The sequence below is a fragment of the Myzus persicae genome, unplaced genomic scaffold (assembly GCF_001856785.1).
Source record: "Myzus persicae strain clone G006 unplaced genomic scaffold, MPER_G0061.0, whole genome shotgun sequence".
NCBI lineage: Eukaryota > Metazoa > Arthropoda > Insecta > Hemiptera > Aphididae > Myzus > Myzus persicae.
The window spans coordinates 352,699-608,026 of NW_019100936.1; the positions used below are offsets into that span (position 1 = coordinate 352,699).

General features: G+C 29.6%; 8 protein-coding genes across 13 annotated transcripts; 5 read left to right on the plus strand and 3 right to left on the minus strand.

The window, feature by feature from the left end:
- The first annotated feature begins 8,822 nt into the window (after positions 1 to 8,822).
- LOC111026925 (ATP-dependent Clp protease ATP-binding subunit clpX-like, mitochondrial) lies at positions 8,823 to 17,268 on the plus strand. The gene is made up of 12 exons (XM_022305118.1): positions 8,823 to 9,613; positions 9,752 to 9,842; positions 9,913 to 10,086; positions 10,155 to 10,282; positions 10,848 to 11,013; positions 11,451 to 11,594; positions 11,728 to 11,892; positions 13,909 to 14,009; positions 15,108 to 15,260; positions 15,340 to 15,516; positions 16,331 to 16,552; positions 16,832 to 17,268. Exons 2-12 carry the CDS (start codon positions 9,761 to 9,763, stop codon positions 16,994 to 16,996), a joined length of 1,677 nt encoding a protein of 558 aa, XP_022160810.1. The 5' UTR covers positions 8,823 to 9,613; positions 9,752 to 9,760; the 3' UTR covers positions 16,997 to 17,268.
- Positions 17,269 to 21,206: 3,938 nt separating this feature from the next.
- LOC111026933 (protein phosphatase methylesterase 1) lies at positions 21,207 to 24,880 on the plus strand. The gene is made up of 9 exons (XM_022305128.1): positions 21,207 to 21,563; positions 21,626 to 21,806; positions 22,389 to 22,498; positions 22,568 to 22,816; positions 23,270 to 23,335; positions 23,403 to 23,544; positions 23,645 to 23,822; positions 23,949 to 24,081; positions 24,521 to 24,880. The coding sequence occupies exons 1-9, from the start codon at positions 21,496 to 21,498 to the stop codon at positions 24,537 to 24,539; spliced, it is 1,146 nt and encodes a 381-aa protein (XP_022160820.1). The 5' UTR covers positions 21,207 to 21,495; the 3' UTR covers positions 24,540 to 24,880.
- Positions 24,881 to 24,989: 109 nt separating this feature from the next.
- On the minus strand, positions 24,990 to 50,074 carry LOC111026912 (calcium uptake protein 3, mitochondrial). Of its 4 annotated transcripts, none has more exons than XM_022305096.1 (11): positions 49,916 to 50,074; positions 32,659 to 32,803; positions 32,101 to 32,259; positions 31,953 to 32,035; positions 31,113 to 31,178; positions 27,811 to 27,900; positions 27,369 to 27,568; positions 26,162 to 26,290; positions 25,922 to 26,091; positions 25,386 to 25,543; positions 24,990 to 25,120 (listed from the first exon to the last, which is right to left on the minus strand). In XM_022305096.1, exons 1-11 carry the CDS (start codon positions 49,928 to 49,930, stop codon positions 25,049 to 25,051), a joined length of 1,287 nt encoding a protein of 428 aa, XP_022160788.1. In that variant the 5' UTR covers positions 49,931 to 50,074; the 3' UTR covers positions 24,990 to 25,048. The 4 variants fall into 4 exon arrangements, with proteins under 4 accessions (XP_022160788.1, XP_022160785.1, XP_022160786.1 ...); XM_022305093.1 differs by lacking the exon at positions 49,916 to 50,074 and adding an exon at positions 38,922 to 39,307; XM_022305094.1 differs by lacking the exons at positions 27,811 to 27,900; positions 49,916 to 50,074 and adding an exon at positions 38,922 to 39,307.
- A 2,309-nt stretch (positions 50,075 to 52,383) lies between these two features.
- LOC111026914 lies at positions 52,384 to 127,313 on the plus strand. The gene is made up of 3 exons (XM_022305097.1): positions 52,384 to 53,454; positions 103,091 to 103,194; positions 124,907 to 127,313. The coding sequence occupies exons 1-3, from the start codon at positions 53,094 to 53,096 to the stop codon at positions 125,732 to 125,734; spliced, it is 1,293 nt and encodes a 430-aa protein (XP_022160789.1). The 5' UTR covers positions 52,384 to 53,093; the 3' UTR covers positions 125,735 to 127,313.
- An 11,837-nt stretch (positions 127,314 to 139,150) lies between these two features.
- On the minus strand, positions 139,151 to 211,248 carry LOC111026907 (rho guanine nucleotide exchange factor 17). The gene is made up of 20 exons (XM_022305086.1): positions 210,764 to 211,248; positions 195,078 to 195,993; positions 187,327 to 189,130; positions 175,144 to 175,221; positions 148,886 to 148,963; positions 148,720 to 148,824; positions 148,527 to 148,643; positions 148,321 to 148,413; positions 146,777 to 147,090; positions 145,128 to 145,219; positions 144,410 to 144,632; positions 144,009 to 144,100; positions 143,513 to 143,768; positions 143,295 to 143,399; positions 142,360 to 142,572; positions 142,067 to 142,134; positions 141,837 to 141,985; positions 140,313 to 140,487; positions 139,954 to 140,124; positions 139,151 to 139,701 (listed from the first exon to the last, which is right to left on the minus strand). Exons 2-20 carry the CDS (start codon positions 195,203 to 195,205, stop codon positions 139,469 to 139,471), a joined length of 4,494 nt encoding a protein of 1,497 aa, XP_022160778.1. The 5' UTR covers positions 195,206 to 195,993; positions 210,764 to 211,248; the 3' UTR covers positions 139,151 to 139,468.
- Positions 204,545 to 207,338, plus strand: LOC111026939 (ciliogenesis-associated TTC17-interacting protein-like). Its single transcript, XM_022305132.1, is given in 7 exon segments — positions 204,545 to 204,901; positions 205,073 to 205,313; positions 205,394 to 205,535; positions 206,623 to 206,745; positions 206,821 to 207,120; positions 207,184 to 207,321; positions 207,324 to 207,338. Coding segments are annotated over 7 exon segments (1,062 nt in total). The 5' UTR covers positions 204,545 to 204,798.
- A 9,094-nt stretch (positions 211,249 to 220,342) lies between the features above and the next one.
- Positions 220,343 to 225,638, minus strand: LOC111026932. The gene is made up of 6 exons (XM_022305127.1): positions 225,427 to 225,638; positions 224,007 to 224,127; positions 223,847 to 223,943; positions 221,513 to 221,700; positions 220,604 to 220,654; positions 220,343 to 220,514 (listed from the first exon to the last, which is right to left on the minus strand). The coding sequence occupies exons 2-6, from the start codon at positions 224,091 to 224,093 to the stop codon at positions 220,431 to 220,433; spliced, it is 507 nt and encodes a 168-aa protein (XP_022160819.1). The 5' UTR covers positions 224,094 to 224,127; positions 225,427 to 225,638; the 3' UTR covers positions 220,343 to 220,430.
- A 9,317-nt stretch (positions 225,639 to 234,955) lies between these two features.
- LOC111026918 (piwi-like protein Siwi) lies at positions 234,956 to 253,240 on the plus strand. 3 transcript variants are annotated; one of them, XM_022305109.1, is made up of 18 exons: positions 234,959 to 235,266; positions 240,434 to 240,797; positions 240,861 to 240,900; positions 242,096 to 242,206; positions 242,828 to 243,039; positions 243,109 to 243,294; positions 244,287 to 244,463; positions 245,328 to 245,483; positions 245,608 to 245,753; positions 246,822 to 246,930; positions 246,999 to 247,288; positions 247,375 to 247,529; positions 248,321 to 248,445; positions 248,528 to 248,696; positions 249,304 to 249,425; positions 249,511 to 249,668; positions 252,857 to 253,022; positions 253,101 to 253,240. In XM_022305109.1, exons 2-18 carry the CDS (start codon positions 240,441 to 240,443, stop codon positions 253,215 to 253,217), a joined length of 2,796 nt encoding a protein of 931 aa, XP_022160801.1. In that variant the 5' UTR covers positions 234,959 to 235,266; positions 240,434 to 240,440; the 3' UTR covers positions 253,218 to 253,240. The 3 variants fall into 3 exon arrangements, with proteins under 3 accessions (XP_022160802.1, XP_022160801.1, XP_022160800.1); XM_022305108.1 differs by lacking the exon at positions 234,959 to 235,266 and adding an exon at positions 238,810 to 238,939 and having other exon boundaries at positions 253,101 to 253,217; XM_022305110.1 differs by lacking the exon at positions 253,101 to 253,240 and having other exon boundaries at positions 234,956 to 235,266; positions 249,511 to 249,664; positions 252,857 to 252,983.
- The last annotated feature ends 2,088 nt before the right edge of the window (positions 253,241 to 255,328 follow it).

A 255,328-nucleotide genomic window follows, 5' to 3' on the forward strand; every position in this document is an offset into this window, starting at 1 on the left:
ATAATAATAATGATATTAATGAGATGCTAATAATACTACAGCATGTACAATATAGGAACATATTATTTTATTTATTTAAATTATAGTCTATGAATTATTTAATATTTTTGGATAGTTGATTAAATTATGGTTTTTTGTGTCACTCTAATTACGTAATAGATCGGGCCATCATAATATAACTGTTTTGGTTTAATTAATATTATTCATTTGTCCTTATTTGACTACCTTTTTTTAAACGTATTATGTAATTAAAATGTTTTTATCATGAACATTTTAGGGTTTACATTGGTGTATCTTTTTTAATTTTATCTTTCGGACTGTCACTTTTTAGAGCATAAAAAATACTTTGATTTACAACCTTTAAGGTTGCTTATGACAGAAAATTAGATCTAGATGCTGTATTCGCAAGTCAAAACAAAAAAATTACCTACCAGAAATTTTGAAAAACATCGAGTAAAATCAAAAATCGAGTTAAGGAAAAACAGGAATTTGTACATAACAACCAATTTTTGACAACATTGATTTTGTTTTTCTACTGTAACTTAGAAATAAATTATATAGAAACTTAAAATTCTTACAGAATATTCATATTAGCATTTATCAGACATGAAGTAATTTATAAAATATTCTAGTACTTTTTAGTTTTTAGTTTTTGTGCTTCTTATTTGTAGATAGGTATTTTTAAAAATGTCGATTTACGTAAGACATAATTGTTGGTTTTGGGTAATACAGCTTGAAAATATTATACAAGTTTCCATATAAGTTTTTATTATAAAAATAATAAAAAATGAAGTTCAGCGTAATTCCACAAATATATATTTTATGAGCACCTGTAGTTTAAATATTGATTTGTTTTAATTCAAAAAGTATAAGCTAGTGGAAACTTAATACGATTACATACATAAATTATAATTTTAAACATTTATACCAAGTTTGAGCTTTTTATCAAAACATGAAATCAAAATTCTTCTTCTGGTTGCCTTATAGCCTATAGGTATCTGGTATATATTATGTAATATTAGGTGAACCCAATATGTCTTGTTCGTATTCAGTTTACGAATTAAAATGACAAAAATGTAATTATTGTATTACCTATATCGATTTATCGATGTACCTACTTCTAGAAAAATAGAGAAATTTGTTCGCTCATTTTATACACTCATACACAATAAAATATTAATACGATGTGCTATTGAGTCAGATATCACGCCTTGTCCGGTATATACCTACATATATTGTGCTTGTGTGCACTGGCTCCCGCTATACAGACGCCGACTTAACGGTTTTCAATGCTAACGTGAATGACGCCGACGACGACGACAAATTTTATGACGAGCGAGATGAATAAAATAAACACTTCGGGAATCCTGTACCAGTGTCCAGCTACTAAATGTGTATGGTGCACTGTGTAACGAATGCCTGCAGTGACTGGGTGACATGAGCATAAAATGTGTACAGGTATAGTATAGTTGAGGACTGCGTGGTATATAGTGGATGTTGGGTAATCGTCTCGTCGTATTATTTATTTATACTGCTCCGCTCACCTTGGGGCGAGCCGGTATTGTACACGGCAATTTATAATATTATGTGTACAGGTGCCTAACCTATAGTATTGTATTTGTATTTTTATATTAATACAAATATAATAATATTACTCATTAAATATGAAAGCAATGATATCAAAATATGTTAGGAAATCGGAAAACGATTCTAAGTTCGCGGTCAACTTTATATTAAATACATATCATATTATGTCCCACTATTCGTTGTATAGTCATATATTTGTGGTAATTAATAAGTAATATAACTACCTCGATATGGCTATAATAAATCACAATATTAATCGTATCATATAATTATATTAGTATTGGTATTTTATTATGATCGTCATTGAGTTACCCATAATAGTTATTCAAAATTGTTTTTTTGAAATTTGTAAATGCACCTACTTAAAGACCATATTTTCAAATCTTTGGGATTTTTGGACTACTTAAAGAGTATTGTGATACAAACATTTTTTTTTCAAATGAGAACACCCATTTTTTTACTGTAAATTATTTAGTGGATAACTTTTTTGATCATTTTGATGTACCAAATTCAAAATTCGAATGAGTAATTTCTTAGTTATTAAAATTGTTGTAGTTTTGTACCAAGGATAAAAGAGGTATGGTAATAGGTTTATAAAATATAGGGGCTATGGTGATTTGAAAATGTTAGACATTAATATTAATTTATCTACATAATTAATAGTTTGTAAAAATTACCCAAGTATAATAAATATTAAATACTAGTTTCAATATTACGTTTATTTTATATTTTTGTAAAATTATTATTGAAGGACTATTATAGTTTTATTCTTAGATAGTACAAACATTTCAATAATTAATAATCTACTCATTCGAAGTTTGATCTAGGTACATCAACATTTACAGCAAAACTATCCTCTAATTAATTTTCAAAAGGGGAGGGAGGTCTCATTTGCAAATCAGAAGTTGGCATGCCCTACGAAATTTTCCAACCTAGTACAAAAAAATCCAAGAATTTGAAAGATTGTTTTTGAACCTAACGTTAAAAATTCCAAAAACCAGAATTTAAATAAATAACAAACTTAGTGAATCACTCTGTTATATGAATCTATATGGTATTAATTGTATTCAATTGGTATCTTAAAAAAGGATGTTAAACTTAAAACTTATAATTTTGACTTAACATTCCTGATCTGATTTTTCGGACTTTTAAACTTTTTAAATTTTTTGTATAGATATTGATTATACATTTTACCGACGAAAATGCTTGAAAATACAAAATTCCTGGTTGATAACCTGAAATTGTAACAATTTGCCAATTTACATGAGCAAATATATGGACACAATTTTTTTTATAGTATACTATATTATACGTAATTTCCAATTAAAATCTTGACAAAATTGAATTTTATCGGACAAAAAATAACAATTTTACCAATTTCAGTTAATTAGTTGTATCTAATACAAAAAATAAGTTTCGTAGAGACTTGAAATTTTTCGACACTACGAATGTAAGTTTATTATATTATTTAATATTTATACCTACTATATACATTACGATTTTCAAAAACGTGGACAAGTGGGTATACCGTAGCGATTTGGTGTTATACAGACATACAGTAATTGTCGAACATGTCATTACAAGGGACGCCTGTCCCCCCTCACTTGTGGGACAACTGACAACCACTGGTATCCGCTCAGAATCGTTTTTCTTTTAAAAGATTTTTCATTGAATTTAAATTTAAGAAGACGCAACAGCCACCAAATATTGAGCTTACAGTTCCAATTATAGAAAGCATTAATAATAAGTGAAATTCAATCTTGTAAACCATTTTGCTCTTTTATTAAAAATTATCACACAAAATTGGAGCTGATGAATACAAATTTGATATGTCGAAGTATGACATTTGTAAGACGGATACGACATATGTGGGCATGTGGCATACCCATATCCTCTCTTAATTCTTAAGTCTTAACACATCCATAGACTATATACAGTGACCCGAAGGTACTCAATGTCTCAATTATAATAAGTGCATTCGACACCTACTATACTGCAGGCATGCAGAAAGTGACTTTCCTTGGTTTTTTTCTCTTAAACTTAAGCACCCCAATCAAATATCGGATTTTTCGGACTTTTCTGTTTTATATACCTGTATTATAGTTATAGGCGTTATAACTAATCAATATTTTTTACAAATCCATTAGACATCACGAAATTATTTAAATTTGTTTGCGCATAATTTAATATTGCATATTGATTTTTTACACGTTTGTAAGTACTGAGTATATCATAACATCTTTTATGGGCGCCTACAAAATATGCAAATAATTTACAGTATAATTCTGTGTGTAATGGCCACTTACATAGATATACGCACTATACATAAATTTTCGTACCACATCATGTCCACACTTCACATGTGCATAATAAAGATATCGATGATAATCATATGACAAATAATATTATACACATAATGTATATTATATATAGATATATATAAAACCATAACATATACATATATATTATGTATGTTAATACGTATATTTAGTATATCTATAGTCTATACCTACGTATATATATAAGTGTGAAAATGAAAATCTTTGTCACATAGGTTCTCCAAAATTACTAATTCAATTATTTTTATTTTTTTTTATTTTTTATTTTAAAGAAAGAGTACATCGAGGAGCCGGCTTAAACACTTTTTTTCAACCCCTAAAGTAACTAAAAGGTAGATCACAGATGCATTTTTTCAGCTCACGAAAAACCAATATTCTTTTTGTTTATTTAAATGGTTGCCATTGGTTACATATAACATTACCTACTATAACTATAATTAGCTGAAATATGGCAATTCACATTTTTTTACAAATATATATTTTTTTAAACAATCTTTGACACGGACTACGTCAGGCAGAACAGCTAGTACACACATATCTATAGAAACTCATAGACTACAGTACAACCTTATATTCTATAGGTAGATTTATGGTAGGTACATCCAAAATTCATTAAACTCCTATGCCACAAAATATATTGGTTATAAGTTATGATAACTTATAACTTATTAATGTAACAAAAACTAATATAAGTAGGTACATCATATAGTAACGAATAAATACAGTTACAGCAATGCAGTTGCAGTATATAATAGGAAAAATGTATGATGATATACGTATATTATAACTACAAAATATATTTATAATAAATAATAATGAATTGCTCTCGTGAGTCATATGTGTGGGTACATAGATATGATCTTAGTATATTTATATAAATTTACAATACATATTTATATATTTAAATATTATTTAAACTCGTTTTTAGAATAGGTACACGAATAATTTTGCAATATATATAGCTTTTGCGCAATTTCACCTAATTAACTGTTATCATAATGTCCTAATACCTTACCTAAGCGCCATATGCATGTGTTTAAAGCGGTGGGGACTTGCGTGGATGGATAATATATCCCTTCCAAGTGACGTACACTAAAATGTCCTATGGGGGAGTGGAGAGTGGGGTTATATGGGATTATAATAATAAATATATACATACTGTCATACTATTATAAGCCTATACATGTTTTATGAAAAAAATTGTACTTCTTTATATCGTTATTAAAAAGCCAAGCGGTGGGGAAACCCAACCAACCATGTTAATGTCTCCATTCCCTTCACTTTTTTCATCACATTATACAATTTTTTTTACAACTATCCTTCAAACCTCCCTTAAACGTTAAAACTAATATTACTATACTATTCTTCTAACATGTTTAAATTTATTATATAATAAGATATTTCAATTAAATGTATAAAAATTGAAAATCAAATGTATAGGCACTTATACGGGTAAACCTCCACTACTACAAGATTATAATTATCTCCTATAGTAGGTTTGGCACTATGGCCACAGACAACATACCTAAAGGCTAAAATACGTTTCTAGCCTCCATAATATTTTTTGGTCACGTCTGCATCGAAATTTCAGTTTTTGATGACTTTTATTGAAGCGTTGAAAAGTAACCTTTTTCTGTCCAGCGGCTGTAAAGTGGGAATCTCCATAGTGCCGGGCTGTAAAATGAAAATACAAAAAGAGCCGGGCTGTAAACTGATAATCCCCAAAAGTGCCAGCGGGGCTGGACGTACCCCTGCACAATGAAATCTATACCACGGTCCTTAGAAAACATAAGCTTCTGGTTACATTTATATTATATTATTATATTCATATTATAACCTCCTTGCATGACGTGTAGGTTAGGTTATCATTTATGTTTCATGAAATACAAGATTTTCAAGGAAGGAATTGGAGTGCATCGATAGGTACGCATCAGGTCAATTTTGAGCGTTCAAGAAGTTACACGTGCATTATACAAGCGATACGTATACCGACCTGGATATCGGACTCAGGCTTCGATTTGAGTAGGCACGTAACTTTATTTCCTATTGATACGTATCGAATTTTTCTTCCTGAAAATCTTGATTGTTTTTGTATAAGAGTCTTTTTGTTGCATATAGATCTCTGTATTACCTTTGACGTGATCGACGAACTCAGAGGCGTGACAAAAATAGTAAATGTGACTCGCCCGCCACCGAAAGAGTTCACTTCCCACCCTCGCCACACAGTGGTACTCGCCACAACGTGTTATATTATGTATACTATTTCAGTCTTTGGTAAAAGAACATATTTTCAACCCCTTGTATGTTTTAGTGTACGGTTAAAATGTTGAATTGTGACTAGACAAGATATTGACAATAGTATCGTATAAATAAAACTATAAAATGCACCGATTGGGTATAGATTACCGGGAATAACTGTTCATACTTACATATTATAGATACCTACACTATAAACTTATATAATATTATATAATATATGATACTGTAACTGTCGAGCTGTAATAGTTTTTTACTAAAAGCTAATAAAAAAAAAAAAAAAAAAAAATATATGATATAATAATTAATGCTTGATAAATAATACTGTAATAGTACAGTTATTAAACACTGCGATCAGACGTTATTGTGAAGTAGGTAGTACAGGTAGGTATATGTCCTATTGATAATTAAGTGATTGTGTTTAAAGGTGAACTAGCTGCGTGCAGTGTGTATATAGGTAATTGATTTTTCTTGTAGTATAATATTATACTATATACCTTCACGAGACCATAAAAAATTAATATATATGGTGTAGTTTGTGTCTTCATTTAAAGGAAACTTGACAGCAAATGTAAAAAATGATGGAAAATGAAAATTTTAGACATATGTAACTATATGTTATTATCTATGGAACTTTCAACTATTGATATCTATAATAAATTAATAACTATGTATAGGTACATACTTTTTTATACTTTTGAAAAATATTTTATAAATCATATATGGTAATTCCATGATTTAAATAATTCAGTGTTTGTGTAAGGTGTAACGTATATCATTTAAAGCATGGGGGGTAGGCCTCATTAACCCCCTCCTTTAGGCATTACTAATTTTAAAATCACAATAGTTTGAAGTAGAGGCACAGGATACTCCTTAAATCTCATACTTCATACAAATAAATTAATAGTTAATAATAATACAAATGAATATTTTAAAATATGATCCTAAAGTATATTTAAAAATGTCAAAAATCAAAATTTGAATAAGCCTACTGTCGAAGGAAAAATGAAGTGTGGGGCCGAGTTTGCTTTTAGAATTACCCTATATAATCCTGGAATATTCCAGCTTCCGAGTATCGTTCGGTAGTTTATAAGATTATATAGTCGAAGCTACGAAAACTAATCGGGGCCTCCGAATAATATTAGTTGTTATTATTTATTACCTACTTTATAAGTGTTAACTTTTTTTAAAGTACCTACATGCAGCTACGCGTAATATTATACTTAACATATTATACCATTATACATTGACTTTAGATAATAATTCTAAACTTGTATTTATAATTTAATAATTACATAGCATATATTTTATTTTATTTAAAATCATTTAACATTTTTTCCCAATCCAACATATTTAGCTAAATTTGAAGAACACATTTTGGTGGGAGGGTTAAGGTGATATGAATAAAATCCACACATTTAATTACTTGGGAGTTGGAACAAGCAACAATAAGACCGCGTAATAGCGAAGATGCAATTAGTATTGAGAATGGCGTAAAGATTAAAGGGGCAGTTAAAAGATCTAAGATAATTAATTAAGACTAGATGTTCGGATATCAGAGCAGGGCAATCAATTCCACCCGCGTTATTTACTTGGTTTTCCATTAATTCTATGTGACGAGACGCTGATAAGTGATTATCAGGGCTAGGATTTGTATGAAATAAAAAATTGTAAAATATGCATTTTAATTTTTATAAGATAAACACAAAAATGTACTTATTAAAATACATCAGTGGTTGGTTATTTGTCTTAATACGAGTATGATACAATTGAGAAATAAAATAAAATAATTTAGAAATAAAATTTATAATTCACATTCACTACGTGTGTTACATGCTATGACCACATATTTTTTTAAATTTTCGAAAATGAATGATCTTTCTCCGTCAAACTATTCAATCTTTAATCGCATACCTATTGTACCATAAGATTATATATTTATAAAAATAAAATTTGTGTTTGACAAAAAACCAAGTTTTATACTTTAAGCAGCAGAACTAGAATTAAATACTAAATATTAATATTAAATTATAAATATTAATTACGAAATATACAATAAAACATGCATTTTTCGATATTCTTATAATCGAAGTATGCAATAATATTCATTTTATTCAATATATGCATTAATATGCATTTTTCCAAAATATGCAAAAACATGCAAAATAAAACCACCACTATTTATCTCATCATGATGTGGTGATTCGTGGACATTACTGACAAAATCAATAATCAGAAGTCGCAAAAAAAACATGCCGTTGCGTACAAATCCTGGCCCTGGTGATTATTGAAAATTGACTACCCATTGCACGAGCAGCGTCCAAATCATTATCACATCTTCAATAATATGTATTTTTAATTTAAATGATATTATACACAGTGCAGAAGTACGACGTACCTAACGGTAGGCGTGCCGAACTTTAAATTTAAATACGCAATGCGCTGAACTATACGATTGCCCATTAGGTGTTCACTATTTTTAAACCATAACAACGTTACACAATAATAGATATTATTATTTGTAAGTGAATAGTGGGGCAAATTAATAACAAAGTTGTGGCCTTGACGCCTTGGCATGTGTGTTACTGTGAAGTGTGTTCACTGTTGTAAAGTAAATAGTTATTAGTTGTAGACTTGTAAGTGTCGGGGTCGTCGGGGAACACGTAGAAGTTCGACGAATTGAATTGGATGCAACCAGTTTTTACTTCTTATGATGTGTTTCTCCCCTCAAAGATGTAATATCTTATTATTTTGATTTTTAAACTTCTAAAGCTTAAGCATCAAATGCGCGCCGGTGGAACAGACTAATAAGTACCTACTCAAATGAAAGATGTAGGCACTTGACAAGACCGTACCTACAGGCTACAATATCTATACACGATTTAAATTTTAAATAATATCACGATTTAATCGATTAGCGGCCGTTCGGATTTCTGACCATAACGCATAGGGTAATCAGTAATAAATAATAAATAATTGTTTGGTAGTAATGTTCAAAAAAAAAAAATAGGTATATGGGTACCAGCTGCTTACAACCTCCTACCACAGAATATATTATATAACTGATTACCTATATCTGGTTCTGAGTTCTGAGTTTCTGACGGTCACTAACATCAGCTGATCGATTAATGACCTCGTTATCATTCGATGGATTATCATTTATAAGTATTTAGTTGTTAAACAAAATAAACAAAACTCGGTAACAACTTACTAACAAATAACAATATTGAATAGTGAATACCTATTCCACGGACATTGTAGTCACCAGTCGGCAGTCGCTACTCACTAGTCACTAGTCAGTAGTCGTCAGTCCGCCGTACTTGTAATTTTATTGTTTGGCTTCGAACTTCGAAGGATTTCTTGTGGGACGTGCATATTTGTAACGTTTTATTCCCGGAACGACGACGTTCTTATAGAAGAAGTTCTTTCAAGTACGTACTCAATTTAAAAACTATGGTTTTTTTCGTCGATCCTAAACATTGGTTTAATTTTAATTTGCCAAAAGCAGACTAGTTTTCAAAAAAGTCGTGTTAAATTAACCCTTTTGTTTGTTATGTTTTAACGCACAGGCTCTTGAAATGGCGACCAGATTGTGTTCGAAATGTATACAATCACAGTTGAAACTGTATACTAATTATTTAAATTTATCAAGAAACTTGAGTAAGTAAAGATGATTACTAGAGTCCATATATTAAAATTTGGTGTATAACCTTGTCCTTGTGTTTTGAAGGTGTCTTGACCCATGGCCATCAGAAAAGAGACACTGTTCACCAACGTAATTTCCAGACATCGCCTAGTAATTGGAATGTAGAAAACTCCGGGACAGGACGCAAGGGTGATAACACAGGCCATACGGGAATTGTTTGTCCGAAGTGCACAACTGCTAATTTAGAGTTCTTTTTAAGTAATATATTGCAAAAATGTAAGCATTATCGTGTAAAAACTATATTTTGTATTTTTGTCCTGTTATAGCTTCAAATCGATTTTTGAGATGTCAGCGATGTTATCATATATTCAAAGTGATTTCTGCTGAAGAAAATAATTTAAAAGATGTAACTGAAGAGCAAAACAAATATAAACCACCACCAATTCCAAAAGAAGTAAGTAATTATTTTTAGAATCATTATTCATTACTATTATAGTTTAATTACTATAGTACCTACTATTTTGTTATTTATTAATATTATATTATAGTGTTTGACATCATTGTAATCATTTTAAATTTAAATTTAAAAAAATTATTCTTGGTTGAGGTTGAGTATAAAGTTTTGATTTTATGTATTCAATCATGCCCAAAATAAATTTATTTCAAAATTTAACTCTTAATTTGGCAAATTTTTCTATTATACTTAAGCTTTTTTTATTGTGATTTCAATAAAGATAAATTTATGATGAGTTATTAGTTTTGTACGTAAGTTTCAAAGTTCAGATATGTAATAATAAACAATAATAATGATTAAAGTATTTTGAAATGTGGATATTTATAATTAGGTAAATACTGTTGTAATAATTTTGTTTGTTTGGTTGGTTAAATATGGTTAATATTTAAAGCATATATTATTATTTTGTTGTTTTAAATATACAATCTGTAAAACTTTATTTACAATTAGAATATGTGCTAATATTTATTTAATATATATTTTTTAAATATTTTGTTCTATATAGATTTTTGTGAACCTTAATAAGTATGTGATTGGTCAAGAGTTAGCTAAAAAAGTGTTAGCTGTGGCAGTTTACAATCATTGTAAACGTATTATTCATAATATTACCACACCACAAAAGAATGATATAATTGATCAACGGTTACTAGATAACTTACAAAATTCAAGAGGTAACTAAATATGAATGATATGTTTATGATTATATCCAAATACAATTGTATTAAAAGTATAAAGATTAATCAATTAATATGTATCATTAGTACAAGGTCATTTAAGTTTTATACAATAAAACCTCCTTATAATGAATTGCTCTAGACCAATTGATTTTTCCTGAAAAAAGAATTTTCATTATAGGGGGACTAAAATATGCAGGATATATCCAATTAGGTTATATGGGACTGATGTTATTTTTTGTGTTAAAAGATTTCTGTCTTACAGACATTTTGTTCATTATTCATTATAAAGAGGTACTGTGTTACTAAAACTATTATTATCATCTTATATAAGTCTTATTATATAGGTGTGATATGTAGATATGATATACCTACTTTATTTAAAAATTGAATTAATTATTTAAAATAAATTAATGATATAATTTATAATTTAGATCATTTATCTAACAACCATATATTTGGAATGCCACAAATGGATAGTACAAAAAACAATCAAGAAGAAATTAATATTACTTCAACATTTGAAGATACAATGTTAGAAAAGAGTAACATTATATTGTTGGGGCCTACAGGATGTGGTTTGTAATTATTCTCTTTAATACTATTTTAGAAATACAATATTAAAATATATACCTATTATTTCATATTTATATTTATTATAGTATAATTTTATATTTAACTATATTTTAATTTTTTGTGTATTTTAAATAGGAAAAACATTATTAGCTCAAACAATAGCTAAGCAATTAGATGTACCATTTGCAATTTGTGATTGTACCAATTTGACACAAGCCGGTTACGTGGGAGAAGATATTGAAAGTGTTATTGGGAAACTCCTACAAGCTGCTAATTATGATGTTGAAAAAGCTCAAACTGGTAATATATACATTTTAATTATATATTTGTCCAATATGTGCAATAATATTCTTAGATCTCTAAAAAAATGTATTTAATGTTTAAGATATGAAAAATGAGTATGTCTATAATACTGTCAGAACTAATGTGGCTTAAATTTAGTTGTGAACTTTTAATTTTACAATTTTTAAAATAAGGTATAATTACAGTATTCTCTGCCTTATAAAGTATTAATTGCACATATATCTATTATTTTTCTGATCTTACATCAAGAAGAGTTAGTTTTTGAAAGTATTAAAATTAAATCTTAATTATTAGTTTATTATTTTTAAGTTATAGTACCAAGTACACTAGTGGTTTGTTATGTTTTTTCATTCATCATATTTTACCAGTTATCTGATTTATTGCTCAAAATTGTATTGTATACAATTTCATGACATAACTGAATGTTATGTGACAGTGTTATGTCTGAAACATGTATCAGATTCATGGTTAGATATTTAAAAACAATGTAATAATATTGGGTCAAATCTAAGCTAACAATGCATCATGTGTCACAATGCTGATGGATTATTATTCTTCTATTGTTTTAAAATTTTTAAATAAAAACCCATAGGTTTATTATATTAAGATAATAATTGAAATTTTTCAAGGTTGTGGAGCCATTTTATAATCTATTATAATATCATTTGTTGGTACTATAATTTAGTTGTTTATGTTTTCTACATGATTTAAACAGCTTTAAAACCTAAGTAAAAAAAATAAAATTTGGTATATAATTTTTTTTTCTGGAAATACAGTTATTTTTTTCTGCACGGCTGACAAGATTATTTTTGTTTCTATCAATTAGTCAGTTATAAAAATAAATTTGCTCATTATTGGTCTTACATTTACTAGATATACTTGATTACTTGAATGTTGTCAGGTTTTATCCTTATCATTTTATAAAATGATAATGGCAAATGTTAAAATGGGAAATTGAGGTAAAGGATTCAGGACTAAATACATTAATGTACCAAATAATCAATGTAACTGTATGTGTAATTTTAAGTATATTGATATTAAAATTGAAAATAGGTTATTTATTTTTGTATTCAAACATTTATATTGAAACAATATTATTGCTATTATGTGATTATTATTTTTTTTTAAGACTAATCATTGTTAAAAAAAATTATGGTGACTTTTTATTGCTTTTTATAGTTTTTTTTAGAAACTATTCATCTATTTAAAAGATACCACCAAGGGCGCACCCAAGGGGGTGGCTAACGGGCTTTAGCCCCCCCCCCCCCAAATGACTAGCCCCAAAACATATTTTATTAGGTTTATCGACAATTGACATTTAACTTTAAATTATTATAAAAAAAAATATCAACTATCGAAATCTAAACATTAGGTATAACATAATATTATATTTATACCTGTCATTCCAGGCCCCCGGAGAGACCTCTGTTGTTTATTATTATCGTCCCGACGTCGTTAGTTGAAACTGTGTACTGTATAGGATACCAGAAACGTCTAGATTATACATTTTTATCGATACAATTTAGTTTATCTCGAACCTCAAGTATCTATACGACAAATTCCACTTTCATTTTATTACTTATTCTGTAGATTAACTAGTATTGTCGTTTAACTGTTCAAGTCGACATTGTTAGTTTTTCGCAAGCTTATTTATTTATTTATTCGTTTTTAATTGTTAATTAACAAGCTTTAAGATTTCTGTACATATTTCAAAATAAATACTACCTATTAATATAACAGTTTTTTGAATTTAGCCCCCCCAAAAAAAAATTCTGGGTGCGCCCCTGGATACCGCTATTTTATAATAAATCTAAATTCAATTTCTCACTTGCTATTATGAATCCATAAATAATTGCAATATAAGTCAATTATATTAATTTAGTTGTAACTTGTAAGTCAATACATATTATCTAATATATACAAATATGATAGAGTAGGTAGTACTAACTCATAAATGCTATTAATATTAATATTATACAATTTGGAAATAAATATGATAAAAAAAAATTGCAGGTATTATTTTCTTGGATGAAATTGATAAAATTGGTGCTGTGCCCGGAATTCATCAATTGAGGGATGTTGGAGGTGAAGGAGTCCAACAAGGAATGTTGAAAGTAATTTTTAAAAAAATTTAATAAGGTTATTTTAATAACATATGCATCATACATTATTTATTTTATACATTGATTAATCAATATTTAATAATAGATGTTTTAAAAATAAATTATTTATGTTTATTTTAAGTTCTTAGATAATAATCTGTTTTGATTTAAACTCGTGTTCTCTAGCATATATGAAAAAAAATCAACCGTAGAATCTTTTTTTTCGATTGCGGTTTTATTAACATTACCCCTCCATCTTCAAAAAAGGGTTTGAATTCTCAATAAACTGGACATATATATTTTACATATATCTATTCAGCATTGGTTAATTTTATCAGTTCATCATGTAGTACTCTACCTCAAAAGTCATGAAGTTGTAGGAATAAAAAAATTTTTTAAATCATTAATTTTTTAATACAAACAACCATAAATTTAAAAAAATTAATTTTGCATATAATTTATAGAAATTAATTAAGAAACTGAATTTATAATAATTTTTTATCTTAACATTTATTTATAAATATACCTTTTGTCTTTTTTTTAAAGGTAAAAAATAATAGTTTTTGGTCACATTTACCAAAAAAGGATGTACTTTACCCGTGGGCTATGAACTGCTATTATTAGATATAAATTATTCTCAGAACAATACATTTTAGATAAATTTATAGAATCATACTCTACAATCTCATAACAAATGTTATCGTATTTATTAGTTAGTCATTATACACGATTCATTTTTCCATTCATTTCTCAGTGGGTATACGACAATGACGTTGATTAAACAATATTAGTGAATAAAATAATTGTTAATCTAATGAGATGATAGATAGGCTGGAGAGGTATCGTTATTGATGATAATGAGCTAATAAATACCTTTCTCATCACAATTGGACATTGTACAAAGAAAATAAATCAGAAGAGATTACAAGTACTAATATAGAACTATTATAATCTATTTTATAACACTTAATGCATAGCTATTTTCAATCATAAAATAATTTTATTAGAGTTTCTGCCCTTTTTTCTATTAGTATTGTAATTAGCTACATATTCTTATTTTTAAAAACAGCCCTACAGTATATTTTATATTATGTATTGTATTGCTTATAGATGTTGGAAGGTACTGTTGTTAATGTACCAGAAAAAAATACCAGAAAACTTCGAAATGAAACTGTTCAAGTAGATACTACAAATATCCTGTTTGTTGCTTCTGGTGCATTTACTGGTCTTGATAGACTCATAAGTCGCAGGACAAATCAAAATGTAAGGACAACTTTACTTTTACTAACAACTTATTCATTTTATACTGTCTTTAATTGGAGTTAATTCATTAATTTTTCAGAGTCTGGGATTTGGAGCAGAAATTGATAGTGAAATGGGAAGTAGAAGAGCTGCTGCTGAAGCCGATCGTGTTGCTTCCACAACTTCATACACTGATATTGAAAAGGAAAATGCTGAACGAGATGGATTATTAAAAAAAGTTGAACCAAGAGATTTAATTCAATTTGGAATGATACCTGTAATTAATAATCAATTAATTATTAAAATTAATGTAGCATATTGAATAGACTTATTGATGTGGGTAGATTATCCATCTTATTTAAATATGCTTTAAAGTAATTTGGATTTCAATATATCATTAAAATATTATTTTTTTCTTAAAATAGAAATAATAATACTAATAAAATAAAACCATTAAAAATTACTCAATTACCTACATTACATTTTCAATTTAATTGTTGAAAAATTATGTATCATAGTTATTTCAAGTAAATTGTTCACAAATTACTAGAAATGACAACATTTTCATATTTTAAAATTATTTAAAAACTCAGGTACTAAGGTAAAGTACTCAGGTACTCAGCTACTCAGCTACTCAGTACTCAGGTAAAACTAGGTACTCAAATAAAATAGTATTTCTTTTTTTGATTTAATATATTTTATTAAATATTATTATTTTTATGATGTCATTTCTAGTCTCTAAATCTAAACTATTCCACTAATGATACTCTTTTAATAATTTTAATTTAGATTAGCAAAATATTGCTAATTATGTATTTGTATATTCTTATATGGTCAAAACTGAAAAACGAATTGGTTATTGGGTATTTTTTGGTCAGGTGGTAAAATTAAACAGCAATTACTAAAATATTATAATAATTCATTGTTATTTTAAGTGTTTTAACATTGCTATTCTTCAGTTATTTTACAGAAACTAAGGTTTTTTTTCATGAACTATGTGTAATTAAAATATTAGCTTTAATACAATTTATGTTATATTCCAAGTTTTTTTAGTATAATATATTTTATACATGTTATTTTTTGTTTACTAGGAGTTTGTAGGAAGATTTCCAGTTTTGGTCCCATTCCACTCCTTGAATAGAAACCTGCTTGTACGAATTCTTACCGAGCCAAAAAATAGTACAGTCAAGCAATTCAAATTACTGTTTGGATTAGATAAAGTTGAATTAACATTCACGGATGAAGCACTTAGAGCGATTGCCTCACAAGCCCTAGAAAAAAAAACAGGTGCTCGAGGATTACGAGCAATTGTGGTAATGTTTACTCTAAATTCTTATTTTATATAATAATGCGAGTACTGAAATAATTAGTAACTCAAACTTTAACATTTACTTTCAAAATACAATGAATAATTTAATTTATTAATTATTTCAATTAAATATAATAAATAGTCAAATTATTGTCTCAGCGTATTTGTGTCGTTGACTAAAACTGTGCTTATATACTATAATTTTACTAGACTACTACACTTAATAAACTGTTTGTAATGGTTAACAATTATTTATATGATATATTTCTAACAATTTCCACAGGAATCCATTTTGTTAGACCCAATGTTTGAAATACCTGGATCTGATGTAGTGAGTGTTCATGTCACTGAAGATGCGGTCAATGGAAAAATGAATCCACATTGTATCAGAGGCCGTCCAATTGATGAAGGAGAAGCCAAAATGGATACAAGAGCTAAAGTTGAATGAATTAACGCTGTTTTTAAAAATGTATATGTAATATTGTCAAAAACTACTAAAGTTTGTTAAATACTTATAAAAACCTTTATTCAAGAAACATCTATTTCTTTTTAAATTAATTTTGTTTCTTTGTCATTAAATTATTTTAATATTTAGGTTTAAAATGTTTTGTAAATTGCATTATAAGAGTAATAGGTACATAGTTTATGTATTATTTGTGATACTATATGAATATGATATATATAAATAAGTATTCATAAATAAATCAATACTTTACAATTATATTTATTATTATTTTTCTTTAGAATACCTAGTTATATTATTAAAAACCAACTTATTTGTGGATATGTCATAACCAACGATTTATATTAGTTATGTTGTACGTATAATAATAATTATTATTATACAATATTAATATTTATTGAATTTTAAAAAATAAATTTTTATTAAGTCAGGTTATGAAGCACCATTTGTTTAGTACTTAAGACCTAGTCTTTTTGATAAATATTATGTACCTAATAGAGAGAAAACTAAAAAAAATACTGAGAACCAAGAATATTTATGCATCACTAGTTTTAGACAAGTGTAGCTTTATTATACTAAAAAACAATTTTGTATTCTGTACTCACTTATGAAGAGTAACTCCAATATTAATTAATGGTGTTATGAATTATTGGGTTCTTGAACATTAAACACAGCTCACAATTATGAATACTGGATCACTGGATATCCAACGGCCATAAATAATACAGTAGGCGCTAAGTGCATGAGTAACTTGTCAGCTAGTCATTGAGTGGGTCATTGACATTAAGTCAGTAATGTATGAGTTAAATTTGAATTCAATGACAAATCATTGCAGTATTGCACACGGAAAATTATTCTGACTGTCAGCCAATATATTATTAAATTATATGTTTATGCTGCTATTAAGGTAATTTATTGTGGTAGGTTGAATTAATTTTTGCCAAAAACATTGCATTTGAAAATGTAATTGTGTACCTACCTGTCCTTCCTAATATTAATCACCTACTTCAATATGAAATTAATAATGCCTACCTAAATAATAAATAATAATACCTACATAAAAGTTTCAATTCCCTACAAATAATAATTTAAAATACATATATAGATTACTTAGTACAACTATACAAAGATTCTCACAAATTGATCTTATAGCATCTCAAAAATACCAAAAATATACTTGTACAATATATTTTGTTGAAAATGTTTAAAAATAAGACTACAGTCTTTAATCCATATAGATTTTTAAACATAAAAATTAGTCACAACAATTTGTTTATTAACAATCAAAGATGAAGGTGCTCTAAACTAGTAATTTTTATTAAATATTGAATGAATTTTTAAAATATCATCAGTTGTCCGTTGCCACTGCAGTTGTGATAATCTTTATTTACAATGGTTTATTAACATTACCTCCAGGGCTATATTACGCCTATACTAATTAATGAATGTTCCCGTTTTACCTTAATAATTTATACAACGATTTATTATTATTATTATTATTATTATTATTATTATTATAGAATATTGTAGGTAAATTCAATTTAAAAAATTAACTTCACACTACATTATCATTCTACATAACTCAGTAAAGAGGCCCGGATTACACCGACGAGCTAACGAGAAAATCTCGATAGAGAGAGTAAAAATTGGGACAGTGGACAAAAAAATGGCCTTTTGTAATTTTCAGTCAAAAATAATCTAGTCTTTCTAGTTAGGTAGTGGAATAACATAGAATGATATAATATAAATCAAAATTGATGGTTAATAACAATGAATGCATCAGTTGTGTCACTGTCACAGATCAAATTGTTAAATTATTTAATCTGTGATTGAATATTACAGTACCTATAGACTATAGGGCATTTTATTCCGGAAAAATATAAACTAAAATTTCCAAGCAAAAAAGAATAGGTATATAAAATATTAAACAAGTGGACAGGTTATAGGTTAGGTCGGCTCTACTGCACATTAGGTGGTTCTGGGCAATGTGTAATGGGTCTGTTAAATTTGAATTCAACATCTAATATAAAATCATTATCTACGAAAAAAGATTCTAATTCGAGAAGGTCTGTCAGCCTATAATACCAATATTAGTTATTAAACTAGGTATCCCGTCCGACGTTGTCCAAGCCAAAGATTTGTATTTTTAATGAATATAGGTATTTGTAAAAACATGTTTTTACCATAATGAGTACCCATATATAAGTTACAAATATACATTCTCCCATATTTATTTAAAGGTATAATTTCTTTATTCGAAACCATACACTCGAAGATTTGATGCACGCTTTTACCTTATGAAAAACATAACAAAAAAAAAATACTAATTTCTACTAATTATTTCTCCTGTAACCATTAGCAACCATTTGTAAACAAACATTTATAGATCTTAAAATCCTCTTTTAAACACGTATTCTCCGGGTTGGAACTTGGAGCTACGGGGTCCAATTGTGAATCTAAATCATCCAGGGAATCATTCAAACATACACAAAATATTTCATAAAAATCGGTCCAGCCATTTAGGAGGAGCCCTGAGTACAGAGTACAGACAATTCTAAAATAAACATTTGGTGCAATTTTCAAGTTGTTTTTGAATTACAAACAAAAAAGATAACCGTTCGATGAGAATTCGTAAATTAAGGGATGAATATTCAATGTCAAACTCAAGAGTCATATGCAAGATTATATTTTAAACTTCAAACGGTCATAGCAAAATAATTTGACCTTGTGGTAAACTTTTTTCTTGTAATTGGTAGACAAACTTATGAATAATCAGCTTTTACATTTTCAAATCTTGGATATTAATATACGAAAAAAATGTTTACTGGATGTCAAATTCAACATAATTTGCAAATTGTGTTGTTCAAATCAAAAATCGATGCACACCTTCGTTAAATACCTATTTAAAACAATCAATATATCCTTTCGACTTTTTTTGATTGTGTAGTGTAAATAAAATAAGAAATAAAGTACAACATTTGTTGTCGATTGGGCTGATAGAAATTTAAGATTTCTGTGGGTCGAAAAGTCTGAATCCGGCGCTGTCTACAAAACAGTAGTCAGTAGATATATGAAAATTGCAGGTATGAAGGCTTTGATGGACAACATATTATAATTACTTAGGTGTGTATAATACTTTATAGTATTATAGACAGTCTTTAAAAGTCGGTTATTTCATATTGATTAGGTATGTAATATCTACAACTTACTAGAAATTGTAGTTTTGTTTTTTGGAACTTAACTCTTAAGAGATACAATCAAAAAAAAAACAAGAATTATATATATACATTTCACTTGTGCAATCATTTATTATAGTTATGAATTTATGATAGTGAAACATAAGGAGTACATTCAATATAAATAGGAGTACATTCAATATAAATTTCAACGTTCAGGGTAGAGCTATAATGGGTCTTTAAGCATAGGAAAATTACGATTTTTTTTTAAAATTATTGTCGATAAAAATTTTTTTCCTACTTGAAATATTTTAATTTAAGTTTTCTCATAAATTATTAATGTAAATTAAAAAAACGTAAATTCACAATAATTTTTCATGAGCTTCTAACAAAATTCGTTAAAATCACGAAAATTTGCAAATTATTATGAATTAGAAATGTACAAAAACATGTTGACAACATTCAAAAATGTACAAATTATTTTGTAGTTAAAAATTTATAAAATAATCAATTTTTATAAATCATTATTGAAAATGTAAGACAAGGTTTTTTATAAGTACCTAGTTCGTACAGTAACCAAAAAATATAAAATCAGTTTTTGTTATAGATATTTTAATTTGAAATTAGTTTGAAATTAGATAAGTATTTAGGTAAACAAAGAAGAACAATTTTAGTTATTTTGTTGCGATTTAAAAATATAACAATAAAAATAAACACGGCATTGCAAAATAAATAATAGGTACATTCATCGTTCCGCTAAAAATCTGAAAAATAATAGATAAAATGCTTTTGTGTAGGATTCATTTATTTCCATAATAGTGTTGCGTACAGTTAAATTTGACCCATATTATAGAATAATTATAGCCAATATTCATAATAGAATGTACACAACCCGAGGGGTCCGCCGCCGTATCGGTACAGACTTATTAATATCTTTCTCTATGGTACAGAACGACAGATCAAAATAGAATATTGTGATAACGATTTATCAGTGGTCACGATTATCATATTGTGTGCATCCTTTATTATTTTAGTTGATAGTAAGCAGTGATAGGATTTGAGTGTTTGACTTAAATGTCGAAACAGGACTGCATACACTGTACAGAAGTCGTCAGGAGTCCATTCCGCATTCATACGAACGGTTTTTCGTAGAACTTGTATGTTCTGTTGCTTAGATTATCTGGACCAATAAACTCGACTAAAGAAAAAAAAAAAAACAAATCAATCGGTTGTTGCCCAAGACATGTGAAAAAAAACAAACACTAACACAGTCAATATAGACTCATAGTCAGGTACTTGCAGCTCACCATGTCTCATATTAGTAAATTCGGATTGCCCGGAGGAAACTTTAAAAAACCGCCTCAGCGAAAAACTAGGTAAGTGTTAAACAAAATTTAGCTGTATTTTTATTACCTACTGAGTGTGCTTGGTTGTTTAGATTGAACCGTTCATATGAAGAGTTAACTCCCATATCTTGGAGTGATTATTTTGAACACAAACGTTTTGTTGACATTGATGGTAACAAGTTTGCGACCTACTCACTGGGCAATGTTGAATCCGTGCTGATTGTCTTGCTCCACGGTGGAGGGTTTAATGCTCTCACGTGGTCTCTTTTCGCTGTGAGTATCTCCATAGTCTAATGATATAATATCAGTTTGTTAGTTTTCAATGAATACTAGTTGTATGCAATTACTAATTATGTTTCCGTTGTTTTGATGTACAGTGTTGTAATATATTATGTATATCTATGTAAGCATTAAGCATTGCAAACCTATTAATGTAGTCTTCAAAGTTCAAATACTTGATTTTATTTACAATTTTAATTTAACTATAATGTGAGTACACTAAAACATAACCTTTGGCGATTGTTATGAAGAATTAACCCACCTACTTCACATATTTTAGTCATAAGTCTGTTTCTTTAATTTTTAATGTAATACATATTAGTAATTGAAAACATGTATTATGCAATTCAATGTAAAGCTATGCACTATTAAATTATTTTCCTTCTCAAACAAGACAACAATTTTGATCCATGACTCAAACTTATTCAGAGATTAACATGTTTTTTAATTAATTTCATAATTTATTATCATTTCAAAAGCATTATGAATATTAATGCTTTAATACAATATTATGATTTAAATTATGCTCAAGTATTTCAAATGCTATATTGAAAATTAAATCATCTTTTTTTTTAGAAACATTTAGTAAAACAATGTGAATGCCAAGTTTTAGCAGTTGATCTTCGAGGACATGGAAATTCATTTACAACAGATGATAATGATTTATCTATGACAACTTTTACTAGGTACACTATTTTGATACACCTAAATTTGTCTACAGAATATTTTAACTGCATTTTTAAAATTTATTGCAGTGATGTCATAAGTTTATTACGTAAATCATATCCAGACAAAATGCCATCAATAGTCTTAATGGGCCATAGTCTTGGAGGAGCTATTGCTGTAAACATTGCTTCTACAGCAGAATCAGATTTGCCTATTATTGGTTTGGTTGTCATTGATGTAGTTGAAGGTTCAGCAATGGAATCATTAACTAGTATGCAAAGTTTTTTGAGAAGTCGTCCAAAATCATTTAAAAGTTTAACGGATGCTATTTCGTGGGGGTATGTATATAAAATATTCTGTTTAGACTTAGATTTAAGACCATAGTATGAGTATTTAAGTAGTTAAATAATATGAAGGCACTAGTACGCTAAAAACATAAAAATATGTAAACATTTACCTCAACCCCCAATTTTAATAAAAATTGCTCAAAAACTTTTTGAAAATATATTACGGCAATATTAAAAATAACAATGATATTTAATTTCATGTAATATTGATTGTAATAAAAGTTAATTAATTTACTAATAGATAACGTGTTCCAGTGTCTAAGGAAAAAAATATGTTAACAATATTAAATTTAAATACTTGTAATTTTAGAAGTTAATATAATGCTAATTATATAATAATATTTAAATACTAGATTATCTGTTCACAATTTCATAAGTTATTGATAGAAAGTTACATGTTTTTAGTATTAATTAAATGTATTTTGTAATTGTTTGCAAACTTAGGATGGGGAATGGTCATATAAAAAACGAGGAATCTGCCAGGGTTTCTATTCCAGGACAGATAAAAAAGTAATTGTATAATAATTAATTATACATTTATCTGTTATTTAAACATTTGTAATTGTTTTGGTTTTAGTGTTGCCACTGGTAAACTTGGTACGGACGAATTTGATGAACCTACAATTGAGACTCCAGTATTAACAGAAGCTATCTTAGAACCTCAATATTCAATAGATTCTATTAAAGAAGATGAAGAGTTTGGTGCACCTTCATTTTCTGTCAGTAAAATCATTGATTTTATAATATACAAATATGCCACACAGTTACTGATGAATAATAATATTATATGAGTATGTTAATTTATATTTTGTTTTTTAGAATGAAAAATCATTGGGTAATTATACATGGAGAATTGATTTGTGTAAGACAGAAAAGCATTGGCCTGGATGGTTTCAAGGACTTTCAAAAAAATTCTTATCCATACATGCCCAAAAATTATTATTACTGGCCAACATTGATCGTATGGACAAAGATTTGACTGTTGGTCAAATGCAAGGTAAAATAATATATAATGAATAAGTAAAATTAATGCACTTAGTAAAAGTGAATTCAATGCCTTAATTTGTATTAATCTGAATTGTTCATAAATTAGAAAATATTTTATTTTATTTTTGATCATTAGGTAAATTTGAAATGCAAGTATTACCCAGAGTTGGACATGCTGTACAAGAAGATGACCCAGAAAAAGTCGCTAGTATTTTGTCAAATTTTTTGGTACGAAACAAATTTGCAAATCCAACAGGAGATTTTGTTCGGTAAGTCTAAATATTTGTTTAAATTTGAAATATTTTGGAAATATGGTGATGGTAGGTACGTGCATTTTTTAAAAATATTTAATTAAAATAATCTTAATAAATAATTAGGTACATTTTGGAATTGTCACAAGTCTGTAGATAAAAGTTAATGAAAAGGTTAGGTTATATGCCATACATTTGCATCACAATTTATTAATGCAAATAGGCGGCTATTAATTACAATTAATAAAAATGACATAAATAAAAATATGTGTATGGGCAAATATTTTTTTTTTAAAACACTTTCCATTTGAACAATTGTGCGTTAATAGAATAGTCTAGGATGGATGTGGATGGAAATGACAAATTCAATCCAACACAAAATTGTTATTAATTATAATGTTAAGTGTTAATTTGATATCAATGTTGTATTGAATAAACTTTCAAATGTGTGTTACAGTATTCTTCCTGGCTGTTAAGATATATTAATCAAGTATTCAGCTTATCAATGGTCTTCATAAATCAGTAAGATTATTGGGTATGTCAATATAAGAGTTAGACATATTAATATATTTTTAATACAAATGTTTATAACTATAACAAAAACATTTAATTATACAAACAATTATGAAACATGACAAACATAATATTATAAGTGGATGTACAAACTGTATCCTATTAATAATTAATATTGTACTTATAAAAAAACAAGCATGTGTAATATATTTTCCTATGCAGTTTACAATAATCTGTATTTTTATACGTATAAAATTTGATTTCGTTAAGTGTTCTTAATAAAATTTAATTGTGTTATATTTGATTTGAAATGTATTTTTTTCATTAGTTATATCTATGAAAATAATTCAATTAAATTTAAGTATTAATTATTAATATTTATGTACTGAAAAATCAAACAAGTTACTTAAGTAATTAAAAAGAGATACAAACATTTAATAAATTTAAACTTAATTTAAACTAGAGTTAATTATTAATTAGGAGTTTTAATTTCATGTTTCAAACAAATTTTGAATGCATCCCATCCTTCATTTTTCGTGTATGACTAAAACAAAGTGCCAACATAAATTATTAAAATATATATTTTAATTTGTTAAATATTACATAATAGGTTTATGATTATTCATTGTTTATTGTAATTAACGTTCTTTAACTCATATTGGGATCTTTAATTCAGAAATAGTAATATTTACAGAAAATTATGTTATTGTCTTATATAATTAAAAAAGTACTTAAATAGAATTAATTTAATGTTGATATTTTGAAAATAATCATCAATGGTATGATAAAATACTTTAGCAGATTAGTACCTTGAATCCTCTATTTAGTCGGTCCTTCATAATGGCAATAAACTCTCTATAACTCAATTGACCATCACCGTCCTCGTCAAATATAGCAAACACGGTATGTACAAGATGCTTGCTCAAACTGGTCCCAGTACATATCTTAACAGCTCTATGAAATTCATCTGTAAAATAAATAAAAATATTATTATAAATGCTAAAATAAAAATATACCAATTAAAGATGAAATGTAGGTTTCTACATCTAAAAGTTGATCAACGTTAAACAATTGGAATTTAACTGAGTTACTTAAGTAAAAAAATAATTGATACTATTTTTGTTTAAACTATAATAACTGTAAAATATATTTACTATAAGCAAATTAAAATAGTACTGCACAACTAAAATCACACTAGTTCATAGTTTGTGAAATGTATATTTTATATTTATTAATAAATTAAGTGATTTCCAGCCTCTCTGCATTTTCTATTTTTCATTACTTGTTAATGTTGTTCAGATACTAATATATTATTTCATAATTAGTTATTGTTATCACTTATTACCTTTAGATATTGGGTGATCGGCCAGTGTATACATTCTCATAGCAATAGTAAAGTCCTCCAAATTATTTAAGAATTGACAAAACACTTTAAACTCATCAAACGAAATGCCTGGTGGTATGCCTTTGTCCATTTTGATTCTCTCCAACAATCGGTCCAGATATGTATCACACCTATCGTAAACATACATTTCCAAATTATATAAGACGTTAATAGTGCATAAAATAAATTTAAATAGCTTACAGATCTGTATCCAAGTGAGTGTATCTCAATAATATTTTGGCAAAATCCATTTCACTTATGGTATCTCCTCCTTTGGCAAACTGTTGGAACTCCATTTCAAGTACTTCTGTTTGCAGATTTTCCATAAAACTAACAATAAGTTTGTACCATATCTTTATGACTCTTATAGCAGATAAATTCTACATATTATTATAATTGCTTTCATTATTTAAGAGGATGCTACCCCATGTGTTTGTTGTCTCCATCTTACAAACACATGATGTAGCAAATTTTAGTTAACTAGTTTGAATAGTGTGCTGTTAATTTTGATATTGGAGTGAATTGACCTATTAACAAACTTTTAGGTAGGAACCATAGATATAATGTACATCCATATTATCTATATTATATAAAACATTATTTTAAGCGTCTATGATTTTTTTCAATATTTTAATTTTAAGCAAGCGACGGATATGTGAAATATCACAAAGTAAAAATTCTCATATCTCGCTTGGAAATAAAATATTGAATAAGAGCCGACACCTTCCTTTTGTAGGAAAATGTTTTACCAAATATTAACATCCATAAATTAGAAAATATCCTTACAAATATATAGACACTCAGTAGGTATCTGCTCATAACCATTTTCGTTTGATTTATCATTGAATTTAAATGTAACACATCCATTACAGTGACCTAATCAATGACGAGAAGATAATACGCAGAGCTACTTTTCCGGTGTTATAGAATTGTTTTCACGAAAACTATACCTAGTGTAAAATATAATATAAGTACCTACTACCTAGTGCGTTTATAATTTAAAATTATTTTTACTCAAAATTATTTAAATTTTAGAGGGGTGCGTTATTTTTAAAATAGTTACAAAAGGAGGGATGAAATATGCAAACTAAAAACAGTAATACAATGATTCCCCGCCCTCAAAAACTTCCATCACTGATTTATTTGGTGTACTTTGTATTTCAAAATATCTGGATAGTGAACTAACTTATTCTCATACAGAACCTGGCAGAATAGCATCCGATTGAAATACGAACATACTGTGGGAGGATTGCATAGCAAATATAATATATTGTATACAATATAACCTCCTATCCTATCTAATAGAAAATACCCACGGTTTGGGTTTTTATACGCACACTACGGCGAATGGCGACCGCGATGGTGCAAATAAAATGTAAAGTATAATACATATTGGAATAATTATTACTTTCTGAAGTCTTCGTACAGTAGCACGTTGTCTCCCTTTTTGCCGAAAAAATGAACGATCAACGTAGTGTCGACCAAATGCTTTTTTTGTAGACCCTGAGCGTCGTCAACAAAATCGTCGGCGTCTATTTTGTTCGTGTTGGACTTGTCATCTTCCACGCCGTGTTTGTCCTTCCAAGACTGGCTGAAGATTTTTTCCATCTAATAAACATCAAACGTCATTTGCACACAATTTATTGCGTTAGTATTGTTAAGTACTAAAGTAGTAGTGTAGAATCGAAATTGTGTATACGTTTATTGAACAAAAAATATTTTGTGGATAAATGAAAAAAAAATTCTTAAGCGCAACACGCAAACATAAAAATGTGTACACACTATAGACATATGTGTGTGTGTGTGTAGAAAGCAAAGCAAATAAAAAATACTTAAAAAGATAAACCGACCAAATCATCAGCAGCGCGGTTAATGATGTTTGAATCTTCGTCTGGCACCCGTTGAACGACAGCCACTTGTTTCGTAGATAATTGGGACAACTGTAATATCACATTTATATAACAAAGCACCCACTCATTTTTTTAAGCCACGTAACATTTTCTACCCTTCACCAGTTTGTCACAATTTCCATAATTTTTTACTTTTACTTTGCAGGATAATAGGGTAGACAAATATACGGCGACGCTGTGTCGGTGTATCATAATTCATAAGAATGTATTATGTATTAATGTACACACAAATATATATATATATGTATTTTTAGGGGGGTGTTGTGTGTGTGCGACAGATGAATTTATAGTCCTCGAAAAAAAAACGATAAAATCTTATCGTTTTTAAAATAAAACTCGAGTGCCGAGGTATCCCCTCCACATCAAGTTTTCAAAAACTACTATTATTTTTGTTAAATATATTGCATGTAAAGCAAAATAGTTGACTGATATTGTCTGAAAGGAAGTGGATGAAGTAAAGTATTTTACTGCGAAGTGTCCATAGCCATCATAGAACCATTAAGTAAGTAGATATGGTTTTTAAATTATAATTGTTGAAAAAATAGTCATTTTGGTGAATGAAAATAGCATTTTAAATATAATGTATTTATTCTTTTGGTTACCCGTTGACGTTCAATTTGCGGCTTGGTGATCTAATGTAGTGTGCAGTCTACCTTGAATTTGTCTACCTATTTATGAATTGAAATCGTAAAATATTTTTTTAATAAACTTATAGTTTTATATAGTAAAAATTAATATTGAAATTACAAATACTAATTATTCTGGTTGCCTCATAGTTCATTTTAAATTACTTTTAATCACAAAGGATGCTGTATAAACTTAATTATTTTTGTACTTTTACCTAGTCCTTAAAAGATCGACCAAATTCTCTCTATGATTAACCATTCTTTGCACTTCATGGAAATATCCTATTTGAGAGAGACCATTATAACCAGTCTATCCAATAAACTGGAGCATTGGTCCATGTTGCACTTCTTGTTCAATTATTGGATGTAAAGTTGTCATGCACCCTTTAATAATAAAACATCGAGCTTCGATTTTCCCAAATCTTCCTTTACGCATATTCTATGTGTACCGAAGACTAAATCCCGTGGGTTCTGAAAGTATTCTTCTAGAATGCAAAATTTTCTCATTTTCAATATTTTCAGCTTAAATAGTGTACCTGGTACAACACAACTACAAAATATTATGCCAATCGATATTTCATTGATAGACCACAATTTTGGTAGACTGCATATTCATGGCTGCTATTTTATCTGATACATATTATAATATATTATATACATAAATTTAATATTTTAACTATAGGCACCTATCTGAATACGATAATATATATTTAAATACCATATAAAATAAAACATGTTATACATAATCATAAACGCAATGAGTGCTTATGAGTCTGTAAAACAGCATATTAGTATTGTAAGTATATTTAGATACTATTTAGATATAACATGTCCAACAATCTACTTTGTTTTTGGCGGTTCTTAAAAAAAAAAATTTGTTTTTAAATTGCATGTATGTATTATTGTTATTCTTTTATATTAAAATCGCATACTAAGTATAGGTACATTTTTAATTTTGTAAATAAAAGCGTATACAAATTATGTCAGACGAACCACGAACAGATAGACAGAAAGACGAATATTAATTGTTCACAGGTTACTGAGGACAAGCGATGTGTGATCTTTGTTATTGTAATGTATGGGAGAATATTTTGTTTAGTCAATTTAATGTAAATAGAAACGACAGAGTTACATAGTTAGTACGAGAAATCAAAATTAATGACCTAGACATACACAAAGTGCAGACAACAAGAAAAGCATGATTTAATTTACTTTTAGTCCAATTTTGTTTTATGAATATCGATTATAGAACATTATTACATTTTTATAGCCTATGCATTTTAAGTTAAGATTAGTGGAGTATCAACATGTCGATTTTTCCAGTTAGGTACTATATAATTTTCTAAACTTTAAAAATTTAATGATTATAATATTTAAGTCCAGCTAAACTATTATTATTATGTTATCGATTTATTATACTTATTTTACCTGTTATCGATATCTACGTTTTACCTAAGCTTTTCAACCAATTTTTGCCAACAATGTATTACCTAGTTAATTTGAATTATTGCATACACTTACAAAAAAGTTTCTTTCATTGTAATATTACAGCTTAGGTTTCTGTCCGTATTTTAACAAGATAAATAAATAAAATGTTACTTAAGCATTTTATATTTTTATGTAATTTGAATGAAAAATATCAGTTTCAGAAAATGTAATTAAAAATATAAATTTCCATTATTTAATAGCCAAGCATAATAGCAAAATAGGTGTTTAAAGTTGGATTTTATTTTCATTATTTTTTCTTTAGTGTTTTTTCCCCGTTATTCATAAAATATAGCTCAATGTCTTTAACATTTTGCTATAATTTGTTGTTATTCAGTTAATAATAATTGATTACAAAATACGAATGTTGTGATAAGAAGTAAATTAAAGTAGTTACTTTATTATTTTAATAAGTCACAGCATAATTTATAACTTATAAGTATTCTTTATCTCAAGGTAATAAGTCATTGAAGCAAATTAATGAAATGCTAAAGTTCCAATTTTTTGGTACCTATAGGACAAACTGTATCTGCCTACGACTAACTGATTAAGCAATCTGTTTTTCCATATTGAAACAACGACTTTATGAAACACGAACAAACCATATTTTATTATTAATATCTGGTATGTGGTTATGTTAATCATAAACTCTTTAAATTAGTAAATTATTTACCTACTTTGAAATAGTATTAATTGTTTTGAATTCCACATTATTTTTGCTAAATTTTATTCATAATTCTCCATGTTTACCTTTTTAGTAGAATAATTATTAATGAACACCAATAAAGTAATTGATAATAGTAAAGTTCAACCTTCAACATGCATACCTAAAATATTTCGGCAGTAATAATAGTTATAATTATACTTTATAGTGTTATTGTTTAGTAATTAATAATTATATGTGATATCATTTATTGATTATATATATTAGATGCTCCACACCGAATAGATTAATTTTGAATTTCTTAAAGGTTTCTTTACAATTCTTTAATTAATTTTTACGTTTGGAGGTATATTCAGCCGTGATTATCAATGAGTAGGTGTAAGTACTATTACTTAGATGCCACCCTATTATCCATTTTTTTTAAAAGTATAATAAATAAATATCCATATTATAGACAACTCACTCACAATTTCTTTAGCATGTTTATTAAGATCTATTCTGAGGGCTGGTTTTCCAGCTAGGAGCCGTGTTATCTGATAAAACATAAAATAAATAATAAAATAAAAGTAATGTGAACAACGACATTAAAAAACCCAATACATTTAAACGATAAATATTTAGTGAGAACAATAACACCGAAAACTAAACTTTTTTATTTAATTGTACGATTGAATAACGCTACATCGTTTAATTCAGGTAGAGTTACCGCGATAAATAAATAAACTCGAATCACTTAACTTATGTATTGTTGTTTGTAGACAATTTGTCGAATAAAATCGAACGAACTGTAAGATTTAAATTTAAATGCAAAAAAAAAACTAAAATGAAATAGGTATACAATTGAGGCATTGAACTCATTTAAATTAGCTACAAGGGTGAAAAAAATATTATTTTAGTTTGAAAAAGGCAATACGTATATCATTTACTGTATAGTTTGATTGTAAGATAAAATACATACCTACCTATACATCAATGCATGCAATATGAACGTCAAACCACAATAAGGGAAGTAGTTGTACGTTCAGAAATTATAAAAGTGAAAATATATAAACGAAAATGGTGAAAACATGCAGGATGGTATAACTCAATGTTTTAAAAATACAGTAAGACTCCGATCACTGATAATTATTATAACATAATCATATAATTGAATTACGTTATGGAAATAATTTATTTGTAATTAAAACCCAAATAAGTTTAATCTCTGTATTACTGTATTATTAAAAATAAAATACTTATAGGTACTACATTACGTACAATAATTAATAATTTTGTGGTTACTGTATTTGCTATAATATTATTCTTACCACCAGAAATTCATTTTTGTCTACCCTATGGTTACCGTCCGTATCAAACATATTAAATGCTATACGAAATCCACTCTGTGGTTCTGAAAACGATTTTAAACTCACAATTAAAATATATGATGAAGAATCATAATTTCGTTTTACTTACTGGTTAACACGGATAATAAGAACAAATATTCTGTATAAGATATGATTCCTTTGTCTCTGAGTGTTCGAAAAAGTTGCGAAGATCCTTTTTTTAGCCCAGGCACTTTATCTCGAATTTCATCCAAATCCTTATCTAGCATTAAGTGTCTCTGAAGTCGAGCTAGAAAAAAAAACACAAATTTAGAAATTAAATGAGTACCTACCTGGCTACCTATATTATATATGCATGATTTAGTAAATATATCTACAGTAAACATGTACAAGCAAACTGTATAAAAGATGAACGACAAGCAAAACATTCACTCTTCAGCTTTATAATATATTAGTATTGATTAAGATCAATGCCGGTCACATGATTTTGTCATGTGGGGTGGGAGATATTTTTAACATGCACTATTTAATTATTAAACATATAATTTAATGTTTATCAGATGTTAAACATTGAAAAAAAGGTCATGGGAGGGAGATCATAACCCCCCCAAAGTTTGACCAGAGCTGATTGTATTTAAACGTTAGTGAAATAATCTTAGAATTTTGTTAGCAGTACGTTTTTTTATACCTCTAGGTTGCTCGTCAACGAATGATTCTAAGAAGTCTTGCGGAGTCATATATAGTTGTCCATGATACTCAACTGAAGCAAACTTAATGAAACGTTTCTCGCGTGATGTTAAGTGTAGACCGCTTAGATATTCGTCATTTTCTCTCTGTATAATGCAAAATAAATTGTAATTGTGTAATAAGGAATAACAAATTGTAAAATTGTTGTTAAATGTTAATTATACTGTATACATTTTACCAATTTGAGAATCAACAACAATCTACTTATACATATTTGATAAATAACTAAAAAGTAACTAGATATGTGTCGGATATAGTTGTACATATAACACTTGAAATAGTTATAAATTATTAAGTCATAATTATTAATTACTTACAAAATACAAATACAGTTACAACTTACAAAATTGTTTTCAATTTACATGTATTATTATTTATTATACTTATATTTGTATACTACACATTTTCAACATATAGCCAGAAAAAAAATTAAAATTAAAATGTTTATTACATTATCTTCAAACTACATTTCTATGGGTTTCAATGGTTTCATAATATTTTCTGCTAAGCACATCGTACATTGATTGATTTCAATAAAAACATATATTAAGTGTGAATATAGTTTATAATAATAATTTGATACACGAAAAGACCCAAATTTTTTGGTACAGAAGCATTCAAACAATTGCCAAAAGTTATTCTTTGAACGTGTTCTAAAGTTCTAATAGTTTATATGTATTTTATAAATTCACTTATATACATGGAATAAAAATATTAACCTTAAATTGTTTAATTAAGAATAACAATTTAATTCCAAAGACCTGGATAGCATTAAGATAATAACATTTTTCTGACAAAATAATTTTTTTAAACTGTTAAGATAATTTGAAAGTTTTACGGAAAACATAGTGTTTATTCCGTTAGAAATTTTTGTAAATTATAGTAATTGTACTATTGGATATAAATATTCCAAAATGTTTAAAATTTCTGAAAAAATAATAAACAATTTAGGTACTCAGTAGCTTTTAGCTAAATAAATAATTTTTTTCTCAACACGTGATCAACTATAAAAAAAACAATTATTATTAATTTAAGGACGTGAAGGTTGACCAGAAGTAAGGGTGGTTAGATCGAATCTTTCGTTCGATTATCTTTGACACTCCGTATTAATATACCTACTATTTCATATTATTTATTTATTCAGCAAGAAAATAACAAGACAAACTAAATAGGTTCGTGTAGGGGCAACATTATGTCCGAATGTAGTTCACCCCAATACTGTAACGACAGTCCCTTGTGCAGCTGTTTAAAATAACAAACAATTATCCCGGAAAGTATTTTTAAAATTAGCTGTAAAATAAATATAAGAACAAAATTGATCGATTTCTTCCTTCTTTGCCGCTGGATTTTATTTCACACACGTGGGTCATTCCAGGCGTTTGTCATCAAATGCGTCAAAACCAATGGACTATCAAACTTTCTTGGAAAAAACACAGCTGTGTTCGGACACCTTTCAACACTACTGCTATATAAAGCCGAAAAAAATATGAGAGCAATAAAGAAGAGTCGACAAGACTTCTTGATAAGAATAATAATATTAAGGGTATATAAATTATCAAGAGACAATTTAAATTAAACACTTTTACCCTTTTAAACTAAAAAATATAGCTTGGCGATTGATTGAACAATCAATCATTATGTCAAAATGTATACGTGATGTTTAGTTTCACACGACTATGATCTTGGAAATAAATCTAATGGGCTGTTAAAATAAAAGATATCGCGAAGACATCAGACTATTAAGGAGAACAACAAAGGGTTGTTTTTATTGTTCAAAGATCCAAGCCATATTTAAACATTCAAAACAATGAATATTTACGATCTCACGAATTTTTAGATAGTATCCAACTATTCAAGGAAAACATTATGTAGCCATGTAGGTTGTAGGTAAGCATAAGTAGTAGTGTTGTAAACTGAGTAATACTACATAAATATTTGAAATTACCTTGTTGTAATATGGAACTACATAGATATATGATTACAGTTACATTGAGATGATAAGAAATTTGTTAGATCGTCACATCGGTATAGGTTTTGGTTCTTAGATACCCAAATATCTTAAATGACTTTAAAGGTAAACTCGAAAATCACCCGGTACATATGTGAAATATTACAAAATGTTTTACTAATCTAGTTTTTTTTATAAATATAACAAACTATATTTCTAATACAATATTTTTTTCATTAGGTTCAATTAATAATCAACAGTATAAATTATTGAATTCTGTCACTTATAATAAATATTGTCTATAAATGAATAATAATGACAATATAGCTAAATCTTTGAACTAATACGGTTATTCCTGAACATTTTACCTAAGTTTAATATTTTAAACATGAAATCCATTACTTCCATATTATCTTTGAAAATAGAAAATTACTTCTGTTTAAGTTTAAATTATTCACTATGTATATAAATATAATTCAGATACCTAGGACATTAATTTTTCAGGGCCCACAGTCACTCTAGCCTAAATAGATATTAGTCATTTGGATATATAATATATATTACATCGGTACGTACATAATATATGTATATCGATAATAATTGATTTGTGGATGAATAATAAACAAACAAAATATTGAAAAGACAAACTCTCAAGTATTTTACAGTTTTAGGTAGCATAATGTAAAACGTATAATGTACATTGACAATATTATGATGGAATTAAATTTATTACGAATTAAAACTAAGATAAGCGATCTTCAATAAATGTTTAACTTGACATCCAACTTTTTTTTTTATTAACGTGCTAGCAGGCGCAATATTTGTGTGTTTTACTATATTTATGTAAGTAGACCTAAACATTGAACAATAAGGTGACAAGGGGGTAGACCAGCCGAGTTCAGATAGCATCAGTGTTATAAATGGCCGGTTGTTGAGACACCACAGGGTATTTTTGTCGGCTGTTTCATCATTGTTTTTCATTGGTTAATCAAAAGCTGTTGTTACCCGTGGCATACTGATTTTGTTATATTATCGTTATCGTCATCTTTAATTATGTGTAAATACTTAATACTTACTTTAACTGGAGGAGTTAAATCTCTTGGGAAACAAAATTTTTTTAAATATTCCAACTATAATTGCTGTACAGTGTACGTCCCTCGACATACTTTGCTGTACACATAATATATCTTAAATCTTATAAACAATAAACATAGAATCTACTTATCAATTATCTACCTGGTAGATAATTTAGATAAACATATAAGTATAATATTCTACTACCCATATACTACTTGTCAATTTTATTCACATAATTTATAGCAGAAGGTATTCAAATTTTAACAACAAATATCATTTTAGTTTTAAGCTTAAATAAACAATACTGACGTCTGTAGCAATATTACAAATTTTGTCATTAATTATTAAATAGGTAGTATAATAGTAAAATTAAAAATAATAAATATAAAAATATAATAATATATATAATATAATAATTATAATTAATAATATACGTAGAAAACCAGAAAATTATTTTAGGACACTTAAGTTTTTTTCTAGTTTTTGTAGAACTGAATACCTATCACCTATTTATTTATGACACCATTGCAAGCATTGGCATGAAAACAATTTTTTCGGAGGGTATTCTATCAGTGCTTCCTGGCTGCGACACCTAGGTATTCTACGGTACCTAGTTTTATATTATATTATTGTAAAAAAATTAAGTTCAGTTAAGGATGGATAAAATATAAATAGTTAAATTAAAAGAGAGGGTAAGTGGGTAACGCTTCTCATCGCTTATCATTGTATACTTTTTTTTTTCGTGTTTGAACCGACGGCGCCGCGGGGACTGCTTTCTCATTACTTCCGCGGAAATCATTGTATACTTAAAATGATTTAGAGCGAATACGGTCTATCAGTCTATAATATTACTAAGTACGTATATTTTATGATATTATTGTGATTAAAGTAATTTATTTTAGTATAAGGCATTAGTAATACAACAGTAGGTTAAATTCATTTTTGTCGAAAAAATCGAATTCGAAAATATCATTCGGTGTATTAAATATAAAAATATACCTACTCTAAAAGTTTCAAGTATTCACAAATACAATTTTTTAACTACAAAAAAATGACTAAAATCATTAGTAAAACATTAGAATAATGATTCTTGGTTTTATTATGTAATTTTGTTTAAATTTGAACTTCCAAATAGCTATAAAAAAAACTGTGTTTGTATACTGAGACTTTTTTGTTAAATAGAATGAACTACTTACATGGAACCTTGTTCTAAATTTTCAATTCTTCGCTATAAAAATTAAACATTTTATAAATTTTTAACGACAAAATAGTTCGTAAATTTTGTCAAAATTTGAATTTCAAATGCTTAAAATTTTACTTTTATATTGTAACAATGGGTGAGGAGCCTCTTATATTAAATGTTCAAGCTTTTTTGATAAAACAAATACAATTTTATTGACATTTATAGAGAAAAAATCTAAAAAATTGAAAATGTCTATAAATTGCTTAAAACTAAAATAATTAATAATAATATTTATTAGTCAAAATAATTTGCATATTTAAGTGATTTTTTCGAAATTTGTCAAAATTCTAACTTCAGACCCTCATAAAAAAAAAAATTATGGATTTAAGCTCAACTTTTTTTTTCAATTTCTACTTAAAACAACTTATGGTGAATATAATACATTTTCAATTTCGACTAATTATTGTGTATACACGATAATGTTCACAAATAAAGTCATGTTGAAGCAAATGATGGTTGTTTTATTTAGCATATTTCAGATTTCTGCATTATTTTTAATAACAATAAACATGTTAAACGCACGTTTTACGGTATGGCAGTGGTTGTTGCCCAAGGTTTATAGATAATATGTATAAACCTTGGTTGTTGCCTGTTGGTAAAAGAAGAAAATAGAATATAATCTATCCAAAAAAAATACAGTATTATTTAATCTACTATAAAGTAGGGATAGTAATTTACCTAATTTATTTCTTATCTTAATAATTGTCATATACTTGTATAACTGCTTACTGCAATAGTAATTAGTATCAATTAGATTTCATATTTAAGATTACCTATTCTATAAATACCCTACCTACAATACAATTAGTATGTGTTTTGACATACCTAGTCTTTGTGTATAATTGTGAATACCTACACTGCATGTTGTTTTTGGATTCATTTAATTTTGACTCTTGCAAAAGTACAAAGTATCAGTGCAAAACTTTGACAATAAGTCGAAGAATTTTTTGGTACAGTTTTTAATGGAAAAACACTACGTTTTATTATTTGTTACCAAGCTGTAAAATCAGTGTTTCATATTTTTTTCACATTCTTTGTAGCATATTTTTGCATATTATTTTACCAATTTTTTTTTTGCATGTAAATCCTTAACTAAGATATTATTTTTGTAAAACCAAATAAATTTATTTTTGGCTTTAAGTTTTGCAGGTTACACTGTTACAGTAAAATAAAAATTACATTACAGATAAATGGGTTTGAGTTAGATGAAAAGCGTAAGTGTTTAATAAAGTAAATGTTAGGCAAACTAATAGTATTAAGAGTGAGAGTTAAAAAGGAGGTTGATATTGTGGGAAGTAAGAAAGCGGTATGTGAGATAGGAAAAGAGTTTTGATAATGAATCTTTAAAATAAAAATTAGTGATCGAAGGGAGAAACAGGGACATAGATTAAAAAATATTATTATATAAAATTATTGGTCTATGGTTTAACCTTATTTTGCAGGTTTAAATGTTGGGTAGCCATTGGTAGTAGAATATTAATTAATTTATGATAAATGGCCATCGTTAAAGTTGTTTATAAGTATTCGGTTAATAAAAATTTGAAGAATGGGTAATTGCATATGTATCATATATAAGAAATATTATGAAGGGAAGTTCTGGTCTTATGAATAATTTATAATATACATTTATAGAGCTACAATGTACATTTAAGGTATACATTTCATCTATCAATTATAAGTATTTAAGGTGGTTTTACATTAAAAAAATATATCTTCAAGGTAGGAATATAACATAGGTAAATCATATAAATAGAAATTTAATTAGGTATTTTCTCTCAATTAAAAATATTCTGGTACAATAGCCCTCTTATAGATATTATGGTTGTGTGTCAAATAAAACATTGTGTAGCTGCACCCGCTATCAACAAGAGTTTATAATCTGTGTATGAAATTGTCAACTTAATGAAATACATTAGTTTTAATTGATTTTACTTACATCTTTCTTTGAGTAGGCATACACTTTGAAGTCAGATGTAAAACTATATGCAATGATACTTATAATGCCTGCTCCTGCAATCCCAGCAACCTTTGAATATTGCCGTAAAAGTTGAGAACTTGAAGAAAATCTACGGCCAACAGGAATAGTATTGATTTTATGTAGTCTTGTTAACTGTGTGCTACATCTCAAAAATTTAGAAGAATTCATTGCTCTAGTAAGTTCATAAACTATACTATATATAATACAATAATTATAATCAAACAATTTGGAAATAACTGAGAAGTTAACTTATCTTATTTAGTAAATTTCAGAAAAGCAAATAAATAATAATTAAAAAGTTAAAACTGCTTCTATTATAATAACAATATTATATCTGTGCTGATAAATTGATAAGTTTTCTGATATTAAAATGATGATAATAAAACATATGGCAGTGTTTTGATACATTCCAATTACTAGATGGCGATAGTGAGATATTAAATACTAAATGGAATTTACTAAAAAAAAAAACCCACCTAGGTACAGAAATACCTATAAATTAATAATTATATTATTGATACTGGGCACTCGGTATCGAGCCACAGAATAGATTAAAATCTATAAAATCTATTCTGTGATCGGGCACTGACACATATTTTGTCATAGGTAGTTTCATAAAAGGAGTGATTTTTAAAAACATTTTGATATCGTTTTCCTATTTGCGTGTGATAATTTATTTTCGATATTTGTTAATTGCTCCTTAACAACTAACAACTGTTAAATAGACAGCAGTCTTATGAAACACAATTTTCTTTTGTGTTTAGAGATATTATTTAGATTACAATCCCCCTGGAAAAACACGTATAGATACTAGATTTTCTGATGTATGAATGTAAACAATAAGAAAATAATATAAAATTAATTCTCCTCGAATTAAACACAGATATATATATATATACGTATGTTAAATGTTTATATATCTGTGGAATTAAATGAATACATTTCTCCCATCATTCAATATTTAAAATTGATTAAGATATACACGTATAATAGGCATGTTTAGCGAGTGCATCATATCCGTTGCGTTTTAATATTTACATCTAAACGAGTATTTTCATAACAATCACTAAAAACCTATCTAATATTGAAACTTGAAAGTATTCTATTTGTGTCATCTCAACACAAATAATTTATTAAGTAATCAAATAAAATATTTGCTGTACCTATCTTTTTTTGATTTGGTACAATATTATTTTAAATATTATAGAAAAATGGTTACCTATGGCTATTCTATTATAACCTGTAGGTCAGTCGTCAGTGCCGTGTTAACTTTCATTGGTGCCCCAGGGTAATAAGTTTTAAATTTATTAAACATATATGTTTAAATATTTTCCATCCTAGGGCATTTGCACCATTTGCCACCCCCCTGGAACAGGTACTATTAAGTTAGCATTCAGCAGGTCATAATACCACCACTTTATTAGTCATTTTCTAGGGCCACATGAGTCAAAATCTGTAGGACATAAGCTTCAATATAAAACTATACTCAACATGTTATGTCAAAAGCGTCAAAGATATAAAAAAAATGAGTATAATTTGTACCAATATTAATATTTTATATGATAATATTGTGATGGATTTTTTAATGAATAGCTTACCCAAAATGCGGATGCTAATTTAGTACCTACATATGTACCAATAATATTATGTCATAGTATTTTAACTTAAAACACAAAAACTCAGACGCTATAATCAGATTTTGCCTCTTTTGTACGACACGATTAATTTTTTGCTTCGTTTTGTCACTAATGCCTTTTGATTACCAGGTATGTTTGTAGATGAAAGTCATTTAATAAGAGGAGAAAAAATACATTATAAATTAAAATGTATTAATTTAATAATACACAAATAAAATGAAAAAATACCAGGTAATAATAGATTAATAATTAACTTAATATTTGATAAACAGTACGTATACAGTTATACATTTCTATTGTTAGGTACATTGTTACAATTATTAGTTCTGTCGTTATTTCTACTACAGAAACGGTTTGAATTATTCTAAAAAACTTGTTTTTTAATTTCATATTTCAATATGAATATCCTATGTTCATATAATATAGTCCATAATAAATAGATTATAAATTTTATGTTCATGATATATATAGACTCAGTATAGAGGTACCGAAATAATGTTAAAAATACTAAATTAATCATATAGCTATCAACTATCAATCATGTTTAATAAAATAAATAATTCTAAAATCACTATGTATATGTATTAACTAATAACGTGCAATAAGTGTATTAATTATTTTTTTTTATTACCATCAAATGATCCCAACAAGTAACATTAGTAAAAACTATAAACCCGTTAAATTGATTGATAAAAATTTAATGTGAGATTGTATAATATAATATATAAATATGTACTGCATAGTGTAGGTACATAGGTACTTCGTACATTTTTATCTTTGTAATTTTAAATGCATAATATTTTTAACCTTTTACATTTTAAATCAGAAATTACACCTCTAGGCTCTAATTAATAATTATTGTTAGGATCTATAATAATTAATAACTAATAAGCATAGATAAAAGTTATAAATTGGTTTATTTAAATATGATTAAATAATATCGATTAAGTATGTGTTGTATCTTCAATTATATTTAGTTAAATGTTATTGACGTTGAATTTGGCAATATCAATAAAATATTTATACCTCTTCTGAGTTATTTATTTTACAATAATAAGTGTTTGTGTGTGTGTGTGTCCGAAGAAACTTTTTCTAGCAAAAATAGTTTGTTCTTCAACTTCAATGCCGGTTTCTCATAGCAAATTGTACCTAGTTCTTTTGAGAAGTAAAAACTTGAAAAATCACAGTACTTTGTAAGATAATTAGGAAAAATGAAAATAAAATACTGTAGTCCGTGAATATTTTAACAGTTTTATTACAATAATTGTTTAATAACTTTGCAGGTTCTAAAAATGTAGATTGTCTTTGATTTATTTTAGTTATTTTCTATAAATGTTCTGACTTATGAGCGTCTCTCATCTGTATTTTAATTGTTGAAAAAATTGGATATTTAAGTGTAAAATAACAATTTCTGGTCAAATGGTGTTCTTATACGATGACTATTCGATTCTTCGCTTAGAATCATTTTTCAAATATACAATTATTTATCAATGAATTCAAATTTAACACATACCTGCATTGCAGTAGCTTACTCAATGTTGAGGTATAATCGTAGCCTATATCTACTTAAGACTTGAGAGCGGAGTTGCCTACAGCTCTCCTCTTTTTTAACCTATTTTAATTCTAAAACAATATGCATTATAATGATCTTATTAATTTGTATATCATATATTGTATAATATAAATTCTATTAAAATGTAAAATTCGAGGTAAAATGTGATATATTATACATTTAGGGATAACCTGTAATATCTTAATGAGTCATCCTACTGGACAATCAAACAAATTAATATTTGGATGTAATGCAAGGTAAAATACCTAACGGCTAAGATAGAATAGAATGTTTACATTTCAGAAATGTGTTATAATAACAATTATTTTGCCAACAGCGCAATGAGCTCAATGGCAAATAAACAGTAATAAAATATGGTACTGTGGAAATTCTTTCAAAAAAATCCATGTCATAAATATTTTAATTACCTACTACGAAATCAATTCTTTTTTTAAAACTGGTAAAGTTACTCTGCTGTATAATATAAGTAAAATTGAGAGTAATTTGACATTGAGTAGGTCAATGAAATAGATTTGTTAAATTTGAATTAAATGATAAACTATTGCAACTTGCATACAAATAACAGTTCTGAGCTGAGATTGCCCAGGTTTTATTTTCTGAGGATATATATTATTATTTATTTATAGATAAATTATACTACATATTATTACGATAGGATAAAATATTTTTTTACTACTAGTTAACTAAAATAATTCTTATTTTAAGTTTTTAGTATTCATTTTTATTAAAATTTTACTTGAAATATATGTACGAATTGTATGCATACTTATATGTATTTTTGAGATATTTTGGTTTTAGTAAGAAATAAGAATACTACTTATGAAGAATCTTGTACCTTATATATTTTGGAGTCTTAGTTATTCAAATTTGAAACTTTAAACGGTTAAAAAAATTGTGCCCAATTGTTTCCAATCAATTTATATTGCTATGAGAACTATTTATTAGGGTACTCGTACTCAATTTTAAATCTTTTTGACCGACCTAAAATTTTAATCAAAATTGAAAATTTGAAAATATAAATGCCTTAAAATAGTTTGAAATAAGTCGAAAATAGAAAATTTCATGATTCAGCGGTTGATAACGATAGTATATGTAATAGTGGAATGTTTCTAGTACTTACGAGTATCTAAAGTTAAATTTAAATAAATAATTACAAATTAGCAAAAAATGTCTAGGATAAACTTTCATTACATATTTAAGTGGGTATCCAATGTCGTAAACATTTAAACTGCAATCGCTCATAAAAAATATTTGTGGTTCTAAACTAAATTTTTTTTAAATGTCAGAAAAATAAATTATTAGTTATCTTCAGAACTAACAAACAAAAGTTGTATCATTCATAAATTAAAAATAAACTAGAAAATTGCAATCAACTAAATAGCACAGAATAATAAATATGTTGACAATTATAGTATATCTAGTAAATGCTAATAACATGAATATTCAGTAAAAATGTATTTTGACTCAATTAAAGCACAAGTTACATAAAACAAATCTATTTTGTTGGAAACTGGTTTTGAGTAGACATTTTTTCTATATTTTATTCCCCGATTATTTTGAAGATTACTGAGAATTTTTACTTTTGATCCTTAAAGTACCAATTAGATCCAAATTCGTACTAAAGCTCACCCTCAAGGTTGAAACTTGAATCAGTGTTAACACATATAATGCTTCAAAAAGTGATGAAAGAAACAAAAAAATTACAAAAAACCACTTATAAAACATTTGTCACTCCTCTCATAAGCTCAAAGAGACATCTCCGTAAAAAATAAGCCATATCATTGTCTACGAATGGTCATTTGTCATTCGTTTTTTCAGTATTCTAAACTACAGTAGGAATTAGTGAATATCTGTAGATTCGCTATGTAATTAATATTTGAGTTAAACAATTTACTTGATTAAAACAATAAAACCTACCTAAACTAATAAAAATAAACTTATAAATTGCCTACTAAATCTCTCAATCATTCAATCAAACAAATATTTAACATTTATAGTAAATAGGTAGTTGATATAATATATTATGAGATTATTTTTGAAGATTGCAGTCTTGCATCAGCAATGCACCTGCTCATTTTTCTTTAAGTATTTAACACAATAAATAAAATTGAATATCGATATATTAAATAGTTTAAGTATATATATAATTCAATCTTATTTAAGTGATCTATTATGTTTTGAAAGAGTATTTAGTTTAGTTCAATTAAATTATAATACTGATTGTTCATCCTTTTATGTTAATGTCCAACGTTACATCATCATTCACGCCAAGAGAATCTGACGTTTAAAAATTACTTTCTACTCTATTTTTACTGTTTCATTCTACTAGCATTGAATAATGAATTGGCATGTGTGCATATAATCGTTTAAGTATTTAGGGGCTACTGAGAATAATATATGACTATAAAATATTTTTAATGAACAATTAATTGTTTTAAGATATTTAGATCATATTATTGATGTATAATTTTATTTTAATTTCAAAACTTTGGTACTTATATATTTTTAATGTAAATTAATTAATTTGAATAAAATAAGTCAATAAAACAATGCAATTGGATATAAGCGCTCTTTAATACGGTAGCTAGAACTCAAGAAGGTATTTAGTATTTACTATTTATTATAATATTTCAAGATAATATGTAATATTGTAATATGACGAAACTTTAAATGTAAGTGTATTAAAGAATATTTATTTTTACTAATTTTATAATCAATTGCTTTATTATTATCAATTATATATAAAATTTTTTACAGGATGTATCTGTCATAAAAAATTAATGTATCGTGAAAATAAAATTTAAATAAATATACTAAAGTAAGCAAACTTTTCAAATAGTTAGTTTAGTTAGTTCTATAAAAAATATTAGTCATCATATATTTTAATGTGACCTTAGAGATACATATTATGTATAAATAAAATATTTTACATACCTATCTGGCTAATGGTAACTAAACATATTATAATGTACAATCTATTCTTTTAAATTACATATATCTACTACAGATATAAGTTGTACCTAAATAGTGTATCTATTAAAAAATGAACATGCCGAAATATTTTATACTCTTAATAGTTAATTTAAATATTAGGTATGTATTAATTGGCTTGTAATTGGGTGCCTATGTGCTATAATAATTCTATCATTCTTATACAGTATGATTATCTACTAAATACTAATGTCATATTTGGTTCTATATTTTATAGAAAACTCGTAAATAACATTATTTTATAATAATAAGACAAAAAAATAGTATACCTATTTAATATGTTTTTATTCTAAAATAAAAGATAAAATATGATATTGACTTTTTAATTTTTTGACAATCAACATCTTCATTATATTTAGTGAAGTGTGAAGCAATTAGATTTTTTCATCAATTTTGATGATTTTCGATCCCAGATGTAGGTATAAAAATTAATATTAATACTATTAAGTACTTTCTTTTCACGTGGGTTATCAACTCATGTAGGTACTATTACGTATATGGTATATTATAAACTTATGTACCAATAATAATAGGAGCGTATTATATTCATGTCATGTTGCAATTGATGAATTTAATGAACCGGTCATGGGCCACTAAATCTTGTTTAAGGGACCATTTGCTCACTGTCGATTCATTAATTGTTTAGTGATTGTTTGTGCGACCCGGCATTATCAGTTTGTAATTAAAATAATGTGTAGAGACACATTTGCTTACACGATTTGCACATTTTATGCAAATTATTTGCATATTTTGGTGTAAAAATGCATGTGATATACCTAATATGTATTACGAACAATATTTTTAATTTTCAATTTTTTAAAAGGAGCTATTTATTAGAAACCCAACGCATTGGAAATTGTGGTTTCCACGTGTGTAGGCACGTGATTTATCAAGGATAACAAATTGCAAATTGCAAATTGCAAATAACACGATTGCCGGAGAGGCGGGCAACTGCCCAGGCTATTGCTTTATTTGCGTACGTGATTGGCGACATGTGTGCGAAATTTTTTTTCTCCGACGTCACGTCCGCTGGTACGGAGTGTAAGGCAGTGGCCAAACGTAAAGCCGGCACCGGTCACAGACTGTGTTCCGACGACGTCATCACAGATTTCGCAGACCAGCGCATATCATTTTACCATCACAGCCACGGGTCGTCATAATAATAATTAATTACGACTAGGCACTAGCAATCATTGCCTCTGAATTATATGCATCGTGTCTGCACTCCCAACGCTTATTATGTGTTGCCATAACCTATATATAATAGTTATTATTACACTTTTGACGGTTTACCGTTAGGTAGGTATAGACTATAGGCACCCAAATATATTGTATAAATGTAAGGACCCACCTATAACTGAAGTCTGCGGCGGTATTTCATATTATGTTTTTTATTTTATTTTGGATCACTTTTGCAGACTCACCTTCATATTTGGTCAATATAAATATTGTTATAATATTTCTTTATTGTTTTTTTTTTTTTTTTACCTCAAATAACAAATTACAAGTGTTGGTCAAGGTTTTATATATTATGTAAATAGGTTTGTGAATAGTAAACACGATATCAGGATAAAAAAATATAGTTAGTAAATATAAAGTTAATATTATTATATTAGTTTTATTTTCATATTGCCATATTGTTGAAAATAGCGTCATGTAACATGGCATATATTAAAGGCATCAACTACGCCAGTGAATAAATTATATAAATATAGGTAGGTATTAATTTTATATTTACGAATAATGAGTTATTTTCAAATATTTAAGTGTCATTTTTTTCATTACTTTTACAATTAATTTTATTTAATTTTTTTATTGGTAATAAATGTCAATAAATTAAATATTATATTACAGTTATAAACTGTTATATGTGTTCATAATATTTGTTTCATACTTCACTATGTATTTTTGGATCAGAATTTTATAACTATTCGAAATTATATCATGAAATAGTAGAGTTGACAAAATATATAGAACAATTTTTGAATAAAATGATACTATGGATTAATTATAATATCAAAGAGTAAAGACCTGTTGTACATAACTGTGTATATCTATGAACAAATGAAAGATAAGATTGTTCCAATAAAAGTCAAATATCAAAAAATTACCACTTCAAATTATCAACTATATTCGATTTCCATTCAATAGATAGGGCTAATAAATATTTTTAGGTAAACCTCACGGCTAACAACAGTAAAACAATAAATTGATAATTGAAACATACTATATTGTGTAGTTGATATATAGGTACCTACCTAGTTTGATTGTTAAAATCAGTGCATTACCTACTTATAATGATTTAAACATATTGTGTTAAACGCATATGATATTGATGTACTCACAAATAAAATCATTTTGTGTATTAGCAGAATAATATTTTTCTATTATAAATTTGAAATATATTATGATGGGTAGGTACTTATAAGTTATAACTTTATATTTTTCAAATATCGTAGTACGAAGTAGTATTCATTACATGGTGCTTATCAGTATTACAATTCTGGTCATGGGTTACATATAAAAGCCCATTATAGAATTTAAAATAAACACTAAACTTTTAGTACCTAAAATGTTTAAACATCAATAAACTATAGTTGAAAAATTGAAGTATTAAATTTTAACGATCTGTTAAATTTAACAAATTTATTGTTATGAAATTCATCGTCAATCATCATATTTTTTTTGTTGTTGCAAATAAATAAACATGTTTTTTCAGTGGATATTAGGTACCTATACCACCTATATTTACCAGTTCACCCATAACATGTATATTGTACATACTACTATTGAATGCATCTACATTCTATACATGATTTCGTTAAGTATTAAATGATTTCACTAATAAGGGACTTAATTAAAAAATATGTTTCAAGTGCCGGCTTAAGTGTTAAGATATTCACTTTCATTTAATCTATAACGAATTATTGAAACACTGCAGAGCTATAATAAAACTTCCTCTTGATTTTTTAATATTTGTTTTATCATCCAAAATGTTCACAGAAAATTTATTTTATCAAACTTCAAATTATGAGAACTTTACGTGTATTCTTCCGTCTGTTTTTTGCATTATTTAAATTTTTTAGTAAGTTATAAGCACTTTTAAATAGTAGTATGTTACATACTCATAACTATCTAAAAATTAAACTATTGTAAGATACCAACGGGCAATGAGACACACATGCATAGTTCTTACCTTTAAATTTGATAACAATGTAGGTAAATTCATTCAAATATTAAAGCTAGCATTACAAAATCGGAACTGTTGAATGCAAATATACAAATATTGTTATGTTGTATGGTGTATGCGTTTGAAAGACAGAGACAAAATACCTATGTGGTTGTGAAAGACTTCTGAAAAACTTTTAGCTTTTAAATAATAAATTATTTGTTATACAATCGTTTTATCTGAAATTAATAAATACAATACGTTTATCCTTTTCTTTATACTATTGTATTTATTTAATTTATATAAATAATTGTTTTGACTTTTGGCTAAATAAAATGGTGAATCACAATACGCCTATATTCGGTACTATACTCACAATGAAGCTCTGCAATTGTAATTCATTGATTCTTATAGCATTCAAATTGAACATTATGTAAGCAATACGATACCAATTACCGATAGTTCTCAAAAGTTTTATCTCGTTATTAATTTTATCACGAAATATATTCGGAATAAACAATTAATATACCCATTTACGTCGTACCTAATACCTACTACTTATCTATCAAAGTAATTTATGGTTTTTAGATAAAAATACCTACTTATTACCTACCAATTACTATAGATTTACGTGGTTGATAATCGTAAATTTGCCTGATAAAAACTAAAAAAGTATACCTATACCAACATATATACTAGGTAAATAAAAGAATAACCCCATTTTCAGTAATTTATTTTTTTCTTATAATTTTTAAGGAAAATAGTTCATGTTAAGAGTGTTTTGACGTTTCATAATTAAACCTCTCCCTCCAAAATTGTTAGTACAGTTCTCTGTAGGTATATCGTTCAAATCGCCATTTGTAGAGTTACCCATATAATACTATAATATTATAATAGTAGTGTGTCAAGTGGTGTGCACAGATATTTAAATATTTTCAATGGGTGATGTCATAAAAAAATATATGCATATGTGACATGTGTACATCAAAATGTTATTTTTATTTTATTAATTTTCATATATCTGTAGTGACGATACTAAAAAATCATACAGTAAAAAGTATCAATGGGGGGTTGAATATTAAACCTCTTTTCCGTGTGTATGTCAGCGACAAGCATACAGAAAAGTTATAAATAAAAATTAAGGGATATAAGCATTTTATTTTAAAATTTACGAAATATGAAAAAAATGCAAGTAAAAATATGTAAAAACAATATTAAAAATATTAAAATATGGAATTTTTTGTAAAATAAACGAATCAGTTTAAATTTTCATTTTTGAACTCCTCTTTATATAAGAAACATTTCTAGCCTGGTCTACTATGAATTAAAAGCACATAGAAAAAAATGGTACTCCTATAATCGCCTCAATTCGATGTCGATCCCTTATAATTATTGTCAGTGGTGTTTTCGTAAATAAACTGTACAGTAGATAAGATGCAATGAATATTGTAATTTTATAATCGTACAACTAATCATCAGATTCAACCCATCAAAAAGACGATCGTTTCGTTCGGGAACAATTATTTTACACTGAATACATTCACAAACTCGCAAACTTAACAAAAATAAAATTTTTTGTTACCCAATTGTTGTACATTTTTATTTGTTCACCTATGCATTAACAACTAATTCATAGGCCATTAACAGATTCAACATTTTATAACATTTAACTGGACAATTCTCTTGGTAATTCTTATTCGGTACTCCGTGATTGCGGCAACTTGAACATACTTTTATCAAAACAACTGCAATAATCACGGGCGTCACTCGTCGGTCACGGACGATGATTAACTATAGACTAAAGTACTTTACAATAGCTACATTTATATACGTGGTAATAACCAATATCAATTATTTGATGATCGATAAAAATGTCATATGACAAATGTAAAAATATATATGTATAATAATATTAAATATAAAATAAATAATAATATAAGTAATATAATTATAAATAATACAGATACGGATTACCTAATTAAAAAAATAGATAGGTACTATACTATACTATACTATACTATACTATACTATACTATACTATACTATACTATACTATATTATAATTACTATTTTTACAGTAAATAAGCTAATTCACCAAATAGTAAATGGGTATAAAGCGTATAAGCCAATATAAACACCACTGATTATTGCGTTCAGTATTACTCGACATATTATAAATGCAATAATGAAAAATAACTAGTTAATGTATCCATGTATAATATATGCTTAAGTTTTCTATAATTTGCTGATAATAAAAAGTCTCTGTCCTCGGACAGTCAAAAAACAAATAATATTTTGATATAAATTCGAAAGAGGGGGACACCTTAAGACTGTATTGAACTTTTTTCTGTGTGGGCTTAATTTTTTTTCTACGTGACGTGTAATGAAATAAAAACAAAATGTACGCCCCTAGTAATTGAGATAATTGTACGCCCGGGGTTAAATCCTAACCCACCCTAGATCCAACACACGCTAAAGTTTCAAAATAAGTAGAGGTATAGGAACCTACCATGGAAGTAGGTACCGACTATCGTTTGAAGTTTAAACCTTATATCTACCTATGTAGGTATAAGTGATATCGCTTGTAAAGTAACAAATCTCAAGCTTTTAATAAACTGAATTAGTCTCTTAATAGTACTAGGCTCGGAAAGTGGATATTTGAGTTTAATACAGGTGTGACTAAACTAGCTTAAGATGAATTCAACTATTCAATGGTATTGCAGGTACGAGTGCGCGACAGTTAATAACAAACACGTTCGAGTCTTATGTTTGTATCGTGTCCAAAAATAATAATAATTAGGGACGGATAGTTGTGAGAGAAAATAAGAAACTATATAGTCATTACACGAAACCGCTTACTTACTCCACACATTAATGGTATAAAAATGATAAAGTATGGAATAAGTATAGACCATATTATATTTAATAAAACGTTACTAAACTACTAAACTATACTACACTATACAGGCAGCTACACAGGTACCTATATTAAAAAGCATGGTAGGCCATACCACTTAGCAACCGAATACCGCGATTTTTATAGTGTTGTCATAACCGTGGGTCCGTTGCTATTTTCGATCCGACGATTGCTATAATAGCTAAAATAGCAACGAAAAGCACCTTGACGAGGTCCAAGCGAAACGGACAGTGCTATATTATATTATAACAAAATAACAACACACTGTTGAGGCACATCGCGTAAACGTCGGCCGCGCGCGCGTGCCGTACCGCTGGCGCCGGAATAAAAAAATAACATTATTGTCTATTACAGGCAGATGTAACCTATGACTTGTGTCTAGAGGACTGATTTCGACGGCATTTGCTTTTACCTGCTCAAAACAAATCTGTCTCGACTATATATAAATGTCATTCATAGAAGAATACGATGGACAAATAGACAACATTTTATTTTGATTTTTGGGGTTAATTTTGGACTTTATGCGGTTTTTGTTATTTTTAATGTCTTTTACTTAACCTAAATTAATTTTCGTAAGCGCAGGAGCTAATTATTTTAAAAAAACGTACATTTTTTTTCAATTTATTATTAAAAATTAAAATCGAGTATAAATGAAAGTGCTAAATAAATAGTGCTTCATATAAAAGGCCATTTTATCGAGCAGATACATATTATAATAAACCTATATTATCCTTATAGTATATGTATATTAGATACAATATATTCCAAGAAAAAAAATTTGGTAATCATTTAAAGTATACCTATTATTAGTTATTACTTCATTTTTAATGCTTTTTTTGCAGGTTTTTACTTTTTGGAGATTCAAAGTCCTTACCTACTCATGACGATCGTTTGAATTTCAAATCGTAATACAATAAAGTATAATTATTATGCTTAACGAAAATCGCTATTCGCATCATTCGTATCAACCACAATAAGAACAGGAACAAATCATACTAATCGAGCATCGCGGTTAAGGCGGCGCGAACCACCAGACCGGCTATAGTGGCTCCATCTGTGGGCCGCACGCGCGCGCCGGGTCACATGGTCTGACCGACAAATTGAATACCGTCTGGCGGTCCCCGTGATTCCGTGATTCCTCGCGTTCGCCACTCTCTCGGCCAGTCACCAACCGCACGTCGCGCAGTTTATTAGAGGGGAAAGAGCAGAAGACGTAAAGAGGAAAAAATTAAATAAATAGTGATCCGATCGACAAGACGACGCGAGCGAGACGGACGCGGCACACGACGTGACCGACCTGCCGCCGGTTTCTCGAGTAAAAACGATAATCACATAAATAATATTAATATACGAAAAACGAGACTCAGAAGTGACCTTTTTTTTTGAGCAAATTTATCCGTTCGATTTTTTTTTTTTTCATTACCTACGTTTTCGCGCGTTCGACCTCTAGCACATTGCTAAATTCGCGAGCTCGTGATCCGGCCGTGTACCCGTTATATTCGTATGCCTAATATTCACACGTAGTTTTCTGCCGATTTAAATTTTTTTTCCGTTGGTTAAAAAAAAAAAAAAATAATAAAAAGTCGTTTTTTGAGCTTTTGGAATACACAAACCGAGGCGTAGCCGCCGTTCAACCAGTCCGCTGCTATTTTGGCGGGACGGGTCACCCCGTAGGGTAAACGCACGCCGTGACAATATTATCCTCCCGAGGTCGACGACACCCGCAAACCGCACGCCCGCCGGCGTTATGCGGACGCCGTGCGAAGCGGGCACCGGCGTCCGGCGCGACGGACCCTGACCCGGCGGTACCCTGCCCGGTACCACCCAGCGATGGCCTAAAGTCATGGTGAAACGGTCGCACTGCAGCAGCAGCAACAGCGGCGGCGGCCACCGGCGGAGTGTTGTGGTGACGGTCAGTGTGTTGGCGTTGTACGCCGTGTTGTGCGGTGGCGCGGTGTCGGGCACGTCTGCACTCGGGGACCGGGCCGCGTATTACGGCGTCGCGGCGGCCGCGGAACGGGTGGACGACGCGGCGCTGGTGGCCGCGGTCGCGGGCTCGTCGGCCAGGAGCGGCCGGTCGTCGGCCAACCTGTCGCACATAACAGGCACCGCCAGGAAAATCAAGATGTTCATCAAAAACAGATACCTGCAGGTGTTCCCGGACGGCACGGTGAACAGCACGGCCGAGGATACGAACGACTATGGTGAGTCCGATATAATCATTATATATTATAAACGCCAAAGACGGAAATACTAAAAATATTGTAGTGATAATAATAATAATAATAATAATAATAATAATAATAATAATATTATGTCTACCGGCCTATATACTTACGCCTACCTACCTATACAATATTATAATTATTATATAATACGCACGTCTGTTTTATCGTTTTATCGTTGTATCGTTGGGTCGGTCAAGATGAGTAGTGGCAACGTTTTTTAAAAATAATTTTTTATAAGTTTTTTTCCCTTTATTTATTCCATCGACGAGATAATGCGCGCGATTTAAACGCGACCGCACTGCCGGGTCATCGTCGGAAATCCTCAATCTCCAATGCCCACACGATCCCATTAACCGAAATACGTCTTGTAAGCATTATAATATACAAGCATTATGTATAATGTGTATCGAACGAACGATCGGTTGTTATTAAGTACTCTCCGTATTATAATATTATACTCGCCATATTTCGAAACGCCGCAGCGCCGAGGTGCAAATTTAATGTTGTGTTGTGATAGGTATAATATTATCAGTCACACGACGTTCCGAGATTATTATTTATTAATCGGATATAATCACGGTTAATGGGCCTATAATAATAATAATAACACGGCCTATACGGCTATACTATATACGTGTATTATGTAGTTATATATTATACCTACACACACGATGGAAACGAATATTCCTGTTTTCGGTACCGACGCCTCAGGTACCGATCGATATCTTTCAATTTGACAAGTTTCAAGCGGATCCTATGTATGTATGTGTGTGTGTGTGTGTGTGTGTGTGTGTGTGTGTGTGTGTGTGTGTGTGTGTGTGTGTGTGTGTGTGTGAGTGAGTGTGTAAATGTGATTTTAAACACCGCGATTACATATTTTTATGTCTAAAGCGATTAGGTTTTGTTTTAACTTATCTGAATTACAGTATAGGTACAACAATATTGTATATTATAATATATATTTCCGCTGTGGAATTAATCAATGTTTCTGCAGATAAAACTAAAGCACTTAAAATCATTGGACGATTCCGAGACAGAAAGAAATTTTGTCGATTTTAACATTATTAGCATAGTATGGAAATAGGAAACTATAAACTCAATAATGCATTAATGCATCAATGCATCATAATAAATTCATACCTACTATGGGATATTTGTACAAAGTTAAACGCTTAATCGCGTGATCATATTGTAATAAAATAAAAAAATCAACTAATATTTTAATTAAATGCATACAATTGATTAACAGTAGTACAATTTGAAAAATTTGAAACGTAGGTGCTAAAATGTAGCTTTTCTTCAAAATTACTTGAGAAATATTCTATTTTGCTCTTTAACTTGACTAACAAGACTGAGTCTACACTTGATGTTTTAGATCAAGTATTTCATATTTTAAAGTATGTCGACAAATTAAGTCCATGCGAAATCTTAAGTTTATTTTATGTGTTATCGACCACGTGGTACCTATAGGCTATTCAGTATTGATATAAAATGAATTTTTAAGTAAATTATTTTTAAAAGTGCTGGATATTTCATCTGAAACTGAATAAAATTAATGTATTAGGTAAGTACTTAAAAGAAATCTTGGTTTGGCTAAATTAGACATTATAGTGACATTAAAATATTAAACCAAGTAATCATTAACAATGATATATATTATTATTATGATCTCTGTTTTCTTTGTGAGTAGAATTTAACTAAGTTCAATTAGGTAATTACCGATCAATTTTAACAATAGCGTTTTAAAACATTATATAGTATATACATCATTATTTAATATGACATCAGTTTAACTAAAATTCATCGTAATACATAAACGTTACGTGTTTGCACATATTGTTACAAAACAAAAAAAGAAGTGTTAGTATTGGTATAAATGTCTAAATTAAAAATTCAATTTATAAAATATATACTAAGTATCTTTTGATCAAAATTCAAAATGTAAATTATATACTCAGCTGTAGGTATGTAATGTATATTAAGTTGGAGATCTGATGTTTTGTCCACAATAAAAATAAAATAAAAAAGCAATAACATTTTAATGTAAGATGCATTTAGTTCCGATTACTTATATTATATTTATAAAGTAATTTCATTGCAAACTACCTCTTAAAAATAGTTTATTATAATTTAAAAAATAAGAAAATTGGTATTGTAAAAACATATCTATCGATGTTTTCTAATTTTGTGATTTAAAAAATATTACATAAAGTTTGTATGTTTACACTGTTTTATAAATTTTTATCATTTTAACTATTTGATATTACTTAAATCTTAATACATTGATGCCTTATTTAAATTTAATTTATTATTAATTATTATATAATATTTAGCAAATATTTTTTATATACATTTAAAATGTCGCCTTGATGGATATACGGTAATTAGTTTTACAAATCATTTTTTATTAAATTGGAACAATTAGTTTATCGAGAATGGATCATAACATTTTTTTTATCCATGTTTAATAATTACAATACACGAGATTTAATTTTGTGAAGAACAAACAAAATTGTCAACATATTATGTAATATTTATGTTTTTAGTTCAATTATTTTTTATTATTTTTTTTTATTTTAAAAACTTTCAAGTTTCTATTCAACTGTCGTATATTATTTTTAAAATGTTGCGTTACCTACGTATAATGCACTTCCTCGATCTAAAACTCGTGTGATATTATTTTAACTTAGCAATTTTTTAGCAATTAAACACCACTTAAATACATACCTAATTCATATTATAAATATTAGGTTAGGTTTCCCTATTAACTCAACTGTTATCTCAAACAAATTATAGGTACCATGTAGTTTCACTTGATCCATAGTAACCCTTTTCTTAATTATCTACCAATACTAAATTATTGCTCAATTCTATTAAACATTTTGTACCTTTCAGCTTATTTATGAAAATAACTAGGTATTATGAAATAGATTTTGATAAATGAACAAAGTGGAGTTTTTCGGATCTCACGAATAACTCGCCAACGACACTAAGAAACCAAAATCGTTGTTCAAGAGTTATAGTTTATCGTTACTTTCAATTTTAAGCTCACAACTTTACTCCACTTTACTGCACATACGCCCGTTAAACGTAAACCGAGACGTAAACTATCCAATTCTCTGGCATTTGGTTCTAATCTTTTTCAACTTAAATTGTATTGCTGACTGTCCTGCTCCTGATGTATGAGTCTACAGACAGGCGCCATTCCTACTTATCCTTTACTGAAATAGTTTTTACATGGTGTTTTTATTTTTAATCTTTTATTTTATTTTAAATTTGAATTATTTTGTTAATGTTATCTCAATTATTTTTGGCTGATAAAATCTATATTGTTTCTAAATATACTTGTTTACATCATAAATAATTTTATACCATCCTACAATGATACATACTTCAGAAAATAATAGTAATTATTTGGATATAAATTATATAATTGTTTTTATCTTCTTTAAATTGTGTATTTCGATAAGAAATAGAATTAACGAGTGATCTACTATTTGTTTGAAGTATGATGTCAGAAAAATAATTATGTAAACATCAATTACAATTTTCTTCTACAAAGAACTAAATTTAATATAGCACTTAGGTATTTCGATGTTTGTATTTTATATATCAACGTAATTAAAATTTTTTGGTATTTGTAACATAAATTTACAGTCCAATTTAAAAGAAAAAATACAATTTGGATATCAAGGTCACCCAATGAAGACGAGAATAATTTTTCCCATCAAACATATATAGGTACACATACGACATATATCTATATATATACATGCAACGTAGATTGTTGAATTTTGTGAAAACTTAAAGAGAACCGGCTTCTGTTCATTGTCCTCTGGAATTCTTTAGATTCGGATGATGATGAAAAGATAATTTGTTAATAAACGAATGTTGAATGAACTACCAATGGCAATAAATCAATAGGACCAGCTAGTTTACCAATACCGAAAAAAAACTTCATTCGTTAAACCAAAACATAATAATATTTTAATTTTATACAAGTATCATTTTGGTTACAAATAATTCTTTTTTATTCCGTAATATAATATACTAAAAATAATTAATTGTTCCAAAATGTCCAAATCATAAATTACTATTTATTTTATAGTTCATCATACCTAATAACCTAATAACAAAATTGGTACGTAATTATTTTAAGCAAAAATGATTAACAATATTATTTTAAACAAATCTTTTTTCTTAATACTCTGTAACCTCTTGGAGCTAATGAAATATTTTTCAGAATTATTCAATTGCATTTATATGATGTGCAGTTTTGAATAATGCTCCATAGTAGGTTAACATTGATAAAAGTAGTCGTTTTCAAAAGTATCTGTGTCGACAATTGTGAACAAACGTTAGCTTCTATTGTAATTTGTAGTTAATATTATAATAGATTTTACGGTGTGGCGTTTAAAAAAGTAGTTTCTTAAAATACAGCCGGCAGACTATACCCAATAACCATACTACCCGATTGTTACACCATCGCTAGAAACCGATAAACACCAATACACCATTCTTCGTTTATTTCTGAAGTAAGGTAGGTAAATCATTATTTTTCTTTGTATAATACTCATATATTATTTTGATAGTAAAATATATCGGTATTTGTCTTTTGTAAATCATTATAATTTAACATAATACACTTATAATTATAGTATTACAATTATAACGAAGTTCATGGCTAATAAGCTTATAATATTAAATTAAATACAAATAATTAATAATAATATAACAATAAATCAATTACTAAAGTGTAATATGCATACTTATAGAGTTTGACAACAATTTAAATTAAACTGTACACTTCTCACAGTATTCAGCAAGCCAAAATTATCACTGCCTTAAACACCATGTATATTTTGTTATCGATTCTGTTATTGATTGTCTAATCGATATTTTCTTGGTCATAAAATAATTCTTGCATTTAAATAATAATTGTGATTTTAATTAAACACTACAGTGCATTTACACAATATTTACATATTTATTCTACTTTGTAATAGCAGTGTAAGAAATGTATAAGTATAATATGTAATTAAATACAATTTTCTTTTAGGTACCTACTAACTGATGTTTAGAATTTAATGTATTTTTTAATATTATTTCGGATTAAAAATATAGATGCTTGCTTACGGTTTATGCTTATTCGAAAAATCAAAATTTAATACGATATGTTTAGACATTGTATATAGATGGCTACATGGGTAATAAATACTAATAAAAAATAAAGTGCACCGAGGAAGTTAATAAAGTCTTTATAACGATATGTATTCATCCGTTGGTGTATTATTATTATTTTTTTGTATTAAATAGATTATGACTCGTGGATATGACACCTAAAAAAGGTATAAGTTATTAGGTATGTAGTTTAAACGTTAAATGTAAATACAATGCAATTTGACACTAATAATAATTATTATTATAATTTAACTAAGTACCTATATAATATTACATTCGTGTGGGTTACAAGAACCTTCAAGTATAGAGTCGAGGTCAAATTGTTTTAATGTTATACAGATACAAACAAAAATTAAGATCTATCGGTCAAATTAATTTGCTAATGCTACTTTAAACTGAACGACAACGCAAATAAAATATGCGTATAACAATATAGTTATATTATGTCGGTGATTGACGGTAGTCATTATTACAATAATTCACATTTGTTGATTATATCACACTATCTTAGATAATTAAATTTGACATATTTTTTAGTTGTTGTTTTGAATTCTGATCAGGTTTTAGCATTACGATTTAATTTCTCGTTAAAACTCCGCGAAGGCGTGAACTACATGATTAATAAAACAAATATCAAACATACGAATTTTTAAATGCGTACAATTTAAACGAAATTACAGAAGCTGTTCATTCTACTGTAATGTCTTATGTAGACCATACAATCTTAACGCTATAACCAGTTTACAAGAGTAGCAGACATAGAAAAATGCTTTCTCACATCAACAGTTGCACAATTCAATAAACTGTCTAGTTCTAATAATTAACAAATAAAACTTCCCTGTTGATAATAAATAAAAAAAACTATGCGTAAATTAGAAATATTCAGATTAATAAGACGTAATAACGTACTTACTGTAGTAACTTCAATATTTAAAACACATAAAAATGAGTGAAACAATCATCAGGGTTGATTCATAAAAATAGGTTTCGATAAATATTATTAATAAAGTCTGTTCTAAAATAATACGAGTAGTATTTATTAATTAAAACTGCACGGTTGCAAAATTGAAGTAGATCATATTGTACAAATTAAATATTCATATAGGTACGAAATAATGGATAAGAAAATATTTATTTAAAAAGATAATATAATGAATTTAAATTATGCATGGTACCTATAGAACCTACCTACTTATCGCATTTTAACTGAAAACGATGTACAACTTAGTTTAAAATAAATTATATTTTTAAAGATACTTATATTTTATTTTTCTTAAAAATTACTTACAAGTTATATTCCATAGTCGTTTTTTTTAAATTTTTAACTCGTCATCGAACTGTATTCTAGTAGCTAATATTAACTATTTAGTGGTAAATGTTTTTGTTCAATAATAAATGAAAAGATAAACAACTTCAAAGTGTATCTCCTGTTAAAAGTTGTGTGTAATTATTAATTAATTTATATATTTTTACAATATTAAGACTTGCACATTTTGGCCATAACCATCCTGTGTATGTATGTATAATATTTTTTACAAGCAGAAAGCAATATCAGTAATTAGTATCATTGTATCAATAAACTTAAGTCAGTTTTATTTTAAAAAATAAAACATTTTGTTGGCATGTTGTCATTTTAAAATAGTATAGTTGCATTCTTGATAATTTTTACCCCCTACGTGTTTTTAAACGGGTTTAAAAATCTGTACAATATGGAAGACTGATTAGTTAGGTATTATATTTTTAGTGCTAATCCTCTTTAGTTTGATTCTCATAGATATTACAGCTCTGTGACCTCAATGAACTGTCTCGTTATTATTCGTTTCTCATTCATATTTCATTTTTAACTATTTACATCCAAGTCCATTACACTAATAACGTGTTACATGTGTATTATGACCTCTTGTAAGTTGTAACCATTATAAATTTAGTAACTTGTAATATATTAATATATATTATATAACCATTTTTAATCCATTCAAGGATGTATCTTGGCTGTGATCGAAAAACCAATAATATGGAAATAATAAAACTTATGTTAATCCACATTTGAAGCGATAATATGTAATTCGAAATAGCACATTCATATTTTTTATTTAAGAAGATTTGAATCGTAGTTGTTCTGTCTTCGTCAAACATACGCTAAATAAAAATTTAGATTGACGTTTTCTTTCTAACGTGCTACGGTTGATCTAATACAGGGATGAGAATTATGAAAACGTTTTGAATTTGTCATCAAGATTAATAAATGAAATCGACTTTTCCGTGTTTTTTATTTTAACCATCTAAATCCTGAAAAAATTATTTAAAAACGGTACGGGAATTTAAGAAATGTCATATTTTAATAATTTTTAGAGGAATTATAAACAAATATACATTTTTATTTCTTTTTGCAAGAAACTCTATCTCAAGCAGACTTTACGAAAAATTAAAATTAGTTTTTAGAACCGTGTTGCTTCACTTTATCAATCGTCATTAATACATCGTTATCAATAATTAATCAAGTCGTTTGAATGAATAAGAGTCTGAATTTTTATTTTACCCTTGTATTAGACAATTAACTGAAAATCACAGCTTTCAATAGACTTAAAAATAAATTTAGAATAATAAAATATTTTTCATGGACTTTTTTTATCTATAGTTTATTTTAATAACTTTTAACGTAATTTTTTTACATGATATTATATTATCTTAATGCCATTATTAATATTGTATTATCTACTAAAATGTACACTATATTATTATTGCACAATGAGTATTTTTCATTTTGTTGTGCATAGGATACCTATTTGCGCTATATTATGTTATAGAAATAAAATATTGTAGAATTTCTTTTAATTCATCTTTTAAACATTATTTTTAGTTCGTGTTCTAAATTAAAAACTTCTCTGAACTTACCAAAATTCAATCCTGTAATGAATTATTATCCTACTCTAACAATTCTACACTAGTATTGCAGTGGTATTATAATATTGTTTTACAGTGGTTCTCGTAATATTATGATTTATGATAGGGTGTATATTGTATAATATAATATATAAGTATAATAAATGAGTTAAAATATAATATACCAGTAGGTACATACGTAAATCTACCTAATTAAATGTAATTTCTCAAATTCGATAGGTTATATACTCTAATCAATTTCCATAAAATAATGATTTCAAAATATCATAGGTAAATATGAAGTCTATTATTGACTATTGTGCTGTACAAAGTAAATGTTAAAAGTTCATTTACTAAGAGATTTATTATGACGATTATGACACTGTTGATTAAAACTTAGAAAAAATTTAATTGATTGATAATAGTAATATATTAGTAACACCTTTATCATATTTTTCTCATATATTGTATTTGCAAAAATTAAGTAATGATGTTTATTAATATATTAACATTATAATTATTGTTATATTTTTCACGACTCTATAGAGCAATCCAGTATAATAAACCGATTGCCTCATAAAAGAATGATATTAAAAATTTTACGTTTTCGTTTTCTATTTTATTTGACTTTTCGACGAATATATAGATATATTATTTGTCATTTACAATACAATAATAATTTGTGCACAAAGAGTTTAAGGTTTCGAACTATTTTAATTGAAAAACCTTACAGTAATATTATGATTTAATAACAGCCTGTATTTAATAGATCTATTGTTTTTAGATATATTGATTTTTAATAACAATTATTTTTATATGGCAACGTATATTGACGTTACATTAATCTTATATAGACTATGGCCTATAAAAGTACGGGTGCTTTCACATTGACGTGACATTGGAGACGACTATCCAACAAACGTTACACGTACGTTCTCACAGCGAGATGAAAACACTGATACAAATATTATACTAAACTTAATACATATATATAAAGATGCGTAGATGCAAACGATAATCATTTGATGCATTTCAATTGGTAAAATATGGACATCATTAGTTGGTTTTTGAGTCTTAGATTCAGCTAAATAGCCATAAGGTATATGAGCCACTTTCATCGATATTATTTTACTACGTTCATTTTGTCGAAGTTATCTCTGTGGAAAGGTTCTTTATTCCATGCACCATGTCTATTATTTCATAATGGTCATCACACTCAAGAATCGTATATATAATATTATGTTTGTGTTACATTATAATGTATTATTATATTGTAGCAGAACGTGAAATAAAAAATTTAAGTTAAAAAAAATTATTCTTATGTAATTTATGATGACTGCGTTATTACCGGTATCATATACTATCGTTAATGTTATTACTTATTACAGTCAAATAACACGGCGGATAAACTATAATGACTAATATATCATCATGCCATTTTGCGCCAATTAATAAAAAAAATCATCAATAAAGTTGATAAAAGAACTATTTTTTTAATAATAATTATGCATATAATTTTACATATTTGTGTACAGCGATAGTATTTAGTTTTCAATGTATATAGTTATAATATATTTTTCATATCTAGGTATATAAAATGTTCTCGGAAATAGAATATCGGAAAATCGTTTTAGACGTAATTTAGTGTGCATTAAGCACTATGTCCCGGGGGGGCATTTCAAGGTGTGGGACCGCTTGTTAAACACTTTGATTTTAGGTTCGTATATTCTTTTTATTACCTATGTTAAACAGTCTGAAAGAAGTGTTGTTATATAATATTATTGTCGAGTTATTACTTATTATCTCTGGGCCACTAGACCGCCGCGAAAACGTATTTTTTTTAAATATTGTTTATTTGAATTAAAAGTGTAAATTGAATAATTCTGAATTCCATTAACTCCAGATCATCTATTCTTGAATGAGTTATTGAAACGTTTGTTTAGATTTTCACAAACCAGTTTATTTTGGAGGTCTCTAATATCGAGCATGCCGGTAATATTACTTATTTGAACATCTGGAATACGTTTTGATATAGGTACGTTCGAACGTTAATCTTAAGACCAGATACCACTTGGACTTGGTTCAATTATAAATAACTAATATAAATTAACTAAAAATCTAAATCTATGCTTGCGACGTATAAGTGTATATTTAAAGTGTAAATAATCTTATGATAACTTATTATTAACAATTGCAAATTTTAAAATAAATAATTTAAACAACATTTGCTATTAATACACTTTTTGAACATTTATCCACTTGTAATTTCTTCATGGGATTTATAGTGAGTTAAAAGAAAATTGTTTTTGTTACCTACTAAAATGGTTTGCTGAAAATAGAAAATCTGAATTAGTTGTTTAAAATGTCTAACATTCGTTTCTAAAGGCCGAGAGAGTCGTTACAAATAAAAATTATGCCAAAATATTTGATGTTAAAATATTAATACATATGTTTTTATTTATATATAACACTAAAATATATTAATGTACCTCTTTAACTGTCAAACATCTATATATTGTTAAAAGATTTTATAGTAAGAAAAATTATTATTTCGAAGATAGGTCATAATGTTTTGGATTAATTTTTATTACTTACGATATTTTTACCTTATGTATTACATTTATATATGGAGTAATTTCATATCACTAAATTTAGAATACATAATTTTGTTTTGTGATATATATGACTGACATGTACACTGTGCTCATACTATTTTTATTTTTGGCATATGACGATATTGATACAAACAATAAGTACTATGTCCTTAAACTTGTTAACAAAATATGCAATAAAATTAAATATTAAGGATGTTTGAATCTAGTGGATTTTTTTCATATATATTATGTTTTATAATTGTTTACTTTTTATTAATTTGCTATAATATATCAGTGGTAAACTTGTATCAACTAACTATATTGATAATCGATCTACCCACTAATTTTATTACAATTATACTAAAATAATTTTAAGTATCGTATAATATATAAATGATTTTAAATCGAATGGCATGAAAGTGATAAATATAGTATGTATTGGCATACTTTCAAAGACAGAAATGAGAAAAGGTATGTAATTAGTATCTAAAATTATCTCGATACTTTGGTCAAAGAGTTTCTTACTGTAGTTGGTATACCTACCTACCTACCTACCTACATAACATGAATATAACAAAACATTTTGTTTTTGTAATGTTTATCAATACAATTAATTTTTAATAACAGATACTTTACTAAATTTTTTAAATGTTGATTTGTCTTTTTATGAAAGTTGTACCTTCTAATTTTCAGAATATTATTATGAAACTTGAGTAACACTTTTTTGATGTTCCTTTTTATGTATTTAGATTAATGCATCTATGAATATATAATTATAATAAATATATTGTTATATTCTGTTTAGTAAACAACAGTATAGGTATAACTTCAGTGTTCAGTGACTCATTTTAATGTCTAGTATAAAAAAAAATCAGTTGTTCTAAGGTTTCCATTATTGTTTTTTGTTTTTATATTTATTTGATAATTTTAAATTTTAAACATTAATCTGTGTACTATTACAAGTTACAACAGTAATCGTATTAAAAATGGTAGAAGAGGACCCTATATGTGTAGACTAATATTGTGTGTAAAATGTTTAAATAATACGAATTAGTAATTCTTTTATAATGTTTGATTGCAATAATTGCATACTGGAATCTGGTGTAATTTGAAAATAGTGCAATTATTATAATTACATACCTAGTGTATAATTTTATAGATTAAAATGCATAATATTGCATACATTTCATACCCATTCATAATATGGCTTATGCATAATTTAAGTACTGTTAAAATCTTTGAATTAAAATTTTTCACTGATACAGTTCGGCATCTCATTTTACAGCAGAGGACATTTTGTAATTAATATTAGTTTCCTTCGAGTGCGCGGTTTGATAAATAATAACCGTAAGACCTATTAAAAATATTCTTAATGTCACACACGAGCTCAGTGTGTTAATGGACTTTTTAAACGACAATTAATATTACGTTGTATCGGTTGTTTGGTAATTTCAAAGATCGTGTTTCGTAGAATAGAATTCCTAAACTGTTGTTTGAGTGCATAATTCGAATTATTTAGACTCAAGGGACAGCGCCACCGGGATATTTATCGTGGGCACGGTTCATTTTTACCGGTCCGACGTACACAATAGAGACCAAAAAGCGTTTGTAAATAACTTCAGTGGCGTATTAACTCACAAAAGTAGCCCGGAACCACACACATACTTGTAGGTATGCGAGATTTTACTAAAAAATATAGTTACGTATGATCGGAATTTCATTTACCTCCCTACTGATCTCTCACGGATCTCGGTAAAGTGTTATGTATTTTTTACGTATAAAACTCGACCAACAAGCCGAAGCCCACACTGCTGTATGCCGTGAGAACGTCATGCGCCTACTCATTGGAGTAATAATAGTATTATATATTTTTAAGAAGGATTTTTTTTTTTTTAATAGTATTTATAGTTTTAATTGTTCTACAACGAGTCAACGTCAACCAGTGTAGATTAATGGTAGAAATCATCTTTAGGCTACCTATTATCTTATGGCTTATATATAGTAGTTGATACACTGAGTTGCATTATTTTTTGTTTTCGATGTTTGTTTTTTATTTGTATTGTGTACATAATATATAATGTACCTTTATGGATACGATACCTACTAACAAAATAATGAACTATAATAATTACAATTATTTAAAACTAGGAGCATTGTAACCTAATTCAAATGGAAAAAAATGAATAATTTAAGAATACAATTATATTTTAAAAAGGATACTTTCTTACTGTATGTGACAAAAAAATTGAATAATAATCACCATCTATTTTTTTACTATGACAAACACCACTAGTAATGATCAAAATATTTTATAAAATGTTCGTATTTTAAGGACGAAATGCATGATGTGTTTGCCACCTTGTAGGCCTCGAGTTTCTGAATGAAAAGTAGCCTAAAGAAAACTCCTTGCAATGCTTAAAATCACGTTAAAATTGGTTCAGCTGTTTCGAAGATTAGACATATCAATTTTATTTATTACTATAGAATGTAGATAGTTGTAATTTCAACACTACCTACTACCGATGTATGATTAATAATCATTGATTATTATCATTCAAACTGGTGTAGCTGCAGTGTATGGTTATCCTCTACTACTTCAATTATTCGTTGTAATCATAAATTATCCTTTATTATTACACCTACGGTTTTCGTCTTTTTTAATGATTTTTTTATCTAGTTCGATCTTTTGAAGATTGTAGAAGTAAAATATATGAATGAAAAATTCTCATACTTCTGTTCATATATTATTCCATATGAATCATACGATGTATTTAAAAATGTCGTTAATATACCTAAGATAATAATGGAACCGAAATATTGAATATTTAAATCAATATGTATAATCAAAGTTTTCGTAAAATCACATTTTTTTCAAATCCAGAGTTGTTTAATAATTACTATTTACATGCTTCACGATACTGTGATTGAATGTGTTCTAAATTATTGTCTAACATGCCTTCAAATCCGCTGAACGTTATAATGTCAATATGACGAGTCTGCGCAATCGTAAGTAATCGATGCGGATTATACGAGTACAGTGCATGCCTTTACTTAACGTGGGACTAGGCGAGAAAAATTCCTAATGGCCGATGGAGCGGGCACGCGTCTCCCAGATTTGGTAATAACCGGTCAAGTTTGGTAAACGAGTCGAAATAAACGGTTGGATCTCAAGGGAATCGATCAAACTACAAACCGTAGTTTCTAGTCAGTTTACCGATTGTATCAAATAATATATATATATAAAAAAATAATAATAAGACAAACACAATAATATATCATCGACCGGTATCCTCGATAGACACAATAGAATCAAATTTGTACTCGTTCAAAGCCAAGAATTTGTATTGTTACACTTCAGTGGCTGTATGATTAAACTGGTTGGTAATCTCGGCCCTCGATCCGCAACTAAAAATCAATCCGTACTGGAAATACGTATATGATAATATTGTTTTGCTTCCTTAAATTAATCTATCTTGCACAGACTAACCAAACGGTGTACCAGTATATTTTATAATATCGAAACGACGGAGTTTATAATATTATTTTATTCTGTCAGCGGTACTTTGAATTTGTATGCATGTGCTTCGTAATATAAATAGATAGGTAAGAGATAGGCACTAAGATTTCACTGTAGTTCCAGAATCAATGTTTTTTTTTCGGTGTCTGATATTATTATTTATTATGATAATTCATACAAAAAAGAAAGAGAAAACAATGCACTATAGAATACTCGAGAGCAGCGTCCATACGAACATCATCTCGACGTTAAAACTGGAATAATCGATTCATCAAATCTGTCTGTTTGTACCTGCAGTGCAAATAGTGCTAGGTACTATTATTTTATACGCATACTGTTTGATGTCCGACCGAAGTGTTCAGGGCCCCCCCTCGACGATCGCGATTAAATTAATCGATTCGTGACCGCACATTATAATATAATTATATAGGCGAGGGTTCTAGGCGAGTTATTATACATGTGTTCGTGTAAACGTGTGGAGTGTACCCACAAACGATTAAAATAAAATAAAAAATCTACACGCGACAAAACGCCGCTGTATCGTATAAGCGATCGACACGCGAATAATATTATGAACGTACGGCTACCGTATAGTATTGAAACACGTCCCGGCGATCCGTAAATAGTAGGACGCGGTGTCGAGTATTGTATACCTGTATTACATAATTATTGTTCGACCTCGGTATAAAATGTTTATTGTTATTGGGTAGGTATAGCGGTATATAAGGCTTGGCAGATTTCCGTGGAGAAAAATAATACATTAGACGATGAACAGTGATTAAATACGCATATTGGTAACGAATTAACAATATTATTCTCAGATAAACATTATAATTTGAAAATCAATAACTTAAACTGGAATAAATTATACTACAATTAAGGGGGTGTATAGAATATGCATCGTTGTCCACGAAAAGTTATAAGCCCTCATACTGCACATTCCGCAGTATCACACTATAAAGTGGGGAGTTAAATTGTAAAGGATAACAATATGGAATATAAAAGATAGACGTGTATCTGGTTTGACGGGTAGGTACATTTGAAATAATTTTTGTGAACAAGTGCTGGATAGTCAATTGCACTAGATAAAAGTTTAGAAAGGTATTTCGTCGTATATTTTCTGGCAGCAAGACGCCAAGACTGCATATGTTTAGAGATTGATAAACAGGGTCAAAGTCATGAGTAGGCAAAGAACCTTATAGGATATAGGCATCAAAGTGCAAGAATCTGCGTTGAACTCTCTCAATCGATACTAGAGCAGAAGAGATGACTTAAGTGTTTACTAAAGTAAACACGGTCCGGAAATGGTTTCCATATAGAATTAGAGACCTACATGTCATAGTTTATATAGGCAGAGTGGAGAATGGAGATGCGATACAGTACATTTTGTTCACAGAATTCGTTTTTCAAAAACTATAGAATGAACGAATTTATTAATCTTAAATATATATATCATGTTATTATATTCCAGTTTGGTTTGGTGTAACATCAAAATAACGCATTATTTCATGAAATCATGACTGTATCACGAGTGTAAAATTGTTAAAGAAGTCTATGTAACAAGTATAGTTTTATCCTAAATACGTTTATAATAAGTAATCAGTATACAAAAAACACACCTGTCTATTACTATAGGTAATTTATAATAGGCGCACCTGGCGCAGTCGGTAGGTCTGTCATCGAGGTAGACATCGACAACAATAGTTTAATTTATTGAGTCGACGTGATGTCGAGGGTATGTGTAGCTTACACCAACATTTACCTATAGTACAAAATATCACGAGTGATATAATCAAAACTTAACTACGAAGAACCTGCCTAAAGGTATATTGTAATTTGTCTCATTCTAAGGTAGATCAACATTTAGATTTGTGATTTATATTTTGTATCAATAGTTACATTTATACATAGAGTTTGGGCGCTTATAGTATGACTCTGATAAACTGAAAGAAGTCTTATATATTATACTGCAATGAAAATTGTTTAGGTAGTAGTATAGTACCCAGATTCCTAGATTAAATCATTGAAATTTAAAGTTTCACAAGACACGGAATTAGTGATTATGAAGATACAATAATTATCACTATATATTACAGTATTTCATATTTTCATAAGCAAAGCTTAACATTTCAATAGGCATTGAATGCAAATTGTTTTTCAATGATCAAATTAATTAAGTGCCATTATAATAGGTATACATTTAAAATTCAAATCGTCTGTAGAATGCGTTATTAAAAAGTAATTGAATTTCTATATGTGTTTAGAATTGAAATAAAGTAAAATAATAGCACACGTTTCTATATACCCAAGCATACCTATATATCAATGGAATAGGTATCAAACAGCGACAAACCATAATATATATTACAAAACACAATACAATCACGAACTCGTTTCATATATTTGACTGTAAAAATTATCAAACAAAATTTTGGCAAAATCTCAATTAAAAATATTTATTTTTACAAAACGTAACAACAACGCATAATTTAAACGACGCCATAATAATATACTCACTATATTCTACATAATTGTAAAATAATTATAAAAAAATAATTTTTTCATCGTTTCTGTGCGTTTTAGGTACCTGCTTCAACTATTCTAGAAGGCCATTTTTTAAGAGAATTACAACAGATTTTCAGCTGTTATACCCCCTCGTAGCGACATGAAAAGTCATAGATCTATGTACTTTGGCGTGACTGGGCGTGAGTTCCAAATGCCGATTTTGCGATGCGGGCCAAAAACGCATATCGGGCTATAGAAGAAACATAATGATAATAATATACTCGAGACGAATTATTATAATATTATATAGGTATTATACCTACACGTGTTTCAAGTTACAATCTCGAGTAATATTATATATAGCCACACCTGATTTCGTGCGTGTAACATTCTTGTGTGCCGCGTGCGTATCACCCGAACATAAATGTCCGTCAGCTATTTATCAATAATAATAATAACACGATGATTTATGCGAAACCAAGTCCGTTGGAACGTTCGTGCGCGTACCTATCATAATATCAGAGACCTTACGCGGTGACGGACGGTGATGAAGTTAAACAGGTTCGAGGTGTTAACGCGCTTCGATATCCAAAAATCCGCGGGCCACGTATCACTATTATTATTGATATATACCAAGTGTGCAAGTCGTGTGCAAGTCGAACGTGTAATGAAGAAAAAAAAAAAACAAAAAAAAAAATATGTACTGGGCGAGACTCTGAGTTTTTCCGTTTTCCGCATAGCGAGTACCTATTCAATCATATTATACTGAATAGGCACAATAATTAATTATACATTATTTATTAACCGATATTTTTCCAAACGGAATATTATCCTCGATGCAGTATGGCGTATCGTAATATTATTATGTGGTGGGTTTTCGATTTTCATGCCGGTAGCTCCGATACAACCAGTTCTGCGCGAACGACAACAATCTAATTAAGACCGACCGTGTTTTTTTCTACTTAAAATCGTAAACCGAATTACAATGGGTCCGAACCGACTTTTTTCATCTCTCAGTGTCTGAATTTACCGACAGGGCAATACTGGGGACCGACGCATAATTATTGTGCGTCGATTTGCGTCAAAACGTTACAATATAAAGTTAATAGAATAACACTAATAATACTTAATTATATTATATTTTACGTCTACACGGCTTCATAGGCAACGAATATACAAATAATGATAATCCATACCTAATTTAAATGGAACATTCGTAAAGAATATAAAATAATATTGTTTGTTGTGTACATATAATTGCCGCTCGACTGTTTTCGAATATTATAGTCCCACAATATACAATGGTAACATTTAACTGATTTATATATTTTGAAATGTTTTTTTTAAGCCATTTGACTTATTAATTTGTTATAATCTCATAAGCTATACCATACAAAATAAACATTATTGTTATGCAATTCCGTGTCTTAACTTTTGATTATAGCTTGCTATTAGATCAATTAATTTAAATTTAAACTCTTTAAATCATAAAATATTGTCACTTCTTAGTTCTTACAATTTATATTGCAAATAAATCATTTAAAACATTAATCATTATTCAATCGTGTTTGTACATTAACAAAATATTACTGCAATACTGCGTGCTATAAAGTATTGCATTTTCAACATATAGAGTATAGATAATTTGAAATCATAAATATATCGTATATTCTGCGTGGAACAAAATTATTTGTCAACACACGGACAATAAAACAGAATTATTAGTTATTGGAGTATCATAAATTCATATTTAATAACTAATAACTAATACGTATTATAATTATACTAAATGACTGCACACTTTAGATTTGAGCCACGCTACAAGACTGCACACCACAAAAATCATTGCATTTTTTTTTTTTTTTTGTTGGTCAACATAAAAACATAAAATATTGCTGTGCAATTATTAGTCATGTTGCAATTATATGACATTAATTATAAACAGCAAACATTACAAGTACATAGTTTAATATGCGGAAACACTTATGAATGCACATATGCACTATATTATGGTACGTATAAACGAATATATACTTTCAATCTTTATTGGATTTATTTTTAGCGTAAACATTAATAAAATCATTAGAAAATTGTAACGGTATTTATGATCGCTTGTTAAGATTATTATATTTTACAACAATCATATAATACTGCAACAATTTTATTGGAAAATAACAAAAAAAAAAAAAATAGTATTTGCCAATCAAATTAACCAACAGTAGTATCTTGTCAATTTAAACATAAGTACAAAGTGCTTTACACAATTGGTTATTAGAAGTGAGACATTTTTTACAAATTGTTTGAATAATAAATTATTTCTTTTGAATTATATACGCGGAATACGACCGCCAGTTGCCACGTACTATACAATATATGTATTTTGGTATTCAAAATATTATTGCTATTTAATCGTAGTCGTTTCGTCACAGGTTCCCTTGGAAAATAGCACTTTTAATGGCCGTACGTAAAAGCGTATGTACTAATAACCTTTTGAAAATGCAATAAGCGTAAACTAATAAAACTTTATTTTTTTCACTGCCAATCACCCACCAAGATTACCACCAATATTGAGGTTCATTGTTACAATGATAACGCACATTTTATTCACAAATTATTAGTAAGATATCGGAACACGGCATGAAGACGTACTAAACTAAAGTCTGCTAACCCAATTCACAATTTAAGGCTGACTTTCATTCCGGGTGATATGTATGGATTCAGAAAACTTTATTCACTATTGGTCTGTTAAATTGTTTGGAGTGTAGCAAAGAATTTGTATAATCATATTTTAGGTTTAGGGATTTTTTTTTTAAAAAACGTGATGTAAAATTTTTTTTGTGTTTGAAACGATGCCTAACCAACCACACGACTTCAAATGTTGATACTTAGTTTTGTGAAATTATTGTTTGTTCCTACCTTAAGGTAGGTTTCTGAAGGTAATTAGTTTAAAATGAAATTGACTTATAGTATGTAAAAAAGATCGTCGTCTTAAGATTGATGCGATTGACTAAATTTCTATTTTAACTATATATAATGTATGTACGTGGATATTTTTATAAAGACAGCTATGTATTACATTTATTTTTTGAAAGATATTACGTGTCCAATATTATAGAAGAGATTTTTTGTAGGAGTTTACAACCTCCTGTCTTAGTAACCAGCCTAACATTATTCTCGTTCTCTCCCCCCTCACCACAATATGATATCTCTCTCTAAATGATGGTAAAGTAAAAAAAAAAATGATTTAAGAAAACCGAGCTATTATTATGTATTACTGCGGTGTCAGACGTGATGTCTTACACATTATATGGTATTATACGCACATATTACTGCAAGTAAACGACAATAATAATACATATAGTATATTGTATACACTACTATAGATATTGCGATTAATTCGGCGGCAGACGTAGACGGCGACAAACGATTTTTGCGTATCACAGCTATTTATGAACCTTTTCAGTAAAATTCGACGCATATAGATCGAGATTGCAATCTTCTGAGCGGCGGCACGTATATTGTAGTTTCGATATCAATTTTTTTGTCAGCTCGTGTTCACCTACATATAATATGCGTATTATACCACACGACGCGTACCGATTTTGATTTAAACTTGCCACCCGTTACCACCCTATATATCAAGGGTTAAAAGAAACCAAGACTTCGCGGATTCGCCGTCAACCACATCTCGAGTCCGTCTGTCGGAGACTGCTGCTCAAGGGGGCGGCGGTGCTTTTGTGTCTGCTGCGAAAGGTCATAATATCGTATACCCACCTATATACTGCAGATATCGCATTTCGCGGGTTCTCTGACGACGAGGCCGGTTGACGTGTGAAACCTTTTCGAACGAATGTTCTCAACATGGCATTATATTATATCGGCTGTTTGTAAAATATATATTATATTATATGCCTAGTATAAAAGTAATATTTTTTGTGCAATGCATTTGCTGCAGCAGGTAGGTACTGTGTTCTCGAAATACGATACTCAGTGCGCGTATGTCGATGATCGAGTGGTACCCCTCCCCCGATCCGAAACCGCGATCGGTTTGGCGGACGTTAAAAAACATCAATGAACGGCTGTACAAAGCGTTCCCGTTCCTACGCGCGGTCCAAAGGAGCCAATAAAGATGCCATTAAAATAATAAATTTTGATTTCGGCAGTGTCGTCGTAATGGTTTTTTGTCAATTAACCGGAGCGAAATGATAATATATGGCCGCTATACGTATCATGTCATTTATTAGTGCGCTTCGCTAACGGCGCCGCAATGCGCGTAAACACGAATAATATCATCGAAAATAATAATAAATCGCAGCAACTATTTATCAAGGATGTCATAAAAATACTGTTTGGTATATCTGCTACGATACACCTATAATAATATGAATCAATAATAATAGGATAATATTATCATAATTTAAGTATAACATTAAACACATAATATCATGATAAATAACTGTATAATATTAATGGTGCGAGTATATTATCACTTACTAGTTTCTGAACAATTTGCTGACTAAAATAATATGTTGTATGAAATGAATGGTAAGAAGATTTAAAATTATTTTACATATTTTAACTGTTGAACACCGCTATATTGTGGCCAGTCGTTTTCGTTTACGATATAATCAATATTATGATCGTTCTACAGTTATTTCGTAACACAAAATCGAGAACACATTTGCATAACAACATATGTCTGAAATTTAATACCATTCCTCTAATTAATATTATGTATAATATATTTGTAAGCACATCGTTAACCGTAATATATATTAAAATAATACATTACCGTATATTATGCTAAAGATAAATGTGATATATTTTCATGGTATAAATATGATATTATTTGTCTGTTAATTATACTGTACACGAACAGGTGTTTCTGTTGTTGTCGTGTCCGAGAGATAATTTCCGCGTAGATGTACCTCATTTTTAGGTTAATACCTATTAAAAGTGATAATGTTATCGGTTTGCCAAAAATGTCGACGAGTTCAATGTTCTTTTTAGAAACGTGCTCTATGCGTTTATACGTCTATACACTGTCTAATCCATAGACCTTATACTAATAGACAGGAGATTGGTGTCGGTGGAGCGTGGCAATATAGAGGGCGCTCGTTCTTTACTCGTTTACTCGTATACGGTACCGTACACGACTGTATAGCACATGCTCATTGATATACCAGCATCTGCGTATTATCAGTTATCACTACGACACTACAACGATGGACTAAATAAACAAATTAATTCGTTTTAGTTTAGTTTACTTTACTTTACTTTTACTATTATAGTGTAGCTATAACATATATTATATATTTATATGTTATGAGTACATAATATTATAGTATAATATTGTATATTATTACAGTGTACAATAATTGTAAATATACACGCCTGCTGTCAAGACGGGCTACATCACTGCGACATGTTTCCATGCTTCTCATAATGCTAGAATTATAGGCAATTCATGTCTATTAGTATAAGGTCTATGGTCTAATCCAAATAGATTGTTTGATATTGTAAAAAAATAGTGACGTATTCTCATATTATGCGTATTAACATGCCACATGGCGTAGGTACTTAACATCAAACATAGAATTAATATGAACATACATGGCTGAGATAATATTATATAATTATTTTTTATAGTTTTTTCTAGAAATTGTTTTTTTTTTTAATGTAATTATTTTGAATGCTGTACATAACAAAATTTGTGTTTAGACAAACGTATGCAAAGAATTTAGGAGTCCTCCGTTAGAAAAATTATATGTGTGAGTTGATAAATTAATTAATACTTAAATTTAAGTCTATATAAAGCAATATATTTTAATCTCGTATATGAACCAAGTTATTTTTATATTTTACTTTTAAGACACTTATTTATAAATTAAATAAGTTAGTAAATACAACCGCAAGTAACTATCACATTTAATTTTAAGCTACAATGTAGTTTGACGTTAAATACATCTTTGTATTTTTTTTTGTGATACCTTCTTATAATAATTTTTTTTTGTGAAGATAATAACATTTCATTGGAAATCATATAAAAAAAAAAAAAACAGAAATCGTATATTTAATTGTTTACAAATAGCTGATAGAAGTTTCAAATAAAATGTGTAAAAAAAAAAATTGATTAGAATTTAAATATTGGAAAACATTTAATATTTACTAATAAAAGGAATTTTAATTCATTTAAATTTAGTAATTTACTGCAATTATTTTATATTATTGAATATTTTTTTCCGATAGTTTTAAAATTAAATTATCTATCAGTTTTATCATAAAAAGAACATTCTCTATATTCTGTAATAATTGTAGTTTAATCTTTTGAGTAATTAAAAAGATATAAGAAAAAAATATAACTATAGTATTTATAAGTAAAATTGTACCTTTAAAGTTCATGGCTAATAATTAAAACTATTTAAACTTAGCGGAGAAAATATTACGTTTACTGTGTACGATCGTGTGTCTGAACTGTTTTAACATTTATATAATTTACTTTATTTGCCAGCCAATTATTCGTGTTTAATCAATGGTTCATTTTTTGTTTGATTAAAAATTATTTGAGTTCACGTGTTATTATTTGCTTATTAGTTAGGTATTATGTAATATTCAAACATAGTTATTCAAATATATATAGCTTTAAAAAGATCCTAATTGCAGCACTCAAAGTCGTATTATCCGAGAAAAATCGCAATATCACCATGTTTAACATTTTATCATTTGAAAAACAAAGTGGCTTCTATCATAATATTCTAAATGCATTGCCTTTTAAGTTCAGATCCATAAACTAGTTTTTTAGCTCTTTGAAAGCAAGAGTAAATCAACTAATGTAAAGAGGGGACGTTTTTTATTTGTTTATTTTTAAATTGTTTTAAAATGTTTATTATTCGAATGGCGTCTAAATGGTCCGTGTGTACACTCTGATCGTGTCTCAGCGGAAAAAAACTCTCCAGACTTCATTGTGTATTTATTGCCTACCTAAAACGCCGAGATAAAATGCCGAGTGCTTGTTAAATTTGGATATCAATTAGCCACCGTAGAAAAAGTAGATTGATGATATACGAGTAAAACGTAAGCATTTGTTTCAATTAAAAAACGAACGTTGTCGGTTATGTGATTCTGCAGCAGATGAGATATAAGTATTCAAACATCAACCGACGAAAATAATGTATACTCGTTTATTTAAATAGTTTGTTTATTTAAATCAATTGTTGTAGTCTTTATGTTTATTAGTAAATGGTTTATTTTATTTTTTATTTAATACGTTATTTTAATTGGCTTTATTAAAGTAAAGAGTACAGGTACCTACTAACCTATCTTCTAGGCATTGCTTTTTGACAGGTTTGGGAAATGTCAGTTGCGACATGAAATGTTTTTTTTTACGTTCTGACGACTACAAGGTGGCCTGCGACGTATACCGGTATTTCGTACGATTCATATTATATATATATATAAAAAAAAATGTAGTCCTCCTCAATAATTGACAACGGACGGACGTTACCTGAGGGTAATTCTCTATTAATTACCGAAATAAAAAGTATAAACATTGCGGTGCATATATATTTATTATTTACATTTCAGGGAAAAATGTTAAATGACGTGAACTTTCACCAAACCCCATGAGCGAGAGATTTGACTTTAAAATCAAATACAGTTACCTATTAGTTATTTCTGTGAAATATTCATAATTATAATTTAGGTAGGCATTCATATTTATTTTTTTATTTAATTCTCATTTGTCCGTGCTAGTATATTGTATACATTACAATTATTTGTATATACATTGTACCTATATACCTAGCTTTGTTTATCCATCGTAATGTATTTAAATTTTGTCTAAATGAGCAAAAGCATTGGAAATATTACACATTATGAAGTAAAAAATATCGTCGTTATTATAGTGTGAATTTGCTATAACTTATAATATTATAAAACTAAAGTGTTTTTACTTACTGGCTCGAAACGTAGCGAACGCACACAATATCAACAAAATTTATGTTTTTAAAATTTAACTCTGCATATTAATAACATTTTGATTTACCCACTATTTTAGAAGTATTCACAGTTTATAAAGTGATTTGTAATTATAATGCCTAAAACTACACACCATTTACGAAATTTATAATGGAGGTAATTTGCATAATGACCAGCCACTTTATAAACACGATCTCCCATCCTATCTTTGAAAATGGGCCGGTCCTTGATTTATGCATTCATTTTGATTCACAGCCCACACAATTTACAAATATGTCTAATGCCTATAACCATTAGCAAAATATACAAATTCGCAAAAATAATATATTTCTAATAGCTTATGCGTTCCTATTTGTATCAGTGTTTTTTTATTTAGGGTTTTGGAAGTGCATTTCATTTATTAGTTGTACAATACTCATAAAATATAAATTGTACAGTGTAGATATAGTCGTATAGTAGGTATATTTTTGAGATCTATAAGTATGACCTCAGCTAAAGAGGGGGGGGGGGCTAATCCTCATTCCTCACCCGTATTATATAATATAATACAGCATTGCGCACTACATCTTTTTTTATACAATGATATTAATAAGTCACGGAATAGGTAATTGTATAGGTATAATCTAAGAGAATTCTAGTTTTATTTATGTTTTTTTTTTACACTACACTTCTATATTTACGGAAATAGTGTTTTTTGGATATCTGTCCGTATTTTTGAAAGTAAATTCCTAAATATATAATTATCACCTGTATATTTTCTTATTTCAAATAATAATACATATCACATAATTTACTAGTTAATTTGTTTGTATAAAAATATACCGTATTGCTTTCTCGGACAATAAAATGATTTTACGATTGCAGTAAAAACTGATTTGAGATTTCACACAGCACATTACGCATAATACAATATATTATGGGTTGGACTGTGTGAATGCAACAATATGGTAAAGTTTCAACGATTGCCGTTATAAAAGCATACGGCGAGCGTGTGTATATCTATTGCATGCAAACGTATGTTTAAGATTACAAAGCTATTTTTTGTGTATGAAGTGTAGTAATAAACATTTACGAGTTATAAAATGTGGCGTCGCTGTACGTTCGGAGCACAGAGGTGCCGAAGGATTCGGAAATAAAAAATATTACAAAATGCCGAAAAGTGACACTCACCGCTCCGTATCGCACAGAAACACGTCAGCATGAAGATATATGCTACAATACACCTATATAGTATAATATTCAACCATCAGCTATTAATGCGATCTAATTGCTTTTCCCATGTCCTAGGTGCATTGTGTCGCATGTCATTTTCCTTTATTTCGAAATTTGAACCAAATTTTGGCGTCTCTAAATACATGAAATCGGCGTAAAACAACAGTCATTTTCAGTCGGTGGCCCTAATAACTGCACAGCTTCCCGTTTCAGGCTTGGCGTCATAGTGTTCACTCTCCCTTACCACAGCCCATAATATTTCCCAAATATATATAATATATAAATAAGCTCAAACATATCACATTTTATTTTATTAATTGTACACTGCAATGCGAAACATATATTATATTGTAAAGAATCATATTTTATACGCAAATGCCGTGGCTCGAGAGTGAGAGATTGTAGTTCCGTCTGCAGACCGTTCCCACGCCATTTTTAGTCTTCACAACTTTATTTTTTGTTGAATTTTCTGGTCAATTTTGTTCGGCTTCCGTGTTATCGAACCGCACGCACGCGTGGCTCTTAGTTCATAAAATATAATAGTATGCGCACACTGCACCGAAAATACATCGTTTATATTTATGGCTTTCATTTGTTATAAACGCGGTTACGCTTATGTTATAAGTTACATACAAATACACACACACACACATATATATGTGTATAATGTTTATGGTATATGTATATATATAATCAAGTGGCCCACCATCGTCTCGGCGTGTGACGATGACAATAACTTAAAACGGATTCTTTTTATTCTGTTCCGCACTCTTCTCGCGTCGTCCGCCGACTACCCAACACGACAGAACCTCCCCCCCCCAACCCTTCCCCCAGGACACGATATGTGCGTGTATAAACTCATCCGTACACATAATATACAAGACTTACACGTGTAATACTCGCCGTAGGATTACATTCGTCTCGGATTTATTGTTATTATTATTTTATTACAAACACTCCAGTGTCACTGGTGCCCGGTTAAGTATATTATGTACTAGATATGTATGTATGAAATGATATGGTATGATACGAGAAAAAGCGCATAATATAGGTATAAGCTCGCGGACACCGGGGTCGTGTGGACTCGCGAGGGTCAAAGGGTTCCGATACATGACGATTATAATTAAGGAACAAACTGGAGTCCTTTAGCAAACGTATTTAAAAAAAAAAAAAAAAAATAAATACTGTTTGGTGTGTAAAGTAATTTGTTCGTAAAGATTAATGTCTTTTCGGAGATATGTATATCTCGTTATGACTTCATTTAAATGCGTCCATAAATCAGGTGTGCGCGCAAGACTATCCTGCGTATATAAGGGAAACACAAACGACGTCTTACCTACTTGAATAAATCACATCTGAATAGAAATACAAAATCGTTTTTGGAATATTTTTTTGACGGGTTTACACTTGTAGAGTTCAATGTAGATACATACATACAAAAGCAGGTATACCTATCTATATAGAGGTTAACACACCCAAGTGGGGCTTTAGTTCTTTAAACACATAACAATAGTTCCTGTACATCGCTCTCCTGTAAGATGGGACATTATAAACCGATCATATAATATATTATAGCAGGGCTGTGAGTACAATAATAACGATATCAAAATATTACGATGCACAATGTAATATATTGTCATATTAATATCATATATTACTTCCTAAATGAATATTAACGTTTGGTTTGTCTTGTACATCAATATAGTTTGTTTCGAAAAGTTCCAGCCTGCGATAATGTTTTCTTATTATACAAATTATACATCACCACCAACATCGTACGGAAATGTGTAAAATGCCTAGCCATTTGCATAATCATATAAACTAGAATTCAACGAGTATTATATGCATATACATGTTGTATGTATTCGTGTGTAGGTATATGTGTGTAAATGCGTTCATAATTTATTATATTTTCATAGTTGTATACTACTGGTATACAACCATATAATATATTATAATATTGTAAGACATAAATATTTACTTGCTAGTAGTTTTACACACTTCCTGAATTATGTCATCAATAAAATATTATAATAATTTGTGTTTTGGCTTTCAATAGCAATATACACCTAATCTACTAAGTGTTCTGGAATCTGGTTTATATTTTTATGCTATAATTTTTTATTTGTTCTTCGATTTACCATCGCCGACAAATTATGTTAATAAAAATATTTTGTGTGTATTCAAAAATGCGTTTATCTACCGTATAGGTACATATTATTTTTGTGTATATATATATATGATACGCATAATGCGTATAATATAGCCATTGTGTTATGCTATAAATTATAATATACCTACATTGACGATTAATGAAAAATATAATACACACTTCACGTATATAGGTGACTGTACTACAATAGTATTGCTTTACCGATGGGTTATGCGTGGTGGAAAAACAAATATAATTATTATCAACTGTGCCATATAAAACTTAAACTGTCGGCGACGCGGCGGTTGTTGAACAATAATGATAGCCATGTGGCTTTATTCACGTGTTTATTTTCTCAGACAATTGGGTTCTGTACGATAAAAAACTGTAAATAGGTACTATAATATCCCGTATGGCCGTGTATATCGGACGAAAACGCACAGATTTTGAGTGTCATGCGCAGAGAATAATAATAATAATAATATCAGAATAGCTTTTGAATATAATATTATATTATATACGTCCACCTATACGCATTATACAGATCGGACAGTATTTGAATAGACATTTTTCAGCAGCAGCTGTAGCTGTAAAACGAGCAGTGTTCGAAAATCTAAAAGGGCTCCTAATAGTTTGGCGGCGCGACGTTTGTACATCAGTATGAGGTCGAATCGTAAATTTCCCGGATGGAGGTACCTATACTTGCGTTTTATTCGAAAGCCAGACGCACATGTGTGCCGCGTCATTATGCAGCTCAATGAAAAATTCGTATACGACCGTAAAATCCGTAAATATGCAACGAAAATGCCCGCGCAGACTTCAAGGTCCCCCTCTGCAGAAGGTATTTAATATTGTATACCGTCATTATACAATAATATGATGGTGTTCGGGTACCAAATACCAATAATATATATCATTCGGATGTGACAAATTATCGGGATAATAACACTGCGGGAATCGCGCGTGTCCGGTTTTTATTATATCGTGGAAAAAAAAAATAATAACAATAATAATAATAATAATAATAATAATAATAATGATAATAACGTATATAGGTACAGGAAAACACACATACTAAGAGATCGCGATCAGTGTATTGTGGCCGAGTCGTTTAAATGTTGACAATACCGCGGGCATGCGTAATGACTTATGTACATGTGCTCATATTCTATTGTTATTTGGACTTTTTCCGATTACAAAAACATTCCGAAAACCTTGCACGGGACTCGGCGGAGCGCGCGATTCGTTTATGTAGAGCGGTGCGGGTGTACTGACAGCATTTTATGGCCACTGCCAGCCGATAATTTATGGTCAACCCCCGAGGTCTAAATGCCCCCGACAATATCAGCATTTATCCCCGGCGTATAAAATATGCTCATTGAGGGATACACATATTATAATAATATTATATTATCATATTGCGATGCGTTTTGTTTGGACCCGTTGTGCAGCTATTCGAGTATGGTATTCTATCGTTGGTATATTCGTGTGCATGTGTGTTTTTATAAAATATAATGTATAGTATATTGTCTGTGTATATGTCGAAGGGAGGAAGCACGTCTGAACGCTTACATGTGTACGTACTGCGCATATACGATACCTATTGCCAATTATATTTGTTACATTATAATTATTACGTATGCATAAAAAAAATATGTCAAACATTCTGTCAGAAGCCCTCCACCCGGACAACATAAATCACATGATAACTTTTATTACTAAGTCCAACCTTATCAATAATATTTAATATGTAACCTATATATCATGTAAATAATTTAGAGTTAAACTTTTTGTTGCCAATGGCCATAATAGTTGCCGAGGCTTAATTCAAATAATAAAAAAAAAAAACAATATGTTAATGTGCCCTATGCTGACAAAGCTAAATCGCGATTTACAAGTACGGGGATTGATATTTCAACTATTTCTTACAGTTCACTGTACATAGTTGTACACCTTAGTATAGTTTATTATTTAACGACAAAAAATAGCTACATTTGTCTGGTCGGCTATTATCGTTTTTAAATATACCTACAGCTGATACCTATGCCTATAAATAATAAATACACGTGTTCGATCAAAATTCAAAATAGAATAGCCATCGATCTCGAGCGTCGGTGTGTAAATTAAAACATTAAAACATAAATTATTACTCGTCCTAGTATTACTCGTAGGTACAATGTCATCGTTCGTTTTATATAATATGGCCTCTCGTGTAAAAAGCGTTAATCTAGGCCGTAATTAATGACATCTAATGTTTAGAAATTCTATTACTATTCTGATCAATAGAAATACCTACTTTAATATCACCAAGTATGTAATACGTGATATCGATACTTAAAAGTTTTAACTAAAAATAATAATATATGGTATTTGAAATGTATTTTGAATATTTTGATAATACAATGGATGAAATATTGTCATTTATCATTTTATTACACATATAACTGCTGTATCCATGGCTACTATAGAAGTATAAACTATAAAATATAATTTTGTTATTCTAATATGTGTCAGTTGTTAACTTAAAAAAAAAAAAAATTAAAATAATTAAATTGCTCTATCTAATAAATAAGTATAAATACTAGCCATTAGATACATAGTACATACCAACATTGTTAATTGTAGGTAAATATAAAATGGTAAATATTTTATTCGGAAAGACCATAATTACTAATAAATAAAATAATAAATGTAAGTGTATAATCATATTATATTATACATATATACAGTATATATATATATATATATATATAAAATTAGACTTTTTTTAAGAATTGTATTCAATATTTTGAGTCATTCATCCAGTTAAATCATTCTTTTATTTTTGGAAAACTGAATGAACTCAATATTATTTAAATAACATATTCTCACATTATTATGTTATTGCCATTTGTGTATTAATAAGCTACAGTGTGATAAAGATATGTTCAGGCAGTTTTATATTTAAAAAAAAAACACCTTAATCCAGCCTCAAACAGCTGTAAAAAGAATGCGCGTGTGAAATATGTTTTTTTTACATTTCATTCGTCGTTTGTGGTCGAAAACATCTGAGAAAAATAAATAGTTATTATACAGCTTCTTTATTTGCATTTATTATATGTTCAAGTTAATCTGAAGCCCTATAGACGATTTAATTAGTCAATGGTCCGTTAAAGTCTTAACTTAAATTCATTTTTCCTGCAGTTATACCGTATTAACTCCTAAATAAGTAATAACTATTGTTCTTTATAAGTTGTTTAATGTTATACGATTGAATACGTTATATTAATAGGCACTATAATGAGTGTAAAACGACTATTTACGAGTTGAATAACTGAGTATATATTATTGTTATGGTTGTGCGATTAAAAGAATAATAATATATTATTTTATTAGAAATATCTGATTAGCTATAGCCGCCTACATAGGTACGTATCTCTGTGCGTTATTTAAGTATGTATAGCTTTAAACGAATATAGGCGGTAATTGTGTCACAACACGAAGATTTTCTAGTTAATTAAATTTTAGTAAACGATACTATTTGTACCCACAGACGGTGAATATCGTTATATACTGTAACCGTCAGTTTACAGCAATAAAATAATATCAATTTGTTGTACTAATGTGTATGCAAATCTTAAATCAGATAAGATCGCGATTGTCTGATGAACAAGCCGACGACGCAGTTCACCTATATTATATCCGTTGCGCATACCTATGACTCCCATATCTGTAAACAGAGCGAATCGGGCCGATCAGCATAGGTGTTACATACAATCGCCGTACAGTATTTACGTGTTTATCAATTAAAAAGTAATTTATTCTCTGTCCGCCGCCGTAATCGATCGTCGAGCCCGTTCGCGCCGTACCGGTGTACCAGACAACTATTAGCATAAAAGATTTACGATCGAAATGTGTATATAATATACACACGAAACGGATTACGAACACGGCGCAGGGGCCGCCGATAAGGTCGAAGCGTTAGAAATCAAAAAAACAAAAATACAAAAAAAAGAATATATCCACTGCGTCTAGCCGAATACAACGTAAATCATTCGTTCTGGAAACGCCACGCGGTTCATTAATATTCCCAGACGTCCGGTTTGTCGCGGGCCACGTCGGACAGAACAGCTCCAGCACGAAGCGAACCAAATTTTAAAACCACGCATGTCCTCTGTATAATAATAAGTAAATTGCGATTCTTGTATTACAGAACACTATCGTTGTCCCTGCAGATAATTTGTGTTCGGGGAAAAAAAATGTTTTAATGTGTAGGGACGTTTTGTATTTATATTCATATATGAAATTATAGTATGGTGTAATGTAAGCTATAACAATTTTATTTTTCATCGCATACGTTTTTCGATTTTTTTTATCATTTCAGTTTTCATATTCTGAAGTTGAATATTTTTAACATTTAAGGTTTTAATGAGCAAACTAACCTCCCCCTAATCATCTCTTAAATAAAAAACTTATATATTTTAAATAAATCTCCATAAATTTATATTATATTCAAATATCAGTTTTAACTTTTAAAATGTATAACTTACAAATAAAAAAAAATTGCAACACTGTGATTAATGATTACCTGGATGATTGCATAATTCTTTTTATGATAGAGGAAAGACTGAGAGAATAATAATTAATTACAGACCATAAAATTGAAAATTTGTGATCATGGCGTTGGTTATTACTTATTAGTAATAACTTAATTACTAATAACTTATTACGCTTATTAATTTTTTCAATGGGTATTAGACATTAAAAATCATTTATCAAATGACATGCAATTCATAGGCTTATGAGCCCTCCCACAAATAATAATAATAATACATATTTATATGTCTAAATTAAATTTATATTGAATTATAATTTGCATGAAATGATTATTTTAGGTTATGACTGAAGGGATCTATTGATTTTAAACTTTTACAATGATATTTATTTCTTATTTTTTTATTCTGCAGTGTACAAGTTTTCGGTTGATACACTTATACTGATTCAAAATTCATCTTTTCGACTTCAAACATTTGGGAAAAACTATCGAAAATTATACAATTTTTTTTTAAAGGTTAGTTAGTTAAGCTCAACTATTAAAATTGGACTAAAAACTGTAAACTGGTCGAATAATGAAGTTTATTTTATTTATTTTGTCACTACTCCAATTATAAAAATTAAACGCATAATTATTGTTTGAGCCAATAGGTTAAAACAATTTAAGTCACCATTTAAGCTTAAATCTGAAATAGTCTGGTTAGTTTCGTTAACACAACAAAAGTACTAAAAAAGGAAAAATATTGTAACAGAAGGTTTAGGTGCTTAAACAATACGGGGATAGAAGTTGTCAAAATTTAAATTTAGAAACCAAAAAATTACTCACGTACCTATATGATGGATGGAAAAAAAATCGAAAGGTGGCAAAATAGAAGTAACCCTGCATGGGTGGCGACTCACCTCATAGTAGGTAGTTATGTAATAGAATATATTGATGCAACTCGCGTAACACGGGTTTTGTACACATTTTATAATAAACACGCGGCGCGAAGATGAGGTGCAAGACCCGTGGGTAGGTAGCTACACACAGAAGACCATAATAATAATAATAATATCATTGTGCATTTGTACTCGATTAAACGGAGAGGAAAAAAGTGAAATAAATGATCTACAAGATTAATGGCGGTAAAACGAGAAACCGAGACGGCGATACCGTCGCTTGATAATATTACAGCGTCCATTGAGCGGATCACGCGCCGCCAACAATACACACACACACACACACACACACACACACACACGTCTGCCGCGTCGGCGTGTATTGCCTACATATATATTATAATACCTATATGCTTTACTTATATTATTAAATTTTATTCTCCTTTAAAGAATGCATAAGACGCATAATAATAATAATAATAATAATAATATGATGGGTATAATATTGTGCACGCGGTGCTCGCCGTCAAGTCTCCCGCGGGATTCGAGTGTCCGCTCGCGTTCAGTCTCGCGCGACCGCCCGTATAATGCAGTAATAATAATATATATTATATGATCGGAATATCGCCGGACAATGTCCGCGGTGGCCGGTCGGACCCTCCCGGACAACGCCAACAGATTTGTCTCTTCTGACAAGCCGAGGAATGAAAAGAAAACGAAACAAAAAAAAAAAAAAAAAATGAAAAGAAATAACGCGACTTCTGTTGTAGTCCGCGGTTGAAATTCCCAGAGGAGGAGAATAAAAAAAAAGCGTATATATTATATGATATGCGTCGTTTTCGCTCACACACAGCGTACCCATTATTATTTCACAATCGTCATCAAACGCCGCGGTATGTATATATGGACAACTACTGCACCGGTGTGGTGGTGTGTTGGTGTTGCAGGATATAATGATGTATTATAATATAATAATATATAATATTTAGGTGCCAATGATGCGCAAGAGAACCACAATGACCTGTATACATATATAGTTGCAGCCTGCAACGGTATTCGTATGTTATAGCTTAGGTTAGATGTATAACATTATATGGCTGTCACATTTCCCTAAGTATTATATATATACGCTGCAGTATGATTGTATAAATATAATGTAGGTACCTGAAACTCTGCAGTCACTTCTTGTGAGGTCGTTTTCCCCGGCTTCGGAATTTCTTCATTTTCTTCTTAATATTACTATCGTTATCATTATTATTAAAAGTATTTATTATTTGCCTCGTTAGTTGTTGTTCAGCTGATAGAATGTATACCTCTATATTCCACTCTGGCGTGTCGCCCCGCGGCTCCGCTTGGACTCATCGCTGTCAAGACTTCCTCGTCGTTTCGACTAAACCACGGCTAATTGTTCCCGCCAACCACTTGTCACAAACTCACAACTATCTATTATAGATACGCTACATATATGATATTCACGGTCATAGAAACTGTTTGTACGTCCAATCGGTCTGGACCTCCGCAACTCTTGGATGAATAATAATATGACGTGTCGAGTTGTGTACCAAGTAAACCGAGTTTTCGGTTCGTAGTTGTAAGAGCCACCAAGCGCATAATATAATGTTATAGATTGAGTATACAGCCATATTATTGGTGAGTGTATGAGGTATATATTATACAAGTCCTGAAAATCCGCGAGGTCGATAGTGACTGTGGAACTCCATCGATTTGGTGTTATATATGCGCTGTATGGCTGTATGTATACCTATATGTTACTATTGTTACTTAAATTGTAAACGTTATGAGCTTTTCGAAAAAAATATTGACACAAACAAATCTATAATTTTATCAGTCACTTCAGGGTACATCCCGTTCGAATGCTTCATACTTGTTAAAAATGCATTAAATGTATTTTCCAATAAGTATTGAAAAACAAATACACTCAATAAATATTTTAAATATTTTCGAATGCTCAAATTGCGTAGGCACAATGTGCCTGGCATATATTTAAATTTTAAACACTAATTATGTTATAGAAGTTTGACTGCATGGAGATACCGGATTCGATTCTCATAATGTAATATTCATACATTTAGCGTAGGTAACTCTATATGGTTACATGTCGAAGCCACTTCATGTTAATGTGAAATCAATATCTTCATGTAAAGTTGTCCATTAACTGAAGAGGAAACGGCATTTTACACTCTAAAAAACACGAAATTATTTCACGAGATCGTCATTTTTCCGTCACTCCAATTTGACATCATGTAATTTTTTTCACAAATTGGAATTATATGAAATAAAATATTTTACGTTGATAGTTATTATAACTTTTTTAAAGTATACACGAGAACACAGCTTTTATTTTATTCATGACATTTCAAACAAATAATTATCGATTATTCAAATATAATTCAATAATATCTCCACATTAACCCTGGTACCTGAAATGTTTAGGTTTGATTGATATATTCAAGTTTATACATTATTGCTGTATAGATTTGAGTGAAACTGTTCAAGTTGTATCAAGATGTTAAACGATGGGCTCGTTACAAAGGAACAGTATGAAATGTAACACCACTTATCACAACTAATTGTTTTGATTAAAATGTCTTAAATAAATCAAAATTAAACAAAGTATACTGTTAAGTGCAGGGGTTTCGTTTTCAAGGGGACCGTAATTTTTGAAAAAAAAATCGAAGAAACCTTTTTTATTGACATCTAAAGCAAGTTTGAACTTATTTTGGTTCCTGCGAAGACAACCAATGAAAACAATTTATGTAAAAATATTTTAGTATTTCACAAAGTGTGAAAAAGAATATGTTTCAATTTCACGAGATTGACAACTGTTCACGAAGATATCGATTTCACTAAGTGCAGATTTATATATAATATAAGTAGGCCTGTACTGCACGACGAAAGTGCTATGACGACAAACTCATATACCTACGCCTACCATCTTCTATCCAATTAATATTACAATAATATATTGACGATGTCTTCTCGACTCTCATATCGTATATTTTGAAACATACTCGATAGGAGATTTTATGTGCACGTGCTGCAGTAACGGTGTGCATTACCATATATTATTATTATTATTATACACGAGATACTGCACACGTGGATTTAAATGCTGTATAATATGTAATATCGAGTAGGTAAGCATGTACGACACACAAATTAACACACACGCACACACATGTATACACGATATGCCTACGATCATAACCAGTCGCACAATATCATTATTACGACGAAGATATCGCAGTATTATTCGGCGTGTATTCGTTAGCTTATAGCGGACATCCGATACGATGTTCGCCACCCGAAAAAACGTTTGGAAACCATAATCCGCAGAATTCGTAGACCCATACCTACACCCAAACCTGTGTGTACAACATGATAAATACGAATATTATTATAATAGATCGACGGAAATCGGATATATTATTTCGCGGGCCTACATAAGTATGTAGCATGCATATACGTACAATACGATATTATTATTATTATTATTATTATTATTACCATCACGACTGGACCATAACTATCCGCACGTAATGGACCGCACGCAAGCGATGAGATTGGACACACGCGGGACCGCAAATGTCGGGAAAACCGGTTCGGGGCCACTCGATTGAGTCGTCGCTGTCGCCTATAATAGTGTACAGTGTTCCTACATCGATGAAGCGTTCGAATGGTTTATATTATTATACATAATATACATAATACAATACCTATAATACATATATCTGGTGGGTACCGCCTGAGTGCCCGGTTCGCGATTACGTTTCAATAATACATGTTTAACGAATCGGAAGCGAATCGATAAATCGCCATAATATAATACAACATAATATATCATAGTAATAAAATACTTTCGCACGTGGTAGGTACGTATTATTATACATTATGGTCTGCGGCACCATAGCGAAGACGTGTCTTATAAATGTATGTGACGTTCCTGAGAATATTGTTCATACTCGCCGCGTTGTGCGTTATTTTCGAGTCATACGAAATTGGCATTTGCGTAGTACCTACACCAAGACTTCGGCGGATTTCCATTTTTTGATGAATGAAATACTTTTGAGCACAACAACCAAGTCGGAGCCAAATTTTATGTTTAACGAATTTTCTCGGAATATGTATTTCTTATGTTGTCCGTTACAACTTAGTAACACGCGAGACATTTCACTGTGACTATTGGAACGGACAAAAGATGTAGAGGTAACCTGGCAGAAAAAAATTAACAAATACATTTTTTTGTTTTGTTTCGAACCATTTTTATTTTAGGTGATTTATTATTCTATCACAAATAATTAGGTGTTTGCAGTTTAAAAAAGTGATTCTATTTTATATTAACTTAACACATATCTAATGATTCATTTTAAGTTTGGCTGGGAAAAAACAATATATTTAAGCCGTTCTCTTATTTGACTATGTTCATTTCGATTATGGCGGAAATAATAACATCTACCTATTTTATACAACTAAAATAACTGAAATTGTATAAGTAATACAGTCTAAAAAAAAAATTCCAAATTCTTTCGACGGGCCCAATAGGAGCATAATATAATGTGGGGTCAAAATGATAAAGTTACGCCAGGGTACAATCGTATACTATCGTACCTATGTATCATTAAAATTTTAAATACATAAATGTAAAAACAAATTCAGCCACATTTTTGAACCATTAAATCGAGAATTGTCATCTTGCACGTGTATCTCGTCAATAAACGGCGACTGAAAATGCAGTGTGATCGTCATAATTATTTAAAGATCATGTACAATAAATGTTATTTACCATCAGTACCTAGTAAAACAGTAATTTTATTCGAAGAATCACAATTTGAATTAACGATTTCATCTGAAACAATATTTATTCAATTAAGACGATCGTAAAGCTAAAAATGTAGTATTTAAAGTCGTCAATTCTTCTGGCATTTTGTGTTATATGCTATTAAATTTTTATTAAACAATCATGATGAGTGGAAGCTATTCTAAAAATCTTTTACGACCATCAAAATTGAAATAGACTTCCAAAATACACGCAATTAAGTATATATACCATATTGTATATTATATTTACGTATGTTTTCTGAAAGGGCTTCTTGATAGTTTTATATGCATTTTTATTGTCCATGAAATAATATGTTCAATTGAATATGTCTGATTTTCGTTGTAGTTTTTAATACATCGTTAAATATAATTTATACTTGATATTTTTATGCAATGAATTTCAATTCGAAAGTACATTTCACATAATATACACAATGATTCATCCTCATCCCCATTTTTCCATTAATAATAAATTTATTCAAATTTTGATTTTTGTAAATTTTGTAAATATTCTAAGACTATATTTTCAAATACTTGAATTTTTTTCACTACTTAAGGAATGTCCTATGGTAATAAAACTTTTGTTTTGCAAACGAGTAAGTACCCCCATTTTTTACTGTAAATTATTTAGTTTTAAATAGTATTAAAAATTTGATGTAAGTACATAATTCAAAATTCGAACGAGTATAGTGTCTCCAGTTATTGAGATGTTTTTACTAAGATATATTAGTTACTCTAGAACTGGTTCACAAAAAAAAAATAGATATGATATTGGCTCTAGTATTTATTATACATTTATAATTTTTACAAAATATTAATGTTGATAGATTTATATTAATCTCTACAATTTTCAAAGCACTTTAGCCCCCATATCTTTCAAACTCATCATCATGAACCTGTGTTCTTATTACAAAAAAGACCTACCAATTACTAACAGAAAAATAAATTATGAGATATCCTTAGAAATAAAGGTCGGTACAGTGACACTCAGAATCTTTTTACGTGTGTAATGATTTATCATTTAATTCTAATTTCAAATTCACTATTCAGTATACTCTTTAAACTACACCTATGGGTACTCAATGACGAGAACCTACTATACAGCAAAGCAACTTCTCCGGTTTTTATCTTTTAAATTATTACATAGAGATTAATACGGATGGAGTCCAGTATTAAGTTAATGATGAAATGTCCATAATTATATATTGTCGCTAGGTAGTTAACCTGGATAATTTAATGGCGAAGATACTATAATTATTATTGAATGCAAATACTAAAAAATCATGCTTATGCGAAATGTCAATGTTGTACATTATATAAATCTTATTAATTTATTATAATAAGTATTAAGTGCTAATCTATTCACATTAAATATTATATCTACTATATATACTCTTCTCGGACTACGTTTTGTATGTGCATATAGGTACACCTATATAGTAAATTATTCTACAACACATATTTTTCAATGCGTCGAACTATTGACACTCGAAATATGCTCACGTGATCCAGGAGTGTACAATTCCATGGTATATCTCCCGTACATGATTTCAAGTGTCCGTGTCATAAACAAAACTAATTTGTTTTCGTCTTATCAAAATGTCTTTTTCAGATTTTATGATAGATTAAATAGGTAGTACACGTACGATAAATGTCAAGGTCTACGACTCGGCGTTCAATTATTAAGCATTTTTATTGTTTTAATATTTAAAAACTAATCATTTCTGATTCAAATTAAATAATGTTTTTAAACGTAATAATTTTTTTATTGTGACCATTATTATTTTATTTTCAATGAATTCATAGAGTGAATCGTATAGAGTGCTTAAAATTGTTCAAGTAGTACTTTCAAGATTGGATATTCATTCAAGTTGATATCTCAGTAGTTTGTTACTTATGCCAGTAGCTTTCTTAGACGCTAGAAAAAAACTTGTCGAATCATTGAAAAATCTCAGCAAGCGTGCCTTAAATCAAACCTTGAGTATTATTATAGTAAGTAGTAACGTCTTCCTGTTGAACTTTTAAATCGTTTTCTTCTAATGTGCCATAATCATTACATTAAAGCCTAAAGGGTTGTATAGGTATGACGTATCAGTGAATTGACAATGTTGATGATAAATTGATAACAATTTTATCTTAAATTATAACCTAACTCGTTTCATATTTACAAACATATCTTTACCGATCATATTCTTACAAAGTTACTTTAAACTTTTATAGAAACTTTCTAACTTACGAGTACCTATATACTACCTTGATCATTGAAAAGAACACGTTATACGTGAGGACTTTTACAAGAATATAGGTAGGTATTTCCTATATAATGACCTAATCAAATTTAAAATCAATTAAATCAATTAAAAATCTATCAAGCTATATCGTAATTCGTAATATGTGATGGCGAAAATTATATTTAACTTATAATAATATAATATCTAATGTATATAACCACGTGTTTGTCGGCCCATTATAGTGGGACGATGTTTGTCGGAAATATAATATTGAAATTAAGTCAAGGTTATAGTGTAGACACTCGTCGGTTTAAAGACAAATAGTTTATTATTTTATTACATTAATATATTGTGTTGTCATTACTTAACAGTTTTTTTTCTACCGATTTGTATTTTCATATTCATGCGAGTATTTATTTCACATGTTTATTATATTTTATTATATTATATAACATAGCATAGTGATATTTTAGGATATGCGCACAAAAAAATATTTTTTTAATACATAGGTAGACCGAACACTGAATTAAATATATCGGAATTTCGAGAAATATAATTTAAAAATTATTTTGTGTAAGAATAATATCCTTCTAATTTCATCAAAATATATTAATTAAATTTAATATTATTTTTGTCAAACTAATACTAAAAACGTCGTGACATAACAAAATATATAATATTACTATAATCTTATGTCCTATAGCTGGCACGGATCCGTAAAGCAAACACATTTTCGAAAATACACCATTTTCTATCGAAGAAATGAACCTCATGAATCTGCGTTGCAATTTTCTTACCAGATATAGGAATCACGTACGCGCCGCGCGAAACCTGTTGCTGCTCGCTTGTTGCTATACTAAGTCGTTTGAAGTTAACATGCGCTAATTATGATATATAATATACAATATTCTGTCCAACTACTGCAACGCACGTAATAAACAATATCAATAATAATATTATGCTTGTTCATAATCCAGCTGGAATCGACGGAAAACATACTTACCTATTCGTTTTTGCTGTGCTGGTTTGCTTACTGTATATGTGAATGGGTCATTGACAATTAATGGAATCCGTGCGATTTTATACTTCGGAGGTTATTAGTTTCGGGAGAGCTAAAAAAAAATTGTTTTCTAAATCTACTTAAAAATATTTTTATCGGTTTACTGACCCTAAGATAACGCCATATTACTCATTAGATATCGTAAACCGTATATTTAATATTTTTATAATGTATACTATATAGTACTACTTCGGGTGTAGTACCAAATACCTATACATTACTGCACTATAATATCACCACGGAACTATATTTAAGACATCAACTATACTTCTAGCACAGTTAAGATTAAACATAGGTGAGTTGTACGTGTAATATCTGTTAAAAAATGAAAAGTGTAATGTCCATTCATCATACATGGTTCAACGAACTTATCAAAATTTCAATTCGGGATCGATATTAAATATGAATGGTTCGGTTTGATTTGGGCTCGAATAAAAAAAAATTCAAACTCGGTTTGGTTTGAGTTCGGTTCATCTTAAAAAATTGGGGTTCGTAACACCACTAGATATATTTATAATATCATATAATATATTAACTAATAATATACAAACTTAATCCGACACATCATCGTGTACCCAGCTAAATTAAACGTAAATAAATGTTGAACACCGGTGATGATAGTGACCAGCACTCTCTACTCACGCGGCAATCGTATATAACGATAAGAAATGACATCATGTGCTGCCTCTGCATCACGGCGAAGGCGACGTCGGTCTAATTTTCTTGGTGTTTTTTTTTTTTTATTTAAACGAATTTCTTTTTTCATACCATTCGTCATTGTCCTATTGCAGTGTGTGCGACTCGCGTTAAACGCTAATACGTTATTATTTATTATCACGTAAGATGCAATGCATAGGTAGGTAGAACTAGTATGATATATGGGTAGTATATGGGTAGGCACTATAATAGGACGTAGTAATACTACCTATGCGGAGACGATTCCGCTGCCAGCGCCACTGACTGAGTCCGCGGCGCGGTGGTCGTGGGCCTAATTGAAACGATCTGAACGTCACGCGTCATAAACTTCGTTTATTGCTTAAATATTGTTATTATTATTATAATATCTCTTGCCCGTCGTAGGTATAATGGGCACACGCGCCGCGGTTGGTCGTCGCTCGGCTAACAAACGATTGACCGTATAAACGTCATTAATTAATTGATATCCCACTGGCGTGAGTCTCCGCGTGCCGCAGTTGTTGTCGCGACTCGGCTCCGGTGCGGTTCACCCCCGTAGGTGGGTATATACTTGGTATACGGTCATAAAAATGTATAGGTAAATATTGTACACATATTATTATATAGTATGGGCAACCGGCTAATCTGTGTCCCAGTATACAGGGTGTGTCTTGATCGCGTGTACGGTATCTGGTACACATTCCCGCCCGACCACCTACTTGACGTATTATAATATTTTACCCGCGTACTATTGGCATTTCGGGGACTGAGTTTCCAAAACTTCACTCTGACACCTCTGCAATAGTATACGTTTAAAATTAATTGCACCACAAAATCGTATATGTGTTTAAACATTTAGGTAATTAGGTAAATAGATGTGTGTCTGACGATTGGAGTCAATGCTCGATGGGGAAATTAATGATTTTAAAACATTTGTCTAAAGCAGAGTTTTGTAATATTGTGAATATTTCGGGTAGTGGTAAACCGAAAAATATTTAAAATGTGACTCTCTCAGTAATAATTTTCAAAACATTTTAGTTGGAAAACAAATCATCGGCTGGGGAACAAACATGGCGTGACACCCTGTACCAGCAAGCCCGAGTACAATACAAACGGGTTACAGCGGGGTACGTTTGCGTGTCCACGCGCCGACCGGCGGAAAACAACTTGATAAACGTGCATATAATAACAATAATAATAATGACGATAATAATAATAATACAATATGGACATAATTTTATTACCGTTGTGATATATTGTAGGTACGTTTGTACTCGTGTATAATATAAATTAATTATCGACGATTTATTAACGCGACTGTTTAGACGTTTTTTTCTCCCTTCCCTATACGTGTGGGGTGGCCCGACCGGCTACAGTGTTTATACTTTCTCGTCATACTGACGTAATATTATAATAATATCCGAGCCTCGCGGACCGTGGTAAACGAATCCACGTAAATAACATATTAATATTATAATTTAATATTATTGTATTGTTACTATACATCATACGCGTAAGAGTGATATATAGGGTTCGCCGCACCGATTAAAAGACGAACCGAAGGCGTTTCGTTATTTACTAATTTTTTACATAACGTTGTTGTCACGATCAAATCTCATTAGCCACAGGTGATCGAAGATTTCTGATCGGAGAAAAGTTAGGATTACTACGCCTCGTTTGTTCTTCCCGCCCATCGGATCTCGAGTGGCAGGCATATATCGTATACAGTATATAGACAAAGTGGGTTGTAATCGTGTTACACTTGTTACAGTTTCTTTTTTAATTCAAACTGATATGTAATATAGTGTAGGTATATAAATATTATGATGTATATTATACCATGCATAGTTCAGATACGTTTTAATGTTTTATACTTCGAACATTTTAATGCAAAACCTTTTATTGTTCCGCACCAATCCCAAACAGTTTATGTGAATATATTTAATGTTTTCAAAGAACATTTTGTTTTTTTTGGCACTGTAGACTATATAATGATAAACTGGGTGAGGAGGAGGGCCAGAAAGTGACTCACGAGCGGAATTATTATAGGAAGTCAACAAATTTTATTAGAAATTTGTAGCCACATGGCACATTACACTTCAACAATTACCTAAATTATAAACACGAACAAAATTGTATTTTATGATTTAATAACCCATAATCTAAAAATTAAATTCAAAATAATTTCTAAAATGTTGTAGGTACCTAAATTATAATATAATAGATACTAGTTGGTTCCTATAAATTTGAAGTTGGAGGTAAACGATATTAAGGTTCCATAGGTTGAAATTGCATTGGACCGATGCATTAGGAAATTAGGGCCAGGGTATATAATATGGTATAAACCATAGTCTACGAACCAGTAAAATATGCCTAAGATTAATATAATATATCATAATAGTGTTGTGTAATATTTATTATGCATAAATATCATGAATTATTTGTTTATTATAAGTAAACGAACTTAGCCGCTGGACACAAATACAAAAGTACACACAATATTTTTATATGTAGGACAATCTATAAATAATATACTTACGCGATATACTGATATATACATATATGAATACACCGATACACAGTGCGATTGAATTCAATATAATTGAAAAGGCGAAGGAAGGTTCAACATTGGCTATGAACAATATTTTCATAACTAAATAGTCCTGAGGACAGTTTGTATGAAATAAATGTTTAGTGCACCTAACATAATACTTTGAGTTTTCAGGAATTTATAATAATTGTTATCATGTAGATATAAATAAAGTATTAGTGTACCTAATACTTTTCTTTATACCAAAGGGCCTGTACACTTTCATGTATAAATATACAATCTATATATATACAATAAAAATAATATTTTTAACAAAAATGTATTTGATCTTTATAAAGATGTTGTCAGTTTTAAATCTTAAAATAATCTAAGTCATTTTAAAGTTAAATAAATAAATAATATAAGCACACACACATTGATTGAATCAGTACTTTTTATTTGCATAACATCATTATAATTAAACCTATATCCGTTGTATAAGGAAAATAATCATACATACCTACATAACTAGTATGTTAGTAATTGTAATTACAAAGTTTAAATTAAAAAAAAAAACTTTTATGTATTCTCTGTGTAACTTGAAATATTGTGAGTTGAATTTATTTTTTAGAATTCATTGTAAATAACTAATAAGTAATAACCTATATTTCGAAGGCTACTGAGAATTGAATATTTGGTTTATCTTATATACCGCTTTGTTACGGTTTATCATAAAATAATTTGATCATAACGAGTAGTTGAATGATTTATTTTATAGCCTTAGATATAATACATTATATAGCATTCAAAATGGTTGTAAAACATACTCATAGCATTGTATTTTAAAATAAAGTAATACACGTTTGAATACTGAATGGCCCTATAAATTAATTCAAAAAATGTTTAACTTAAAACCATTGTTTACGTAGCATAGATTTCGTTTGGATTTAATTTATTTTAATTTCATATACAGACTCAATGCAAATTGAAAATAATTCTTGAGAAGAAATTATTTTCTCTTTAAAAAGCACGCATTCTAAAATATTACATTATGAAAACACTCTCAACTCGATTAATAATATTATTGAAATATCATAAAAATAAACATAAAAATAAGTGGGACAATGTTCTGACCTTTAAATTTGATAATAGGACAATTCACTTCATAGTATTAAAGCTTAAGTTAGTTCTCCTGAATTCAAATTTGGTATGCCATATATCGGTACGTTGTGAAAATGAAGACAACACATTAAGGAGTGTGGTATCCTCTTAAGACTTAAGTAATAGTAGGTGAGGTACCAAAGAGAACCATATAGTTGTATGTCATTTGACTTGAAACGTAACGTTTTAGTAATTAAATATAAAAACGTTTTCGTCTACACAAAATCTTTTAATGTATCTACTATAATACAGTATCGCAACTTGTTTTCTTCGAAGTAAAACATTCTTTTTCTAGTTAAATGGAATGCATTTTATTGATGCTCTTAATTTTCAAGTTTATTGTTTATATCACTTATTTGTAAAATATTTAACTAACTCATAGGACATTAAGATAAGCTGCTCTCTATACACCTTTTTCTACTCTTGCGATTCGTCAGTAAAACTTTACACAACATAGCACTTTTATTATACTATACAAAATAGTTGTCGGTGAGATTTTCTACGTTTTCTACAGCGCAACCTTAAAGACCTCGTGGTACCTAATATACTTATATTTAAATGTATGTCGTCAACGAGGACGAGTAATGCTGTGTGTGTGTGTGTGTGTGTGTGTGTGTGTACACGCCATCAGTGTATGTGTAAAAATGTGTGTGGTGCTTTTAAAATTATAATTTTAATGATATAATAATATAATCACCATAGTTTGTTCAGCCTGAAAAATGAGGCATACTTTAGAATCATTAGTCATAATTATCATTTTTGATCGGATTTCAACGGATTATACCCTCTCGTAGAACGCGACAATACGATATACCTGTTATTCGTTTGAATTTTCGAATGCTTCCATTTATACACAGGCACACCGCGACATATCATACCATATATACGTTATTATACAGGCATGTGTATACCGTGAGTACCTACGTAACTCTATTGTGTGCGGAATCCGCATCGTCGGGAAAGCGTCGTTGAAAGTCGTTATGACCGGAAATTTTTCAAATAAGGGGAGAACATAACATTATTATTATTATTATAAATGGACGCGGTCTTAACGCATCAACTCATCGGGCGGTATTGTGTGAAAATGAAAAACGCACCGCATTATACACGCAGACGACATAGGCATACACGTTTACGCCGGGTTGTTTGTCAACGGTATAATATTATGTACCCATCATATTCATATATATATATATATATATATTATACTACGTGCTTTGATACAATAATAATATATAAATCCGTTGGTTTACGGAGCAGCGATTCCGCCCGCCGCGCTGCAAACATGATCTCGGGATAAAGGTCATAAAACGATATAGGTACAATGCGAGTACAATGCGTCCGGCAATTTCACTTTTTAGACGCCTCTATACATAGTGTTTTCTATTATTTTCTTGAAAGCCCGTGTAATTTGGTCGTAATCGTAAAATACTCGCGCAGGGCGATAACTAAAAAAAAAAACCGAATAAACACTCGTTTTTGTTCACGGTGACGGGACATACACATAAAGTTTGTTTTTGGATATAAAAATTTAAGCTGCAATGTGCATCTATAGAATAAATATGTGTGTGAGTGTGCATGTGTGTGTTTTAATCACGGCCTGTGGTTACAGTGCGGCGGTGCCGGTCTCTATATCCATATAATATATAATAGCTGGTGTCAATTTGAGTAAAATTCCTGAATCCCACTCGAGATCGGAACAATACTTTAGGGTTCAGATAAGGATAAGTGTTTTATTATTTTCCCTTTAAATTCAAATTTGTGTTAATGAGCTTGGGAGTCACATATTATAAATATGTTCCCGTACACACACATATACGTATATAATGTATTATATACATACCTACTGACGAACCGGTTGCCGCACAGGAACCTTATGGTACTATTTTTCTGACCGGCAACTATATAATAATATTATATACATTTAATATTCTAATCGATTTCGAACAGGCGCCTCCTTTTTACCGACAGTTATTATTCTTTTGACTCGGACGCTTTAAATGCAACCGCCAACCGCCCCCTTCTATAATAAACGTTTTCGGTTACATCAATGATGATGATAATAATAATATTATTTTTATATGGATCGTCGTTAGAAACTTATATAAGTAATAACAATAATAATAACTATTCGACCCGTTAGCCTTAACACGCTCTCCTCTCTATAATGGACTCATTTACGTAGTGAAATATGTTTATGAGGTTCACTACGCCAGTCAGAAAACGATTTTGCTATCCAATATGAATATCCGGTTTTAACAACTGCAATATTGTATAAAACTATCGAAGGGACTCAGAATATAATATGAACGTTTACGATAATCTCGATTATTATGTATTTATTTTAATATTTTTTTTTTTACACAACAGAAAAAATACAACGGCAAAACATGTGAGCGACGTTTTCGTGTTTTCTTCATAGTTAGGTTATGGGTACATTTATTGTTAAATTTTATTACGTTAAAATAATATATTAACTATGATCTTGAGTCAGTTCGCCTTAAGCTGCCTTGAGTTGTTATACACATATTACCTATAAATAGTGCCTATAATATGTATAATGTTGTTTTTAACTCTCCGTCACTTTATATAAAAAAATATTTTTCATGAATCATTAAAAAGCTTAAAATATGTCCACTATAAAGACATAATATTATATATTTTTATATTATAACTAAAATGTTTATACATATAAAGGTACATTTTAGCATTATAATCTACGATATTATACGTAACGGAATGGCATAAACGTCACGGATTGGATATAATATAACTTATTACTGCAGTTATATGTGTATTTTATTATATTCTATATCCTATACGACAAAAAATAGTATGCATTTTCAGAATAATACACGCTCAATTTATCAGCGCAATATAGCAATTATTATTTAGAAAATACTAATTATTCGAGTTTATAACCTGTCCTATTTATAATATATTATGGAAAAATATTCCAACTAAATAAGTTAAGCCAATCACGGAGGTTATTATGGGGAATTGGAAATATAAAATCGATCGAATTATATTTTATTTACTGCGGATTATAATAATACGGCGTTGTCGTGATGTTTATCACTACGAAGATGCGTACACAATATAAGAAACTTGTGTTCTACTTCATCATAATGTTGTTATTGTATAACAATAGCTAACATTATTAGGTATACCTATTTAGATGAATATTCATCGTAATTCGGTTCTATTAAAACCACCGTGATAGATATTATGATATGACCGATCAAGGCCTTTAATTAGACATGAGTAATTCTTGATTAAGTATAGGTACGTGATGTTAATTGGAATTTCGATAACATTTAAATGGATCGTCGGAAAAATAATGTATGTATGTCTATTTTTTTGGCGCCACATTATCACTGCACTAGATATACATGGTTGTCAGTTGTCGTTATAATTATATATATCATACTACACTATAATCGTCATTCTGTTAAATCGCTACAATAATTTGTATAATGTAATACGATCTTTATGCCAAAACTTTTTACTAAACAATGGAACGTGTCACACGTTTATAAATAAGCAGTATGGGCGCCAGGCGCCTAGGTGGTGTACTATATTATAATATATTATACGTTTTATTTACCGCATATTATATGCTTGTATCGTACTCACGTGCATATGTATTTATGAATTTATGAACATTTAATTTTTTTTTTCAGTTATCCTGCAAAGAACTTCGGTGAACATGGGACAGCTAAACATCCAAGGCGTAGCGACGTGTATGTACTTGTGCATGGACGCATGCGGCTTACTGTATGGCTCGGTAAGGCAATCATGCATATTATAATAATGTATACTTACAAATTACAATCTACATATTATTATATGATACCATTTTCCACATAACATCTATGATAATATCAAAACGCGTCCTCGACTTAAATAGTGACGCAATCGCGTCATATTGTACCTACCTACCTAGATATATATTATATCATATTCGTCAATATATATTATAAATTATAATACACAATATAGAAACTTAAATCTTTAAAAACAAAAAAGAATGATCGTGGCTCGTCATAATGCGCTCGTTTATCGAACTATCGATTTTTCGCTGTAATTAAATAATGATGATAAAGCGATATAACATTTCATAGGTAACAGCTGGTATACAATATCACAACGCGGTAGAACAAGATTGCTCGTGTGCGTGTTTTCTATACATCTTATCAAGCAGCTTTACAACCTACTTGTGACAATTATGTTCTCTATTATAGTCGCACCATTGCCTGTAGCAGTGATTTTTTTCTCATACGAAACACCATGTTATTATATAGTTAAGTACACATTGTAAATACAATGTATTCATCGTAGCAATTCTCAGGGGCGTAATTTCAGTTTTTTTTTTCGGGTGTGCAAGGTTACAAGCAGGCCATTTTGAAATTTCACCAGGCCATGTGAATATAGATATACCTGATATGTACATTATCCTGCTTTTGATTTTTTCCTTAGATCATGGGCCCCTTCAAAAATATAAATGGTAAAGAGCAATTTAAAAACTAATAGATAATAATTAATAATTGTATCTATGTGAAAACCAGTAATAGTAATAATATGCATAAAAAACTCGAAGAAAAATGTAGATAAAAAAATTAAACCCCATAGTATTATGATTACTTAAAATTTAAAAAAATCTATTGGGTAATTTTAATAGTTTAACGTATATCGTAGCAATCCTTGGATTTTAAATTTATTATTTTATTATAGTGTTCTCGCTTATCAATTAACTATATATTACCGCCAACTGTACGGTATAAAAATAAACAGTTGTAAACCATGAGACCTACTAAGATTCAATATAGTAATAACTAATAAATTTAACCTGTGGTTTAGTGTGATAACTGATAAACAACTGTTGTAGACATAGGCCTGATAATAGATTCTTGTATATATCTTCAAATAGATCTGTTATAGCAGGTCTATGGTTATAGATTATCTTCCATAGTTTTAGAATAATTTATAGAGTATACCTACTACAACTGAAGTGTTCATTGTTTACTCAATTAATTGATAGAATATTGGTTGATATTTTATTTCCACTGTTAATATAAAAATTCAATTTAAATTTAATTATATAAACAATGGTACATTATATTTACTCCCATTATTTCATAACAGACCAATTGTGACTATTTTATAAGTAAGGGGTGCAAACATACACCCTGACACCCCCTCTCCAAGTTACTGATCGTGCTCTTGGTCTTACATACAAATGTGTTTTATTTGTATACTATTCCGCATATTGCAGGATTTAGTCTGGACATATTATATTTTACGCTTGTAGTGTCGACTGCCAGTTAAATGAATAATAATATGCAATTTGTTGAGTCTCGAAGATGTTTAAAACTTTACATGACTGTAATATTAACGTAATTTAGAACCGATCGATTTTCTTTTCGATTGTAATCTCGCTTCTATTTGGTCTTGCGTAAACAAAATATAGGTACCAAATACAAGTGTTGTGTATTCGTAAAAAAAAAACACCTAGTAAGTTATATACTAGACACAATACCTATGACATATTATACTCTATAATATTGATACGTGTATACTTTAGTGTGGGTCTTTACACGCACAGAAAAATATACGTTTATAAAATATCCAATAAAATACTGCGATACGTAACTAGGACGACGTCCGTTCTTAATGTGCTATATATGTTTAGCAGAAATATGCACGTGTACATGACACTGTGACAGCGATTTAACCTACACCATACACAAAACCCATGTATTTTGTATCTGGTTTATCTAAGTGAACAGTTGTAGAACTTCGTTTCGAATGAAAATCATTATAAATCAAACACATGAAACATAACGTGTCCAAAAATATATAATTTGCATTCTGGTTAGGTATATTGGGATGCACGTCTTGTAAAAAATAAAATTACATTTGACAGCACGCAACTGGTGTATGTTATAAAATGTAGTATTTTGACAGATTAAACGTTCTTTGGTTTTTTTTTATGCAGGTATACTTAATAATTTCATAAAGTTTGAAAAAATTAGTTATACATTTTTTTTAAATTCATTTAATTTTAACACCTACATAATATTTTGAGATTCGATCGGTGTATATATTATAATTTATAGTACATAATATGTTGTCCAATAAGATGCTGACCAAAAATATCAGAGTGTCTGGATGTGCTATGAGCCATTAAAGTTATTTAAAATTATAAACATTTTAATTTGTGAACGCGTATCAATAATATAATATATATGATCATCGTTCAGCGTGTCGAACATAATATACTATGTGTGTATGAACTGCTTATGAATAGTGTAAATTAACGTCAGTCGTTGCACTTCAATTATAAATTGATTGGAATTTTTTCGCTTAATAAAAAAATTGCAACTTCGCTTGACGGCAAATCAATTGTTCAGTATTCAGACTACTAGTTGCTTGTATTTTTTGGTTTAATTTAATTTAAATATTTCAATGAGTTACTAGACTGGTTTATCGATCATAATATACACAGTGTGGAGAACAAATTATAACATTTACCTCTTGGAATTTACTATGAGTGTATATGTATATATATATATATATAGACTGAGCACTGGCGTTAATAAAATTACGGTGAAAATACTCGAGCATTTATTTTAATAGGATATGTACGATTTATAATTTGTTAGAATAATTCGAAATTAATATAGGTATATTACGGCACAAAATAATCGTTTTGGAAATATGAAAATGTATAATTTAAGCATAGAATTAACTGTATACACGATAGTAGTATAGTCTGTACCACTCTGCAATAGCAGAATATTTGATAAATATTTATCATGCGTGTTACCTGCATTATTTTCAAACACGGCTCGGTAAATTATTGTTATTATTTGTCCATGATTATCGGTTATTAGTTATTACAAGTTATTATTTGATCATCTAATAATTGCGTCGAAATCACGGCGGTTTACATATAACAATCGTAAGAGTAGTTGGTATAAAGCGTGCATTCGTCCGCAATCGATATAGGTACTAGGCTACCAGCTATTATCGACATTATTTACTAATCATAATTAACGTTTTGGGAACGGGAAGTGTTTTCTGTCGGTTTCCAATCCAAGAGATTAATCGATTATTCGATTAATCATTGAAATGTATTTTGATCTTTTTTTTACTTTCTAATGATGTATAATATAAACCTCAGCCTATTGCTAACCTACGATTGCGTAGGTATACACAAACAGCGGAATTATCTGTATACGTACTGCGTCAATATTAAGTTGTACATTGTCATATTTTGTTCCCTGCGTTTTTTAGACAAAATAGTGAAGCTGATATTATGAGCTATACGTATTATATTCCAGATTATAACATATTATGTATAACTGACGTAGGTATACGAACATTTTCAAAAAACAAACAACCACTATCTTAGCCGACGCGATCGTTCAAACAAAAACAAATGAAAAAATCCTACACGACATTACGCGTGTGCTTGTCTCACCTGTCCGTCTATACAAATAATCATAGAAAAAATTTTAAAAAAAAAAATCGTATTTTTAATTGTTTTTAACTCGTCGGTTCACTCATAGTTCATCGCGTGGTTTAATTGGGGACGGTAGTCGTTAATCCAAGTCGGGTTATAACACAATCAATGGGTTAACATCACGTGTATGCATACATGCTGCACCAGAGCAGTGGTGGCCGATGCTGCGACCGATCATTGTTATAATTAGTGATACGCGTACGGACGTTGAACTCGTCGAAACAATAATACGAATCACACACGAATCCGATGTCGCGGTCGTCTCGGATTCGCCAAACGGAATTTGTGGAAACGCTTCCTGTGCATATTGTGCAACGTAGTTTCTACGCGCGTGGCATTACGGATCTTATGGTGTTTTGGTATGGTGTTGATTATATTATTTCAATATAGACGAATTACGCACTTGCGACACACATAATATTATAGTTTGTAATAACTAGTAGTATATAATATTAATATGTGTATGTACAGTGACATATATTATTATGAGTAGTATATATTTACAGGTGTTTATAGTAATTTTATAATTTTCGTCAACGTATACTCTACACCGTCAAATGGCGCCGATGAATCGCAGAAATCACATTGCGAATATTATTTTCTTTATCGTACAATATAATATGCATGCAGGGTGTCTGGCAGTTCTGACTTCATCGGTGCGTCCCGTAGGTACATATTATTATACTAGGCTACAGCTCACTATTATAATTTTCCCCTCACATATTTGTATGCTTCAACATATTTTAGTCTCTTCCGTAGTATGTATAAAATTTATTATAACCCATATATATTTGAAAATTCTATAAATCAGAATTTGAATAAATTCATTATTAAAAGGAAAAATCGGGGTGAGCATGCTTGGCGGTGGATTACTCTGAAGAATACAGTAGGTTGATGACTTTAAAAATTCAATAGCTTTATAAAAATCATATTGAAAAAAAATCCACAAACAATCAAAAAAAAAAAAATCATTGTTGTGAACAAGCACGGCGAGATACACTCTGTAAAAATGAATGTAATGAATGTAAGATTTTTTATTTATTCGTCCGTATTTCACTCATTATATCATCAATGTCTGATCATCGCAGCTCGATCGTAATGATATCATATGCGTTATTTGCTCGGTGGACACAATTCGCCGCTTTCAAACGCATATCAATGAATTCGGTTTATCTAATAATTATCAAGCGTAATCTTCCCATTATATTATTTAGGTATATACGTATATCATTATGTGTATTATATTTTCTACGACGCCGTGCGGTCGCCCGTATATGTGTAGGTATATACCATAACATATAATAATAATATATTCATTACAGGTCCACGTGCTTTAAATCGTGCCGACTGTAGGCATATTATATTATAATATAATATATGTATGTGCGATATATACAGTAATTGTGACGCACAGCCGCGACCGTGTTATTTATTATTATAATCACAGTTTTTTTTTTACTTTTTTTTTTTTTTAAATTAAAAACGCGTAATCAAAGATGGTAATCAAAATTAATTTGACCAACACGTACTTCTCTAAGGTTTATCAAATACATGATAATAATATGCAGTAATGTACCGATCTAGTTTTTCTCAGTAGTTCACATTTTGTGTTTTTACCTATAGGTGCCCACAGGAATCTCTACGTACGTAATAATATAATTTGTCTTCGTTCGTTTGGTAAGAGAAAAAAAAATGTTTTAATAAGATTTATTTTCAAATAATTTACTTCGAGTTTCAATAACAGTATAAAAAACACACACACACACACACACACACACACAAGAACACGTGATTAAGAAAAAAACTCGTTCTACCTAAATTACGGGGACGTCCGTTTACACTTTTCGCTAGTTAGTAGGTACACAGTCCTCGGCCACATTTACAATATTATTATAGCGCTATAACAGCAATCGTAGCTATATATGGTGAAGGGCACACACGCTCGTGCATAAATACCTACGTATAAGATATCACATAGTAGGTATATAAATATAGTGCCCATAATATAGTGATAACATAATATCACTATGTCTGAACAAGCCGTGATGGAAATTCGACACTGCGCTACGTCCGTCGGGAAAAATGAAATCAATTTGCTAAAAACAAATAAATGGGTGAAACGACGAGCAATACACAGCTGGCTTGCCGAGCACATAATAATATTATTCGCTCCATCGTCGTTTAATCTTGATCGCATGTCGGTAATAAAATACACGAATATATTGTTGTCCGGTCGGCCGATTTGGACGTATATATTGGGAGGACGTTCATTTCTCACGTCTTCATTATACACATCCAGAATATTACCCAAACCACCCGGTGATTTACATCCTATCGTTGTAGTCGTCGTCGTATATTTTAGCGTCTCCGCTGGACTAATAATTGCTTAATAATAATATTAAACAATATAATATCACATAATATTAAGACGTGATATTATGCCCTATGTTTTTCCTATTACAGTTGTATAATATTATGTTGTAACAGTTTAAATGGACTTTTTTTTCCATTGAAAAGTTTTACTCGTAATTTTAAGATTTAAAAGTAGGTAATTATGGATTTTGGTATTCTGTACGGGTACCTATATGATTGTACTATCCTTTTAATTCTTTCATATTTTCAAAATCATATACATGCGATGTAAGCAATCATATTTTCTGTCTTAGAACACAAAACCTACACATTTCCCCTGTGTTCAGAAATGTTGTTCGTTTTTATTATATATTCGAGCATTGAGGTCAACTACTTGATTTTTACAACAGGCAACATGAATTATTGGTTGTGTAAATACTTGAATTTTTTTCTTGTCAAAACTCAAAAGTTAAGTATACTGCTCTACGAATAAGTCGATTCATTTTGTGTATCCAGCATCTAAAATAGTATATCTTATGTTATTATATTTCCTACAAGTATTAAAAATAACTAAGTTTGATTGAAATGTATGAGTTTTCTTACAGAAATAAATATTGCCATTTATATTGATTATTGATTCGTACATGTTATGTAGAAATAGAAAATGCATGTGAATAAAAAAAGAGAAACTTTAAAATAATACCCCATGCGTGCTGTATGCCCCAATATAAGAAGTAGTTTGGAGAGTAGATTATGAACTCCTTATATAGATTTAAATATTAGAACACTGAAATAAAATAACTGTAAATATAAGTATATGCAAAGAGCATTAAAGCGGCACCCCATTGAAAACCAGATAAACAATAAGAATGGCCCATGGGTACTTATTACTTACTGTATTAGTAAATAATAATTCTATTATTCGTCATCGTCAGCGTGGTAATAAAGACATCATAGTGTTATGGGTGGTAACTTTAGCTTAAACTCGGTCGTGTCATCATTTAAAATGAAATAGAACAGTATAGTACCTATATACCTATAAAATAAATTAAATTACTACAATGAACTATTATTGTTTGTGTGTGCTTATTTCCGTCCAGTGTTAGATCTTATAATTATTATATCGGTACTAAAAATGCTGAAACATTCGGTTTTTAGAGACGCTTTTCGTGATGGCCACGTTTCTCTATACACTAATACATCGTACGTATATTCTTATTCCTAAATTTATATTGTCTTCGTATTGTTCCCAGATAGTCAATCGGAACTCGGGGTGGGCGGGCGGAACCGATCAAAGGCATATAGGCATACCATCCGACCCTATAGGTCTAAATTAAAACGTTTAAAAATCCTGTTGTCCCCGTCCGTCTTACTCCTCTCTTCCCCACCCCTAACCGAAATCGTGTTCGTATGTATGTGTGTGTGTAGCGCCTAATTGAGAGGCTCGGAGTATTATAGTACTAGTATTTATTGCCACCTACAAATATACGGTTCGGTAAAAGCGTACGTCTAACCATAATTTTTACCACCTTGACAGTTATAGGGTGTGCCGACCAAATTAACCGGTATCATATGCATTCGATGTCCGACGGAGTGTTGTTTACGGTTTTTCTTCTCCCCCGGAAAAAAAAAATAAAACGTACAACAAAAAACAAAATGTGTATAAATATTGTCCGGAGGGTTTTTATTTTATATTTATTATGTATATAGTTTTATTTTTTTATTTTATTTTTTTGTTTGTTTATTTAACAAACAGAGTCTTTCACACCAATTTATTACCGCAACAAAAAGAACACGCCGCGGTGGTCGGTGTCTTGTGTTTATATTATACTTTATCGTTTTCATCCCCCGCGAGATAATATTTCAGGGAGTTAAAAGTAATTTCTTATGTCAACCACTTGTGTCTGCACCTACTGCTGCTGCGGTGTGAGATCGGCGTTTGGCGGTCACTAGATGCAATATACCATATTATTATTACCGTGTGATGCGAGAAGACCGTCGAGATGTATACACGCACAAAACAATTTCTGTGGTAAACAATACTATACACGTTCCTAAAATCATTATCCGCCACAGTGCTCGCGTACTATAGGAAATAAGATGACTTTAAACTTTAAAGCGTATATAACAACGATGAAACAGTGACAATATACTTTTTTTTACCTTTCGATCAAGTCTTTTGGTGTACTTATACATTATATGTCGTAATGGTCAGTAAAAAATCCAAATTATTATCTGCCACTGGTTTGATCTGGAAAAACAGTCGCAGATACTTACCTATGATACAGAGGGATTCTTTGATCTCGACCCTCGGGTGGCTTGACGAAGGGAGTAAGCGAGGAACTTTCATACGTTTGTAGATATTGGTGGCCAGTATTGATTCGAACAGTTTTTGACTTAAAAGATCCCTCGTTAATGCTTGATAGTTATAATATAGACATGATATTGACAAAATATAATTTCTTATGATATTGCAAGTTTTCAATATTGCGTAGTAGGTAATTTAGTCACAATGGACTTTGTTGTTATGATTGAGATTTCAGTAGAACACAATAATATTATGATTTACAATTTTCCTTTCTCAAGCCTACATAAATTAATGATACGTTGCAATCACCAACAAATGACATTTTATTCATTAAGACTTTCGCCCAGAATAATGCCATTTTAAATACACTTGTGGTATACTCCATAGAAATGGCAAATGAATGAAAATAATCGTGTGTCGAAAAATGTTTAAATTTACTCATATTGTATATAATATAAAAAGTTGTGTCTTTTAAATATTTTTCGTCTACAAAAAATACACCCGTACAATGTACATATTATTTTGAATTCATTTTTTAGAATAAACATTCATAGAAGAAGGTTTATAACATGTTCGAAAAACGTACTGTATACATATTATATAATATATATGGGTAGGTAGTAGGTACTTCATTACGTCATTTCAATAATACCATACACAGTAATAACTAAAAAAAAAAAAACATCTTTTGTAGTATTTTACACAATGAATAATGATTTATAAGAAAAAACGGTATATTCTATAAATTATATGATATTTTAACTTAGGTACAACTCACTTACTATAAAGTACCTATTTACATTTTATTTAACTATCATAAAAAATATACTGTTTTTGTTACACTTATTAAGATTTATAAAAATATGTACGTTGTACGTACCTACCTAAATGTATTATGTTTAATACGAATTAGCATAAAATGAGTATAAAACAGTATGATGACATAGCATATTTATCACTATAGATCTATGTATAGATATTATTATTATATTTTATATACTTTCTTAAAGTAAAAATTATTATCTACTACTCATGAATTTTTATTTTTATCGGCACTATACTGTTCAACCCCCTGGAACCGCTTTCGCGTTATTTCGTGAGAACGATTATTTTATTATTTTAAGAATCACTAATCGTGATGATCAACCATGAATTCCTCCCTCAACTTTGATCAACTGTGTATGAAATATATAGTATTATAATGATTATAATATGTACATTTTTGTTTTCTATTTTATTTATTTTTTCAATTGTTGTGTTCATTTATAGCATTTTTAGTGCTTATTTCCAAACAAAATATTGATTATAATAATTTTAGCAGTGTAGCATTCATGGACTAAAAGTGTATTTTATTTGAGCCTTCAAATAACTTAACTAACTATGCATGTACATGTAACACACACCCCCTGTAATTATGAGTTGTGACTAATCCAAACTTATTCTTATTTACTAAGTTCTTTTACTTTACTATTGTCGCAATTTATTGTATACCTTGTAATCCATAGCAGGCGTAATGCCTAAAACTGTCTTCATGTTTTTTTAAACCATAATGTAGTGTTATATTGTACTCATAATAATTTGGGAGTTAAGAGCCTCCATAAAAACTTTTCATAGGATCATAGCCCACAAAAATATTTTGTCTTTGAAATTACCTAGTTTTATTTTGAAACTTTCCAAGTTTGCAAATTCGAATAGATTAATAATATTTGTTTTGAGACGATTGGTAAAAATGTTGTTAAAACATAACCTAATGCACACTCAAATTTGTATAAACTACTGGCATTACCATTAATACTGACTCAGTATGCTCAAAATAAGTGTTTTTAATCTTTTTGATATTGTGGCCCTTCCATAATATTTAGCCTTATTCTGCGAGGAGACAAAACTATCTAGCTGTACTGGTGTAATACATTAGGTACACCATTACGATATTAGCTTCTAGTATAATTCTATAATTTAGTCTTTTTATCTTATAAAATATGTTTGTGACATTTCAAAAAAATGTCTTAACCCAAAATTTGAGATTTTTCGGGACAACATTTGTTGTTAGTGGGTAATAACATGTTATAGGTACTATACATTTATTGGTATACATTAAATAATATATATGCACGCAAATAGATTCAAATAATCTCAATTTCCAATGAGGCTCAAATTAACCACAGTAGAGGACAATTAATTTCAGCTATATGTATGTGTATATATGCTATATAGGTACATAAAAACGAACGCGTAATGAATATTATATAATTATTTTTACCACCACAATTGAATGACAAAATGATTCATCATATAAACCGATTTTTGCCATCTCGTAACTGTTTGTTGATTTTGAAAAATCTTACATCACAAATCACGAAAACTGTAGATGAATGCTGATTTCCCCGGGCATTTACCAGAAAGTAAGTATGCGATACGTATACCACTATCGCATGCCCTCTACCAGAGCACAGTTAAAATGCGTTTGTAGGTAAATGCATTTCATAAACGCCGTCATGTCAAATCAAAACAAGGTTCTAGAATTTGCTTTTCGTTAAACTCGGCGGACTGCCGAGCATTTTCGTTATCTGTCGGCGGACTCTCGAAAGCGCAGCGGGCCGTACAATACAAGGACGAAAAGACGCGAGAACCGGCAAAATCTTGTTAAATGACGTAACGACCAGCCCGTGTGCAATAAATGCGAGGACGTGTAATATTATTATACTTCATTTTTGCGCGCGTGCGTCTATCAATCGTTATTTTCCACGATATATAATATTATACGTGTATTATACAGTAGAAGATAACACACATTGAGTCGTGTGCGAAGAGAGAGACAGAGAGACAGGGCTGCCCGAATGATAATAGAAATACATTATACAATAATTATTATCGTGTCTCCATAAATCAAAAAACTAGTAACGCGTTTTTGCGGCGGCGGCGGTTGGGCGAACAAGAAGTTCGTTTTACATTTTTAAACGCTGTGGTTTAGCCGCGAGCCGTCGTATAAATTTATTTCTGATCTCATATTTTATTTTAACGTTTCGGCGGCACCGTAATATATCAATTTTGTTTCGCCAAAAAAAAAAAAAAAAATGGATATACCATAAACGTATACGTATACTACACATAATAAAATTGAATCTATGCCGTAATTCATTTGTGTGTCATTCATGAGACGCACACGGACACGTCTCGGGAAAATTATGTATTTAATATTATAATACGTATTTTTTTTTCTACAGCACGCGCAATTTTACTTATGTCCATAACGACGTATGGTCGACTGTCGTGTTTGAACGAGTATTCGTAATAAAAATCACACGCACAAAACGTCCGAAAACACTTGTCTTGTAAAACGTATTCCTAAACACATAAAACCGCGTTAAAACGTACGGTAAACAATGGCGCTTAATATTTCACACCTTTTCACGTACGTTCGACACGTTTAGGATAATATACGAAAACCAGTTATACCGCGCCACTATATAGGAGGTACCTGTTTGAACCATTCAAGAAGAAATCTTCGAAATAATATATGTATTACATACAATTTAAGCACTTCTGAAGTGAAAGCATGCGTGAAAATAAACCACGCTAAATATGTTATGAATTATAATTCTATATAATATAATATTAAAATATACCTAGAACAGCCATATAGGCGTAGGTACACGACGACTCAACCCACAAAAGCTTCGGATCGGATTTGAGTTCACCGACATTGACCCTAAACTCTGTACAGGCGGTAATTGCTTAAGAATTAAAATAAATAAAAACATTAAACGTGTTATTATTACTCATTAGTCATTAAATTATTATTACGTTTCAATTGTTGACCCTTACCTCCGGGATAAATTGTCGGAGGTGGAATACATAATATCACGTATATTGGTCATATACAGTGGTAATAACTTTGACATAAGAACAGCGTATATAGGTAACCTACATACAGGTTAATATGTGTTATATTATTATGTTCGTAATTTCAAATATATTACAATCGTTATGACCCGGGAACTATCGCTCTATAATGATATATTGTACATAACCCCACATTGTTGCAACACTGCAATATTATATTACGATTTATTTTGAACGGATGTCGTGCAATATTGCGTGAGCAGATCATCTGTAATGTCTTCGCCAAAGTGGTTGAATTGAATAAAAAGTGGTAAAGTAGTACAACAATACATTAACAAATCGTGATTACGAAGACTATTGAACGACTATATGACTTATAACATGTTATTTGTAAAAACAATAAGGTGTGTGAACTGAAGTACTTGAAAAAAATACTTATAGTAAATAAGCAAATTATTCTGAGTATAATGTCTAAAAAAAATTCTGCGGTACTCCATGTTCGCTGTCACAAATACTTATGTTTTCGTAATATTCTGTCACTGAGTGAAATATCAATAAAAATAACAATGCTACCTACAAAATTATAGTAGTAATTTCTATAAAAACAAATAAACGAATGGGTCTTTCTACCGTTTGATGCAACCGTTTTACGTTTATTCCTGAGTAAGTATGAAAGTTCGGAATCGAGATGCACTGGTTATTATTAGAGACTTTCACTATAAGTGCTAGAAAATCATATCAACAACCCATAAACAGTACCTATCTATACCATTTCGACTTATCATATTGTGTTGGGGTACGATGTGCCTTGGACATAATATTATAATATTAAATTATTCGCTGTATTGTATTTTTGAAAGTACATGTTATTAAGATGTCAGTTACTTAGTTACATAGTTTTTGTCGATTAAAAAAAAAATCGAGGTCGTCCTACAAATGTGTCTAATACCTAATAAAAATGTACCGTCTACTGCATGGCGACAACAGTTATATAATAAGTTCGTCGCCTATAATAGTTAACATATTTAATAGTTATCATCTACACTGCATACCGTCTGCGGCCAGTAAGTTTATTATACGACCGAAAATTGTGATATTGTGTCCCGTCTAATATAATATGATATCATAGCATTAATAATATGATATACATTTTGGTCCTTTGGACGGACGGTGCTGTGCAGTTCCTATTCGTGATGTGTACACATTCTATACACCTAGTGCATCATCATTGTATAGACGAGTGACAATTATATTTATGTACCACCATTATTCGGCCATCGTGGGTGCGAGTCCGCTGTTGGTCGTATAAAATATTGTGTTAGCCGCACAAGTCATATGCGTGCGAGAGAAATTACTATTATTATTATTCTTCCCCCATCCCACCTAATACGTAAACTCAGACGAGCACCACAGCTCGTAAAAATTTATTGGGCGCCGTTTTCGTATATATATATTAACGCGAGCGGTGCGACACCCAGTGTTATACGTGTGTATATTAGGTATGTATAATAATAATGTGTATGCGTTTTCTTTGTACGACTGACTATATATATATATTTGTTGGAGAGTGATGTTTTTAAAAAAAATTATAATACACTCGACGGTTCAATTAACTCTCATCCTATATACAGTTATACGTTACGTTGTCGGAAACGACAATCGCTATATAAGGGCAATAATTAGGTATCGTTGTATAATTGCAATTTATTGTGCAGCTGCATTAATATTATATGTTAGCAAATCACTGCCACCCGAGTTGTGCATGTCTTTTAGACGCGCCAACGACATTGATTAAATTACGAACGCATTGCGCTGTTCTTGATGGCGATAAGTCGATCCGCGGCCGTTATATTTTTACACCTGAACCGATATCACTTTTATCAGACATTCGATTAACCGCACCGACATATTTGACCTATAATACGTTAAGCCGTCAATCGATCCTGAAGTGCACAGCGCCTGTTCCACGAACCGATTTAAAAACATATATCATTAGGAAACTAAAGAAAAAAAAAAATTCAAAATTTCAAAGGCGGCGATGTTAACTGTTCGCGAATAAAATGTTGAGTATATTAGTATATCGGTCTTACTGCGGTGGTTAAAATGTGTCCAACACCTGATGATACAACAACCTGTAACGTCGGCCGAGCTCTAAATGTTATGAACTTTATCTTCGATGTGTGTAGACGCTCGTGGTGTAGGTACAATTAATGGAACATAATATTTTATTATTACACCTATTATAGTCGGTACGATTTTATGGTGCGTGCACGAAATTATATCAACGAAATGATTTGTTTTGTAAAATGTTATAATTTAATTATTCGTCTATAGCCGGAGTGACGGCGGCGTGAAGGACAACGAATACAACAATCGCCGTTGCAGTGGATTTCGCCCTCTCGAAACATGTAATAGTTATCGTGCAAGTCAAGAGTAGGTTTAGGCGTGTGTTTACCATAACATACTATAAAAATATAATAATGCCCACCGTGGTTGAGTATAATATAATTATTATTTGTATATAGTGTGTGTATAGTTTAAACGTTTTCACAACTAAATCGACATCGGTTCACACACACACAAACACACGTTTGGTATACTTATTATAATAGTTTATCGGTAAAACTCATACTCATAAGTATGTAGTATAACGTAATATTAAAAAAAATACCTTCTGTGCCGATCACTAAATCTTTTTGTAAAATCGTATTATATATGTACGGGTAAAATATACTGTAATGAAAACGGGTTACTGTTCGCCGATTGGACGATATATAATACATTAATATCTATACCATATGCACTACCTACGACCTACCACATCGTATACGGTTGATAAAGTGGTCACTGGTAATCGATGATATTTTTCGGACAACGCTCGACGATCCGGGATTAATAATGACATTATACACTGTAACCGCTTGCAGTGTCTCGTCTTGAAACTATTCTCGATATATTATAATATTATCGGTACGTTTCGATCTCGGGAGAAGCGCCTCGCGACGAAATCGTTATTTCAATGCTATATAATACTACGTAATTTATATATCACTGTAACACAATAATATCCAATTTATCGAGCCAGAGATTCTCGTCGTCACCTCGCCAATCTACTCCGCTTACGTAATATTAATAATAACAACAATAACATTACACCGTGTCCACCACACCTGGCCAGTGTCTACCCCTCTGCCAGGTCACCGTTACCTCCCGCTCCTTCCTCCTTGTCCTCGACCACCTTGCTGCCGCCGCAGGAGACACCGAAAGCCGTCGTGTCGCGTACTTATATCTCGCCGGCAAATCTTTGTGCGAATCGCAAAACCCATACTACTACCGAGTTCTTTGGTTGCGATGCCACCTGTGTGAGTTCTTGCGTGAGTTTTTTCGTATTATTTTATTTTTTTTTTTACCGGTTTGACGTTTATGATATACGACCGGGAGGACGAGACCGCACGAGTAGTTGCGTCGGCGGCGGTGGCGGAACCCATTCGTCCGGCGATGACGTTGTTTCGCGTTCGTTTTTATAGTGTCGCACTAACCCCCCATTATATTATTACCTATTAGGATAGGAATTTTTTTCCTTTCTTTCTCACTGCTGCAGCAGTCAGCTCTTGACGCCCCATTTATTTTGTCACAGTCGTCGCATATAGGTACATACATATGATCTAATAAAATATTAGTCCTTTAAGTCGGTTTATTTATGATTATTTTATATGTGAATATTTTTTTGTTTTTTTCATTTTTTCATTTTTTTTTTTTTGCAAAACGTGTGACGCGCAAGTACAAAATATACTCTATAATGTACTGTGTGACGGGTCGCGATATAAAAATGAAATATTACATACCTATCGATCGAGATTTTTCTTGAGGTCTTAACGTCAAAACATTTTTTTTCAAATAAATGTTAATGCATATGGCATTTTATTACTACTATTTTTCTGTGGGCGTACGTATTTAACACCGACACAACTCGTTTCGGTTTCAATCGTGCCTCGCTTGACTGCACCATTTAGCGCAGCTGCAGGTCGGCCGGACCGAAGTTCTGTGCGCTTTTTTCATTCCCATTGTTTGAAGACATTATATTCCACGCAATTATCATATTTTACGATATCAGCATGGCTCCAAGCTCAGACATTCGGACTGCAGTACATAACGTACCCAATGTAATGTGAATATTATTAATGTTCCAATGTCAACAACTGGTACAGTCTACATTAAACATATTATATATTATATCAAACTAAACGACGAGCTGTATATATTATTGCTATAAGTCATAAGGTATTGTATATTGTTTTGGCCGTTTAATCTATCTTCGTTACCTACCAAATAGCGACACGGGCAACTGCGTATAAATGAATAATATGTGTCTACATTGTGTTTTAAATAAAATTATGGAGATATTTATTTATCGCCGTCCACTTACTTCATATTTTATATACATAGTAAATATAGTTTTAAGAGGATTCGGAGAAAGGACCCTTTTTTATTGGTCTCGATGTGTGTACCTATCGCATTAAATTATTTCAAGTGTGTATAATTATTATAATGCCAACACAAACCTTTTTGTGTACCCAAAGAGTTAGCCAGATTTATTTGACGTAGGACGATTGCCATAATAAGTATCTACACCCAAAGTAAAATATTCAGGATTTTATATTTTTAAATAATTATTATAAACTTCAAATGCTTATAAAACATATTCGTTAAACATTAATTTATACATCGAAGTTTTTGAAAAGTACTCTGAGCTACTCTAAACTATATAAGTTAATATTTATTAAAAAAAGGAAAATATTTCAGATATTTTCGTAAGTATTTTATGCTATAGGTACCTTCATTTCCCAAAAAAAAATACTAAGTATTAATGCATAGTATTACCGGTGTTTTTGTAAATATAGTAATAATTCGTTTGATTAATAGATCTTGACCAAAAATTCACACCGAAATACGATATAGTCTATACATGTATGATGTTTACTGGATACATCTTAAGTATATATTTACGTTGATCGAGAGACGTTTATAGAACATTTATTTAAAATTAGTAATGGCTCAATACTACTAAAAATAATACAAATGAGACATTTATATTATATTTATTCTTATTACTAGATAGTATCTGTATTTTAAGTTATGATCACAATGCATTTTATTAATATACTTTTAACTTTCTTATATTTTATATTTTATATCAATACATCTTCGTTTCAGATTTAAGTAGTCTTGAAATATTAAAATTGTATCAATTAACAGTTGGATACTTTGACCATCACCTATTATTGCTTAAATACCAAAAATATTACATCAACTCACCCTACCAACTGCATTTTAATATTCTCAATTATTATGAATACTATGTTAATTGATTTGAATTGAAATATTTGAAAACCATTTGATCAAAAATATTATGTTTATTACACTAATTATTATTGTAATACACTATGGGCATTTTAGTACTCCATATTTTGAAAAGTGGAATGATACAAATAGTTCAATTATAATACTACTCAAAAATTTGTGAACGAAATCAGAAAAGGGTTGTTTTCTATTTGTATTCTAAAATTAAACACCAGAGAAGAAAGCCAGACACATAGGGACCTTGCCAATATTTCAAAAGTTTTTTTTTTTTGACACACCGCCATTGATACTAAACGTTTTTTATCGAAGGTGATACCAAAACGACGTGTTGAAATCCATTGACATCTAGTAAAAGAAATATATAAACTGAAAATTAATAATTAAAACCGAACAGACATTTATACATGAAATAATATATATACTAATAAATATGAAAATTAAAATTAAAAGTAATTTGAAGTCTTATGAGAATATAATAGGTAATATAATTTTCAAATATTGATCAATGAACGAAAGTATATGTTTTCCTATGTATCTATGATTTTATATTTTTGATGACTAATTGAAATTTTCCCAGTAAGAAATAATAATCATATATAGATGCGTATGCAATTTGTATTATTATTATAATTATTAATAGTCGTTATATTTTATTTGTTTATTAAAATTACCTACTGTGTATAAATTGTACTAAAGAGTAGTAAATAGTCACCTATATATTAAATATTTAATTGCGCAAAAACCAATAATTATTATAGTCTATGGAACATAATATGTCATTATAGCAACTAGTAATATACATTTTTATTAGCCCCAAAACGACTTAATTGGCAAGTATTCAATACCGTGTTTTCAGTGCACTTTGAATTCTAAGCCACGTGATTAAACAACCGTTAAAATAGTATTTGTGATCTATTATAAGTATGTACACAATAAAATGTAACACACACAACCGTTGGAAAATTGTACTTTGAAAGTGGCGAAATTTTCATTAATTTTGCCCACACGGATCAATGTTAAAAATAGTTTTAACTTCAAGTGTAAACCGTTTATTGTACGGTCAGCTATGTATAAAGAACTTAAAAAAAAATTATATGTCGAATAAAACTGCGTTTGAGATACTTGGAATATTGTTCATTGGGATCCCGACGTTGAAAGAAATACACACCAGTATAAATAATGTGTATTCAAACGCCTCAACTTCAAAAGTTAAGTGATGGAGCTATTTTCAGATTAACAATTAATTTTCTATTTCTGAATCCATTGATGACAATAAAACGTACAATATTAATCAATACATTGAAAATCTATTAAAGTTATTTTAGAATTAAAGTGCTGTAAAGAGGCTATTAGTAAGAACGATGTTATTTTGTTTACACATTACTACTACACACGTATTGTTTATTATTATTACTATTATTTTTTTTTTTAGCTTTAATGATGTGAATTTCCCATTCTCGTCTATTTAACCATTCATGTACGTCCATGCGATGACTCTATTAAAATAAGTAGAACCGTTTAAAGTACTTGAAGTTATTTTAATGTGTATCATTTTTGAGCCCTCTTAAAAAAAGAATTAAATGTGCATTTCGTCTGCTTCGTATGGTAATATTATACTCGATAATTCAGAACTATTTCATTTTCACGTAAAACAATATAATAAATACGACAATACAACCGAACCTAGTCTTAATTTTTATGCACATTAAAAAATTGCATCTTATAAAATATGGATCATAGGTGGTGGATTTATGTTACTTATATGTAGGAACGTAGAAGAGTATGATATTATAACGGACCTTTGTACACAAAAATACAAACGATGTACGATTTTTTTTATCTAATGATTTATTTTGTCGTGGGCATGTTGTACGTCATACAGAATTTTGTAAACAGGGTACCGGATTCTGTATCCATATTATACCTGTATAGTTTTATTCAAAGAATTAAAGAATACTCGTATAGTGACATGCAATAATGTGGACGAAATTAATACTGAATGCAATGCATTTCTGAGAGACGTGCGTTGTATGTGAACCTTCGGGTAAGTGGGTGGTGGGGTATGTAGTGGTACAAAATTTGCCAAACCCGTTTCGAATTTGAGACTGTGTCGAGTATATTCCTACATACCGCTTAAATGGTTCGTGCGGAAAAATTCTACTAGGTCGCTTAATTTCACGCACCAACTGTGTACGTCAATTTTTTTAAATTTCTTTTGCCGATAAGAAACCTTTTAAAAATAAGCGCAGATAACGTTTTACCGTTTAGTGTGGAATAATAATTGTATTACCTACTAAAAAAATGACAAATAGTTAAACATTGCGTTTATCATCGTGTATGTCCATTACTAAAAATACAGGCAATATTTTATTTGAAGAAAAAAAATGTTTTCATGAATAATTAGTAGGTACGTGTAGTTTTTATCTGCGTTGGTCATAATATAAGTCGACGTTTATGTTTGGAGTTTTAAAATGTGATTAATTTATCTGTACAAGTATTTAAATTGTTTTTAAACAACAATTTAAATTATTAAGTAGGTAGGTACGTATGTATTGTATTTATATTACACACGTCCGTCTTTACTTCTCATACTCTTCAATAAAAAATTATTTGAAGTATAGGTACAAGTAATAATATATGTTTTTATGATGTTCAGAATTAAGATCAATTCTACAAAGAACAGTTACTTTCGCCGCTAGGTTTGTTTACAAACCAATTACAAAAAATGTAGAAACTTTACTGGAAATGGTTTGTAAATTGTAAATAATTCGAATAAAATCTAATTGTTCATAAAAACTATTTAATTAAATTTAATATCTCAAAATATGGTTTCCCAAAAAAAGAATGAATAGCTAAACGATATTATACAACCAATTGGTTTCTCTATTCGTTCAGAATCTAAAATATAATGGTCTGACCATCGCCAACAGAAAGGAAGGTTGGCCTCTTTGCCGCCCTATCTATTCGACAAGAGTCATAAAAAAAATGGAAATTCCTTTCCCAAAAATGCATAAGGAGTTTTCTGGCCAATAATACGTAATATCATGTACTGTCCCGATTTAGGAATTTATATCGACCGAAAACTGATATGTCGTTTCGTTTATCGTCCAATCCATAGCCCGGAGAATGTACATTGTTATATCGGGCTGTTAAGTGTAAACTATGTACGAAGTTCTCTATACCATAATGGTGCAAAGAATTCTTCGGAGGTTTCTTGGGGGAGGATTATTGGGTAAGTCGTGTCAAAAAATATGGAATCCATCCGTAGCGATTGATGGCACTGGCAAAAAAGCGGCACATGGTAATTCGTTCCTGATGGTTTTCGTCGTGTGGAGGGTGTATATAGCAGCGTTTCCCAACCATAGGGTTGCGATCCAATTTTGGGTCATGAATATTTTTGAATGGATTACCTAAAATATAATTATAAACAATTTTATCAATATAAGTAAAAAAAAAAGTAATAAATGAAGATTAATATTTTATTTTAGTCATGATAATAGAAAAAATATGGTGGCGGGGGCAGGCGGGTATTGAACATTATCAAAGGCTCTCCAACACTCAAAAGTTGAGAACCGCTGAATACCACATACATAATAGGACATAAATGGCTCCCGTAGTTTATACTCTTCGATGTATAAGTAGAACGGGAATCCGTTTCGTTGCCCTCTCATATCTCGACGTAACTGTCAAACCATCGAGAATATCATACACTTCTGCAGTAGCCTTAACCAACTGCCCAAATCCATGGCCCGAATCGCGGCCTATACAGCCGTTCGGGGCATAAGCTGGTACAAATCGATGTATCTATATTGTCATAAATTGGTACTTAATATAATAATTTAATTTCACCATTAGTTGAAGTCGTTTTAGGCTGGTTCTTACAATGTCCGGTTAAGTGTCGGTTGATCGGCGATTAACATTTTACTACCGGCAGAACTCCCCACCTGTTAAGTGTCCGTCAACTTTAATGGGACATTGTAAGAACGGCCCTTAGTCGACTAAAGGGTCCACGGATGTCCACTACCATCTCATCATTATTACTGAGCCTTTGACCCGTGTATATCATATTGTAACTGTCATGCTGATGTTTTCTCTTGTCTGTTGCAGAAGGACTTCGAGGACGAATGCGTGTTCAACGAGATGATCGAACAGAACCATTACAACACGTACTCGTCTGTCAAGTACACCAACGACCGGCGCACCCTTTACCTGGCGCTCAACAAGCGGGGCACCCCTCGCAAGGTGCAGATAAAGGCGGACGCGCCTCTCGGCAAGCTGTCCACTTACACGCGGGTGCTGACGCAACCAGTGCCGGCGGAACGGGTAGAACGGCTGTTGGCCAACCGGCGGCCTTTGCAGTCGGCCGAGTGGCCGGCGTCCATACCACACGCGCACCGGCACCAGCACGCGTGTCCACCGCACATGGGGCCACCGCACGCCACCGCCAAGCACCGCAAGTCCCAAGGCCGCAAGTGCCAAGTCAAAGGCGGCGGCGGCGGCGGCGGCGGCCGGAAGAAGAACAAGGACGACGGGAACAGGGACAGTGGCAGCAGAGAGGACGAAGACTGCGGCGGAAACAAGAAGAACAACAATCGGTGTGGCGACGGCGGCGACGAAATCAGTCACCGGAAAGTGGACGCCGCCGGCCGGAAAAAGAAATCGAAAAAACCCACGGCCGGCGGCGGCAAGGGTGGCAAAGGCGATAAGCCGCAGCGGCAACACGGCGCAAAGGCCGGGAAAAAATCGGAGACGGACGCTCCGCCATCACCACCGCTGGAACCCGTGGTCGCGGTCCAGGCGGTTACCACGGTCGTTGCCCCGTCGTCGATCGCCGACGCGGACGGCGGTGGCGACGACGACGAAGACGACGACGCGGTGGCGGCTTTGGCGGCCACGGCTCCGACAGACGAGTTCCTACATTTTAACGACAATTAACCGTAATAATATTAATAATGATAATAATAATAATACAATACATAATTATATCATACGCACTTATATTGTTATTATTACTATTATTGTCATATATATTTTATACAAACACTGTACTGCTTTTCTTATTATATAATATTATCATTTTATATATTATTTTATTATTATTATTATGTTGTGTTCGCCGCGATCGGTTCGTGCACGGGCCCCGCCGACGCGCTACCGCAAATCGAATCCACATCGTCCGCGTTCGACCTGATCCTAACGACAATAATATAACGTAATATTATTACAATCATATTATGCCTACCTACTATACTTACTTATGTCTATAAATTATTACTCATACTATTTTTTTTAGTGTTATGTAATATATCCTCTTAGCTGTACGTCCATGCATGCGACCATCATTATATTTTTTTATCATACCTACACAAATGAATATAATAATAATGATAGTTGAATAATACTTATTGATTATTGTATTATATTTTATACTCACCGAAAAACTACAATATTATCGTAAACTCTGCCCCCGCCAAGTCTAGGATCTTAACACCACGCTCCGCTTCCTCCGAGTGCGCTTATTGCCCTCCCCCGCCCACTCAGGGTTTTAAGTAACCATTTTTAATTTATTTATTTATATTTCGCAGCATCACTCATCGGTATTCAGTGAACGTTCAGTATTCTTCCGTATAAAATGTACAATAATATTATAATATAAGTATATAATAATATAATGTATTATTTCCGTTGACTTCCCGCAATGTGCCATTTTTAAGTTGTATAAAAATGAGAAAAATATGTTTATTAATTTTGTACTTCCTTGATATTAATATATCATAATATACGCCGTGTTCTATTCTGAATTATATTACACAACATATAAATATATCACATAATAAATTATACCTTACAGTAAAAATATGTATAGATGATAAACTTGTTCGTCTCTATCAAATGTAGCTCTATTCTAGTTAGGGAATACATACATGTAGTAGAACGTGCATGTTAATAAATTGTGTTTAGACAATATAAAAATTTGTTTACATTCCAAATTTCGAATAGTATAAAATGTACGTGACAAACTACTGACAAGCCAGCATCGTTTTAAATCGTCGCGACCTTATGATATTATTATTAATAATAATAATAATAAAAATATATTCATACCAAACCGATTAACGACGAATATTTTACTATTATGCACCAAAGTCGTCCCTCGCCGAATCTAAAATACCAACTCGTGAAATCTCGTGTGCTTAAAAAACGCAACAATTTTTGTAAAAAAAAATACATTTTTTATACCAAATAAGTTTATATATTTTAGTTTTCCTATGTTGTACAAATTTATATTAAATGTCATTTTTTTTCAACTTGTAATTTTTAAATGTGCCTGACTAGTTTTATTTAATGCGTATATTAGCATTGCCTATATGATATCTGTATAATATTACTATTTATTTATTATCCGTACACGGTGATTTGAAAATTTCCGATGACGGTTTTTAATGAATACATTGCGAAAAATATGAATTAATGTCCCCAAGAAATATTATAATATAGTGATTTTTGTACTCCACATTGTGAAAATTTCAGAGAAAAGCACCTAGTCAATATTCGTTAAATAAGTGTTTAGAACATTAGGGAGAAGTATATATTATGCAAATAAAAACCAAAACAATCAATATTCGAGGTCCACAGGTGTGGCTTGGCGATTGGCCTCAGTCACTTGAGTGTTTTGAGGTCAAGCGTCGACCGGCGTCCGGCGTCGTTAGTTACCAGATGGGTGACCACACGGATTTTTAGTGACAAATCCTAGTTCCACGTACATGTGTTTATCAACCAACCGTACCCCCTCCTCCACAAAATGCTAAATGCCATAGTTTCCAAAGCTTAAGATCGATAAAACAAAATATAAATATTCTAAGTTTTGTACTTTTTAGAGATTTTCTTTTGTTTTTACTTATATTTTATACTTGTAAAAGTTGTAGGTATATACCTCTCTCTGGTGATCGAGGAGCTAGTGTGTTTATTACTTAAGTATTAATTCTGAAAGCGGTTCTCGTTGTGTCCATCGTATTATGTATTTTTACTAGATAATATATCTATTATACTTACCTGTACACTTATATTTTATATATTTTAGTCCATCATTGTTTATTTATACTACTACCATTTCTATGTTCCCAAAAATGATTGTTTGTGTTAGTTTGATATTGTAACCATTGTATAACAAATGTTGTGACCAAAAACGAAAAAAATCCAACCGTTCAAATATAATATTATACGTACCTAACATCATTATTATTTTATTTTATTGTAAATAAATGTCAGTATTTTTAAATGTTGCAAAAATATATTTATTCAACGTAACTAATTATACAATTAAGTATATTATAGATGCGTGTAGTTTGGTTAATACTGTCTTATTATCATACAAAACTATATAGTATAATGTCTTGCACTGTCGCCTGTTATAGGTACTTCTTGTAAAAAATTGTTTTCTACCAATGGAATTGTCTTATATAAACCTTAGTTATTATGTGGAATAAAAATGTCGTCTTTGTGACGACGTATATAATGAAAAACGAAACAATTTACACCGTCCAACTCTTAATGGCTATCTAATATTGTATCGGCGGCAACGCAGACACTCGGCCAAAGCGCCAAAAAGTATACTGCGTTTTGTAGCAAAATAATACCAATATATAAAGAGAACAGAGAAACACCGTCACATATAGATACGATGTCTATATATATTATGTTTTATTATATTTTTGTGTTTGACTTAAACGTCTATACTTACATTTACCGAGGTGACAGCTCGAGCAGACGGTCGTTGGCAGTCCCCTCCCCGCGATCTCGTCTTGAGTCGTTACGTCTCTGTGACCATTAAATTTAGAACTGCCTTAAAATTAGATGATTAGTGCAATTTTCTGTCATTTAATAATGCTTATGGCTTTTTTTTCATTTCCACACTTCATTCTGACTCTGGGCGGGCAGTGTAATAAAAATATCTACTGGCGCGTTTAAAAGTTTTAATTAAGTCGTGTGTAGGTAGGTATATATACACTGCTTCACGTCTCTTGGTTTTATTTTTAATTAATAATATGTCTACTCGCGATATCAACTACTGTAATATTGTTATTTTAAATGTTTTCAATGTTGATTGATGTTAGTAGTATATAAAATAGCCTATATTCAGAAACCTCATCCACCCCCCTAACCCTTATACTAACCCTTACCATCGTGAGATAGTTGGTCCATAAAGAAAATAATAAAATCAATAAATGTGAAATTGGTTCAAAACATGAAAATAAAATAAAAACATTACATTATAGGTACATATAGTACCAATTATAGATCTCAGTCTCTTTACGTAAATGAAAAAAAACAATTCACTTCGTCAACCGCCTGGCCATCTGAAAATGGTTACTGGTAAGTAATAGTTACATAATAGTATGAGCTTGATTTTTTTTAAGCTACTCATTTCAAACAGTTTATTTATGCTTCTGAGAGAAGAAATGAAAATATTTTGCCTTAATAAGAAACTTGAAAATGTAATATAATGTTAATTTATTAAATTAAATTAAAATTGCTATCAAATTTAATTTTTAAAAAAAATTCAGTGTTAATTCATAATAATTTTTATATGTGGACTGGAAGTTCAAATTTCGATCAAATTAATCAAAATGACAAAATCACGAACATTTGCAAATAATTTTGAGTTAGAAATTCCTTTAACATTTTATTTTTATATCTAACATTTAAAAATTACAATTACGTTTAAATAAAATAGAATCTTGGTCCAATGACTGGAAAATTAATGACGATAAATCTGCACAGGTGAATTTTTCACTAAACAAAAGGGAATGTACCTCACTAAAGTTTAATAACAAACAAATTCCACTTCACCAGTCAACTAAATAGTAAATACCTAGGTATAACTGTAGATAAAAGATTAACCTGGTCAAACACACCAAGCAAAAACGAAAACAACTTAACTCCCGCCTCCATCTTAATAGACTTCTACTAAAATCAAACATAAGTCTCGAAAACAAACTAATCCTACACTAAGTAATCATCAGGCCAGAAGGCCATACGGCATCCGAATTTGGGGCCAAGCCAAACCTGCAAACATTCGCCCTATTCAAGCCTTCCAGTAAATTACCCTAAGACTTATCACCGGTGCTTCATGGTACATAACAAATGCAGCCCTCCATAATGACCTAAAAATTCAATCAGTAAACGAGCTTGCAAAAAGCCACAACAGAAGTTTCCATTCAAAATTAACAAACAAACCATATAAGCCCCGTCATTCAAATGATGTCCTCTCTTACATTACCACAAACTCACAGTCGATCAAAAAGAAAATAATCTAGAGATCTCCTAAAATAGGGGAAATAAAATTTCTGAGGTTCTGTTAATGAACGGTCTCCTCTTCACGTTATTCATGTTTGTATATCTTCTATATTGTTATCCTTATTACTAATTGTTTTTTATTGTAAAACAGATTGAATATATTTTAATAAAAAAGAGAATTAATAAAATAAAACATTTGAAAATGTAATACTACATTTTACAAACGTTTTTTTACCATTAATACAAAAAAGTTTACTGGAAAGTCACATTAATATTTTATGAATTTGGATATTCCCCGATTTCTCAATTTCAACATAAAATTGCCAGCATTTTAAAATTGTTGTTCACATGTTTGAAATCTAAATAGAATGGAACAAAATATACTTAAATGGTTAACATTGTTGGACGTGATCGTAACTCATTCGTGCAGTGGAACAACATTTAAGTGTTTATAATTGTTTAAATATGTGAAACATGTTCAACTGCTAAAGCTTAGAAAGAACTAAACGAATTAGTTTCTGATTAGTGGGTAGTAAAAGTTGTATTAGACTCTGTGAAGAGTATACTTGAAGTAGTTTTGAAACTTAGTACCATTGGGTTTTAAAAAGTTAAGTGTTTTGTGGTGAGTTTTGTTATTAATCACCCTGGCAGCTAATTGAGTTGTAGCATCTCTAAACTAGAAAATATCTCATCGTTTAAAAGTTATAGTTTACAACAACCTCAACTACTTAATAATATGTATAGTGTCATTTCAATTATACTCTACAGATGTATATTCTATTTAATTAATCTAAATGCAATTTTAAATTATACAAAAAATACAGAAAGAAAAGCAACTCTGAAGTTGTTCCAATTTTTATTTCGCAATAATTTTTCTATTCTTATTTAAATGTACTGGATGAGAACAGCACAATGTACATATATACAGTTTGAATATTTTAATAAAATTAGTACATTACATAGAATATAAAAACATGAAATAGGAAAATACATTTTACATTTTTGAAAAAACAATCATTTTATTAACTGTAGGTACAAATAAATAAGTGATCCTAATTGACCAATATCCTCATTCTAACAATAATGTAATTATAATAGTAGTTTTTATTGCTAAAAGGTACATATAGAGTGGGTAAAGGTTTTTGGAACTGAATGATGGGACCTTATAACCCTAAGGATAGCAGGGCATTGGTCTCCATTTGACCATTAATTAGTTTGGATAGAAAATATAAACTATCCCGTTGTACTTTGTACTATGTCCTTGGTGCCGTTTATAAAGGATAAACGTGGCAAAATGAATGGGAAATAAATGCCCACCTTATGATACGCACCAGTGCCCTGCAGAGGCCAGATGTGATACTATTTGGGCTGATTACGCCATTAATGTTTACAAAATATGGTTTCCTAGTAGACAAACAGGAACGAATTGATGACATTAAGGGCTCGCCGAAACCATGATCTACACACATGAACAAATCAGAGCACACGTGCGGTCAAAATACTTGGCAAAGTCTAAATATATCGAATCAACCAGGAAAATGTTTGCTAAAACTACAGCAGCAAGACGTCGAGAAACTGAACGAGAGTAGGTCAATGGGTATCCGATATTGCCGAATCATAGTCAAACCAGCAAAATGCGTATAACATGCGACGGTACACGTATGGTGAATATTATATATATTTTAAGGTGCACCGCTGCAGTAGAATCAGTTTTTATTTCAGCTCTCGTCTTCCGGTGAGACAATCGCACCTGACGTTGCGCCGCGTCTGTTTAAAAATAGACGTCTGCCGGCCGCCCGGCTGTTGGCGACAAGAGTGCAGTTTTCGAAGCAACCCCCACCTCCTCCCCCTCCCACTCAAAGCCGTTTCGCCATCCGTACTTGAACGGCCGGTGGACAATGCACTCGGCCGAACGCGTTTTGTCGTCGTAAATAGTCTTCGACGCGTCCGCTGCAGTTTTGGCACGTGCCGACCGTGCACGCGTCGCAGAAAATATAGCCATATAGGTAGGCACGACAACGAGGGACTGCCGCAACACGATTTTTCGAAATACTCACGGCTACCGGAAGCGAAAACGAACCAACGTGGTCGTTAGCATAATTTTTAGTTTTGACAATTTGACGAAATTTATCTCCGTGACGAGCACCACCCCGTACTATAATATGTAGTCACATTACGGTTATACCGCTCTGTACAATATACATAATAATATTATAATGGTTATAACTGTTGAAACTATCACTACCTCTACAGAGTTACTCAAATGTCTTTGTGCTCTATATAATATATACTCATTATACCCCACCGCACATGTTATATAATATTATTATGTTATGTAATAGGTATTTGGCTCGTTATCGTAAAGCTGCGACTTTTTCATTATTTTTTTTATTTTTATTTTTCTTATCACTCTGGTGCCAGTAGATTTATACAAATTCCATGCTAATAACTCCGCGACATTATCACAGTAATATAACGTGCTTGGGTAATATATATAATTATTATTATTACCCTATGGCTCCATAAGGTTGAGACCTAATTTCATAAAAACACGTATTGATACGATTTGACTGATTTTTTTTTTTAAATATAATTTAGGTTACTACCTACCAACTATTGTAGCGATGCATTTAAAACATAACGAATTTGCATTATTAAAATTTAGAATACATTCAGTGTAATCTTTATTAGGTACGTCGTATGATACATTGATACTGCAGCACATTCAACTATATAATTATACGAGTATAGGTGGATAACTTTAAAATAATTTTTGATTTCGGAATGACCGATAATCGTTGAAGTCAATGAGTGAAATTATATTCATTGTACAACGAAAAACGTGATTTATTTGGGGGAATTGACCGATAATCTATACTGCACGCAGCAGTTACATTGATACAATAGGTATGTTGCGAAGAAAAATAAAAGTCCGGTCCTAGAATATTAACTATTATAATTTAAAACGACGTCTTACTCATTTGAGATACCTATTGTAAATTTGTAACCTTATGGCCTACACTTGAATATTCATCTATCTAATTAATGTGACTCTGTTGAGATTGGTTTTTAGTGGGTTAAAAATTATTTTAGAGTGGTTTCGAATACATTATATTTCGTCATTACCACTACGTTTCAGTCATCTTCAAGTTGAACTTTAATTAGCGGCACGATGTGGTGATATCACTATAACACAGCCAATGAAAAAGAAACTACGCTTTAATGAATTCTTGATGGGTTACAAAATATTACAAATTAAATTTCATAATTCCTACATTAATTTATTATAATACGTATTATTTTAAAAGAACATTATAAATATTTATAATGGTTTGCTACTAACAGAATACCTATCTACTAATTGTAGCATATACTTAAGTACATAAAAGAATATAACTACCTAATAAGTACTATTACAAATTATGTCAGGTTCAAAATATTTTGAAAATTTTATCATATATACACAGAAATCGATAAAATAAACATTAACAATTGAAAATTCAAAGTATCTACGGTTATTCGTTTTTGAGGAACACCAAAAAAAACAAAATCAATTTCGTTCAAAACCGTTTTTTTCTAATTTTTCTTAATTTTTTTCTGATTATTTTGGAAAATACTTTCAACTGGGACCTCTCTCTCTCTTATGTGCCAACCAGATCCAATTTTCTATCAGAAATCACGATAGAAAATCGAAGTATTTTTCTACTAATTTTTGTGTATACAGATACACACAAAAAAAACACACTTACACATAATTTACCATTGAAAAATCAATACGCTCCACTCAGAATCTAAAATCCCATCAAACATTATATTTTTATAGATGATAGATCACTCAAAAACGTTTTACACTTTACGGAAATAAATTCAGAAAATATATTTATATTATATATTACATAAAATAAAGATTATCTTCATTAAATATTAACTTTTGAGTTTTTTTATGTAACAATATGTTTTTAGTAACCTTTGAAATTTGCTTTTTATATTTGAATATTAGATATATAATATATAAAGTTTCAAATAAAAGTACGCAACGAATGCAATAATATTATTTTTATTTATATGATGAAATATAATATGTTTTTTATTTTTATTTTGAACTACTATTTGGTTCATTTAGTAAATGCTTAAAATTAAATAAAAATAATAATACAATAAAAACATTATGGGTTTTTTTGAATTGTAATTATTTTAGTATGAACATTTTAATATTTATTATGACGTATATATTGTATAATGAAAATTTAGTTTTATATTTTTAGTTGAAAATGAATCAATATTTACGAACCAACTTGTTGAACCAAACGGATCTCAATTTACAGTTATGTTTACTCATAGGTACCTTAACACTACACATATTATTTAGGTTCTACTTTCGAGTATAGAATCTGTTAAATGTGGTTCTTCGATAAACATTTTATAGATTTTAAGCATATGGACATAGATGACAAAGTCCAATATCAGTCTTACAGTCTGTGATGTTTACAGCAAAAATGAAAGTCAACGACTTGATTATATTAATATTTAGAAAATCGGCTTAACATAAAATGACTATAATAATTATATTATTATATGCTAATTATGTCTTAACCTTTAGGAATAGACTTATAGATATTACCCTTTTGACATATATAGTGAAAATACCAAAAACTTCTGGAATTGTTGAACGATGGGTGGGTGGGTATAAATTACCTATCTTACTCTGGGAAACCAGTTTGATTACAATACCTATAATATCTCTTTAATCTAAATCGTGAAACTGTAGGCCATCACTATCGACAGAACGTTTGATACTAATCACACATAACAGATGGTTGGATTTCAATGAATAAAAATAATTTTATAGACAATTATGCGGTTCTTCAGCGGACGTATTTTTTAATGACATAACTAACCTATAAGCGATTTAACGAGGCGCTTGCGAGTGTAGAGGTATTGGATATACTTACACTGCATTCGTAATTTCGAATATAATTTTCAATCAATTTTATGAGCGTATTTACAACTTATAATATAAAGTGATGACTATACAAACTATCTGCAGTGATAATACCTGAAGGTAGTAAATATTGTTACAGCTACTATTAAAAAATCAAATTATTAGCATTAAGGCCCGTTTTTCAGTCAACGTCAAAAATTAATATTGTTATAGTATTAGATATTTTATATTATTACAAATATATTTTTAAATCAATTCATTATTGTATAATATTTTTAATATCCTATAAATATAATTATTATGAAGTTTAAAAAACTCCACACATTGGATGAACTAATAAAATTTGATTGTTCAAATTATTATGAATTTGAATATTTGAACGTAAAATAACGATGATTTCTCCTCACACGGTTTTTGATATTTTGTTGTAATTCAAAGAATATTAATCGTAGAAACTTGAAACAAATCACTATTGTTTAGATTATAATTTCCCCAAAACAGAGCTGAGGGTTACATTTATAATGACGTAAAAAAATTAACATAGTTATGGGCTAATGCTGGGGGGGGGAGGTGGCTTGTACTCCATCGACTCTACGAAAAATATGTCATTGGTGGTAACATTATTGGTACCCACGATTAGTCCGAATTTCCCACAAGAATAGATACTACAAAAACTATTGTTCTCATTAAATTACAAATATCGTATATACTGAAATACAAATTAAAAGGAAATAGTATTTAATAATCTACATTAGAAATGTGTATAGTAATAATTTCTGTTGGTATAGAGTGTAGACTATCGACCAGTGAGAACAAAATGTCACATTAAATATATTTGCATAATGCTGAAGTCTTTGGAGTGTCAAAATCTGATTTACAGTTTACATTTTTCTTAATTGTAAATAAACTAAAATGTGGTGCCATAGTTATTAGATACTTATCGAACAGTGCACCAAGTTACAGCAAAGCAGCGATACTTGATCAACGAATAAGTTTAGTATACAAAAACAATCTCGGAGTTAGGAAGAAGAAACAGGCATTTTTTTTTTCATTACTGCAACGTCGCTAATGGTTAATTTATATTTTATTTTATTCACACTACCCATGTATGAGATCACATTTAGATATATACTTATTGTGTTAATATTTACAAGTCGTATATTGCAAATTAACATTCATAATAGCCATACATTTGAGTCAAGTATGGGTACATTCAATATAAATGAAAATGTTTACAATTTACATCAACCGATATTTCAACTGTAACATATTTCCAGTTAAAGAATTAAAAAAGTAAGTAGCTTAATATATTTACTTAAAATATCTATCTTATATTTTTTTTTTTACCTAAATTTAGAAAATTACAAACACGAAATAAAATCCAATTGTAATTCATGTAGTTTAAATATATTTACCTTTTTAATGATCTGGTGGTGACTTTCTGCAATGCAAGAGAAGAGCCGTACTTCACATTTCACTCAACAAACACTTTTTGATATCTTTTGTGATTAAATTACGAGAATAACAATAAAGATAAAAATTGAATAATGCAACACCAACTAATACAAAAATGAAAAATTTGTTTGACGATTTCTATGCCTCGCTCATAAGAGTACAAAGGTATATTTTATCCATAGTAAACTAAATTATTTTTTTCTTTATTTTTACTTGAGGATTGTGTTCAATTTTAATAAAAGAATTTTTATACTAAGAATAATTTATGACTTTATAAATAGATTTTAAAAAAAATGGTTGTAAAAATTGATAGAATGTCTATGCGATAACGTTTAAATACGATATATTTTGCAACCATGCATAGTGACCGGAGAGGTGTACTCATTAGATGAAATTTAAATTCTATAATTTTTGATATTATCTAATCCATCTTTTTTTAAACGATATATTTCGCACTTATGTTTGACCAATTATAATCATTTTAAATGAATGATAATAATTGTCAAGATAAACGAATATGCGTTTTAATGATTCGAGTTACAAAGGTACGTTTGATAGTAAATTCACGTTTATCACAATTGACGATTCACTATATAATATTATAATGGCCATCATTATATGAATGTTTCGATCCGTAATTACATAGCTATTTTAACGTTTTACACATCAGTAAAGTGAGAAAAGTATTGATTTACAATAATGACAATGTTTAATATTAATAGTATGGTTAAGAGAATGTCAGCGCGCTGTTTGTTTTCTCTCGATGGATGAAACGCGACATAGACAAAATACATTTACTCAGAATCATTTTTTTATCTTAGCAATCTTAAAGTAAAATTAGACATCACAAAAACGATAGAGAATAATATTTTTTAGGATATGACATATTGATTTGTCTACACATTATCTCAAAACAATGCACACATCACAAATACAATGTCAAAGAATAATAAAATATAAAACTGATGTTAAATAACCCTCAAAAATATTATTCTCTGTAATTTTTTGGAAAAGGTGATTTTACTATTAAGATTGCTAAAAATCATAGAAGAGACATTTTAAGTAAAATCGTCTAATCTATGCTGCGAGTGAGAGAAAACAAATATTGCGTTGACTACATCATCTTAATATATTTTACTGTAACACATATTAAAGAAAGACTACTTTAAAAGTAGGAATTCGAGTTTAGACTGCAGTCCCTACTTTGATGAGTAATTTTTACATGAGTATAACCAACAGAGGAAACATAAATAAACCACTATCCATACAAATGTCATAAAAGTAATGTAAGTATTTTAGCCAAGCTATAGGCTCGAAATAATTTGTCAAATATGATGATTTAATGTAACTTTCAAACATAATACCTCAACACGTCACTATATAATATATTCCCTTAAGCATTATCCTGTACTAATGCCCACCAACATCCGGTACAATTTTCAATTTTTAATTATTTTAATTACAGTTTTTTAAAAACAATTTTAACAATTATAAATAAATTATACTTGACACAATTGAGTAGGTCGTAAGTAGGTACTGCAAATTTCAACATGCAATTCAAAATGTTTAATTATATTAACTTTGTGTAGTATTAATTAGGTATACAATAACAATTTGGTAACAAATAATTACATAATAACTTATAAGTCAAAATCGTAAGATCCAACTCTACGTGACATACAAAACAATAAAATATGTTTAATAAACAAAATAAAAATAAATTAGGTACCTATATTTTAGTTAAAAATATAAACATTAATTAAACGGGTTTCAGTACATAATTTAAAGTTAAAAAAATTAGGAATACTGTACCTGATATTCCTAAAGTAAATACCTACATGTATTTCTCACTAAACAAAAATTAGCTAAGACTTAATTTAACTGCGACTTACATTCGATGTATATATACTTATCGCTAATAAAGGAGTATTATTAAATTTTACAATATCTATGAATTTAGTAAAAATTATAATAACTTATTAATATTAATATTTTACTTTTATTTAACACAAATTCAAGCACACGACTTAATAATTATGATAAATAATTATAATAATAATAGTAATAACGAGAAAATGACAAAGAACGATTGAAAATAAATGGCAATAATAATGAGAATTTATAAATAACAAAAAAAAAATTAAAATATTCAAAATAATTAAAAAATCAATTATAATTTAAGAAAAATCACGAACAAATGCATCATAATAACATGACGTGTGTAAGATATAACATAATATAGACATTGAGGAAACCCTAATAATAATATCCACTTAAAATCTGGACAGGAAGTTAGGGAATTTGATGCAGTAAAATGTTGGGGAACCTCCGTATCATACATTCACTCAATGTCACTTTTTTCTAAACACACGATGGCACCCAAGCGGCAAAGCCGCCACAGGAGCAAATACTGAAATATGTAGGGTTACCCTCGCGCAAATACGAATACAAGTCAGTGTAAGGTTCTCTATGGGCGGTTAAGGATAGACACGTGCACTAGTTACAGTATTGGTCTATGCTAATAACTAACAAGTAATAATACAATAATTAATTACCGATTGATGGTAATACTACATTGATCGGATTGCGCTACATCGACGCTGACGATAAATTTACAAAAATCAGACACACCGATCCGGTAAACTATATATTGCACAGGAATGGATTTGAACCAAACAAAAAACGACTCCGTTCAGAGTTATTTGCTCTAACGACTCATCCACCAACCCAACATAGGTAGGTAGTTTAAAAGGATCGAGTGCACTGATCCGATTATTACGCTCGGCGCCACTGCGACTGCGTGCAGTAATTATCCATGCAAACGCACACTCGTCTTCACGCAATATCGGAGAAACGTGTTATTAACTTATAATTTATAATATCGATCTGCAGAGGTGGTGGTCCACGAACGATCTTGAAATCGGAGACTGTAATGTATTTAAGGGCTGCGTCTCCTACGCCGAATCCGCGTCCCGTCACACGTGCCACAGCAACAGGTGGTTAGTGGAGTCCTCGCGACCAGCCACTTCCGACGCAGCCGTTGACCGGAAATCCTCGTACCCGTCGCCGCCCGATATCAGCAACAGCTTGCCGGACGAGCTCATCTTCCTCTGATTCAACGATTGTCGTCGCTGTTTAGAAAAGTTCTGCGGCAAATGGCCGACCAGAGTCAGGAACCGTACGTGGCCCGTGTGACCGTGTGGAACACCTGTGGGAAAAGTTAAGAGTATATAAATACAACAGAAGAAATACTCAAATCAATTTAGGATAAATATTATGAATAATGAATTCCGTGCGCTTTTTAATGTCAACCAAGATCCTAAAAATGTTCCACTCCATTTCCTCCACACAAACATGCTCTAGATTTTACATCTAAGCATGCCTGGTAATGTATCATACATTCATACATAAACCTTGGTATAGTGCTATGGATATATAGGTTTACAGTGTACTAACTAACCAATAGGAACAGGGAGTGTGACAAGTTTGCCGGTGTTCGCGACCACGGCCGGTATGGACATGGTCAAGACAACGCCCGCGCTGGTGCCGATCCACAATAGGTCTTTGACCGCCAACAGTGACGTCACTCTAAGACACGCCGCTTTGTGTTGCCTTATGATGTCGTCGCAGCCTGCAAAGGGCAAACGGTAAAAAATGAAAGATTAAAAAAAATAAAACAAGAAATTGACTATTACTGACGTCCGTCATATTACCTATATGCGTTATGTACATGATATTAATATTATTAAAACGGTCGCGGAAGTGTCTGATGTCCGCACGACCGGAAATGGACACACATTATAGTATATATGTACTCACTAGACAGCATTTTAGTGACGGCCGGCGCCGTGTTCACTTCGGCCAGAATTTCGTATGTGACCGAGTGGACGAGGCGGAGCACGGCCGAGTTCTGCAGAGACAGCCACACGCCCAATCCCGACACGACCATGTTGGTGATCGATCGGTTCGAGTCGCCGCCGATCACGAAAGAATGCTGAAAACGATAAACGGGTAAGCAACCGCTTCCATATAATATCACTGCACTGCACTCGCTGCAGTGAGTATGCGTACACACATATTATATGTATATATATAATATTATAAATAGTTAGGTATAATAATCGTGCAAGATAAAGGTATATGGTTATGGGCCAGATAGTGACCGGCGGAGGGGTTGTGGTTGGGGGCTAGGAGATTGTAGGTCGGGTCAGTGGTCACGCACAAATGTACTACTCATCGTCACACGTCACATTGCAGCAGTAGTGACATATTAACCGAATAATATGTCAGTATGACGATTATCGAATGCCGACGAACAGAATGTGTATATAGGTATAATTCATCGACATATATGTATTATATACTAGGCACATATAAAATAATGTTGAGAAATGAGAGTACCTCCCCATTATACATCTAACCTAACCGTGGTATGCTGAGTATGTTTATCCTGCGCAGTGCTCACCAACCGCCCTATACGGCTATACCTACACATCAACATTTAAGGTTCAGCACTATTACTGTTTTCAAAGTACCAATAATGAACTTGCTCTCGTCCAGTAAAACAATGCTCAATATATAAAGTTATTTTTTTAAGACTTATAGTTAGTTAAATGGGAAATATACAGAGGGTTTTCCGGCATTGTCATTGTATAATTAAATATTGATTGTATTGATTATACCTATTAACTTATAATGTACTGTGTAACACTAAAGTATAGAATAAAAAGAAAATAACTGATACAGAGAATACATTTTATGCTAGTTCAACTCTAGTGTTTTAAAACGTCTATTTAAATATTCATTCTAGATTTTGCATGGAAAAGTATTTTTAATAATAATAGTAAATTATTGAATACAAATACTATTTTTTAAATTTTAAACTATTTTTAAAAGTTACAATTTTAAAACATAATACTTAATAATTGCTTATGTTTTACACATAGATACAGTTTTTAAAAAAATATTATTATACTTAGCATATTTATATTTTATAGTTTGTAATTTATACTTTACTATAGGCACTAATTATAGTATCACAATTGTCGACACTCCATAATAAGTATTAATTCATATTGTTATGAATATTCTAATGTATTTGACCGAATGAAATCTTGTTTTTATTATAATACGAATGTGTATAATATGTTAATACACACTAAAAAAAAAAAATATATTAAACATTCCGAGAATACTTTAAAAGTTGAAGCGTATAATATTATAATAATTGGTAGCATTTACTATACTCTAAGCCTAATTCACTTGCATTATAGGTAGGCAATTTACAAGTTATTGAATGAGTGTAATGTTTTTGAGGACAAATATGTCATCATTTTTACTAACTTGAAATTGTAATGTCACCGTGTCGAATATCTTAACAGTATTGTGACATGAACACCAGAGCTTATCACCAACGGGCAACATTTTGGAAACAGGGATAGCAGCTGAACCAACGTTGATGGTCACCGGATCCGATGTATTCCAACTACCGTCTGGAGAAAAAAAATTGTGTTTGTTTAAAAACATTAAATATTGTCATTCAAATTCCGATATAGGTATTTTTGTATACTTACTCGTGTCTGGGTAGTAGATGCAAATATCACCATTTGCTAATGAGACGTAAACGCGATTGTTGAGATATCTATTAAACAGAAATAGTTTTATTATAATTGCCTCCTGTATAATATTAAATTAAAATAAGTAAAAAATACTCAACTGTAGGCAAATTACTATCCCATATTTTACTTTACATTTTTTACATCACTTATAATAGTATTGTCATACATTTCTAATTTGTAATAACTTAAATTGTATTATATTATAAAATTAATATCACTGGTTCACTCCATTTTCGCCTTGCACTTACATGATACAATGCACCGCGGACCCGTGCTGAATTTTAACTTTATTCCGTTTTATGCGAATGTTGTCCATCGAATTGTACACGTGTATGCATCCGTCTTCTGTACCCAACCACATGGTTGGCTCACCTTCAAAGTCCACAGGGTCCGTGGGGTACATTCCGTCAGGAACGCGATCATGACCGGCGTCCTTGTCGTCATCCTCTTCACTCGACGAGCTGTGAGACAAATTAAAATGAGTATCAATACCACAACTGTTGTAGTATTACATCCTACAACAACCATTGCTGTTTTAAAGATTTAATTTCCTTGGCAGATAAAAAAAAAGCTGAGCAATTAATATTGTTGTGCACCGGTTTTGCCCAAAAATGTTTTTTATTATTCTAAACATTTTACAATTTTTTGTGTTACTTTAAAATAATTTAAGTTATTCATTTTTTATTTTTCATGTTAAAAAAAGAAGATCAAAGAGGTATTTTAATATTTTTTGAAAACATATTTTCAGTATTGCCCAAAGTGATTGCTTTTCGTGACATTATTGATAATTCTATCATCATTGGTTTGAGGTACAATTTTGTTCAATTGTATTTTACATATAATTTAATACTTTAAGTTAGTCGATCAATACATAGTAGTAGGTACAACATGGTATTATACAACTTAACAGTAATTAAATTATGAATATAATGTATACATTATAATATTATTTGAATTATGTACACTTGTACCTAGTTTGATCAGAAATTAGTAATTTTTCTACAATTCAAAATTTCCGGCTTTTATAATTGTAGAAATAAATTTCTAGCCACAAACGGTACGTCACAATTAAAAAGATCCCATTATTTATCCCCAACTTTAGAATTGGCACAGCCAATACGACTCTCGAGTGCGACACTTAAATCTTAAATGGTTTTCTGTGATTACAAAACGCTCATTATACCTGTCCAATTTGATGTCCGGCCCGGTCTGCTCAGCACAGTCTTCGATCGATATGCTGATCTCTGGATTACTGCTCTGGTCGTCCTTGTCAGTACTGTTGGCTTGACTGAACGAGCCAAGGGGGAAGGGGGGGGGGAGAAAATTGAAAAAATTAAAATTGTTGTCACGATATATCATGAAAATCTTGCTGCAGACAGCGTACAGAATTGGGCGACTTACTCGATGCGTTGGGGTGCTGGTATCGAGGTGACGCACAGTATACGTGCATTACATACTCCATTACACGAAGTGACCGTCGGTTCGGGGTAGAGGCTCAGAACGCACACTTGGCCTACGTACCCGTCACTGTTGCAAACCCACACGTCTCTTTGGTTCAACGCTGGCGCTGCACACGTAAATTGCAAGCCAGCTCTGGTCTTCCGTATGGGTACTGGGCCGACAAAATCGGCATTCGGCCTCCGGTCCGTGGACAAGACTGAAAGAAAAAACAGTGAAAAACATGTTTCCAAATACATTCAAAAGCACCCCCGTGTGTATTGATACTGCTCGGAATCGAATACCTCCTATGAAATAGTCATCTTAACACCTCTCCTAACCAATATATAATATTATTATTATTATATAGCCATACAATGCCCATATAAATACGTAACGTTAAGAGTTGGCTCCGCAGGTGCTTTATTGTTGCGTTATGCGCCTATATTATTGTACTCACCGAGTTTTTGTTTGGCCTCGTTAAAAGACTCTTCCCAGTTTGCTCGTTTTTCTGGTTTAGAAAACATTATTGACACGGTCTCGGTGCCATTCCTAAAAAAAAATCAGTAAATTAAACATTCACTCGTCCCTTTTGATCTTGAGCTTTATTCAAATCTAATATTGTTTCCCCTACTAAATAAGTAATAACTACATAATATACAATATAACAACCTAATGTGATTTTTACTTTTTATGTTCACATTTCGATTTAATAACATAATTTTTATGCATAGTTATTGTCTCTAACAGTTTTTATGAACAGTATAAAATTCAAAACAATCGTTTTCTTATTCCTGAAGCCCTCATGATCAAACAAAAGGCGTGCCCTGAAAAGACGTGCGCCGTCAATTTTCTGTTTACCTGGTGTGCAAGTTCAGTTCTAGATAACATAACTGAGTGTCGCTTGCTTGACGTTCTGACAATTGTTTGTTGAGTGCACTTAGCATATCTTTTATCGAGTCTTCCAGGTGACTATGTGGACAGTGCAACATGGAAACCATATCTGTCATTTGCGTCAGCGTGGAGACATCTTCCGACAAATATTCCATCTCACGAAGCATGCGGCGTACGTTTTCATCTTTTACTGAAATACCATAAAGTATTTTATTATTTATTATAGAAAATGCATAACTTTAAACATGCAAGTTATATTATCTCCTAACAAGTGTACAATGTATCTACATGACTGCGCCATAACAATGATTATAAAACAGTGTTGTTCTGGCAGTTGTTTTAGCATTCTTTAAAATATTATACGATTTTAACTTTATTTTAGTAAATAAATAAACAAATGATAAACTTGTGAACATTAAGCATTTTTTTTTTTTTAATTTATTGTAGTCAAATCAAAGTTTTTTGTGTACATTTAAAATTTGAAGTAATATGCAAATAAAAGCATGATAATATACAATAATTTGTGATATTTAGATGCGAAATGTTGTTTTAAATGATCGCAGAAAACTTAAAATGATAAATTTACCTAACTATAATGAGTTAAAAGTGCTTATAATACCTATTGAGATATTGAATCTAAAAACAAATATATTAATTATTAAATGGCATTAATGCTAATTTATACCTTTAACTATTTCAACATCATCCAATGGTATCTTCATAAGTAACTTGTATTTGTTTGCTTCTAAATTGCTCACGACGCTGTTTGGCGTAGTCCTGTAAAATGTCCAATAATAATATTTTACAGAATTCATTTCACAACAACAATTATAAACGTCTCAAACTGTTTTTCTTGGCTCATTAGCGTGTATTACATTAAAATACATGTAACATTTTAAAATTTTAAATCTTATTAGAAATGTTTTCGATAGTTTTCTATACATTATTTGGTAGCGTGGCTTGTACCATCATCTAAGTATTCACTACACTTTAAACGAACACATTCGTAAAAATACACTCACTAATTAATTCTAATAATTTTCGACTAACAATGGATACGAGATCTTATTACACGAAAAGATACAAAAACAAATGGCACAAAAAGGAAAGAGTTTTGAGGCAGCAGCTGCAGTTAGAAATCCATAGTTGATTCTACACTTGTTAGTGTCAATGTTATACACAGTTATGTAGTGATTTCAACTTGGGAGAAGCTTGGTGTTGATTTCACATTCAGCGACAGTTAAAATGATTAATATTTATTAGTGGTTAATACAACACCAGTTGATTTTGAAATCAGCCCAGTAGGTACTGTTTATATCCTAGGAAATAAAACTATGTCAAAATAACTGATGGGGTGTTCTTAAAACTTCTGAAATTGTATTATTAAAAAAAATTGTATACAAGTATATAAAATAAATACAATTATACAAATTATGCTTTTAGTCGACTTTAATGAATCTCAGTTTCATTCCTAACGCCTAAAAATAACATATGGACTATCAACTACTCAGTTACAAATTATAATGACACAGTAAATGGTTTGAACTGATACTAATAATTATTGTAAGTGGTTACAAAACAACATTATTGAAAAAATTATATTTTTATCACTAGATATTGTTTTTCCCCCTTTTTTTAGCGACAATATCAATTTTTAATTCCTAATTCTAAAGCAGAATATTTTTCAATCATAGCTATCACTAGGTATTGAAATACTTAATGAACATATTCTATTAAATAAATTTACTTATTACATGATTTTCAAAATAGTTTGTAATGTGTATTGTGTATAAATGATCTAGATGTTTTTTTTACAATACATTGATGTTAGTTGAACAACAAACATAATACTAATGTAACATTTAATTATTTAACTCCATATTTGTAGTCAATATAACATTTATACATGCTTGTTTTTTTATTCGAATATAAATTATTATGTAGAGATGAATCAATATATTTAATTCGACAATACACTGTTGATGTTCCTTTAATTATAGTTCAGTTGATGATATAATATTCAACTATTCAACATCTATTCAAAAAGTTAATACAACTCATATATCATCTTAAGTCATTTTGAGTAAACGTCAGGTGCACATGTTGAACCTTATGTATTTCATTCTACAGCCACCGTTTATTTGTAACAAATCCGTTAAAATGTAAAATCAACTACAGATTTCTGGTCTAATTTTTTTAATCTTCTTAAAAACTTTTTTAACCGACCGATTCAAATTATAGGAGGTATAGAACACAACTCGAAAATCGTTTCGAGATTTTTGTACCATCGCATCCCGTGCTATTTAACCTTAAACATAATGGTGTGCCTCTTACGTAGATGGTTTACGTATGGTTCCGCTTTTTCTTTTGATACTGGTAACGATCAGCAAGTCGGAGAACAAGAAAAGAGCTCGTTCCTTACGGTTCATCGACTGCCCGGAAACGATGGTCACCAAGTCGTGTCTGAGGAATGTTCGGTCGGTGGCCGCCAAATGTATCAGTCCGTCGATCAAAGACTCGATCTGCTCCAGCTCCATGTTGTCCTTTTCGGTGCAGTTGATTTTTACGGCCATTTCGTGCACTTGTTTTTGCGATTCGATCAGTGACTCGTGATCTGGATGCGTTGGTTCGGTGTGTTTCAATAGCGTCTGAATAAAACAAAGCGAAAAACCTGATTGTTATAAATATGAACGAATAACTAAAAGTGGTTTTCAGGTCATGTATGGACCAAAAAACAAAATAATGTCTTAATAAATGTAAAAAGGAAAATCATTAATAAGGTCTTAATCTACATAATTCACTTTAATATATATATTTATATATATTAATAATGCGACAAATAATGGAGACGAACAGACGTGTATGCCTTTTATTGGTAGATGTTGAAATGACTAGTCCATAGCATTTTAGTGGTAAATTATAAATTAATAAAAAATAAGAAATAACTACCAAAGTTATATAATATATCAAGTTACGTAATATTGTGTTTGCTAAATGGTAGGATAGAGGTAGACGCAGAAGCAAAATCTAAAATCCTAGTAGGTGTGACATTTTTTTCAGGAAAAATACAGTTTTTTAATTGTAGTTTATAATTAATTTATTTTTATTAATCATGACCAATTAGTTTTGACCAATCTTCAACCTTCATCTACCTTGCTTTTGTTTCGAAAATCAATTGATTAAATTCATTGATTTCCTAAGAAAAATGTATATTTAACATGTCCAAAACCCCTTTTCGGGTAAAGGACTATAGCCCTTAGCCCTCCTGCATAAGCGCCTAGGAAGATTGTTCCTAAATCCCAATTTATAGTGACATGGTGTGGCAGTGGCATGCAGTGGTAATTAAAATATGAATTATTGCGCAATGCTGATAAATTTAGAGTAGATATTATTAATTTTAGGTTTCACATCAATTTGTGCAAAGGGGTAAAAACGTGACTCAATTCATAAAATACAAATAAAAATCATATCGATGTTTATTTTTAAGTTTCAGAATATTTTATCATTTTTAATAGATTATTATAGAATATTTTAATTGCTTTTACTTTTTAGTGCGTATTAGTATCATTTTTTAAGCTTTTAAGGACCCGAAAATTCATTCTTTACAGTGATAATAATAACTATTTGACTGTAGTAGTGATAGTTATAATGATATACACTGATGTGGACACAATAATTACGGTATTATGTATTATTTAATAGAACATTTTAAGTAATATACTTTAGTTTGAAGAAATTTGGTTGGTTTAACCAGCCGTTGGTACCTACATAAAATAAATCACAATTAATGCGTTTTTCTTTTAAATATTTAATTGTATGTATGCATAATTAAATAAAGTAATTATACCTAGGTATTTGACAAAAAAAAAAAAAAATACCTGTATGAGAAGTTCATATCTGGGTATTCGCTGAACAGGCATGATGAGAAGTGAATCTAGTGCCAATTTTCCTTTATGTTCTCGAGCAGTAGACTGTAATACAAAAACAAACAGATACAATTTAATTTGTGTACATGATAATGTGATTGATTCTCGAAGAAACATTTTTTTAACGATCGACCCAGTCTTTAACTGTTTTTGCGTACCTCCAAATATCTTGCAAAGGCTGGTTTTGAATTGCAAGTCGATTTGATAGCTTCTTTGGCTTGTTTCCAGTTATTTATGAATGATGTATATGAATCTATCACAGTCTTTTTGGAAAACTATATTGGAAAACAATTAATACAAAATTAATTAAACGCCAGTTATATTTCAAACGTTTCTCCCTACAAACCATACCATTTCTAATAAAATATCACCGATTCTCTGATGTGCGTCCCAAATTTCGAGACGCTTATGTAGATCTTTTAGGAATTGTTCGTGCTCCATTAAAATGTCGGGTATCTAAGATCAGAGAACATTATTTTAAAACGTGTAAATGCATATACGATAGTGAAATATATACCTGGTAAAATATCTCGTCAACCACTGACGGTTCAATTAGTACAGAGTTTTCAACACTTTTCAAAGGCAACAGGTATTTCTAAAATAAAATATAAATAAATAACAAAACTACAAACAATAAAACTATAAAATTTAACACCATAATCTAGATTCAATTTATAAATATATACCTAGGTAGCAAAACTTTGCAAAATAATTTATACAAGATTGTGTTAATACAACAACAACTGGAAATTATTATACTATAAGAAAATTATGCTGCAATTAAAAATAAACAGTGAAGCTAAATATCATTGAGCAGTGAGGAAATCCCAACAAGTGAACAGTTTTAAGTTTTAACTAGTGGTCAACTAAGTACAATTTTTTATACGATGATATTTTATCATTTATTCAGAATATATAACAATTATACACCATCGTCAACATTATTTTGGTCTCGGCTTCTATTATCCGTTTATTTATTTTAGTATGTTATATTATACTAGCTGCCCGATCTTCCTCCGGAAGAAATTATTTTTTTATAATTTAATTTAAAAACATAAGACTATTTTTTGGCTGTACAAATAATACATGGATTATAAAAAAAAAAAAATAAATAAATAAAAAAAAAGAAACAGACATCGTTATCGGTAAATATATGAAAATAATTGGAAATTAGTTAATTATTATTATTATTATAATAAAGGTTCAAACCCGGTTTCCTTCGTCTCCAAAATCAAGTTAGATTCTTATATATATAGATAGATTATAGATAGATAAGACATTACGTAAATAAATTGCATTTTTTTTTTATTGAATTTACTTATATTAGTTTTCTAATCAAATTATTATTTTTATGGAATTTAGTAATACTAATAGTTACTTATATTCATTATTTAGTATCAGACGTACCTTTAATCAATGAATGAAAATGAAATAACACGACACTGTGATAAATCACTCACCTATTAATAGGATGTCAGCGCACTGTTTGTTTTTTCCCTCCGCAGGCCCACGCACGAAATCATTTGTTTTTATATTTATGAATAATCATAGAGTAAAATCAGCCATTACAAAAATTAAAGAGAATGATATTTTTGGTGTAGTGAGTATCAAAACAATTTAATATCCAATTAAATTTTAAAAAATGTATTTTTTATTTTTTAAGTCAATAATAAAATATGAAACCAATATGTCAAACCCTTAAAAAAAAAATACTGTCCATAATTTTTGTAGGAAAAATATTTACTCTAAGATTACTCAAGTCATAGAAATCCATTGTACATTAATGCGTTTTATCAGTGTTGTGCGTGGGTTAAAAAGAGAAAACAATATTGCGCAGATATCCTATTAATAATTATAATTTTTACAGCAACGTGCACAGTATAGGTTTTTTTTTGGTGTCTGACAACACTTTTTTCAGATAATAACTTGCTTCAATTTTTAACTTTAATGACGTTTACAGGTAGGCAATTTGATCTAATTAGTATTTTGGGGGGTCAAAAAAAGAAAATTTCTAGTGCATTACAATATTTCATGAAATAACAATTGGAAAAACTAATAAAAACGGAAAGAAAACTGGATTATTTATGCAATACTAGTTTAAAAAAAATGTACATTTCAAATGTTCATCAAATATTTGTATTATCTAGCACTTGCTATACATGATATATATAATAATTGTTCAAAATATACTTTAGACGTTTTTAAGCTACCTAGGTATTTATTTTATTATAGACATTTGAAATGTCCAACCTTTATCGATTTATGTTGACAAAAATGTCGTTTGTTATTCGAAAAATGCTTAATGCAAGGTTTATAATATTATGTACTTTGTTCTTTTAGCAGTTAATATTTCGAAAATAAATGGACATATAATGTTATTATTCTAAAAACTTTTTCATGCCATTTACAGGGTACGTTGGTTTAACAAAAACTAGTTTAACCTACCGAATTAAGGGGATAATTGTAATAATATAAATACGATATCATACAAATTATATGGTTGTTAAGAAATAAAACAGTATTCAACTTTTAAATATTTTAGTTAACTTTTTAAAGATTTTTTTGTGTTTTCGAATGTGACATGAAGATGTAGACCGATTTTGCATTACTATTTGCTTCTCATCTTCACCCACGTTACTTTTTATTTTTTATTAGTTATGAATTTATGATACATTATTGCAGAAATATTAATATTATAATATGAATTCAAGTGTTCTCAATAAAAGTTTTGTATTTTGTAAAAATCAATTCATATATTAATGTACTTAATTAGAGCCTATAATGTACGTGATGTTATAAAATAAATACCTGTAGACTATAAAGAATGATTTTTTTTTCAAAAGCACGCATAACGTGATAGTTTAAAATAATTTAGGTATGTCATAGCTACACACATGGAAGATAACTTTCAATTTTTCAGATATAGGTCAAGTTCGACGAAGGGTTCTGCCAAAGGAGATAAATCAAGATTTTATCTGCAGAATGTTAGACAGACCCCTTAAAAAAATAGACAACGATTCAATGTGTGACCCGTCAGTAATTATGACCGTGTCAAACGCATTGTCAGAAATATATTTTCCGAACATATAACATATATTTTCAAATTTAAATAATTAAACTTTATGTGTGTTCATAAATTTAATTTTTTATCTCAGACAATCATTAATTTCAATGTTGATTACGGTCCAGACTATCTGATGAGACGAATAGACAACGATATCATATGAATATAATATGGTCAAATGTAATTTATTGTTATCAAACATGGATACGAGTTATTTATAAAGAAGTTTGTACAATGTATTTACATACAAAACGATAACGTCGACGCAAAATTTGTCATCCAGCTACGACTGTTATGGCTTAAAGTGGGCGATTTAAAAATGTTCACAATCATTAGTTATTACACAACCGAATTATAATTTTTTAATCAAATTTATAAAACCGTTGAAAACTTTGGATCATGGCTGGATCATTATTGACTTACAGGCAATCGGTCTGACTATTCAACCAATAAATAACCACAGCACATTTGCGCTGTGGGATGTTATTATCACAGACCATAAGTGATCGAAATATTTATTATAAAAATCGTGCAGCGTTGCCAAAATATTGATACTCAAACAATGCATTTTATTTTTACGCAGTACTAACGACTAGCATGGAAATCTTTCAATACATAATATTATGTAACGTGTAAACACAATGGAAGTCAATAATAGCACCAGCTGGCTCTATAAGATGTATAGAGATCATATATACAATGTATTGAATTTTACGTGTACGGCTAGTCTCAGATTCATGAAACAAAATAGTTTTTGTTGAGATTTAAGAATATCTTCTTACATTCGATTTAATTAGTTTCACAGGTAGGTATATCAAATAAAAAGTGAACATAATATCTAGAAGCCTGTACAATTTGTGCCATTTGAGCAATTGCTTATTATTTTCGTTGAATGCCATATATATATGTATATATTGCTGAAATATAATTCGTTTGAGTATTAGTTCGTTTTGTTAGTTGTTATTTGAGACCTGTCATTAGGTTTTAGGTACATACAGTTATCTAATACTTTGTTGATTGTTGTACATTATTATTTTTGCAACAATATAAAACAGTAGATTTGACGATTAATGATGGATGCAACTCTAGGTTATCTGTAGTATTTAGATTTTGATTAAAAATTGAACATACCTATATTATATCAAATATACGGACGTACTAAACAGTATAAACGTAGCCAAGAGAAAACGTTAGGAATATGACGCCAATGTATAAAACACAAAAAAAAAAAATTATGCGATTCAAGTGAAAAAAGACACTGTGACTGTGGTTTCACTCAGTGAGTATGTGTGTGTGTGTGTGTGTGTGTGTGTGTGTGTGTGTGTGTGTGTGTGTGTGTGCGAGAGTATCGAAGAAGGAACCCGGACCTATAAACTACGTTGAACAAAATCTGACCGCGATAGACATGTGAAATCAACATTTTCGTATATTATAATATCGTGATATTATTATGTGCTATTGTGTGCAATAAATTATAATAAAACATATTACATACAGGGTGATCAGTTTAACCGGCAACGCTATTATTTTCTCAGAAAAGTTTTTATTTTCATAACATAAAATTATTTTTGTACAGTCTTTAGTATTTATAACACAACATTTTGGCAAAGAAATCCAATTCATATTACGAATATTGTTCATTAGGATTTTCGGTGAACGGCATCAACAAATTATAATATATTTCATACTTTTAAGAGAACAATTTAATAGATATTTTGACTTATAAATATCACGCTCGCGATTTGATGTAATAGGTAAATATGCGTTTAACATACGATGTGAATTGTGCGTACTAGTGCTAACTACTGCGGGGTACCTACCCTCGACACTTCACAGTATCCGTATTAACCAAACTATTTTAATTTTACAAATCGACATTTATATATTTTAGACATATTCCGTTCCACGGTACAGTATTCAAATATGTGTGCAGAAATCGTGTACTATTATATTACAACTTTCAGTAACTTTTTAAACAACATATTTTTTGCTTCAAAATCACTCACTTATTAAGAGCCAAGAAGTTAAATAGTTTACCCTGTATGCGCGTGGCGTAAAAAATAATGCGACATTGTATTAAAATAATAGAAAATGCTGCTAAAACAACGGGTTTACCTCGGACGCCATTCCGTCACGGCACCGAGTAATATCATATTATTATTTAGCCCGGCGATCCGATTATTAATAATAGTAATACGTAATGACAGGCGCCTAAAAATATAAACGGTGCGAAAATATCGGATTACTGTGTGTACCCATAGGGCGTGTTCTTACGGGATTATGATTCAATTTTTTTTTTTTTTTTAATTACTCGGCGCTCTCTCGGACTCACGTCTTGTCGTTTTATGAAATGTATTATTATTTTATACTATTATATGTGTAGGTACCTGCCTACGTGATAACGTGCGCGCGGCGACGCCGTCTCGTCAGTCCGTATATAATATATTAATATCGGAATATTCACCTCGAGGGACTTGAGCCAAGTTCAGATTAAAATTCCAAGCGTAAGACCAAATTTTCATTAATAAACGCCGTCGTCGAATATAATATATAAATATATGACGTAGCCGGTTAAGTATAGATATAACGCTTGGTATCTGCGCCTCCTCCTTGGACTCTTCTGCTCCCGTTCGCCACGTACCATTATGGGGCGTGGAAGACGGATTAAATTGAAAAAAAAAATAGTTTGGTTTTACTATGTATTATAAAAGACTTCCACACGTGTCGGTTGAATAAACGACTGATAAACTGATTACCTTGCGCTTTGTTAATACTTAATAGGTATTTACAAAATATTATACAAGTCTCCCTGCATATTGCTGACCTATTTGTTTTCAACCAACACCATCTTGTAGGTACATTATAAACTCGGCCATCTATCACACGATATACCTCAGAGGAGAGTCATTTAGTGTTTGATTTTTTTTTTTTATACGTGAAAGAGGCTATGGAGATTATTTATTTTACAATTGTTCCTTAGATGTATCACTCGGAGGCAGGGACGGACTGACTGGAGTGGGGATAGGCAAATCTCCAGCTGAGCTGATGAAAATTGGGCCCTATATTTAGTATGATATTCAGTAATAAATAGATAATTGGTTATGCCAGTTTTCGATTTATAGGCGCTGTCCGCCTCTGCTTGGAGGTAAGCTATTATAAAAGTTTTTGCTCCTTAACCACAAACCACTAATAACCTTTTACATGTACTTATATTTACTATATACTTATACGTAGGAGTACTTTTGGGTAGGGTATCAGCATTTGAGAATTTTTATAAATAAACATAATTAACTATGAAGTTATTATTTATTTGTTTGGTCGGATTATTAATTTATTTACCTTTTGACATTTAACAAATAGTTTCTATAAACCAGTGATGAAATAAAATATACCTATAATCATTAAAATGAAAATATTTTTTTAATTTATCACGCTGTTCGGCAAGAAATATTATCACGTGAAACTGGGCCACCGCATATGCCGTCGATGAGTAGGTAGGTACTACCAATGACATTAGCCGGCGTCGGTCATATCGGCCAATTTTCCGAAATAAACGCGTCCGACAAAAGTTTATCGTCCATAAAACAGTCGACAGCATACATTATGTACATAATACATTTATGAGGGATGCTCATTTAACACACTAAATTAATTTTTCAGTCGATGTTGATGACTATTTGTTAAGAACACTACAAATTTTTTATCGTGGTAATTTTTTTAGGTATTTTCTTTTCTTATATGGTATCCAATAATTTATACTTCATACTTCGCAGCAAATTACTTTCCTTACAATAAATGTTGGTATACCTATATGTAGTTATTGAAATAGCAATAACAATAGGACGTGCACTACTTATCCATTCATCAATTTTTTAAATGTGTATAAATAAAAATGTATGAACCCGATACGATATTATATTTTTTTTATCATAATTTTACCCATTGATTTCAAAATATCTCTGACCCTGGGGAATCACTGAAAAATACGAGGATTGAATAAAACGGAACGGTAGAGTAAATGTGATAAATGATAATGTACAACACATTGCACTTAAGTGCTTCGCTGAATATTGTGAGATCGGTAAAATATTGTTTCTGTGCATATAGTTAGTTTTAGTCTACAACCTACAGGTATCAATGTATCATGGGAAATCAAGTTTGTTCATCGAGAAGAAACTTAAAATCTTTTAAAAACAACAAACAGTCTTTGGGGAAGACCTCAAAGTTCATGTTTTCCATAATAAAGGCAATATAATGCCTATCTATGTATTATATTTTATTGCTCTTTAATAACGTATATTTTAACAACATCACTCAAATGGGCAATTCTGTAGGCTGCAGTATAATTAGTTGTATAATTTTTGTCTTGGTGGTATAATTGTTTTTTACGACCCTAAAAGAAAGAACTAAGTTATTGTTCATATTTAAAAAAACTAAAAATTTCGATAAGGTTATGAAACCCCACAATCTTGAAAGATGGAAATTAGGGTTCGAAAAAGATAATTTGAAAGTCCCTAGCTATATTGCAAAGCTTCAAAATAAATCATGTCGACTACGTTATATATACACCACTCTGTTTAAATAAAATACACATTTAAACGTTTTGACTTGATTTTTTTTAATTTAAGGATTATCTAAGTGCTAATTTTAGCACTTCCAGAATTGTTCAACACTCATCGCTTAGAAAGTCGGAAAGAAGGTATACACACACAAAACAACAACACGATGAATGGTCACGTGTTATTTTTAAACGAATTATAAAAATCCGTTCGTTCTGTTTAAATTGTACGCGAATTTCGTCCACGCAGCTACCCCACGTGATTCTTAAAAATAAACATCCGATATTCGCAAATTCCGGGTTTGAGTCATAGAAAAACATCATACACGATATACATATTAGTAAATTACACACTTTACATATAATATACACGTACAACTACACAAAGCAGCAGCACGTCATCGCTCGTGCAGTATGATAGATAACCCGATCGATGTTTTGAGTTTTCCGGTTCAGAACGGCCGCTGCGCCCTACGTTTATTATTTACAATTATTGTTATTACGTGAAACAAAAACCAAACTATTATAATATAATCGAAAATACAATTTCGCGAGTGTTCGTGTGTATATATATATATATATACGTCACGGCCAACGCATCTCAAACACACACACGCGCGCACACACACACACACGCGCACACAAAAGCAAGTACATATTTTTAGAAACGTTTGATTTATAAACAGCTGGTGCTGCGAAAAAACGAGAGAAAATAAACCGGCGGACCCCATTGACGACGAGAGTGAGATGATGTATTATATAGAGACGAAGCAGCACAATAACGTTTCGCTATATAACTGCCGCATAGGGATAGGGACGACTGTATACGTCATCAGGAATGTGCACCTATTTTACACTCGGTGTGTGTCTGAAAAATCGACCTCAGAGAAGAACTGTTGTTGGATGTCTGACAAAACCGAGACGCATATATACGAACGAATTAATTACTGCGGCGTGCATAATATATGCGCGTAATAATATGTCCGTATCGTGTATTTCGTGAATTCGAACATTTTGGACGGTAGATAGAGTACGGCATAGGAGTATATAGGACTCGTATTATACATATATATATACATATTATGCTACTACAGTATGTGTTAAACAGTTACTGAAATAACAACCAGAACAATGTACCTATAAAATATGATACAGTTGAATATTCAGTTGACTATACCAGCTAGTAAGTGATGAGTAAGTGATGCACAAATTATATTACGAGATAATATACCTATTATGTAATTTCAATTTTCAATATATTTGCGATATTTTTTATGGAACACTTGACAATGTGCAAATGCGTTTCATCTATATCAGCTTACACAATGTTTTTTTTAAGGGCGATACTAACAATTTTTTTAGGTTTTCCGACATTTTATTAATTTTTTATTAAATAGGAATTTCCGGCGCTACGAGACCAACGCAGCAATGTCCGTCGTGCCACGTCAATATAATAAATTATTACAATTTTTTTTACCTATAAACAAAAACAAAAAAAAGCAGATCTCGCTGACAATCGTACATTATGATAAAATATAGTTATGTAAACAAAAAAAAAAACAAAAAACAATATCGTTTCAGCAGTCCAACAAAGACAGACGTTTCACATTTAACGACATTTGTACAACGTTTCAAAAACAATATAGACAGCCCCGCAGGGGTTTTGTTCTGTTCGATGGCCGTGTGTAAAGACATAGGGAAATTATTATCGTGTAAAACGCTCGACGTGTTCCCTGAAATGTGTGCAACAGACACACAATTCCACCAGGCACAAATCGTTTTTATATTCTACGAGATCTGATTGTAACACACACAATATTATTATTATGTAATTACTAAGTATATGCCCTACACGTTGCCCACGAACGACGATCTAAATTATTACTTGCGAATGCTAGTGACATTCAAAGTACCGAAAGTTCTAATTCGTGTACGTATCGAGAGCTACGTGTTATCGTAGTATTATATTATTAGGCTCAGATGATAGTTACATTAGAATCATTGGATGCATTTTATAAAATAAACAAAAAAAAAAAACAATCTCTATCCAACCAAAAGAATAATGATAAATACAAATACAACATACGCATATTATAAATAAAATTTAATTAATGATATTATTTTTTAAATGTATACAACCAATTTTGTCTAACAACCTATCTGATTTTCTATAAATGTCTCTTTTTACGCATTACGGCATCTCAAAGAACGGTAAATAAGTGCATTTTTAGTTAATTCAATTTAATTTGTTTGTTAATCCACCGTTTGTATCGCCCACCTTGACCCCGTTAGGGTTTTTGATGTCATCCACAGTATATTTAAGCTTTCATTTCATTTACTTTGTTTTTAACTCGATCACACAACATCCGTTTATAAGTCACGGACACTGATATTCTGACGAACTCGTGGGTTATTCACTCTCGATACAATACTACAATAGTTCATGCCAGAAAATTAGACTGAATCATCCGAAAAACATTTGGCACCGCACTATACCACGAGGAAATGTGCGTTCAAATACGTACGTTCATCTGGCACAAGATTGATACCATATAATATATTGATAAAAAAAAATCACAAAAAATCATGATTGTTTATCATTACATAATATCGTTTTGATTAAAGTGGTTGCGTACACTATAACGATAACACATTGTATGCTAAACCGTAAACATTGCACCGACAAAAACATTTTCAATGCATAAAGCTCCAGGTAGTTTTTATTCGAATTATACGTCTTTATTATTTCAAACAGTTATCTATATTCACTGGCGGTTGGCCGCCATCGCGTTTAACGCAGGTACACGTACATCTCTGCATTATTAGCGCCGTACCTCGTGACAAGAGTTGTGAAAAGTTTTCCTTCTCCGATATATAAATATTTTGGCTAAACTAGATCGATTCGTGCAATAGTCGTCAAATTAAACATACAAACATTTTTTTAACAGCTTATTCGTTTAATAACATAAATACATTCCGATTGACAACCCATTTCTTCGAAATTAGCAATAATACTAACACGTATAGGTATATCATAAATAATGATATGAAAACGTGATTTCGATACCAGCATTTTGTTTTTAATTTAATTTATTGTTAGTGCTAAATAAAAATTAAATATATGATGAGTACAAATTTAAATACCGCTTTATAATATATTTTTCTTGCATTAATACATCTATGATATGTTTTAACGATGTTCAAAGACAAATATATATAAATACATGTATATTTAATTACTAGGTACCCAATAATAGATACATGACGTTAAAGGTGTTTTGTAATGAAGATGAAATCACTCATTAGTTTATAACTTATAATTGTGTTTTTGTGCTCTAGACACTTTTGAACATAGGCATTTACACCTACATGAGTAATTGTGAACACAAATCACAAATATTTTTAGCATAAACCACTTAATATAACATGTTAACATAATAATATCTCCTATTAGTGTACAAATGAACATTTTGTCTGGGGAGGAATATTATATATATCTCTCATGCAGAGATCAATAGAGATCAGCACACATAGGCACACTACAACACATGCACTCCAAAACTGAACACACACAAACACACACACACACACACACACACACACACACACATCACTTTTGAGCACAAGATAGTGCTAATACTTCAAAGAAAACATATACTTCGATGAACATATACTTTTTTATGGAAGAACATAAAAAACGTATATATTACCTCTTTGGTTACAAATTATATGATAATACATTTAGATAATGTATCATGATACACCTACTAATATCTAGGATTTTATTGTACAGGATGTTTCAAATTTCACGTGACAGCAGATTTCAACATGATATATTTAAATTAGGAAAAAATGACCTATGAAAAAACCTGTTTGGGCCATATAATCTAAATTAATCTAATATTAAATATTTTTTTTTATTAATTAGAATGAGCGGTTTAATTTTTAATAAATGTTGATAGGGCATTTACATAAATATATTAATAATTGGGGGAGCTGTAGAAATTTGAACATTGAAAAAAAATATAGGTTCCCATTTGAATTTTAAAAGTTACTCCTAAAATCTCCCCTTTTTAATAAATAAAAAAAAATAATTAATTTACAATATATGATTCAAAAACATTTTCACATAGGTCAATTTTTCCTAATTTAAATAAATCATGCTGAAATCTGCTGTTACATGAACTTTGGAACACCCTGTATAATATATGTTCACATTTCACAAACAAAATGAGATCAAATTAGATCCAAAAGTAGGTATTAAGGTTTTTTCCAATATTCTTAATATGACACATCTTCAATCTATAATAGATGCATGAAGCATATAACTGAAAATCATATTACTTAAAAATCAGAACGTACATTTATTTGAAATTTCCAATTTATGCATTTATATAACTTTATTTACAATGATCTATGTGAGTACACCTATAACTTATAAATAATTTATATAGACATGAAGACAGGTAACCTAGCACCTAGTAATACTTTTTTACTTGGTATAATATATGAATTTGAATATTTGATAAGGGTTCAAAATCTACATTTTATTTATAAATCAGATAAAAGATTGCAATAATATCATGTAAATAAAAGTTTTTAATTTAAAAAGAACTCAGTAGACTTGTTTTACCTCATAATTGTGATTTTAATTTTAAAAAATCAGTGTCCATTAGTGAACAGTTGGAAGGTTTGTTTTATACTTTATATGTATTCTCATTACTTATATTATTACCAATATGATATTATCTATAAACTATTTTTTTGTATAAGCATATTATCACAGTCCAAGAACTGACTAATTACTGTGGGCTGTGGATTAATTTTCATATAAAAAGATAAAAATAAAAGACGAATAATTATTTTAGTTGGTATAAATCAAAGATAATCAAAATTCTATGTAAGCAGGTAAGCAAAAAACAAAAGAATTTTACTTACTCTTTTAAATGTCACAATATTTGTATAATATTCTATAAAAGGTATTATTGCAATAATATTAATTAAATGCAATTTAGATATTCTACCTACTGAATTTTTTAGAGAAGGTTTTCAACACTCATACAAATATACACTAAAGATAATTTTATAAAGAAATTATTAACGTCATTGTAAAAAAAAATAGTCGAAGGACAAGCGAAAAATTACATTAGATTAACTAAACATATAACAGAGCTGAGTAAATAACGTTTTTATGGTGTCTTCTGTTGCGTAAAAAATATATATAAAACCAAAGAGGCAGGTACTCCGATTCTCGAGAATTAATTTAAATTATGGAACCAGTGCAGAAATCGAATATTATGATATTTAATTATAATAACCATTATTTACTCATCTCGGAAAATATAACTTGTAAGTGTACCTACCTACATTTTAATTTTAGATTTATAATTTATAAAAGCAATTTATTGATACGTTTATTTATGAAAATAAAAAATATAGCGATTTCTTAAAATGCATGTTTTTAAATACAAATTAACACTAACTAATAAACATGCCAAAGCAGTACTAAAGATTCCTTCTTATATAACATTTTTCATATTATATTTTATTGTTTATTTTAATATACCACATAGGTTGCGTAATATACAATTATAATAATACGTTTGAAAGTTTATACTACACGAGAGTATTTATTACTGGTAATGTATAATATTACTTAGTTGTTATATTATGTTATATTGTTTTCTCAAATGTCTATAAATTGTTTTGTAAAACTTTTAACAAAATTCTTAAAGTTTTGTTTTCTTGAACTCTTAAAAATGTTTCTAAACTAATTAATGTATGATTTTAAAGCATTTAATAATAACACACAGTACTTGCATATTACACACTACACGCATGGACAATAATTTACAGTGATTTAAATAAGAATAAAGATGTTAAATAAGCACCGAAAGATAATTTTATATTACGCGTTTTGAGATGGCAATCTGTTACCATTACATTTATACTAAATTAATAATGGGAATTTCTGGAACTTAATAATTAATGATGAAGATTATAAGCGATTATAATACGTGTCACAAGTTAAATCAAGTTGTATAGGATATGTACTTTGATATAATATAGTTAGGTAATAGAAGTTATTTTGGAAATAATTCAACAAATGGTTTTACTATCATTCATAATTTGTACCTACCTAACACATGTAATCAAAAGTAATAGAAAACTGTACATATAAAGTAATAACGAGAAAAATTCGAAATGAAAATACATAATTTTATAATAATATGCAGCGTCAATTTCATTGAACATCTATATGTTAGCGGCAATGTGTATAATATATTTAATATATAAAATGCCTAGGAATTCTATATAATATCTGGTGGTTTTTAAAAAAGTGTATAGTAAATTTTTTTTTACACACATTTCCTAAATATTTTGTATAATAACTAGACATTTCATAAAATGACAAACAACAAATTGGCAATCTGTAGAATAGTGATATAATCCAAATAAATAGATTTCCTTCTATCATAATTAAGACAATTATTAATTTTATTAGCGCACAAAAAAATATTTATTACAAAGTAGGTATCATTAATATTACAGAATATAATGCATAAAAATGAAAAAATAAGAATTTGTAAATTGTATGGGTAGTACTAACATGCAGTTATTAATTATTATTACTATTATATTGTTCTATAAAATACAAAAATCTATGTAGAACGTATAGGTACTTATTAGGAATAAATACAATTTACTTTTTAAAATTTATTTTGAATTTCGTCAAGACAAAATAAATGTTACTAAAAGTATTCTATTATTACAAAAAAAAAACATTATATTTCATATGTTTAAGTTTATAAAAAGTTATTCAATTTATTTATTACAACACTGTAGGTTATAGGATGACATTTTGAATTGCAATGAAGATTACAGATTACTAATGGATTTATATATTGTCAAATATCAATAGGTACTGATTATATGGATTTAATATATTACCTATACATTGTTTGGCATTTCATATAATGTTTAGGTAATTTAAACAATTTTATAGATTGCCGGCTGTATTTGGTGTTATATACTTATATAGAATTCCTAGACATTATATAAAATACCAATATTACACACATTGCCGCTAACATATACACTAATATTATTATTATTATTATTATTATTACTATTAATAGTACAGCTTAATAAGTAATTTGAACATATGTTTGGCTTGATTCAACATTTTTATGGTTTATTTCAAAAGTTTTTCGGTGATGTACTTGAACAGCTGATGAAAAGAAAAAACTCTCCCCTTTTCTAAAGTTTTCGATCACTAAAGTTATGCGTACATGCCATAATTAATATAGTCGATAGTATCTATTTTATCAAATTATATTTGAATTTTTAAATATTATATTATAAAATTCATTAAGTATAGTATATTATAATAAACATAGTATTCAAATTTAAACCAATAAAGTGTAGATTATATCAAACATAATATTATATACAGATATACGAAAAATACGCGTACTTTCCGTTGTACATCAATACTAGGTACTTATAAATTTGTAAATAAACATGGTAAAATATTCATATAAAATCGTTTTAGTATAAATTTATGTTGAAAAAATAATATTAATAATAAAAATTGACTGTCTGTAAAAGACCAAAGGATAAAAATCAACACAGTAGGAATAAACATTAACGATTTAACTTTGTACGATTCGATCAATTTTAAATCAGTGATAACCTAACCATTAGGTCTTAATACGTATCAATATAATTACGTGCAACTTGAAGCTTAATAGCGAGCATGACAGACCTGCCAGCGTAGGCACCCTCGTCAAACACAAACCTGGGTAAAGATATCTCAAGGCCGCAGATTAAGTTTATGCCGCGCAATATGTCATGTTTATCGTATACTAATAATATGTAATCCGTTTATAAAAACGCGTGTTTCATTTAAATTTCAAAAAATTTCATAAATGTGTGAAAGAATAACATTTTAACAAATGGCTCCGTTTTATATATTCTAAAACAATATACTTGGGCCTTCTCGATTTAGTTTTGGAGCCAACACATACACCAACGATTTAATGTCAAGTTCACAGAGCTGTTGATACTATCTCTGCATCGCTCGAAGACAAAGTTTATGGCACCAGTGCCTTTTTAGTCGTATGTCAGGCCTCTGACAAAGTATCGCATATGAAGGAATCCTATTCAAACTCCATACATGTTCACCCCTACTCACTTCATTTAAATTAAACTATACTGCACGGACTGTTACTTCAAAGTAGAATACAGTTCGTTAACCTCAGATATAGCGATATTACCCATAATCCTTGTATTATTTCACCTATATAGGTACTGCTCATCATTTATACTTGTAATCAATCAAAAACACGAAATACTCTTATTGCCGACTATACCGGTGATTGCTTCGGCTAATTTACAATCGTATTTAAATCTACTTTCTGAATGGCACACTAATTGGCAAATCAAATTAAACCACAATAAATCCGTTCATACCACCATCACTTTAATCCATGGTTTCTGCACAAACATTATACAGTAAACAGTAAACCTAATCGTCCTCCTTGATCCTGTTAAATATTTAGATCTTAATTCTTATCCTTGATAATATGACATGAAATATTATATTATATGAAGTCAAAAGATTAGTTCTAAAAGTTCGATCTATCTCGTAAAATATCAACTAAAATGCCCACTGTCAAAAAACAAATTATCTTAACTTGTAATTTATCAGACAGACCTATACAAAGCCGATATGTCCAAACGGGATACAACTGTGGGGATCGGAGAGAATTCTAACTTAAACTAAATTCTAGTATTTTTTAAAATATCACACTGGCAACATTTTCTTGCTACAGAGTCAAACGGATGTAATGCCGTAATCTTTTTATCTTATTAAACCCAAGCTAAGGGCCCCTAATGGGTGGCTTTAATCAGGCAATTCTAATTTGTGTTTTCCTCCTCCCTCTTCCCCTTTATAACAAATACTTATTAGTATAGATTATTTGTTCCTGTGGACAAAAATATCTATACTATGTGTTCTAAATACGCCACATAGCGTAATTAGTCCTACTGCTCTACGTCGGAATCAAGTGTAGCATATACGCGTTAATAATATTAATAATATGTTTATATATATATATTAATATTATACATATATATTGTTTCTTATTATATAAGTATGAACAATATAGGTACCTACAAATTACTGATCAAGTTACAATAACAATAAAAAAAAAACTCCCAGATGTATGCAGCATTTTGGGTAATTCTCCCCTGTCAATTTTATCAGACCACAACTATAAAAGAGCTATTAACAATACGACACAGCACTACAGAATTTTTCCACCCGTTGGGATTTCGAAATTTCCAATCTTAAAATGTAGTCAAGAAACGCGATGGTGGGGCCGAATGCGGTGCGAGATATTATTCGTATACTATATATATTATAATAACTATATAGTGGCGATGGCGCGTCTCCCCCTTAGAACCGATTGCTTCGATGTAATAAGAATCAAAAACCGAATAAGTATGTTCAAATAATAATCGTAACAACAATATTTTAGTCCGTCGCCACTGCGCGTTATTAAATTTTTTTCGCTCGTCCGCTCGGCTACGGCGCACTCGGCGGATTGATTGCGTGGTCCGATTAAAATTTCGAATTTATTTATACCACCGGCCGCTGCTGTGGTATACGCGTAGTTCGTTCGTACGTTTCCTACGCCGTGCAAAGGGGCAAGGTCGGCCGAGTAAAAGCAATAATATCGCAAGAGATGACTTGCGGCTCCGGCGGCGGAGCTGTCTAGAAATAGACGGTGCCGCACAGACTTAGGCCCCGGCGGCGTCGGTGGTCAGGCGCCACGCGATTGCGATTATTATTAATATATTTATTACTATCGTCTATCGTAACGACGACGACGACGACGACAATAATATTACATGGGGACGACAACAGCGACGACGACAGCACCGTCTCGAGTGTCTGTTTCCCGCAGAATTTCCACCGTCTCGCGAATGTCGTCGAAAAAATACCGTCCCGGCGGTTTGATTTTTCCATGTCTTTTTCGGAGCGCGCATTGTGATATTTTCTTATTTTTTTCAAGTCCATATTATTTCATAGCCTCGGGATGATAGACGTACAACAATAACACGAACAAATCGTATACGCCACGAAATGAAACGGTTGTTACGATAATACCGCGCTATTCCATGTGTCACAGTTAGCTGTGGAGCGGAAATAACAAACAGCATAACCACATAAATTTGAGGTACGGCATTAGCTCCGCGGGCGTGGCGAGTGTTGCGGCCGTCGAGATTTTTTTTTATTAACGACCGAACGATGGTACCTACATCGACAATAAATACATAACGATAAATTGTGCGCCGCTACATGATCATTTATTAGTAATTATTAATTAATAATATACCACCATCGCACGTTTATTAAAAGTTGCACATTAGTTAGGTATTATGTCATATAATATATGGTAGTTATACGCAACACAGCCGAACATCATGTTTATAAGCTGATGTTGAGTTAAATTGATTTTCAATGTTTAACTAAACAGTCTATAATATGCGTATTTTTTATTAAGATTTAAAGATACAAGTAAAATATCTACAATTAATATTGTCACCGATTAATTTCAAAATAACATTTTCCTTAGTATTGTACTTATATCGCACTCCCTCCATTTAACGAATACACCTCACAAATTATTTTTACAAACAGTATTTAATAATAATCATCTGAAGTATTGATTATTTTTTTGTGAGACAGAATATTCTCACTGCTGAAAACTTATAACAGCGACGGAAAGAACGATGAAGAAGATATAGATACACTTCAATAGTGAGCATTAGTTTAGAAATCAAAAAACACGTGACCCAATATATTTTATGCAACTTTGAGTGCATTTAAAACGAGCTGAATTCCATTGTCTCGTATACACAATATGTATAATAACTATGTCCGCCATAATATGTCATAATATACACACGGATAGTTCGTGTTGTAGATTATAATTTTTGTTCTAATTAACTGGATACATTTAGGTCATGTGTACCTACATAATATAGGTATTTAAATATTTTTATATGTAGTTCATAGTGTATTAAATGTGTTAAACGTGTCGCTAGGTTATTGGTGAGTTGTTTTGTTCCAAATTGCCTGTAATATTGTTACACTATTAAGCCCACGAGGTACGGGCTGTTCAGCTATACAAAAAATGAATCTAAATAACAGTGTAAACATTAATACAGCCAATTTTATGATGATAAAAACAATCAAAGCCTAACCGTTCTAAATATACCCGGTAAGCTAGGGTAGGTTATAATGTTTAGATTTCAGGGGAAAATAATTAATCATAGGTATTAGGTACCTATTGCATGCAATCAGCTAGTTTAGAGGATTTCCTTTCACACAAATACTAGAATACATCAAGATCGTATTTGCATTGAATTAAAATTTATAAATATACTATTACCTACCTACACTAGAAGCTAAAAAAAATAATAATAATATATTACATATTAGGGTTAGGGTTCTAAATTATTTGAAATATTTTGATGAAATTATGAAAAATAAAATATGTGTTCCTTTATCCGTATCCAAATGTAAATAATTTGAATTTTGATATTGATTAATAATAAAACATAATATCAAATAATGTTTCACGAATGATTATTTTTTTACTTTTCTATCTATTATAATTACATTGCCAATGTACATAACTTGTAATCAAATATAAATTGGGTTTCTATTATTCCTCATACATTTATTGTATACATTATCTCTTATGCAGTATTGAGTACTACACAGTTTCCCTTTATTAGTAGTAACTACTTGAAATAATAATAATAATAACTAATAACACTAGTCACTACTATAAACTAATGTACAAATATAATTTTAAATAATTATTTAACAATATTGAGTTACAAATAAAAAAAAAAGTATTATAGTTCTAAAAGTGTTTGACTTTATGAGGTTATGCAATTATAAGTTAAAAATTGTCATACAGATGTAAGCAACTATAAAGAAACTTCTAAATTTCATGTTAAAGGTTCATTTTTATTTCATTCAATAAACATACGAGTACACGTTTAAAAATGTTCTTTATTTTTAAGTATATAACTAGATATTAAAACCGTTTAATTTTTAGTTTGAGATACATGTTTTGTTTTACACAAATAAACATATTAATACGTTAAAAAAGTAAATTAATAAAAGTATTTTGAACCTCGCGCTATTCTTATTTGTATTTTGTGTACAACCTTAACCCACGAGCAGCTTACCTATTTAAATGAATCAGATGGTACTGTATTATATTTATTAAATAGTATCATATTATATACCACCTAAGTGTCATTTTGCAATAAGAACTAAGAATTTAACATGGTTAATGAACTTCTGACAAGTGTCCAGATTCTAGATGTCAGTTATGTAATCGTATAAATCAGGTTAAAAATAAAAATAATAATAATTATAATAGGTATCTGGTATAATATAAGCTATAAAGATATTAGGGTCGTCATTCGAAGATAAACTTAGAAGGCGAGCATAGACCGGAAGCAATGTTTTTATTCGTATCACAACATGACGAACATTCGCAAATCCCTGAAGTATTATTTAAATTATTATTATTATTATCCCAAGTCCAATTATGTTACGGAAAATTAATATCTACAGGATTGGCTCTATATGTTATACTTGTTGTTGGTTTATTTTTTGTACACAACAACATATTTCAAGACGTAAAAATCTAAAGTTGTAAAATGTGGCAAACACTTTCTTAATAATTCTGATGTAAACATTTTGTATACATATACTTCCCAACTTCCTTAGGTAGGAAGTGTGTATTTGCGTGGTGTTGTGCATTTCGATGGCCGCTACATCTGGATCGGTACAATATCCAAAAGCAGTTTCTCCTTTACTGTATTTATACATGAGTCAATGAGTGTAATAGATAGATCAAACTACGAAAAAAATGCAAATAAATAATTAAACAACACGGGCTATTCGAAAAAAGGCCTGATAACATCTAGCTAGCTATCGAATAAGTAATAACATGCTCGTTATTAAAAAAAATATGCACGTGTGTTTATTCAGACTTGTAATTTAGTGTTTTTAGTACCTATCCAATATTTTAATAATGAAAGTTTAAAATGTTGACAGTCTCAAAAAAAAATTAACGGGCGTTCATAAGCTGCATATATGCATATATTGTATATTAGTATGATACGAATTACGACCTAATGTTTATTTAACCCGAATTACGTTCATAGTCGTAATATATTACTATAGTATTAATGTATTATACATAATAGTTTAACGTTTGAAAGAAATGCAAACAATATTTGAGTAACGTTTGACTTTTTTATAGTATGTACCTAGTACCTGCCTTCCTAAAGAGTATATAACTATAAACAACTTTGACATAGGATTGTGTTTTATATGTATACCTACTATTGTGTCAAATTTGTATGCGATAACAATTATTAGATGGAGGTTGTTTTCAAAATATTATTTTGAATGGAAGTCGATTTAAAAAAGGCACGTGGGGAAAATTAAACCACAGTAAAACCAACAAATCGCTAGGGATTCACGTAGACTGTAAAACGTGTTGTTTAGAAAATGTAATTTTTGTTTTTAATTTTAAACTGTTTGTAATAACTAACTAGTAAAATACGAAATGTGTGACCTATATCGAACTTATGATGTTCATACTAACTGACAAAATCCATTAATCAATGTAAATATTAAAATAAGTATTCCTATATGGATTAAAATGTTAAATCGTCCTTATAAACTTAAATACAAGTTTGTTACATAGATTAAAATAAAAAAGAACGGTGGATCAATCATAGTTAACATTTTCAAAGCGGTATCAAATATTTAAATAATCGATATAATATAATTTTTACAAAACTTATTATTCGAATTGAGGGTCAAAAGAGCTGGACGTCGGTTATTCAAGCCAAACTGATATTTTCAGTAATAAAAAATTATGGTGTCTGATCATAAAAATGCTCAATTAACGATGCTTTCTATGAACTCGACTAATAAACAATTTAATATTTCCGTCAACTTTCTCGATATGAAAGCTGATGATGTGAAATATAAGTATTTATAAATATATCTAGATGACAAAAATAATGGTCTTAGCGATTTGATTTTAATAGATGGGAATAACATTGGTAAATAGTCCAAAGTGAAGAATTATCAGTGATTGTGATGTGTTTCCTTTTTCTGTGTTTATATAATGCAGAATATTTTATTAATCTTGGCCTATATTTAACCTAACTATTCTGGATTAAAATTACTGAAGACTGTTAAGTTAATAAAAAAAGTCAAGCTCTTATTTCGAGAGCAGAAACTATAACTCAGACTCTAAAGTTAGATGTAACTAAAAGAAAAAACCGATAAAATTCGGTGTTATTAAAATGGAAGATCTCGAAACCTTGATCGCGAAAAACAAAAATCGTGCCAAATCAATAATTCATCTAGATAGTGTGTTATCTTTTTTTATTTTCAAGTTTATTAATATTTATACATTTGAAACGTCGTTGTATATAGTTGTGAACTTTAGTCTACTCGATTTAAAATACATTCATCGCTCCGCTCAGAATCCAAAAAAATTCTACCAGAATTGTGATAGTTGCCTAATAAAATCAAAGTACCTACTCTTGTCGAGGGGCATAGGGGTTGGAAGTGTACATTAAATATATACTTATAGCTATATATCTATTTTATAGGTAGGTAAGTTATAAGTTCAAATAAACACATCAAGTGCATTTCAGATATTTTTTAGCGTACTAGGAGTCGTCTTAAGAGGACGCCACACCCTCAAGTATTTGCTCCGTCTTACAAACGTACAAGGCGTCAAATTTTACGTTAGATCGTTTATCGATCTCATTCTGTTATTTTTAAAATTTCAGTGAATTAACCTATTATAAAATTCAAATGTAAGGTTATTATCCAGAGCAACTATTGGTGGTTTTTATTTATGTTTTAATTATTACAATACGTGTTATAAGCATTTTAAAATTTTAATTTTTTTATAAATTTTAAAATGACCATAATTGCTTTTAAAATAAAAATTCAATAAAAAATCCTCCAAGGTGCCCCAGATAATAATCTTACTATATTTCATTGTGTAAAAAATAAATGTACTCTAGTTTAAAAACAACAGAGTAAAATGGATTATTGTGGATGTACAATTATGTTGTATACCTCTGTAAGACAGAGACAACATACATGGGTGTGGCATCGTCTTAACAAGAAATAGAAACAATTTAAACATGTTGATATTATTTAGACGCAATAATTACATCTACTTGCATAGAAACATTAAAATAGTCCTATATAGAGACTAGAGAGTGATGAGCAATTTAAAATCTGCATTTTGTCATTAAAATATATTATATTAGTTAGTTTAACGTAGTATACCCATCACCTATGTATATAAATAATTTGTAATAGATGTATAATGATTTAATCATGTATATGACAAAAATAAATCACAAAAATAAATTATTTTGTCATATAAGAAACTGAAATTATTTCAATTTAATTTTATGAGTGTGTACAGGTCAGTATACTATATACGTAAATTATAATTTAATGTAGGTAATTTTTCACCATTTAATATTACTATGCAAGTACATTGGTATATATACTGTGCATGTCGTATGGGATAATATATTATATATTATGTAGCCATTGGCCACTACCAATACTCAGTGCTTTTGTAGGACTTAAATACAGCACTGCCCACTGGACTAGGAACGTCGTATAAAACTGACATACCTTCCTACATATATCACTTAGCGTGGCGTCTATACGATATGTTGTGTGTCTGCCACGAGTTTCGTTTAGGAAAATAATCGCTTTCCTCCCATTCTTAGGTGCTCTATAATAACTGCAGAAGTGGGAAGTCCAATTATTAATGTTATATTAATCTTTATTATGTATAGTTATACGCAACATAATAACACAACAGTTTGACAAAAAAAATAAGCGACAAAATGCGCGTGTCTAACCCGTCGCGTAATTGTTGAGGGTCCCACGATGGAATATAAGACGTAGTATAAAATAACGTACCCAGTGGGATCTCAGAATCGCATTTTCGTTTCAGTTTAACTCACAACCCTGCAGCAGATATCGAGTGTAAATAACACACGTAAACGCCGCAATAATCGATCGATCGGAAGATTTGTATTTTTTCGATTTTGACGGGCAAACGTGTGCACGAGACCTACACAATATCATACAATTTTATTGCAATTTATTAATACGCATAACGGTCCGCACGTCACACTTATACGCTGCTGTATTTGTTGCTACCGGGGGCGATAAATCCGCGCTGGAACTTTCTCTCTCCGTCTGCGATCTACGTGTCGCCGGCGGTGGCGGCGTCGCCGTTGACGATGTAATTTATTCGCCGACTTTTACATAAAACTATTATTATTAATAATAATATTTTAAACGTATTTATGTACACAGACCAGGGTTTAATGACTGTCGACGTATTAATAGTGTAATCGTAAAAAAATATATATGGATATTATTTATATATGCATAATATATTATAATAAATTTATAATGTATGTATGTATATATAAATAGAGCTACATAAATAATTTATTGTATACATAAAAAATCTCAATAAAAATAACGTTCCAAAATGCGTGATCATAATAATTCATGTTTTTGATTTGTCAAATAAAAATTTAGTAGGAGGTATATAGCAACGAATTACGCTAATACATATTATACATTTATTTTGATGCTGTTGCAAGACCTAAAAATGTTTGACCATACGCCCCAAAAAGACTCCCAATATTATTAGAGCTATATGATGATACCACATATGTTTTTTGTTTATCTAAATTCTTAATGTATAAATGGATAATTGCGCATTTTTGCACTGAAAATGAGTTCAAAGAGCGTTAAGAGCTGGATATGATATTCAATGTAAAAAATACAGTGTAAATATTGTAGACTAGACTCCCTCAGTAAAAAAAAAACAAGTTAATTAATCGATTAGTTCAGAATAGAGTTAAGACACCTAATGGTTATTTTTTTGTATAGAACACAACATTTAAGAGATACATTGATGATAACATAACTTTATCCAAGTTAATATTTATACTTTTATATTGTATATATTGAATGATTAAACACTTTTTGACGACAAGAATACTAAATGCAAATATGCAATTTAAATGTAAAAAAAACATGTCAGTAAATAGGTACAGTAAAAACTAAATATAAATACGTGGTCTTAAATATACGAACACATCGTTGAGACGAAAAGTGAAAAAAATTATTATGTTAGACACTACGAAGGATAATAATTTTATCAGAGAATTCTGTGAAACTTAGAAATCCATGCATATAATAACGTCACCTGTACAAGTAAACAAGAATAAGGTTAAGGCAGCACAAATAGCCTAACCTATAGGTCATAAGATAATCAACCAGAAACAATAAACTGTGTTACCTGACACCTGTAGCTGAAAAAGTTATAAGTAAAACTATCGGTTATATACACATTAGTATAGTCATTATACACACCTATCTCAAACGATGTTAATTTATTACATACATTTATAATTATTTATTTTAAAAACGACATAGAAATTTAGTGGTAATGCAACCAATATCCAGATTTTCACGTTAGTTTGATAATCCTAATTTGGGTATCTATAATAACCTATACAGTCCTTAATTGACATTTTCTACACACCTAAAGAAACAATACGTTAAAAACATTAGGTATCTTTATCAATATTTAGAAATCTCATTATTGATAATAAACAATCTCATAATTAATGAAAATAGTAAAAGTTTTACTCTGGGAACTTATCTGTGCATACAATATATTAAGTCGCATACCTAAATAAATTAAACTTCGACTGCAACTTATTTGATTTTCTCAGTATTTTTTTTAAAAAAATTGCAAAGGATTTATATAAAAAAAACAAGTTCCAGTTCAATAAAAATATAATTTTAGTATTTCAAGTCATTTGTCCTCAAGTAAAAATGCATATTTTAAAATTAATTTAACTTAGAGAAACGTTTAGAATCTAATGTTAAAATTCTTTAAAGTCAATAGAAGAACTTATATTAAATTCCACTACTGTATTATATAAACCGAACATTGAACCCTTTTAAAAGTGTTCTTGCCTCGAGGGAATTAATGGAAAATTGTATTTTTGAATGTCCTTTAAAAAATAAGGAATCGCTTGTCATAAAAATGAATGCCATCGGATATGTGGAAATGACATAAAAAATAAAACTGAAAAAGCAAAATAAAACAAATTCAGTACCTAAATAATGTTTATGATTTAATCATGATTTGATATGCATTGTTTCATGCTAAATTATAATTTAATCAAAACTGTTTAAATAATAAAAATAATATAAATATTAACTAACTTAGTAAATATCACCCATACATTTATTTACTGATCAGTTCATTTTCTGTAGGTTTGCAACTAACATAATTTATATAATTTAAAATTATTTAACTAATTTACCAGACGGCGTATTATACTAAGGTAAATAATAATTTAAACCTAACATTTCTCTTTAGACACTAAAAGATATACTATTTAAATATAATAGATCATAGATGCAATGGACATTTTATTTTATAACCATAATCCTATAAATATATATATATATCAGACCAAAATAAATAGATTGTAATGATCATATATTCATATCCTAGCTAATACTAATTTCATTTTTATTAGTTCATAAATTAGTCAAACTGTTATGAAGTCTTAATGTTGTTGGATAATACATTCATTTTTGGTAGTTATAGTTATACCTACAGATATTATTTCCTTTACTATTGCCCAAATATTTAAAAAATAGTTGTTCATTTACTTATCAACAAGGATAATTAAATATTAACACTTCATTGAGGCCATAGACCGGGGTTCAGTGAATGTGGTAGCCGTTGAGTTGGATAAAGCAGGAAAGAGGAAAGTTATAATATCTTATCTTCATTTATTCGATATTGCTATTACTTTTAAACAATAATAATATTAATTTTAATTATTACGTCATACTTCACACTATTACCTATTAAGTACCTACTACCATAATAGGTACCTACTGTTGCTGCTGCTGTATTAAGAAGATCAAACTATTACTTACGTTCACTAAGGTATGTAGAGATTCGACATATGAACGCTCCGTATCGTAAAGCTCGACCACTACATGTGTTCTCGTATCCTGCAACAAAAAAAGATAATAAAAATCTAATTTTTAGAACACCATCGTTATTATAGTATACACATTATAATTATTTATATATGTGCGTGTGTGTGTGCTTGCAACGAAAATTAACGTGAGTATATAACGTGTGACGTCTGGCCACATAAATTATTTTAGATCTTTTTTTAATTCTTTAACAACCGGCAATGATTTTCACTCCCTCTTCACCGTCGTCTTTACTCGACCGGGGATGGCGCGTGGCGGTAAAGAAAATGTATTTTTTGGCCAACTTCCTAACAAATGGCGTGCGTCTGGTGGCGAAAATGACGTTCGCAATAATAATATTGTCGTCACGTTTCCACGACCGCCTCTGTCACCATCATACACCCCGTCCACCCCTACCATCCCCCATACCACGACATCGGTAACACCGCCAGCAGCGGCGCAATAGGTAGGTAAGTACACGATAATATACAAGACGAGAAACGCGCACACATACGATATCCAAAGACTAAAATACACTCGACGGGTGCTCTGCACCATTGACGACGGCGAGGACGAGGATAAATCGACATTTTAATTGGCCAAAAAAACGCGTCCGCCGTCCCGACATTTTGCGATCATTATATGAGCGTAATCATAAACACACAAAATAGTAATATTATAATATATATAGGTACGTACGCGAATTGGCGCCGAATACGATAGGTATATAAATATATAATTATTTGGTAGTACGCAGTCTTTGCTAATGGGACGCCGATGAACGGCCAAGGGGAAGTAAACTAGTCGTTATAATAGTTATATAAGTAATACGACCCCTACACATAGAGGAACTCCTCTAGTTGGTTTGTTCATTTCGCGATGACGTAAATCCGGAGATGTCATACTATAGGAGCCAATGAACCACACCCCGACACCCGTTCATTACCGGGTAAAGTTATAACGACGCAACGGGGTGACATCACGCCATAGATGTTATTTTATAAATAGATACCTACACAAAATACATAGGTACGCGTTTCCGAGAACGGAAACAGCACCCCGTCAGGGTTGCAGAGAAAACATATTTTCTATTCGAAAGAGACATCCAATATAGTTGCGTAACTTTTGTTCTACCATGGTTAATAGTTTATTATGTAACGGTGAAACACAAAGATTTCGTGTTGGAATATTGATACGTTTGTAATTTTGTGTATACCTACTAAATATTGCATTGTCCAGCTGATCGCACATTTTAATAATATAATAATATCTAAAAATGTAACATTAGAAATATGAACGAAAATTTGTTCCGGGCATCTGTGTTTTTATAAATTATAATGGAAATTAATTGTATTATTTTTTTAGAACAGTATTCTTGAGCGAATTTGTAACACGAAGTTTAATACAATTTATTTACCTAAAATTTAAGGATAAACCGATTGCAGATTTTTAACCATTGATGCATATATTAATTATCTACAGTATTATAATATGAAAAAATAATCTAAATTAATACTAATTAATAAATGATATTATTTTAAAAACATCAGTTGAAACAATTATGGTGACTTTTTACGGCAAAATAACCTCTTTTACTCATAATGCATAAATGTTTAATTTTTAAGATAACTTGAACATTTGAACAATCAAACAATTGTTAACACTTTAAGTTCTTACTATAAACAAATAACAATACCTTTAAACATTGTATCGCTAAGAGAAAAATATAAAAAAATTATTAATAATTATGATACTATGTTGAGGTTACGTACCTAATATAATATTAAACTGCTATGTAATAATATAATACAGTAGTTATATTCTAAATATTTTTCGCTTTTAGAATCTATTTTTCGATGTGTTATTTATATTATTATTCATGAACAAATATTTATAAAAGCATAAGTTTATGGTTGAGTTGAAGTCCATTAGGAAGAATTGTAATGTCTATTTATTTTACTATTTATTATGTATCTATTAAAAATATATTCTCCGAATATGTCCAAGTATTTTATTTTTGACAGGAATTGTTTTATAAAGTTATTTAATTATATTCTAGTTAAAACTTTATATTTTATTTTTTTAACTTTTAACGCGGAAAATTAAATGTTATTCGTGTATATGAATTTCATATGTTGAATGAAATTAATATTCCTGTTAAAATAGGGGAAGTTGGTAAAAATCAAATAAAAATATATGTCCCCCCCGGTTTAATTCTACGCACTTCCATGGTTTTACTGCTGGAAACTAAATTGAAATTAATTTTGTAAAATAAGAATCAAACAGTCACGAGTATACACTTTCTGATCGTTTTCAAAGTTTCCTCCTTCTATTTTTGAACCACTAAAAAAAACCATCGAAAGTACCACCAGAAGACTCAGGCTCTTACCGGTGTGGCGACTTTGACGGCGGCCAATAGTTGTTGCGCGGCTGTTGCTGCGTTTTCGTTTAGTGACCGATCGTCGTCGACATCTCCGTGAACGCCGTTCGCAGTCATTACACTTCATGTTGGACACTTCGTCGGCATTGGGGCCTGACGACAATGATATTCCATCGAAAAGTAGTCGAGCGACATCCGGGTGTTGTGAATACACTTTATTTATAATATAGCTGTACCGCGGTATCAGTAAAAGGAAACCGAAAACTAACCGACGATGGATGTGCGAGCAAAAAATGAAATTCAAAAAAATAATCAACAAGAGCTCAACGCGATTACGCACCCCTCATGTTCGAGGCCACGGACGCCACCTGCACCTCTGCGGGTGAAAATCTCTCACCAAAGGGTATTATAATATTATTATTACTATTAGTAATTATTGGTGTATTGTAATAAAAGCGCAGATCCGCGAGTGGTCCGACGACGTCGACTGTACCACCTGCAGTATCGCCGACGCTGGTGCCGAGAGTGTATATAATACGTACGCCCGCGCCAACGGACGAGAGGCGAGCTGTAGACAAGCGGGCAAACTCGAGCACGCGCGGCTTACGTCACGTTTAATACACGCGCGACATGACGAGAGACTCTGACGGGCTATGTAACATTATTATTATTATACACGTGCGCTACACACACAAAATTATTATATATATTATTATTATTATATACGTAGTTTGCTATTTCGTCGGTCTCGTTGCTATGGACACGATTCGGATAAAAGTCGGAAAAGCATCCATTCAAGGACTATATCCGTCGAATGGTGGTGTGGGTGGTCATGGTTGGAGGGTGATCTCGTTTTCTCTCGATACACCTGTTGTGTATGTATCGGTGTGGGTGTGGGTGTGTGTGTGTACAGTTGGAGGATTCCACTACCCACCACGACACCCGCCCGGAGTAGCAACTAACTTACGCACCACATATGGTGGTACAAAAATACATATACAGTTTGAGCTAGTCATTCGTATGCAATGTACCACCAATTCATTTGTGTTAAACAGGGTTTTAATTATTATACGTTGGCGTGTCCTACAGTATATTATAATATACAATTATTCGGATCTGATAGTTTGACTGATAAAGATACTCTAGATAATAATATATAATACACATATATATATATAAATATATACAATAGGTACAGCCATATTTTTGTGAAAAAAACAAGTTTATAATACATAAGTAAATTTTAATAAGTATATAAAATTTAATTAGTAAAAGTAAAAAGTACTAAACTGCAACTTTTATTTTCTTATAATTTTAACGATTAACGATTTGGAAATGGTATACAATGAGAAGTGTGCGAAGCACACACCACACATACTACATAGTCTCAATGTAAAAAAAATTAGTAATGAAAATTTCATTAAAAAAAAATAGAGGATGGCTATATGTGTAATGAAAAAATAACGTTAGGTATTATGGCTAAGAATATAGTTGTATGTTGAAAGAATATTAAACAATTTTGACAAACATCAAACAAACTATAGCCCTGTTTGGCCCTGAAAAATATACATAGATACTATACGTCTATATAGGTACCCTTAAGTCTATATCCTCCGATAAAGTCAAAGTGGCATTCTAATTTAACGAAAACTATTTTTCTTCAGATGAACTTAGCTGAAACAGTTGAAGTTGTTTTTGAGATGGATGTTACTCGAAAGATCAAAAAAAAAGATGAAAATGTAAAGGAAATAATTAATACGGATCGTAGAGTCAAAGTGTATAAAAAATCAACTTAAGGTATACAACTTAAAAAAATATATGAGAAAACCCACTCCAAAGAAAGTGAAACAGCTTCAAACAATAAGAGTTCTCCGCGGACTCAGTCAGCAAATTTCAACATTTTTCGACAGACATAACAGACAAATCGACTTTATAATTAAACCTCATAAGCTCCACAGTATTGTCAACTTATTTAAAAAATGAACCGATAATGGAATCTAAAAAAATGATAATTATAATAATAGTGAGAAAATAATTTAAAAATAAATTAAGCCTCCATTCAATAAACCTAGTAGAAACGTAAGATCCAAATTTTCACAGCTATAGGTAGATAATGAATTATTTAGTCCGGAACTAATATACCATAGCACGTAAATACGACTAGATACCAATATTACTTCCAAAACTACCCAAGTAATTGAATAATTTGCTTAAACATGACTTGAATTTGAAAATATAATAAAACAACTTTATATTTTCGTTTATATCCGTACTCAAAATGAACACACGTAATAGAATAACAAATTATATTCTATAAACCTCTTCAACTGTTGTACTCAAAAAATAAAACAACTTATTTAGACAAACAATCAAACATCACTCGTATAGTAAACATCCACCGGTTTGAAATCTAATACGATACCATTTAAATTAAATAATAGGTAACTTCAAAATTATTACAATGTTCCTCGAAAATCATATAAAATATTCATCTCCTTGATAATTATATTAAACGATAAAAAATTATTATTATATAGGTAATGTTAATGTTATAAATATTGTAAATATCTAGATATATCTATCAATAGGTGCCTATTACAGAAATAATATCAAACAAAAATGCAAAATACAAATGATAATTATATTATAGTTTTGTTTTTGTATTTATTTAATTAATGTATATAAATGTGTAAAATATTTATTGATTTGTGATTCAATGTCTAAAATAGTTTCTCTCTGTTCATCAGAATTAAGTCTATTGAGTAGGTAATGAATATTATTGATTTGAAATGTATAATTTTAATTCCTATTTAAAAGTAAATTATTTTGTGTATTAGTTTAACTTTATCTCAATAATATATATGTAAAATAAATCAATAATTTATTTAACTAAATTTGCAACAAATACATACAAAATTTGCTTTGTATCTAATTTTTTTGTACAACGTCATTAGCCACTAGTGTAGCAGTAGCAATATTAACTATTTTAGAAATTTCTTATAGTTTTGTAAAAACATGTTTTTATACATATAGTGCGCATGAGTTTGTTACATACGTTATATACATCATATATTTCTATAGTGATGTTTTAGATTTTTGGTTTTTTTTTTAATTGTTTAATAACAAGCCGATTTTTCATAGGAAAAATTAATGTTAAAAAATGTTGATGTATTAGTATGACATATTGACAAATAATAGATTTAAATTAATAAGTATACTTATACATTTCAAATCAGCTGATGCCCCACACAATTTGTAGTTATTATTACATTACATTTTTTTATGTCAACTTGAAAGCATATTAATAAAAAAAACTATTTGATCAACAGGTATTCTGCATCATATTATTAATTAAGATAACCAGATGAAAAAAACAAAAATTTAAAATGTAATACAACATTTGACATAAGTTTTTTTTACTAGAAATAAAAAAATAGTTAGCTTAGAACCACATACTCGTACTTTTTTTATGAGAGATTGAAGTTCAAATTTTGACGACATATCGGCATTAGATATTCTAACTAATAACGATTTTTCTCTTACGATTTTTATTATTATTCAAGAAATATCAACCGTAGGAACTTAAAAGCTTTCACTTTTACTTAATTTATCTTTTTCTATACACAATGAAATTTTTTATGTATATCTATTTAATTATTTTAGTGATTTGCGGTTTTCAAATAATATTATACGAAGGGACTTGAAGCTTTTCGTTACTGAGTATATTAATATTAACGATACAAAATGATTATACAGTGACATTTTCAAAATATTTACATTAATATTGTATGCTATTTTTACCTCGAACCAACTTACATTTTTCTATGATATAGTTATTTTTACAGAGATTTAATATTTTTATACTTTTTAGTTTTTACATAGTTTTTTTAATTGTGCAGATATTACTAATTATTTCAAAAAATATTTTATGATTTTACAAATATTTATTAAACAATTATTTATTTTGTACCCTACACGTTTCGTACGTTTAGCAACCAATAAATAATAAGTGGCAATGTGGCTGAGTAATCCATATAAAAAGACGCCATGCCATAAAATAAATATTTACGACGGATATAATCGAATAAACTGTATTCTACAACACGCAAATTCCCAAGTTCGAAATAGCTAAAATTTCTTAATGGTTCAAATCGTGGGTTAAAAACTATGATTCGTGCAGACTATTCAAAACGATTAAAACAGACAAATCCACAGCAAAATTAAGTCACATTTACGTCAGCGTTAAATTATGCATTAGGCACTTTTTTTCAAGCTAAATTCGTGTTCGAACAAAATAAAATATCGTGTAATCATGAACTTTTTTAGAGTTGCAAGGAAAATATGACCGTCTTGACGTTATCGAACGATTTATCCCAATCACGTGGTAATTGTATTGATAAATAAAAGTGGTAAAGGTTATAATAATATTGCGAGAACAGGAAAAAATAGTTCTGATATTTTTTGCCAAAATAAAAATGATCCCATGGAAAGTGTTTGCGAGTGAAAAAAGAAACGACACTGGTTATGTTTGGGTACGATGATTTACAAAACTTATTAGTTTAATAATATAATATCCCACATTAACACACAGCGTATAAATTACGGGCATTTTCGCGTCCTTCTCCGACGAGGTTAATGCACCGCATTTATGTGCCCAACACACACAAACACGTACTGAGTAGCTCGAGGCACTTAAATAATTTATTTCGTCTCGAAAACGTCAAACGGGTAAACCAACGTTGTCGTCTACGTCCCTCGTGCATACTACAGCAAACCGTCTTATTCAATGACGCTGATCGCAAAACGGCTTTTCATTTCACTCTCCAGTCCCCAAGTCTATATCGACGAAAGCGTCATTGGAAAATAATTTGGATGCTGTCATGTTTCCGTCAACGCGCACCACCATAGTGTATTCGTGTACGACGAAAGTATCGGAAGATGTTTGAATGTTTCAACATATAGGCGTAGGTATAGAGGTAGTTCATCGACATCAATACCTAGCTGTTATCGGGAGATGGTCTCAGCTCTCAATAATGAACATATAGATCGACTATACAGCGTTACGACACGCTGCATCGAAATCGCGATAATGATATTAGTATATTACACACGTTGTTGAAGGTAGGTACCGGTGTTTTACCTGCAGACGTGCGGTCGTGTATTCGACTGACTTACAATAAATAACAATGTTGTGTACGATCCGTGAGAAAATTATATAGAGGTGCACCTCTTTATAATATTGTTATTATCATTATTTTAGTGTTTTTTTTTCTCCGATGGAAAACGACAAGCAATTAGCGCACAGGCGTCATGACATCGTTTCGTGAACACTCCTCCTCGCGCTCCGTTACGGGTCGTACATGATGCATGTACTCATATATATACGAACGACGACGACGACGACGACGGCGACCGCCGTACGAGCTTTTCTATTTTTGATGTTGCCTGCAGGGACGGCGGAAACGAGAAACGATGACCGTGTGACTACCAATTCTCTCTCTCTCTCTCTCTCTCTCTCTCTCTTTCTTTCTCTCTGTCTCCCTCTCTCTCCATCCTTACATTTAACCCCTCTCTTTTTCCCCCTCATAACTCTGTGTCACACACTTTATGTACACAATACTACACATATTATTCCATTACTTCGTCACCAACCACGTCGGCCGAGCTAACCGGGATTCAATAAGCATAATATTTTATGCCTACATAATAATGCGTACCTATAGGTGTAAATTAACAACACAGACTTTTATAAAACAAATATTTACATTATTAAAATCTATAATTGATTGGCACCCAAATAAAAATAATAATAGATGTATACGTACGAACAATGCGTCTGTTTTGTGCAGCACACAGACTTGTATTATGTACCACACTTTTATTATGTATAAAGGTAAGAAGGTATAACAATGAAACTCAAAAGTGTACCTCTCGGCCGATATTGTACATTTATATTTTATACTACACCTACTCAACAAAATAGAGTGGACGGTTTTTTCGGTATACCGGTTATTGCTTAAATACGGTTTACCGACATACCATTCATTACCAAAGATATACCGTATGCTATATGAATTACGCAGTTGATGGTTTTCCGCAATATCGCAATACCAGTATCCGATTGAAATACCACCAACCCTACTCCACCATTTATATTTACTGCACTTTAATTTTAATTTCCATGGGTGCTACACTGCTACTGACACCACAACCATTATTGCTTTGGTTTTATAATTTACTAGGACTGATGTAAACAACGAACGACAACGCTATTGACACTTATAATGTTTTGATGTTTTTGTTTACCTCGTTATAATGTCGAGTATTTTAGTAAACATGTTACCTATTATTTCTCATTCTAAGTGGAGGTACCAGACGAAAAAAAAGCTGGTAGATCTATTTACATATTTTTCGAAATAGGTAGGTAGTAAAAAAAAAAAAGAAAACAATTAAATATATTACTGGAGTTAAAAAAAACACAGATGAAGACAGAATATATTTTATTGAATATTAACTATTAAAACCACATTAACTGAACATACTATATGCGATAAATAAACCAAGTCAATATTTTATAAAACTTAGTAATAGTGTATATTGTATACTATACAAATATATACTCAATTTACTTATTGTATACAAATTATTCAATAATCTTTCAGATTCAAGAACGCAATATTTCATATCTTATTTTTGCATAATGTAAAATATGTCGATACCGATGAATTTGCTCAGCACTATTTCAGAGCTTAATTATGGTTTTTTAAATTTTGCTTTTAAATTTTAGAAACGTTGCAATTACTGAGTGTTAAGCGTATAGGTACACGTGTAGTGTGTAAGTTAATCACGTAGAAATCGCTTACATAAATCTAAGCTAATTAACTAATTATTCATTCATTCATTCATTCATTTTCAGTGTAGAATAATACTGGTGAGATTATTTATCTAATAAATATATTATAAACATTAGGTACTTACCTAAGAAATTTAAATGCCTACTTTGCATTCCTACTGTGACCTATATAATATTAGCATGTTAAAATGTGAATAAATAAATGAAAAGCTATATTTATTTTAATTAAAATTTTTATTTATTGTGATTACTGGTAAGGCATTTACTATAACACAATATAAACAGTCCAAAATAATATGCACATTTAATTTATAATACACTTTATAAATGATTGTATACATGTATTTTTTTGAACTATTTGGAATTTGTCCTAGAATTACTAATAGTAAATAGACCACCCTGAATAAAGTACAAGTTTATGTTGAATGAGATGGAACAAGATCGCTCCAGTTGACACAAAAAAAAAATGTTCAAGAGGAAAATGGTGTCGTTAGATTAAAGAAACAATTTACAATATATAAATCAGAAAAAATTAGTTTTTACATCAATATTATTTATAATGGAATTTAGTTCTTCATTATTTAATATATTTTTTTTTATTTTTTTTATTTTAAAAACTACAATATATTTACAATCTGTATACATTTGATACAATAAGTAAATTTTTTAACATTATTTCAAGGCATGTGGGCGTGATAGGAGGGGACATCCAATGACACTACTTCAATTATTTAATATATTATATTAATATGAGTCGAGATTTTTAACGAATGACAAAAAAAAAAATTATAAAGATAATTTTTCACATTTTCATGAATGTTATTATTGAGTATATAGTAGTCATATTATGGATAACTATAATACATAAAACAACTAAAAAGTTCTAACTTTTAAAAAGTGTATTTTATTTCAACAACATGAATTAATAAACTAATACAATTTAATTAATTACCTAAGAACATTTTTTTCAAAATAATGTTTATTTTTGTATGTTTATTTAAAAATAATCAAAACATTGAAATGCCGTGAATGTATAGTATACATTATATAATAATAAAAAACAGCAAGATTTTATTTTTAAAGTTAAAAGATAATTTATAGACAAATAAAAATATTTAAATTTAAGGTTAAGAACAATGTTGTACATTAACCAATAAAACAAATAACAATGTTACACGTTGACATTTCAACAACAGCAAAAATGCGAGTACATAACCTTGTTTAAAATCATATCCTTGTAGCTTATTTAAAAAATATATAATATATATGTATATTAATAATGGGTTTCAATAAAATTTTGTGATTTAAGATTTTAACATTTTGTGTTACAAAAATGTGTGCTCTTGTGATAAATATTAATAAAACAAAACTCAAATATAATAACGTCAGTTACATTTTATTTTGGACACGTTTTATGTAGGAATGACATTTACATGGAACGAAAAACAATAAAATAAATATAAGATCTTGAGTTTGATTTGACCCAGTAAATGAAAATAATAAAATTTGTGTTTTCAAAATATATGGGTCCTAAAGATAAACACAAATCAAAACTATCAAATTCACTCGAACTACGCAACTGTAGAACTATTTGATTATAATTATCTAATGATAATATATTATTCATAATGTAAGTTAAATAAATCAGTACCAACCTATGTAAAAGTTAACTATTCATTTGACATAAATCCATAGTAGCCAAACTAAAAAACTTCATTATCTGTAGAATATCTAAATTTTATATAATTTACAAAAAACCTTTTTTATGCTGCATAATTTTAAATATTATCATCATTTAAACAATTAACATCAAACTAAATATTTAAAAAAAAATTTTAATTATGTTAAAAAAAAAGATTATTAACTACCACTAACTATGGTACCATTAAAATACCTAAATTACATTATTTTATGATCATACGAGAAAACTTGATAACGAAACGAACTTACGATTGTACATTAGTATATACGATGAACAATTGCATTATTATTATTTGAATAACAAAGGATAAACAAATGAAACTGAATTTAAACTGTAAGAATTTTTAATAAAAATAAAAACAAAAATTGTGTTTGGATAGTAAATCAGAATTGCACTAAAAGAATATACACGGATTAATCAACTTTATGACAATGAACTCTTGAAATTAAAATGTAATTTAAATGCAAATGGGGAAACATGATTTTACATCAACAGATAATTAATACAAACCTAATCATATAATTTCTAAGATTTTAATAGTATAGGTCTACTCTTTTTTTTTAGTTATGGACATTTACTGTTCTATTTTCAAGGTAACAGTCAGGTTCAAATTTTTTTTTTTTATTAAATAACTATCCGCGGCGTCTATGGCCATTGGATGCGGTTCAAATTTATAATTCATTTTTAATTAAACTAAATTATTATTATTATATTTATTTTTACAACTTAAAATTAAATTAACCAAATAAAGTATTGTCATTAGTCATGTGAAAGAAATAAAAACAATAAATTACGTAAATCAATTTTAAATTCAGTTCGGTTCATTTTTGGTTTGTAAAATTTAAAAAAATATCGGGTTTGAGTTCGGTTCTTTTTCAAAAGTCAGAGTTTGTAACATCACAACCGTTTTTCAAGTATATTTTTTTTAACAATCTAATTTGCAGGTATATTTTAATAACAAAAATATGGAACTAAAAATCGAAACAAAACCTTTTTTATACTTCTATTTTGTTTAAGAATGTTGGTTCTATTATACACAATTATAATATATAAAATATGTCAAAAACTATGCACGTATAAGCCAATATATTAAAATATGTAGTCTATAAATGGTAGAGAATAATTTATCATAAATATTTATTATAAGTAATATATTTATGTCTAGCGCATTATTGATAATAGGTTAAATATAATTAAATTTACCTTTAAAGGGTTTGTCAAAGGTCCTCCATACACTTGTTCCGAGCTTCCTTTCAACAATTGTGCTAATAGCTGAGGACTAGGTTCGGGTGTTTTTTTCACCCTTGAACATCCTTCCAACTGGCTTGGACTAGATGTTGTTCTTTGATGACAAACCACTGTTTCATTAATGCCGTTTTTCTTTCCGGCCGTAACTGACAACGGTAAATTTGCACTAGTTTTTCTTTTTGGAGATGTTCTGAGTCTTAACCGGTCCGATGGTTGGTCAGGCGAAGTGTAGCTTCTTTTCAGCTGACAATCATCGGCTGATCGGATTTGCTTAGGATATTCATCTAGGAACTTCAAGGCATCTTGCTTCTTACCGTTCACTTCCGGTTTTTTTTTTTCATTTACTATCATTTCCAAATACGGACCACGGAGAGGTCTCTTTGAGTAAGGCACGGGGGGACCAGAATTTTTTTCGGAATCAGAGTTGTCATTGCATGGAGATGATGTACACTCTCTTGTCGGTGATAACGTTTGACTATGGTTACCTTGGTCGCTTTCACCTTCAGATAACGAGTCTGCTTTTGACAACAAATATTGACGGTAATTTACTTTTGGCGATGAACATATTTTTTCTTCGTCTTTTTCTTCAGAACTCTGCGCAGATAATTTAGGTCGTAGTAGGGGCAGTTCTGTGAGAGACGACCATTGAGGCATTTGTGGAAATTCCGGACTCTGTGGTTCTTCTTTTGGCGAATCAACAGGTGTGCTAGTGGTACTATCTCCAGGGTTCTGAACAGTGCCGTCAGTCTCAGATTTCCACTCCGATAAAAATGTTTCTCCAGTTACTTGATCAGGAGATTCTTCAACTGATATTTCTAACGATTCTTCAATTATCGCTACGTCTGATTGACACAGTTGATCTGACGACTTGAACAATTTATTTTTTCGCCTAGGGGGCGTAGGTACATCTATAGCATCGTGGTCTTGAGAATAAGCTCTTACAGGTTCAGACGAATGAGCTTTACGAGAAAGGGTAACAGGATTTGGTGTGCTCCTTTTCCGACCATCAGACCTTACATATTTACCATCAGATGGCGAATAATAAACTTGGGAAAATGATGCACTCCTAAACGGTATAGATCGCTGGTAATAGGATCCGACTATAGTTCTAGACTCTGGTTTTCGCATACCATCTTCGAACTTATCTAACGATTCCTCACCACTTAAATTCGCTGTCGATGTGGCTGTGCTACCCATCAGATTTTCATCCTTGGTATTTGACGTCTGTGCCTCACAAGCCGGTGGCTGCTTCAGCTTATCTGTGAGCTTCCTCAGTCGGTCTGATTTATCAGTAGTTCTCTGTGTCACGTTTTGTTTGGTTTTTTTATTTTGTGTTCCACCTCTACCGTTGCGACCGCCGAAACGAAACCTTTGGAACCGGTCCAGATTAGTAGCTTCTTGTTCTTGTAAAGGTAGACTTTTTGAATCGTCACAAATTTTAGCGACTAACGGAACACGATCGACAGTTAACTTCCCGAAACAACCGGACGACGATTTTTGAACGCGGTTAGACCAATCCAATGAGCTACGGTATACTGGCGCCTGTATTCGGGGCAGACAAGTAGCGCCAGTAGTGTGTCTATTATTAGAGCCGGTCGGAAGAGGGATTCGGGATGATACTCCGCAGCAGCACGACGATTCTTTAGCGTCAGTGTCTAGTTGGAACTCGCCATTAGATGGAGCCACGGTAACATCATTTTTGGTAGATATTGGACCAAAACGAACTCGGACTGAACCAATACTAAAATATTGTGGTTGCCTGAAAAATGATCAGTATAATTAATACACTTTCATTGATATAATTAAATATAATACTGTATGTTATGTGTATTCTTTATAATTCAAATTAAAAAATGTAATCGATTTGTACCTAACTCTTGCACTATTTGTTTTGTAATGATTTGTTTTTTTAATATTATTTGTTTTTTTGTAATCTTAGTATTTAATAATAAATGTACAGAAATTTGTAATAATATATTTGTAATATTATATAATCTATTGCGTACAAAAAAAGTTTATTTTTTAAAACCCTACAATAATTTTCAAAAAGGATAACAAACCAATAGTAATTTTGAAACTATACGTAAACATTTTAATTTATTAAATAAAAACAAATGTAGGTACATGTATATTCTATAGCATTCAATAAACATTTAACATTTGCCATTCTATTACTATCTATTTAAATAAGCCAATAATGGTATTTATAATACCATATTTCAGAACTTAACATATGGTATAATCCTTTAATTTAACATTAATTTAAAATGTCCGAGATTTCAAACAATAAAAACAAAATATATTACTTACCAACGTACTAGTTTAAATTTACATTCGAAATTATAAATAAAGTATTAACAGACCAAAGACCAATAAAATAATTTAAATCATCTTAAAATTGAGTAAATTATGATAACACATATGTATTTTTTTATACACAGATATAATTAATTTAATTTTAATTTAACTGTATTACCAAAATAAATTGGTACTCGAGTTAATAATAAAAACTAACGAATAAATTTAGAAACCGACGAATGCATAACACTTTGCGCAAAATATATATATGGAATAATAATGATAAAACAGAATATAATTTCTATATTTCTCACTATTATACACGAAAGATTAATGTTAAAAGTATAGTTAATAATATTAACACGAATATCAATAATCAACTTGGAAAAAACCTTTTAAATTCAAACATCGTCTCATTAAGTTAAAATTAACATATCGATACATCATATGACTGAGCATTTAATCTGTTATAAATTAGATTATAAATACTTTTAAGAAAATATTTTTTACTTGAATATAAAATTCAACATTAGTTTTAATAATCAAACATAAATTAAATTCCTAAATAAATAGATGGGTAATAAGCAACTTTAGTTGAAAATAAAATAAATTATAAATACAAATAATATTTGCACAAAGAACATAATATTAATAATACTAAACGCATAAAAAATAAAAATGATCTTACTGAGCAAACAAAACAACTTATCATATTAACTTTGAATGGTTGTGTCAAATAGTTCTGAAAATTAATGGTGTCATGGGTTTTACTTAAATACAAAATGTCAAGCAAAATGATTAACATTGTCATCACTCCGCGTATGTGAACTGATGACATAATAATTTAGTAAAATGATTCAAAAGCAAAATTCTTATAATACTCGTTAAATTATCATAACTTTATGTAGGTATATGTAATATACTAATATGTATGTAATCTGATATCAATAAAAAATATTTTGAGAAAAAATCTTTTCAGTAAACTGCAAGTGGTATTTTTGTTTATCTTGATAGTATAATATTATGGGTATATTGTGTTGGTAGGTTAGTTTGTGTATTATTATTGTCCACGTCTACAAACTGTTATGAATATTTATCACTATAATCAATAATCATGAATATAATATTAAAATAGATCAATAACGACAACGGTCCCCGGTAAATTTAAGTGTTGTCTATAAAGTCTAAATGCTTCAAGAGAATAGAAATTTGTAATGATATTACGTTAGGAAACTTGGTTACTTACGCATTCATTTTAATACAATAATATTTGACATTAAATCATATAACTTATACATTTTCTAATACACTTAAATATAATAATAATTGTTACAATGCAGTTTTAAGTGGGGCATATCATGGCAGTAAATAAATATTAATCTAAAGATAATGTATCAAATAAATCTAAATTCAAAAATATTGTCAGTTGTATCATATGTTCGAGAAAATTGTGAAGAACTAATGATTACATTAGATATTGCATTAGGTTACAACCTTTGCAATTTAACAGTTAAAAATTAATTTAGAATTATCAGTTTATTTCAACTAAAATACAATTTGTTTTAAGTTTTAACAATGTATGCGTATGTTATAAAGGCCTGCAGACTTAGAAAGCCTTTTTAATAAATCTTTTCAAAAGTGTTTTTAAATTTAATAACTATTACTGTTATTGTAAGTTCGTCTCAGTAAACAATTCCAAACAGTAATCAACCCAACGTGAGAAGAATGTCTTTTTGGATTTACTGTTTCAAAAACATTAAAATCCATACATATATTAAAACGTACATGAGCGCAATAGAGTAATTTTCAAAGCAGGGGGGAAATGAAATTTTATTCTACAGCCTATTTAATTCATCATTAAAATATTTGGTTCACTGATTAAGTGACAAGCATTAAGCAAAAGCCTGGTATCAAGTAGGGTACTATTCAATATGAAATAAGTATAATAATTATTCGAGGCACATATCATTTTTTTTTTTATATTTTATTATTTAATATTTTCCATGGTGTGACATCCCCCCCCCCCATTATACCTAATTCACACCCAATCCGAAACCCTTGATAACATAGACCTGTTTTTGGTATTTCATAATACTTCTCAACAGTGTATGGTGACGTGTTATAATTAAAATTCAAATAGTACTAATAACAAATAATCACATTTAGGATCTATTCTGCTTGAAGCATTTGTTGAAGTACTTTCAAGTTTTTTACGATTATCTATAGTATTTCTTTGCGCTTAGAGAAACAATTGAGAAATTCAGAATTTATTATGTTGTCAAATTACCAATAAATAAAAATATATATACCTAATAAATATAAGGCTTCACAAACATTTTAGATCTTGACCATAAGGCAATAAAAAAAAAATGACCAATAAAAATATTATGATATAAATAAAGATAAGAAAATCAATAGACGCTTTGCTAAACTTCTTAATAATGTCAACTAATTAAGTGCAAAAAACTACAATAAAATAACAATGAAAATAAAATACAAATATGTTGACAAAACACACAAGTCATTGAAATATTGATTAGAAAATGGACACTTTACTTACAAAAGAAATTTTCAAGCTACAATCGATAAAAATAAAAAATATCGAAGCTTAAAAAGAGTGAGTACTAATACCAAAAAACTCAAATGCAAAAAAAAAATACTAAATTTCAACTACTGGTAATGGAATGTGACTGGACGGAACAGCTATAATACTGATTGAAAGTAGCATATTTAACAATTTTCTGAGTATACTACTATACAAAGTGTGATTTATTTATAAGGTAATCAAAATATAATCCATTTAATACAAACCGCAATTAAAAATGCAGTTATATTATTATTTACCCGTTATTTATATGATACATTTTAATAATTTTAAGAGCTTTAGTTCTTTATATAACGAAGATAAAAAACAAATATATAATAATTGTACCTATACAGCATTTTTTATTTATTTTTCTAGGTTCGCTCTTTTGGATAGGAACTAACGATATATTAGCCTACATTAGAAAAATTAAATATATTTGATAGCTTACCTATACATTGTATGGATACATTTTTAAATTCATTAATATTTTTTCTTTAACCTACCAACCATTGTTGAAAGTAAATGTCAAGCTCTATTAAATGCGATATTAAAAAATGTGTATTGCGAAAATATTTATGGTTAAAAGTTAAATAGTTGTTAAGTTATTATATTATTATAATAAACTAAAAAACTAATTATAAGATAATATTCATAACATTTAATTAAAAAACAACTACCAACGGAGTATAATATTAATAATTAAGTAGGTAGGTACTACAGTTAATATACTTGTTAATATTTAAGCAATAAATAAACTTAATTAAAGCCTAACAAAAATAATAATTTTATGGTAAAAATTAAACAATTTTTTTTTTGATGGGCTCCGGGTGAAATGTTACATTAAACGTTGATATTAATATTTTCTTTTTTAAAAATATGAGTGCAAAAATAATGAATCCTTTAATTATAGTTTTCCCAAATATGTGTCAAAATAATATAGGTAGGTAAAAACTATAAATCCACGGGGGCTTAATAATTACTACGTGTATTTCACATAATACAAGGATTAGTCAAAATAAGAAAAAATATAATATTCAGAGCTCCGCTCACGGTTTAATATTAAACTAAGGTTGAGAGTTTAATCTTGACGTACTAATACCAATTTATAGTCATTGATAAATAAATGAGTTTAAATTATTTCCTTGCCAGTTTTTGACGAGTTTTGGAAGTTGTTAAGCTGCTGCACATTATATGAAAAGTTAAAAATATTTAGAAAGGTTCAATTTTCCAAGTATAAAATAATACGCTTATAGGTATATGAACAAAAATTAAACACATGAGTAATGGGTAGAGCAAAAAAATAAAAAATAAATCATAAGTCTTTAACTGTGTAAATAATTTAATGCACTAAGAAACTGTTATATATTAATGCATACTCTTGCACAGAAAATTTAAAATAACCATATAATTAACAATGTATTGGGTACCTACAGTACATTTTTTTTAAGTAAATAAACTTTTGTTTTTGTTTTGAATGATAAAAAAAGGTAAGTTGTAAAAGAAATTAGTATGTACTTTGTTAGAGATACAAAAAAAAATTGTTCATTATTAAATAGGTATCTACAATTAATATAATCAATACAATTTGTACACAGAAACTAGAGAGTGTCGCATCATGATTGCCCACCTACAATACTAGGTACCTGACACCTTTTATATATTATACACTATAATATAATATATGCTAAACTTCACCGCCACTTAGATTAATGTAAAAACTTTTACAATTATTCTAAACATTTTAATATTTTATAGACATTTTAATTTCGACATTTGAAAAATGTATAGAATTTGGCTTCCTCATATTTTGATGAAAATTGTAAGTTTAGGTACACTTTTAAGTAAATACCATCAAGTATAATAATTTAGGCACTCTGTAATACAGTTATAAATTTCCAAAATAATCTTTAAAAACCATTAATTACAAAAATAAATTACTGACGGAAACGAACACGGTACAATGCAGTACATATAGTTATTAAAATTAAGATAGCCATAGTAGATAATGCTTAAAACATACATTTTTTTAATTAAAAATCCATTTTTGTAATTGATTGAGTATAATATAAAACCTTACATGTAAATAATATTCAAAATATGATTTCATAAAATGTGTGAATAACGTAATAATTATAAACTATAATCACATAGATCTGATTATCGATGTTGGCATTTTTTTTAGTTTAGGTACTTAAATGTATGTTGTTATTTATTAATTTAACTACCTATAGTGTTATACCTTAAGTATCCAATCATTGGTAATCAAGTAATTTGACTCAAAATAATTTTTATTATAACAGGATTAATAATTTTAAGTTACACAAATTAATGTGAACAGCACACAAAAAATGTGCAATAACTATACGCTGACACTTAAAAAACAAACGCGAGTAAATAATATATAGAAGTCTACGTCTCAAGCGTGTAACGTAATTTTTTTCAGAAGAAAATAAAAGACAAACTCGTTATCAATAATACAAAACGGATCGAAATAGTAATAAAAAAACACGATGATGTCTATAGGTTATCGATAGATGGTTAGCCTCATTGGTACTATTTTAATCAGAAAAACGAACAAAAATGACGGTCTAGAATCTAAATACACAGTATCATATTATACACATCAAAATATCAAATAAAATATTATGTAATTAATTTAACAATATAATATCTGTGGTCTAAAAAGTGTCTCTGAATATAACAATAATAGTTATGGCCTTATTCGGTACGACTCTATTGGCTGGAATTATTACGATGTATTTTCTCGTTACGTGAGATTACATTGTTATTTATCATCATTTAGCCGTCGACAGACACTCACCTGATCCATGTGGTAGGTCGGGCAACAGCGGTGGCAGCGTGAGGTGCGCCGTAAGCGGCGGCCGTTCCGCCGCCCCCGCCGCCGTACTCGGCGTTGTTGAGCAACGAAGTCTTGCTGTTGTGCGTCATGACGGTTTCGGCTGTGCGTGGTCCGGACACTGTGAATGTCACTCCGACAGTTATCGCGTACCGATTCGGTGATGAGAATGATGATGATGACTATGGCGATGATATTATATTATTAACAATTATGTAAATATAATATAATGTGTAAAGACGAGGAGAGAAGATGAGGTGCTCGTCTTTATATAGGGTGTTTTTGTAACGCGGTACAGGAGGTAGGTGCTCGGCACATTATTTAACTTAATATTTTAAATTGTAGTGTGAAATGTAAAAATATTGTCACGTTCGAGAATACGGTGTCGTTCGGACCACGGTTTCGGATCGTCGGCGGACGGACACGGATGTGTCGGGGAGGGTGACCCGGAGGGATGAAAAATCGTACTGCAGACAGACCCCGGGAACGGTGGCCACACTTGAAATTCGTAAATTTTTTTATGCGATTTACATTTTATATTAAGTACATAATATACGATACACGTTTGACGCAGGTTTTCCCCTCGTGCGCGCGCTCCGCGTCCGCCGTACCACCGACGACTCGGTGTCTCCGGCCACGCGATTTAATTTACACTCCGTATACACAACGGCTGCGGCTGATATGCCACTCGTTCGCTCGCGTCCCACCACAACCGTCACCGCCGCCGACACGACTTAACTGTCCGTTGGTGATTTTATATTTAGAACGCGGTTTTCAAAACGCATCGGACCCCGCGGACACCACCGCTGGACCGACCGACGCCGCCTCCGCCACCGGCTGCATCGAGGAGCGGTGCATTCCTCACGAAGGGCAAATTCCTCTGGAACAAAAAAATTAAAAAATTAAAATAAGAAAATGGAATTAAGTACAATTTAGAGCGTTCATAAATTCCGAGGTTATGTGAAAAAAAATGGAAGATGAAGGAGAGGATGAAGAGTAACGATTTTCTTATGCGAGCATTGCCCCTATATAATATAAAGTGTGTATTATACACCGATAATACTTACCCAACAAGTATTTTTTAAAAACGTTTACAAAATTTATTTAGATTAATTTATCGATTTTTTTTAATGATGACAATGTCATTATCAAATATTCGAATGTTTATCCTTAATAATAAATACATATTACGAAGACATATTACATGTATACCTTCAAACTTCTATTTACTATAATCTTCACCTAGAGTCTACGTTCAAAACAAACGATATTTAAATAAAATATTTGGCGATGTAATTAAAAATTAAAAATATTACATCATAATATAATATTCTAGCAGTATTTTCCTCGTACACATTTCCGACCGCCTACTATATTTTTATAATCTTGCAAAATATCAGAACTTATTACTTAATTATATTATATTATGTATACACCTAAGTTTATAATATGTCATTTAGAATTAAGTTATATTATGTAAATGCAATGTAAAATTAAATAACTATAGAACATAATTATCGGTATTATGCAATATTACAACCAAGAAGTACGTGGATCACAATTAAATTAAATTATTTAATATGAATGTCATTAACTGAATCAAATGACATAAATAATAAATTATAATCAACTATGTTAGATTTTGAAAGAGAGCTACTTTCAGTTTTGTAATAAATATTAAAGTCTATGTTTAAGACAAGAACAAATAGTCAAAAGAAATTACCGTCTAAAAGTGAATGTCATAAACTGGATTATATTCAAAAACATTAGCAAAATTAGTTTCATCTCAGATAACAGCTATTTTAATTTTGTTAAAATAATAAGGCATTTTAACGAATGTGTTCATAAGTAATATGAAGCATAATAATCTTGCTTTTTATATTTATTTTAGTTTCTATATACATAGACACATAGTTATTGTGATTCATATAATACGTTTAATTATTATTTTAATTATTAAGTTTAATTAATATTTTTCAAATTTATTGGTGAGAATGATACTATAACCAATTATAATATAAATTAATCTAAATTAATTAATATTATTAAATATAATTAATCTAAATTGTAATTTTTATCAAATAGTAATATATAGACATAGATTTTCATAAAGATAGATTACTGTAACAACAATATTAGAACCTAATTGCATCAAAAACAATATTTATTATTAAGACTGTAGTCTGTAACGATACACCAATACATTTCTATCATTCAAATAAACTACTATTGTTTCTTTTATCCTTATATTGTTCGACATAATGTTATAATGCACAGTGTATACATGTGAAAGGGATTGGTAGAGGTAACAACTCCCCCTTAACTTTTGAGAATATAGTCAGAAAATCTGTGGTTTTTGTAAAACTTATCATACATAAAACTATATCAACCTCAATAGTAACAATTTACTAAATGTTCGCTTAAGGCAGTGGCGTATCCAGGCCCCCATTGGCCCTGATTTGGTATAAATCTTATACAATAAAAGGCAAAGTACAAACCTTTATATTTCTGAAAATGGTTTTGAAGAAACATTTTCCTCATCATCAATTATTTGTAGATATTATTATGGTTCCGGGATATACTAATAAAGACCTAGTATAACGTAACGGATATCAAATTCTGAATTACTTTGTTTAGCCCCCCCCCCTCCATTGAAAAATCCTGAGTACGCCACTGCCTTAAAGGAACCATTAATAATATCAAAATATTAGCGAATTCCATTTGCAGATATCAAGCTAACAACATAGGGCCTAATATAACAATACTCAACTGTTGTACTAAAAATGTCAATATGCCCAATATAAGAAATTATTTGTTAAAATGAATAATGATAACTGTTAAATATTGACTAATACAATATTTCCATTAAATTGATAATTTTTATTAGAAACATAATAAATGACATTATTGTATTAATCTACAAAGTTCCGTCCCAACAATAAACTACAAAAGGTTATTCATTTCAAACAATAATATACCTATTTATGTATAATGTATTGTATAATATATAATATAGAATATAGTGTAGATGTGTTAGTGCCATAGGGAGAAATTTATTTTTTGAGGGTAGTGGTCTGCTCATTTTAATTTAATAATAATTTGATAATATATTTGATGTATACAGACAGGATCCCAATAATACAGTAACATTATACGATATAATAAATAATGAATATCATTCATTCATTCGTGCATAGAAAACTAAGACAATATTCATAGAGATTTCATAAACTAAACCACATATATAATACAAATTACTATGATATAATATTAGAATGCACTAAAATAGGTTAGGTTCCTATTTTATTCTCGTTACCCAGACCCATCATACGGTCGATTGGCTAGTTCCTACCATTTATCAGTAATTACTAATTTTTAAAATTATAATACATACGTTTAAGTAAAGCATATACGCATTTATTTTTGAATATAAAATAGTTATCAAATTTGGTTTATTATTGACAATTAAGTAAATTATGTAAATTATAGTTAAATTGAATAAGTCATGACGAGGATTTTAGTAATAATCAAGTTGAACTTCGAAATCTAAATCCGTTACTTTTTTAGCAGCAAATGAATCAATAGTTTTGTCAATATTTATTTCAATGTCCTAATGAATATAAAGTAGTGGCGTAGTGCCAAACCATTCGATTGATTTTCACTAGTAGAATCGCTCAAAAATCTTCTGATACGTTTCAGGCTAGAAAAGTTGCTTTGTACTGAATGTGTGATTAGGTACAATCGAGTAAATTGTTCGTGCATTTTATAATACTCATACCTTGTTTCAAAATTAAAATATTAAAAAAAAACACTATGAGGTTTCAATAGATAATATTTGATATAGGTCGGTTCGCTAAAGTATTGATCATAACAGAGTTAAATCGATTATTCAGAACGTACAAATTCCCATGTTAGGTTAGACGGAGACAAAATATGTGGGTGTGGCGTCCTCTTAACGCGTTTAAGGAAGAAACAAAGAGTACTATACTCATTATAATTTAAAATATATTTTTAAAATGTAAAGAAACTGTGATTTTCTTTCACGTTCCTAAAAAAAAAAAATAATTTGTTCATTTTCTTTTTTCTTTATTTTTAGAAGAAGCAGTTCCAAGCTTCGTACCTACAAAAAAACTAGTTCTAGAAATCCGTTCCTTTTGGAACGAGTTTCTTCTTCAATAAATGGAAATGATAATTTATCATAGTTGTACCTACCTGATAATGTATTATTCCTTACTATAATGTTTGCTGTAATTATAACAATCTAAAGAACCAATAACTTTAAAAAAAAAATTCTTATAATGGTGAAGGGTACATCAGAGCCAAGAAGGGGGAAGGGTGCTTCAGCGTTATTATTATATTTCATGTATTATGTTACTATGTATTATATATTTAAATAACTCATAATTTTAAGTTGTGAAATGTATCAATGTGTGATACCTATAAGGTAATATTTGACTCGTAGAAAAATTTCTAAGTGTACAATTTCCACTCCTCTTATTGCTTTTATACACATTTAAAACCATTATATTTCTGTAAAATGTAAATGTAAAAGACATAGTTTCGTTTTTGAAATATTAAATTCCAAACATTACTAGCTAAATAAACTAAATTTAATTTTAATATTACTTAATCGAGATTAAAACAGAAATTCTAAGGTAATATTTGAGTTATTTGACTACAAGAGAAATGCTTGTACTATAATACGATCATAGAATACTATGAAATGCAATTTTTAAACTGAATCGATAGTTGAGATCATTATTTAAAATTTTTTCTTTATAAGAAATATACAATGTATATCAACTAAACACAATAAGTCTATACGAGAAGGGAATACATTAATCAGGTAACATTATTCAGGTTGCATAAATAACTAATAAGGAACCACTTAATAGCACTTAACACGAAATTCACGTTATTACAGGATTAAATTAAAAGATCTCCACACCATTTCTTTTTGAGCCTGGAACGGGGAATCCCAGAAAGTGACGGAATACGTAAGCTTTTATCAGAGAATTTTTGTGGTTTTCTAATCTAATATTTAAACGTTTGAAGAAGACAGCAGCTTCTTCTCCTACTGTTTTCATGCCTAGGTATTTGTGAAAAGTGAAGTTAGAGGCAAAGGGAGGATCATTTGTAATTTTTCAGAGTGTAATATTTTGAAATTATTTTAAAAAAATATAGGTATTTATATGAAACTCAATTATTTCTGTACAATAATTAATTATTACTGGGCTATGGCAACTATTCATTATACAGAGTACCTATATGGCTATATTGTATATTTTTGTTTATTCTTTAAAAAAAACCAGCGGCCATTGTTTCAGGAGTCTGGCTCACGGAGTTCCGATAATTTTAAATAAATTTCAATCAACGGTAATATAGGTATAGTCAATAAATATAAAATATTTGATTAAGTTGTCTAATATTAATTAAAATTGTCCAACCCAAAAAATATATACTTGAATGTATATAACTTAAATAAGTTTTCAGAGGTAAATTCAAAATTGTTGCATCACTGAACTGGGCTTTTTTATAGTTTCTCCCTATTCTATACTTATAAAGTTATAAAATATGACAAAACTGTATTATTTTTATAATGATACTGCACGATCGCCAAACAGTATTTACCGAGTATTCGTTCGTCAGCCATTTGACAACGAGATAAATAAAAAAAATTATTATCCAACAAAATTACAATATTTGTCACAAAAGTTGTAAAATGCAAATAACCAATCCTAAATTTATCCTCACGTATAATAAATCCAATTTTTTTAAACATTCTCAGTACTTTATCGTGCATTTATTGATAGGTATACTTTTCTAAACACTTTTACGGAATTTGAAGAACAGTAAAAAATGAAACTACTGACAACATTAAAACGAACTAACACAATGCTAGTCCGTCATAATTTTTTGTCCACAAAACAGCTTTTGGCTGATATTCGTAACTCAGTGCCATTCAGGCTCCCCTCCAACATTCACCAGATTTAAGTATTTAACACCTTGTGACTTTTATCTAATATCAAAACTCAAAAGTGAAAACTGCGTTGAAGACACCTCATTTTGAGTACGTGGAAATAGTGAAAATAAAAAAACAGCAGATAAACTTAAAAACTTGAAATCAGAAGCACTGCAGGTTTAAAAAAAATAAAAGATGCAGTGCAATTTAATACAGAATTCTGAAAACTCGTTAGTCATTTCGTAGAAATTTCGTCTCACTGCACAAGACTTTATGTACATTCCAACGGTGACGTGAAATCGAGTTGATCGAAAACATTTTTTTTTTACCAATGCTTCTCAAATAAAAAAAATTGTTAGCAAGACTTTTTAAAAATAAAACCGTGAACCACATACAAAATCATATTTTCAGGTACATAGACAGTACATTTCTATTAGCCAACAATTTTGGGCCCTTGTATCATTTTCATAATTTATTTCCCATGAGAAACTTATAGAGCCTGTTGAGCGCTTCTATATCCATACTTCCTCAGCTACTTAGGCAGAATCCCATACCAATAATCTTATTTAAATAAACTAAACGATATTTTTAATTATTTAAGTAATAAATAAGTACCATACAGGGTGGAATTTAAACTTTCAGTAGCGTCAGATTGAGTTGTACGTCTTTTTAAACATTTGTTGGGCTAATAAAATAGTTACTAATACGTTTTATTGTAATGGGTTAACACGATCAGAGTACAAGTGTCATGCAAATAAGCAAATTTGTAACTATAAAATTTGATTATTTCTACAATTGACGAATGATAATTAAGTAATAATAGACTAATCAACTACTAGACTAAACAATATCTGATATTATCTGGTATGAGGCCGAGTTGACAGCCTTGTCTAGAGAGCCTAGATAATATATCTTCTTTATATATATAATGCTACTGTACGTGTGTATGTCACTGAACTCCTCCTAAACGACTGGACCGATTTGAATACATTTTTTTGTATGCGTTTGGGTGACGCCCTGGATGGTTTAGATTCACAGTTGGACCCGATAGGTCCGACCCGGGGAGTTGCACAAACAGGGATTTTAAGATTTACGAAGGAAATATTTGTTTATATACGGTTGCTATTGGTTATAGGAGAAATATAAATATATTTAGTAGAAATGGGTATTTTTTTGTTTATTGGTTGCCTGCAGTGGTTCATCGGGAAAATCAGGTATATAAGCATGCATGAAATTGAATTTACGCACATTGCCTAACAAGGTGGCTGAGTTCCACTAATGGCCTCTCATCGGTGTGTCCACAATCAAAATAAAAATAAAACTATTATTTATATAAAGTATTCATCAAGCGGGGTCTGCAATACACAACAGGTAGGCATAATATACTGCAGACCTAACCTCGCATTATCACCATCGAGTCACATACAGAGTTGGAATTTTTAAAGGCAACAAAGTGCACTGGATCAGCTATTATAATATATTATATATTTATTATCTAGGCTCTCTAACCTAGTCTATTTATGTCCACGATAATATTTTATTTTGCCATTGTCTTTGTTTGACGATATTTTATAAGACAATGGCTCAAACGCTCAACATAGAATACTTGTCAATACTGGTAGGGATATAGTTATTGGCACCAAGACATTTTTTTTTCGTTTAAATAATGTTTGGCTATGCATTTTAGGGGTATTTCGTTTTAATTATACGGTTACACTAATACTATTTTATCATCAACTTTTGTATTATCGTATTATTTATCTGATTATTCCCAGTTCGATTCGTAAAATATTTATTTTTTTGTAATATTTCGAAGGGGTGGGTGGCCCTGGGCCAATGTAAATTTAAGGAGAACCTGGCACACTTTAACGATATTGGTAAGGGTATTAATTGTTCAACCACGGTATACATTTACTTGCGTACTGGTAGCCGTAGTAATTTCCATCGTCAATGGTCAGTCAATTAAACCGGGTTAAGCTATTTCGTGTATCGTGTCGTATCTAAAAGTTGACCTTGGCCTAACTCTGGGAATTTCCCGGTAAGTTATGGTGTGTGGATGATCCATGATTACTAGGACAATATGAATACAATAAAAGCTACACAACAAGGACAGACGACGTAACTGTGAACAGTGTCAACCCGGCTTTAGTCTGTCAGCAGAAAACGTGTGGTTATGGTGATCGATTCCCTCCAACTTATTTCATAATCAATGTAATAAAGATGTATTCAGAGCTTAAAAATTCGTCTATTGAAAATTTAATGAAGCACAATTCTCCGAAATTTAATCTCTTATGAATCAAGAATGGATTTATGTAGAAAACTAAGTTGGATAAAACAATTTACAAAGGTAAATAATAAATACAATAATATATTTTTAGTAGGTACGCGTACGTTATACTTTAGAATCAAAATGTCATTTATGCAAAGCAGCTTTTTTTTTTATGTCAACTATTAACATTTCGCATATAGTTTCTCATCTACGTTTTGACGTTTAAATCACTTTCATCGTTTTTTTTTTTGAAATTCAATACTGTTGGCTACAACGCGATATGCCAACTAGTATTTAGTATTTAAAATCACATTGGTAGAAAGCAGAGCCTCGTACAGTTTCCTTGTGAGTTTCGTATTACATGACATTTTTGAGTGTAGGTTCTAGGCACCTATACCTAGTACAAAATACAACGATACCTGAGGTTTTAAAAAAATATAAACACTAAATTATTATACATTATTCACTAGATTGTATGCACTTTATTGTTTAAAAACGACTTAGAGACTAATAATAAAAATAATAACAAAATAGATAATTTAAAAATAACTTTTATGTGACACTGGCACAGCTAATAATCAATGAAGTTGAAGCCTAATATCAAATAAAACACAATAATAATACATATTTAATTGATTAGGTGAAATTGTATACGGTCTGTACTCGGTAGTGAAACGCGTAGGAAGGTCAATGAAAGACCTACCAGTGTTGCAGAAATGATAAATACGCTAAATTCTATTAATTAAACAGAGCGCCGTGGTTAATAATATTTAGTGTATATTTAGCACATGACTATTATATGGTGTTATGAAATAATATGATCATATACAGAGTTGAATGTTTTGTTTCTTGAAAAACTGCCAATATAACGAACGGATACATTTAACAGCAAATAGCACTTAACAAACAATAAAGATAATTGAACAATATTCATTTATCGTCTCACAAGATACTATTTTTGAACTCGAAAAAACATGTATAAAAACATACAGCATTACTAATCCCGATAAATAATTTAAGTTAGGTTTTATCTATATTTTATCTAAATTATAACCTTCTTTAACTTAACATAGAACTTAAGAATCCAACTTATTATATTAAAAAAACCTAAGTAAATTAATCAATAATATAAGGAACATGATATGTTATAATTTTTTAAATGTATTTGATAACCGATATCAATGTGTTATAGCGATTAATATTGAGGTATGCTTAATATTCATTAATATTGCAGGTAGCTTGATTTGTTTATGAATGAATTTCAGTATCAAATAAAAAATGATGTTACATGTCAAAAATAAACTACAATAAAACATAGAGACCATTTTCGAAATCAACAAAATGTGTTGAAATATTTAAATAAATAATAGATACTTTATTTTTATTATTGTTATTAAATATTTTAATATCAGTGTTTATTTAATTTGAAGAATTATTAAAACATCCTTCTAAGTATGAATATTTATGCAATTCGTGCAATTGGTTTAGCAACTTTTATGAAAACTGAGAAACCAATTTTAAATTTAAAAAGTACAGAAGATGTCTATTCGTTAATCGGTACCTATCGCCTATATCTACATTACTATGACATTTTATTTTTAATATTGAATGAAATGAACTATTTTCAAATAAAATTAATGATCTGTATTTTGACTAAAACCAAAATAGATCATTGATCAATTAGTAGCAAATAAAACTAACCAACTGGAGAGCGGTATTTTATTTTAGATATTGATAACACATCAAAATTATGCTTCAATGAAAGATTAAGTATAGTGAACGAAAAAGAAGAAGAATTAGGTGAATTTGTTGGTAAAATACGAAAAAGTGGTTCAAATACTAAGCCTGAGTCTTTAATGATAATTTTAAACTCAACTAGTATTCACGAACATGGTAAAGAAATTGGATTCAGTGTAATAACAACCACCACAACTGATTTTCTTTCTTACGAAGAAAAATGGTCACAATGGTAATACATAACTACATATAAATTAGAAACCAAATAAATTTTAACTCTAAATGATTGGTGAAAATATTTAACAACTCTAGGACCTCTAACAAATCTAATATGACATGTAAAACAGTTTTAATTTCGAATAAAAACAATGATGGAAGTATACAAATCTACACGGATTTAAACAACAGTGAATTAATTGATCAAACTAAAAACATAAATTTAAAATACATAAAAGTAAGGTTACAAATAATTAGTCACTAACTTTAACCAGTGGCGGATCCAAGGGGAGGAGTAACAGGGTGAATACCCCCCCTTGAGCTTATTATATTCAAATGTATTACATTGTGATAACTTGTGAGAAATTCTGTTGGATAAATTTTAATTACCCCAACCCCCTTGATAAATTTCTGGATCCACCCCTGTCTTTAACCTTTTGTTAGTTATTAGCCATTAGGTACGTATTATTTATTAGTTACCTAACATTTAACTTAGATAATATATTATAAGTTATTTGTGTTTATGTAACATGAAAAATGTATTTGGTTTAAGGATCGAAACGTTGTTTATATGATTGTATGCATTACATCAGACCGAAACTCACTTCCTATACCTAGATTTACCTACAGCTATATATTGTTGTAAATGAATGTTAGCTAAAATTCTACTTAAAAATCTTTTTTTTTCTACACTTTACAGATTCACTATGATAGTAATATGAAACATGCTTTACCATTAAGTATAACAATATTTGTTTTTTCTAATTTCTAAAATTGTTTTTGTAAGTCACGGACATTTTTAACTAAAAATAATTCTGTTCAAATGTTCAACATTGTAGCGTAATTACTAATTTATTCTGGCCTCTGGGGAGAGAATTATTCAAAGTTTCGTGAAGTTAAAGTCCGTTATTACATCCGGCATTGGTCACAATCTAAAGTTTGAATACTTTTACAGTGTATATTTTATATACAAAATGTATTTATAAAAATATATTATTTATAAAAAAACGCTTTAATATCAATGTGTATTTTCTTTTTTAAAACATGTAAGAAAGAACAGTAGATCGTAAAAAATTGTTTGTATTATAATATTATTCCTAAAATAAATGATAAATAAAAAAACCTAACTTAACCTAGGAACCTCGTATTTGTTTAAAATTAACATATGCTATAGTATAGTGTACCAGACAGGGACGGATTCATGAGGGCCTAGAAATTTGGATTTTGTAATTTAATATATTATAATAAATTATTTATTTATTACATTAACATTATACAAATATTTTTGAAATATTTTCCTAATACACTAAAAAGTATAATTGCAGAATTTGCTAACCGAAGGTATGAACTATGCTTTCCTCCGATATCTTGCAATAATGGGATTTGAAGGTACCATTAATAATAAAACAGCTATCACCATCAACGGAACATTGTGTAAAACAAAATACGTACGTCGACACTTAAAAATCTTAATAAATTGAAATTGAAATTGAAATTCAATAGCTCTTACCTTTTTTGTATAGATATGTTCATTAAAAGACAATTACAAAATTAAAAAAATAGCAATATCAGTAGTAATAATAAAAAGGGTTATAAAATTAGAAAAATCTTTGAAAACTCCAGTTATACGAACGATTACTGTTTTAACCCGTTTGGGTTATATATTACATCATTCATGGGGTAAAACGATTAATCAGAAATTGGTGATCAATAAGTCAATGCAAATCACCAAAGATGGTTTTGTTTATAACGACACTATGGCACATCTAAAGAATAATATGGATCAAGATATTCGTTTCAAATCGATGTATCTAAATAAAATTGTAAGTATAAAAAAATTCACTGCAGAAATATGATTTAATATAACTTGATAATTACACTTTTAGTCTGAAATGAAAATAAAGTACAAGACTTACATAAAAAACAACAGGGATGTGAATGACATGACCATTGACTATATAAAAGCTGTGTTAATAGCCAAGCCAGATAATGTGTTACAGTTTTCAATTGATTACTTTAAAGAGTTCTAAATAATTTTTAATACCTAATTAGTTTTGTGTATTTATATGAAATGATGAATTTGTATACAATTGAAATCTAGCAACAATAATGTATAGTTACATTATAGGCACACACTTTCAGTGGAGCAACCAGGGTGACGGAGTTAACCCCCCCCCCCCCTCTAAAAAAACTCTTGTTTTTTTATCTGCAAGCATGTTATAACTTGTGTATACATTGAAACAATGTAATCCCCCTCTGTAAATTATTTTCTAGTTGCGCCACTGAATACATTACTATTAATTGTACATACATAATTAAATATCAAGACTTAAGTCAATCAACTATTTATTATTCGGTTTAAATGTATAACAATATATATATATATATATATTATATGTGTAATTAATCCTAAATACTCTTCTGATTGGGTAAGCAATTGATTCACATTTCAAATCAATGAACAATGACTTGTTTCAGTAATTTAATTGTTCCAAAATATAATATTGGCATATTTTCAGTAGTTGGCATATTTCCACAGTATTTTTATTAAATACTGTGATTCACAACGATTAAAGCGATAGATGTGTTCGGCTTTTACCTCAATAAAATTTACTCCAGTATTTAAAATAGATATCGACGAATTCGAGGTCATTTCGATAGTATGGGCGCAATTTACTATACCCATTTTAGAAATGGAAAAATGCTAGGCCCAATTTACTATACTATTTTTATTACCTGTTCACTGTGAGTGTAATTTACAATCGCACAACATTTTTCAAAAACTAATTAACATTTCACACGAAACCCGTTAACTTTTATACTTCTAGTAGTTCTTTTCATTTTGAACAGAAGTACGAATGATAAATAAGAAAATAAGTTATTATTTCTACTATTTTCTTGTATGTATCCCCATGTTTTCCAGTCATAGCCCAATGAGAAAATGGGAAACACTATGGTGGACCACGCCCACTTACATATAGTGTAAGGTGTAACCACTTAAATTGATCATTTCCAAATTATCAATATTTATTTCAAGTATAGTTTCATTAATTCATTATTTTTTTTGCAGATGGGCAACAGTTGAAAATTAATTAATTTTATATTTAGTATTGTTGATAATAAACTACGAAATCTATAATGCGTTCAAAAAATAAAATGTTACAGGAGCAATGCTACACTGGGGCCCCGAGTCAGAGCCCTAGGACCCCGGGTCTACAACCAACCTCATTGGTATAATACAGGTGGATAATATTCTGAGGAAACAGTAGAACACAACATTTTTTTACTTTTTATTGGCAACAAAATATGTTATGTATTGTGCATAATATTATATAGTATTTATTATTAATATTATAAAAAAAGATAGAAAAGTGGATAGCGTTCTACTGAACAGTAGTTGTCGAGTATGTCGTTATAATGGATATGTAATATTTGAATTTAATGATACACCATCGCATACTACAATAAGAAAAATGATTCTGAGCTGAGACGCTGTGTCATCCCAGCACACTTGTATAAATAATTAAATTTTATAATTAAAAAAATTTATTAAAAATCGAAAATATCTCATGGCTATATTTTATAGATAGCGTGATTTTCCTATAAAATTAATTTTGTTGAAGGTAGAACAATTTGAAGGTGATCTTTTATTAAAATTCCAATGTTAGTGATGAAAAGAAAAACTCTTTTTTCTTACTGAAAAATCATTTACAACAATTTAAAAATTTCTTATGGCTATAAATAGCTGAAGAAAAGTCAAAATAGTTTGAAAATGTTATCATGTATGGAAAACTATCATTTCAACATTTGGTGAAAATTTCAAGCACCTACAGCTATTTGTTTTTGAACTAAAACGAAAAAACAAAATTCAATGGGTGATAATTGAAATCCTATGAAAATCCAATAACGTAAAAGTTGTAAATTCAAACGCTCATGAAAAACTAACTTTACATTCCAGTTAACTTATTTTGTTGTTTGAAATAAAAAAATTGTAAGAAATCTTCAATTAAAATATCAATATTAACTATTATGAATAAAAAAACTTCTATGAATTCCTAACTGAAACATAGTATGACAATTTTCGATATTTTGACGAATCTTGTCAAAATATGAACTTTAAAAACATGTAAAAAAATTGTGCCTATATATTTTTAGTAATTTTTAACTTCCATTAGAGATACTTATAAGGAACTTAGTATCAAACATAGTATTCAAACATTTTTATTCAGTGAAAAAGTTTTTTTCGAGAATATTTTACAAAAATGTATCAAGGCTATTAATAGATCAAAAACCAAATTCAAAAATGTTACCATACATGGAAAATGTTAAAATAAATATTTGGTAAAAATTTAAGTTGTCTGCGGTCATTAGTTTTTAAATCACACGACAACAATTTAATCGATTTTATTAAAAATTGGTCTTGCTTAAAAATTGCAACATTTTTCCAGACGCTTCTAAAGTTATTGGGAATTTTCAATTTTTACCTCTCAAAATTATCAACTAGATTAATTTTTCTATCAGAAAAGACACTGATGTAGAAAATCGGAGCATTTTTACTATTCCAGATGTTAATGATTTCATTGTAAATAGGTAAGTACAACGATACATTTCATTCGCTATTCTCGGAATCTAAAATAATGTTAGAAAGTACTAAGTTGGTATTTGAATTTGTATTAACAATTATTTATTCTAAAAAAGAAGAATACTTTTTACTAATTATTTAAAGATATTTTACTTGTGCTATTGGTTGTGTATGGTTTAAAATGAAATAATAATGCATCATTGGATAGCAAGCAAATTTAAGTTTTTAGAAATATACATACATATATATATATACAATATTACAATCAAATTGCAACTGTCGAACTTTTAAAATGTAGCTAGATAATTTTTTCAATTTTCAATTATTTATTTAGCCCCATCCCTCCCCACAACACTGAAATCCTCGTTATGTCACGGTCTAATACATTTATACACTTTACAGGTAAATTTAAATCACATAAAAATATAATAGGTATAAAGAGAGGGCGCAATACATTTGTAAGTAGCATAATATGGTAACCCTCATTGGATAACTCCTAACCAAATTTGCAAACGTACGTTCGTTGTTACGGCATTATCTATACCGAAGATCTTGCAACACTTTCAAATCGATTGTTTGGGAGCATATTATTATGAAGGTGTACCTATTAGGTAAAGGGGACAAAAGAAATATCAGCGGAAAACGAATTCGGTGTTATTCTGCTGTTTCGCAAGAAAAACCAAGTATAATAATATAATAATATCATAAGGTCATGGAAAAAGCCAAAAAGCCGCAAAAACCTTAGTGTAAGCACTTGGGTACCACATAATCATATAATTATTATCACGCATGCCGTCGCGATGGAAACGGAAGCGCGCAGACGCTAAACGCGAGATAATATGAACGAAATCGACGAAAACGATTCGGTAAAAAAATAAACAAACCTGCGGTTTACTAGTATCTTGGCTGCGTTGCACCTACGGCGGCGCGTGGTCTTCGGCCCCTGATGAGAGACAGATGAGAAACGTATCGGGCACGAGTGTACGAGACACGCTGTACGCCAATAATATAAAATTGTTTTACACACGTATGTACTATTGTAAATCGAACAATACGTACAATAATATGATGTTGATAAGAACCGGACGAGACGTGCGATTTCGTGGGCGCGAAATAATATTCGAACGGTGGACTTACGCGGGCGCAGAGGGTTGTTTTCGAATTGTCCTCTCCGTTTGATTCGTCCGAAAAACTTGTTGCAAGGTATACGACACAGCGGTGTGTACACGGACGCGCGCGAACCGGCGCACTCGTCTAAGACGCGACTGTCGTAGTGCCGCGTACGTGTACGCGTGTGCCCGCAAAAAAGCGAGCGAGAGAGCTGCACACGTCCACGTAGAGCGGAGAGGAAAACACAAACTCCCGGTGTTGTTGTACGCACGCACGCACTGACGGCACTCGCCGTCCGGGGCCAAAGACGTCGTCGCCGTCGTCGTCGGTCGTGTTCTTGCCTCCACCGGTTACGATCCGGTACGATTCGTCGTCGCCGTATACCACCGCCGCCCCCGCCGCCGCGGACCCGTTTTTTTTCAGACGTTCTCAAACGCGTAGCACTGTAATATAACATTGTTCGGTCTTCGGTATACGTGATATCTTACCGGACGGCATGGTCGTCGTGTGCCTACACGTCATGTTTTGTACAATAATAATATCGTAGGTATGATGTGTCGGCCGCCGCGGAGGTGGGTCAGCAGGTTCATACAGCACCGCTGCACCGCGCGGTAGTCGGTTATTGGTGAGAAGACGATCGACGTTATAAAATCTCGGAATGGATTAACCACAGCAGTGGCGTACCCAGGATTTTTCAATGGGGGGGGGGATTGAACAGAGTTAATCAGAATTGTATATCCTTTACTTTATACATACTAGGTCCTTATTGCCATAACACCCCGAACCCGTAATAACCTCTACAAATAATTGATAATACGCAAAATGTTTCTTCAAAACCGTTTTCAGAAATATCATGGTTTGTATACTCTGCCCTTATAATTATATAAGACTTATACCATACCATGGCCAGTGAAGGCGGCAGAAGTCCCCTTAGCCAACCCCCCTCCCTTGAGTACGTCACCGAGTAACTTGGTAATATTTTTATAATAGGTTCCTATCTACTAACAGTAGCGAGTACCATAATTTTTTGTAGTAGACATGACTTTTTACTCTGCAGTATTATTCGAGTAACGAAAAAGAATTTCACCAATTTTATTAGTTGGTAACTACCGCAAATTATTGTAATAAATTATATCGTATTATTACTAGTTTTTGTTAAACAACGTGAAACAATGTATTCGATGCTGCTTAAAAATCATTTGATCTTGGCACTCAGTTTACTAGACGTTTCCAACAGCACTTTTCATTCAACAGTAGGCACAGTTGTTGGTCAGAGATCCTACTGGCGACTCGACACCACGGTCGTATCACAGATTATTTAATCTGTGGTCGTATCCCGTTTCGACGCCGTTTCATTTCGCCGCCGAATTAATCCCATTTTGCCGTGAACCCATTTCCCCGAATTCTCTGATTATTTTTATTTTAAAATATGATTTGTGATTTGTGATTTTTAAAGCGATAAAGTACAGATACTGTAAAATATTAATCATTTGAAACGATCTTAGTAATACAGATAGGCGAACAACTAACGATTTAGAAGGTTGGCATTATGCATTAAATAAAGCAGCAGGTCGAAATCATTCTAGTACCTATATTTGAATTTATCGTCATATTACGAAAAGAACAAGCAAAAATTGAGGATGACATGAAACTTCTCCAACGTGGAAAACAAGTTAAAAGAATTTATAATAAATACATTAAGCTCGAACAAAGAATTTGCTGTCTTAAGGAGGGAGTGACAAGCGATCCTCCACAGATAAAATGGATTGATTATTAGGACAACATTAGTTATTTAATTAAGCACAATGAATAATTTTAAGTAATTTAAAAAACTAAATTATTACTATGTAATTATCGATTCCATATAAATATTATTAATTAGTATGTAATTTGTAACTTAAAGGTTATATTAAGTTATTTAACAAATAAATAAAAAATAAATTCGGCGAAATGTAATGGCAATAAAATATATTCTCCGAAATGGTACGGCGGCGAATGAAACGGCGGCAAAACAGGAACTGACCAACACCACAAATGTTGAAGCGTATCTACGATCTACCTTTAATTTGTTCAACAATTGTCTCATTGGTTACAATCAACATTATCCAACACATATTTTGAGTAAAAAGGGTTTGTTGGAATAATTTTGAAGAGTTTTGCCGAATTCTCCGTACCTTTATTACGGAAATTAATACAAATGTTAGTACAATGCGCTTTGTTTTTTTTTTTTTTTTTGAACAAGTCGAAACAAGACGAATCAGTATGTGACATCAATAGATCATGATCGATAAATTGTTTACAATATCTATAAATTCTCTATGCGCCACGCAAAATCTGTACTGGTTGTCTGGTTAGATTTAGGTTTAGTATCTGGTAAGCAACTTGAATACACATAATTTTATAGTTCGGTAGGAACTGTTCGTACGTTTTGATTTGTTTCCTGCACACAATACACAATATACCTACGTGCCAAGTAGTAGCAACACGATCGAGATATTCCGGGACAGATAAACCAGACAAAAAATGGTGAATTAGTGGGTTTACTACTGCCTTACTTGGCAATGACAGTTGTCAGTTGTCACTAAAAGACTTTTGGATGAAACGACATTTCAGAATCAACATTTCGAGGATAGTTGCAGGGTTAAAAAAATGTTACTGTCTCACGAATAAAAATTGTTTGCTTCACTATCGGTGTCCAATGATAATAAAATGTATTGTCAACGTACGTGACTATACAATATAAAATTAATACCTGTAAACCTGTTCATACTTATTCCCCATATAGTTTTTCTTGTGGAATAAGCACTCACCCGATACGAGTATATATATAACTCAGTTAATTAACCCAATCGGTATAAAACTATTCGCCCAAACTATCCACACAGTGACAAATGACACATGGACAAACTGTCCATATTATGTAATTAAAACAAAATGACAAAAAAAATTTAAAGATAATACCTACCTTAAATATACACGGTTTTGTTGCTCCTGCCTTTCCATCTTATCGAGAGAGCTGAGAACAACTATAGCTATATCCAACTGTTTGATGACTTGACGACTAGAAACATAATCTTCCCTCACTCTTTACTTAGGAAGTATAGTTTTGTCATAATAACACGATCTGTCATCCGTGTCAACCGATAGAAAATCAAGCTGGAATAAGGGACGCATGTTATACTGGGTTCATTCGACCATAAACAGAGCTGATAAGCGCCGTTTTTTTCTGAAGTTTTATTATTTACGTGAAGAAAATATAACTTAAACTGAAAAAAGTCTTCCTCTGCGATTAATATTTTCCATTAAAAAAATAACTTGAATCCTTAATGGAATAATCATTATTAACTTCTATTTAAATATCCTATTTTGTCAAGATTTCAACGTCAGATTACTAAATGAAAATAAAATGGTCAATTTTCAATAATTTTTGTGTATCTGTTATAAACTAAAAACAACTTAAGACTAATAAGTAACTTTGTACCACTATTATTTAGATTTCCAAGATTTTTATAAAATTATTCTCGAAATTGTTAGTAAAAATATTTTGATAAAAGTTTCAATAGCCTGTGGTTATTTTTGAATGGCAACAAAATCAATTTCCGACATCACATGCGCATGTGTTGCTTCTGTCTTACACAAGTACGACATAGCAAATTTTCGTTCCTCATATTCAATAGTGTGTTGTTAGTTTTGATGTTAAAGTGAATTGACCTATTATACAATTTAAAGGTGAGATAATAACCTAAAGGCCCATGCAGGCTTTTATTAGTATTATTATTTTTTTAGGTGAGTTAAGACCGTTTTAAAATGATTATACTTTTATTGATGAACTTGAACAATCTCCTAAGGACTCATACTACACATCAATATGTAAATTAGCTGATTTATACCAAGACATCATTGCAGTTGAGTTAAAACAGTTTGCTTGCCAGTATCGAAATTGCAATATACCAAATGTATCCGAAAATGATTTTCATGATAATAAATCTAAGTCATTTAAAATTATACATATTGATGAAGATAAAGATATTGAAGTTAAATCCATCGAAAAAATTTAATGCAACAAATGTACTAAATGTCTATAGCATGCATTTGTTTTGCTCCAGGAGCTGACATACAAATCTAATTTATTTGTAATTTGTTCACACTATATACATTTGTGTTGCTATTATACCACCAACACAGACTCCCTGTGAAAGAATATTTTCGAAGCTGAAAATAATTAAAACTTAGCTTCGTCCTTCTTTTTACCAAGAACATCACAAACCGTTGATAATAGTGGCTATCAAAAAAGAAATTTTGATTGACTCAGACAAATTAATTGATACAGTTGCAAACTCATCTAGTGAGCTAAAAAATTACTGATATAAAGAAAATCAATTACACAATTTGAATTGCATTAAAATATATTAAGTTGTTCAATATTAAAAGGTATTATTTATATTATTTATATATTTTTTTTTAAATTATAAATAATTATTAAAACTATACGTAGTTACTAGTTAATTTAATTGTTTATTTTAAATAATGCGCTTTTAAAAAAATATAATATTTTACATTACTAATAAGTACTTTTTTATCATTTTATGAAATAACATTTTGAACTGAAGAAATGCATCCGGGGCCCTTTAAGTACCGAGACTGGAATCTATATTGTGTAATACCTACTTTAGACTTAAGGTATACTTAAACTATCATCGTTTTTGTAATATGAAAATTATATATATTTAGGAACTCACTATTCTATATATTTATATATATGTTACGGGCGAAGTGGAAAATTCGGACAATGTATACAATGACCGGGCATTGTATACATACAGTGACCGGGCATTGTATACAATGTCCGAAGTATATTGGGCAATGTAAATTGTGAAGTATATATACAAATAATCTGCATAATATATTATGTTTTTATTGCAAATTATTAATATTACATTATTATACATAATTAATAATCATCAATATAACATAATATAATATATTAATATTATTTTTTTACAATAAACTACTATACTATTTATACTAATTAATTAAAATTAAAATTAAATTAAATTAAATTATTTATTTTAATTAAATAAATAAATGTTTATTTAAGCACTGCACAATATAAACTGAGTGACATAGTAATATATAATATATTAATTATTTTTTTTTCTTATAAAGCATAAATAGTTATATGTTACGTCTATCCTTTGGTTAAACACTAATGACATTTTGTGAATGCACTATATATTCCAATAACGAAACCGATAAATATCTTATCGCATATAATTTTGGTACGTACAGTTTTACTTTAGTTGTAGTATACTGTCATTCAGTTTATATTGAGCAGTGCTTAAATAAATATTTATTAATTTAAATAAAATAAATAATTTAATTTTAATTTTAATTAATTAGTTTAAATAGTATAGTAATTTATTGTAAAAAAAATAAAAACAATATTAATATACATATAATATATTATGTTATATTGATGATTATTTAATTATGTATAATAATGTAATATAAATAATTTACAATAAAAACATAATATATTATGCAGATTATTTGTATAAATACTTCACAATTTACATTGCCCAATATCCCTCAGACATTGTAAACAATGCCCGGTCACTGTATGCAATGCCCGGGCATTGTATACATTGTCCGAATTTTCCACTTTGCCTGTAACATATATATACACATAACATATTCATACGTCATACCTATATACCCATATACATATTATATAACCTAATAATAACATTTTTTTAAACAAAGGATATTAGGTAATTTGTTTTCGTGAAATATTGTTGTTTGGGAATACAGCCTTTTGGGAAAATGGATTCGGGATTTTGGTTATCATGAAATGATCTTCCTGGAAAATTGTCATTCCGGAATATGGATTCGGGAAAAAGTACAGTAATTTGTTTGATGTAGAAACCACCCTCAATATTGAAGATTAAATCATTTTTTCAGCTATAAAAAGTGTCTCCGTGCTCAAAAAACACACCACTATCATAAAACCAATAAATTCAACAAACATAAATAAAAACATTTTAATATTATGAAACATATTCATAGCCCTCTGTATCATTTACAGAGCTCTTCGCTATTTCCTTTACACTACAAAATAATATCATAGTCGGCTTCGCGAAAAGTGGCGAATAACCTTGAATCAGAAAAGTACAACACACAAATTCACAAGACGCACGTACATTCTTGGAAAATTGCCTATATTGAACTCCTTAAAACGGTCGGTACCAAATTCATAAAAAAAATATTTATTTAAAAACAACATCATTTTATTTTTTCGTTGTACTTCGTCTCAATTTGGAAAACGATCGTTCATCGCTTCCCTTAGTATAATAGACACTAACCTCTACAACTTAAAAACAATCTCTGAACAGTATTGAAACCTAACCTTGACATACAACTTTCTAAAAATGAATGCTTTCAAAGCCAGGAATCAGATAATACCCCTCTGTACCTTTTTTTCCACGTATGGAAGTACTGCATAGTTCCCTCCTCAAGTCAACTAAGTCGCTCTGAATAAAGTGCAAACTTTTCCACTTACTTTGTATGTAAATATGTAATAAGAAATTTTAACCAGAATTTGTAAAATGGCAGTCCCACAAATTGTGATTTGTTCCTCTTAAGATCACTTAAGTTGTACACATTTATACTTTACAGATTAATAATTATTAGTATTACAATAAGACATGAGAATATATAATAATAATAAAGGCATACTTACCTATAAGGTTATATTGCCTACATGTCTTCAGCATCCCCTTATAAGAAAAGTGAACAACTTTTTAAGGGATGAAATATTAACGAAGAGTAACAATCATTGACCTATGCTAACGAAGCACAAATGATCTTCCTGGATTTTAACCAGAAATTTGATATGAGAAGTGCCTAGAACGCATGGACGACAAGGAGAGAAAAATACATAAATTTATAATTAATAATTTTATACACATTGTATGTGCTGCTTGCTGTAATGTTTTGGTCAATTATATTATTGTGGAGATCGAATATAATATTGTCCCATTAAATAATATATAATATTAGTAAATGGTTTTGACCTACTAGCTGGCGAGACTTGTGTCCCTTCGAGAATGAAAATTAACAAAATAGATTGCATACTTATTTGTAGGTGCCTAAGGCCTAACTGTTACCCGTTGTACTCCACGTTTGTGTTATTTATTTTTACAAATCACTGTGCCAATGGTATTTTTTATTGTTAAAAAATCACCGACTATTATAATAAAGTAATAAACAAAAAGAAACAATAATAACAATAATATGATAACTTTAACAAATTAACTAATATTATGTACATCAACATCAACAAAATAAATTAAATACAATTTGAAACCACAGATTAAAAAAGTAATAGGATATTGAACATATGTGATTACATTAACCATGGGTGTCCCTAGATATTTTTTAGGTGTAGCAAAGGTAATTTAAAATACATAACAGGTAGCCATAGTAGATAATATGTTTGAATAAATTAATAAATGTAAAAGATGTCTAGTTACTACTTTTCAAAAAAAAAATAAGAAAAAAACTGGTATTTAAGGACGATCAATTTTTTTTGGTCATCCCACAACTGATCTCTGATTATATTTTATTAATATAAAATAAAATATTTAAATACAAAATACTGTTCCACTTCCTATGCTATATAAGATATAACATACTTTTATGGTTAATTCAATTTAATTGTTTGCAAAAAAATGTAGGTATAAAATATAAATCCATACATTTATAATTATTATTCTTTTTTTCATTAAGAATCACAAAGGGACATCTATATAAATATAATCTATGCATTTGACTCCTGGATCCAACAGTTTGTCTCAATACCCACCAACTGAATCTACAGCAATATCAATAGTATTATTTGTATTGATAACATTGACTACTTTATCTGTGTTATAGTAAATTAATATAAATTATTATCTTAATTTTAATCAAAACTATATTTATAGAGTATTGCATATAAATCCAAATTACTTAGGTAAAATAAGTAAACACCTAAAACATTTTCAGTACCAGGTACACAAGCTAAGCAAGATGTTGGCAATTTGGCATAAGCTTTAGCTTACACCTTATACAAAATTTATATTTTTATTATAAAGTAATTACTTAGTGTTGGATTTAATTATTTAATAGATGATAATGGCAACATCTGAGGTCATCAATAGATTTGAAAATAACAAAAATTAAAAAGGTAGTTTTAAATGTGGGAAATATGTAAAATACTAAGAACTACACATAAAACTGCATATTTCTGAATATAATAGGTAATAGGTACAAATAAAATAAAATTTGTTAAGCAATATTTAAAAAGTATCAACAAATTATGTTTACAACTACACAACATGGCAGTCAGTATTCACTATTGTAATTTGTAAGTAGGTGGTCGTGGAGTAGATATTAATCAAATTAAGAAAATCTCTACACTTCTTATATTATAAAAATTCTATGATTTTTTCTATCTTGTATTAATATACATTTTAAAATTGTTTATTTAAATATAAAATAAAAATTTTTATTAATAAAACAAATTGTAAATTTCATCACATAGAAAAAATCAACCATCATTATGGGTATATCACAATAAATTATAAATCTGTATAGTATCGTTAGAAAATAATTTTTCATCTACACTGGTTGCAAGATGGAACTACAGAAGGTGGGTTATCCAGTTAGTTCCAGTAGCAAAATCACTACCAACCATCAACTATGTCAATATAAATATCTGTGCTTTCATTAATCATACTTTATTCATATTATCATAAATTAAACAACCCTATCTCTGTGTTCTATGATCCGTTAAAAAAAGAATGCAATAGCTAGTAACCAGTTTTTTTCTGTGATGTGCATGCTGTAGTGGTGTGTGGGAAATGCCCATTTGGAAAAATTATAGGAGTTTAATTATTTATCACTTGTAAGTTGTGATATAACACCCAAAATTTTTTTTAATAATAACAATTAAATAAATTATATATAAATAGTTTATTATCAAAAATACTAAAAATTTAAGTAAATTTATTTTTATGTAATAAAAAAATTATTAATATTAACTTAAAATATATAATATTAATTTTATATTTTTATTTAAGGCACAGTTTGAATAAAAAATAAATATGGACGGATTACAATATTGATCAAATTAGATGTATTTTACTAGGGGAATGGCAGTTATCAAATTTCATATAACATTTCTTAAAACAGTTATTTCCATATGAAATTAGATAACTGCCCTTGCCCCAAAAATTCTTATATATTAATGGCAGTCTTAACAAAATGGTGTTTAGGTAGCAAACAAAACTATCAATAAACTAGATTTGTGTAAAAAAAAAATAATATTTTTTTATAGTCATAATACAAAAATTTCCTTTATAAGAATGTTAATAAAATGTGCACGTACACCATGACCTATTAAAATATGAGGAGCTCAATATTTGGAGATTGCATTTCGTTGATCACTCTGTATTGGGTGTAAACACATAACCAGCAATAAAACTAAAAATAAAATACATTAGAATATTTAATGAACGGATTATTTTATGCAATTTATGTATTGGAATTTTATTTAGTTTTGGCAAACATACTTGCATAGCAGCCACGATCCAATAAATTACAGCAGCACATACTATGTGAATCTAAAAAAACAATATCAATTTTGACATATGTAATATAAATTGTAAAATTATTAAGAAGCATAATATTCATTTATTTAAATATGATTATTAATACTGCTACAATTAGGGCCATGGACTTAAATAAAATACATGTTTTTTTTATGTAATGTAGACATTTTATAAAATACTGTGCAATTATTTTATAAAAGCACACATTATACCTATCAAAAACTATAAACGTTAATACAAATATTTTACTATTTTTTATATGTATTGTTGTAAGTTTTTACTTTATTTAATGACAACATACATTTTTAATTCCTTATTCCAAAGCAGAATATTTTTTGGAGTACTTAGATACATAAAAAAAATTGTTGAGGTGTATGTAGTTATTGCAATAGTACTTTAATTTTTGATAAACAGAGTGAGATCAATCAGCATAACCAAACAGGAGTACTAGCAAAATGTTGTTCCACTACTTTGCTTATCTAAACTTTAATTAAATGCTTAACTAATTAACTACTCATCTGAATGTTGATTTTTATATATTCCAAATACTCCTAACCTACCTCCAAAATTAAATTTAAATTGTTAATTGTTATAATTTTTATTTTTATTTCTAAACAAATTTAAAAATTAAAAATAAAGATAAATTTGGTTTATCACTTTACTAATGATATAGTTGGAAACAAACTAGATAGTAAATGATTTTAAAATTTTATCTCCACCTAATATCATGATTTTATGTATATAAGCAATAGCAGTGCCTCTTCAAAAATCAATATGCTTGAAATTCAACAGTATTGTGTCAAAAAAAAACATATAATTATTAATCAAGAAAAACAATGTTAAAAGAATAATATTATAAAAATTACTTACATAAATATAGTATCCATAAAGCAGCCAAATAGACCAAACCAGCAAAAAAATTACAACAAATCCCATACCAATAAACCATGGTAATAGAAATCCTCGGAGATTGTTGTTCAAACCCTTCAGCAATAATAGAGATGAACCCACCATATAGGCGAAAAATATCAAAGTGTACACCACATAATAGTTAAGTTCTAAACAAAAAGTAAAATAATTAATTATGTAATAGATTCAAGATTCTAAAACTCAAGAAAAGGAACCTAGTATGGGAAAATATACAGGGTCCGTCAGAACAAACGCATGTTTTTCGAAATAATACTACGCTAAAAGTAATTTCTGTAAAATAATTTTTATTTCATCAAAAAATGTAGAAACATATGCAATTTTTTTTTACTGTAACAAAATTTAGGTTTTAAAAATAATGTCAGTCATATGGCGTCCTTGAGCCGCAATGCAGGAATGCAGGAATGCAGGCGCTCCCCAAACGAGTCCATCGCGTCGGTCAACATCTGTCTCGGAACTTCACCCACAACTCGTGTGATCTCGTCCTTCAATTCATCTAGGGTTTGTGGCTTGTATTGATAGACTTTTGATTTTAAGTGACCCCACAAAAAAAAATCACACAATGACAAGTCAGGGGAGCGAGGGGGCCACGGAACGTCACCAAAGCGTGAAATGAGACGTCCAGGGAATTTTTGACAAAGAACCTCCATTGAGGCACGAGCTGTGTGTGATGTTGCCCCGTCTTATTGAAACCACACTTTTCTTATACTGACACGTCATCGTTGAAGCTCAGGAAAAAAAATTGGGTCAGCATTTCGATGTCTCTTTGGTGACATTCTGTGGCCCCCTCGCTCCCCTGACTTGTCATTGTGTGATTTTTTTTGTGGGGTCACTTAAAATCAAAAGTCTATCAATACAAGCCACAAACCCTAGATGAATTGAAGGACGAGATCACACGAGTTGTGGGTGAAGTTCCGAGACAGATGTTGACCGACGCGATGGACTCGTTTGGGGAGCGCCTGCATTCCTGCATTCCTGCATTGCGGCTCAAGGACGCCATATGACTGACATTATTTTTAAAACCTAAATTTTGTTACAGTAAAAAAAAATTGCATATGTTTCTACATTTTTTGATGAAATAAAAATTATTTTACAGAAATTACTTTTAGCGTAGTATTATTTCGAAAAACATGCGTTTGTTCTGACGGACTTTGTACAATAAACATCCTCCCAACACCCCATAGCACAACCAAGAGAAAACCTCAGTACAATCAGAGCTGTTATTCCACAAGAATCAAGTTCATTGATGTATTATGCAACAAGTTCCTTAGTTTATATACCAAATTTACTAGACATAATACATAACTAAACATAACAACTAGATTATAAATTAGGTAGAGGGTACTATGTATTTGAAGATTTTTTTATACTAACTAAATTATAATGTAATAAATTATTTTGGATGTATGTAAATTGTGACAAAATTAATCTATTCCAAATGGTCTAAGTTAACTGCGACCAAACTAAAGATATATATAATAAAAATTGTGATACAATCGATGAGATACATAGTACAAACTACAACAAAATGTAAAGTGATGAAAGTGACTAAGTAAAATGCACTTATTATTATTATAAGTCTTGCAGTAGGTATGTGTGGTAGAACATAAAAAATGGGAATTGGAGCTAAAAATTACAGTACAAAATAAATGATTGTTGCTCTAAAATATGTTGAAGTTTATGGATACTTACATGAAACTATAAACATTGGATGTGTAAATAAGGTTCTATAAGACAGCAAACAAAAATTAAGACATAAGTTTATTAATATGAGCAGCCTAAGCAGTTAAGTGTAAAATTAAAATCAAGATATGAATGTATTCAAGCAGTATACTTCAGACAAAAAAAAAATAGGAAAAATAATTAAAATATAAATATTTGAGCATTTTAAATATACGCCTTATTTATACGTCAACAATATATTATTATAACTAAAAAACATTGATAATTTGAAAATGTTTAATACATTAAGTATTTGAAACTTGATATATGATTTATCTTATCAATTTTTTAGCTATTGCAGTAAATAGTATATGTTTTTAGTTTAGTCACACTGCCACATGAACCATTTGGAAAAAGATTAATTTTGTCGCAGTTAACCATCTCTTTAGAATGTATACACAAAGCATATTCTTGACTATCGTAACTCTTAGAGACAAAACATTCAGTAAAAAAATCCATGGACTTTTAAAAACATAAAGTAAAATATTGAAAATTACATTAGTTTACATTAGATACCTGATACTATTACCTACAGTATTCGTTTAGATTACTTACCACGTAAATTAGCTTCAAAAAATGGATTATACATTTGTGTTGATTCGCCTCCATTTTGCATATGAACAAGAAGTGCCATCAAAAAAATTGATATTGCCTAAAAATAATAAAATGAATATTAATATACTGGAAAAATACAATAATAAATGTATAAACTTACAATTGTATATGCTGCTACAAATTTACAACCAGTTTTCACGTCCGGATACACAACAATAGGTGTCCAAAATGTTTTTAAAAGGGTCATTGTTTTTTTTTTTTTTGTTAACAATCACAATAATCTAAAAAAAAAACATTAATTAATTTTAATACAATTATTTGAAGCAGCAATCGCTAGTTAGGATCCTAATGTAATTTCAATAATATATTGAAAACAATAATTTCACTTTCTGGCTTTCTACTGAAACACACTTATAGAACTAAAAGGTAACTACTACAGGTTACCTATTTGATCAATTAAAATTATGTAACTTATGTAACAATTTCATACAATTAACTGGAAGTATATTACAAAGTAATAGCAGTCTTACAATAATTATAAAATATATCATGTGAATAATTGAAAACTTATAAACATTTACAAATATATGGACCAAAATTTAAGGTTTTGACTTTAGTTAAAACAAGTAGGCAAAATTGTTTGGAAGCAAAAAAAGCTATTTATCGTCATTAATTTTAATAATACAAATAACTGCAACAATACAATTACAATTTGAATGGATAAGTAGGCATAATATAATATATTTATTGTGTAAATTAATAACTACATATCCTAATAGAAGCAAATTTTAAATGTATTACATGAGATATAATAGTATAAACATATCTTGAAAATAAAAGATATCATAATCAATATCCATAAGATTGTTCAGTAAAATCACAGTATCAAAGTGAATCATTTTCAATAACACTCAAAAAATAAATGCTAATTACATTTTAGACAAGGGTGAAAACTTTGTAACTGATGGGTTAGCATTGAACATACAACTTATACCAAACAAAGTATGACCAATGCGTTTTGAAGTGTGCACTAAGACAAAAGTAAAAAAGTAAAAAGTGAAAAAACCAACACTGGCCAGCAACTAGTGCATATCTGCCAAAAGTACAGCTATACAGTCTAAACCTGTCGTTTGATGCCCCCCCCCCCCAGAATTAAAACGATAGTGAATTTGGGAATTAAAATGCATGGGTGCAGAAAGAAAAAGATGTTTATCACAGCAGAATTTCCTTACCGCCGTTAAGAGGACGCCACACCCGCATATGTTGTCATCGTCTTACAAACATACAACATAGCAAAAGCGGTTTTGCGTGAAATAGAACTACTCAAGCTGTAGACAAAGCTGAAGAACCAATTTTTCACACTATAAACAAGAGAACATTTACTGTGCAACACCGTTTTATTTTTTCGATATCACAAATACAAGAAAAGTTTTTAGTGTTTAAAAATGCATTATTTCAAACCTGAATGCGGGTGTGGCGTCTTCTTAATTATTAATAATAAATACCGAACAATGGGATTTAGGGCGTGTTGCAGTAGCTGGAGGTAGGTATTCTACGCTTAAATGAAAAACTTTGCTTACGAGTTACGAAGTCCGTCGAACGCTTCTTCTTTCGTGTTCAAAGTCAATAGTTATTGCGTTTGGAAGTCAACGGTTTGGGTTAACGATCAGTGTCCCCAATGGCCACCAAGTTTGGAGTCTTGAATCTCGGGAGTCTCGGAAAAGTGAAGAACGGAATTTGTCACTCGTCGGAGCGTTACGACGTTATCACTTATTACCAGATACTATCTTAAATCGTGCAGGTTAATCAAAAAAGCAATATTTTTGTTGTCTAGTGTTTATCCTCGATAACGGCCAGCGAGAAGTACAACTGGCGCGCTCAAGCGGAAATTGATGTAGTTAAACGATTTACCAATGTGTACGAGAGGTTATTCCGAATTTCGAAATGATGTATTAATTATAAAAGCCATAGTCCTTAGACCTCTGACCATATACTAATTACTAAAGTCTAACGTAGTAAGTAGTCAGTAAGTAGGAACTAGGAAGTATGCCAAGTATAAGCTCTATGATTAAAGTGCATACCTAACGTACAAATATAGGTACTTATTTTAAATATCCATGTAAATTATAGTAAAACTACTATTAATGGAATATTGGCATGTAAAATTGTAAACCAAGTTTTTTACTATACAGTGTGAACTGAGCAATAAGAAACATTTTATGCAGTGAACAAGAAAAAATGATTAAAACAGCATCTACTTAAAACCAATTATTATTACCTACTATTTGTATATATATTTTACAATTTCACTCCAGTTCCATGGCAACAAGATGAGTAGGACCAAATACAGAACTATGATATAATATTGTAAATAATAAATTCCAAAATATCATCAGATTATAATTTTAAACAATAATATTTGTAATACTGTAATACATTACTGCATTAGGGACACTAATGAACCTATAATATATGATGTTTCTTTATACTTAATAAGTTATAATAAACTAAGTTAAAAATAATACATCATAACAATTTGAAAACCAAATTTTTATGAATTTTCAACAACAAAATAACTTGCAATTTTTCGCAATTTCGGAAATATTTGAACTTTAAAGCCTCATAAAAGAAATTATGGTTATGTATTTTTATAAGACCAGCTTATGTGAAAACCAAGAAACCACTCTCAAAGTTTAAGATTTATAAACATTATTTTGACTAGTAAACGTACACACGGACACAAGAAAAAAATTAATAATTAAATTAACCACACACATAATAATAAATTGTAAAATCAATACATTCATAATAATTTCAATAATTGATATAGACAAAATATACAAGAAAGGATAACATATTTATTTATATTATTTTGATATTAAAACGGATTTAATAGTGTATTCTATATATATCTATCAATTTTTGGTCCTTAAATTGAAGATGTTCAAATCCTGGTTTTATCAAACCGAACACTTCTATCCAAGCTTTTCGTTTTTCAATTCATTTTTAAGATTATAAATAAATTATATCATACGTCTATAAGTAATTATTTAATGTTGATTGGTATAAAAAAACGTATATGGCTATATTACAGTAATACATGGCCACAGGGGCCCCAAATTATGTCGGGGCCCTAGGCTACAGCGCTCCCCATAGGTACTCTCGTTTCTATTAATTATTATTTAATAACCAATTAATAATATACCTATATGTAAATTTATTATACAGTTATTTTCGTTTTTCTGACCGTTCGGTTCTATTGTAATAACCAACTTTACAAAAATATTTTAATTCTAATGAGTCGTAAATTTAAATTAGTGAATTTTAAAATGCATTGTTATTCAAAATACATTTACAAAATAAATAAAAATGTGTTCAACAATTATTATTGTCTTCTATGGTTCTTAGGAAATTACAGTACACGTTTTCATCTTACTTCTTAGACCATTAAGCAGTGGTTAATTCTACCATTGTCTATAATACTTCGTAATGTCCAATTTTGATTTATGATGTATATATGAATTTTTTGACAAAATATCTAGGTTATATAGTTCAATTTTCAATTTTAAAGAACCTTAGAAATAATATATTATTCTTAAAATTCTGTGAAATAATTGCATTACATTTTTATTTATTTTGACAAATTCTGGATTTTAAAAAGAAAAGTGATTCCTAAAAAACCTAGTCTAAAAACGGAATATTTTCAGCCATTTTTTCGAGACACCAATCGAACTTCTGGAAGTATATTTAATTTATTATAGTTTATGTAGTCTGCATAATCATGCAAGCAAAAATATTTAAACAAAAATTTACACTACAATTTCTATTATAAACACTAAGCATCTAATGTTTTTTTTCTAATTGGAAAAAAATTGAATGTAAGTACATCAGTGCAAGAATCAGGAAAATTTAAGAAGAGGTACTCTGTGTTAACTTATACAAAATTAGTGTCCTTGTCTCTTTTGATACCTCGTTGCAACGAAAAAAATAGTAAAGATACTCTAAATGTTTTAAAAACAGTTGAAGTACTCAGTCCCCCCGCTTCGGCCCACCAATTTGAGCACTGATAGTGCATCGAACATCATTGTTGTAAACCCCTGTCTGTATGTTATACGCAGTATAAGATATAGTAATAGTATAATAAGTATAGTGTATACGCATATTAATACGTGAACAGGCAGAGGCACACGGTCTTAGGGAATTCGCTGTGTGGACAGTTTTGAGCCCGAGCGAGCGCCTACCGTGTCTCGCTGTCTGTGTAATATTGTGTAGTACTGGCAGACCATCGGCAGAGCCTCTGTTATTTTCTTAAGTCTAATAATTATTATGTGCAACTAAATTTCTTTTAAAATTAATTATATTAATTAAGTATTAGTGATAACTAAAACACATCGTATTTATTAGTTATTACTAACGAACAAACTCGGTTGTGGAGACGTCCATAACATCATATTATATAGAAAGAATCGAGTAGTTATGGTTATATGCTTGGCTATACTTATAAAAATAAAATTGAAACTGAAAAAAATTGTAGTATTTATTATTTTAGATAAGAGTTTAGAATATAAAGTGATAATTTATTCAAAATCTACTTTGCCTTCTATCTTAATTTCTGGTTCAATTGTCAATAATGCAACAAGTGCCTTGGTGCAAAGTTGACAATAAATATTTTTTGTAATAATTAACATTATTTTCTAACTAATTGGTGAAAACAATAAACATTATTGAGCAGTAATAATTGCTTTTAACAGAAAGTCATAATACAATAGTTAAAATACATGATATAAATATATATTTTTTTTTTGATACAATTAATACATAATAAAATCTCAATATAAATTTACCTCCTAAATGGACTAAAAAAATTGGCACCCCAGGCCACAGAGTACACTGCCCCCTAAAATACATGCCTGTATATGGGGGATTAAGGATGTATGCGAGAAGGTGGAAAATGGGGATAATTTAAAGAATCAAACTTTAAGATTTCACTGATTCAAGGAGCAAAGCAGACACAATAACTAAAAAATAATTACAGTAATCATTAATCAATTAATCAATAATCAAAAACTTCTTAATTTTGAGCCAAACAATAAACCTAGATCATTAAAATTAGTTATTAAATCAAAATCTAATCCAGAAATTGAATAATTATCATTAATTCTATTGTTTTTATTAAAGCTTACAAATATACACATAATAATATGATAGTATATGACTTATCGGTGTTTAGCAAAATTAAACAATTATTAGTGGACGAATAGAACCATATACTTAATGTTTAATCCCGGACGAAAAGTTTAGGGACAAAAAGTTCATTTGAATTAAGTTGGACAACAAAAATAATGGATACATTTTGTATTGTTGGACAGAAAGATCAAGCATATTTTTATTGTAAGACTAAAAGTCCGAAAATACAAAATATTGTATTACATTTTCATCTATAATTATATTATTATAGCTGTAGTGATCGATGTTTCTTTTTTTTAAATTTGAATTTAGAACTATTATGTTTGAAAACCTAACTTTTTTAAAGTTAACAAACAACATAGTAATGTAATAGAGGTCTTACAGTTTAAAATAAATGTATGTCTTAAAATTAATTGCTGTAAGTACTTAATCATTGACGGAATCCAACAAAATGTCATTGATATAATTAATTATTAGAATATTAAAATTAATTACATTTTTTAAATTAATATTAATTATATATAATGTATAGTTATAGCATATACCTATATAATAAATTATATAATTATAAATAAAAATGTTTATATTTTCGGACTTTTTGACCGATTACCCTTTAGGTTAATGACACCATATTGAAGAATTATTTTTGCGCAAATTATGGGCAATTAGTTGTATCTGAACCGTTATCTTCAATCTTCATTGTTGGGTAATATTAGTACATCGGATATTAGTTTGTAGAACGTACAAAAATAGACGAAATATATTATTTATTATATATTATTGTATATTTTTTAACATCAAGACATTTTTTCATCATTCTTAAAAAAATATATTAATACCTAAACATTAGTCGCATACCCTACAACTTACGATATTAGAGTAGCATAATATATATAAATAATAAATATAAAATTAATGTTGTTCTTTGATCTATCTTCTATCGTACACATATATAAATTAACTATCAAAGATAATATAAGAATTATATGATAAATACTTATATTATCTATGTTCACTATAAACTAGAAGAGAGACGATAAGATTATTCTCGTACTGTGTATATACGCTGATTATTCTTTGTGCTTATTTCACACAATCACAAATGTGTGCATCAAATCGCACCCAAAAGTCAATACACTCGTTAATATCAAAATAGATTTTTAGCATTTTGGCAATTATGAAAATAATAATCTTAACACTTGATGTTTTTTCTGATGATTTATTTTAGTATACTTATAGAGTAAAAATATATTAACATATCAGCAGTGGCGGCAATAAGGGTGAGCAAAAGTGGACACGGACCAATGTCAATAAAATTGTATTCTTTGTGTCGAAGAACTTGAAAATGTATACTACAAAGGCTCCTCACACATTGTTACAATATCTGCTTAAAAATATTAAAAATAAGTAGACAAGACTTTTTTATAGGCATTTAAAGTTACAACTTTGGCAGAATGTATCAAATTGAAAATTTACAAATTATTTTAAAGTTAACAATTTATAAAATGTTCAATATTTATATGGATTGACAATTTAAAACAAGATTCTATACACTTACGGCGTTACTCACTTACCAAATTTTTAAATATTGTATTTCTTTTGTTTAATTAAAAAAGGGATTTCTTACACTTTGAGTTTGTTATATATTTTGATTGGTGTAATAAAATATAATATTTACTTCTACTCAAAATATTCTAAGTTATGTAACAATAATTAATAGTTATCTTAATATTGGGTGTAATTCTGATTGTAATCACATGTTCATACACTTCGAGTAAAAATGTTGACCTTGACCTGGCCTAGTGCAAAAGTTCTGGCGCTGCCTGCCATTGGATATCAGTTCAAATGTATGAACTAATATAGATGACTATTTTTGGGCGACTTAATACGTACATTAATAGTATTAATTATAGTGGTAAGTGAAAAAAAAACATCCCCTGAAAAAAAGTATCCGTTAATCATATAAATTATAAATCATAATTGTACATAATATGTTAATTATTAACACTATTTATAAAAATATTCTATTTTTTATTAATTATAATATTTATATGTTATACCGGCATGATTTAAAAATTACAAAAATTACACATCACCTACAAATTTACAAACATTTAAAAATTATCCATACATCTATTAGATAAGGTAAAAATATTATTTGTATTATGTTTATTTCTTAAATTACCCTGTTTGTATGTATAAACAATACCCGTTATTAAAACTTACCCATTACATATCTACAGGGTAATTCACCAATCATGCACGTCATTTTTGGAATTTTTAAATATACTCAAAGACTAGGAATATTTTCAAATTCTTGAAGTTTTTTTGTACTACTTAAGAAAGTGTGTTATGGTGATACAAAATTACAAACTTCAATTTTCAAAATCCTTTTCGAACCCCCTTTTTAACTGTAAATTAATCAGTGTTTAAACATTTTGATGCACCACATTAAAAATTCGAATGAGTAGTTTCTTAGTTATTAAAATATTTTTGTTGTTTTTCGTTATAAGTGGTGTGTTCCATTGTGATTGCTCCATTGTGATTGCCAAAATCTGTAGGACATAAGCGCCAATCTAATATTGTATACCTGCTATACCCAACATATGATATAAGCGCCGAAGGAACAAAAATGACCTATCATTTGCGCCAAAATTAATATTTTATATAAGTATTAAGTGGGTAGTTATTTAAAAATTTCTATATCTTATAAAAATTATATTATATTAATATTATTATGTTGATTGTAAATTATAATATAGGTAGGTACATGCACATCAATATTTAATACATTTAATAAATTGGTTGATTTTTTAATCCCACTTTTCAATAATTTATTTATTCATTATTTTTCTAATCAATAGTTCTAAATTTAATATCTGTTATTTCTGGCGCTTTTGTACGATACGACTTTTTTTCTTATCTTATTTTGGAGCTTATGTCTTCCACCGAGATTAACCGTACCAGCCTAAATTGTTTAAAAACTCTAAACGTATAATCTTCATCGACAAATTTATCATCCGATTACAATATGCCATAAAATAGCTATATTGCCCGGGAGCAATGACCTTTAATTTTGATATCAGGAATGGAGATATCTATGCCGATAGTTAAAACACACTTTGTAATAGCGTACATTCACCAAGTATTTTTACTCGAAGATTATACGTATGTGCAGGTGTCATTAGATATGTGAAACCGATTATTTTTAATTCCTTTTAATAGTGCCTCTTTTACCGAGAGCCGATAGGAAACAACGAGTGAAAAATAGTCTTTAGGTCTATTGAACACGTGAGGTTTTTTGCCGTAGAGGTGCCGGAAATACGGCGTAGTTATAATATAGTTATAATTGGATATAATTTTTTGTGTTGAATGATATTTTGTCACTAGGCTATAATAAAGGATGTAAAGCTATTCTATTTAAATATGAAATTGAGTAACAACTATTTGCTATACTATACAGGATGATTCACCTCTCCTGCTCTGCTGCTCGTCCCCCTCTCCATTTATTCAAATTTCGATTTTTGGAATTTTTAAAGTTATCCAAAGACCATATTTTTCAAATTCTTGAAATATTTTGTATACTTGGAGTGCATAGAACAAACTTCGGGATTTCAAATAGAAACCATATTTTTTATTGTAAATTAGTTGTTGTTTTAAATTTTGAAATCCCGATCAAAAATTCAAACGAGTGGTTTTTCGGGTTTTAAAATATTTATATCAAGGATAATAGTCCTTAAAAATGGTTTTACAAAAATATAAAATAAATTTAATATTGGATCTAGTATTTATTATATTAAGAACCTCTGATGTAGAGGTTTTCAACTCACAGCCCGTCTTATCTTTATTTGAGGCCTACGGACAGATTGTAATCGTAGCAGGTATTTATTAGTATATTTTCATAATTTAATACAACATGTTTTAATTAAGAATGCGATATACGAGATTTTTAAAATATATTATAATATAATATAGGTGGCCTCAGGAATAATATTATATTACAGGCTTAATTTTTTTTTAATTATTATAGAATAAAAAAAATATTAGAAGCATGGTTAATATGATTATTTCCAGATAAACGGAAGTATACGTATACAGTTCAAAGTCTTACCAAAAATAACAACATAAATCTGTTATTTGAAATGTTTTTATCGAAGTATAAAATAATATTAATTGGCTTTTCAAATAACCTACCCAATATTAATCGGGATATTTCTTCTTACATTGTGAATCCAAGCTATTCATATTTACGAAAACAAGTGTATAACAAATGTACTAATTTACTTCATGTCTTCATGGATACATTAAAATATATAATATTAAAATATTATTCAGGATAGTTGTACATCGTTTCATCCTACTACAGTTCTTAATTAATTATAATTACTTGGTATAAAACTTTAATCGCGAGAGTATGGTGCAAACCCGGTGCATTTACGTATGAAGTTATTTAATTAAAATAATAATAAAATATGCACATATTCAACACTCATCGACAGATTAAAAAAAAAATGTATATACATTATAGGTAATTCAATAGTAGTTACATTCAATACGCGTTTAGGTATTATGGTACTAAGTACTAACACAAAACGTAAAGAGTCAAGAATAGGCAAAACATGAATTAAAAACCACTGGAAAACGAATTAACCATCTACTGAGGAATACCCAAATTTGGATGACTTTTATGCCGATCCCCGGGCCACAATTCAATATTATTATAATATTGAATAGCGCATTTCGAGAACTGCTGCGGCGAACGAAACTCGGGCTGTAGGCTGTTAAATTGCAGAGACACACCGTTGTACTGTTTGTACACTGTACCTATAAAATATTTTAAGTGTGTTGATTTTGAGAAAAAAATTAATAGGTCGAAATACTTATTACTATTACTAAAGTAATAATTTCTATTTAACAACGTTTTGTGGAGCTACGATTTTTCGTTATTGAGGATAATGCCACAGTATACCTATATTGCACATACGACCTACCCGAAGGAATGCATTTGTATCTTCAAACGGGAGATTGTAAATTCCGCCCGAAATGAACAGGTAAAAACAAGGTCTATGGTAAATTCCGCCCAGAAAAATAGCCAAGTAAAAAAGGTACATGTAAATTCTGCCCGAAAAAATATACAGGTACAAAAATAGTTCTGTCCGGAAAAATAAATATTTTTAAACTAAGCGTTTCGCGACCGTACTTTTCGTGACGCGGAGCGTGTTGTAACTTATAGTATTGGGAAGTCACAAAATGTTCGAACATGAACAAAAAATAAATAGTATGGAAGTGATATTTTGACTCGTATTTATTATTATAATTATCACTATTTTAACAATTTTTAACAATTTTATATGCTATACTCTATACAATATACACGACTTATAATAATATGTGCTAATTATTGATTATGATTTAATTTAACTATAATATTATGATTGTTATATTTACTTTTATAATTATTAGTATTCTTACGATTATACATGATTTATGTTGTAATTATTGACTTAATATGTGAAATATATATTTATTTAAATACCCACTTCTAAATTATAATGTTTAATCTATGTTATGTCAGTAATAATATGATTAATAAGACACATTCAGAAATTTGTTTATTAACAGTAATACATTTTTTCGGGCGGAATTTACACGCACCCCTTCAAACAGGCAGAACAAATTGCAATCGCTACAGTACCACACCTTCCGGGAATTATCGCTCAGGGCATAGCAAGTGGAATTGGGATATGTTAGCCAGCGATTCCACCTCCCACTGGCTAACATCTGACCTTTTATGTATTTTACAATGAACACTATGTATCTCGTCTTCCACTCACCTGCTCTCTACTCCTCCCACAATGCCACCAATTCTACCAACTCCTTCTCTTCCCTAGCACACACGTCCAAAAGTGTTTGGTGTTTCATTTTCCAGCCATCGCAGGACATGGTGAACTGAGAGCCTGTCATTGCACTGTTAGCCTTGACACAGTCCAGAATACAAATGTCTTAACATTTTAATATTAATATGAATGTGTTTTTATAGTGTGCAGTGTGTATAAATTGTATTTTTACTGATATTCGGGCTGTTAATATAGACGTAATATTAGTATAATATATTATATAACGCGTTTTTTAAATAATAGGCGCGCTTTCGCTTTATTAGTAATTACATATCGTTACTAGTCAAACAAAAAAAATAAAAATTATTGTTTTTAAACCTACATCAAACGAACAAGGTAAGAAGATATAATATTATATTGACAGATAATACTAAAAAATGATAATAGTTATAATAATAATATGTAATAAAACACACGTGAATTATGCCGCCTAAATGCGCGTGTGGAATGAATCTCGACGAAACGTCAGCGCCACGCTCCACAATTCTCAACACATTAAAACATAATATTTTATGTATGTTTGGTTTTTGAATAGTCTGTAATCTGTGTATTATTATTTATTATTTATTATTATTATTATTAATATTTATTTAATTAATTGCCTAAACATGCTTATTTGTTTTTACTATGTTGCAATATTACGTAAACAATTACTTATGGACCATTATTGGTTATAGTTATGATTTATTATTTGCGCTAGATGATAAACTGGAAAGTAAAAAAGTAAAATTTGGTTATGAAATATATACCATCTGTGCATCGAGGTCACTATTATTATTCTTATTATTTTGTAATTATTATTATCATATATAGTACTTGCATTACTCATTTAACAAATAAATGCAAGTAAAATATCTATCCATTATAATAGTCGATATAATATAAACGTGTCATATTTATACTTAGTTAAATTTTATCAAATGTACTGGCATTCGGTAGAGTTATGATGTTGTGTATAATAATTACATTAGATGCTTAAATATATTACACGGTTATTATATTATGATTAGAAAATAAATAAAAATAAGACTTGCGCCTTGTTTCAAATAATTCGGAGGTAACCGCTGTTGCCACACATTGGTAAAAATCACTCATTTAATTGCTAATAATTACTAATAACTAGATTTAAAGTCTTACAGCTTTAAAAAAACTCTAAAAAATTATTTAAACCTAAACAAAACTACAAATTATTCTGCATATAATAATTTTAAGGAGTATAACTAACTTTGTTTTACTCTTTAAATGGTTATAGCTATAGGTTTAGGTGAGTGTATAAATATATATTATTTGTATACACAAGGATCCATAAATGTATTTTAAACTAACACAGAATATTATTAGTAGGTATTATAAGACACGGTGAGTTATAAACCTAAACTATTCTAATACTATGGTTCCTACGTATACATAAAAATACCAGAAACAAAATTGAAATTATATAATTTAAAAATTTGTACCTTCATAAATACTTAAAATACCAAAGAGTTAAGTTATAACACATTTTTAAAACAAAAATATATATATTTAGTGATAAATAGAATAACAAGTAATATTAATTTGCTTTCTGAAATCCATAGTTGTAGATAGTAATGATGATACTATTATAGTACTATCTACAATTCTGCTTAAATCAGATCGGAAACCTTTTTCGATTAAAATATTTAGTATCTATATTAATGTGTAAGGAATGTGCCAACAGATTTTTTTTCTTTTCAGAATTTAGGTGGTAACTTTTTGGCTTTAAGTGGTGGTTACGAAATGTTATAGTATTTTGTAATATTAAGCAGATATTTATTGTGTTTTCCCGTATTTTTTTTATCCAAAATCTATTTATTTCAAGGCTTTGCACCCGTTTAGCCCATATAACCAAAACCCTTAAAAAAACCCCTAAAAATTATCAAAACCGTAAACCCATATAACCCGATTGATTTTGATGACGTATAACCCGAAACACCTAAAACCGAAATTAAATTCGGGTTTTAACCCATAACCTGTATAAAAAAAATATTATTTTTCAAGTGACATATGAATTAGTATGTATATTTCATGGAGAACTTAGTTTTTAGCCTAACCTAACCTACCTATGTCCCTAACTCCGTTCATTTTAGAAAATATACTAATTATAAGAAATAATAGTATTTATAATAAATAAAGATGTCACTGTCATAAGTTGTTGATTGTACTTGTTTTTAAGTTTTACAGTAAAATAAAAGTAGTTAAAAGTATTTTAAAATTGTATAATTTATATTTTCTTCAAACCTAAAGTTTATTACAACCGATCTTCGTATATCCCTTATAACTTATAAGTAGTTATAACTAATTATATTTTGATTATATGGAATAATCAATAACTTATAAATGTATTTATAATTTATTTAAAATACAATTTTAATATTTGATTCAATAACTTATTTCATTTTATTTTATAACTATTTAATACTTTGCTAGTAAAACATTTAATATTTAATATTATAAAATATTAAATTATATTAAATTTCAATTTAAATAATTAAATTATATTAAATTTCAATTTAAATAATTAAATTATAATATTACGTGTGTCACTACTGTATTAGACATTAGTACTGAAAAGTTGATTGTATAACTTTATACTTAGCTTAATCAAATCTAACACTTAACGCACAACAAAATTGATATATTACTTGATTTTAAATAACCCATAACCCGAATAAATAAACTGGCTAAACAAAACCCATATTCTTTAAAATGAAGAAAACCTGAAACCACAACCTCTATTTTTATTTGAAGCACCTGAAACCATAACCCGAATAAATCATTTGGGTGCAAAGCCTTGATTTATTTAGTATAATATACTGATTATAAACGTCAATAGAGAAGCGTAATAGGAAACAATAAGATCAGTCTATCCTACACTTGTATATTGGAAAAAATAATTTGGTTTTTTTTTTTATAAATGACCAAAATGTATAGGTTATACAATTTTTTTATTAGACCACGAGTGTTAACTGTAAATCGTACGGAAATAAACATGAACAGAGTGAGAGCGGCTATACGAAAACAGTATTTCACTCGTAATTTAAATTTAAAACATAACCTCAAAATACCACTTTTTTACCATCTTCTCTCTCCTCCCCTGGCAGGCCCACGACCCCGTGACAGGGGCGGTTCCAGAGACTTGTTTGGGGGGGGGGGGCCGGGGGGGCCTAATAGTTGTAATTTTCACAAAACTTAAAACAACAAATATAAAACAACAATTTTTACAACTTTTATTATTAATTTTTAGAATAATAACAATACAATTCTTATCAAGACACTATTCTTAGTATTTAACCAAGTTATTTAGTATTCTTGTAGTCCACACAGATAGTAGATGCATGTTACAACTCATACACCGACGTACCTCCAATAATTACATACTTTTACGCGGGTCTATAATAGTCGATACTATAATATGTTTTTTTGTTAGTAATTTTTTGTTAGCAATATACAATTTTTTAGAAATACGGGTTTTAGCCTGGGGGGGGTTGCCCCTAGGGCCCCCTGGAATCGCCCCTGCCCCGTGAATAATTATAGTATAGGGCTTACCGACATTGTACACTGTAAACATCTTAGGCATTATATATGAAAACATATTATATGCCTAATTATATATTATTATAAAATGATCTGTACAGACAGGAAGATATTAAGCCGAGGCAGACGGCGAAGCTAGTATATTAGTTGAGAATTTTTTGTCGTTTCCCCGAATTGCCACTATTTTCAAGGGCAAGGAATTTATACATTTTCAATAGCTCCTAAATAAAAAAATATGCCAAATCTCCCTACTAATGTTAATGCCCATTCGGCGTTACCAACTCAAATTCTTATCAATAATTTTTCAACGTCTTGTAAACATTCAAACCTGTTGCCTTAGTTGTCATTTTAATTTCTGAATTGAGCTGGCATAACTTAAGTTATTTTATTAGTTTATTACAACTTACGAAGTCAGAGTTGGGTATCTAGTTGTACATATATATTCGTTAAATCTGTGAGTATACCTTTATAGGTTGTCAATTTTTAAGGTCGCACAAGGACACAAAATATATAGATATATACGATATAGCTGAAATACTGAAATCAGCAGAGAAATTAATTATTAAATGAATACCTACTTTGACTTGAAATAATAAAAAAAGTTTTTAAGAAAAATTTGAGTAATAATGTTATATTCACTCGTAAATATAGAACGAGTTCTGACATAAAATCAAATGAGGACGCAATAATCAAATTGTAGTGAATGGGTAGATCATGGGTTTGATCATTCATGAAGTATAAAAATGTTTGAGTATATAACGTATAAATACCTTAGAACTAAATTAAAGTGGCCTGGTGGTTTACAGCAGTTCCTAACGATATCTGAGGTCAAGCATCAGCTGGTGTCCTAGCTCCCAGATGGTTGACCACCATGGTTTTAAGTGACGAATCCTTGCCACGTTGTAATTCTTATATCGAGCCCCTATTGGTAAATTTGGCAAAATCTATGAGTACCTTACAATAAAATATCCTATTTCGTTAGTTAAGAGGATGTCAGCACACAGTTAATTTTCTCCGTAGTACACATGGACCATATAAACAGAATCATTTTTTTTTATGTTTTGAGTAAACTGAGAGTAAAATTAGCCACCAAAGAAACGATAGAGAATAATATTTTAGAAGTTAAGATATATTGATTTGTCTAAACATTGTTTCAAAACAATTTATTTTTATTTTGAAAGTCGAATGCAAATTCAAATACTTAACAATAAATTATAAAACCGATATGCCTCAAAAATATTATCCTCTTTAATTCTTGTAATAGGCGATTTAACTCTCAAAGATTACTCAAAAATTATAAAAACGATTTTAGGTGAAAGCATTTTATCCATGTTGAGGGTGGGTCTGAGAGAAAACGAATATTGAGCTATCATCCTCTTTTTGTGAAAATGTAAAAATATAAATGAACCCAAATTTATAATTACTTTGTTATTTTAATAAGATTCATAAGGAACAATAAAAATACATTTTTATTTCCTTGTAAATTATAATATGATATGGCCCAAGAGACATTCATAAACGTATAATCTCCAAACACCTTATCTTTGCCATCGACAAATGAAAAGTACAATTCATTTTGGATTCGATACTCAAAAAAAAACATAACGATAAAATGGAATATTCATAAAAAAAATTGTCAGATTAGGTATTTTTTTTGCTTTTCAAAATTTTCTAGAAAATCGACATTGTCTTTTCGTTGAAATTTAAAAATGAATAACCGTAGTGACTTAGAATTTTAATAAAATATTTTGATAGTATTTTCTTGACTTAATTACAGATGTAGAACTTCAAATTTCAAAACTTTAATCCTAGTTATTCTCAAACATTACTAAATATTAGGTACCTAAATGTATTATTAAGTATTAAGACAAGAATCTTTCACCATCTTCACAATTTTATTAGATTTTTATTTTATGAAAATTGAATGTGTTTATAAATAATTTAAAAGATTACCAATGGATCCTAATCCATCAAGACGTCCCAGAGGTAAGGCTCGCGGACAATCACAAGGACCTCTTAATCAATCAGGGCAAACACAAGGACCTCCCCCTAATCAATCAGCACAACCACGAGGACCTTCTTCTAATCAATTAGGTCGACCACGAGGACCTCAACCAGCACAACCACGAGGACCTCCTCCTAATCAATTAGGTCGACCACGAGGACCTCAACCAGCACAACCACGAGGACCTCCTCCTAATCAATTAGGTCGACCACGAGGACCTCAACCAGCACAGGCACCACCATCGCGGCCACAACCTAGAAATATGCCAGGCCAATCTGGTCAACGGCAACAATTTAGATCTCCACCTGTAAGGAATATATTTTAAAATTCAAAATTATTTTTAAATATTTATTTATATTGTTTGATTAAGGTCGAAGAAGTAACGAGTAGAATAGGAAGCTTGAAAACAGGTACAGTATACTTAAATAACATACATTATGTTAAAATATCTTAAATGTTTTAGCTGTATAATCATTAAAAAATAGCATTTAATAAAGACAACATTTTTTAATTTTTGGTAACTTAAAATTCAAGGGGAGGGCAGTGTTGAAATATCAAAAACCTTATGAATAATTCAGAAATAATAAATTTGTTACATATTTACACTCACATTTTTTACTTATGTTTAAAGTTAGTTAATAGAATAATATCATCATAATATTGTAGTACTAAATATCATTTACAAAAAGTAAGTTCTCTTTCCATTTTTTGTTCATCTATTTTCATCAACCACAAATTAAAATGTTCAGTCTTCATCCAGGCTTTTTATTTGCGTCATAATCTTTTGTTAATGATTTGACTTTTGTAAACATTGTATTTTTTCGCAACCTACCAATCAGAACAAGTTATCATATTTTTCTGTACCCACCATATTTGTGCATAACTAAAGAATAACACTGTTTTTAACCTGATCGAACTTGGCCTTTATAAATACATATTTTTAAAGGCAATTATTTATAAAAATTAGCCTATTTTTCCACATTAAAATTATCATCTGGTGAATAATTTTTGATAAGTTTTGGTAAAATAATGATTCATGGCAAACTTGTATATATACGACTGCACTTTTGAAAGTTTGAAATATCAAATACATACCTGATTTATTATATAGTCATATTGATTATTGATTATGGTATTCAAACAGTCTAGAGTGTAATGTTTTTAGTATATCATTTAAAATATTTCATGATAACTGTTCAAAATATATTGAACAATATATAATAATGTTGTCCCACAGTCACTAACATACTACAAAGTAGTGAAACTACTATACCAACCAGCGATTGGTCAGATATTACATTTTTTATATCACAGTCCTCTAATGCATTGTACTAATATTAAAATAATAACTCATTTTTAATGAATAATTTTTGCTTGATTCAAATATAATCTATTCTTGCAATGTGCAAAAATATACTCTGTACAATATGAGAAAAAATCTCTGTAGTATAAAATTGTTGGTCAAATGTGTACAACTTTTAGTTGCCATGCACAGTAATGGGCTACAAAATGTATTTATTTTACTGAACATAATATGTTATGTTATTTAATTTTGTCTATAAATTAGTATTACACTTATTAATATAATATTGTCTTTCATCTTAGGAGATGCACCAATGCCTACGGGCCGAGGATTACATCGTGTTCATAAACCTACACCAGAGTACTTTAGGTTGGAGAGACCAGAATCATCAAAATCCAGTGTTGGAAAACAAGGTAAAGTGTAAAATAGTATAGTATTTAAGAACTTTAATTCTTAGAAGTTAAAAACATTAATTCTTGTTTTCTGACTATGTAAAAATGTAGTAGATAAATTGTGAAGTTAAGTCTGAACTGAAAAAAGATAATCCCTCTAAATAGTTGGTTTCAGATAGCAAATTATTGGATAATTATATTTTTTAATTTTGGAAAATTTATTAATTATAACTAAACATTTTTTTCTGGGATATTTTTTATCTTTTAGGGAAATTTACGGAAATTAGACTGTCTAAATTCCTTTAAAATGGTATTTATTATTTATTTTTAATAGTTAGTTAAGTTCTTTAGGCTTGGACAGTCACCTAATGAGCAGGTACCATCAATAAATGGCTACCCATTTCACATCGTACATTTAATTTATTTCATCATTTGTGCTTTTTGTAAAAAATATTCCTTTAGAGATTGTACAATTAGTAGACACTAGATTGTTAAGAAAAAAAAGTTCTTTATATTTAGTACTGTATGTAATTATTCATTTTAGTATTAAGAATAGTAAACAAAAGTTTGAAATAGAAATTTTAAAACACATAAGAACTTCTTCAAAATTTAATGTTTTGTTTTCATTATATTTTTCTCTAGGAGCAGGAGGACAACCTATAAATTTAATATCAAATTATTTTCCCATAACAACTTATACAGATTGGAGTTTATACCAGTATCGAGTTGACTTTAACCCAGTGCAAGATAGGATAAACATTCAAAGAGGATTATTGAGCGCACACAAAGATGTTTTAGGAGCATATATTTTTGATGGAACAATGTTGTTTAGTGGCCAAAAATATAAGCCAGACGTAAATTTCTTATCATTTTTTTTGTTCATTTATATTTTAAAAGTAATAACAATTTTATTTTTATTTTAGACTTTAGAGCTTTCATCAAAAAGAAATTTTGATGACAAAATAGTAATAATCACTATAAAATTTACTTCAATAATTGAAAAAGGTAATCATGCTTCTATCCAAGTTTTTAATTTATTGTTACGTAGAAGCCTTAGAAACTTAGACCTAGCACTGGTTGGAAGAAATTACTACGATGAAAAAGCCAAAGTAAATGCCTATATAAATATATATATAAAGGATTCTAATTTTTTTATTTGGAAAAAAAAACCATTTGAATCAACTGTTTTTAGCTTATACAAAATACTAAAAAATAAAAAAAAAATTAATTGAAAAACCCTCCATGTTCTTTAGAAGGTTTGAATTGTACACATATCATCATTAAGAAGTCACTGTAATGAATGTCAAATTTGAATTCATTGATAAACCATTGTATACAAAAAATAATTTATAAAATGAGTGCAGCCAATAAAATATATCACACAATTCTCAATATATTTTCATATAAATTAGTTGTGACAAAAGTCATGGAAATTTGATTCAGTGAGTTGCATGCAATAAATATTTACCCCCTGTTTATAATGTTTTAATAATATTTTGGTTGATAGTAGTATTTTGGACTTTTTTATTTTTATCTTTCTCATACTTATACTTAATTCACATAATTAACATTTTAAACACCTACAACTGCTTATTTTTTTTCTTCCTAAAATAAAGTATTAATCATTAGAACGTATCATACATTTTTTATCATCTTTAGCATACATATTTGCTATACAATAAGATTAATAACTATATTCAATAATTAAAAAAAAAATGTATAAGTATACTATAAATAACAATTGGTATTGGAACTTCAGTAATACGTTTGACTTATTGTTGTATACTTAGATTACTTTGAATAATCAAGACCATTAAACATAGAGCCATATACAACATTCACAACATTAAATTAAAATTTTGTCAGTCTTGGATTTGTTAAAAACATTTAACATTAAAATTTAAAATAAACATTTACAACTTGTATGTAATCAAATATAATACAAAAAGTAAATTGGTTGACTACATAATATCAAGTATAGACATTGATTACAATGAGAATAAAGGTTATCCAGAAATGGAACTTAATCAGTAGAACTTATTCGACTTTTTTTTCCATAATCCCTTAAATTTACAATGTATTTTTTTTTTTTTAACTATAGATCAATATTCCACAACATAAACTTCAACTTTGGCCAGGTTATGAGACTACTATTGGAATGTATGATAGTGGTCTATTATTACGGTCCGAAATTTCAACCAAAATCATGAGGGAGGAGACTGTTTTAGATTTTTTGAAAGAACTTGCAAGTACTAGATTCACAGACCCCCAATGGATGGTCAGTAATTGTTATGATTTATTTATAATTGTTATCAAAAACTTCTTTATTTTGTTTTAAGTCAGTCATATGCAAAGAATTAACTATGTCAATTGCATAGGCAGGCATCAGGGGGGGGAGTGTCATTAGGGGGATTAGACTCCTAGAAATTTCAATAGCACCTCCAAAATTAAAACTATTCAAAGAAATATTGAATTATTATTATTTGATTATTCTAGCACCCCTACAAATTTAACCACAATGTTCACCTATGGTCAATTGTCAATTAACCTATAAAATTATGTGAGTAAAATTAAGAGTTAAATGATTTATAATGAAAATAATGATCGATTCAAATTTAAGAAGTGCTGGATGTGGTTATCCCGTTGAACGCCTAAATGTTGTTAACTCAAAACCTATTATGCTTAATTATTACTAAGAACATTTAAAATATGAAATTGATAAATCTTCTGAATCAAGAATGAATAATATATTTAGGTATAGGTACTGTAACTATAGTTATACCAATATAATAAACAAGTGATTGATAAAATAATAATTATGAATAAATATAAATTTACTATAGTGTAATTGGAGAATATAAAATACTAAATTTACATTTATGATATAAACAATTAAAATTACATTTTATCTAGATTATTTAATTATTTATCTGAGATAACAGTTCAGATAATATATTTCTAATTTATTGAGAAAAGAGAAAAAATATAAATTCCTACCTATTCAGATAAAACAAAACCCTAGCTCGTAATAAGTCATAGATACATTATAGAGTAAATAATATTCATAACTCATGGGTAATATTTCGCATTATGGTAACATTATTTAAAATAGGGGAATATATAATGTGTTATTATTTTTTAGGAGAAATTTAAAGCGGGCGTTATAGGAAGTACAGTTCTAACCAGATATAATAATCAAACCTACAGAATAGATGATATAGATGAAAATTCTAATACCCAATCAACATTTCGCAAGAAAGATGGATCAAGCATATCATATGTACAGTATTACAAAGAAGTATGTTAATTACCAGGTTAATTATGAATTTGTATAGTTAATTATAACTGATGAATTTCAGCTAACTATTGTTCTCTGTATTTAAGCTTTAAACTAGGACTGCAAGTATTTTATTTTTTTTTAGAGATATGGTATACACCTTAGCAGTGCACGTCAGCCAATGTTGGTATCAAAGAAAAAAAAATCTTTTAAAATTGAAGGTGATGAATCCGAGCTGGTGTACTTAATTCCTGAATTATGTACTATGACTGGAATAACTGAAAACATGAGGTAATAGAATTTATAGGATCTAACCACATAAACAATTTACACAAAACAACATTAAATTGTGTAATTAATGAACAAATCAGCAGCTCTGATGTCATCTTATGATAAATGTCTGTATAGTAGTATACATACCCCCCATTCCAATCTCAGGGTACAATTGATTACAAAAATCTCACCCCACGACCGAACTCCTCCTTAAATAACCTATGACATTGATCATAGGTGAACCATAGGATCAGCACCACTGAACTATATAATGCCTGCTTCCAAAAATAAATGTAATATTATTTTCTTTTTCAATTAAGACAACAGAAGAACAATCTCAGTTAAATTTTTGAACTTAACATTATTGATTACAATTTATTTTTTGCGTGAAGCAATAAACAGTTTTATAATATTGTATTTTTTTTGCATCTGTACTTTTTACTTATGGCAGAAAAAACTTTGATTTTCAATTTTGAGGGTGATCACTGATAGTAAAATGGATCTAGTTAATACTTTGAAGTGTGTGTGTGGGGGGAGGGGGGAATCATAAGTATTATTTCTGAATATTTCGTGCTCTGGAAAAACATACACAAAAAAAGTTGGACAAGTGGGTACCACCACTCTATTGTACAGTAATTGTTGAGTTTGTTATTTTATGACAAAAAAATTTAAAACAAAATTCCACTTACGTTATTATCTACTCAAATTTAAAAATAATGTTTATTGTAAAGCTTTGTGCAATTTTTATTAGCAATAAAAGTTCAAATTTTGATGACATATTTAAATATTATTATACAATTTATCTTCAAATGATTTTAGTTATTTTATTGTTAAATGTAGAAACTTAAAACATATCACTATGGCTTAAATTATCTTTTCCTCCTAATTTCCTATCACAATAAAATTTTCAAAATATTTAGACTAATTTTATACTATTCATAAGTATTTTTTCTACAAATGTTAATAAAACATGTTAATGCTCCATCAAAAAGTATGAAAGTGCAATATTACTTTTAAGTTATAACAAACCGATAATTTAATTATTTGTACTTTCATCTAATATACTTATACTGTTTGCAATTACAGAAAGAATTTTAATCTCATGAAGGATTTGGCAGTCTATACACGAGTAGGTCCCAGTAAAAAAATCAGCCAGTATAATAATTTCATAAATCGGATTCTTACTACACCCAAGGTAAATATTTTTATTGAAATATTGATGAGCAAATAAATAATTCCTTGAATTTATACTGGATATTTAAGTCTGCAGAATCACTAACACAGTGGAATTTAACATTGAGTAATAACCTCGTTACAATACCGGGTCGTGTATTAGCACAAGAAATACTTCAATCATATGAAAAAAAATATCCAGCTGGTATTGATGCTGATTGGACAAAATACACGCGTTCAATTCCCATGTTTACTTGTGCTGAAATACAACATTGGGCAATAGTATGTCCAACAAACGTTATTGGTCGAGTTAAACCATTTATCCAAATGATACTTGATGTTTCAAGAAATATGGGCTTTAATTTACCACCACCACAAATGTTAGTATTGGTTATTTATTGTTAAATACATTTTATAATTTGACTCGATTACAAAAAATATTATAATGTTTTAATTTCTATTTTAGATATGATGTAGTTAATCCAAAAGTTCATGAATATTCAATTACATTTGAAAAAGTAATAAGCGCAATGAATCCATCATTTATTTTATGCTTCGTTTCGACAACTCGTGGTGATTACTACAGTGGCATCAAAAGAAAACTATGTATTGAAAGATCAGGTAAACAATTTTTGAGATTTAAACTATAGATTTTTTGGATTTTCATGGATTTGAATAATATATGATAACGTAATGTATGTCCCAGCCTAGCGTTTTATAGCCTGGCACTTGAACAATTGAGTTAGGTTGGATTAAGTCAGCTTCAAGTCTTATTTTGTATGCTATCAGTTCTCACATTTTACTGTATTTAGAGGGTAGTTTTTTCGTATTTTATCTAAAACTATAAGATGCCTGCCATACTATGAGTTTTGAAGGGTCCAGTTGTTCATGATGTGGTTGGGGGGGGACATGGAGTCGGCTCACCAACTTTCTAAGTATAGCCAAGCTCTAAATCAACCTTCAATAGACAAATTTACTAGAATAAAGAAAATTCAATTCAATTCAATCCTAATCTCGTGGTACTTCCCCTATTAACTGTAACTTAAACTTAGGTTTGGTTTTTACATAAAATCATTTTTAATATAATAATTGTTATTTAAGTGCATAAAAAAGAATAAAATCATTTTATAATATTTTTATAATACTTTATATACTCAGATTAAAAATATATAATACCCCCCCCCCCAACAAAATTTTTGGATATTTAGTACCCAATATTATTAAATATTTTAATCCTGGCATTAAAGTTTTGAATAACAATGATCAATAATAATTATATTGTGAGTTTTTGGGGTTTTGTCACCATCTTGGGTTAATTTGAGTTCAGATTCCTAGTTTTAAAAATTATATTAAATCTTGCTGACTGCTTCAGTTTAAACTAAATTCAAATACCCCAAAATATTTTTTTCTAGTTCCATCTCAAGTAGTATTGACCAAACAAATAGAAAAGGCCAATATGTCAGTATGTACCAAAATTGCCATTCAAATTAATTGTAAACTAGGTGGAGCGCCATGGCGAGTTGTTATCCCTGAAAAGGTATGATTTAATGTAAATTTTGAATTTATATTATGTAAATTTAATATATTAAGAGTCATAATTTTACTATGTCTTTTATCAGGATATGATGATAGTTGGATTCGACGTCTGCCACGACAAGCAAAATATAAATAAATCTTATGGTGCATTAGTAGCCACAATGAATGACAGCCATACTGCTTACTTCAGCTGTGTTCAACCACATGAAAGTGGACAGGAACTTTCAAGCTATTTTGCAATGAGCATTGCTAGTATGTATATAATTATATATATATTTTTTTTTGATTAAAAATATGATAGAGATTTAAGAATTTAGTTTTTACAGTAGGTTCCGAGCTAACTGGTTTTCCACTGAAATGCCCCTGATTGTTAAATGCTATTTGTAAGTTGCTTGACTTTAATGCCGAGAAACATGTGAAATTTAAATAATCCATGTAAAGTAAAATACAATCTGTCTCTATATCAATTAATTTAATTGTTTGTACATGGTACTTATAGAAAATATTTGTTATTTTAATGTCCAACATTGTAGAAAAATAAATTCTATGGATACTTGCTCAAGGTCCGTAGCACCCAGACTCTGGGGGGTTAAAAAAGTGCGTATAGCACTTTTGTTGATACAATATGAGCACAAATTAATTTAGGAAAATATATTGCACGGTTGTTACCACTTCATTTATAAGTAAACTGCTCCTTTTAAAATTTAAGATACTCGCGGCGGTAGAATATTTTTTTCATTTTATAAAAAAAAAAGTAATTGCTTGACCTACAATAACTTTAATGACCAATGTGTTATGAAGTTAATTTTAAAATGTGCATACATCTATTATTATTTTTAATATTTTCTTTATTTTTTAGAGGCTTTAAACAAATATAAATCCAAAAATAACAAACTTCCTAACAGCATTATTATATACAGAGATGGTGTGGGAGATGGACAGTTATCATATGTCCATGGAACTGAAGTTGATATGGTAAAGGTTGGTATCAATATTGATAAATAAGTTTCCATATATTATAATGTTTGTGATTACATTTAATACCTATAAATGATTTTTTTTATAGAAAACTTGTAAAGATTTCTACGGGGGAAAAAAAATTGGCTTGGCATTTGTAATTGTTAAGAAACGAATCAGTTCAAGATTTTTTTGTAAAGATTCAAAATTTTATCAAAATCCACCCCCTGGAACAGTGATTGATAGTGTTGTCACTGACCCAAGTATGTAAGTATATAATTATATTACTGTAATATTATTAATTTATGAATAAATGAAATGAAATGGATGTAAATGGACATCAAATGTTGACAATGTTGTCTTAAATTATATTTTTCATACATATTTTATGTATATACAGTTAATTTTAAAAGTTACTCTAAAAACTGATTTTTGAAATTTTCAAGTTAACTAACTTAAAACTAAAAGAGATGTCTTACCAGGATGAACTGTTGTAAGCTTAAATATTAGTGAACTGTCTTATTACCAAACTTAAAGGTAAGGAACATTATCTGTGTTTTCTACAATATTTAATTTTTTAATGAGATCAGAATTTTTATTTTACAATATTTTGTATACTTACTCATAACTTGCTTCAAAATTAAAATATTGTAAAAACCCTATGAGAAAATAGTAAAACATAGATAAAGTTTCTACATTTTAGTTTGATACTGGACAGATTTGCTCTAATATAAAATGTTAATAGTTTAATACACAAAATTATAGAACAGCTAAACATTTAAGGCCGTATCTGGGGGGGACAACCCCCCCACCCCAAACTTTTTCGTGTTATATTATGTGGTAGTAAAATAACTATATATTAATATCTTAAAAACTAAAATAAAAAACATTGTACCTAATACTAAGTAAACTAAACTGACATCAATGTGTGATACTCGGTGGGTTGAAAACCACAACGGAATTCAAAGATTATAATAAAATTAGAATATATTTTTTTAGCTTAACCTCCCCTCCTCCCACCGAAATTAATTTCCAGTTACGGCCTTGGAAACAATCATGCTATATTGTATGTTTGTAAGACTGAGACAATAACACATGAAAGTGTGGTGTCCTCATAAAATTGTAAAGATTATAATTCAAACTTTCTTTTCTAAGTAAGAATCACCTATTTTACTTTAAATTTTTAAGCAGGCAACTCTTTCAACTATTTGAAATCAAAATCCTAAAACATAGCTTTTTAATTATTTAACTTTGAGTACTATAAGAACATGCATACTGCATGGTAAGCATAAGGTGTTTGGAAGGTATGGGGTCATAATGATTTGGAAATTATAGTCAAGGACACTAAAACTGATGTTTTGCTGTTGTCTACTGCAACCAGGAACTTTTAACCAGCAGAGCCTTTCACACTTTATTTTCAAATTATTTTATAGTTTAAATTCATACAATTTTCAATTAAATTAGGTTTGAGCTTGAAAATGTAATACAAGTTCTTCTTAAGTTGATCTTAAGTATTCTAAAAATTAATAGTTTAAACAAAAAGTTATTTTTGTTCCTCTAACAATTTTAGTTAATTTAAACATAGTTGTGATTCAAAATAAATTAATCATAAAGGAAAAGCACATGGATTAATAATGTGATAAATACAGAGGACATACATAATATTATAATGTGGTATATTAGGATGTAAGAACTTACTTACTTTCGTGTTCATACCAATTACCAGGGATAAATTGGAATTTCAGGGCAGCCCAGACAATAACTTTTAAGCAACACACTATTAATCTAATATTTGTGGAGAACTTATGGGCAAGTATGCTATACTGAAGGTAGTAATTTTTTTTAGTCCTTTAAAGAGGCAATAAATACTTATTGACATTTAATGGTGGGTTCATTGTTTTTAAAAAAATAATCATATTATTACAAAAACATTTCGTCAAACTACATGTAAAAAACAGTTAAGTAAAAAAAAACAGATCTTCAAGCAGTTCAAGCACTATAAAGATGTTATATCATAAATAAATGCTAAGTAAATTGAATTAATGTACATTTATTTGGTTTCAATAATTAATTTACTTGGCAAGAAATTATATAGGTACTTTACACGACGCGGCACACAAAATAACGTGAACAAAATAGACAAAAGGCATGAGAAGTTCATTATAATTTAAAATATTTTAATAAACATTTCTACTCAAAATAATTTCTCGCAAAGTAAATAAATTATTGAAACAAAATAAGCCTACTTTAATTAAGTTCACTTATCATTTATTTATGATATCACATCTTTATAGTGCTTATAGATCTGTTATTTTTTTACTTAGCTGTTTTTTACACGTAGTTCGACGAAGTGTTTTTGTTGTGATATCACCAATTTTTACATCGATAATTTTTTTTTTAATTTATCCTCTCTATGATTATTATAGAAACGTTTTTATCAAGACGAGGCCATCTCTCTTTATTACTACTGAGATCTGAGGTCATTACATCGAAACCAAAGATTTGATTTTTTTTACTAAATTTGTTGTTTTTTTGAAAAAGGGTTCTTTAATTTAATTAACTTATCATTCATTCATTTACAGTTTTTTTGGAGAATTTATTTTTCATTTTTTGTTTTTAAACTTTAGTTGGAATATTTAAAATTTCGAAAACGGTAATAATAAGTAATAACACACTGTCTAGTACACAATAGACTAATTTATATATTTTAATTTAATAAGCGATAGTCGATAACGAAATGAAACAAATAATAAATACGCGAATGTGAGAGCAATAATTATGTACTACAAACACGAAATAGAGTAGGGAACCTGTCGGCACAACAACGCGAGATGGGCCGCAACGATTCCAGATTCATTATAATTTCTCATTAAAAAGTTTGCCGGTTTCGTTTAATAACTTAATTTCTAGCAGTACGATTTCGATGATTTTTGCAAAAGGATCATCTCCACAATTTTTCTGATTTTTTCAATTTTTTAGGTATCAATTGATTCTGCAGATAAATAGTTAGGTCCGGTTAAAAAAAAACACCAAAGTGTACACTGTTTAAATGAGCAACTCCTACTTCGAGATAATATACACTGACATGCCGCCGCTATATTTTTTTTACTTAGCACGCGCCACGACAGGGCGCTGGATTAGTAAGGTTTGTAATAAGAATATGAGATATGAGAATATGCCTGATTGTTATTAGATGTAATTTTTAGTTAAAAATCACTTGGCCAACTGGCTACTTTAAAATATATTTCTCATGTTCGAAAAATACTACAATATTATTATTTACTTACTTAGTGTTAAGTTGACTTACAGCCTTAAGAATTTTATTTGCAAAAAAAAATTTAAAAAACTTAGATCATGATATACTATGTTCACTCATAATATATATTTATGTTACAGCAACTATAATTAAGTATCAACAATAATAATAATTTATAAAATTAAAAAATACATTACAGGTACGATTTCTTCCTGATCTCTCAACATGTAAACACGGGTACAGTTACGCCAACTCACTATAATGTAATTACGGATAGTCTCAGTGAAACTACTAAAAACAAGATTACACCCTCAATTATGCAACAACTTACCTATAAGTTGACTCATATGTACTATAATTGGTCGGTAAGTATTAATGGTTTATCGATAAACATAAAAACTTAACATTTATTTTTATAATTTTAATGGGCATTTTTTTTATAGGGTACAGTGAGGGTTCCAGCTCCATGTCAACTAGCACACAAACTAGCATTTTTGACTGCACAGTCACTCCAAAAACCTGCAAGTCCCGGCTTGGAAGATTTACTGTACTTTTTATAAGTTTTTTCTGATCACTTGAACCAAATAGGTACATTTTAGATTTTAATACAAAATGCTTTTTTTCTTCATAGGTATACATTTCATTTTTTTCACTTTTTGAGTAAAGTAAAATATATATAAAAAAAATATATTGTAAAATCTGAATAGGCTTAAAATCTTATCTAGATAGTAAAAATTAATTAAAATTATTGTAAACAAAAGTGACAGATTTATTAAATTATAGATAGGTACCTTGATAGGTATCTACTACAAATTAATTCTTAACTGATATTCTACATAGTACTGTTAGCCAAACTATATTAGTTATTCCCTATAAATATATTTAAAATAATTTGTTTTATATAATATGTACTATGTAGGTTTTTTTACAAAGAGATCTTTGTTTGTTTTTTTTTTTTTAATAAATACATTTATATTATGTGTGCATTAGTTGTTTCGTATTAAACTAACCTGTGATCAAATTGGGTAGAATATTTTTAAGTAAATAGGTACAAAATGCAGATTATATAACAATCAAATATTTCAAGTATATGTTTGTGGAATTTAGTGTTACTAGTGTTGGTCAACAATCCGGGCTTAATTCTTGAAGATTTTCAAAAGTTCAATGTAGGTATACTGTTGAGTATTTTAGGTTCAGTTAAGTTTTTTAACGAAGAATAAGGATAGGTAGGTAGGTATATAGTAGGTATATAATATACATTTTTCAATTAAGTAGTCCAGCAATAAGATAGTCCTGGAGGGGTAATAGCCAATAACTTTAAAAATAATAGCCTGAAAACTAAGTTGTATATAATAAGTCCCTTAGGGCCAGGGGTTAAAGTGGGGGGACCCAGGAGTACTCAATCCCCCTACCTCTGACGGCGGTTAAAAAGTGTCCTCTTTAACAAATTAGTATTTTATACATTAGACATAATACATAAAATTATATATGGAACGCTTAAAACCATATGGAGACATTAGTCCCTTCTGAAATTATGTCCCACTTTAAACCCTGTTTAGAGCCCAACTAAGTATGTTTGATGTTGCCCCGCTGTAAAAAATTATTAGTGGGCCACATAAAATAACATTAGCATAACAAATAATTATTTTTATTAGCTATAGATGCAATTAAAAAGTCAAAATTACTTACCATCATTTTCTATTCAAGAATGTTCTTGACAATAAACAATGTGGGTATTTAAGATGCTTTACAATTGTTGCTTCTTTCTTCTTCTTAAGTTTTATTTTTGAAGGAACCACTGACATTGTAATTTATAATAAATATATACTCCACAGAAAAATATAAAATACTAATTAAGTGTTCACAACTTCACAAGCAGACAAGTCGATAAATGCACGATGAAAAAAAAAGAAAATGTTGATAAAATGATAAACGTCAATCTCGATTCTTGATACAGAATAGATACTATGCATTGTTCGATAATTCGATATTATTATTGTTCCACGTTATTATTATACTTAATTTAGTTGGAATGAACAGTAAAATGCTCTACACGGATACGGTAAAATTAAATTCTGTAAACGTTTTAAGTCATTAACAGTATTGGGTAAAATAAAATTGAAACTAATATAACTACCTACGTCTTACACTAATATTATTATTTATTTCCGTAATTTTGCCGATGACTGGACATTTCGATAGTCACTTAAAAGTCACTATAGTCACGTTATCACACGGGACGCACACTTGCCACACCGGTGTCCAGTTCCCGAATTACCTAATTTATTTTTAGTCGTTACAATAACAATAATAATATGTCGTTTAGTGTTTACATAGGTAATACCATAGGGCATGACTATAGAGTAAAATTAGTTATTACCTATACGATATCGTGATGTGACTATACCAATTACCTAATATAAAATTTATATAACTGTATAGTACCGGCATTCGCGTAGTAGGTGATCTACTCAAGGGCGTCCGCAGGAATTTGTCAAGGGGAGGGCAAAATATTTTGCATTTTAAATTTTTTGTTTCACTAGATAGGTAGGTATCTTATTATTGATACAGTATTATTTGTGACATATTTTCTTCCATATAGACAGGGAATGTAAAAATTATACGTGCGTGAAGTTGGCCCCCCCACCATGACCGATTTTTTTGAAAATTA

Coding starts and splice junctions, on each gene's coding strand:
- LOC111026925 (XM_022305118.1), top strand. CDS start 9,761: ATGGCGACCAGATTGTGTTCGAAATGTATACAATCACAGTTGAAACTG. Junction 10,283..10,847: donor CACCACCAATTCCAAAAGAA/GTAAGTAATTAT, acceptor TGTTCTATATAG/ATTTTTGTGAACCTTAATAA. Junction 14,010..15,107: donor TCCAACAAGGAATGTTGAAA/GTAATTTTTAAA, acceptor TATTGCTTATAG/ATGTTGGAAGGTACTGTTGT.
- LOC111026912 (XM_022305093.1), bottom strand. CDS start 39,131: ATGAATTCTTCTAAATTTTTGAGATGTAGCACACAGTTAACAAGACTA. Junction 32,036..32,100: donor CTTATTATCCGTGTTAACCA/GTAAGTAAAACG, acceptor AATCGTTTTCAG/AACCACAGAGTGGATTTCGT. Junction 25,544..25,921: donor CGATCACCCAATATCTAAAG/GTAATAAGTGAT, acceptor TTTATTTTACAG/ATGAATTTCATAGAGCTGTT.
- LOC111026907 (XM_022305086.1), bottom strand. CDS start 195,205: ATGACGCACAACAGCAAGACTTCGTTGCTCAACAACGCCGAGTACGGC. Junction 145,220..146,776: donor ACCATACGTAAACCATCTAC/GTAAGAGGCACA, acceptor GACATTTTACAG/GACTACGCCAAACAGCGTCG. Junction 142,573..143,294: donor CCGGACATCAAATTGGACAG/GTATAATGAGCG, acceptor TTTGTCTCACAG/CTCGTCGAGTGAAGAGGATG.
- LOC111026914 (XM_022305097.1), top strand. CDS start 53,094: ATGGTGAAACGGTCGCACTGCAGCAGCAGCAACAGCGGCGGCGGCCAC. Junction 53,455..103,090: donor CGAGGATACGAACGACTATG/GTGAGTCCGATA, acceptor TTTTTTTTTCAG/TTATCCTGCAAAGAACTTCG. Junction 103,195..124,906: donor GCGGCTTACTGTATGGCTCG/GTAAGGCAATCA, acceptor TGTCTGTTGCAG/AAGGACTTCGAGGACGAATG.
- LOC111026932 (XM_022305127.1), bottom strand. CDS start 224,093: ATGACCCTTTTAAAAACATTTTGGACACCTATTGTTGTGTATCCGGAC. Junction 221,701..223,846: donor TTTTGAAGCTAATTTACGTG/GTAAGTAATCTA, acceptor CTTTTTGTTTAG/AACTTAACTATTATGTGGTG. Junction 220,655..221,512: donor TTTATGGATACTATATTTAT/GTAAGTAATTTT, acceptor TTGTTTTTTTAG/ATTCACATAGTATGTGCTGC.
- LOC111026933 (XM_022305128.1), top strand. CDS start 21,496: ATGTCTCATATTAGTAAATTCGGATTGCCCGGAGGAAACTTTAAAAAA. Junction 21,564..21,625: donor CCGCCTCAGCGAAAAACTAG/GTAAGTGTTAAA, acceptor TTGGTTGTTTAG/ATTGAACCGTTCATATGAAG. Junction 23,545..23,644: donor TTGGTGCACCTTCATTTTCT/GTCAGTAAAATC, acceptor TTTGTTTTTTAG/AATGAAAAATCATTGGGTAA.
- LOC111026918 (XM_022305109.1), top strand. CDS start 240,441: ATGGATCCTAATCCATCAAGACGTCCCAGAGGTAAGGCTCGCGGACAA. Junction 244,464..245,327: donor TCACAGACCCCCAATGGATG/GTCAGTAATTGT, acceptor ATTATTTTTTAG/GAGAAATTTAAAGCGGGCGT. Junction 247,530..248,320: donor ACTATGTATTGAAAGATCAG/GTAAACAATTTT, acceptor ATTTTTTTCTAG/TTCCATCTCAAGTAGTATTG.